At 46.8% G+C, this 288358-nt stretch overlaps 2 protein-coding genes and 1 long non-coding RNA gene across 6 annotated transcripts; 1 reads left to right on the top strand and 2 right to left on the bottom strand.

Annotated features, from left to right (window-relative positions):
- The first annotated feature begins 766 nt into the window (after nt 1-766).
- GDPD4 (glycerophosphodiester phosphodiesterase domain containing 4) lies at nt 767-85607 on the top strand. Of its 4 annotated transcripts, XM_030557931.1 has the most exons (17): nt 767-836; nt 32886-32956; nt 35096-35304; nt 45220-45323; nt 48028-48121; nt 59008-59067; nt 60943-61041; nt 63187-63280; nt 67903-68048; nt 69520-69602; nt 71315-71465; nt 72081-72302; nt 74068-74225; nt 77968-78115; nt 80274-80356; nt 83016-83098; nt 85069-85607. In XM_030557931.1, the coding sequence occupies exons 3-17, from the start codon at nt 35122-35124 to the stop codon at nt 85098-85100; spliced, it is 1740 nt and encodes a 579-aa protein (XP_030413791.1). In that variant the 5' UTR covers nt 767-836; nt 32886-32956; nt 35096-35121; the 3' UTR covers nt 85101-85607. The 4 variants fall into 4 exon arrangements, with proteins under 4 accessions (XP_030413791.1, XP_030413819.1, XP_030413801.1 ...); XM_030557941.1 differs by lacking the exon at nt 32886-32956 and having other exon boundaries at nt 768-836; XM_030557950.1 differs by lacking the exons at nt 767-836; nt 32886-32956 and adding an exon at nt 33612-33686.
- Nucleotides 28256-51176, bottom strand: LOC115649218. The gene is made up of 4 exons (XR_003999784.1): nt 51166-51176; nt 49316-49319; nt 42271-42275; nt 28256-28359 (listed from the first exon to the last, which is right to left on the bottom strand). It is a non-coding gene; the product is annotated as an uncharacterized LOC115649218 (long non-coding RNA).
- A 6780-nt stretch (nt 85608-92387) lies between the features above and the next one.
- MYO7A (myosin VIIA) lies at nt 92388-285124 on the bottom strand. Its single transcript, XM_030557917.1, is given in 57 exon segments — nt 92388-93711; nt 95283-95402; nt 97735-97818; nt 98967-99083; nt 99910-100095; nt 102251-102357; nt 103660-103747; nt 105702-105815; nt 108403-108508; nt 109569-109621; nt 109623-109725; nt 110508-110549; nt 110551-110606; nt 110608-110660; nt 112132-112173; nt 112176-112274; nt 112277-112287; nt 112999-113012; nt 113014-113121; nt 113725-113915; nt 114481-114525; nt 114528-114649; nt 116273-116399; nt 116742-116859; nt 119384-119554; nt 123991-124218; nt 126081-126254; nt 127137-127256; nt 130703-130829; nt 132814-132941; nt 135104-135193; nt 136670-136846; nt 138068-138271; nt 138725-138934; nt 139552-139659; nt 140990-141208; nt 142466-142550; nt 143911-144005; nt 146276-146368; nt 147435-147593; nt 153724-153861; nt 166878-166984; nt 169575-169710; nt 170425-170635; nt 170980-171122; nt 174270-174389; nt 175240-175295; nt 175298-175315; nt 177265-177418; nt 178556-178669; nt 178776-178918; nt 181186-181307; nt 183824-184008; nt 197604-197756; nt 201148-201261; nt 238693-238750; nt 284930-285124. Coding segments are annotated over 56 exon segments (6519 nt in total). The 5' UTR covers nt 238711-238750; nt 284930-285124; the 3' UTR covers nt 92388-93618.
- Between the last annotated feature and the right edge of the window lie 3234 nt (nt 285125-288358).

The raw sequence follows: 288358 nt of genomic DNA, 5'->3' as shown, positions 1-288358 counted from the left end.
ATTTCTAAACCAGAGCTCCAGGGCCAACAGGGTCAGATTGCCTTAGACTCTTGATCAACGGCGGGCTAGCTGAGAAGAGAGGCTGGCAGAGGCTGCATAGCTTTCTAGTCTGAGAACCTTTACAAGTGCCTCTCTCAAAGGCCATGGCAAATTCAAGCTCAAAAACTCATTGAGGGATACAAAATGCCAATACATAAACGTCTTTGTTTCTCTGACCCGTCCCTTGCCTCTTTCCAGACAAGGCCATTTGCTAATAGGATTTAGCTATTAAAGCTGAAAACAATAAAAGTAATGCAAAATTCATGTTAAATTCTTAAAATCCTGCACAATGTATTCCTTCTTGAAGATTACAAAGAGGGGTCCGATTTGCCAGGAAATATTATTTTGTTGTTGTTCTGAGTTTTTAAGATCAGCAGTGACGTCTCTTTCCCAAATCTTCTTTGGAATATTTCCTTTAGACCAAGGGCTTTCAATCAGAATTTTGATACCAATCTTTTCGTGTGTTGTGTGGGCGTGTGTGGGGAGAGAAAAGACTCAAACTCAAATTCGGCTTCTCTTTCCCCTCCCACTTCCCCCAGAGCCATATGGTTAGCAGCTGCCCACGTTGGATGATTTAGTATGATTATATTTTAATTTTCAGCCTTTTGATTGAATTGATTTAAGTCACCGATGGCAGAAGGCTCCTCCCACTGTGGGCAGGGCTCTCCATCAGCCTTTCTTTAATACTTTTGGAAATATTGTGGTGTCACTATTCAGTTACAGGAGTGTGGCATGCAAAGGTCACAGCAATTCAAAGGAATCTGCAGAAGAAGCTAACACATGGGTTTGAAGAAGAGGTAAGTTGGCTTGTTCCTTGTGGCTGTAAAGGTGCCGTCTTGCTCGATTAAATACATAGATCAATGCTCTTTCCTGTCTGATTTATACTTGGAAGGGGGGAAATTTCCTTCTGATTTTTCCTTTACACTTTGAGTGCATTGGATGTGATCCGACAGCTAATGAGTGACCTGCCCCTGCATGAATTGCAGGGAGAAACAATGTCTAGCAGAGCCAGAGAATGGAGGGAACCAGTGACAAAGCTTTCACTACAGAGTGAATGGATTATTTGGAAGCAGCGGGTTCTGTAAGATCCTAAAGTAGCCCCAAACTGCCTTGTTGAAGTGAAAAGGACCTGTGCTTTGTAACAATTCCAGTCAGCTCCCTGGGTATGAGGCAGCCAAATTCTTCCTAACCTGTTGAGGATACAAAGGGGCATGGGAAAAAACTTAAGTGATGGGTGGATTGTGTGATTTGGTTTGAGAGAGGGGTGATTGAGGGAAGGGAGTTAGTGGTGGAGCATTTATAATGCATTGGATAAAGGCTGTTTCCATAGTAAAAAAAGAAGCGGGGGGTAGGGGTAAGGAAAAAAAAGGAAGACGTCTTTCTATTAGCTTGCCCTGTGTGTGAGCAGAGAGGTTGATGGAGGAATAAATAATCCATGAAATATTAACATCCAGGAATAGGTGTAAATCATCAGTACTTATTTCTAAAAGCTGAAACTGACATGTGAAATGGAATAGCACCGTGTAACTTTCCCTACAGTGAATCTGTCTGCTCTGCGAGTTTTTGAAGGACAACTATTTCTTTTAAATGGATGTCTCAGCACTGGGCGAAATTCTGCTCTGTTACGCACGTGTAACTGTGTTGTAAGAAAGTCTTCAGTGGAGCGCCATCAGGTTTACACCTGCTATAGCTGAGAACGGGATTCAGTTCTAGCTTTTGTTTGCTTCTTATTGTCTAACTAGGCAGACTTTATCTGAAGGCATACATAAAATAAATATACTGAAACAAGTGACCTTCACTCCTGGCTAAGTGTGGGGCTAGATCCTCGCTTCTATAGATTGCTGATGCTCCACTGAAATCAAAGAAGCTATGCAGACTTCCACCAGCTGAGGATCCAGTATATATTTGTATTTTTTGGCCATTCCTACTCTGTAGACGGAAAATTCACAATGTCATTTCTCCTGAATACAGTCCTATACACAAGGTGTAGGACACACCAGGTGGGAAGGGAAGGGTAAAAGTGGAAGGAGGAGGAATGAATTTCCTACAGTGGCTCAAAAATTTCTCAACCTGATGTTTCTTCAATAAAAAATGCAGCTACATCTAAATTGAAATAGTTCATGAAAACAGTTTGTTTTTGTTAAAGATCTAGTCCAAATCAAACAAACTCTCACTTTTTCAATTTTTTTCATCAAAAATTGGAATTGTATGTGAGAAAATTAAAATGGTTTCATTTGAGATTTTTTGTGGTAACATGATTGAATTTTTTTGGATCAACTCTACAATTTCTTTATGCCAGATGTAAGGGCTTATTTACTTGGGAAACCTGGTTTCTAAATACATAGACAGCTCTCAGCCTCCAGCTGCTTAAACTTGCCACATCTCTCTAGCAAAGGTATAAAGTTCAAAGGTGAGATGGGCTCTCGTCCTGTGTGGTGCAAGCTCGTGCAAGGAATATCACACTTTACACATGTCCCAGGGAGCTCCATGCTGCTTGCGTGATTGAGATTTCATACAGAGATCAGCCTGTCTGGATCCCTCTGAGCTGTCAACTCTCCTGCTCCTTTCAAACTGCATCTTAAGATGGATTTTTTTTGCTTTACCTCAGCCTGTGAACGACTGTCCCTGGGTTACTGCTGCTGTGACTGAGGGTTGGATCTCTGTTCTGCGCAAAGTCACAGTTGACAGGCTTTCTGCATGTCCATGCATAGCCCTGAGCCTCCTTCCACACTCCAAACACCTTATCCCCACCTGCCCCAGCCCTGAGCCCCCTCCCAAACTCCTCAGCCCCAGCCAGAGCCCTCATCCCCACACCCCAACCCTCTGCCGTAGCTCTGTTCCCCCTCCCACAACCCAAACTCCTCACCCCAGCCCTACCCAGAGCCCGCACCCCCAGCCAGAACCCTCAACCCCTCGCATTCCAACCCTTTGCCCCAGCCCTGAGCCCCCTCCTGCACCCTGAACCCCTCATCCCTGGCCCCGCCCCACCCCACAGCTCTTACCAAGAACCCTCTGCCCCAGCCCTGAGCCCCCTCTGACACCCCAAACACTTCATCCCCAGCCCCACCCCAGAGCCTTCACCCCCTGCCAGAGTCCTCACCTACCCCAGCCCTGAGCCCCCTCTGGCACCCCAAACCCCTCCGCCCCAGCCAGAGCCCTCATCCCCACACCCCAACCCTCTGCTGTAGCCCTATGCCCCCTCCTGCACCCCAAACTCCTCATCCCCAGCCACATCCCAGAGCCCTCACCTCCCCGGCCTCCCCCTGCACTAAACGCTTACTGTTCCCAGTCCATTTTTAGGTTATTTTAAATATATATATCGGCTTACAAGGTGGGCGGAGGGGCGGGGGCAGGACTTGAACCTGTTCCGGCCACCACCAAAAATTATACAAGCCTGACACCCATGAAAGTAGCATTTGGTACTGTAACACCGTTTGAGCTGGGGAAAGACTGAAATTTAAAAATTCCTCTCGGATGGCAATTTAAGAACCAAAAAGCCTGACATGTCCAGGAAAATATGGACGTGTGTTAACCCCACCTAAAGGTCTTTTTTAAAAAGATGGGTCTGAACTAGAAATGAGCTCTGTTTCACATGGGGCCCCGCCATTCCCTGAGGTGTGCTAGGGTGACCAGATGTTCTGATTTTATAGGGACAGTCCTGATTTTTGGGCTTTTTCTTATATAGGCTCCTATTACTCCCCACTCCCTGTCCCGATTTTTCACACTTGCTGTCTGGTCACTCTAGGGTGTTCACATGTGTGGGTCCTAGCTGCTCCCTGCCCCCCTCATTGAAGCAGGTGTGCAGGGTTACTGCCCTGGGAACTGCAGGGCACCAGTGGACATGGGGCCGGCTGCAGACAGGAGCGTGGGGCAGGGCTAGCTGGAGGTGAGGGTGCAGGGCTGGCTGCGGGCAGGGCAGGGGCTGACTGGAGGTAGGGACTGGCTGCAGGCAAGACAGGAGGGTGTGGGGCTGGTTGGAGATGGGGGTGTGGGCCTGGTTTGAGATGGGGGTGTGGAGCTGGCTGGCTTCGGGTAGGGCTGCAGGGGGGTCCGACATGGGTTGGCTGGAGACAGGAGTGAGGGAATGGTTGGGTTTGGGCAGGGGGGTGCAGCAGGGGTTGGCTGGAGACAGGGGGGTGTGGGGCTGGCTGGCTTCAAGCAGGGCGGCAGGGATTGGCTGGAGGTGGGCTGGCTGCAGGCAGGGAGTGCAGGGCTGGCTGGAGATGGGGGCTGGCTGCAGGCAGGGGGTGTGGGGCTCGTGCGGGCAGGGCAGGGGGTGCAGCAGTGGCTGGCTGTGGGCAGGGGCGCAGGGCTGGCTGGAGACTGGCTGGCTGGAGACAGGAGCTGGTTGCGGGCAGGGGGTGCAGCAGGGGCTGTCTGGAGACGGGCTGGCTGTGGGCAGGGAGTGCAACGGGCTGGCTGGAGACAGAGGCTGGCTGAAGGCAGGGGGTGCAGGGCTGGCTGGAGACGGAGGCTGGCTGTGGGCAGAACGGGGTGCGGCAAGGGCTGGCTGGAGATAGGAGCTGGTTGCCGGCAGGAGATGCAGGGCTGTCTGGAGACAGGCTGGCTGCGGGCAGAACAGGGAGTGCGGCAGGGGCTGGCTGGAGACAGGCTGGTTGTGGGCAGGGGATGTGGAGCTGTCTGGAGACAGGCTGGCTGTGGGCAGGGGATGCAGCAGGGGCTGGCTGGAGACAGGGGCTGGCTGCAGGCAGGGGATGCAGAGCTGGTTGGAGACAGGGGCTGGCTGCGGGCAGAACAGGGGGTGCGGCAGGGGGTGGCTACAGGCAGGGGGTGTGGGGCTGGCTGGAGACAGGGGCTGGCTGTTGTCAGGGGGTACAGGGCTCGTGTGGGCAGGACAGAGGGTGCGGCAGGGGCTGGCTGTGGGCAGGGGGCACAGAGTTGGCTGGAGACAGGCTGGCAGCGGGCAGGAGGTGCGGCAGGGGCTGGCTGGAGACGGGCTGGCTGCTGGCAGGAGGTGTGATGGGCTGGCTGGAGATGGACTGGCTGCGGGCAGGGGGTGCAGCAGGGGCTGACTGGAGACAAGGGCTGGCTGCGGGCAGGAGGTGTGACGGGCTGGCTGGAGACAGGGGCTGGCTGTGGGCAGGGGGAGCGGCAGGGGCTGGTTGGAGATGGGCTGGCTGCGGGCAGGGGGTGCGGCAGGGCCTGGCTGGAGACGGGCTGGCTGCGGGCAGGGGGTGCGGCAGGGGCTGGCTGGAGACGGGGGCTGGCTGCGGGCAGGGGGTGCGGCGGGGGCTGGCTGGAGACGGGGGCTGGCTGCAGCAGGGGGTGCAGCAGGGGCTGGCTGGAGACGGGGGCTGGCTGCAGGCAGGGGGTGCGGCAGGGGCTGGCTGGAGACAGGCTGGCTGCGGAAAGGGGGTGCGGCGGGGGCTGGCTGGAGACGGGGGCTGGCTGCGGGCAGGGGATGCGGCAGGGGCTGGCTGGAGATGGGCTGGCTGCGGGCAGGGGTGCGGCAGGGGCTGGCTGGAGACGGGCTGGCTGCGGGCAGGAGGTGTGGCAGGGGCTGGCTGGAGACGGGGGCTGGCTGCGGGCAGGGGGTGCAGCAGGGGCTGGCTGGAGACAGGCTGGCTGCGGAAAGGGGGTGCGGCAGGGGCTGGCTGGGGACGGGGGCTGGCTGCGGGCAGGGGGTGTGGCGGGGTCTGTCTGGAGACGGGGGCTGGCTGCAGCAGGGGGTGCAGCAGGGGCTGGCTGGAGACGGGGGCTGGCTGCAGGCAGGGGGTGCAGCAGGGGCTGGCTGGAGACGGGGGCTGGCTGCGGGCAGGGGGTGCAGCAGGGGCTGGCTGGAGACGGGGGCTGGCTGCGGGCAGGGGATGCGGCAGGGGCTGGCTGTGGGCAGGGGGTGCGGCAGGGGCTGGCTGGAGACGGGGGCTGGCTGCGGGCAGGGGCTAGCTGCATGCAGGGGCTGGCTGCGGGGAGGGGGTGCAGCAGGGGCTGGCTGGAGATGGGGGCTGGCTGTGGGCAGGGTGACGGGTGCTCATGGGGAGAGCGGCTCAGAGCAGCCCGAGCAGCAGGACGGAGCCCAGACCCACCAGAGCAGCTGGGGACCCACCAGGCAGCAGTGGGAGCCCCAGGGCCCGGGGTCGGGGGAGCAGCAGCAGCAACAGGGCCTGTGCCCAGGGCCAGGCTGTGCCCACATGGCTCCCACAGTGCAGCGCCCCCAGTGGCCGTAGGAGGAATTACATCACTTCCCGGCCAGAGCCCACCACAGCCACAGCATCCCCTCGCAGGGAAGCTGGTTAACAACTGGTTCTAAAACTGCTTCAAAATTTAACAACCAGTTCACATGAACTGGTGCGAACTGGCTCCAGCTCACCACTGGTCTTCTGGATGGGCACTGGTTGGAGAAATAGGAATTCAGTTCCCGGCTCTGGCTGTGTGTGATCTCGGGCAAGTCACTCAGACTCTCTGTACCTGAGTTCCCCATCTCAGTAATGGGGTAATACTTGCTTTCCCCTAGCCTTTGTCTTGCATAAGCCGCTTGGTGTCTTCGATCTCTCACTGTGTGTTTTTTCAGCATGTAACACAGTGGAGCTCTGAGTACAGTTGTGGCCTCCAGGTTTTTCTATCATCCAATAATAATAGGTGGAATAGTTATGGGCTTTTCGGCTTCCCTCAGAAGAATGTGTGATGGAGCATTAGTCACATATGTAATCAAGCAGCAACTTTAATCTGTAAATTTCCCTTGCAAACTCTCCAGCATTTCAGAAATAAAAGCCACTTTTATAAAAGGGGTAAAAATTTGGCAGGAGCAATTTTTGGTTAAACCCCACTTATTTCTTACAATGCACTCTATCCCGATTAACCTTTGCTCAATATTTCTTGTATCATGTCTTAAAATGGAAACGAAGCACTTTGACAAATGGCTGGAAGGGTTAGATAGGGTCACTGTGGTGTTCACGTGAATACTTCTGGCTGCTCTGCTGAGAAGTTTTTTTCAAAATTTTTGAATGGGCAAGCCACATGCTGTGCAGAGGACTCACATTGGTAGGACCAGCTCCTTCCCACCCACCTCCAGTACCAACCCCTCCACAAACTCTCACCCTTGCAGTGCAACCAATGTCCAACCTACAAATCTACTCCCCCCCTTTCATCTGATCCTATGTTGACCTAAATCTCAAAATCCTTTGTGGCTCTGTGGGACATGATGGGTTGTGGGACAACTTTTTGGCCATCCCGTGGCTTGTGGATTGAAAGAAGTGGGACCCACAGGCCTAACTCACCCAACAGGTCTCTTCCATCTGAATTTTATAATTCCTCTGATCCCTTCATTCAATGCTCCACAGTGAATTCCAGCAGCCACCCTTGCCCTCTGCGCCACTGCAGGGTGCTGTGGGCCTGCTGTTCCTTTCTTCAGTGGTGGAAGCACACTGCTGGCACAAAGTCTGTGCTAAATCAAGACCCTTGCTGTTTCCTGGGACAGCCCCAAGGTGGAGGCTGGGGCTAGAGACAGCTAAAAGTCGGCTGTATTAACTTTCATGGGGAATGCCTGCCATGCTGGTGGCAGGACAGTGCGCAGCCCTGTTCCACCCATGCTCTGCCCCTCTGCTTATGTAACTACCTCCTGGGGGGTCTGAGGCTAGGGGCAGCTAGTGTCACAAAGGTGGCTGAAGGGTGGGATCTGTGTGTCAAAGGATCTTTGTGCATGGATCGTTGGTGCAGGATCATGCCCTATATTATCTCCATGCATGTGGGGGAAGAGATGTCACTGATGACCTGGAATGAAGTGAACATTATGCCTATAGTTAGAAGAGATCCAGGGAGCCTTGGACTTGAAGGGGCCACAAGGATCAGGATTAAGAGAGAGTTAGTTTCTTTTCTGCGGCAATGAGCTTAGCTGCTGACTGCACAAGGTGGTGATGAAATCCACTGACTCCAAATTCAAGAGTTGCACAGCATTTTAGAAAGACTTGGATGGACTGGGACTGTGGGTTTGTCAGCCAGAGGCTTACTCAGTGTAATAGATGGTAACAAATCTACATACTCACATTCTACACATTAAACATGGATCAAAACAAGGAAGAAATGGGGTTGGAAGATAGAAATTGCCATTCTGGAGTTGGTCTGCATCCAAACCTGCACTGAAATAATACAAATCATCATTGTTTTTGTTATTGCAACGCCTAGGAAACCCTAGTCACGGAGGAGGACCCCACTGCGCTCGGTGCTGAATGCGAAAGAACAAAAAGACAGACCTGGCCCCACCGAGCAACCAGTTAGTTGTTTCAGGGTCAGACTGTGTGTGGACCTTCCCTTAGTTCAGAGTCAAAGTGGCTAAATTCAATTTAGCACTAAAGTCAGTAATAAATCAACTTGAGCCACTTTTAGTCTGACAGAAGAGCATCCACACGCAGACTGGCATTGAAATACGCCATCTGGTTTAAGAAACAGATTCAGATAGATTAGTACAAGTTTAGGTATAGACTAGTCCTGGATCAGATTGATCTAGTCCAGTATTCTGCTACCAAGAACAACCAGTACTGGCTGCTTAAAAGGAAGATGCTGGAAACCTTGCAGTGACCATTATGCAATAACCTAACCTACCCCCAAAGAAATCCACTTGCTAGCCCCAGCAGGGGAGGGTGGAGGGAGTTCTAAAAACAGCTTGTAATGTGAAAACAGTCGCAAATGATGGGTGTTCTACAAATACGTAAGTAGACAGTGTGACACCCTACCACCCCAATATTCACCACTGTCATGTAATTTGGATATGTTTTCTACAAAGTGTGCCTTGTGAGGTATTCTAAAAGTCTTGATCTGCTAGACCTAAATATCTCATTGGATTGTATGTGCTATCGTCGTATGTGAAGCTATGACGTTTGGCTGTGTATGTGTCACTGAGACATGTTGTGGGGTTGAAAACACTCACAAGCAGCCTTTCAGGTATAACAGTTAAAAGGCCAAACAATGTTAATGGCTTACTGATGAAATGCACATAAGCGCGAGGATTACCCCAGGAACTGTATACAATAGAAACCTCTCAGAGATAGCTCTACACACTGAGAACAGTCTGACCCAGGTCACAGCAAAAGAGCTTTCCAGCAAGTGGGAAGAAGATATAAAAGTGGGAAAATGATATTATGGGGGGACCTCACTCTCCCTACAACAACACACCTGGTAACACCTGAGGAATAAAGATTGAACAGGGGGGAAGTGGTGGTTCCAGGCTAGAGGGATTTCTAGCCTGTATATGAAAACCCGGGAAACCCAAACTGAAAAGCTAAGGCAGCTTGTATCTTAAAACTCTGCCAGCCTGTTTGTCACACAGGGTGAGAATTTGCTAATTCATATCCTACCTATCTAGTGTGTTAATCTCAGGTTGTAGTTTTGCTTATCTGCTAGGTAATCTGCAGTGATCTGTTTGCTATCACTTATTCTCATTGTAAATCTACCTTTTGTAGTTAATAAACTTGCTTTTGTTTTGTCTTAAACCAGTGTGTGGAAATGGTAGCTTGGGACAGAAAGCTGGTGCATCTCTCTCTGCACTTTGAGGGAGGGGCAAATTTTCTGAGCTTATACTCTACAGTTCCCTGTGCAGCGCAGGATGGTATAATTTTGAGTTTACACTCCAGAGGAGGATGCGTGCCTTAGGAACTGGGAGGTGCCTTAGCCGAGCCTGCCCATGCAAAGCTGATTTCAGCATATGTGTGTGTAGCTGCGGCTGGGTGTGTCCCTACTTGTATGTGTGCTGGTGGGGGTTTGGGGGCCTGTCACAGCAGTACAGTGTAAAGGGAGCCCAGGATGGTGGGCCAGGCGGGCTCAGTGGTACCCCAGTTCTAGGTGGCACCCTGGGGGGATCCCATCACAGACATATAATTAATATAGTCTTCACAAAGAAGGGTAAGTATCAGCCCCATTTTACCAATGGGGCAACTGAGGCACAGAGAGGACATGACTTATCTAATGTCACCCAGCAGGTAGGTGACAGAGCAGAGACTAGAACCTAGGTCTTCTGTCTTCCAAACTAGTGTCCTAACCACTGCCTCTCTGCCTCTTTTATTTAGAACTGTGTAAGGCAACTGTGTGCGCTCTATGGGAAAGAATGCTAGCATTTGATTTGCTCTAGTAGACGTTAAATATGAATTAATTAGGTTTCAGATTCTGAAAAATATAAACCCAGGTTTAGTGATGTGAAACTGGCCAGCCTGGTGTACATTTTGATACTGTAGAGAACTTTGGGTAGGTAGAGAGTCTTTGATTAATGACACACACATTGAAAATGTGCCTTCCTCCCCCTGTACTTTGTTTTGCAGTGCTAGGCACAACCATTAATGGTGCCAGTTAGGAGGATGCAGATTAAGGGTAGAGTGGTGACCGCTCAGCGGCGCACAATCTCCTCTCCGGGGTGTGAATGGTGTTCTGCACGGATGCAGAACTGGGGGATGTGAGCTAAGAACCTTTTGGCTAATGGACAAAGCCCTTCCTTGAAATGTGTGCTCACTGCAGGTGTCACTCCTGTGCGCTGCCATGAATGGGGGACCAACCCTTCTCCCCCATGCTGCTGTCTAGTCTTGCCTGGCTGACGTTAGTAGCTGAGGATAAGGCACGGCTTAGCAATTCACAGGAGTGGGAAGAGAACAGAGCTGGTATGTGCTTAATTGCACAAAGCAGGATTTATTATGAAGGCATTTTCCTTAGGAGGCTTCCCTGAACTCTCCCTTCCAGGATTCTATTCCACTCCCCCAGCACCCTACAAAATGTGCACACTGGAGGGGCCTTTTGTCTCATCCCCAGTATCTTTTACCATGGCAACTCTGAGCAATCACTGCTCCTAGAAAACGGTGGGCAACCTGGTGAAAAACCTACTGTAGCAGTACGTGGGATTTAGAAACCTATTTTAAGCCCAATGTGCCTGGTTCTGGCCTCAGCCACACCAGTGTACAGCAGGAGTAACTCCATTGTAATCAGGATATTGGGGTAGGAGTGAGATGAGAATCAGACCCACTCCATTCTAACTGGAAGGCCCCGTTCACACCTAATGTAAATGGGGTAAAGTTTGCAGATGATACAAAATTACTCAAGATCATAAAGTCCAAAGCTGGCTGTGAAGAGTTACAAAGAGATTCACAAAATTGGTTGACTGGGCAACAAAATGACAGATAAAATTAAATTTTGATAAATGCAAAATAATGCACAGTGGAAAACATAATCCCAACTATACGTATAATAAATTAGCTGTTACCGTTCAAGAAAGAGATCTTGGAATCCTCATGGATAGTTCTCTGAAAACATCCGCTCAGTGTAAAGTGGCAGTCAAAAAAGCTAACAATGTTAGTAACCATTAGGAAAGCGATAGCTAATGAGACAGAAGATATAATGCCACTATGTAAATCCATGATATGCCCATACTTGGAATACTGTGTGCAGTTCTGCTCACCCCATCTCGACAAAGATATTTTAAAACTGGAAAAAGTACAGAGAACGGCAACAAAAATGATTAGGGGTAAGGAACAGCTTCCATGTGAGGAGAGATTAAAAAGTCTGGGACCATTCAGTTTAGAAAAGAGATGAATGAAGAGGGATATGCTAGAGGTCTATAAAATCATGAATGATGAGGAGAAAGTGAATAGGGAAGTGTTAGTTACCCCTTCACATAAAACAAGAATTAGGGGTCACTCAATGAAATGAATAGGCAGCAAGTTTAAAACAATCATAAGGAAGTACTTCTTCACACAACACACAGTCAACCTGTGGAACTCGTTGCCATGAGATGTGAAGGCCAAAACTATAACGGGATTCAAAAAAGAATTGTATGAGTTCCTGGAGTATAGGTCCATTAATGGCTATTAGTCAAGATGGTCAGGGACGCAATCCAATACTCTGGGTGTCCCTAAACCTCTGTCTGCCAGACGCTAAGACTGGACAAGTAGGAATGGATCACCCGACAACTGCCCTGTTCTGTTCCTTCCCTCGAAGCATCTGGCACTGGCTGATGCCAGACAACAGGATACTGGGCTAGATGGACCATTGGGCTGACACACTATGGCCATTCTTATGTTCTGATGTAATTGCACTGTAGTCTGTGGGCCTGATTCTGATTTCAGTTACACCCATCAAAGGCTAATCAAGTGGATCCACTCAGATTTTACACCAGTATAGCTAAGAGCAGAATCAGGCCCACAGAGTTCTGTGGGGCCACACCAAGGATGGATGCGGCCCACTGCCTATGCCTGGCTGCTCTGCAGCTGGCAATAGGTATAGCATCTCTAAAGCCACCCTCCCAAGAGCCACTTTACCTGTACCTGCTACTGTTTGATTGAGAGAGTCAGAATATGGGTCAAAATGATCAGAATCTAGTGGTCAGGCAACCTCACTAATTAGCAAAACTAGCATCCACGTGCCAGGAGTTTCTCCTGTTTGTCTCTTATGTGTGTCTGGTTATCTAGCTAAGGTCCTGTTACAATACAGTATCTGAGCACCTCCCACGCTGTAATGGATTTCTTTTTAACATATTCACTGCATGTCATAAGAACATAAGAACGGCCGTACTGGGTCAGACCAAAGGTCCATCTAGACCAGTATCTGTCTACCGACAGTGGCCAATGCCAGGTGCCCCAGAGGGAGTGAATCCAACAGGCAATGGTCAAGTGACCTCTCTCCTGCCATCCATCACCATCCTCTGACAAACAGAGGCTAGGGACACCATTCCTTACCCATCCTGGTTAATAATCATTTATAGATTTAACCTCCATGAATTTATCCAGTTCTCTTTTAAACATTGCTATAGTCCTAGCCTTCACAACTTCCTTAGGTAAGGAATTCCACAAGTTGATTGTGCGGTGCGTGAAGAAGAACTTCCTTTTATTTGTTTTAAACCTGCTCCCATTAATTTCATTTGGTGACCCCTAGTTCTTGTATTATGGGAATAAGTAAATAACTTTTCCTTATCCACTTTCTCCACGTCACTCATGATTTTATATACCTCTATCACATCCCCCCTTAGTCTCCTCTTTTCCAAGCTGAAGAATCCTAGCCTCTTTAATCTTTCCTCATATGGGGCCTTCTCCAACCCCCTAATCATTTTAGTTGCCCTTTTCTGAACCTTTTCTAGTGCCAGTATATCTTTTTTGAGATGAGGAGACCACATCTTTATACAGTATTCGAAATGTGGGCGTACCATGGATTTATATAAGGGCAATAAGATATTCTCAGTCTTATTCTCTATCCCCTTTTTAATTATTCCTAACATCCTGTTTGCTTTTTTGACCGCCTCTGCACACTGCATGGACATCTTCAGAGAACTATCCACGATGACTCCAAAATCTTTTTCCTGACTCGTTGTAGCTAAATTAGCCCCCATCGTATTGTATGCATAGTTGGGGTTATTTTTTCCAACGTGCATTGCTTTACATTTATCCACATTAAATTTCCTTTGCCATTTTGTTGCTCAAACACTTAGTTTTGTGAGATCTTTTTGAAGTTCTTCACAATCTGCTTTGGTCTTAACTATCTTGAGTAGTTTAGTATCATCTGCAAACTTTGCCACCTCATGTCATTTTAATTGAGTGGCTCTGCCACTGGCCTGCTGTGTGACCGTGGGCATGTCACTTCTTCTCTTTGTACCTCATATTCTCCCTCTACAAAATGGGGTTAATGATACAGGCAGCATCTGTACAGCGCTTTGAGAGCTACAGAGGAAAAGCCCTATGTAGGAGTTAGGTGGTATTAGCCTCACAACACCCCGGTGAGGTAGAGACAGGCTGTGATCCTCTGTTTACAGGTTGGGATCTGAGGTGCAGCATAACTAAGTGACTTGCCCAAGGTCACACAGAGTCTGTGGCAAAGCCAGGAACTAAATCCAGTTCTCCTAAGTCCCAGGCTAACTGCTGGACTATGTATTCTTGGTTCTGGAGAGAGGGGACCTGTCTCTGTAAGAGACTCTTTGGATTTTGGTGCCTTGTCCTTCTTCAGACATTGTTACAGGGGAGGCTTTCAAAAGCATGAAGGGCAGTGAGGCACCTAACTCTCATTGAAAGTGAGTGAGGGTTTAACTGCTCTTTGCGCCCCGGAAAATGTCTCCCCTCCAATATCCCAGTTGCTGCAGCACCACATGCGGTATTTAATCAACGAGTGACTAAATAACAGCGCTACATTTGGGCCGGGGAGACTGTAGCACTTCTCGGTCTTCTGGCTAAGAGGGGTGAAAACATTATCTAAGTAGCCAGTGAGAGATTAAATTTAATTGTGAGGCTTCATCATATCATCCCAGATTCCCTCCTTATCAAGCATGTTGTTAATGATCATTGTTATTAAGGGTACAATTCTGTCACGGAGGTCAGAGGTTCCATGACTTTCCAGGATCTCCAGGACTACTTCTGGGGCAGGGCTTCAGCAGCTGTCAGCTCCGGGGCCACCAGAGCAGCGGCCTCAGGGCTGACGCAGTGTACTAGGGCTGGAGCAGAGGCAGTCAGCCCCTGCCACAAGAGCAGTGGTGGGGCTGGAGCAGCGCCGGCAGTCAGCCCTGGGGCTGTCATACCAGCAGTCAGGGTTGGGTCAACCCCCCTGGGGCTGGAACAGTGGCATGTCTGGAGCAGATGCTGGAGGTCAGCCCCCACCAGTGCTCTGACTCTTTGCCCCCCCATCCCTCTGCCCCCCCTCCCCACACACTGGGAGTGGCTGGCTGTCAAAACCTAGTCCCAGATTTGGACCTTAGCGTCCAAAATATGGGGGTTAGCATGAAAACCTCCAAGCTTAGTTACCAGCTTGGACCTGGTACTGCTGCCACCACCCAAAAAATTAGAGTGTTTTGGGGCTCTCTGGTCCCCACAAAAACCTTCCCTCGGGACCCCCAGACCCAAATCCCTTGAGTCTCACAACAAAGGGAAATAAACCTTTTCCCTTCCCCCCCCTCCAGGTGTTCCTGGAGAGATACACAGAAGCAAACTCTGTGAATCTAAACAGAGGGATTCCACCCTCCCCATTCCCAGCCTGGAGAACAGAATTACCGAGAGTCAATCTCTCTTCCCCCCTCACCCAGAGGGAATGCAAAGTCAGGCTAGTACATCTAACACACCCAGGTTCCCCCCTGACTTCTTCCTCTCACCAATTCCCTGGTGAGCCGCAGACCCAATTCCCTGAAGTTCCCCACTAAAGAAAAACTCCAACAGGTCTTAAAAGAAAGCTTTATATAAAAAGAAAGAAAAATACATACAAATGGTCTCTCTGTATTAAGGTGACAAATACAGGGTCAATTGCTTAAAAGAAATATGAATAAACAGCCTTATTCAAAAAGAATACAATTCAAAGCACTCCAGCAACTATAGACCTGTAAATACAAAAACAACAAACCCTTTTTGTGCTCACAACTTGGAAACAGAAGATTAGAAAGCAGGAAATAGAAATCACTCCTCATCCGAGAGAGCATACAGGCAGACAGAAGAACCAAGAACAAAGGACATACACACAACAAACCCTCCACCCAGATTTGAAAAAGTCTTGTTTCCTGATTGGTCCTCTGGTCAGGTGGTTCAGATTACTTCTTTCCAGGTGAAAGAGACGTTAACCCTTAGCTATCTGTTTATGACACTGGCTCACTACAAAAGCAATTTCCTCTCTCTTGGTATTGACACCTCCTCATCAGTTATTGGAAGTGGAGCACATATATCCTGGCTAAATTGGCCTTCAACACTGGGTCTTCACTTGTAAGGTAACTCCCTTCTCTTCATGTGCCAATATATATTTATACTTGTTTCTGTAATTTTCACTCCATGCATCTGAAGAAGTGGGGTTTTACCCACAAAAGCTTATGTCCAAATAAATCTGTTAGTCTTTAAGGTGCCACCAGACTCCTTGTTGTTTTTTCTGAATACAGACTAACAGGGCTACCCCTTTGATATAAGACTCTCCTCATTGTGATATCTGGATGCAGTTGTATAAAATTGGGTCTCTCAAAATACTGCAGGAATTTTCCTTCCTCCCCTCCTAAAGCCAGGGAGCCCTAGCAGAGTGCGAGAGGAGGAGTGAGACAAATACAGAAGGGAACTGCTCAGCATTGTAGGAGTAGCAAGGCATGTTGTGCTTTTCAGAGAGGCCAGCTGGCAGGGTCTTGCATGTTGTGGGAGGGGAGAATGTCTTCAACCTGCCAGTGCCTGTCCTCAGTTCTCCAAGCTGGGATGGACATGCCCAGCTCAGCCAGTGCAGGAATTTAGACTGAAAAGACAATTGCAGTTTGCTGCAGTCTGTGCCAAGTAAGTGCTGGGTGGTGCACTCGTATCAACTTCCTAATCGAGGTCAGTGACTTGGAGGTGGCTGAGGGCTCCTGGACAATCCCCTAGGACATTCCAGTTAAAGTGGCAGAGTCCTGGGATAGGGCAGCTGCTTTGGAGGGTTTCATTACAAGGGGAAGTTTGGAAAGGGACGTGACAAGGTGTGTGTTGCAAGCAGGTGCCTGTAACAAATGAACACAAAACATTGCCGGTTCATAGGACTGATCCTGGTTCTTACACCAGGAAAGCCCCTGAGCTGTCTTTTATGGTGCAGCGCTCATGTTCCCTTCTATGTGATCTGTGAGAACAACATCCATTCAGCTGCACTAAAACAGCGCCTGTGTAATTGCTCTTTCTAGTTCACTTCCTCTCTTGCCTCCCCTAGCTTTTTTTGCTGAACGTTACCTGCTTCAGTTTCCATGTTGCATTTTTGCATCAGGCTATTCTGCAAAAGCATTATTATTTGAATTACCACAGCATTTAGGAGTCCCAGTCATGGATCAGGCTCCATTGTGCAAGGTGCTGTACAGACACAGACCAAAGAAAGACAATCCTTGCCCTAAAGAATTTATAATCTGTTATGTACATATACATCTCTAGCTAAACAGACGTAAGTGTAAAAATTCTTCTGAACCTTCTGTAGCTAAAATGGGTCCTGTAGGTTTATCTTGCTGCATGGGGTTCTGTGGAGATGACCTGGAAAGTCAAAGTCCATCTAGCCCAGCATCCTATCTTCCAACAGTGGCCAATGCCAGGTGGCCGAAAGGGAATGAACAGAACAAGTAATCATCAAGTGATCCATCCCTTGTTGCCCATTCCCAGCTTCTAGCAAACAGAGGCTGGGGACATTCCAAAGGGCACTGAGTCTGATTACATGTTTCCATCGCCTTTGTTGTTGCCAGGATGCTAATGAATGGAAAGTGCCAATCATCTGTTATGGTGCCTCTTCCTGCAGGAATGACTGAATGGAATCTTTAGGTTAGGAACATAATTTTTCATACATAGTATAAGTAGCCTGTGGAACTCATTGAAACAAGACATTGCCAAGAGCTTAGCAGGATTCAAAAGGGCACTAGGTATTTATCTGGATAATGAGAATAAGGACTAACCAAACCTGACCACTTTCCACACCCAGTGCCAGACACTCATCTGTGACCTGCCTTCTTGAACATAAACACAGAGCAGTGTGTAAATTTATGAACCAGGAACCAAACCAAGCCCCCAACCCACCAAACAAAACATTCCACTGCATAAGCAATATTCCCCTGGCCAGAGGATGAACAAAAGAATGACCACACACGTGACACATATTAGTCACTTAAGGCATGAATGGAAGGTGCTCAGAGCCTACGGTGATGAGAGTGATGTAAGAACTGTATAGAATAGAATAGAAAAGTTTCACGGCCCCCTTTTACGGTTTGTGCACACAAAGGACTGGAATGCAATTGAATCAAACTGAAACCCTCGCACTTGTGGAAGGCTTAAAGCTAGTATTCAACCAGCTGTATTTAAAACAGTCATTTTGCCCTTAACATGCAGTTGGGGAAATGTATTCTCATCCCTTGATGCTCTTTTGTAAACAGGATGATTTGTGCTTGTTTGTTGCTACACACGAGCTAAAACCTTTTATGTACAATCTGCCTCAAACGTTTAGTGCATTGACCACTAATTATCCCCAATGAGCTTTCATTGCGACCAACTACAGAGTGCTTTGGAGGCGAAAATGGTCTATAAATTCTAATGATTATTATTAAATTAGGCTCCCGTAATCAATCTTACACTATGAGTCACTCTCATCAACAAGATAGGGAACAAATAAGACCTAAATATGAGTTCCCATTCAGACAATGGTCTTACAGGAATGCAGAGCAGCTCTGAGCTGAATTACAGTAAATCATGAGGGTTTGGTTTGCTTGGAGAAATTACTTGTGGTTTGGCACAGTTTTGAACAGCTAGATAAGGAATATGGTCTGAGCCTAAAACACCTTTTGTACTAAAATGATTAGGGGTTTAGAGAGGGTCCCATATGAGGAAAGATTAAAGAGGCTAGGACTCTGCAGCTTGGAAAAGAGAAGACTAAGGGGGGATATGATAGAGGTATATAAAATCATGAGTGATGTGGAGAAAGTGGAAAAGGAAAAGTTATTTACTTATTCCCATAATACAAGAACTAGGGGTCACCAAATGAAATTAATAGGTAGCAGATTTAAAACAAATAAAAGGAAGTTCTTCTTCACACAGTGCACAGTCACCTTGTGGAACTCCTTACCTGAGGAGGTTGTGAAGGCTAGGACTATAACAGTGTTTAAAAGAGAACTGGATAAATTCATGGAGGTTAAGTCCATAAATGGCTATTAACCAGGATGGGTAAGGAATGGTGTCCCTAGCCTCTGTTTGTCAGAGGATGGAGATGGATGGCAGGAGAGAGATCACTTGATCATTGCTTGTTAGGTTCACTCCCTCTGGGGCACCTGGCATTGGCCACTGTCGGTAGACAGACACTGGGCTAGATGGACCTTTGGTCTGACCCGGTACAGCCATTCTTATATTCTTACTGTGTATTCCTAAGGTTCAATTATGACTTCATTTTAATGTCCAGATCTCTTATACGGCTTTGAAGAAATTTCCTATCTTTGATGCTTAATACTAGAGTTAGTCAGGGAAAGATTTGTTTTCCTCAGATGAAAAGTAAGATTTTTCATTTTTGTTGACTTTTTTTGGCTTTATCAAAAAGCAGAAAACCAAAAATTTGTAGGTTAAAACATGCAAACAAAACATTGGATTTTGGTTGCTGAAAACATGTTAATTCAGTTTGGAGGTTTTTGGTCAAAAGCTGGAGATTTTTGGTGCAAATGGGATTATTTTTGCAAACCAATGTTTAATGAAAGATTTTTTTTTTGTTGTCAGAAACATTTTGCCTCCTCCTCTACCCAAATAAATAAATAAGGCAGCCGGCTAAACCTAATATTCCCTGTGGCTGGGGGGGTAATGTGACTGGAAATGGCCCTGCATGCAACCTACCCAGAAAGGATGTTTGTGGAGACACAAGTTCTGTCAGCAGCAATACCACCCATCTGCTCACTCTTCCACTGCACATCAGAGGGTGACAGAATCTGCCCAGCTTTGGACTGTTTGACCCCATCAAACACTTCTTCCCCCAGTGAAGCATAATTCTGTCCTAACTCAGTTTTCAGAATGGAGAGCGGTAAATAGTGTGTCCCTCAGGCGTCTGTACTGGGATCACTCCTATTCAACATATTCATGAATGATCTGGAAAAAGGGGTAAACAGTGAGGTGGCAAAGTTGCAGATGATACAAAACTACTCAAGACAGTTAAATCCCAGGCAGACTGCAAAGAGCTACAAAAGGATCTCGCAAAACTGGGTGACTGGGCAACAAAGTGGCAGATGAAATTCAGTGTTGATAAATGCAGAGTAATGCACATAGGAAAACATAATCCCAGCTATACATATAAAATGATGGGGTCTAAATTAGCTGTTACCATTCAAGAAAGAGATCTTGGAGTCATTGTGAATAGTTCTCTGAAAATATCTACTCAATCTGCAGTGGCAGTCAAAAAAGCAAATAGAATGTTGAGAATCATTAAGAAAGGGATAGATAAGGCAGAAAATATTATATTGCCTCTATATAAATCCCTGGTACACCCACATCTTGAATACTGCATGCAGATGTGGTTGCCACATCTCAAAAAAGATATACTGGAATTGGAAAAGGTTCAGAAAAGGGCAACAAAAATGATTAGAGGCATGGAATGGCTGCCATATGAGGAACGATTAATGAGACTGTGACTTTTCAGCTTGGAAAAGAGATGACTAAGGGGGATATGATAGAGGTCTATAAAATCATGAGTGGTGTGGAGAAAGTAAATAAGGAAGTGTTATTTGCTCCTCATAACACGAGAACTAGGGGTCACCAAATGTAATTAATAGTTAGCTGGTTTAAAACAAACAAAAGGAAGTATTTCTTCAACCTGTGGAATTCATTGCCAGAGGATGTTGTGAAGGCCAAGACTATAACAGCCTTCAAAAAAAGAAATAGATAAGTTCCTGGAGGATAGGTCCATCAATGGCTATTAGCCAGGATGGGCAAGGAAGGTGTCCCTAGCCTCTGTTTGCCAGAAGCTGGGAATGGGTGACAGGGGATGGTCATCCTATTTACTTCAGATTATTTCTCCAGTTTGTCCAGATCATTCTGAATTTTAATCCTATTCTCCAAAGCACTTGCAACCCCTCCCAGCTTGGTATCGACCGCAAACCTTATAAGTTTATTCTCTATGCCATTATCTAAATCATTAATGAAGATCTTGAACAGAACCAGACCCAGAACTGATCCCTGTGAGACCCTACTCGTTATGCCCTTCCAGCTTGACTGTGAACCACTGATAACTACTCTCTGGGAATGGTTTTCCAACCAGTTTTGCACCCTCCTTAGTTGGTTTGACATGATTTGTTCTTGACAAATCCATGCTTGACTGTTACTTATCACCTTATTATCATCTAGATGTTTGCAAATTGATTTTTAATTATTTGCTCTATTATCTTTCCGGGTACAGAAGTTAAGATGACTGGTCTGTAATTCCCTGGGTTGTCCTTATTTCCTTTTTTATAGATGGGCACTATATTTGCCCTTTTTCAGTCTTCTGGAATATCTCCCGTCTTCATGACGTTTCAAAGATAATCGCTAATGGCTCAGATATCTCCTCAGTCAGCTCCTTGAGTATTCTAGGATGCATTTCATCAGGCCCTGGTGACTTGAAGACATCTAATTTGTCTAAGTAATTTTTAACTTGTTCTTTCCCTATTTTGGCCTCTGATCCTACCTCATTTTCATGGACATTCCCTATGTTAGATGTCCAATCACCCACCAACTTCCTGGTGAAAACTGAAACAAAGAAGTCATTAGTTACCTCTGCCATTTCCACATTTTCTGTTATTAACACTCCCCTCCACCCCCACTGAGTAATGAGCCTACCCTGTCCTTGGTCTTCCTCTCGTTTCTAATGTATTTGTACAATGTTTTCTTGTTACCTTCTATGTCTCTAACTAGTTTGATCTTGTTTTGTGCCTTGGCCTTTCTAATTTTGTCCCTACATACATGTGTTATTTGTTTATATTCATTCTTTGTGATTTGATCTACTTTCCACTTTTTGTAGGACTGTTTTTTGTTTTTTTAGATCATTGAAGGTCTCCTGGTTAAGCCAGGGTGGTCTCTTTCCATATTTCCGATCTTTCCACACAGTGGGATAGTTTGCTCTTGTGCCCTTAATAATGTGTCTGTATAATAATAATAATCCACCTGTCCGTCTCCATCCATTTTCTTATAGTGAGGCCCATAGCCATGTATTAGAGTACAACTTTCCTCTAAGCCCTCTTGGAAACGAGACAGGTTGGTTGTACAGTTAGAGCAGGCAGTTCTGGGTTCTCTTCCTATCTCATGCCCAAAGAAATCTGTTCTTCTCTAAAGTGCCACCAGACTCCTCATTATCTTCCTAGCTCTGTGTCAGGTTTCCTGTGTCACCTTGGGCCATGTGCTTAGGCCAAGATTTTTAAACCTGGGCATCTAAAGTTAAGCATCTCAGATCCAGTCAAATACGTGGCCTGATTTTTCTGAGGTGCTGAAAGCACTCACAGCACCCAGTGACTCATATCTGTTATTGTCTAACATCCAACACCATGGCCATGTGTACTGTGTAGGCATGTTAGTAATGGCTGAAAAAGCCATGCCAACCCACCTGCCAAATGTTGTAGCATATGTGTGTAGGGGCTGTGTGGAATGTGGGATGGGTAGGGTTGGAAACCCTGGTAATAAAGCTGTCAACACTCTTTTAATCCAGTAACTGAATTCTGCCCTCATTTATACCCCTTCGACCCCAGAGAGCTTGATGGGCCCTAAAGCACATACTGTATTAAAACAAGGAGGCAGGTTTTTCTTGTAAACTTTCAAATGGGTCCTGTTCATAGTAAAGTCTACCTTTGGCCTGTGTGGCTTAATGGATGTCTTTCGTTTCCCTCGTCAGGACTATTTGTCTCTCTTATTATCACCTCACTCAAACAGTGGGAAACCAACGGTCCTGTTAAAAGGCCTGTAATTAAAGAGAAGCTCACCTGGGAATGGGTGACAGGGGATGGATCACTTGATGATTACCTCTTCTGTTCACTCCCTCTGGGGCACCTGGCATTGGCCACTGTCAGAAGACAGGATACTGGGCTAGATGGACCATTGGTCTGACTCAGTATGGCCGTTCTTATGCTCACCTATGAGCAAACAAAGTCTTTCCATGCTAGGAAGAAGATTGGACTCCAGAAGTGTGTGTTGCCTCTTTCACGCCTTGATTTACTGAATATTCCTAAACTTTGCTCCCCTCTTGGCCATGTTGCCTCATGTTGCTGTCCCAGCGAAGGGGTTCAGATTGTGCTGGCTCCCATGTGGACCATTCTCTCACAATTTCAATGTACCCTTTGCTAGTGGAGAGGGGCCTGAACAACAATTCGCCCCCCACCCCCCGCAATAAACTTTAGGAAAGTTCTGACTCAGACACTTATCTGGACCCAAGTTCTGTGAGTTGGCCTCCCTCTGTTCCCTTTTGATGGCTGAACCACTCTGAATTCTAGTTTGCACTTCCTTTCGTTTAGGCCCTTTATTTGCCGTGCTATTCCATGGGCCACCTGCATAAATGTACAGGTCCAACAGCTGTGATCGCGTCTCCGCTAGGCTCAGATGCGTCTGAATTCAAATGCTCTGGAAGCCTGGGAGGCTTCTTATGTAGTCAGGGCCGAGGAAGGAGGCTTTTGGAGCTTCCGAGCCAAAGCAAAGACGTGTGTGGGGAAGAGGTGGGAGATGTTGGGAGTTTGCAAGGGTGAAGCTATGGGGAAGGAGGGGTATGGGGAACTCTGCTGAGGGCAAAGGCATCAGTGGGAGCTTGCAGAAGCCTGATGAAACAGGTGATAGAGCACTGTAGGGAGCCTGCATATGAAGGGAATGTCAGCAGGAGATGTAATCACGGGGTTCATGGGAGTGTGGTGGAAGGATGGGTCTGAACTTAGGAGGTGAAGGGGAGGGAAATGAAGCCAAGGGCTTTGCCAGGGAGGCCACAGTGAAAATGAAAGGTTTGGAGAAGATCCTGTTGAGGATTCAAAAGTTCTAACACATTCTTAAGCATAATGGAACCTTTCAGGCTGCCGTGGAATTTGCTCCTCCCTTTCATAGGAGTAGATACTGCAATTGTGGAGGGAGCTGGACTTTTCTTAGGAGACATTTTGCAGAACTGGACCCATGCTTGAAGCTTCCAATTTATTTATTTTTCCCGCCCTCCCCCCCTTAGCTCTTACCCCTTCATTTCTCTGCTTGCATTTTCAAGCTTAAGTGTCCAGTATTATATATGCCAAGCTCCCTCCCTTTCCTTGTTCAACAGATGTCTAGAAGCCCACCTCTACCATGAAGTATTCCAGCTCTGGTGCCCAAACCCCCATGGTGTGCAAGCTCTACTTTCTGCCTTGTTTTTAACATGTACCTTTGAATGCTGACTTAGGAACCCATTGACTGGTCCATATGGTTCACCCACTGTACAGTGCTGCATATGTCCATGGGGCTGTGTCATGTTACCCCTTTTGGTGGTCAGCCAACGTCCCAGGCCTTGCAGGGTGGTTTCTGCTTAGAAATGAGAAGTTGATGCTGTGAGTCAGGTATATTCTTGGTGTAATTTTGCTTACTTACAGAAACGTACACACAGTCCTGTTTTCCTGAACACAGTAGAAACAAACAGAGGCAATTTCTGTGCTCAGAAATCCCCAAATCTGCCACTCTAGAGAGCCCTGTGCCCAAGAAGCTTCGTCTTTGTGCTTTCTCTCAGGATCATGTCCACAACTACTTCTCCTGGCTTTCTGCCTCCAACACACACAGGCTACAGACGATATCCTAGTCCCTGTATTTTCCACCAGGGAAACCCCTTAGTTCTACATGGCGTAGCTCTGTCCTGCCCAGCAGCCTAGTGCCTTGGACAGCTTCAGCTGTTTTTCCTACACAAAGGGACTTGATCGCACCTTCTTTTGGGACTGAGAGAGTGTGCTTGGCTTGTCCATCGGCTTTAACAAGCTCTATGGTTGTCTTTGGGTGCAAGCAGGGCCGACTTTAGGAAGTGCGGGGCCCAATTCGAACAGTTTTGACGGGGCCCCGGCAGGGATGACTTAAAAAAAAACAACAACATGTGAGGCTTGTACTAACCGGGCGGTGCTCTGAGTCTTTGGCGGCACTTTGACGGCAGGTCCTTCACTCACTCCAGGTCTTTGGTGGCACTGAAGGACCCGCTGCTGAAGTGCCACCGAAGACCCGGAGTGAGCGAAGTACCCATCGTCGAAGTGCAGCCGAAGACCCGGGGTGCCACCAGGTGAGTAAAAATTAAAAAGGCACCTCTAGCCAGGGAAGGGTTTCTCACTGGGCCCGGGGCCCTCTTAGGCTTGGGGCCCGATTCGGGGGAATTGGTGGAATAGGCCTAAAGCCGGCCCTGGGCTCAAGACTCTGCTGATGGCAGCCATTAACAATATTATGCTGAGAGGTGCTACTGTTTATTATTTGTATTGTGGTGGGGGCAAGAAGCCAGCTGAGAACGAGGCCCTGCTGTGCACACCGTACAAGCACAGCGTGATCGATAGTCCTAGTTCTGTATTATAATCAGGAAGTGTGATTGCAGCACATGTGGACACACCCCAGCTTTAATCTAGCTAGCTCAAAGCCGGCTTGAGTAACGATAAAGCCCCCGTGTGAAGCTCTGCCCTATTGGGACCTAGGTACACACTCAGGAGACTAGCCGGTGCCATTGCTCATGCTGCCGTGGTTTCAATGCTATTGTTACTGAAGCTAGCTTTGATCTAGCTAGTTCGTGTCTGACTACGTGTGCTAATCATGCCTTCCACTTGCAATGTAGACATCTCTCAAAGGACAATACAATACAATAAAGAGTTGAGGCCTCCATGATACCAGTGCTGGCCCAGGTATTTGTAGCTGATGCTTCATGCAGAGTTCTGGAGAAAGCTGTGATGGGAGGATTTTGCTTGCGTATAGACTAGACACTGCAAGATCTGGCCATGATGGCCATTAAAGTACTTTTACAGCAGTCTGCATTCATCTCCCCACTGTATTAATTCTTCAGATTGCTTTGTGAGTCACTGTACGATATTCTCTCTATTAAAATCATTTAGAATAAATGTAACCATCTGTGATGGCACCTTAGATAATGAAGAATTGCTGTTAGAACGAAAAGGGCAATCACTTTAATGGACAGAGCTGCCCTCAGGATTTCGGGGGATGCTTTGGAGTTCTGTACTGAAAAAAACTGTCCAGTTGGGTCTGTGGGTGGAGGAGGGGAGGAAGTTGTGGAGAAATGCATGGCAGTTCTTCAGATGTGTCACGGAAGAGCCATTCTGGCTTCGGTCCTCACTCTCTTGTGGCACCCATGCAGTGGGCTAGAGGCTGAGGTGATGCCAGCACTGTGGATTGCAAGACATTTTGCTCACTTCCATTTTTATTTTGATCCGTGGAGGCTTGGCCCTTTCTGTTATTAGTCAAAGAATAAGGTCTTGTAAGGGAGACAGGCCAACCTTTGTATTCTGTTCTGTGAGAGAAACCTCCCTCCATCCATGCCCTCATATCTGCAGAGTACTGGAGAGAGATTGATCCCGCAAATGGACAGTAGCACCATGGAACTGCAGTGCCCCAACATGGGTCCTGGGAGTGAACCCTACCGCAGCACTCATTTAAAGGTGAGGCATACAACTCTCTCATACCTGTCAGGTAATACTGGAAGAGCAGGTAGCAGGTGCCATTGAAGGGGCGAAGGTGGGGTATGGGGTGGGGAGGGTAATGTTCTCCTTTCTCAACATGGTCCAGAGCAACATTTTACTTTGGCCAGTTATTTTCCTATGTGGGTGCCTAACATCAGAAGTCTGAATTCCTATTTATGGAAGGCCCCAAAGTACTGGCCCCTTGCAGCTACTGTTGACTGGTATAAGTTGCAGATGCTCAGTGTGACGGGTTCGGTTATAGAGACCCCTTGGGATTGTCACCTGATGTGCTGGGACTACCTCTGAACCCATTTTTCATGCTAGCTTGGGACTTCAGGACCTTGTCTTATTGAGCCAGACATGCTAACCTGCTACAACAGACCCAGGATCTGAACCATGCCCCCAAAACTGCAGACTTAACTGAAAACAGCTTTGCAAGTGCCCCTGTCTCCAGCACCCAGACACCCAGCTCCCAATGGGATGCAAACCCCAAATAAATCTGTTTTACTCTGTATAAAACTTATACAGGGTAATTTCATAAATTGTCCGCCCTGTATAACACTGATAGAGAGATATGCACAGCTGTTTGCTCCCCCAGGTATTAATCACTTACTCTGGGTTAATTAATAAACAAAAAGTGATTTTATTAAGTATAAAAAGTAGGATTTAAGCGGTTCCAAGTAATAACAGACAGAACAAAGTAAGTTGCCAAGCAAAATAAAACAAAGCAAGCAAATCTAAGCCTAATACATTAAGAAACTGATTACAGATGAAATCTCACCCTCAGAGGTGTTCCAATAAGCTTTTTTCACAGCCTGGACTCCTTCCTAGTCTGGGCCCGGTACAATCCTTGTTAGTTCCAGCTCAGGTGGTAACAGGGGCAGCTCCAGGCACCAGCACGCCAAGCGCGTGCCTGGGGCGGCAAGCCACAGGGGGCGCTCTGCTGATTGCCGTGAGGGTGGCAGGCAGGTTGCCTTTGGTGGCTTGCCCTGCGGAGGGTCCACTGGTCCCGTGGCTTCAGCAGACCTCCTGCAGGCTTGCCGCTGAATCCGCGGGACCGGGGGCCTCCCGCAGGCAAGCCACCAAAGGCAACCTGCCTGCCGTGCTTGGGGCGGCAAAATACCTAGAGCCACCCCTAGGTGGTAACTAGGGGATTTCTTCATGACTGCCCCCCCCTTTGTTCTGTTCCACCCCCTTTTATATCTTTGGCACAAGACTGGAATCCTTTTTCTCTCTCTCTGGATTCCCACCACTCCTTCTAAATGGAAAAGTAACAGGTTAAAGATGGAGTCCTGTTCAGGTGACATGATCACATATCACTATAAGACCTCAGTCTTCATTCTTCCAGAGCTGGTCTGCATGTATCCAGGAAGTTTTGCAAGTAAACAGAGACATTCACAACCAATTGTTCTAGTTAAGGGGAGCCATCAAGATTCCAAGCCAACATTAATGGCCCACACTTTGCATAATTACAATAGGACTTCAGAGTAATACTTCATATTTCTATTTTTAGATATAAGAATGACACATAGATACAAATAGGATGAACACACTCAGTAGATTATAAGCTTTGTAATGATACCTTACAAGAGACCTTTTGCATAAAGCATATATCACAGTTCCATCATATGCACACTTATAAACATATTTTTATAAAGCATTACAGAGTGCAACATCACACTCAGCATTTCTGAAAATCGGGCCACCCCAGGGGGGATTTCCATAAGCTCTCAGAGGTGTCTGAACTTTGCTCCCACGGAAGTCAGCAGTGAGAATATTTCCATTTAGGTCCCTACTTTAATCACCCCAGTTTGTGTTTTTATTTATTTGCCTCACTTCTCAAAGGATGTTAACTCTTTTTGGTCCTGATTCAGGAAAACAGTTAAGCATATGCTTCACTTTAGATCCGCACATAGTCCCAGTGACTTCAACTGGGACTATACAGGTGGTTAACTTTAAGCACATGCTTAAGGTAGAGGTAGTCAATTACTTTTTGTCAAGGTCCAAATTTGTTGGCCAAGGTCTAATCAAAGTCCAGACTCCAGAAAAAATAATAAACAATAATGATGATAAGTAAGTAAAAAGATTTCAGGGTCTGCTCAAAAGCATCTGGCGATATGGATTTGGCTCCTGCTCTGCCTATTAACTACCCCTGGCTTAAGGACTTTGCTGAATCAAGGGCCTAGAGCAGTGTTTCTCAACCTTTTTGATACCAGGGACTGGCTTGCTGCCTTCCTACACTGTGTCAGGGAGATCTCAGGGACCAGCGGTGGTCCACAGACCAGTCATTGAGGAACGCTGGCCTAGCATATAAACAGACTGCTGGTGAGGAATTGCGGAGGATTCCCTTGCCCCAATGTAATAATCTGTAGCCTTACACTGCTAACAGATGAAGTTCCCCTCCAGTTTCTCTGAGGTAATTGGTATACAGCCATGGTCAGAGGTAGGCTTTAGGGCTAGAAAGAAAAATGACTTCTGTTGTGATAAATGGGCCTACAGGTGTATCCTAATTGGTTGCTCAATGGTAAAAAATACATGGAAGTTCATGAGCTGTCACAATAACCTGTAATAACAAATGTCAATGGGAAAAGGAACAAAAGAGAGATAGACTGAACTAGTCCAAACAAATAGGCTACTGATACAAGTCAAGGACAGTTTTAAGATCATGCCCGGTAAACCACTTTCTTTGTGGGTCCTAAAAGAATGAGACTTTGAGGGGGAAATATGGAAGAACAGATTGCACCTACTGAAGCAAGCTTCACCATCATGGCTGCCCCCTCCCCCTCTCCTGGGATCCCATACCTTCTTACTTCTAATCCTGAGGGCTATCCTGACCAGACCCTGGCCAGAGAGAGAGAGAGAGACCCAGGTGACATCGGCATCCCTACCAGCTCCAGCAGAATCCCAACCATCAACTGGGATGTAATGGATCAGAGTTAACAGAAGTAATAACAGCAGCTCCAGCTCATCTCAACCAACTTCTTTTTGCCTCAAAAGGACAATTATTCCCATGTTAATACTATCTGAGACTGTCAAACAAGGAGGTTTTTCCTCCTATAAACTCTCTCTAGCTAAAGGAAGAGGGAAGAAGGGATGGAGTTAAAATGGAAGCCTTATTCCATACTTCACGTTCCAAATATTTTAACTATTTTTTCCTTCTTTTCTTTATCTTTAATAAAAGGTTAAAAGGATGTTGAAGGGTGTGTTTGCTGTGATACTAAGCAGGCTACCGTCTCCACATATACAACCCCAAACCTTGCTTAACGCTGTTTAAAGGTTATGTTAACACTGTTAGCCCACTGAGTGCAGCTAAATTAATACAACACCTCTTCCATCATGGCATCTCTACTGCTTCTGCCTAGAAGAAAATGATTTCTTTCTGTTTTGTTTAAAGCTTGTCAAAAGTTTGTTCTCCTCCTCTTGGCTGCTGTCTTTCAGTTTTATTTTAAATCACTCTACTCTCCATTCTCCTGGCTCCAAAAACTCAATTTTTAACCATGTTATGGTCCACACAGTTGCAGAATAAAGGAGGATCTAGAGTAGGTTGGCTCGTCTGGGATCTGCACTCTAAAGGGCTACCCCAATACTTTTCAAAAGGCCTTCCCTTACCCCCTCCAGACTTTACAATGCTACTCCAATCCCTGGAAAGAGGCAAACAGGGTACCCACCGTTTTATTCCTACTGCCCTCTATTGATTGAACTCAATATTATTTTGACTACACATATGTCCAATACATGACATGAGCTGGATTTTTCGTAAGAGCTGAGTTCCGATTTAGCAATCTAAATGAAATATTAATTTAGGTACCATTTGAAAATCTGGCCACGTAATTTATATGCCAGTGGTTATTGCTTGGCGCTGAGCATGTTTGAAGATCTGTAAAAGCAGCAAAGAATCCTGTGGCACCTTAAAGACTAACAGACGTTTTGGAGCATGAGCTTTCGTGGGTGAATACCCACTTCCTCAGATGCATGTAGTGGAAATTTCCAGGGGCAGGTATATATATGCTAGCAAGCAAGCTAGAGATAACGAGGTCAGTTCAATCATGGAGGATGAGGCCCGGTTCTAGCAGTTGAGGTGTGAAAAGCAAGAGAGGAGAAACTGGTTCTGTAGTTGGCAAGCCATTCACAGTCTTTGTTCAATCCTGAGCTGATGGTGTCAAATTTGCAGATGAACTGAAGCTCAGCAGTTTCTCTTTGAAGTCTGGTCCTGAAGTTTTTTTGCTGCAGGATGGCCACCTTAAGGTCTGCTATAGTGTGGCCAGGGAGGTTGAAGTGCTTTCATACAGGTTTTTGTATATTGCCATTCCTAATTTCTGATTTGTGTCCATTTATCCTTTTCCGTAGAGACTGTCCAGTTTGGCCGATGTACACAGCAGAGGGGCATTGCTGGCATATGATGGCGTATATTACATTGGTGGACGTGCAGGTGAATGAACCAGTGATGGTGTGGCTGATCTGGTTAGGTCCTGTGATGATGTCGCTGGTGTAGATATGTGGGAAGAGTTGGCATCGAGGTTTGTTGCATGGATTGGTTCCTGAGCTAGAGTTATTATGGTGCGGTGTACAGTTACTGGTGAGAATATGTTTCAGGTTGGCAGGTTGCCTGTGGGTGAGGACTGGCCTGCCATCCAAGGATTGTAACAGGTGACTAAACAAACAGGGGTGGGGGACAGGTAACAATAAATACAAATATGTTTGCATAACTTATAGTCTTGTAGGTCACAACAGTTGTGGGTGGTCACCAATCTAACCAATGTCTAATTTGACCAGTCTGAGAGATGCAACAAATCCCATTCACAAAGGCCGCACAACTTCATCTCATCAGTAACACCAAAAATCTGGAGGGATTTATGTGGGTTTCTTGATTCTTAATGGTCAATCTGGTGCAAATTGGCATATGTCCATTAGCTGCTGGGTTTATTGCCCCTTTAGAATTTACTGGCCCTTTAAGATAAGCTGATCTAATGCTTGATGACATTCCTGGAAACAAGGCTGGAAAGTTCTGTGTCCGTTGGGCAACAGCCACTGGGAAGCGAGAAGCAGGAAAGCAGGTCTCTGAGTAGAGAAAGAGAAGGGACAAGGCCAACAGAGACAAGGGCTGGGGGGGTAGTTCAGTGTGAAAAGATTATAGAGACCCGGGAGAGAGTTAATAACAAGCTGGTTTCAATACTGGGCAAAGAAAAGCACATTCAGCCTGGAAAAATGAAGCTAAGAGATCCGGGGACAAATGGTCTGAAATACAGACATTACATTGGAAGGAAAAACCCAGACAGCAGCAAGGTTGAAACCTAGGGGTAGGAGAGGCTGGCAATGTGACATGAGGTGGATGTGAAATGGCGAATGAAATGTTGGCTTTTATACACAAGTTACAAGATGCAGAGCTAAGTGAAAGTGCCTCTTGTATGTTCTGTTCACGTCTGCTCACCCCACGCCACTAGGGGGAGTTCAGTTTTATTGTTGCTAAAAAATTATTAGCAGGTCAGGGGTGGAGTTGTGGAAATGATTTATAAAGAAAAAGTAAGACTCCAATTCATCAGGGCATCTTTGAAGTTAAGTGTCTGCTTAGTGCTTTGCTGAACTAGGGCCCAGACTAATTCTTCCCTTACTCCCAAAGGCGTTGGAAGAGTAAATTCATTCATGTTTGTGAGATGCTCAGATACTGTGGTGATGGAACCAGATAAGCACCTCGATACTTAGTAAAGGCCTGATTCTGCGTTCCTGGTACATGTCAACCTTCCAAAGTCACTGGCGTTGGGTGCACATGGAGTGCAGGTTCTGCCCTATGGGATACCCAAAGTTGTAGATTTGGGAGCTCTAAGACTGCCCTGGGAATGCATGAAGTAAAAATGGCCCAAATCCTGAGGTCCTTACTAGGCAAATTCCCATTTTTGTCTAAATGCCTGATCCTGCTTGCATCGACCCCAATGTCAAAGCTTCTGTAGCCCTCTGTAGTGTAGGATCAAACCCCAAGTAAGGAATGAAAAAAACCCGAGGAATAACCTGGTCCCAAATATCCAAGAACAGGAGCTGACGCATTAATGGAAAGATGCAAAATACGTAAGCGATGCAAATAGAATAAAAGCATTAGATCTGCTGTAACTCCCCTGGACAGAGGTAATGCTCAGACTGGTTTATAATCCATACACCACGTTTCTAACATTATATAAATAATGACATCGAGTTCTGCAATTTTATTGTGATTCTTGTGATATTTGGTGTCTGTCTTAAAGCTGCAAGCCTTGGAGGCAAGTCATTGACTTAGAATCTCAGCTTTATCAAAGAAAAAGTAAAGTTTCTAGCTCTTATGTTTGCAGAGAAAAGCTTTGAAAATATGACCTGAGTGTAATCTAACGTCTTAAAAACTGAGATGAAAAAAAATAATCCAGCACTTATTATTTTTTTAAGCTATTTCATGGTATTATGAGGTTTGGCCCATGATTTTTGAACACTTAGTGTTGGCAATGCTGTAGTGATAAGTGTTAACCTTTTTCATATATAGATTTGCATGAAACACACACAGCCATAATTCAATCTTGTTTGCATCACCACAGAGGAGAGAATTTAACACAGAACATATTAGATTGAGTTTGATAACTAATTGACTAATTTCACCTCCTCTTCTGTTGGCAAATTGTCTATAAATGACTCAGGAGATTTTTTGAATATATCCACTGTTTCAAATGATTTCTCAAACAACTTCAAATAAAAAAAATAAACTCTTGCTCTGTAGGTCATTCACAAGCAATTCATTGTGTGGAAATATGCATAAGAATGGAAAGTGTGAACTGCACATTTCTATTTTTAACTATTGTATTTTATAAATTAGGTAAAGAAGACAGAACCCTGTGCGACCTATTAAACCTTGCAGGAGACATTCTTGATTTCAGATCCAAACAGGTAATATGTATCAAGTGACACACTATCACTTCCCAAGCTCTCCAATATAACAAAATTGCTTTTGCCAACTAACTCAGTGCTCATAAGAGGATTTTTTTAATGGTGTTTCTGTTTTCTCCCATGGGAGGTTCCCCCCCCCCCCCACTTATTGCACCATAATCTCACTCCTTTCTTCTCAGGTGAATTACTTTTTCACTAGCTCGCACTATTGTGCCACTTGCACTGTCTGTTCCAAAGTGAGCTCACACATTAGTTATAATTTTTTTGAAAGTTTTTTGTTTAAAACCTAATTACTAAATCATCTCCTATGTAGTCCTCTTTACTGCTACTAAAGGTCAGTCTACACATAAAAGAGGCCCCAATATAACTGGTTTGGGTGGGGAATTTTGTTTTTTTACTGATATAATGATAGTGGTACAACTTCCGACCTGGTTGTAGTTATACCTGTATAAAGATGCCTTATACAGGTACAGTGTTTCCCCTTTTTGACCTGAGTGGATAGTCAAAATTTGGGGCTCTATGTGTGAACCAGTAGGGCCTAGAAATTGGTAATAGATATGTCTTTAATGTAGGGTTTTTTAATTTTGTTGTTTGTTTTTTTTACAAAGAATGGTACAAAGTTCTGTGTCTCTGAACACGGAAGGAGTCAAACAGCAGGAAATACCTTTTGCTCACAAAACCAAGAGAACTCTTTAAAGCCTGAATCCCGTAGGCTATAGCTATTTGCTAGGTAAGGTATAGGCATAAGTGGAATGGATAACAGCTTTTGGATATTGTAGGATAAGAACATCCACAGATGCATAACCACAAACTTGCCTTGGCAACAAACTGACGTATATGCCAATATGCTTAGATCATTAATGAAGTAACCTATGGATAAGGTGACGCTAATAGTAGGATGGTGAGGAAACACAAACAAGGAAGCAGGGGAAAAAGCCTTCCTGAATATGCATTAGGTGTAGTGGTGTAAGTATAACATATAATAAAAGTTATTTGAGGAAGATAATGATAAACATTTCAGGTTGTTCTGCAAGGGATGGTGTGAGTATTTGGATGTTCAGATGTGCGTTCTGTATTATCTGTATCTACCTTGCTGGGTTAGAGTGTTGGTGACTTTGCTAACTGTTTTATTCAAACGGTTACAAAAACAGAAGGCTCCTAAGAGTGGGTGTTGCAACTGTGCACACTGTAATCCCAACTGAACAGTAATTTTAATAATACTGGGCTGGATCTTTGGACAGGTACCTATCAAACCTCAGAGTGTTAACTGGGAATTCTTAAGTAATCAATATAATTAATACACAATCAGGCAACAGCCCCTGACCCAAAAACTCAAAAAGGCTTTTTGATGGAAAAAGCTTCAACTAGCTCTGAAATCAAGTGCCGATGTATGAAGATTCACAGAAGGAGACTCTGTCTTCTGTCTCTGAACAAGGGACTCCATCAGGATAATGGAAACAATATTATCCACTCTGTTTCCTTTTCTCTGCTTTACTATGGAGCTCCTGTATAGAGTCTTCCTGTTTCCTTTCTGCCAGTCTTAAAGAAACAGTACACATATCTTCACATCCCTTTTGTCCTGCCAGTCTTGGCAGGCCAACGGAGGAGGCTGGCAGCTCATCCTTTGGAGGTTCCCTTTTCCGTTCAGTTTTTTACACGCAGGAGAATGGATGACCTAATGGGATTACACCACGGGTTGGCAACCTTTCAGCAGTGGTGTGCCGAGTCTTCATTTATTCACTCTCATTTAAGGTTTTGAGCGCCAGTAATACATTTTAATGTTTTTAGAAGGTCTCTTTCTATAAGTCTATAATATAGAACTAAACTATTGTTGTATGTAAAGTAAATAAGGCTTTTACAATGTTTAAGAAGCTTCATTTAAAATTAAACTAAAATGCAGAGCCCCCCAGACCGGTGGCCAGGACCCAGGCAGTGAGAGTGCCACTGAAAATCAGCTCGCGCATCGCCTTCGGCCCCCGTGCCATAGGTTGCCTACCTCCGGATTACACGGTAGATCTAACTCAGAGCAAAATCTGGCGCAAGCCTGCTAGTCAGACAGGCTACATGAAATGGGTTGTCCAGGGAGGCAAGAGCAGATATGGGACAAACGCCCCCTGATAATTTTCAGTTTCGTTTCAGAGGGAAGATGAGATAAGCCCCCTCAGATGGACAGCAGTTCCGCCAGTCTCAAGAAGCTGAAGTTTGGGAAGTTGAAGGTGGTGCGTCGGCGCTTGCTGCAGCGGTATGAACATCAGCCCTTCATCTCCTGCCTGGCAGGGCTCTACAGCTGCCGGTGGAAGCGATACCAACGAAGAAGGACTGAGCCAGGGCAATGCTGCTGCAAGATGGTATGTTAGCATGTTGTTACCGTGAGGTGTTAGTTATGGGACAAGTCCATCATCACCCATGTATTCAAAAGGTGCTATGGGCCAAACTCTGCCCTGATTTATGCCTCATGCAGGCTTACTAGCATCTCTGGAGGATGTTAGCAGAAGCTACTGAAGTTAGACATTTTAAAATCAGCAGATCCAGTTAACTTTCATCCAAGAGTTTTAAAAGAGCTGGCCGAGGAGCTCTCTGGACCATTAATAAGTCTTGGAGCACTGAGGAAGTTCCAGAAGACTGGAAGAAACCTAATGTTGTGCCAATATTTTAAAAGGGTAAACAGGATGATCTGAGTAATTATAGGTCTGTCAGTCTGACATCGATTCCAGGCAAGATAATGGAATGGCTGATACACAACTTAGTTAAAAAAGAATTAAAGGAGGGTGTCAAGGTCTTTTCCCTACTTTGAACCTTAACGTCCAAAAAGTGGGGACCTGCATGATCACTTTTAAGCTTAATTACCAGCTTAAATTTGGTACGCTGCCACCAGCCAAAAATATAGTGTTTGGCACACTTCCTGTTCCCCCAAAACCCTCCCTGGGGAACCCAAGACCCAAACCCCTTGGATCTGAACACAAGGAGAAATTAGCCTCCCCCCCTCCCCCGTTTATTTCCCCCCAGACTTTCCCCTCCCTGGGTTACCCTGAGAGGCTACACTGATCCAAACTCCTTGAATCTTAAAACAAAGAGGAATTAACCTTCCCCCTTCCTTTTCCCCCCACCAATCCCTGGTGAGTTCAGACCCAATCCCCTTGGGTCTTAAAACAAGGAAAAAAATCAATCAGGTTCTTTAAAAAAAGAAAGCTTTTAGTTAAAGAAAGAAAAGGTAAAAATTATCTCTGTAAAATCAGGATGGAAAATGTTTTACAGGGTATTTAGATTCATATAGCCTAGAGGGACCTCCCCCCTGCTTAGCCTGAGATTCAAAGTTACAGCAAACAGAGGTAAAAATCCTTCCAGCAAAAGACACATTTACAAGTTAAGAAAACAAACATAAGACTAATCTGCCTTTCCTGGCTATTACTTACTATTTTGAAACATGAGAGACTGATTCAGAAAGATTGGAGAAAACCTGGGTGTACGTCTGGTCCCTCTTAGCCCCAAGAGTGAACAACGAACAAGAACAAACAGCACAAACAAAGACTTCCCTCCACCAAGATTTGAAAGTATCTTGTCCCCCCATTGGTCCTCTGGTCAAGTGTCAGCCAGGTTCACTGAGCTTCTTAACCCTTTACAGGTAAAAGAGATATTAACCTTTAACTATCTGTTTATGACAGAGGGTAATGTAATTCATGCAAATAAACATGGATTTATGGAAAATAGATCCTGTCAAACTGACTTGATTTTCTTTTTGAGTTTACAAAGATTGGTAGGAAAAGGTAATACTTAGATTTTTGTAAGGTATTTGACTTGGTACCACACAATATTTTGGTTAAAAGCCAGACCACTATAAAATTAACATGGCTCACATTACATGGATTAAAAAGTGGCTCATGGATAGTTCAGTGTAAACAGGGAATTGTCATTAAGTGAATGTGTTTCCAGTGGAGTCTCGCAGGGATCAGTTCTATGCTATTTAACATTTTTATTAATCATCTGGAAGAAAACATAAAATCATCACAAACATAAAATCATAAAAATATAAAATCACCACAAGTTTCCAGATGACACAAAAATTGGAGAGAGATAGCTAATGAGGATAGGTCACTGGTTCAAAGCAGTCTCGATTGCTGGGTGCAAGCAAATAATATGCGTTTTAATACAGCTAAATGTAACTGAATACATCTAGGAACAAAGGATGTAGGCTATCCTTACAGAATGGGGGACCCTGTCCTCGAAAAAGTTTTGGGGGTCGTGGTAACATGAGTTCTCAGTGTGATGCTATGGCCAGAACAGCAATTCTAGGATGCACAAACAGGGTAATCTGGAGTAGGAGCAAAGCAAGGTTATTTTATCTCTTTATTTGTCACTGGTGCAACTGCTGCTGGAGTACGGTGTCCAGTTCTGGTGACCGCAGTTCAAGAAGGATGTTGATGAACTGGAGAAGATTCAGAGAACTATTAAAGGATTAGAAAACATGTCTTACAATGGCAGACTCAAGGAGCTCAAACTATTTAGATTGACAAAGAGAAGGTTTTGGGGTGACTTGATTGCAATCTCTAAATATCTATATAGGGAACAAATAATTAATAATGGACTCTTCAATCTACCAGAGAGAGGTATAACGAGATTCAATGGCTTGGAGTTGAAACTAGGCAAATTCAACCTGGAAATTTTTGACAGGGAGAGCTAATAACATTGGCACAATTTACCAAGGATCCTAGTGGATTCTCCATCACTGCCAATTTTAAAATCAAGATTGGCTGTTTTTCTAAAAGCTCTGCTCTAGGAATTATTATAGGGAAGCTCTGTGCCATGTGTTATATTGGAGGTCAGACTAGATGATCCTGGTGATCCCTTATGGACTTGGAATCTATGATTCTTCTTCGAATGATGGTCCCTATGTGTATTCCACATCTGGGTATGCATCTGTGGCATGTGCCCAAGGTTGGAATTTCTTCAAAGCAGGGTCCATTGACTCACGCATGCACAGCAACTCTCCTTGGCTTCTGACTGAGAATATAAGAGGCACTGTGAGTTGACACCTCTCCTGTTCTTTCTTATCACTGTATGGCCTGAGTCGGAATTGTATCCTCTTCACTATTGCAGAACCTGTAAAACATAGTTTTAAATAGTTTATATCGTAACTTAGGAATTCTAGTTAGTATAGAATAGAATACTCCCTCAGTCTGGGGAAATCCTCACTGGTCCCAGGACTATGCCTAGGGTCCCAGGATGCAGAAGAACATAAGAATGACCATAATGGGTCAGACCAAAGGTCCATCTAGCCCAGTATCCTGTCTTCCGACTGTGACCAATGCCAGGTGCTTCAGAGGGAATGAACAGAACAGGGTAATCATCAACTGATCCATCCCCTGTCACCCATTCCCAGCTTCTGGCAAACAGAGGCTCAGGACACCATCCCTGCCCATTGTGGCTAATAGCCATTGATGGACCTATCCTCCAGGAACTTTTCTAGTTCCTTTTTGAATCCTGTTATAGTCTTGGCCTTCACAACATCCTCTGGGCAAGGAGTTCCACAGGTTGACTATGCGTTGTGTGAAGAAATACTTCCTTTTGTTTGTTTTAAACCCGCTGCCTGTTAATTTCATTTGATGACCCCCTAGTTCTTGTGTTATGAGAAGGAGTAAATAACACTTCATTACTTACTTTCTCCACAACATTCATAATTTTATAGACCTCTATCATATCCCGCCCTTAGTCGTCTCTTTTCCAAACTGAAAAGTCCCAGTCTTATTAATCTCTCCTCATATGGAAGCTGCTCCATACCCCTAATAATTTTTGTTGTCTTTTCTGTATCTTTTTCAATTCCAATATATCTTTTTTTGAGATGGGATGACCAGATCTGCACACACTATTCAAGATGTGGGCATACCATGGATGTATATAGAGTCAATATGATATTTTCTGTCTTATTATCTATCCCATTCTGTTCACTTTTTTAACTGCTGCTTCACACTGAGTGGATGTTTTCGGAGAACTATCCACAATGACTCCAAAATCTCTTTCTTGAGTGGTAACAGCTAATTGATACCCTATCATTTTATATGCATAGTTGGGATTATGTTTCCCCACATGCATTACTTTGCTTTTATCAACATTGAATTTCATCTGCTATCCCAGAGGAGGAAATGTTACTGTTGTCTCAGGAGAGGTCCCATCTTTATCCATCAGGCAGGAGTGCCTCAGTACCAATGATGCCACCATTATCAACAGAACTATGCTCAGAATTCGAGGAGTCAGAGGAGGTAGCTGCACCATTGCTCAAATCCTGGTAGACAGCTGAGTCGCTATTATTCCTCTGGTTCTGACCCCCACCTGGTATAGATTCCTGTGAAGGCCACAGCAACCGATCCTTTCTTCTGGCAATATTGGGGCCCTTGGGACCTCTAGGGCAGGCTCTCAGACTCTTCTCAGGAGTTGTACTGCTCTCCCCACACCCCATCAGCCAGTTCCATCAGTGTACCAGATATCAGAGGGGTAGCCATGTTAGTCTGGATCTGTAAAAAGCGACAGAGTCCTGTGGCACCTTATATGCTAACAGAAGTATTGAAGTATTGGAGCATAAGCTTTCATGGGTGAATACATGCATCTGACAAAGTGGGTATTCACCCATGAAAGCTTATGCTCCAATACTTCTGTCAGTGTACCAGATGGAACTGGTGTTCCTCTGGTACCGCCGATTCTAACAGGGGCCTCCTCAGCATCTCTGGACGATGCTATCACTCCTTTGTGGCCCTCTCTGTTGAATGACCACCGGCCTTATCAGAAGTTGTTGCAAAGGGTTGCTAATGATCTACACAACCCACTAGAGGAGTTCCAAGACCCTTAACATCGGCTCCTGAACATTTTACAGCCACAGGGACTGATCAGGCTGGTTCTTCCAGTTAACGAGGCCATATTAGAACCAGCCAGATCAGTTTGGCACACATCAGCTTCTTATGCACCTACACCAAAATGAGCTGAAAGATGCTATTTTGTGCTGGCCCAGGGGGCTGACTTCTTGTTTTCCCATCCTGCCCCTAATTCATTGGTGGTACAGACAGTTATGGAGAGAGCTTGGCTGTACTATCAAAAATCTACCTTGGCAGATAACTGGTCAAAGAGACAGAACCTCATTAGTAGGAAGGTTTTCTCCTCCATAAGCCTCACATTTTGTATAACTAATTACCAAGCTTTATTAGCAAAATATAATTTTAACACCTACGTCAGTCTTATGGAATTTAAAGACTTGTGAAGGCTAGGACTATAATAATGTTTAAAAGGGAACTGGATAAATTCATGGTGGCTAAGTCCATAAATGGCTATTAGCCAGGACGGGTAAAGAATGGTGTCCCTAGCCTCTGTTCATCAGAGGATGGAGATGGATGGCAGGAGAGAGATCACTTGATCATTACCTGTTAGCAGCAAAGAATCCTGTGGCACCTTATAGACTAACAGACGTTTTGGAGCATGAACTTTCGTGGGTGAATACCCACTTCCTCAGATGCATCTGAGGAAGTGGGTATTCACCCACGAAAGCTCATGCTCCAAAATGTCTGTTAGTCTATAAGGTGCCACAGGATTCTTTGCTGCTTTTACAGATCCAGACTAACACGGCTACCCCTCTGTTACCTGTTAGGTTCACTCCCTCTGGGGCACCTGGCATTGGCACTGTCGGTAGACAGATACTGGGCTAGATGGACCTTTGGTCTGATCCAGTATGGCCGTTCTTATGTTCTTATGTAAAGACAAACTCCCCATGGAAGACCGAGTCCAGTTCCAGTCCTCTATCAACGAGGGGAGGTTGGTAGCAAAGTACCAGACTGAGGTAGATCCCCAAGACACAGCATCCAGATCTATGGTCACAAGACTGGTCATGAGACGGGACTTGTGGCTGTAATCACCAGGCTTCCCTACAGAGGTCCAAAATACAATCCAAGATCTCCCCTTCAATGAATCCAACCTTTTTAATGAAAAGACAGTCAAGTAACTACACTCCGTAAAGGACTCAAGATCCATCCTGTGATCCCTGGGGATTTACACTCCAGTCCCCAGAAGGTAACACCAGAGACAACCACACTTTCAACCACAACTACCTCCTGCACCTACTCCATACTACCAGCATCCACCTGAACCTCCTTGTAAGCAACAAAGGCCATTTTTGACATGCACATCAAGACCCATGCAGATGCCACCTACTTTTCCTCCCATCATTTTTGGAGGCCGTCTTACTTTCTTCACCCAGAGTCGGAGCAAGATCACCATGGACAGTTGGGTTCTGGAGATTATCCATAGAATTTATTTCTTTCCCTCCTCAGAAACCACCTTCCTACTTCCGTCACAGACTCCCTAACCAACTGATTCTTCAGCAGAAGGTGGAATCCCTGTTGCTCCAGGGATTATAGAGAGCATCTCAACTCATTATCAGGGGAGAGGGTACTACTCCCCATATTTTCTAATCCCCCAAAAAGACAGAGAAGGGAGACCCATTCTGGACCTTCAGCAACTCAGCATCTTTATCTGAAAATTGAAATTCAAGATGATTACACAGGCAACTATAATCTCCTCCCTTCAACAGAGAGTGTGGTTCATGGCTTTTCAGATGAAGGAAGCATATTTCCATATGGACATTCACCCATCACATAGGAAGTTCCTGCATTTCAGGGATGGCCAAAGCACTACCAGTTCCTCATCATTTTTGTTGGACTTGCAAAGTCACACAGGGTATTCATGAAATTTTTTACCATGGTAGCGGTCCAGATGAGACATTGGGGATATAGGGTATTTCCATACCTGGACGACTGGCTCTTGGTAGGTCAATCTCTCCAAGAACTTCTGTGAGCAACAGAGTTTCTTCAGTGCCTCCATGCCACCTAAGTGTTTGCACAAACAAAGACAAGTCCGTTTTGTCACCCAAAAGGACAATGTATTTTATAGGAGCACAGCTGGACTCTATCTCTGTGAGAGCTTTTCTTCCTGCAGACAGATCTTATGTGATCATTGATGAGCAACCTGATCTCTTGCATCACCCACAAACCTTGAACGATGGTGCATCGGTGTCTCTCCCTGTTAGGCCACATGGTTGCATGCACCTATGTGATGCCTTTCACTAGTCTCCACTTGTAGTGCCTACAGGGGTGACTCCATTCGGCCTATCAATCAAACAGGGATCACATCGGCTCGAAAGTCACCTTCTCTCTGGAGTTCTCATCTCCCTCATTTGGTGGTCTAACCCGAACAATGGCATAGTGGGGACTCTCTTCAGCCTTCCCATATTGAGGGCCACCATCTTAATGTATACCTCCCTTACAGGATGGGGTGATCACTTAGACTGTCACACTGCTCAGGGTACCTGGACCTCAGGGTACCTGGACCTCAGAGTACCTGAGAGCAGTTGGCCTGTTGTGCAAGGCCTTTCTTCCCCTCGTATGCTCACTTCATGTACAAATAATGTCCAACAATATCATCAGAGTGGCCTATATCAGGGATCGGCAACCTTTGGCACGTGGCCCACCAGGGTAGGCCCCCTGGCAGGTCGGTTTATTTACCAGCCATGTCCACAGGTTTGGCCAATCGTGGCTCCCACTGACCGTGGTTCACTGTTCAAGGCCAATGGGGGCTGCAGGAAGAGGCGTGGGCCAAGTGATGTTCTGGCTGCTGCTTCCTGCAGCTCCCATTGGTCTGGAGCGGTGAACCGCAGTCAGTGGGAGCCGCGATTGGCCAAACCTGCAGACACGACAGGTAAACAAACTGGCCTGGCCCACCAGGGGGCTTACCGTGGTGGGCCATGTGCCAAAGGTTGCCGATCCTTGGCCTATATAAACAAACAAGGAGGAGTGAGATCTCATCCCCTCTAGGTGGAAGCAATCAGACTTTGGAACAGGTGTATCGGGAATCATATCACTGTACACATCTCCTGGGTGCTCAGAACTCCCTAGCACACAGATTAAGCAGAAACTTCTCTGCAGACCACAAATGGGAGCTCCACCACACAAAACGAATCCCCATATTCACTCCATGGGGGACTGTGCTATGGGACCTCTTTGCATCCCAGATGCACAGAAAGCTTCCCATATATTGCTCCAGGGGAGCCATAGGCCAAGACTTCCAAGGCGATGCTTTCCCTGACAATTGACCTCAGAGATATCTTTCCTCTCTTCCGCTTACCACCAGAAGTTATATGGAAGATTCAACATGACAGAGCCACCATACTCCTCTTCACACCCTTGGCCAAGACAATTCTGGTTCACAGAGCCCTGACGATGTCCACGTGCCTGCCTATCAGGATCCATGCATTTCAGGATCTCTTAACTCAGGATGGGGAGAAAGTCAAGTACCCCAACTAGCATTCGCAGGCCTCGCAGCTTGGTGTTTGGATGGGTGTCAGACAGGGCTGGCTCCAGGCACCAGCCGACCAAGCACGTGCTTGGAGCAGCACCTTGTAAGGAGCTGCCAATCTTGGGATGGCAGGGCGGCGCTTGGGTTTGGTTTTTTTGGGGGCGGGGCAGCGCTCAGGTTTTTTTTTGTTTCGATGGGGCTGCACTTGGGGGGGGTTGTTTTTGTTTCAGCAGGGCAGTGTTCAGGGGGGTTGTACGGCAGGGCGGCGCTCGGGGTTTGGGTTTTTTTTTTGGTTTGGTGGGGCGGGGCAGTGCTTGGAGTTTGTTTGATTTTTTTGGTTGAGTGAGGCAGCACTCAGGTTTTTTTTTTCAGGGTGGGGTTGCGCTCAGGGTTTTTTTTGTTGTTTTTTTTTGCAAAAATGTTAGAGCCGGCCCTGGTGTCAGAGGTAGAATGCTCATACTCCACCCCTGTTCAGGAAATCCTGACCCCAAGCAGGAGGGATCCTACTAGATTCTGCTATGTGGCTAAATGGAGGTGATTTTTGGCCTGGACATGTTGCCACCAGCATTCACTTGATATTGTGGGTGTTCCAATTATCTGAGATCTCCTCTTCTCAAAGACCTCAGGGTCAGCCGTCAGTTCACTGTGAGTACACCGAGCAGTGATTAGTGCCATCCCCCCCCCCCCCCCAGTTCCATCTTTACACACCTGACCTCGATTCGATTTATGAAGGTCTTGATCAGGACCTTCCCACTGGTCATAGGGGGAATGACTCAATGAGACCTTAACCTTATCCTCTCAACATGAGCAGGCCCGATCTTTGAATCTCTGGTCACATGTGCCATGACCCACCTGTCCACGAAGGTCGTGTTCTTAGTAGCCATCACTTGGACAAGAAGGGTCAGTGAGCTGGGACCTGTGATGGCAGACACTCCTTATACAGTACTTCACAAGGAGAAGGTTTCTGTTAGGTTACACCCCAGATTCCTCCCCAAGATTGTGTCTGAGTTCCACACCAATCAATCAATACACTTACCTGTATTCTTCCCAGTGCCCCACACTTCTTCCAAGGAGAAGAGACTTACTCCCTTCATGTCAGGCATGCCCTAGCATTCCACCTGCTGAGAACCAGACCCATTAGAAAATCTCCAAGGCTCTGTTGCCATGGCAGAAAAGGTGTTGGGAGAAGCCATATCCTCACAGGGGATTTCTAAGTGGAATTCAGGATGCATCTTAGAATGCCACAAACTAGTCAAGCTTCCCCCTCCTGGGCGTATCACAGCTCACTCCATTGGGGCACAAGCGGCCTCCATGTTCTGCTGCAGGGCATCTGCAGAGTAGCCACTTGGAGTTCTGACCTTACCTTCACATCACACTCCACTCTGACTCTGGAGAAGGACCATGTTTTGGTCCTGTGTTTGTACAGCACCAAGCACAATGGAGTCCTGGTCCATGGCTGTGGCTCCTCAGTGCTACCACAATACAAATAAATAACAAATGCGATAACTGTAAAGAATGTCTTCATTTTCTTCTCATGCTGAGCACCACTGGAACAGGCGATATAGCTAAGAGTAATGGGCTGAATTAAGAAAAGGAAAATTTAAGCTAAAAATCAGGGTAGATTATAAATAGTGTGATCAGGTAGATTTTGGGATTGTCTCCTATGGGAAGAGGTGGGAGGCCTCCATCACATGAGTGATCTAAAGCTCTGATAGAGAAAGCATGCAGAATAAATTGTAGGGAACGTTCCCCTGCCAGTACAGAGTTGGACTAGGTGATCTAACAAGGTCCTTTCCATGATCTCTGACTTCTGTGATTCTGACACCAAGCCTCATGCATCTGGGATAAATTGAGGGTCAAAAATATACCTGCAGTGTACGCTGTCCGGTGTTGTGTAAACAAGGCTTTAACCCCCTGGTCTTTCTCTCCATTTCCAGTGGGAATGTGTGTTCTTCCCTTTTCTCGTTGGAGCATTCTGCCTCTCTTTGGTCTTTCTGTACATGTGGGGGGAAGCAAAGAATGACTACAATAACTTCGACTGGTAAGTGCCACAGTCTCCCTCCTCCCCCACCCATTTGAAATTAGGCTTGTCAATAGCTAGTTGTCTGCCTGGAGATGAAGGAAGGGTAATGAGGTCAGGCAGCATGTTCTAATATACTGAGCACGGGACGAAGTGTCAGGAAAGCCAGAGTTCTTCTCTCAGCTCTGACAACACTCAGTTGTGTGAAGCTGGGTACATCGCATTGGGCAAGGTCCTGTGAGAAGCCCTCATTGCCTGTAAGAGGAACTGAGAATACTCAGCATCTGACAGGATTCAGAGTGGTAGCTGTGTTAGTCTGTATCAGCAAAAACAACGAGGAGCCCTTGTGGCACCTGTAAGGTGCCGCAAGGACTCCTCATCCTTATCTCACAGCAGATGCTCAGCATGTTAGATCTTTAACCAATTTGTGTGGCGCCTTTCCTAATTGTAAACTGGGGCTAATTCTTGCTTACCCTGGTCAGGCTGTGAGGATTAGTTAGTTAATGCACCAAGGGCACTTGGGGGATGTAAAGGACTGAGTTTTATTCTGGGGATATCATGAGAGTGCTGCTTGTTTACAAACTAATGACTGTCTCCTGGACTGAATAAGCTCAGAAGCAGAACAATGAGGTTTTCACAGAAAATACAGTCCAAGGCCAAAGGCTCTGGTGTTTGTTGCCGCGGGGTATTGTTATCCCTGAGTTATAACTGGAACTATCTTCAAGTTGTTGTTAGATGGAAATGCTTATTTAAATATCAAGGCCAACATTTTCATACCCAGATACCTAAAGTCAGGCTCTTCAATCCATCTAAATTTAAGAGGCTTGATTTTCACCAGAGCAGAGCTGAGATGCTTTGGGTGGCTCGAGGTGTAAATATGTATTTAGGAGTCTGACTTTAGGCCCCCATGGGTGAAAATTTTGGCCCTAAACTATCTGTGAAATGAAAGACAATACCTACAAAAGTCAAAATGGGCTGTAGCAAACAAAGAAAACACTTTGGTCTGTCTTCCCTTCCTATGCTCATCCATTATCTCTCCTCTCCTCTTCACCTCCCCACTTTCCTCCCTCCTGCCACCTTCCCTTTCTCCCCACAGCTTAGTAAGGGTCTTGCCCCCTGAGTATCTATTATACCTTTTACTTACATGGCTTCAAAACTGAATGGGGCGGGAAGGACTGGCATTCCCCCAGAGTAGATTATCATTATTTGTATTACAGTAGCACCTAGAACCCATAACCCAGGTCGAGCCCCTGTTGTGTTTGGTGCTGTACACATGCATTGTGAGAGACAGTCCCTGGCCCAAAGAGTTCACAATCTAAATAAACAAGACAGACAAAGGTGGAAGAAAGGGAGGATTGCGATTCCTATTTTGAAGATTGGTGAACTGAGGCAAAGGGACTTGCCCAAGGTCACATGGAAAGTGTGTGGCAAAGCCTGGAACTGAATCTAGATCTGAGACTCAGTCTAGTGCCTTAACCACAAGAGCATCCTTCCTTTCCAATATAAAGATGTTTGTAATTCAAACATAACAATTGTTCTGGGGACATGTGCCCTGCCTGTCTCTAGGGAAAGGCACCATGGGAAGAGGGATGGGAAGATTAAATGAAATGAACAAAAACACTGTTTGTTTTTTTTCCTTGCTCCTTCTCTTGGATTTTTTTCTGCTTCATCTAAAAAGGTCAAGCTAGGAAGGCAACTTCGTGTTTGTCAAACAGCTTAAATTTTGAATACACCAGAGCAGAAGGATTATCAGAGCCAATCGGAGTTAAGAGATTTGCCTGTTCACAGCAGGGATATTGAGAAATAATCAGCTGATGACTATACAAATCCTTGCATTCTGAAATATGCATGAAGTGCTCATGCAAATTAGACACCTAGAACCAATCAGAGTTCAGTGAACTCCAAGATTGGGGGAAAAACTGTAACATTGTTATTTATTTGGGTCAGTAACTGTGCAGCACTGCCTCTTAATCTTAATCTGGGCATTTGCAGCACATTTGGCTCAACATTTTGGTTTCTGGGTACTTTACGAGTTCTAAAAGTAAATAAAAAACCCCTGTGCTTTTCTCCACTCAGCCCCAAATTGGTGCATTTTTGGTTGTTTAAGGGAGTGGGAATGGAGTGGTTCATTGTGGAAAGGCACCATCCAGCCGAGCCAGAAGTGCCATGTTTATGGACCAGTTGCAAAGAAAGCTGAATTCTGATATTGTGTTGTTGGGCCTTGTATTAAAAAGCTAGTGCTAGAAACCAAGACTTCATAGAAAGGTGAAAAAGAGGAATTCCAAGTGACACATAAGATGAGCAGTTTGCAAGGGATTGGCTAGTTAAGTAATGCCAAGATGAAGAGGGGTGCGGATGTGGCAGAGAAACAAGATATTATTCCAAAGGATGTCATTAAGTTCCAATATTGTGCAGCCTGTCAGGATTAGAAACACTTTGTTGGATCAATCCAATACTCTCAGGACTAGCAAGCTTATCTGAGCAATGCTCTTGGACCAGTGCTCAGAAATACATTTTATCCCTACCTTGCCATTTGCGTTATGGTCACTCCAGTTTTATGAAGGTGGATTCTATTATATGAACATGTTTCCGCCTAGTAGGAAATGCCTAGCTGTATTCCTTCAGGAGGGGAGAATGGGGGGATGGAAGGGAATTTGTTACTTACATTTATTAAATGGAACTCTTAATAATTGCAGACAGTTTACAAGATTTTATTGCATTTTAGGTACAACTATGGAAACATAGGCCATTGGTTCCTCTGGTCTGTTCTTCTTCTGATTCTAGCTGCAGTCTTGTTTACCTACATCACACTGTTACTGGTAAGTAACATTATATTAAAACAATGCTGCTGCCTGACAGTAGGGTGACTGGATGTCCCGATTTTATAGGGACAGTCCTGAGGCTTTTTCTTATATAGGCTCCTATTACCCCCCATCCCAATTTTTCACACTTGCTATCTGGGCACCCTACCTAACAGCTAGTTATGGACCAAGCAAGTGGTGTTTGCATCCCACATTTATTCTCAGCTAAAGTTTGGGTTTGACAGCACAAAAATATTGAAAACTGAGTCAAGCATCACAGAAAGAGTCACTTTTCTTCTTCTAACCCTGAACAAGGGCATTCGTTAGAATGCAGAAAGCATTATTATCCCTAAAACTGTTTTGCTTCTCTCGCTCTTTTACTGTGGACCTTCTAATTAGAAACATACACTGCCCCTCCCCTGCCTGGTTTCCTGCTAAAGATTTAAACAAAACGCGTGCACACCCTCACAAACAGCTTTCCTGAAAATTCTGCCCACAACTGCAAAAACCACATGGGATCTTACTGTTTAAAAATCTCATGAGATCCTAACTGATCTCCTGAGATTTTTGTCCCACAGTACATGGACATATTATAAGAGGCAGTGATCTTGCGTGATTTCCACTGTTCACAGTGGTGGAACTGTTACGAGAATAGATGTTGTTGTCCTGAAATTTCTGCTATCTTCTCTCCGCACCCCCTCACTCCCACAAAACAAAGCAAAAACCTTAACAGCAAAACGGATTCAGAAAATGACCCCCTTCTGGATCTAGAACCAAAACCCAAGGAACTGGTTCAGTCTCAGATATTTGACTCTGAATTCCCCTTCCCCCCAAACACACTTTGAAATTCTAGGGGGCTGGATCAGATCTGAGCTTACATCTTGGTCTCATCTATGCCACCAATGATCTACATTATTCTTATTTCTTCGTTTCCTTGTGCTGGTCCTCATCTATTTGTTGCATTCACCCGTTGTCCCTCTCCTCCCATACAGAGATTGTTAGCGTTCAGGACAGGGAACAGACTTTGTTCTGTGTTTATACAGAGCCTAGCACAATGAAGTCCTGATTCACGACTGGGCTCTGGGCAGTACTGTAGTACAAATAAATTATAACATTTTCTTCTAACATTGTAAATAAAAAAAGGCAGCAGCTAGGGGCCCTACTTGCCTGTGGCCTTTAAGTGCTACCACAACATAAATGGAAAATGGTAACCACTCTCCTGCTTAGCAATGGTGCAAATATAAATATTTCATGAAGGTGATTTTGGTGCTGGTGAAAGGCAACATATTAATGAATGGAGATATCCTATCTCCTAGAACTGGCAGGGATCTTGAAAGGACATCAAGTCCAGCCCCCTACCTTTACTAGCAAGACCAAGTACTGATTTTGTGCCAGATCCCTAAGTGGCCCCCTCAAGGATTGAACTCATAATCCTAAGTTTAGCAAGCCAATGCTCAAACCACTGAGCTATCCCTCCCACCCTAGAGCCTGTGGTCTGTCCCCTACAGAACAGATCCATCACAGGCATTGGTGGGTGAGAGCTTCACCCACCCCAACACTCCACCACACAAAAGGGTGGATGGCCTGCTGGCTAGGGTACTAGCCTAGGGTTTAGAAAATCCAGGTTCAATTCCCTGCTTGGCTACAGACTTCCTGTGCAACCTTGGTCATGTCACTTAGTCTTTCTGTGTCTCAGTTCCCCACTTTAAAATGGGGATAATAGCACTGCCTTACCACGTAGGGGACAAATACATCAAAGACTGTGAGGTGCTCAGATACTGTGGTGATGGGAGCTACAGAGGTCTCTTCAGCTAGCTAGGTGCTAGTTAGTCTGGGACTGTATTGCTTTACAGAAGCCATAGCAAAGCTGCAGTGTTTCTAATGGCACTAGCCCTACTTGCTGCAGAACTGTGTCTAATTTGGTGATATTGCTCCATACATCTATGTGGAGGAGTGGTGGGTGCCAGAAGGCAATAAACCCTGAAGTAAACAAGATTAGGATAAGAAGGAAACAAGAACATAGAATGTAATCAAGGAAAAAAACCCATACCCATGCTGCTTCGAAATAGACTGCCATTTCTGGTCAAGGGAAAGAAACAGCTCCCTGTGCCTTACTGCTGCAATTCTGAAATCTGACTCCTTCTGTCAAGCACAGGATTGCTCCAATTTAGTACTAACCTAGTGAAAGCTTTTATCGCCACAGACTTAACTGTCCAGAGCTGCTTCAGCCAGAGCCCGCTATTAAAACAGACCTTTTCTGCCCCCTGACCCCAAAGTATTTTTGTAAGGGCATAATGCAGCTGGACCGCTGCAGGGCATAGGTCACTGGTTGTGTTCATTGACTGACAAGCATCTCTGAGTGTGTGACAGCTCTATAAGGTGAGACATGAATTCCCAAGTTTTGGGAATAGATTGACTTGCAGTATCAAAGCCTTAGGTCTGGCTACACAGTATGACTATGTTGGTTAGGTGGGTAATTTTTTTTTTTCAACTAATAGCGTTACATCACTACAACCCCTAATGTGGACACAGTTGGATTAGGTTGGTTCTGGTCCACACCTAAAAATTAGATCTGCCAAAGCACATTGCTCAGGGCTGTGAAAAACGTTGTGCCGTGAACGCCATAGTTCGGTCAAACTAGCTGCCACTGTAGATGCAGGTAGGACAACATCTTGGAGAGGTAGGTTGCCTACATGGATGGAAAAACCTCTTTTGTTGATGTAGGAAGTATCTACATTACAGTACTTCAGAGACACAGCTGCTGTGCTGTGCTGTTGCTGTGCCACTGTTGCGTAGACATGGCCTAAGAATACACTTACATTTTCTGTCTACATCGCTATCTCCATTAGGAATGTGAAAAATAACATCCATAACCAGGGCCGGTGCAAGGATATTTTGCACCCTAGGCGAAACTTCCACCTTGCGCCCTCTGCCCCCACCCCTCCCCCCAGAGCATTGCTTATTATAAACTTTCAAAAATGAATACTGCATAATGTGGCATTGTTCATTAGAATTAATACATATTTGGCTTGAAAATTTATTAATTTCATTATTTAGCCTACATATTTAATGAAAATAATTGAATAACCTGACAGGGTGTGGGGCTGGCTGGCTCTGGGCAGGGCAGGGGATGCGAAGCTGGTTGGAGATGGAGTGTGGGGTTGGCTGGAGACAGGGGGTGCGGGACTGGCTGCGTGCAGGGTAGGGGGTGTGGGGCTGGCTGCAAGCAGGGCAGGGGCTGCAGCAGGGGCAGGATGAAGACAGGTGGTGTGGGGCTGGCTATGGACAGGACAAGAAGTGCAGCAGGGGCTGGCTGCATGCAGGGCAGGGAGTGAGGGGCTGGCTGTGGGCAGGGCAGGAGGTGTGGGATGGCTGGAGACAGGAGGTGTGGGGCTGGCTGCAGGCAGGGCAGGGGGTGCAGCAGGGGCTGGCTGCGGGAAGGGCAAGGGGTGCAGGGCTGGTTGAGGCAGGGAAGGGGGTGCGGGGCTGGCTGCGGGCAGGGGGTGAGGGGCTGGCTGGATACAGGGGTGTGGGGCTGGCTAGAGACAGGGCAGGGGGTGTGAGGCTGGCTGTGGGCAGGGCAAGGGGTGTGGGGCTGACTGGAGGCAGGGCAGGGGATGAGGGGCTGGCTGCAGTCAGGACAGGGGGTTCAGCTGCCATGAATGGAGCTGGAGCACAAAGAGCAGCTGCAGAAGGAAGAGCTGTTGGACAGAAGCTTCTGTGAGGAACCGGCTCTGTCCCATGGAGAGGTACCGCTGCAGGATCTGCATTTTAAATAGCAGTGGGGATGCCCCTGTAGCCCCATGCCCTCTCAGCCTCCTGGGCACTGGCTCTCTGCGGCTCACTCCCTAGGGGCTCAGCCCTGCTCCTCTTGCCCCCAGTCCCTCATTAGGCCTGGGTGCACGGAAAGCATGCAGCATATCTTTGTACTGTGTTAATGACTCCCGAACTGGTGGGGGCTATGCCTAATTGCTGCCACTGTCTCTTTCTTTGCTGGGCAATTAGATGACAATTAACTTGGAATAGCCCAGAGGGGTCAGAGTAGAGAAGGAGGGAGGAGAGACCTTTAGGTTTCAGTTCTGTGCAAAGCCGGTTAATTTTTCTTTTCAGCTGCCTATAAACAAACCTAGTAGAGAAAAGAGTTTCTTCCCCAGATCCCCTCCCCCAAAAAATCAGTTATGATTTTAATGGATCCAGAAGCAAAATAATTCTGTAATCAAAAAGACAAGTTTCCTGCTTTCCCTTCCACAAAGATCTATTTCCAACCCAGGTAACTTATTATTTATTATCTGTAGTAACTATGTTCTCATGTTTGAATGATACACTGTAGTGGTGTCGGAGTTCTTTGGAAATCCCTCAGCTCTTTTGCGGTGTTGGGAGTGAATGGTAGACCCTCGGTTAATTACTTTTACCTTACTTCACGTGCCCATCTTTTGGTCATCAATTTTTGAAGTTAAATTAGATTTTCAAAACCCAGCTTTAAAATGATGTTCATGCCGACAATTGCAATTTAATTGTCTAAACGGGGAAATCGATGCCTTGAAATTATGGGATCTAATTTTAAAATTGTATTAAAAATGTGGCATTATAAAAGGGAAATATTGTAAAAGGTTTATCCAGCATCCCCATTATTGTTACCCAGGATTCTGCTTCAAGCAGTAACACAGGAGGGAGAGGGCAATGGACAGATTAGTGTTCAGTGGTACTTCAAACAAAAAGACATTTACTCTTAAATTATCTCGTTGGTGCCTAATTGACGATCTAATAGCATGTATCAAGTACATCAAAACTTCGCTGAATAAGCTTGTTGGCATTTCTAAGGGGGACACTGACCATTCCAAACAGTGATAAGTGGTGCCTGCGGGTGGTCGTGCAGGCATGACTGCGGCAGCTCATACTCCCTCTCTGTCTCAGCAGCAACGGCTGTTCAACCATTTAAAAAAAATTTGAGGGCGCTTTTTGGCGCCCTCAAATCTCGGTGCCCTAGGCAACCGCCTAGTCTGCCTAAATGGTTGCACTGGCCCTGGCTGTGTCTCTCTCTTTCCAGTCTTCCTTGCCTGTTCTTTATATTCTGCCTTCCCACCCACCCACACAAAACAATACTCACTAAAAACTTGTGGGCTGGTTCACCTTTTGTCTTAGGGAGCCTGATGGCTTAGTTGAAGTTCTGTTAAGTGAAAGATGAGTTCACACCTATCAACCTCCGTCTCCTAAGAAGATTTCACCCTAGAGGTGCCTTATAGCTTAGCTGTGTAGCACAGACAAAGCCTTTTAGTGACATGGGTGTGTGGCTAAAAGTCGGGCATTGTAAACGCTGTTTGTTGGCACTTTTTCCAACAAAATACTTCCACCTCCTACAAGCCGGGTTCGCATTGTCAACAGGAGAGCGCTCCTGCTGACAATGAGCCGTTTACACTGCCACTTGCTGCGGCAAAACTTTTGTCTTTCGGGGCGGGGGGGCTTTTTAAAGCGCCTGTGAACATCAAAAGTTTTGTTGTTCAATTGGCAATATAGACAAAGCCTTATTCTCCTTCTCATACAGGAATAGCTGTACCAAGCATAAGGCACCTCGATACTGATATAACTGGATCTACATTGGGGAGGTTTACCTCTTTAATGATACTGGTTTAGTTAAAATGGGACAACTTTCTAGTGTGGACAAGGCCATACAGTGAGTGCTGTGAGCCATTGCCAAGAGGCAGCTCCTGGCCTTCAAAGTGGCCGGTGAAGGAAAATAAAGTGGATTTGTGGCCACACTCTCTCTTTTTGTTTTTTTGTTCTATGAGGTTTTTTTTATGTTTATAGATGTAGTCTGAAGGGTTCCTTCCCACCTCAAAAAGTGTGAGGATGTTTTGGTGGTTGCAGCTTTTCTTTTAGAGCCTCATGTCTACTTTACCTGTTTTTCCAGGAAGAAATACTATGGGGGACTGGAAAACTAGCAGGATTATGTTATCAGAGCTGCCCAGGAAGGCGAAGCCTGATTAAATGAAAGGGTTTTCTTCAAGAGTGTTTAACCTCTGCATTTGCTGTATTTTATTAACGCCTGTTTAACTCACATGCCTAACCAACAGTTGGAAGAAAATCTCTTTCTGTTAAGGATGAATAAACTCCCACAGCTATTAAGTAGGTCTTCCAAGCCAGGGAAGATGTGACATGACATTTATTACATGTCTAAGGATTTCCAGGATTAAAAAACTCCGGGAAAAATAATACTAAGAATTAATTCTAGGTTTTCTTTACAAAGCCTGAACATGTGAAAGAGAGGGCACAACACTGATATTTCCCTTTGCCAGATCAGCTTTAAGCAATGAAGCTGCCTTGCTGATGCTGCCAGTGTATATGTGTGTGTGTGTGTGTGTGTGTGCGTGCGTGCGTGCGTGCGTGCGTGCGTGCGTGCGTGCGCGCGCGCGCGCATGACTGGCCAAGATTTTGTCTTTTCTGTATGAAGAGGGATTAATTAGAGTGGCCTGAGAATTGGCTCAGGGCCTTGGGTCTCTGAAGCTGCAGGGAGACAAGCAGTGCTTTGCAGTACATGTGCCTAAAACCAGGGCTGTTAAGCCACATGTTAACCCTCCAGAACAATGGAAAATACTAAACTCTCAGGATTGTCCAGTTCTGAAGAGTTTGAGGAGACCTATAGGAGGCACTGTGACAGAGAGGAGGAAGAATATATGGCTGGTTAGGGGAAGGGGCTTCGTTGGGACTCTTAGCCAGAGCCAGTCCTGCCCTGCCTCCCCTGGCCAGGAATTCTCTTTTCTACCTGCTCGTATAATATACTCCCCTCCTGGGTGCCTGTCCATGGCAAAAGAAGCAACAGAGGCAGCGTGGGTGAGTGCAGCATCCAGGTACAGAAGAGACTTGGTACAGCAATGTAGGGTCCAGTTCTGTCTTTGGGTCTTGGTCAAGAGGAAATGTGTGAGAGAACTAAAACAGTCCTCTGGCAAAGAACATGTGTTCCCAGAAAGCTGTATTCCTGACGGTATGGTCCTGTTCTTTCATCCAGAGATCTCCAGGGCAATTAATTCATCCAGCCTTTCAACACATCAGTGCTGAGGGGTAGTTTAATATATTATGCTTGACAGACAAACTGATGCCCAGGGAAATTAAATGACTTGCCCAAGGACACACAGGAAGTCACTGGCAGAGCTGCTAGTAGGCCCCAGGAGTTCAAGCTCCTAATACTCTCTGTAATTAGTAGATAACATAGACAGGGATAGTTCTGTATATCTTAGTCTGACACCTTACCCTTGTAAATATCTTCATTGCCATAATTGTGTGCTTGGTGGAAAGCAGTACATGATATTTTGCAGTAAACCAAGCTTGTTTCCCTACCTGGGTCTGGTCTACTTCTGAACCAACCTATATCAATGTGCTGATCAATGAAGAGCGAGATCTAATAGATTTCATAGCTGGGAAGGCCAGAAGCGACCATAATGATCATCTACTTTGACCACCTGCATAATACTGGTTATAGAATTCCCATGGGGAGAGGGATAGCTCAGTGGTTTGAGCATTGGCCAGCTAAATCCAGGGTTGTGACTTCAGTCCTTGAGGTGGCAATTTGGGGACTGAGTTGGGGATTGGTCCTACTTTGAGAAGGGGGTTGGACTAGATGACCTTCTGAGGTCCCTTCCAACCCTGATATTCTATGATTCCTGTGTCTAGCCCAGCCACTGGTGATTGAACTATAGAATATCCTTAGGAAAGGTATCCAGCCATGGCATAAAGACTCCAAGGGATGGAGGATTTACCATTTCACTTGGCAATCTTTTTCAATGGTTAATTGCCCCAACTGATGGGGGAGGGGAAACGTGTCTTATTTTGACTTTGAACTATGCTGACTTGAACTTCCATGGCCTTTGTCATGGAAAAAGCTGTGAGATTTCTGAGGGAAGTGTTTTTGGCCAAGGTTCCAAGTAAAGCCACCATATTGCCTATTTGTTCCCAATCATGTGATGCGCATGATTCCAGTAGGGAAGCAGATCAGCAAAGTTTCTGCCTTGATGTTCTACCTTGATGGCTTTTCCCATCAAAGAACTGATCACACTGAAGCTCTTGTTTGAGTGAAACAATTCTGTAGTGACTGGTAGCCAGCTCTAGTTGCACTGGTTGTTTGGAAGTGTTCTGTCATCTCCCTTAATGACTAATCTCGACCACAGCACCCTGGCCTTCTCCTAACTTATTCTGAATCACTGCAGCAAACTTTCTTCTTTCCACCAGCCCCCTCTAGCTGAGCAAAGCATCACACACCAAAGCACTTACTGTCTTTGCAAAGATTCTCTCCATCTGTCCACTTCAGTGTAATTTTTCCAGACATCCAGTGTTGTCAGAGATGTTGTCAGATGCTATCGGTGTGGTGCTCTGCTCTCTCCTTGTTGGTATCACTCGGCCGCATGCGTGTGTTCCCTCTGTTTGCTGCCCCAGCTCTGCGCAGATAGCTGACACAGCAGACCCGAAGAGAACCCCCAATGACCACAGAGTCTAGTGAGGTTCGAAGTCACGTCGGCTAGGTTTACTGCGATCTTGGACACAATGGCAGTTCCCCGTAGATTACTTAGTCTACCGGGCATACTATGAGAAAGTGCCTCTTGGCAATGGACCTGGCTCAGTCAGTGGCGGGACTTTCCACTGCCCCCTCAGCCAGACCACGACACCACCCCAGGGATACATTCTTATACGCAGGTACAAACAAATTACACATCACTCCTGACGTACTGAGGTGCAACCCCTTTACGCAGTAAGGTGCAACCCCTCTACGTAGTAAGGTGCCGCCTCTCACCTTGTACATGTTGGTTCGATCACAACAACTCTATCCATCATTTTACCCTTTTGCCCCTGTCATTGGGATGGGTCGGCCTGTTCTTTCTTATCTGTGGAATGTTTCAGTATAAGGTGTTCTGGTGCCGTATTTATACTTCAATATGCTAGGTGACTATATGTTTATGCATCATCAATCCTTTCCTAGCCAGCATCTGTGAACCGAGCTGGCTTCCAGCTCACAGCTTGACTTTGCTTTTTAGCTAAGTCTTGACCATTACTTTAGTTCAGGCCTCAGGCCTCATACTGGGCCTTTATCAGGGCCTTCCTCACTACATCCAGCATCAGTTAATTCAACAGCCATCCATTTCCCAGAACAATTTTCTCCTCTGCCTTGCCCCGCTCCGAAAGTTGGATAGAGATGGTCTAATTGCAGTATAATTCCAGATTTGAGTAGAAGAAAAAAGGTCTTAGTGGTGCTAAAGGGAGCAGCTCATATTTTCCTATATCCAGTACAAACCTGATCAACCAAAGGGTTTTGGAGATGTAACCACATGCTAACACAGTGTGGCTATTTGCCCTCCTCTGGTGGCTACACCACATGGAAACGTTTATGGTTCTTCTGCTGCATCTAAGATGGTGGACTAAGTTCAAGCAGTGCTCAGGTTTATGGATCCGCTACGTTACTGAGACAACGGGAATCTCCAGAAGCTTGTGGGTTTGGATGAGTGGGTATGCAGAGGACAGTGAACATTTGCTACCAGGGAGCATGACCAACTTTTGGTTAATAGGGAGCTGTGGTCAGACAGATTAGGGCTAATTAGCGTCATAGCCTGGATAGGACAGCTTATGGATGTATTATGCACATTCCCTCACAAACTCTGGTTCAGGGTGATGTGCACAGGGATAGAAGGGGGTGTCTTTAAGCAGCTTGGGACTGCCATAACGTAAGACTGCCCCCCATTCACCTTAAATTATTCCTAGGGGCGTGAAAGGTGGCATAAAAGCATCCTGGTCTCCTCACCTGCTAGGCTGTGAGTTCTGTGCTCCACCACTTAAAAGACCTGCATAGAATCTTTCACGTTTGGGAACTATCCTGTAATAAAAGGAAAATATTGCGCTGGCGTTATGGGCCACCATCAAGTGTTTTTAACTGGTTTTAGAATAGCCGATACAAATGTTTCACATCAAAATATATTCTTTCCTTGGGTTTCTATCATGCTGCTAGAGGTGCCCGCTTTCTGATAAGATGTTACTCATTTGTGTGGCAGAATGTTGCTTCCCTTTTTTGACCCAAGTGGTGAACCAATATTTGTGGCCTTGAGGTTTGTTTCCAGTAGGAGGAGAAATAGGTGTTAGGTATTTCTTTGATGCAATCCTGTGTTGTTACAAAGAATGTACACAAAGTCCTCTTTCCCTGAATGCAGTAAGACTCAACAGGAGACTGTTTCTTTGCTCACAATTTCAAGCCCCTTTCCAGCCTTCACTCTGCCCAAAAGCTCTGACGCTTTTTCCCACAAAAGTGTCTCTGGTTGTGTCTGTTGCTTCCTTGCCATCTTCTATGTGTGCTGCTATGGTGTTCCTGCTTCTCTCTCTCTCTCTCTCTCTCACACACACACACAGAGCTCAGATTCCTGACCAACTAGCCCTTGTTTTGGGTGGTAGCTCCTATTCTTTCAGCTCTCTACTGCATAAAGGAACGTAATTGCTTTTTACCTTTACCCTGGGTGAAGGGCTGCTGTTGTCATGCTCACCAGTTTCAAACAGGTTTCACCCAAACCCATCACAATAACGTATTGTTTAAATTTCTTCCCACTGGAAACTGATTGTATCCAGTCAAATCTACTGCATGGATAATGTGCCTCTAACCACCCTGGGGTTAAGCAATAGGACATAGGACCTCTAAATTCAGTAGAAGGGGAAAGAATAGTTCCATTCCTGTTATCCTAATTTCTTCATGCGGTTGGTATAGCACATAGATGGTTCCTCCTTGTGCAATATCAGATTTGGGAATTTTCATTCAAAGTGACTTTTCTATGCGATATAATTCTACATCTGCCTTCGCAGATCTCTGGTCCCGAGGACTGAAGTCACTGGGCAGTGTTTAACCATGTTATAATGTGATGGTTTTCCATTTGATTTCCCAGGTTCTAGCAGTGTGTTTGCTATCAGAAAGTCAGCAGTTGTATCTGCACTGGAGTCACAAGGTGGGATATTTGAGTCATTCCAGCAACTTTTGTATCCACAGTTTACAACAATTATGGTTAATGACAGGATGGTTCCCTACCCAAAGACCAAAACACATTTTCAGTCCAACATGACTAGTTTCTTCAAGGTTAAGGAATTTAAACAACAAAAACAAAAGGAAAGGCTTCAGGAGAGAGCACAAAGTATGCATCTCCCTTGTAACTGGCTGCAGTGACTCTGTAAACAAAATGGCTGACATCTCTACAGACAGAAAGTGAGAATTAGTGCTCTTACATCCAACTGATTTAGGAGTACATGTGGTGGGGAGCAGCATGAGGAAGTGCGTGCTGCTACTGATCATTTTTGTATCTGCTCCTGGGTAGACAGAGAATGTAATTCTCCAAGTCAGCCAATCCAACCCTAAAAATTCACTGGTAAAATCACCCAAAGACAGAAAAAAATCAGGATGGATTAGAGATGATATTAGCAACCCCTTATAATTTGAGTTTATGACATTGTGATGCCTTGAGCCAGCTAATAGCAGGCATGTCTACACTGGAATGTAAGCCCAGAGTTAGTAGAACTGGGGTTAGCTGACCCCGGGTTTGTTAACCTAGGGCTTGAGAATCTACACTTATTTGTAACTCCAGGTAAGGAATTGTTGAACCCTGGGTTCCAGCCTGGGGTTCCAGCATGTACACATTATGCAGGCCCAAGTCCAATCACCCATAACCCAGACTTCCTAGTGCCATCCCCAAATGTGACTTTCTTTATAGTACAGCATGGGAAAACGTGACTATCCACCAAACCTGACTGTCTGGAGAACAAAGAAAGTTGCCCCATGGGATTATGGGATCCTTTTGGCAGATTCCCAGAGCAAACTCCCAGTGGGGCTGTGTCTAGGCTGCAAAGCAATAGGGCTTGAACCCTGGCTACCAGTTTGAGTCAGGCTCGGACCCTCCACCCCCGTGGAGTCCTGGAACCTTGGGTCTAAACTCTGGGTTACTGTGATTGGTTTGTATACAGAAAGGGGGTTAGGCTTGAGCTTGAGTCCGAAGCCTGCATTTACATTGCAGCACTGACATGCCTTAGGTCCATCTAGCCCAGTATTCTGTCTTCCACAATAGCCAATGCCAGGTGCTTCAGAACGAATGAACAGAACAGGCCAAATATCAATTGATCCATCCCCTACCATCCAGTCCCAGCATCTGGCAGTCAGAGCCTTAGGCACACCCAGAACTTGGGGTAGCATCACTGACCAAAGAGACTACAGATCTGTCACTCAGTGTTTCTCCTTAGAGGTCTTTTTGCCTCTAAGAGTATGTCTACACTGAATTGTAAACTCAGGTCTGTGGACTTGGTGTTTCCAAGCTATGCTTGAGCGTCCACACTGCATTGTAAACCTGGGTTTATGATTGCTGGACTTGGGGGTCTGAGGCCATGCTAACGTCCGTACTGCACAATGCAGACCTTCTGACTCTGCTGCTTGAGCTGTGTCCACACTGAAAAATGACAGGGCTTGGATCCCAGGTGCAGAGGGACTCAGGCTTGGACCCTTCCTCCCCCCGCTGAGTATTAGGACCTGGGTCCTGAGTGCTGGCTGACCTGAGTCAGAAAGATTTGTGTGTGAATGGTTGGGGTCCATTTGGGTTAAAAACTGAGTCTGAGGCCAGATTTACAATGTAGTGTAAACCTAACCTAATTCAGCTAGGTCAGTTCAGATGATCAAGCTCATAAAGATTACTGCCACAAAGAAAATACTCTATACCTATGGAATCCAAGTCATCTTTATAACCCACATGCAAGAGTAGCTAAGGGTCATATACTAAACAATATGAATTGCAATTGTCATACACTAATTCTGAAGCCAGACAATATCCTATTTGTCTCTGCAGATTGGAACTTTTTTGGTATTGGGCTTCTCCATAGCTGCCATCAGTGTATTTTCTAAACTGTGGAGAATTCGATGGAAAACTGTCCGCCTGTCATTTCAGGTAAGAGCATGGAAGCTCTACATTAAAAAAAAAAAAAGACAAAAAAAAGACAACTTGTTAACAAAAGCCTTGACTGGAAATAGATGGAAAATATGGAAACAGCTGAATGTTTTTCACATACAATTTTTCTGGCAGGCATGCGGTTCATCAAAGTAAAAATTTTGACTGCTTTTTTTAAAAAAAATCTGATTCAGGGAAATGGAGATAAAAAATTTTGTTTAGTTTCAGAATGTCAATCAGAAACTCCATTTTTCATTTTGAAATGCTGAATTGTTTCGATCAAAAATATTTTAAAAAATTGTTTCCATGTTTACAATTCAAACCTTTTAGAATTTTTTGTTATGTGATATTTTCTATTTCCACTTTCTGTTCTGATCTGGAATAGAAACTAATTCTGAAAAGTCAATATTTCCTGTGAAAGGAAAATAGCATTTACGAGCCAGCTCTAGAAAATATCTTCCATCAAATGTCCCTGAGGTCAGAAATAGGTTTGGATTAAACTTGTTCAGAAAAAATGAGCCAGCATCTGCTACCTATTTCTGGAATCAAACTTGAACTCAAATGTTATTAAAAAGTTTTTGTCATGTTTACGCAAGGATTCCTTCCACAATCTGTCAGGAGAGTTTGAAACTAGCACTGGAGACACCTCTACCTCTTCAGCTAAAGGATAAACTCCATTAGTTTTCATCCATATTACGCTGTTATTTTGTATATGGATTAGCCAGTAGAGGGATGCAGATGGCCAGTTCTAGGGCAGGCAAGCAGGGCCATCACCATGGGTGCCAACTTCCAGGGAACATAACCACACCGCTGTGCTGCTGGGCATTTTTGGCCAGCCTTTCTCTTCCCTTTTCCTCAACCAATTGGCTGACTGAGTTTTTCTTCTTCTTTTTTTTGGTTTTGTTATTTGTTTTGCTTGGCTTCTGGGCATGAGGAAGATGTTAAAAACATTGTCTACCATGGCTGGCAAAATGGCTAGGACTGCTTTGGTGCTTCTGTGGATGCAACATAGAACCATGTTACATGTGGATAATGTTTTTTCCCTACCATATACCTTGGTAATTTCAGGTTTCACTGTGGGTCAGATTGTCTTTTACTCTAGTTTTTTGCTGGAGTGACTCCCTTGACTTTAATGGAGTCATACCAGCATACAACTCCGTGGAGAATCTTGCCCAATATTTCCCATTGGGCCAAAACCCGGCATATTTCTTTCAGATTTCCATCCCACTTTTGCACATTTATGATGAATTCAGAGAAGCATCTGAGCTTTCCAGTGCTTGTTTAACCTTTATAGTCAAAGAAATCAATTACAATGGCTAGGGCTGTCCTTCAAAACTAATAATCTGATAACTCAGTTATTTGGTGTTAGTAAAGCATGAAGAATATTCCCAAGGTTACAAATTTGAAGCTGAAACAAACAAATAAATAGAAATACAGTTAGCTCTAAATACAATGGATCTAAACCCTTTAGCCTGAGATCAAGTGCTTTGTTTAAATAACTAAGAGTAAACATTGCTTATGAAGTACATTATTCATTTGTGGAACTGGGTGTTGCAGAATATTAGTGAGGCTAATAAAGTAGTCTCACGAGACTGGAAAAAGGATTAGACGCATATTGGAGTAATCAGATGCTGCAGTTATACTAGCTAGTATGATAGTACAGTTGGATACTAAACATTACCATTCATGTTTAATAGTGGTCTGATCTGCATAATTGGTGATGCTCATAATGTAGTGTTGAAACTGACTCTAGCTGGAATGGCCTGACTGCCTGGTGGAAGACACTCAAGTACTACGGTGATGAGGGGCCATGTAAGAACCGAGATTGATAGAAGACGTTGAGTTCAGGATGGTGCACTCAGCCCCCCGGGGGAAAAGAGTGCCTTACACTGCTATCCTGCATCCTCTTTGGCTGACTCAGGAGCAGGCTTGATGGACTCTTGAGGATCACATGAGTATACTTCAGCTGACCTGCCACAAAGTTCTCAAAGGATCCAAGCCAAGTGTAAAATTTGAGGGGAAACTGCCTGTACCTCTAACAGTATCCCTTATGTGTGGTGCACTAGCTCGACTATGTCAGTATTGGGAGAGCTGTTTGTTTCCATAAATTGGCTTTTCAGAGCAAACCTCTTGTCTCCCTTCCAGGTCACAGCTCCCTATCTCCACATAGGTGCAATAGCAGCCATGGTCCTTCTGTCTTGGCCAGTGGCTTTGCATGCCTTCCGAACAAATAAAAAAGGTACAGTAGTTCTGCTTCATGCTCTACATGTGCAGCCTCCACCTGGAACCCCTGTGCTCTGCTTTATGCAAATGGGAGAGATGGGGATATAGGCCAAGACTTTCAAAAATAGGTAACAATTTTGTGTGCCTCAATTTTTGTGTGCCTTGAGACACCTTAAAACAGCCTGATTTTCAGAGTGCCCATAGCTCTTACATCAGTCTGTCCATATACTCAGTATCAAGGGGTGGACCCTTCCAGCTAGCACACAATGCACCAATGCTTGTTTGTCCAGTGTTGCTTCCTCCCTTCCTTGCTTGAGGTTATGGCAAAGAACTTTTGTCTGAGGGAGAAAATGAATGACAAGGAGCCCCAGCTCCTCACTCGTCCTTTCTGCCGACACCTGCATCCTTGCTACATGGAGTTTCTAAGTAGCCTAAGACACTGAGCCATCTGGACCAATCAGAGCCCCACTGATTTTACTGCGGCCCTGCACTTCGTGGGGAGGGAGGGATAGCTGTACCAGGGCTTAATGGGAGGGATTGTTATAGGATCCCCTTGTTGCAACTATGTACAAATATGCAATAGCAGTGGGAAATGAGACACGGGTCATCTCTGCCCCATCTGTGCTTGCTGAGATGTGTCTTCTGGAGGCTTCCTTAGGCAGTGGTCAGGCTAGAGTTCATGGCAGCACTAGTGCCAGGTATGGCAGCTCAGGCAGCCCACCTCTCCTCTTCTCCAGGGATATCCTAGGGAGACCTTACTGAACTGAGTTTAAGTATCTTTGGTGTCCATTGCACATAATGAATGAATTATTGATTATTGTGGGCCAGGATTGTATGTAACTTCTTGAGGGAGGAGGTGTGTCAGATGTGAGACCTGGGGGTTCAAACAACTGTACTGGATATGCCAGACAAGACTGGACCCTTGGAACAAAATGGGTTAAGTGGTTTTTCCTGGGGAATACCTAGGAGGAGGTGAACGCAAATTCCCCACCTCCTGTTAGGAAGCGCTCCCCCTTCCTTTTGAAACTGTGCCCTGAGGAGTGAGCCATTATCTGCTGATCACCTGTTAAAACTTGAGGCCAACGTCAAAGGCCCATGCTTTACAAAGGAAAGACTGAATTATTCACAGGGGTGCTACTTCTGAGCTAAGGCTGTTACCAACTCAAAACCTTACAAAAAATCCTTTGTGGGGTTTGAAGGACTGACTCCTGCCAGAGCCCATGGCTGGGGTTGGGGTGATCTCTGCTAAGCTTATTAGCATGCACGTTGGTTCTTGTATTGTTTTTAATGTTTTCTCTGCAATGCTTTCACCTTAAGAATAAATGTTCTTGCTTGTAAAGAGCTGCATGGTAACGTGTTGGCAATTACAGCTGTTCATAGGCTCTGGAGAGAAAGCTAAGCAGACATTGGCCTATTTAGGCAATCTGGCTTGCTGAGAATATCACACTGTAGAGAGGGAACTGTGCAGCCTGGAAACTCTGGTCAGGAGAGAGGTCTCCACCCAAAAAAAGTGATGGCTGAGGAGTCAGGAGACTAAGAGTGGGTGCCGTTGGTGGACTATGGAGGGGGAATACATGTGTGGTTGCCCTGAAAAACGACATTCATGGCAGCTCAGGTAGTCCATTTCTCCCCCACATCCATCCTTCTTCAGGGACACACAAAGAGCAGCACCTTAAAACATGCTTTTTCCTCAAAGCCTGTTAGAAATTCCACAGATTTGAGCGAGGGGTGTCCAGCATGTCTGATCTGTATTGTCTCCAGAGGATCGATACCTTGGAGGCTGGGCTGTGTCTCTAGCTTGGACTGATGGCACTGAACACATGACAGACTCAGAAAATAACAGCCTCGCTGTTTCTTGGGGCCTGAGGAGAACCTTGCTCCTTACATAAGAAACACTGTGACTGACATCATAAGAAAACAAACTGATCTGTTAGAAATTAGGTCATCCAGACTGTCCCCTGTGCCCAATACTTAGGATGCTGTAATATTTGCAGCTTCCCATGCCCTCCTTAACCCACAACAAAGGAATAATTGCATCTTTGAATTTTAAACCTGGCAGTAACAATGCTTTCTCCCTCTGCCATGGCTTTCTGCACTGTGACAAGCATTAAGATAATAATTGCCCCTTTGTTTTGCAAATCTTTCATGCCTGAGTGGATTTAGCACAAGCCCTGATGTTCTCAGGCATGTCTGGGAAGGGGGCTAGAGCTGTAAGCCTGGTGGGAAAGGCTGCCAATCCTCTTCCGTGTCTGGCTCTTGCTTGCAATCCTGTCTCAAGTGGGTTCTTCTGAAAGCCTATCCAGTCACTCCACATTCTAGAAGAGGCTTTCGGAAGAACTCACCTGAGATGGAGCAAGTGACTGTAGTCCCTGGTGTAGTCCTTAGTATGACAGGGAATGCACTAGTGCGATGCACCTCCTCTATTGGAATGTTCCAAGGACTGATGTGCAGCTCAGAGAAGTGTTGTCAAGGAGTGTAAGGGCAGGCCCAGATGTCAGTAACTCCTGAATATGAATCCTAGCCCTGGCACTCTCTCTCTCTCTCTCTGACTCACCTTCCTCTCCTGCAAAATGGTTACACTCATTTGCCTCCTTGCCAGAGATGTTGTGAGCATTACTCAGTGACAGTATCCAAAGCAAATGCAGATGTTGAACATTCACACTGGAGCCCTTGATCTTTGCAGCTCTCACTGGTGCTATTCAGTTTGACACCCACCCTCAGAGTAGATGTTAATTTGAATCTAAAATGCTGTACTCATACAGTATGTGCAAACTCCTGGTTCACCTCTCCCGACGCCACTTCTCTGCAATAAGAACCTCAGCTGATGGGAGACCATATGTGTCATAACTATAAAGGGAAGGGAACGGCCCTCCTGTGTACTATATTATAAAATCCCTCCTGGCCAGAGACACCAAAATCCTTTTACCTGTAAAGGGTTAAGAATCTCAGATAACCTGGCTGATACCTGACCCAAAGGACCAGTAAGGGGACAAGATACTTTCAAATCTTGGTGGGGGGAAGGCTTTTGTTTGTGCTCTTTGATTTGGGGGTTGTTCACTCTTGGGACTAAGAGGGACCAGACATCAATCCAGGCTCTCCAAATCTTTCTGAACCAGTCTCTCATATTTCAGACTTGTAAGTAAGAGCCAGGCAAGGTGTGTTAGTTTTATCTTTGTTTTCTCAACTTGTAAATGTTCCTTTTTGCTAAGAGGATTTACCTCTGTTTGCTGTAACTTTGAACCTAAGGCTAGAGGGGGTTCCTCTGGGCTCTTAGAATCTGATTACCCCATAAAGTTATTTTCCATCCTGATTTTACAGAGATGATTTTTACCTTTCTTTCTTTAATTAAAAGCCTTCTTTTTTAAGAACCTGATTGATTTTTCCTTGTTTTAAGATCCAAGGGGGTTGGATCTGCACTCACCAGGAATTGGTGGGGGGAAAAGAGGGGGAATGGTTAATTTCTCCTTGTTTGAAGATCCAGGGGTTTGGCTCTGTGTTCAGCAGGAACTTGGTGGAGAAATCTCTCAAGGCTACTCTGAAAGGGAGATAATCTAGGGGGAAGGTAGACAGAGTTTCCCAAAGAACTCTTAAATGATTTGGGTGGTGGCAGTAAAACTAGATCTAAGCTAGTAATTAAGCTTAGAGGTTCTCATGCAGGTCCCTACATCTGTACCCTGGAGTTCAGAGTGGGGAAGGAACCTTGACAATGTGGAACACAGACACGGTTGGCTTGAATGTAGCTTCCACTGCACTGTAGGGATTTCAGTCAGTATGGTGCCTTTGTGGGAATCCTCACAGGGTACGTCCAAAGTGGTCTCACTGTGACAGCATGCCTGGGGTGGGGAATGGGATGCTCTCCAAGGAACTGTACCTAACGGGAAGCTTGGCTCATAGGCAATAACTTCTCAGAGGCGCTATTTTCTTATCTTTAGTGAAAATCCCCAAATAGTTGCACACTGAGGTGCTCAGGTGCCATGGTGATGGGCCACATCTAGATGTATGGATAGGCAGACTTCTGAATGACACAGTGTGAGGAAAACCATGGAGCTGAGATCCATAGCAGGCCAATCTACCTAGGTAAAAAGGACTCCTGCTGTGGAAAACCATTGTTAAGGAGCTGAATTAAAAGGGATGTGATTCGCTCTCTAGGGTGCACAAAGAGTGCTGCATCATCCTGCTTTTGAGCATAAATGACACTTTTAAATGCCTCTTAGCATATCATCCATCTAACAATCAATAATATTTCGCCTTTATTGCAAACAGCATTGACCTTCTCAGGCTCTTTCCTGGGAAGCTGAGTAAATCTTATTACATCCATATTTACAGATAGTGAAACTGAGGCATAGACTGTGACTTCCTGAAGGTGCCACAGCAAGTTAGGAGACAAACCAAAAATATGGCCCAGCAGTGCTGGATCCCAGTTATCTGCTCTGACCACTAGACAGGCTGGCACAGGGCATAGTTTGGAGAGATGCATGGGGTACAGAAAAGGGGATTGACTGATGGGAAGGATTTAGTGATTCGGGACACCAGACTTGGCCCAAGAGGCAAACAGCTCTGATACAAGTCAAGCCCTGGGGCAAACTCATAAGTTATTAAATTAATTAACATTAGCCTTCCTCTTCTGCATTCTTTCAGTGATTCAGGCAATAATTATTGGTCCATACCTGGCTATCCTTGTCCTTCTTTTCTTGATACCTCTGGGGATGTACTCCCCCTGCATCAGAGAGGTGGGGACTCTGGGCCCCAAACCAGCCCTCATTGGACACAGAGGAGCACCAATGGTAGGTCTGGGGGAAGACGTTTGGTATCTTTCTTTCATGACCTGTATTGCAGATTCCCCACCCTCACCCCAAGAGCTATGCAGTCAGCCTCTGAGGGCACAAAGGGACTCTATTTTGTTTTGTTTTTGCATGCAGAAAAAGTCCTCATGATTTCATTACCAAGCACCATCAGTGCGCCAGAGCTTTCTGATGTTTCAGGTCAAAGAACACAGGCATTGTGGGTAGTGTGGAAGTGAGCGAAGGAGACAAGGGGAACAGTTCAGAGTGACTTTTGGGCAAAGTACTATCCCTGGATAGTTCACAGCATGAGAACGATGCAGAAGCTGGAACATAAGAATGTAAGAATATAAGAACAGCCATGCTGGGACAGACCAAAGGTCCATCTGGCCCAGTATCCTGTCTACTGACAGTGGCCAATACCAGGTGCCCCAGAGGGAGTAAACCTAACAGGTATTGATCAAGTGATCTCTCCCCTGCCATCCATCTCCACCCTCTGACAAACAGTTTAGGGACACCATTCCTTACTCATCCTGGCTAATAGCCATTAATGGACTTAACCTCCATGGAAGACCATCTAAGGTGATGATGAGAAGCTTAATACTTGTGTGGAAGAATCAGGGGTGGCTCTAGGCATTTTGCCACCTCAAGCATGGCAGGCAGGCTGAGTGCCTGCGGGAGGTCCATCGAAGCCGTGAGACCAGCAGACCCTCCACAGGCAAGCTGCTGAAGGCAGCCTGCCTGCCGCTCTTGTGGAGACCGGCAGAGTACCCCCAATGGCTTACCGCCCCAAGCACGTGCTTGGTGTGCTGGTGCCTGGAGCCGTCCCTGGGAAGAATTTAAGAAGCCAGTGAAGTAGGTGGAGGAAGGCAGAGATGTGGTGTGAAGATGATTTGGGTGGCTAAGTGGTAGGCCAGGGAGGTGCAGGTTATGGTAGTCAAGGCTTGAGATAACTAGAGGGCAAACTAGAGGGTTGTTGGAGCTGAGAGGAAGGAAGGCATTTACAAGAAGCGCCATGATTTGGTGAGAGCCTGGATTTGTGATGAAATAGCCGAAGTTGACCCCTAGGCTACAAGTCTGTATAATGGGAAAAGTGGGGATACTGTCAACAGCAACAGAGAAAGAGGAAGGGTTAGAGGTGCAGTCAAACTCTGCCTCGAATGTACTAATTTAAGGAGAAATGTAATGTGAACAAAGCCTCCTACTCTGTTATCGACTGACTGAAGAGCTTGATGGCTTGGGGCTTGCCCTGCCCTCCAGGAGATTTGTAAATGTTGCTGGATGCTCCTAGAATCCTGATGGGACCTAAAGACATGAAGCAAGTAAAACAGATTTTCAGCTGTTGCACAAAGTGACCTTTACTGGCTATCCCAGGGGGGCAGGGCAGCAGGGCTGGTTACCAAGAAACTGAAAGTATCCTTGGGAGTCATCTGGTGCCTGTCGAAACCAGCATTCCTTTATGTCATCTTCCTAGCTGGCTCCAGAAAATACGGAGATGTCATTTCAGAAGACCATCGAACACGGTGGGGATGGTCTTGAGACAGACGTCACAATTAGGTAAGGGGGAAGCACCGTGTCTCAGTATGAAACTTCCTCTGGCTAAGATTTCAAAGCCAATCCTTTGTCAACTAGCGTTTAACACAACTGCATGTCGGGCCTGTCACCGCTGTCACACTGGGACTCTGATATTGATTTATTATTTGTATTATGTAGTGCCTAAGAGCCTTTGTCATGGACCAGAAGCCTATTGTGATAGGTACTGTGCAAAAATAGAACAAAGAGATGGTCCCTGCCCTAAAGAGCTTACAATCTAAGCATAAGACAGCAGATGCAGAAAGATAGAGGAGTATAAGGAATAATTACTTTATCGTGCATCCGAGTATGTTCGACACATTACAGAAAACACATCTCTAACCTAACGATCTTACAAATCTCAGTGAGATTTGGATGAGGTGCAGAGAGCACAGCCAAGTTGCTTGCAATTATAAAGGCATGCGAGAGCATTGTATTAGTTACTGCCAGGATCTTGATATGCCATTCTGAGTTGGAATCATTGCCCTTATACTGTTGGGTAGGGTGATCGGCTTTTGGTGTTTATGTAGCACTGTGGAAGGTATGAATATAGGCTAGAGCAGAACCTGGCACATGGTCTTTGCTGTATTTCTTCTTGAGATGTCAGATCTAAGTATCATTATTTCCATTTTATAGATGGGGAAACTGAGGCAAAGGGAGATGTGACCTCTCCAAGGTCACACTGCAGGCAAGTGGCAGAGCTAGGAATAGAACCCAGGTTTCCTGACTCCCAGGGTATGTCTACACTGCAATCAGAGGTATGGCTGAAACATCTAGCACCACCTAAGCTTGCTTTAATCAAGCTAGTTTGAATAACAATAGTATTGAAGCCATGGCAGTAGGAGTAGCTGCATGGGTTAGCCACACAAGTATTTACCTAGGGTCCCACACAGGCTTGTGTAGTCCATGTTGCTGTGGCTTCACTGCTCTTGTTGGTTCACCGAGCCAGATCAAAGCTAGCTTGGGTATGTCTACACATGCTGCATTCTCACCCCTGATTCCAGTGTAGACATAGTGTAGTCTAGTATCCTGTCCCACGCTACTGCCTGTGGGATAATGCATTCTATTCTAGGTGTTGTTTTCCAGAGGATGTCCTTTTATTAATGTCCTTCATGTATAATTAGGGCTCTACCAAATTCTCGGTCCATTTTGGTCAATTGCACCATCAAAGCCTTTTAAAAATTGTACACTTCATGATTTCAGCTATTTAAATCTGAAATTTCATTGTATTGTAATTGTAGGGGTCCTAATCCAAAAAGGAATTGTATGCAGGGGGAGTGGCAAGGTTATTTTAGGGGGCGCTTGTGGTATTGCTACCCTTACTTCTGCACTGCTGCTGGCAGCCGTGCTGCCTTCAGAGCTGGGCGCCCCACCACCATCTGCTACTCTCCAGCTGCCCAGCTCTGAAGGCAGAGCAGAAGTTAGGATGGCAATACTGTAATGCCTCTAAAATAACCTTGCAATCCCCCTGCACTCCCTTTTGGGTCAGGACCCGCAATCTGAGAGACACTGGTCTCCCCTGTGAAATCTGTATAGTATAGGGTAAAAGCACACAAAAGACCAGATTTCATGGTCCTTGACATGTTTTTCATGGCTGTGAATTTGACAGGGCCCTACATATAATTTTGGCCTTCCTGTACAGTGCTCATGTTTTGAATGTTGTCTGTGTTGTGAAGAGCCCTCTCCTTTTATCGTAGCTATGATGGGATCCCGTTCCTGATGCACGACAGCAACTTACAGAGGACAACAAACATCCGGGAGGTCTTTCCCAGTAACTCCACTCAGAACGCTGCATTGTTTTCCTGGGATGCCCTAGAACAGCTGAATGCAGGAAAGTGGTTCCTCAAGGTAAGACTGTTCAGAGGTCTTTCTTAAAGTGCCTACTTCAAGGGATATGTGCTATGGTCCTGATCCAAACTCAGTGGGAGTCTTGGGATCAGTCCCAATAATTATGCAGAAAGCAGCAACACAGAAGTGTATTTTTGTTTACTAGTTTATGTTACTGTGGTTCTTTATCAGGCTTAGCAATGCATAGCAGAGATGGAGGAAAGATCTAAGCTATTCATGCAAGGCATAGACACAACCCCTAGGGGGCAGGAGAGGGGAGACTGTCCACCCACTTTTTATGTCCTGATGATTTACTCCTTAGTGCAGCCGCAGAATTAATCCCTTTTCAAACCCAGTCCAGCTTTTTTTAATGTGGCTGCAAGACTGATATACAGAGTCAAAGAACCGGGGTTAAAATGTAATTATGGGTTAAGGGAGAGAAGATGGAGACTTGTATATTTATACCAGCGACATATAGGAGATGAAAACTAGAGGAGGAACAAAGAAAAATGAACTCTTTTATCCCACTGAGTGCCGATGTTAGCCTAGTTCCCCCTTAGAGAAACAGGAACTGTTTGTATGCAGCTAACTCAGCCTGACTGTTATTTATTTCCTTGTGTATTCATTTATTTTTAGGACACACCATTTTCATGCATGGGCTCTCTGTCAAGTGCAGATCAAAAACTGGCAATGAATCAGTCAATTTACAAGCTAAGTCATTTCTTGAGACTTGCAGACAGTGCAAATAAACTTGTGATATTTGATCTCTACCGCCCTCCAGAGAAACATCCTTACAGGAACACCTGGATCAATATAACACTGGAAGTGATCCGTGACTCAGGGATTAACCCTCGTCTGGTATGGTGCTGTCACTCCTCCCTCTCCTCTTTGTTGTGGTTTTTAGAATCGGGTTTTGGGCCAGATCCTCATAAATCAGCATCATTCCACTGACTTCACCAACGAAAGACTTAGTTCATTACATTTTATTCACCCGCTGGTGGCTAGTTGACTCAGGGACCAGTCCAGCACAGTTATAAAAAGGCATTTCCCCAAGGCCATATTGTAACACCCTTCCCCATGCTGGATAATTCCATCTCAAATCATCCCCCTGATTTTAATGAGATTGCTCGTGGGGAAAGGTGTGAGTAGGGTACTGCAGTCAAGCCCTACGCTAGCTATACGATTTAAGAGAACTGTCGAGTCGGAATGAATGGTTTCCAATTGCTTTGAGATCCCTCAGTAAAAGGCTCAGTACCAAAGGCCAGATCCTCAGCTGGTGTAAACTGGTGTAGCTCCATTTACACTAGTTGAGGATCTGGCCCCATGATTGCAGAGTAGCATTGTGGTTGTAGCAGTGGGTCACCTTAAATGTTGCTCCTCATCTTTTCTTGATTATTTAAATTAAATTTATATTACCATTGCACCTAGGAACCCCCCAGTCAGTCTCAGGACTCCATGACGCATGTTCATGTAAAACAATCAGAAAGGGCAACCCTGGGATTTAGATTGCACCTCTCTGCCCTTCCCAAAACAATCTCGGTAGTTGGGCCAGTTCCCAGCTAGCGCAGCTCACAATGAGTGTACCTCTATGAGCTTCAGTGGAGTGACGCTGATCTGTAATTCATCCGGGGTGCAGCTCCACTGGGGGAAGCTTTCGTGTAGGTAGAGCCTTTGTGTTAAGCACTTTAATGACATGGTTATGAGCCCAGTTATCAACACATGTCGAGACTTATGGCTACAAAGTTTGTGTACACAGGGCTCTGTGCCACCCCTCCCTGTCATTTTGGGATATGAATGCCATAATGAATTAGCTAGCTGTTTACCACTGCCATCTACTGTATGGGATTAGAATGCCCTGTGTGTCGTAGGCTAATGGAGATTCTCCATGTCCTCGTGCGATAAGGGCCTGAGGATCCAGGTTCTGTCCCTGCTTTTGCCATGTGCAGTTAGGAACTGCTGTGGTGTGCAAACTTCCAAGGAGCCAAAGACATATTTCAATAGGTGGCCATCTCATCAGGCTGCTTGGGGACTAACTTCAATAGTTACCCATCTGAGCAGGCTGTGTGGGGGCGAAAGTGCATAGAGAGCTTTGGATGGAGGGTACTACAGTAGTACCAAGTATTCTGACAAATGTAGCTTCTGCTAATGATCAGTGTCGGAGGCTCCTGGGAGAGGTTAAAATCCCTGTAATGTTCCTGGCCAGATGTGCACTGCTTTACTGCAGCAAGGGGATTCGGGTTCCTTCCTGACACCTGTGGTGATCATCCTCTGAGGTACTGCATTTGATTTCCCTTATTTTAGCAGGTATAAATACAAATATTGGTCTGTAAAATTATCCAGTGCTTTTAAAGATCCAGATACAGTACCTGACTGCCTGGCCTCCTGTAGCAAGGAGTTCCACAGGCTCATTGACAGAACAGCCTAAGTCATATCTCTGTAGTATTTGGGCATGTGTTTTTATTTTAAATTTACCCACCGCCGTATCAGATCTGACCTGTGTTTGAATGTACCTGGCATGTCATTGCGTGATCCTCTCTTTCCTCATATTATGGGACTATGTAGAAGACAAAGGGCTGTTCAGGAATATCCCTGTTAATTCACTAGCTGCCATTGTTACTCACAGGTCCTGTGGCTGGACAACACTATGAGGTCCTTTGTTCAGGCTGTAGCTCCTGGGTTTCAGCACACCATGGCCAGTAAGGCCCCAGTTGATCAGCTATTGAGAGACAATGTTGTGAAGCTCAATCTAGTCTATTCTGCAATGTCCAGTGAAGATATCCGGTAGGTTGCTGTATATGCCTCATATAGGCGGCAAGACACATCAGTGGAATTGCAACAAAACTGCACATGCAATATGCCAGTTTAGTACATGTGATTATGTCTCCCTCTAGTGATTGGCATCAGTGACTATAACAGCCTGGTACTTACTCCTAACTACAGGAGTAGCTCCATGAAAGTCTCAAGCTCAGTCCCTGCATAGGCGACACAGGAGTCTTTTGTTTGGGGAGGCTACTTCCAGGAGCACTGGAAGCTTCCGAGAAGTAGGGGGCCACCAGCACCTGGACCGTGGTCCCGCCCCCTGAGTCACTCCTCCACCTTTGAGGCCCTGCCTGCGCACCACCCCTTCCCCTTCACCCCCATGGCCACATCTGCACTCTTCCCCAAGCCTCTTCCCCCGTGGCCACATCTGCATCCTGCCCAGCCTCTTCACCCGAGGCCCTGCCCCACTCTGCTTCTTCCCTCAAAGGCCCCGCCCTCGCTCCACCTCTTCCCCCACGGCCCCACCCCTGCCACTTTTAAAAATGGAGGGCTATGCCCTCCCACTTTTTTTCTTGCCTTAAGGGCAAGCGACATGGGAGAGGGGGTGGAGAGGCACAAGCGGTGGGTGGCGCCTTGGGGGAAGAAGCAGAGAGGGGGTGGGAAGAGGCGGAGCAAGGGCAGGGCCATGGGGCAGAGCCTGGGTAGGGCCGGGGGGGGGAGGAGGGACAGCACAAGCAGGGTCTCATGACGGAGGGGTGAGGTGGAGCAGGGGGGGCAGGGCCATAGGTCTGGGTGCCGGTGGCCTCCTCACTTCTAGGGAGCTTCCGGCACTCCTGGTCCAAGGGCGCAAAGGTGGCAGGCCAGTGCACCTCCAAAAAGAGGTGACCCACATCTGACATTTGCCAGCCCCTTTTATTTTGGGGAGTACGTATGTGGTCATGATAAGTCCAACTGCCACTGAAGTTGATGTCAAAGTAGGTGACTTTTTGCTGAGATCCCAGTGAATCGGTGGTAGTAATGGAAGGAGAACCTGGGAGCCTCGACTCCCTGATTTTTCCATTGATTGCAACAGGTGGTGGATCATCCCCAAAATCAGAGTGCTGAATGCGATGTAAATTGACACATAGCATTAGCAATTCAACTGCCTGGAGTCCTTTGATTTTATTTACGTGCACAGTAAAGCTCCATCCTGATTATACTAAAGTGCCTTGTTGAATCACAGCTTTGGTACCTAATAGTTGTACCTTCATTTTCAGATCCCAGATCTATTGGACTTTTCCTCCGTATTTCAGAAACTGTGCTGCAGTTGTGCTAACAGTAATGAGATTCACCATGCCGATAACATGTAAACGGGTGCCTTATTATAGAAAAGGAGAAGCTGATATATATGGCCCTACTTCATTCACGATATTGCGGAAATTGTGGAACCTGCAACATTTGGCTTCCACCACGATTTTGATTTTAATTAGCTTACTTTGCATAATCCAGTATTTTGCATATATTTCGAATACGCAGTTAGTACAGCTCTAACATTCAATGCCTGCAAAATGTAAAAGGCGAAAGTGACTGGACTCGATTTCTACAGCTGTTGTTTTAAGACTTCTGAATTTTGTATTGTACCGGTCACTTTTTTAAATGACTGTAATACAGTTGCAGCAAAATGTCTGGCTATCAAAAAAATTAGCAGGCATAACATAATACTTGAGTGTTGATATCATTCCAGCAATTTTTTTCTTAAACATATAGATCTACTCTGGCTTTTCCCAATTACTGCTATTAATAAAGGTCCATTGTTACTTTCCAGTGATTTTCCACATCTTGTCTGAAACTCAGTGGCAAATATTTGAAAGTCATCCTGTGATTCAAGCAGGGCCCTACTATAATGTATCTATAGCTCATCATCGTTGGCAGGGTTAAATAATGAATTGGCAAGTAACCACTGCCCCCTCGTGGATGATTTATAGGAGACATAACCCTCTAGAACCAGGGGTGGGGAAACTTTTTGGCCTGAGGGCCACATCGGGTTTCATAAATTGTATGGAGAGCTGGTTAGGGGAGGGAGTTGTGGCCCGGCCCCCATCTCCTATCTGTCCCTCCCCCCCCAGGGAGTCCTGCCCCATCCAACTCTCCCGTTCCCTAACGGCCCCTCTGGGACCCCTGCCCCATCTACACACCCCTGCTCCCTGTCCCCTGACTGCCCCTGGACTCCTGCCGCCCCATCCAACCCGTCCTCCCATTCCTGACAGCCTCCCTCCCCCCCGGGACTTCTGCCCCATCCAACCACCCCTTCTCCCTATCCGCTGATCGCCCCTGGAACCCCTGCCCCATCCAACGCCTCTTCTCATTCCTGACAGCCCTCTCCGGGACCCCTGCCCCATCCAACCACCCCTTCTCCCTGTTCCCTGACTGCCCCCGCCGCCCCATCCAACCTCCCCTCCTTCCTGACTGCCCCCCCCCAGAACCCCTGCACCTATTCAACCTCCAGTTTCCCCGCTGACCACCATCCACCCCCCCCGACCACCACCCCCAACTCCCCGGCCCTCTATCCAACCCCCCTGCTCCCTGCCCCCTTACCACACTGCCTGGAGCACCAGTGGCTGGCAGCGCTACAGCCGTGTCGCCTGGCTGGAGCTGGGCCACACTGCCGCTGCCACCGCCACGCAGCTCAGAGCACTGGGTCAGGCCAGGCTCTACCCCAGGAGCTCACAGCTCTGCTGCCCCAAAGCGTCGTGCTGGCGGTGCAGTGAGCTGAGGCTGGGTGGGATGGGGGACAGCAGGGGATGGGGCCGGGGGCTAACCTCCCGGGGCAGCAGCTCAGGGGCTGGGCAGGACGGTCTCGTGGGCCATGGTTTACCCACCTCTGCTCTAGAACTGTACTACCACAGCTACAAGTTTACAGTACTTTGAAAATGTAAAATCTCAGAGGAACGGGCTCACATTTCATTTTCTAGAATGGTTCTGTCTCGTGACAAACTCAGCTCTGCTGTTCTGCTTTCTCTCTGTGGCTGGAATTTCTGCTTTTCCCAAACAGCAGGAGCACTTCACTTGGCAAAAAACCAGCAGTTTAATGCTTTGAGTTAGAAAAGGTTGACGCACCTTCCAACAATGCTTGTGCCAAAATTTCAAGCAGAGTTACCAACAGTTTAGTGTTCCACTGTATCGAGTTAAATTGTACAACAAATATTGACACCGACAATAGGACTATTTAGAACATTTGCTTTAACAATCTAAAAAGAATGGTCATATTTTGGTAAGGTTCCATTTAGGAATGATTTACAAAGGGTTAGTAAATGATGAACAGAGGTTATGAGCATGTTGCAAACATGAGAACCAGGTGTTATAGATGGTTATAAGGCCATCAGTAGAAGGTATTACAGATGGGTGTAAACGGAACTTATAAGCAACCCGTTAGACTCTATAACAATTTATTGACTATTGATTAAAACAGCTAATCAGTAACTCTTTATAAAGTGAACCTTAATACAAAAGCATGACTGAAAGAACCCTGTTTTTACATTGTTATTCAAATGTGACTGTCCCCAGAGGATCAAACGTTCCAGTTTGGCCAATCATAACTGACACCTGTCTTTTCATATAATCAGCTGGTTGGCTAATCTTGGCCCTGTCCACTCCGATGCTCTCGAACTCCCAAGGCAATCCCCCTCAATGGACTCTTAGCACTCCACTGAGATGACCCAAAGGGAGGCCATTTGCCCTTAAAGTTGCTTTTTGGTTGAGGCAAACACGTCTTTGTATTTTAAAGAAAATACGCTCAGGCCAACATCACCACCAACCTGTACGTGATCAGTGAGCCATGGCTCTTCTCTCTGGCCTGGTGCGTTGGAGTGCACTCTGTGACCACCAATGCCGTACACTTCCTGAAGGACATCAACCGACCTCTCTTCCTCATGGTAAGGGGAAAAACCAGCCCTGCTCTCTGCGAGTGAGGGACCCAAAAGACTATCTGGGGGCTGATGGTCATGTGTGCCTTTTAGTATATGGAGAGATATGTATCTCATGGAGCTGGAAGGGACCTTGAAAGGTTATGCAGTCCAATCACCTGCCTTCACAGCAGGACCAAGTACTGTCCCTGACAGATTTTTTGCTACAGATCCCTAAATGGCCCCCTCAAGGATTGAGCTCACAACCCTGGGTTTAGCAGGCTAATGCTCAAACCACTGAGCTATCCCTCTTCCTTTGTGGGACAAGTTCATCCCTGCAGTGGGGCAGAGTGGGCGGGGAGACCCCTGCAACCAGACACAAGCTAGGGCAACGTCCTCAGTGACACCAGCCTTGTTCTCTCCCCATTCCTCTGAACTTGGAACACCTCTGTCCCTGGGAGTGCTATGGTGGCAGTGCATAGGCCCCCCTGCCCCAGTATTCCCTGAGGGAAGGGGTGAGCAATTAGCCCTTTCCCTGCCATCTCTTTGGACCAGCCACGTTGGCACTAAGGGGCACTGAAGCACTGATGGTTCAGACCCAATGGCCACATTCTGGCTATTAATAGAAATAAAATGGAACGTACCCACTGGCAAAACATCCCTGGCGTGGCTGAAAAATGCAGCTGAGCTGAGGCCTGCTAGAGCTGGGAGATTCAGGCCTTGAGAAGAGAGGAAAGAAACCAATTTTAGAGAGCCCCTGCAGAGCTGGGGCTCCACCCACCTAAGGAGAGATCCTCCTGCCTGCTGAGGGAGGTCTTCTGTCTAGAAGCCCCGTGACCCCGCTGGTGGTCTAGGCTATGTGTCACCTCTTGCAGCACCCTAGCTTCTTGCTCATGCATGATCTGGAGGCAGAGGCCCAAGATAAAGGAGCACACCTTACTTTGGTGGGAGAAGCTTGTGTTTTCCTCCAGCCACTCCAAGAAGCTGGTCCGACAGACCCATGGATCTCACCTTATTTATCTAGACCCCTCTGAATACCCTGCTGGGTGAAGGGGTCTTCTGTGCTGTTGGTCCCATCCATACCCTGCCCACCCAAAGATTCCTACGTTTCACACATAGCCACAGGGCTGCTTTCAAGCTCACACATTGGATATAATCCCAGATAGGCCAAACCTGCAAAGTGTAGACCCAAATCGTGACTTTCCCAATGGTCAGAGGCCTTCAGATTTAGGGATTTGGTTCAACCTGTTGTAGGGATATGGACAAAGTTCTCATCTGGAGCTTCCTGGGATTCATATCCAGGGATTTGGAGTGGGCCTGTTGCAGTGTTCCCCAAACATTTCAGGGTCACGTCCCTCCTTTACCTCAATCTGTGCCTCCCCCTGTCCCCCTCCCCGCCCCCAAGCTGGGGCTGAGAGTGGGGCCACATCTCACAGGGCAGGGGAGGGGAATGCGGACAGGGGTAAGGGGACCTAGGGTGGGGCTGGGGCTGGGAGCGAGGCCTGGAACGAATCTGCTGCCAGGCCCAAGGCTGGGTATGGAGCCATGCTGAGGCTGGGGACAGAGCCAGGCATGGGGCTGGGAGTCTGGGCCATGGCCTGGGCCCTTTCACCCCCCCCAAATGTTCCTCTGTGCCCCCCTAGGGGACTATTGAGTAGTCAGCAGGCCAGGATTTAGGCAGCATCTGAATGGTGACATTGCAGTTGTATTTCATCTTGGAGCTGGACAGCCAGAGAACTACAGACTCTGTGTTAGGGTGACCAGATGTCCCGATTTTATAGGGACAGTCCTGATTTTTGGGTCTTTTTCTTATATAGGCCCCTGTGACTCTCTCCATCTCCATCCTGATTTTTCACACTTGCTATCTGGTCACCCTAGACTCTGTGTCCAGTTACCTCACTGAAGGATATTCATTCCAATTGAGTCTAGGCTCCTCTCTGCTGCCAGGGACACAGCAGACCCCATCTCTGGGTACCATGATGAGCTCTAGGCCATCTAGACAGGAGGCAACACCAAGCGAGGTGGCTGCTCCTTTCAAATGTCAGCAAACTCTAAACATCAGCAGGAAGGTGTCATACAAGGGGCAGTCAGGTTAATCATCCAAACTGCATACAAAAATCAGATGTTTGCCAGTATTACTTAGACTAAACTCTTGCTGCTGGACACGTTCTCTGTTGTTCTCTTCCAGACCCCAAAGGAGTACAGAATAATGTGGCTTCTCACAGATGTAGTTGCAGCCCTGCTCATCTCATTCATATTTGCTCTGCATTGGTAAATATCCTGCTGCTAAAATCTCTGCGGACATTGAAGGCCGCAAACCTCTTAGGGATAGGTCAAACCTGATGATACAAAGGGCCTGTCTACACTGCAAAGTTAAGTTGATACCAGGCAGTTTACATTGACCTAACTATGAGGACTACACACTACCATGTCCCCCTGCCCCCCTTGCTTTAACTTGCCTGCTCCGCTGACCTAATAAAACCATCTTGACAAGAGACGTTACGCTTAGGGTGACATATTTATAGCGACGCAGTGTCAGGGATGCATCTGAGGAAGTGGGTATTCACCCGCGAAAGCTCATGTTCCAAAACGTCTGTTAGTCTATAAGGTGCCACAGGATTCTTTGTTGCTTTTACAGAGCCAGACTAACACGGCTACCCCTCTAATACATGAGTGTCAGTGTAAACACTGTGTTGCTTACGTCGGCCTCCAGAGGGATCCCACAATGCCCACCATGACCTCTCTGGTCACTGGTTTGAACTCCGCTGCCCTGGACCCAGGTGAACACCCCTCCTCTGTTAACATCCTGGGAAGTTTTGAAATTGCTCTTCCTGTTTGCGCCAGTGCAGATCCAGTGCTCTTCCTGTTTGCGCCATAGAGCAGCTGCCAAGCTGAGCACGCCGGCTCCCCACAGCAAAGGCGCTCCTGCCTGGAGTGCACAGGTGGTGGTGGATCTCCTGGGTCTGCGGCGAGAGGAGGTTGTGCAGGCAGGGCTCCACTCCAGCCTCAGGAACTTGCTTGGGAGCATGGAGGTGAAGGACTATGGCATAGCGGCAGGCATAGCAAGGCAAGGGAGGTGAATAGTTGCTCTGGTGCGGCTCCACAGGCATGCAGCTTTTACCAGGAGGGGACTGGCATCAGGGTGGTATATGGGCGGGAGGCTGGTGGGGAGAGCAGTCAGGGTGGGGGTCTGGGAGCATAGCCGCAGGCTGTGAGAAAAGACAGCATGATTTTAAGGAAGAATGAAAAGAAACAGAATTAAAACTTTCTCTGGATAAGTGAAAACCAATACCATTGGCACTCACCTTTTCACAGAGATGTAAACTGTGCAGGATCAAGTTACGGATGGAGGGTGGGAAATTGATACAGTTTTTGGATACCCACTGTAGATTATTCATTAGAGATTTACTTCTCCTGAGGAAGGTTTTTGTGTTAAAACAAAACCTAGTTTTCAAGACACCTCCATGTATCTTCTAGAGCCGCAGCAGTACCATAGGCACTCCACCCTTGCGGGAGAGTAAACACAACGACAGCCGCGCACACACCCAGCTGTGAGAACCTCATGGGTGTATGTGCTTGTGACTTCCCAGTTCCTTCCCCTTTAAAGATACTTTCCCCTGCATGTATGACGGTTCCCTCAGCATTACACAGGGGTATGTTTGCATGGGTGTGGAATAAAAATCTACTTATGGAAACACAATTTATTTTTATTATTCTCCATTACCGACAATAGTATAGGTGCATGTGCATTGCAAGGGTCATAGCCCGGTGCAAACAAACAATGCCAGGCTCAGCACACTACAGCCACACACACTACTTTGGCTCTGTGTTAAAGATCAAGGTCTCCCTCAGAAGAATAGCTCCCCTGCTCCCCAGCTTCTCTTAGAGCTTTGTGTTCGTAATGCGCAGCTCAATACTGAAGAGCAGTGCAGGATCCATGCTTTCTGACAGAGATGACTGGCTCACAGGTTACCAGAGCAGTTGAAACACAGTTGGAAACCTATAAGGATGCCCAAGGAATGATGGGATTGAGAAACCTGCATCATGTGATGCTGAACTTGCCCCCATGAGGCATTGCAAACCCTTCCCAAAGCATCCTATGGCCAGTTGCACAGTGGGAGAGCGACCCATAGTGCACTGCTCTGTGTCAATGCAAGAACTGCTACTGTGGATGTGCTCTGCCGACACAAGAAGCATAGTGTGTCCATGCAACAGTGGCTTAGTTACAGCAGTGACTGTATGTCACCATAATGCAACTTAACTTTGTAGTGTAAACATAGCTTAATTCTGCCTGGTTGCCATGGAGGGGTGTGAACTAGCTGAACTGTCCAATCCAAACAGGCCTTTAATTAGCAGTATCTCCCCCTTTTCACCCAATAGCCTGGCTTTACCCTTCACAATTCTTAACCCAGATCTTCCTTTTCCTGCCAATGCCAAACTACTTGGCCCCTTCATGGGGACCATGTGCCTCCCACCACTTTGGTGAGTGAATGGCTCCTGTCTCACCTCCATCCCCCATCCCGGCCTCCAGCTCTTCCTCCTTGCCCCCTACCCCTTGCTTGTCTGCTGTCCAGCTCAGCCTGTCACATTGCTCTGAATGTCAATTGTAAGCTCTGCAGGGCAGAGGCTGCACTTTTTCTCATTTCCTGGGACACCTCACACACTTCCAGGTGTTCAGCTGACAGCAGTAATGACTAGATCTCACTGCAGCTGGCAGCTGGAGGGACCTACACAGCCCTGCTAACATTCAGGTGACAGCTGGCATTTAACAGCCCGGAACAGTCTTGGACTTAGGCTTCTAAGTCACCTAAGCACTTTTGAAAAATGTGACTGTATTTGTATCACGTTAGCACCGCAGTGGGCTCAGTGTGCCAGCTGCCTGACCCAGTCTTTGAGCCCATTGCTTCATTGCTGGTTTAACTCTTTTCAGGTGGAGAGAGAAGGGCTTCTCCTGTTGTTCAGATGACAGCGGCGTAGTGCTCGAGAATGGTACATACAACAAATTCCGAACCGGTGAGTCCTGCACTTGTGGGGGTTGTGGCTCCAGCACTCTGTACCAAGTCCAGCACGGAAACGGGAGTGGGGCTTGTCTAGATGAAAGATTAGTGTGGGGCCAGCTGGGGTGTAAATCTACAGCGCCCTAGCCTGCCGCATGCTGTCTGTCCCATGTGCTCTGCTGCCACTCACTAAACGCTCCCATTGCCCTCCTCCAGTTTCAAAGCAGAGCAGATCAAAGCACACTAGGGACTGTTGTGAGTGGGATGGTGCACAGCAGGCCAGTACGCTGTGGATTTAGTGCCCCACAAACTGGGGGTATAATTGTTCTCTAGACAAGCCCTTACTCTCTTCGTTCACTTACACCTTAACACTGGGCATGCCCATGGTTACAAAGCACAACAGTCTATGGCAACGGCTCAAACAGCAATGAGTCCCCAGAACCAGATGGTGTTCACCCAGGAGGTCCGAAGGAACTCGAATATGCAATTGCAGAATTACTAACTGTAATCTATCATTTAAATCAACTTCAGTACCAAATGACTGGAGGATAGCTAATGTGACGTCAAGTTTTAAGAAGGGCTCCAGGGGTGATCCCAGCAATTACAGGCCGGTAAACCTAACGTCAGTACCAGGCAAATTGGTCGAAGCTATAGTAAAGAACAAAATTGTCAGACACATAGATGAACATAATTTTTGGGGGAAGAATCAACATGATTTTGTAAAGGGAAATCATGCCTCACCAATCCACTAGAATTCTTTGAGGGGGTGAACAAGCATGTGGACAAGGGGGATCCAGTGGATACAGTGTACTCTAGATTTTCAGAAAGCCTTTGACAAGGTCATTCACCAAAGGCTCTTAAGGGGGAGGAATAGCTCAGTGGTTTGAGCATTAGCATGCTAAACCTAGGGTTATGAGTTCAATCCCTAAGGGGGCCACTTAGGGATCTAGAGCAAAAATGAGTGCTTGGTCCTGCTAGTGCAGGCAGGGGGCTAGACTTGATGACCTTTCAAGGTCACTTCCAGTTCTAGGAGATTAGTATGTCTCCTATTATTATAAGCAAAGTAAACTACCATAGGATGAGGGAAAGTTCTCTCATGGATTGGTAAGTGGTTAAAAGATAGGAAACAAAGGGTAGGAATAAATGGTCAGTTTTCAGAATAGAGAGAGGTAAATAGTGGTGTCCCCCAGGGGTCTGTACTGGGACCAGTCCTATTCAACATATTCATAAATGATCTGGAACAAGGGGTAAATAGTGAGGTGGCAAAATTTGCAAATGCAATGGGGTTGGTGGCTCAATGAGAACAGAGTTCAGGCGGTACAGTCATGTTGGACTTAAGTATTCTATATAAAGCAATCAGTGATAATGCAACATTAAGGCCAGGACTTTCAATGCATAGGAGTCAGGAAATGGGAAAAGTTTTGGTTAGCTCATCCACACTGCACCTACTATACTCTACTAGTTACAGGTACATCTAATACTATACACCAAAAAGCACTTGATTCAAAGCTCATTTACACCAATTTTATTGCACTGTAACTCCTGTGATTTTGATGGCGTTACATCAGTGAAAACCTGATGTTAACTGAGAGCCGGCGCAGGCCGAGTGCATGCAATGTGGCTGTGCTCACATTACAGCTCGGTGAAACGTTCACAGCTTAGCTGAATGCCCCAGACTGCCAGGAGCTTGGGATGGGAGTTGCTGGGCGTTGTAAGGTTGCAGCCAAACCAGCAAACTTTTGACACCTCAAACTAGCAAGGTTTTTTGCAGCCTCATTTGTCTTTCAAGCCCTGAAATGAAAACAAAATCATGCGGCCTTGAAAACCTGGGTACAACTTACTGACTAAAATAATCCCCTGGGACACGCAGAAGAAAACATTGAGTTGTTTTCAATTCCCACTGCTGATTGACCTGGGACCGGTAAACGAGTCACCCACCCATGTCCGTGGATGGTTTCTGTGGTTCAACAAGTCTCCTCTTTTCAGAGCTCAATGATCTGCCGACTGTTGTGGCCTGAGAGAGCCAGGCCAGCGGTGTGGTGCTGAGGTCCAACTTGTCATCTGGAGAACAGCCCACCTCAGACAGGAGAGGAGCTATGGCACCATACAGACACTGAACTGGGACCAAGCTGGAGAAGCCAGGTGCTGCTGTGCTGTTAGCTGAGCTGGCTCAGTAAGGAGGCCTGTTGGTCAGGGCACTGCTTGTACATGACTGTGGCAGTGGAATTCGGTTGAGCCTGAAGGGCCTTTTAATTCTGTGATTTCATGCAGAGGGCAGCTAGTCTCTGGGACTCAGCTTGATGGCTGTGAAGTGCCCCTCCCTTCAGAAATGCCTAAGATTCCTTCCATAGGCCTCTCCCCAGTGGGAGGCTCCAGGGCCTGTTTGGGAAGGTGGCTGGATGGGCAAGCAGCTGTAGCGGCCGGCTGTCGACAGATATGAGGAAGGACCCTTCCAGCGGAACTGAGTCTGTCTCTGCGATCGCTGGCCTTTAACACTGGGAGTCACCTGGAACGCATCCTTTAATCAGTGGATTTAAAGCTGCTGTTGGTTTAAGTATTTTTGTATGGAAGAAATAAAACCCACCTGCAGAGAGAATATCGGTTGGGCTCAGTGAGTTCACAGGGAAGGGAGGGTGGGGGGACGACAGTATGTCGAAAAGGGCAAGTCTTGCCCCTTTCTCAGCAGTGAGGAAGGCCTGGAGCCAAGGGCACCACAGGAGAGCTGGGGGGAGAACCTTGCTCCTTACATAAGGAACACTGTGACTGGGTGGTGGAATAACGGGCCTGACCCAAAGTCCATTGGAGTCAATGGGACACTTTGATCTCACCAGGCTGGGGCTCTGGCTCAGCCCCAGCCACAACACCTGGCTCCACTAGCCCGTCCCTGCTGCAGAGCTAGAAGCCAGGAGTGCTGGGGTACCAGCACTGGCTGGGAAAGGCTCTGCTGCCACTTTGCCGCGCACACATTCCCCTTACTCAGCCCAGGGAGAGAGAGCAGCAGAGACTGCAAACCTACAGCCAGCAGCCAGACACCCCGTTACATGTAACAATGAGAAACGGGTGTGTAAATCTCCTAGGCAGTTTACATTGGGAGGCTGGCCTCCAAGGCACAGTAACTGCTGCACACTGACTGTCTGTTCAGTTGCCTGCATTTTACACACAGTATGGCACTGTCGTTCTTTCTTTCACTGAGGCTCAGTCCCAGGTCATAGAGTTCCGTATTTCTCACAGCCTAGGTAGAGCAACACAGGGTTGCTCATGAGTGGTGCATACCCCCCGCCCCCTGCTCGGGCAAGCTAGCCCCTTGCCCTGCCCCTTATGTCTCAGACCCTTGGAGCCTCCACCCCCACAGCTGGAGCCCCACCCCCCTGAGCGGCAGGAAGTGCTCTGGCCCATCCGCCGGCCAGCCTCTCACAGCCGCTCTGACCAACCCAACTCCTGGGCTGCCAGCCAGCCTGACCCTCTGGCTGCCCCAGCCCGCCAGCCGGCCACCCAGGCTGCTGGCAGGCCCAAGCTCCAGGTCACTGGCTGGAGCTGAGCCCCCGCTGGCTTCAGGGGAGCGAGGGCGGGGCCTCTGGGTAGAGCATAAGCGGGACCATGGCCTGGCCTATGATACCTGTGAGCCATGGGGTGGTGCAAGGATCTAGCCCATGCTACCCTTCCAAGGTGCATCACCCCTGCCGTGGTGGGGATTGCGGGGGTGGAGGGGTTGGTCTCTTTGTCAATCTCAGCAGAGAGGCCAGGAAAGGTAGGCATGGTGGCTGGTTGTGGGTTTAGTGCATTGGGAACTGGACCACTCCATAGCACTGGCCTTTGCTTTAATGGGTTCTGCTGTATGGGAATCACTCCCTCTCTGTCGTTCCTCTTTAGAAGGCACTTTATAACTGTGCCCGCCTGACCTTTTTAAAATCCAGATTGCTGATGGCACATGATGGGAAGGGCTAAATGCAGCTTTGCAATAATCTGATGGGCTTTGTGCACATTTCCCAGCTTTAAGCCATACTCGTGCATTTGAACATGTGATGATGCATTTTGTAAACTGTAATTTTAAATTTTAAAATTTTACATAAATTTTAGCTCACACAGTCTGGGGCGGTCGCACTCCAAGTCAGCAGCTGTTTCACATACAAGCCGCAGATTAGGAGGAAAACATGGCGATACGTTATGGGCCCCCAACCTTACGCTCCACAGGCAATCCCTGACTAGCTGCATGTTACTGCTAAATAAAACTGCCAGCAGTGAGTGTCAATATTATTATTGCTATTTTGGCATCAATCATTAGGTTTCGGAGTCAACACTCAGTTGAGCTGAATGGAGTATAGCGCTGTGCTATAGTTTCAGGCCTAGCTAACTGCACAGGGGAATTTTTCTTTGCCTCCCTAACAGCTAGAAATTTTTTAAAAAACCAAAACTATCAGTATCTATAGAACCAGATGGGGCCAAAGGACCTGCACTATGGCAGACAAGTAAATACCAGCTCAGTTTTCAGGAGGGCAGCAAATTGGTAATTGTGCTGGTTGTAAATGATGCCCAGAAGCGAAGGGGGTAAGTGCTGGATTTATTTTTATAGCGATCAGCATTCACCACATCAACACAGCTTTTATTTTGGCAGAGTAAGGCCCAATGAGACTGTTAAGCTTATCGATGGTAGTTTGACCTCCTGCTCCGCACAGGCCATAGAGGTTTGCCCTGTAGTACTCCCTGGGTCAAGCCCACAACCTAGGGCTGAGTTAGCGCATAGCATTTAGAAAGCCATCCAAGCAGTGCTTAAGTGCCAGCACATCCACCACAGCCCTTTGTAATCTGTTCCAATGGTTAATCAGCCTCTGGGATGCTGGAAGCCCATGTGCCAGCTCATGCCAAGACCCCTAGGCCTCACTGAACACTGAACAATGCATAGCTGGAAACCAGTCTGGCTTACCTGTATGTTAACATCTATTTTAACAATGCTATGTTGCTAAGAATATGATAAGTATTTAGAGTTGATGACATGACTGTAGGAGGCTGCACGCCTTGGTCTCACGTATAACATCACAGTCCGTGGTATAAAGTGATACAGAGTGTTTGCATTGTAAATCTCTGTAACTGTGTAACTCAGGGATGGGCAAACTATGGCCTGTGGGCCGTATCTGGCCTGTGAGGGCTTTGGATCCAGCCTGCAGGATTGCCAGACCCTGCACCGCTTCCAGAAGCGTCCAGCACCTCATCCCTGTGGCTCCTGGGGGCCAGGGAGGCAGACAGCTCCGCATGCTGCCCTCGCCTGCAGGCACCTCCCGCCCCCCCACAGCTGCCATTGGCTGGGAATGGAGAACTGCAGCCAATGGGAGCTTCGGAGGAGGTACCCACTGGTGAGGGCAGCGCGCAGAGCCCTCTGCCCCCCCTTCCGCCAGGGGCTGAGGGGACACGGTGCCGGTCGCTTCCAGGAGCGGCACGGGGCTAAGGCAGGCAGGGAGCCTGCCATAGCTCCACTGCATGCCACTGCCAGCCTGGAACCGCTCAAGGTAAGCAGCACTGGGCCTGAGCCCGCACCCTGAACCCGCTGCCCTGAGCCCCCTGCCACACCCCGCACCCCTCCTGTACCCCAACTCCCTGTCCTAAGCCCCCTCCTGCTCCCCACACCCCCAACCCCTTGCTCTGAGCCCCTTCCTGCACACCACACCCCCTCCCACATCCCGCACTCCCTCCCGCACCCCTGCCCCAGCCCTACATTCATGGCCCTGCATGCAATTTCCCCACCCTGAGATGGCCCTTGGGCCAAAAAGTTTGCCCAAGCATTAATCAGTATAACGGGCTGGTCCTGCACACAAGAAGGCCCATTGCAACCAAACGAGCCATCGGGAAACATAAGAGGACAAAGACTTTGTTGCACTGACATATGTTCCATCAGTTTGAACTCTGGGGGAAGGGAATTAAAAATGCCTCAAGTAACAGCATGCTGAGGGGCGAGGGTTGGAGGTGGAGGGGACGAAGATTTCTAAGCATTTTACAACAGCATCTATTACCCTCTGAAACCCAAGAGAGACTGTAACTCATTTGTGTGTATATGTTTGCCTACTTTACCTGTGCACGTAATTATTAATTCAGGAAAAGAAACGAGCATTAATTATTATAGGATGTTGTGAAGGCCAAAACTATAACAGGATTAAAAAAAGAACTAGATAAGTTCAAGGCAGATAGGTCCATGAGTGGCTATTAGCCAGGATGGGCAGGGATGCAACCCCCTATGCCCTGGATGTCCTCAGCCTCTGATTGCCAGATGCTGGGATTGGATGAATCACTTGATAATTGCCTGTTCTGTTCATTCCCTCTGAAGCACCTGGTATTGGCTACTGCTGGAAGACAGGATACTGGCCTAGATGGACCATTGGTCTGATGCAGTATGGCTGTTCTTAAGTTGTCTTTGGTGAGAGCACTGGGATGCCACTAACCTGAGATAAGGGACTGGTCCTATGGGACTGGGAGTACCCGGAATAGTGTTGTGTAAGGGACCATGGATCGCAAAGGCAGGCTTGCTTTGGGGGCGAGATAACCCAGAGTGCCCAAGGGGCCCGTTCGTGACTCCATGCTAAGGCTGTTGAGGAGTTCACACTTGTTACTTGGTTGGTGAACTCTAAGCAGAGAACTCATAACCAACTGGGGGCTCACGTCTTGACAGTCTGCCCTAAGGTGGCACCCATGTTCGTGATCCCCTCTAGACAGCTTGACAACCTCAGTGTTAAAAATGTGCACCTTACGTCTAGGCTGAATGTGTCCAGCATTAGCTTCCAGCCACTGGCGCTTGTTTCGGGTTTGTCTGGTAGACTGACGAGCTCTCTACTCTCAGATTTCTCCATGTATGTACTTACAGACCATGAACAAATCACCTGGTAGCCATCTCTTCAACGAACTGACCTTCAAAGAGCCTCTCACAAGGCCTTCTATTTGTATTTTTTTTATTAGCGTATTTCACACGGACGTAAGTTTTCATGTTACATTGCATGTGTGAATATAAACAAACAGCCACTAATACACGCAGGGTGTGACACACACACACAAACCCCAAAGGGACTTCTGAAACTGAAACACACACTCAGGCTAATTGCTGCATGGATGGGGTGTGCGCCAGGTTGCTGCTCACATGACCCGCACTGCATAGAATGAGTAGAGGTGGCACAACTGTGGTAGCATTGAAAACAGTGATCGTCTTTTACGGAGTACAAACTGCTCAAGAGTAATGAACGACTGGGGCCTACTGCGGCCCACAGAGCAACGGGAAGGGCAAAAAATAGCAGTGGGCTCACAAGAAAGCAGCAGGTAGCAGTAGGGTCACGGGTGAAACACGAACCATTGCTGCTGGGGGTGTAGCTTAAAGGGCCATGAAAGATTGATTTTGGTGACCCAGCAGGCTGAGTTCTGACCCCTATATTGGTTGTACTCCAGTGCACCCTTCATTTACATGGGTGGAAAGTGGTTCAGAACCAGGCCAAAGTTGCATCCTCTGCCTTCAGATGTCTATGTGCAGCCCCTCATGCACGTCAAACGCAGGAACAGTGGAACGACAGGGCCCAGTGTCACTATTTTACCCACATATGCTCCTGGGCGGCTTGTGCAGGAGGTAACACTGAAGTTAATTTGTGCACCACTGTGTGTGGAACCTGGTCCTCTGCAAAGTCCAGTTATGGACAGTAAGACAGTGCAAATGTCTTACCCGTGTTCTAGAGTGCTGAGTGAGGCAGAGAGCAGTGGGGAAGAGGGCAAGGTCAGAGGAAAACAGTTGCGCATTAGGACAAGCAGCGTGAGAATGCAACACTGATTGTTCTGGACTGGGTTAGTATGAGGCGACTCAAAGGTACTGACCCACCTAAGCACATTTCTGCTGAGATCCACCCAGTGTTAGTGGCACCATACTCAAAACTCAGCTTCAGCCGGGTCTTATAGTCCCAGCTGCTGTCACAGGCCTTTGAGATCATGCCTTTCAAGTGCTGCTTGCTAGGATCCAACCCTACAACATGACTTTAAAGGGAGGATGTGGCTGATGCTGTGAATGAAATTTAGTCAGCCATGCACAACTCCTGTTTGATGCCATGACACCTGAGGTTGGGCTACTGTCCTTTCAGAGCTGCCTGCCCGGGCTTGTCGATGCTGTGCCTGGTGGCGGATCTGACTGACAGGCAGCAGATTTGGGTTGCTAACCAAGGGCATGATCCAAAGCCCATTGAAGTTGATGGAAAGGCTCCCATACAAATGATCTGTTCGACTGAACCGTGGAAGCTACAGGCAGAAAAGATCAGTTACGCCACTAACTGTTCCAGTCACTGATGCAGGAGACACCCTCTTGGACTCAAGAGTTCAGGGCAGAATTTTGGGCCAAGCCACCATGTTGAGCAGTGGCCTGGGCCGTGCTGCTATGTATATGCTACAGCCCAGTACAGTGAGCCTGGGTGGTTTAGCTGTGGTCATATACACAGCAGTGTAAGGCCTCCTAAAAACACATGGTGACTGTCCTACTCTCAGCTGAAATGCAATGGTGCTAGGAGACGCAGATGAGAGCGAATGCTGGGATCATCTGTCAGGCTGAGGTGGTCATAGCCTGTAATCTCAGGGGCAAGGCATTGAACACAGGGGCTGGCATCCTCCCACGTTTCTCTGCTTTTCAGTAGCATTCTCCTGCTAGCCCCCAATGAATTAACTTTGCATCAGGAGCTAGGCCTATGTTTATAGCCAGATCCAATTATTCAACCTTCCTTTGCCACAATGGGACAGAGCTAAATTTAAAAATCAGTGATGGAACCGAGCCACAAAGGTCAGTTCCTAGGGAGCTGGCCGGGGCCAAAGTTTTAGGTTAGTCTAGTGCAGAGATGGGAGATGGTCCCAGAATTTGGAAGCTTCCCAACCCCATCACAGTGTCCCACCTGAAGCAAACCAGAAAATGCAGAGGGTAAATAATAAGCAGCAGCATGACACAGAACACATGCTTGTTACAGCCTAGCAGACAGCAGCGGAGGTGCAGATGATGGGAGGTTTGTCTGCAGCCATGGTTTATTTTTCTTAGGCCGTGGCTACACTGGCACTTTACAGCGCTGCAACTTTCGCGCTCAGGGGTTTGAAAAAGCACCCCCCTGAGCGCTGCAAGATACAATGCTGTAAAGCCTCAGTGTAATCAGTGCTGCAGCGCTGGGAGCGCAGCTCCCAGCGCTGCAAGCTACACCCGTAAGGGATGTGGTTTACGTGCAGCGCTGGGAGAGCTCTCTCGCGCTGGCGCTCCGACTACACTCACACTTCAAAGCGCTGCCGTGGCAATGCTCCCGCAGCGCTGCCGCGGCAGCGCTTTGAAATTTCAAGTGTAGTCATACCCTTACACACTGGCTCTGTTTTCCCTCTGGATGTCCTGCTATTGTTACAAAGTGGCTGTGGAACAAATACATTTGAGCTATGCTTAATGCTGCACAGAGGGCAAAGCCTGCTGCACCAGGCTTGACTTTCAGAAAAAGGCAACTGCAGTGTATAATCAAACACACAGCACAGAATGGCCTGGCCAACATTTTCCACCTCTCAGGGCTTAAAGCCACATTCAGGCTTCCAGCTAAGAGCCCGATTCTGCCAGATGCATTCTGCAGGTGGAGGGGGCGGGGTCAGCTGTCTTTAGCAGCCTCATTTCCATGCTGCTGAATAGGGATTTGATGCTGAACTGTAGGCCACCCCTAATTAGAACAGTTTGAGCTATGAACACGCAGTCTCATCCTTTTGACAATGGAGCGCTGGGTGTGTGAGCAGTCCTGTTGGGTGAAGCCTTTGGAGCTGTGTGGGGCCTTCCCCAGAGCCAGCCTCCCAGAAGCCATCATTCTCTTTAAAAAATAAATAAATACAAGAATAAGAAATGAAACCTTTAAATATCTCCATCATTGTGCGCCCGTCTCCCATCCTCGCTTTGCCATGGTACAGGCTGTTCAATTAGGATTAAGAAGAAACAAACCAACCTCTATTTTAAATGCACTTTTTCCCTCGGCTTTTTTTTTTTAATAGAACAAATGGATTTCTTTTTGTTCTGTTGTAATGTCAAGATACTTGCAGAAGAGTGGATGGGATTTTTCTCTACAATGGAGCAGGGTTAGGTTACTGATCAGCAAATCTCGGATGCCCAGAACTTCTCCAAAGCCCTTAACGGGACGCTGACCACCTTCCCCTTTTTAAAAACGACACTCGTGACTTTTTCCTACAATCCTTTGCAAACTTCAGTCATTTGGTTTGATAGTAAACATCCTGCTGACGTTTCTCTGTTGATCAGTCACTGTCTGTCACCCAGAAAGCTTAGAAGTTTAAAATAGGGCTTACTAGGGAGGAGGGGGGAATTGGAGGTCAGCATCACAGATAGTCGTCCTCGCTGGAAGGGGAAATGGGACTTGAGCCCTCAAGATCAGAGTCGGATGAGCTTTCTGAAGGAGTCCGGATCATCTTCCACATCTGGGCAGAAAAGGTTCTGCCCCAGCTGCAGGGGTATCCCACAGGCCTCAGCTGGTGAATTAGCTCCATGACCACCTGCCAATGGCTTCTTTCAGTTCACTTGCTGCTGCCCTTTGCACTCCTCTGTTTGCTCATGGCTGTTAACATCTGACTGATGTATGAGGTCAAGAGGTCATCCATCTTGTAGCCCTGGTAGGAAGTTATGAGACATCAGCCACATCACCCAGACAGCCTAACTGCCAGTTGCTGGATCATGTCCCTTGAATGCCTTCGGTGTAAACTACAACCAGGCTTATCAACAACCCTCTTTCTCCCCACCACAAAAACTTTGAACCTTGCCTGGTAGAGGTCTAGCCCTTTGATAAGAACCAGGGGACAGTCAGTCAATGAAAAGATGGCAAGTTTGAAACCAATACAAGGAAATACTTTTTCACACACGCCTAACCGGACTGTGGAAAACTCTGTCACAGGAAATTGTTGTGGCCAAGAACTCAGCCAGGTTCAAGAAGGGTTTTGATAATTATATGGATATCAAGAATCTCTAGAGTAATTGTAATTAATGGCAATAAATGTTGGAAGGGATATTAAACCTCATGCTTCAGTGCTTAAGTTAATCTGTACCTGTTAGAGATCAGAGTCAGACCTCATGTGCAAGCAGATTACCCCACGGCAGTCTACACTGGGGTTCTTTCATCTTCCTGTGTAGCAGCTGGTGCTGGCTATGGTTGGAGACAAGATACTGAACTAGACAGATTCAGTCTGGCAAATCCTCTGCTCCGATGGGGCTGGAGAGCTAAAAACCGGATTGTGATGCTCTCGCATCACCCAGAGCGAGCCATTACAGAGTATCACTGACTCTGGTTCACTATGGGATGGTGGGCAGAGAAGCTTGGTACTGGATTTAAGACGAACTAAGCCCCCAGCATGTCTGCTCTGAGCTGCATGCTAGTCAGTTCCAAAGTGCACAGCGCCAGATTGCTACAGTGGTGATTCTACCTGTTTGGCTTGCTATAAAGCACCTCAGGCTTTTGATGCACCCCGTGACTAGCCTGGCTGAACATTCAGAGTCCTCACCCACTGACAAGGGACGTCAGTCAGGGTAACAGGCTAAGCCATTACTACTGCCCTGGGCAAAGGTGGAATGGAGTCTATGCACCGATCCTCTGCTGGTGTAAATCGGTGCAGCTCCACTGACACCAGCGGAGGGTTTGGCCCTTGTGAGTACGTAGCACAGCTTATGGCCTCTGTTCCTGCCCTCACATCCAGGAAGCTGATAAGTGAATTTATCTTACACACTTGGCCACCTCACTTGCCTTCTCCCCATCAATCCATCCTGGAATTTTGTTCAACATCCCAGGCCTCTGAGCAGCTTTAAACAGCAGCTGTTTCCTGTTCAATCAGCCTGCTCCAGAAACCTGCCTCCCTCTTCCAAAATGCAGAATTACTTCCAAAACTGCCCCTGCCTGAAGCCCGATTCAGTTCTGCACCAGTAACAGCTGTGCTAGACCCAGTGATGTCTCAGCCTTAGCTTGCAGGGCTGGGAAGGGGAACTCCATGCAGGGGACATGTTTAGTGAGCTCACTAACTCTGCTGTTCTTCCATTCCAAAACCCGTTGGCCCAGACGCTCAGACACAGGCAACGTGACACGAAAAGAGGATCTGAATCCTGGGTGCGGCTTTGGAGATTCAGCCTTCAGTTCATTTCCTCCCCACCCTTGCTCTCTGTGCTCAGTGAACTGAGAACCCTGAACTCCCCTTACCAGCGACGTTTCACAGAGCAGTTTGCTTCCCCGCACCAGGTTGCCAATGGTTATGTGAAAGTACGTGTTGCCGCTGCTCCAGTTGGAGATCTTGGTGAAGGGATGAGTTGTGAGAATATCCTAAGAGGCGCAGAAGGGCAGTTAGATACTTGGAACATGTGCTGAATCCCCAGCTGCTCACCCCTCATTTCCCTCTGGGCTTCCCACCCCAACAAACCAAACACATTTCCTGAGGTGAGATGATCCCACCAGCCCCTGTCCTCACCCCCAGAAACTGAGAGCTCAGAGTTGGAGAGACCAGTGGGGTTTCTTGCCTTTTTCCTATAGCCCACAGTCGCTGTTGGAAACAGGCCCGAGGAACAGAGGAACCATGGGTTTGAGCCACTAGGCAATTCTTATGCACTTAGGTAGGAGGACATCTAAGGTCGGCCCCTCTCTGGATCTGAGCCACAGCTCACCGACAACGATGAAGGACTCAGAAAGGAACTGGTGCATTATTCAGGCTAGGTTTCCATGTCCCAAGCAATCGTGCTCCAAAGCCAGAGGTAAGCAAACTACGGCCCGTGGGCCACATCTGACCCACAGGAACGTCCTGCCTGACTCCTGAGCTCCCAGCAGGGCAGGCTAGTCCTCGGCCCCACCCCCACAGCCTCAACTCGCTCTGGGCGGCTGGCTGCGGGAGGGGGTGGTTGGATGGGGTGGAGGTTCGAGGTGATGGTGGTCAGGGGACAGGGAGTGGCTGGATGGGGCAGAAGTTCTGGAGGGGGCGGTCAAGGGACGGGGAAAAGGAGGTGCTGGATAGGCATGGGAATCCTGGGGGGGCTGTCAGGAGGCAGGGGTGTGGATAGGGGTCAGGGCAGTCAGGGGACAGGGAGCAGGCAGGGTTGGATAAGGGGTGTGGTTCTCCAGGGGCAGTTAGGGGTGGGCGTGTGGATAGGGGTTGGGGCAGTCAGGGGACAGGAAGCAGGCAGGGTTGGATAAGGGGTGTGGTTCGGGGGGCAGTTAGGGTTGGGGGTGTGGATGGGGTAAGGGCATTCAGGGGACAGGGAGCAGGGTGGGTTGGATAAGGGGTGTGGTTCTGGGGGGCAGTTAGGGGTGGGGGTGTGGCTAGGGTAAGGGCAGTCAGGGGACAGGGAGCAGGGTGGGTTGGATAGAGAGCATGGGTGTCCTGGAGGTCCAGTCAGGGGGCGGGAAGTGGGAAGGGATGGATGGGGGTGGGGGCCAGGCTCTTTGGAGATGCACAGCCTTCCCTACCTGGCCCTCCATACAGTTTCACAACCCTGATGTGGCGCTCAGGCCAAAAAGTTTGCCCACCCCTGTCCTAAGCCTTTTGCTCTGGGAAGACTGTTCCCCAGCATAATGCAGCTCAGCCTCTGGAAGCTCTTCCTGCTATTCCACCAATATGGACCATGTTTCATTTCATCCTGTCGGGCCTAACTGTAGCCCTTGGTGCCACCCTAAACAATCCCCTGCCTCGCTGTTTACAATCGCCAGCTGTCGGCTGTGTCTCCCTTCCTCATCATTTAGCCAGGCAGGCTACACACTCCTGTGATTTGTGTACCTAACACCACTTTCCATGAAATGTAAGAGCCATTTTGCTAGAGTGACCATATTTCCTAAAGTAAAAACAGAATGGCCTGGGGCTTGCCCAAGCCGTCCCCCTGCCTGCAGGGCTCATTTGCTCTTCCCCAAACAGGACAAAAGGCCTGTTTTTGTCAAAAAAATCAGAATGGCCAGCACAGAGCTTCGAAAGGGGCCTGTCCCAGCCAAAATGGGAGTATGCTCACCCTACATTTTGCGCACAGGGCTAGCTGGGGCTGGGCCGTGTGCAGCTGTTGGCAGGCACAAAAGCACAAGGTAGAGGGAACTGCCTCTGCACCAGGAGAGAGTTTGCACATCCAATCGCTGCAATCTTTGCAGTCAGGAGAGCAAACCACTCCAAGGGGAGCAGGGAAAGGGGTGAGAGAGGAGGAGCAGTAGCTTTTCCCTCTGCCACACTAGCCAGCTGAGCACACGGGGTATCATGCTGCAGCACTCACAGGGATATTGCACATCAGGGAGGTCCAAGCAGGATCGTGCCTCTGCACCCTCATAATGGACTCATGGGTGCAAATCTGGCCCATGGCACTTGCAGTGCAAATGATGACAGGAGCAGTGTGCCCCATCCTGTGTCAGCGTGTACCTTTCAGAAACCCTGGAGTCACAACCAAAGTGTTCAGAACTTCAGACTTCCACCCAAGTCGCCTGATTTTCCAAGGTGCTGAGTGCCTGCAGCTTCGGCCAACCTCACAAGAAGCAGAGGAGACTCGGTACCTTTGAGAATCAGGCCCTTTATTTAGATGCCTAATGTTACCCCCACCCGCAGTTCGTTAATGTTAGCCCTGGGAGGGGCATGGCCCCATTGCACGTGGTGGAGCTTTCTGCAGATAGTAACTGGTGGCATCTGGCTTACCTTGGTTTTGGGATCTATGAGGCTGACTCCGTGCTTGTTGATGGCAATTAAAAGGATCTCTGGGTAATTTGGCTCGGTAGTTTGCTGTTAGAAACGAGACGAAGCAGTCACATGACTCCTGGCGAGAATCCCGCGGCATTTTAGCTTGCTCATGGGTTACTGTCTAGTTTATCCTTGTAAGGAAGCTCAAAATAAATCAAGGCCTCTTCACTGCTATGGTAACAGCCATCCAGCTAATGATGAGGCTCCCCACCCCTGCCCCAAACACCTGGTGACTTTAATGAGTAAGTGATTGGCGACTTTAAAGTTCCTTCTTTTCCATTTCTTTCCCCACAGTTTGCCAATGGAAACAGCTGGTAAGGGAGCCATCCTGCCTGTGGACTGGGTGAGCTAGGGTGTAGTGGGAAGCCCCAGGTGGCCCTTCCCTCCTAAGATCACTTCTTCTTGATGCATGGACTCTCCTGACCTTAGTACCTCTGGTCTGAAGGAATCCTGGGTCAACTGCACCATTTCCATTTGCTCAGCCTACCTTTGGCTTTAGGTTCCTTAGTGCTGGTCAGAGATGCTAGGCAGACAGTTCTGGAGACTCAGGGCCAGGTCCTCAAAGGTATAGAGGCACCTAACTCCCAAAGGCAGTAAATACCTTTGAGACTCTGGGTCTCAGTCCTACAGCCCAGAACGAAGAAGGGCAGTGGCAATGCAGGCTTCCCCATGCACCCAGCCGTTCTGCCTCCACCTCATCCAGGAAGAACCAAGTCAAGCAGTAGGAAGCAAGGTCTTGTGGCTAAGACAATGAACCGGAACTTGGGAGATCTGCGATCCATTTCTGGCTCATCCGTCGACTCCTTGGCTGACTGTAGGCAAGTCGCTTAAAGCAGAACGTTCAAAAGCTCTTACGTAGCTTAGGAGCCAAGTCCCACTGAAACGCTCACTCTACCCTGTGCCTCAGTTCCCCATCTGTAAAATGGCAATAGTAGCACTGCCCTCCTGCATCGAGGACAGATCCACACATGAGTGGAAGGCCCTCAGACAATGATGAGTACCATGGAAATACCTAATAAGAGGGAGTGAGCTGGTGAACGAGTCTACGTGGCCCAGGCAGGGGTCACCAAACAGTCATCAGTTCTTCCCTTTAGAATTCCTTATACTCGGTCCAGGGGAGGAACTGTGAGAACCAACCATTTCCCAGGGTCCCTGCTCCTGCAAGGTGAGCCACACAATGAAATCTGTACCTTCACTTCAAAGAAGGCTGATCCAAACGTAGGCCACTTGAAGACAATCTTTAGGAAGGCAAGCTTGGCTTCTTCTCTTGTTTTGCCTGCATGCTTATTGAAATACGCCACAATGGACTGCAAAGGACAACATGACATTACTGAAGGGCTTGCCAGACCACCTGGGAACTAGGACATTTGAATACAAAGAGCATCATGACACACAGATGTCATATTATTCCTGCCACAAAACATCAGACTTTGCTGTCCTGTTTTAACAGAAATCCACCATGCCCTCTCCTGTGCATTAGCTATTGTGTCAGTGTAGGAGCCTGAAAAGACCTTATACATTATTTTTCCATCTTCCAGCCAGTACAGGTTTGAATATATCCACAGATCTTTCTCCAGTGTGAGGCAGGACAGACTTGTAGTTAATGCACTGGGCTAGCGCATGGAAGATCTGGATTCAATTTCCAGCTTTGATACTGACTCCTTGTGTCATCTGGAACAAGTCATTTAATCTCTCTGTGCCTTGGTTCTCCACACCTAAAACAGGGATAATCAATCTTTGCTTCCTTTGTCTGTCTTGAATGTAAGCTCTGTAGGACCGGGACTGTCTCTTTCCAAGCTCTTATACACTGCCCTGCAAAATGAGACCCTGATCTTTGCTGGGTCCGAAGCACTGCTATAATAGTAATAGCTACCTATGGTGTAAGTGTAACCTGCTAGTGTGCATGTGTTACCAGTCTGACTCTGTGCATGGTTGGTAGAGCACAGAGTGTGTTCTAGCCCCACCTAGAGAGGTTTAGCTCAAGCTGCTATATTCATGCTTTTAAGTCTGGAGGTCCCCGGTTCAGTCCCTGCTGTGTTGGATAGGATAGTAGCTGTCACATGCTTATCGAGACACTATACCCGCAACACCATTCTCCGAGCCTGGCTCAGTGTTATCAAGGCCATTCCTTACCCTTTTCCAGTCGTCTGGAGAGAGCTGCCGGAGAAGATCCTGAGGCACCAGCTCCTTCAGAAGCTTGGGGATGCTGGGGAAGTAGGACTTGTCATCCTCAAACTTCACCCTGTAGATTAGAGCTGCTAGCTGTAAGACCTCTTCCCGGGTACACTTGTGGTAGCCACGCAGGTACTTTGGTAATTCCTGCAAACGAAAGCATTTCACAAGGTAACGGGGGAGGCCACAAACATCCAGGTTCTCAAAGATGTCCTTTTGTCCTCAGAGACAGAGACTGTTTGAATGGCGGCACCCAACCGTCCCAAAACAAATGCCAAGTAGATGCTGGCTAATGGAAATCTAGCAGGTCGGCAGCTATAGAAGGAAGTTGCTTGAAAGCCAGCTGTGCTAGTGCAGTGATCTTTGGTCTTTTCCATCCCACAACCCAACCCCCTCCTGGTATCCCCACTTAGCTGGGACCCCTTTCCCCTTCAGAAACACTGGAAGGGCCCAGTGGTTGGTTGCCTTGGGGATGGGGGTTGCCAAGCCCAGACCGAGACACTTGGCACTACTGCAGCCAGGGATCAGGGTTTGATAAAACAGGGGGTCTCCTGATCTCTGCCCCATGTTTGAAATGAACCTAAGTCTAACAGCTTTGGGGATTTGAGTGAAAACATGAATCTTAGCAATGGATCCTGAGTAAAATACTGGATCTGCAGAACCTGAGCCTCGGTGAAGCCGGATCTGAACCTGAAGCTTGATGTCATGATTGGCCCAAAATGAGGGAACTGAAACCTGCTCCTGAACTACAACACCACAGGAACTGTGGATAAGCTGGAATCAGGTTCTGAGGCATCAGGCAGGCAGGCTCATCCCCAATGAGTCTTCCCCTCTGCACTGCTGGTGGCAGAGAGAATGCAGCTGAGGCCTCTCCCTGCTTTATTTTAAACGTTTGTTTCTTCCTTCAATCACCCCTGACCCTTCTGCCCTCTCACCATGTGAGTAACAGCCAGTTCCTTGAGGTGTAACTTGCAGCACCATTTACCTCTTACAATCTTACAGATCTCTTCTATGGCTGCTATCACAGCAAGAACTAAGTGCTTCCCAGGTAAATTCAACCTATCTGGGGAATTCCCCAAGGGAATGGCATTTGCTGCTGTTCACCCCTCTCTAGTTATGGAGGAACTGCCTGGGAACTGCAATATTTTTCTGAAATCATCATTGTGATGAGGCAGGCGGAAATGTTTTGTTAAAGCACCAGCTCTGGATTAGTTTGGCCACCACTAGATGCTCATCTCTCAGCCAGACCACTTTGACCAAGGCCATTTTAGCTCACACTCTAACACACTTTGTCACTTGTGTTGGCCCAGAGGAGCTCAGCTGTTGAGGGGGATCATTTGGAATCTAATGGCTTTTTCTTTTATTCAAATCAAGCTTCCCTTTTAAGCCATATAACCAGGGCCAGCTCTAGAGTTTTCGCCGTCCCAAGCAGCACGCCGAATTGCAGCATGGATGGCAGGGGCAGTCCGTGTGCCCTTAGGGCAGCAGGTGCATTTCCGTGGCAGTGGCAGCTTCTATGTTTAGCTGAAGCCGCCGCCGACAGCTAAACATAGAAGCTGCTGCCGAATTGCCGCCGCTGCGGAAACGCGCCTGCCGCCCTAAGGGCACAGGGACTGCCCCCACCGTCTGCGGCGGCAATTCGACGTGCTGTTTGGGGGCAAAACAACAGGGACTGCCACCCCTTGCAGAATGTCGCCCCAAGCACCAGCTTGGAATGCTGGTGCCTGGAGCCGGCCCTGCATATAACCTCGAGAATGATTTAAAAAGTATCCCTCATCTGTCAACAAGACCACATATGACATAATCAGCAGGAGGCATGTTCGTGTTTGAACAACCATTTTATTGAGAATGACAGTAATCAATAGTGTGTGCATGTGAATTTCACACTTGAAAGTAGCTGGCTAGACAGCCCAGCAGAACAGAGACCTCTCTTTAGCTGCAGAACAAGTACAGCAGCTGTGTGGCATTCTGCCCTATCTCTGCCACTCAAACCTGACTTGAGCAGATCAGCTTGACATGAAAGAGATGAAAAATCTCTGGGGCTATTCAGAGTGCGGCTTGTCTGCTGAGACTGCTGAGAAGAGGGCTAATTAGTGCCTCTGACCTATGGTTTTATGATATTGACACTCAGTCAAGAGGTGCTGGACTAAGACCTCCAGTCCTCCTAACAGCCAGCACATGGAAACCTCTATTTGTCACTACTGGTGTGAGCTATTGATGTAGAAGGAGGAAGCCTTTTTATCCCCTTACTAGTTCCCTGAGTCCCCCAGTCTTCCCCCAGTATTGTAAACTCATGGAGTACCTGATAATAATGGAAGATGGAGTCTGCCATTGAATCCTTCCCAGGGATGGTGTTTGTCCACAGTTTTTTCATGAAGAACACTTGGTACGTGAGAGAAGGCACTATACCTGCAAAAAGGAATCTGTTCAACATTGACGAGGCTTGTAACAAATGCTTCAACCACTAGATGGAAACCTGTCTAAAAGAGACGCTCACTCCTTGGAGCAATTCACAGTCCCTGCTGCAGGAGGTTCAGGGATGAAACAGCAAGTGTTCAAGCCATGACTGAAATGCATTGGCTACAGAGTGGCTGCCTGCATTGCTCTATGAACTCTTAAGTGAGTGGTCTTCAGCCTTTCACTTAAATAAGCACTGAATTCACTGGCAAATCTTGAATGAAAGGAGGATGGATTTAATTTCATAGCAACAGCAATACAATGTATTGTGGGAGTTTCTGGAAAATTACTTGAGGTCAGTTAGGGGAGCTGCATTTCAGCTAGCAAAGCAATGCTAAAACCTCAGAAAGTTTCTACATTTGCCAAAGTCGGGACAGCAACCACAAAACTTCAATCTTCAGGGGAAGTCACTTTTTTAGCAGCAGGGTCTAGTTGATCTCTGCATTGCCAGCCCTTGGCACCTGTGACCTGTATGACCACAGAAGATTCTTGATTCCCTTAATAGCAATAGGAACAGGATTAAAGTGGATACTGTGAAATTATTGGGAGCCGTCAGGTGTCAATATAAAGTCTTAAGTTCTACAAAGACAATAAATGCCCTCCAACTGATCATATAAGTAGTCAGAGCTTGGAGTATTGCTGGGTGTTGGCTGTTGTGCAGTTCTTTTTAGAAGTTATGGATAGCAAGAGTAAAAGTTTGCTCCCTGCCCAAGAATGGATTGTTTCTTAGGTGCAGAGTTGCTGTTGACACGATTTACATGAACACCCAAGACCCAAACATTACAGGGTGCCAAACACATTACAGTTGTAGTTTCATCATGGTACGGTAGGTGAGAGGAGCCTTTTAAAAATGATTTCAATGGGCTCTATGCAGAGGCGGCTTTATGGTTTTTGCCAACCCAAGCATGGCAGTCCGGTGGCCTTCAGCGGCACACCTGCGGACAGTCTGCTGGGCACGCGGATTCGACGGCATTTCTGAGGGTAATCTGCCGGTCCCATGTCTTCGGGATGCCTGCCGCCGAATTGCTGCCAAAGCTGTGGGACCGACGGACATCCCACAGGCATGCTGCTGAAGGCCGCCTGACTGCTGCTGTCAAAGCGACCGGCACTCTGCCCCCCACAGCTTGCTTCCCTAGGCACACGCTTGCTGCGCTGGTTGGTGCCTGGAGCCACCCCTGGCTCTATGAGACCTCCCTGGCCAGCACTGTACCTGAGAGAGGAAATAGCAGCAAAACAGAAGAATGACATGATTACCGTCTTTTGCAGGTCTTGCTTTCTTTATCCAGTCTGTAAGATGTCTGACAAAGTCAAAGAAGAAATCTCCTTCTGGGACACTGATAACCTGTGGAAACACATCCCGCTGTTAATAAAACCTACCAAAGAATAGCTAATCAGAGCATTATAGGGGAGAAAAGGCCTATTATGCAGGGTAGCCTAGGCCATCCCCCTGCCATGGGAGGATAATTTTTTCCATTATGTCTTGCAGTGCCTTCCCCAGGTTGGTTTTAAATGTCTCAAGTGGTGAGGCTTCCACAGATCTCACCATGAGAAAGCTATTGCTGGCCTAGCTGTTTCTACGTTGTCCTTCACCTAATTTCATCCAGTTATTCCCAGTTATCTCCTCCTGTTCCACCCTAATCAATTCATCTCCCTTCATCTCTCCATTGCTTCTGGACAGTTTTTGGGTACCACACTTAATCCTTCCTTGTAAATCAGTCTATTCATCAGTATGATCATCCTCTTGCTCCCCTCTAATGGGTCACTATCAGTCTTGTCCAATATCCCAGGTCCAGCTGGACCAGAGCCATATAGGGAGTGGCTATCAGCTCCCGGCTCCATGATGCCTTTGTTCATGCAGGTGACAATACCATTGCTCTATGTTGTTGATCCAGTAAATAATTGCTTCAGTTTACTCAACCCACAAAGCATTTATATATGTCTCTCCTTGGTCATTTGTAGCAGACTATCTACCTTTTGGATGATTTAACCCTGCAGAGCAGTCAAAAAAGCTAACAAAATGTTAGGAACAATTAGGAAAGGGACATATAATAAGTAAATATTATAATGCAATTATATAAATCCATGGTAGGCTCACACTTTGAATACTGCGTGCATCTCAAAAAAGATACATTGGAATTGGAAAAGGTACAGAGAAGGGCAACAAAAATGTTTAGGGGTATGGAACAGCTGCCGTATGAGGAGAGATTAATAAGACTGGGACTTTTCAGCTTGGAAAAGTGACCACTAAGGGAGGATATGATAGAGGTCTATAAAATCATGAATGGTGTGGAGAAAGTAAAGGAGGAAGTGTTAGTTACTCCTTCTCATAACACAAGAACCAGGGGTCACGCAATGGAATTAACAGGCAGCAGGTTTAAAACAAACAAAAGGAAGAATTTCTTCACATAACGCACAGCCAACCTGTGGAACTCCTTGCCAGGGGATGTTGTGAAGGCCAAAACTATAATGGAGCTAAAAATAATTAAATAAGTTAATAGAGGATGGGTCCATCAATGGCTACTAGCCAAGATAGGGATGCAACCCCATGCTCTGGGTGTCCCTAGCCTTTGACTGCCAGAAGCTGGGAGCGGATGACAGGGGACTGACCACTTGATGATTGCCCTGTTCTGTTATTCCCTCTGAAGTACCTGGCATTGGCCACTGTTGGAAGACAGGATACTGGGACTAGATGACCCATTGGTCTGACCCAGTAGGCTGTTTCTTCTGTTCTAAAGCTGTCTGAGAAGCAACTGGCATGCAAGATGTTACAGAATTTAAGGGCACTGTCCTGTGATCCTTATGTATGCCAGCACTGCCACAGGAGTCAGGAAGTGGGGGCAGGATCAGACCCTGAAGCTGTAGAATGGGATCTTCCAAAGCGCTCAGCCTGGATCGAAGTCACTGACTTGGATGGGATTGATGTGAACTGGAGCAGAGTTAGGCCATCACTGAGTGCTTTGGAAAACCTCATCCTGACAGTATTATGCTGCCAGCTCCCACAGGGCCCAGTTCTGCAGCCCTCCCATCAACTGTACACACTCCCATTAGTAACCCCTTTGACTTCAGTGGGATGAGGCTTGTGAGCAGGGGCTGCAGGATTGCCTGGAACTTTGAATAGAATTCTCCAGAGGTCTCCAGGGAGAAGCTCAGGAGCAATGGACCAGGTGTGTAAAGTGGCACAGCTCCACTGGCTTCAGCAGAGTGCCGATGATTTACACCAGCTGGACATGGTGCAACAAAGGCTCCGAGATGCAGAGCTGCTCAGCCCGTGGACAATCGCTTTGTGCGCCACTCACCTTGTCGGAGATTTTGACGAAGAGGCTGAAGCCCTCCGATGACTTCAGCAGCAGTCTGCTGGAGATGTTCTGGCAGAAATCCTTGGCCTTAGTGCTGGACTCCACTTCAAATGCCTGCAAAGAGAGGTGGAACCCACACCTCAGCCACGTCGCTGTTCATTCCCGGGTCACCCTCTCTCATGGGAAACTTAGAGGTGCTTTTTGCAGAGAGGTAGAGCTGTCCTGCTGAGTTACAGCATTGCTTCTCTGTGCATTCTTCCTGGTCCCCCCTAGATGCTAACGTACCACTGCCATTGTTCAAGGGGAGAAAGGCGAAGCCTAAGATCTTCCTACTTCATCAGCAGTTTCCAGTTCTCTCTTTATTCGGAGCAGCAGTCAGTACTCGGCTTTTGCTTCTGCAGCCTCAGAGACTCAGGGTGTTCGTGCCTTTCCTCACACTCACTTTTACCAGTGATCACTGATTTGTGGGCCCCCCTTGAGCTACTTTGGCTCCTGACCTTCAGAGGTGCCGAGCTACTAACAGCTCCCAATGACTTCAGCTGGAGTTGTGGGCGCTCTGCATACCTGTGAATCAAGCCCAACGCAGGCACCCTACAATCGAGACCCCTCCTTCCCCCAAATCAGTGGAAAGAGGCCCAAATCTGCACAGGACAGGGTTTTGGGTTGTTTTTTTTTGAGCTTCTGTTGGTTCTCGAGGGGGAGGAAATGCAGTTACCTTATGCAGTAAGAGGAAGGGAGAGATGCTACACTGGGACTATGCAGAGGACCAAGATGCCCCAGGAGTGCAGACATGATTCTACCCCTGCAGGGCACATCTGCCTCTCGCTGTTCGGGGGTGGAATGACTCCATGCTGCTGGCTGTCCTTTTAAATAGCACAGGCTGCCCCTGGGACCTGATGGCATTCAGAGTGTCATGCCACCGCTGTGCCCATAACCCAGCTGATCATGCAGCCTTTACAGTGCAGATCACCTCAGGTACCTCGGGTGGCTAACCCACCTAACATTGAAGTCCCACTGCTGTCTGCCCTCAGGCTGCCCAAGAATGTGTCTGTAAATCATTGTCTGGCTCTGTCCCATGTCACATTTAGACTATGTCTACACTACTGCAGTAAGTCGACCTACGCTACGGAACTCCAGCTACGTAAATAACATAGCAGGAGTCGACATACCTTAGGTTGAGTTACCACGAGGTCTACACTGCAGGGGGTGAACAGGAGAAACTCTCCTGTCGACTTACCATAGTCTTCTGTACAGGGGTCGACCGGAAGAGCGATCTGCTGCCAATTTGGCGGGTCTTCACTAGACCTGCTAAATCGACCACCGGTAGATCGATCTCAAGAGCGTCAATCCCACCTGTAGTGTAGACCTGCCCATGGAAAGAGTTCTAAAGAGATAACATCTCAATGCAGCTGCGAATATCTACATGACAGACAAGGACAGATGGGGCCATCTTGTCAAAGGGGGGGCACCCCCTGATCTCCCCTTGTGCATGCCCAACTTCGCACAAGCACGCACTCGTGTGTGTATTCATCACCTTCTATCTCTTGTACCCGCCAGCAATAGGGTTTGTATGTTCAAATTCACACAAGATTGTGCGTGCATGCTGCAGTACTGAGTGCTAGTGTGCAAGAATGGCACGTGCCAGGAACTGCACACACAAAGCTGCTCATGCATAAATATTCCTGTTCATCTCCATAAGCATGCAGGGTGCTTAGCAGGCAATAAAAGATGTGCTGCCTGCTACAAAGAGCAGACAATCTAATTGAGATAAGACCATGAAGGAATGGGATAGACACTTATATGGAGGGGGTCTACTTAAATCATGGAGAAATCAAACACATTTTTCACGGGTTGGTCACAGCATAAATAACAAATTTTGTGGATGTGTTACACATCCACAAAATTTACAATTTATGCCATGACCAATCCATGAAAAATGTGCGATTTCTCCACAGCATTTCTCAGACTGGTGGCCCCTGACACAAAAGGGGGTCACAAGCCTATTGTAGAGGGGGTCGCGGTATTGCCACCCTCACTTCTGCGCTGCTCCTGGTTGCAGTTCTGCCTGAAGCTGGGTGGCGGGAGAGCAGCAGCTCTGATGGCAGTGCCACTGCCAGCAGCAACACAGAAGTAAGAATGGCAATACCATACCATGTCATCCTTGCTTCCCCCGATGCCACTGGCAGCAGAACTGCCTTCAGAGCTGGGTGCCCAGCCAGCAGCCACTGCTTTCCCCTCTGCCTTCAGATCTGTCGGAGACCAGATTTCATGGGAGAGAACAAATTTCACAGTCCGTGACATGATTTCATGGATGCCAATTTGGTAGACCCTACTTATATGCGGAAAGGTTACATGTTTTCACATTCACACATCAGGTTTGTTCCTTTCATAATTAGAAGTGGCTTTGGTCCTGCTTCTCCTCTCCCAGATTGACACCGGTGTCCCTCTATTAGCTTTGCCAGCAGAAGAGAAAAGAGAATGAGGATCTTTATTTTGAAAAACTGAATTGAAATGGCAACGACTCAAACTCATGTTGATTTGATCCGCATAGCTAAGCATCCACATCTATGACATGCTATTGCACTCCATGGTCTTACCAAGCCTAGCCGGAGCCAGAACTGACGTTAGCCTAGGCTGGGCATTAATTAGAGAAAACTTAAGTCTCTCCTGCTGGAATTCAGATCTTTTTTCTCCCTTTTACCTCATCAGTGTCATCGGGGAAGTAAACTTTGTGGAAAATTTGGGTGGTTTTGTGCTGAATTGCCTCCACTTCAACCAGATGGGGAGGATACTTCCTGGATCCGTTCCTATAAGACAGGAGATTTACAATGAATATGGCACTAGAGACTCACTGCTGATATACTTTTACACCCTACAAAAACAGAATAGTATCTTCAATAAGCACCTAATGACACCCCAGGAGCCACACAAAATGGATAAGGATTCTTACATGGAGAATGGTTTTAGGATAGGAGCTGGGAAGGACTCACCTGCTTGGCTATCAGTAATCAAAAGGGGGACACAATGAAAGATCTAGATTTACCATGGCTGCTGCTATGGTTAGGTACAGGAATGAAAAATCTTGTAGTTTTCATAGCCAACCTACCTTCCCCCAGAATGGCCCATGGAAATATGAGCAGACAAAGCAGTCACTGCAAGGATTCTTCTGCCCTGTTTTATTTTATTATTTGTATTGTGTAGCGCCTAAGGCCATAAGCAGGATCAGGGCGCATGTGCTAGGTGCTGTACAAATATATAATGAAAGAATGGTCCCTGTCTCAAAGAGCTGATAGTCTAAGGGTATGAGAGAGACAAGAGGATGGTTACAATGACCAGAGAGAGGGAGCTCAAGGTCACATCCAGGGAGTCATGGTTATTAAAATAGTAGGTGTCATAGCACCAGAGCAGCCTAGCCATGGAGGATTTTATGGGCCTCTTACTAGATGCAAGGGTTAAGCAGAGGTCTGAAGGGGGAGAATGTGTTTATTTGGCCCCTAGATATCACAGTGATGGGTACATTAGTAATGCGTGGATAGACAGACTAATTCTACTTGGCTTTATTAAAGGAAGGTAAGTAAAGTTATTCCATTTCACAGCTGGAAAATAGAGGGGCAGAAAGGCAATGGGTTAGGCACCAGTGAATGTCTCCCCCAAGGGATTTGCCCAAGGTCCGACAGCCAATCACAGTAGAGACAGGAACCAGAACCAACCATCACCCAACTCCCATATCGAGCCGGGTCCACTGGAGTAGACAGATAGAGAAATGCTTAACGCTCGTCCTAACCCTTCCTCATTTCCGCAGCCAGCAAATGCTGGCAAATAGCACCACACACAACCCATCACATCTACCAGAATCTGGTACCATACCTCAGTGCTTTCTGTAGTCTCTGTATGCAATCTGTGGCTAGGGGGTGATGCTTTCCGGGACTGGAGAAACCTCCTGGACATGGGGCAGAGAACATTGCTGGGAGGGAATAGGCCTGTGCACACCAAAGCAGCTCCCAACCCTTCCTCTTCGCTGTACCTTAAAGACATAGATACACAACAGGAAATCAAACTGCTTGAAGGAACACTATTACCAGAAAGGTCTAGGTCGCACTACACTAAGACCCCACTGACACTGCTCTGGCAGCGTAGGGGGGCATGAAAGGGCCATCAATGGACTTTACCCGCTTCCATCCCTGTTCAACGAGTAGTCGGGGTAAGGGACTTGAGCACAGATGGGAATTTGGGTCTGAAATTGGGAATTGGGTCTCAAGCTATTATAGCGCTGACACTAATGTTAGTAATGGGTTACATATACATTAGGGGGCAGAGATTGTAGAGTGAAGATTCACCAGCACAGCACAACTGTAGAGGACCTTGGAATTGTTGAGGAGGAAGAAGCCTCCAGATAAGGACTGGGTGAATGTCTGGGAGAGGAAAAGGCAGGAGTCAAAGATGACACCAGAGGTATAGGCCCTGAGTGACCGGAAGGATGGTGGTAGGGTCAGTAACAACAGAGATAGGTGGAAAAGTAGATCCTGTTAAATTTAAATTGATGGCAAGACATCTGCCCTGGAGGAGATGTCATAGAGCCAGAGGGAAATGCAGAAGCAGAAGGACAGGAACAAGTCCAGAGTAGACAGACAGATTGGAGTCATCAGCACAGAGGAACATTAGATAAAGTGATGAATAAAAGTCTTTAAGAGGACAGAGAGAACAGAAGACTTCTGGGCCTAGCCGTTCTGCAGACCCCCCCAGTCAGTCCTGCATTACCCGACACAGATAGTTACAGTGGGGTACATGGGGAAGAACGACTCTTACTTAATGTGGTTGTCAGTGAGCTGCTTGAGGATCTGACAGTAGATTCATCTTTCACGGTTCAGCTTTCAAGGCACCTTCAAATATTTGGTCTGTTAGCTCAGTTGACTGAGCGGGTTCTTTTGGATGGATAGTCACCCATATACTTCAGCACAGGTGCAAGGCAGCAGTCAAGGATACCACTAACGAGGAGGCTTAGGGAATGGCTTTGGACACCGACGCAATTAAAGAGTTGCTGTGCATCACTCCAGAGGTGGCTGCATTTTGGGGAAGGTGTATATAGTTAATCTTCAAATGTGCTTTGGGATCCTTCTGGATGGCACCCATAATCATAGACCCTTATGTGTCACCTTGCTTTCTCAGGCTGGAGAGACTTGGCTGGGGGGACACGTAGGCCCAGAATGAGTGTGACCCTTTCTTCGGACCATGTAAGTGCCATGGAATTATTTTATTAATGGCCAGATCTTCAGCTGGCGTAATGCTGGCAGAGCTCTGTGAAGTCAATGGAGCTACTCACATTTACATCAGTAAGGGGTCTGGCCCATCCTGCTAGTTCTGTTGTAATTATTATTATTCAGTGAAGCGTGTTTGAATGATTTTCTGAATTTAATTTTGGTTGGGGAAAAAACAGGAAAAAATTTACAAAAGCTTCACTGAAAATTTCCCCCCCATTTTTGACCAAATTTCTGTTTATTATTATTAAGGAATGGCTCACACTGCAGTGTTAGGATCTGAGCTTTATCTACCACGTAATGCTTGAGTCCGAGTTTGGTGTAGCCAATTTATAAAGATGCAGGTCATCTGTATAATCTGGATATGCATTTGACCAGTCCTCAGAGGGTCAGGGTTGTTTGGGTCCAGGAGTTGGTTCAGGCCCTCTCTAATCATTAGCACTTGTATCAAGTCCCATCATTACAGCTCAGATTTTGTCAGGAACATTTTTAGTAAAGATCAGGACAGGTCACAGGCAATAACAAAATTCATGGAATCCCTTGACCTGGCTGTGATTTTTACAAAAAATATCCCTGACCAAAATGGGGAGGGAGGAGGGTCCAGTACCCCACTATGCTGGGGCTTTGGGGTCCCCCTCACCTCCCTGCAGCGGCTGGGAGCTCTGGGGTCCCCTCACCGCCCCGCTGTGGCTGAGCAGCTGTGGGGTGGGGGGTAACCTCACTGCTACTGTGGGTGGGCAGCTGTGAGGAGCCCTGCCGCCAGCAACAAGTAAGAGCTCTGGGGTCCCTCTGCCGCCCTCAGCAGCTGGGAGCTCTGGGGACCACCACCACCTGCAGGGGCTGGGAGTTCCTGGGGACCCAGGTGTCCAGAGGTTAGGAGTTGCTGTGAGGCCTGATGGTAGCAGGACTCAGAGCTGCGGGGCTGTCAGCTGACAGTTCTAGCTCTTGGGCAGAAAATGTCATGGAGGTCTCTGGAAATCACGGATTCCCTGACCTCTGTGACATAATCATAGCCTTATTCATGATGCATGACCTAAAGCCCGCTGAAATCAATGTTAGTCTTTCCACTGATTTCAGTGGGCCTTGGATCAGGCCCATACTGCGACCTCCTTGGGCTAGGCCTCTATGTCGATATGATCTATTGTAGGCACCTTTCCATAGCACTGGAAGGATATCAATGAATGCCATGCAGGCTTCCTGGGACAGCTCCTCGCTGCAAGGATCTTCTTCAGCAAGGGCTGCTGATAGGCTCTCGGGTGTAGGCACCACAGTTTGTCTTTCCCTCGATTTTTGGTGATCATCACCCGGCTCAGAGTGTCTTCGGAGGTGGCCTATCAGCAAACACAAAGCAATGAGGAATTGTGGAGAGATTACGAGGGATGCGACGGCTCTGTGGAGCCGCTTCTGAACTTGGGTGCCAAATGTAAGGCTCCAGTTCTGCGTTAGGGCACTCTTATAGGGTCCAATCCAACGCCCCACTGAGGTCAATAGGAGTCTCCCCTGTTGCCTTCAGTGATCACTGGATCAGCCCACTAGATGCCTAAAACAGGTGCCAGACTCCTAGTTTATTTGGAGTTAACACACAGGACTTGCCATACCAGAAGAGACTAATGTTTTTTAAAGAACAGGTTGGGACAAACACCTGTCAGGATAGTCTAAGGTTTAGTTGGTCCTGCCTCAGTGCAGGGGAGTGGACCTGATGACTTCTTGAGGTCCTTTCCAGTCCTACATTTCCAAGATCCCGTGTAATGTTCTACATATGATTCAGAGGCTTCAAGGCCAGAAGGGCCGATAAGTTAGTCAGATCTCATGAATAATACTGGCCGTAAAATTTAATGTAACAATCGGACTTCTGATGTTCTGCCAGTTTATACACAGAACGCAACATCCTAAATCACAGCTGTAGTCCTATCAGGCAGACAAACTGAAATCTAAAGCTTTCTTACAGTAATCCTGAAATGCAGCCATCGATTCAGCCCTGCCTTAGAAATAAACTCAAGTCCTTTATGCGTGCTGAAGAGATTGTTTTTTCTAAGTTTCACCTAAAATAATCATAGGGAGAACTCTTCCAAGGTGTACGGCTTCACTCTTTCTTCACTGTCTGAAATCGCCAGTTGGGACATTCTATAACATCTTGCCTCTGGTCAGGGTCATTGGACTAATGCCTAGAGAATAAAGGAGTCATGGTTAGTCAATGTATTTTGGATGAAAGAATTTTGATGTGTCTAGAGGGGAAAGCAGATGAAAAATGAAAAGACTGAAGATGAAAGAAAATCATGCTGTAATGAAAAAAACAACAAAATATTAACTTCAAACTAATAAACAGCAACAACACTCAATCTTAGTGGAACTACGCAGTTTCATGCGTTTCTTAGTAATTAAAACAGGGGGATCTCAAAACAGTGTGGACCACATCCTAAGAGAGAAAGTACTTATGGACCCACTTCCCCTCTCATTCATAGCTGCATAGAACATTCTCCCCTGCCCAAATATCACCTTCAAAATTCAAGCCACAGTGACATCTAAGAAGATTCACATATTTAGGTCCAAAGTGGGTGGTTTTCAAAGCCCAGTGGAAAGGCTAATAGGTTGTCCAGACAGATGAAATCTGGTTCCCCTCTGCCCCAATGACCCTCTTAGTCATTCTTGCTTCCACTGCATCATCATCAGGGCCTGATCTAACCTTTGAAGACAATGGAACAACTCCTTTTGACTTCAATGACTTTTGTATCAGGCACCAAGATGCACCATCCCTTAGGGTATCTTACCACAATCTCCAGAGGCGGCATGGTGACAGTCGGCAAGACGTAAACACAGTCCGTTGGGAAATCTCCTCTCTGTTTGGTCCTTTCATTGACCCCATTGGCCCAGCCCGAGTTCATGACATGTTCTCCAGTGTCCTGGTCCATAACAATCAGGTCTCCTTTATGGAAGCTGAGGAATCCAGATTCTTCTCCCACTGCAGTGGAAGCGGCCACTGTTATTTCCAAATATCCTTTGGAGTAATTACCTTGTCTACATGCCTGCCTAACACATCTATCCCTGGGAAATCAGATCTATAAAACAGGCAATTGCTAAATGTGTACAATGAACAGATACCACTTACAAAAGTGTTTGGGCTGGCACTTTCAAAGGGAACAAGGAGAGTTAGGCTCCCAAATCCCACTGGCTTTCAATAGAAATTGGATACTCAACTCCCTCAGGCCACTTTGAAAATCTCACTGTAACCAAAGGTCTTACAAACGATTTCAAGGTCAGAAGAGACTACTGTGCTCATCTAATCTCACTGCCTGCAGAACACCAACAGAGAATTTCACCCAGAAATCCCTGCAGCAGCCATAGCTTCTAGTTGAGCTAGAGGATATATTTTCAAAGAGACATCCAATCCTGATTAAACAAAAGCTTTTATACATGAGTGCTGCTCTTCCAGGAGAAGCAGGCAGCTTTCCCAGTGCAACATATGAAAGATTGCCTGTCCTAACGCCAGAGGATTTCTTTGCCTTTGGGTTGGTCAGTTTACTCACCAGGGTTTGGGTTGTCTTGGAGAGTGACAACATACTTTGATCTTTCCTTAGTCCTTCTAGGAAGGTGACAACAAGGTCCCGGATGTCCTCTGCATTGTTGGAAGTGAAGGTGTATTCGTCCCCTTTAATAGTGGCCAAGGTGAAACTCTGCCCTTGGAGCTTTCCCCCTCTAGAACAGGGATCATAGAAACCACATTCATTAAACCAGTGTCACCCGGAGATCTGGGGGAAAAGGTTCACAACTGGCAACCTCCATCGTTCCTGCAAAATGTGCATGCGCGCCTGCTGTAAACACACACTGCCACTCTTGAGGACAAAAATGCATTTAGCACTGTCAAAATGGGCTTCCCTCTATAGACAAACACTGCTGGGCAAGCACACGTCTGGGACCCAGGCACACACAGGGTACACACACACACACACACACGGGGTACACACACACAGGTACACACACACACATGGGTATACACACACACACATTTTGGAGGCACAACTCAGGTGGAGAGTTTTGAAAATTTGGTCCTAGCATGAAGATGAAATTGGCTCATAGATTCCCAGGCCACAAGGGAGCATTACGGTCATTTAGTCGGCCCTCCTGCATAACAAACACCAGAGGTCATTTTCATTTTCTGGGTTTGCTGCATGGTTGCTTTTGTCTGAGAGCGCGTGGTGAAGAGAAGGGAAGAGTGCTGATTGGGAATGGGGGAAAGAGCAGAGCAAACCTGTACCAGGAGCTCTAATGTGACAGTTAAGCTCTTTGGAGCAGGGTCTGTCTTTTTAGTCTCGGTACAGCGCCTAGCACAATGGGGTCCTATTTCAGGACTAGGGGTCCTAGGCCCATACAAATGATAATAAATTAAAAATGATGGGGAGGTACCACTGTGTGGCGGAATTAATTCTATTTGTAAATAAAACAAATTTATCCTTGACTCCTCCGTATGATAGAAATTAGAACATGCCTGTGCCTACCAGAAATAAATATAAGTTAATGGAGATATCCTATCTCCTAGAACTGGAAGAGACCTTGAAATGTCATCAAGTCCAGCCCCTTGCCTTTGCTAGCAGGACCAAATACTGATGTTGCCCCAGATGGCCCTCTCAAGGATTGAGCTCACAACCCTGGCTTTAGCAGGCAAATGCTCAAACCACTGAGCTATCCCTCCCCACCAATCAGTCTAGCATGAGTATTGTAGATGTTTTCCGTAATATACAAAGCAAAGTGAAGACCCTGGTCTCTGCTTCATTTCAGAAATGGCCTTGAGGTTCAATTTAGGTTTAGCAGGAATGCAGTTCTCTTCATGTGCTTCCAAAACATGCTATATGTCTGCATTCGGTTCTGACTCTGGGTTGAATCTTTTACATCACAACACAGAGCAAATTCTACCCTTGGATGTGAGGAAGCTGCTCCTGCTTGATTAATGGAAGCTGCAAGTATGTCCCAGGATGGAAACTGGCTTTTAATTATTCATGTCGATGGCTGTTGTCTTAGCAAAGGAAATCTGCTAGGAGATGCTTCCAAGTATTGCCTTGTGGAAAACATCACATGCTTTTACTATCCTTTCTTTTAACTGCTAGTAGGGAAACCACCATGCTGGTTAATAAAGATTGAGACCAACTAGGGTGACCAGATGTCCCGATTTTATAGGGACAGTCCCGATTTTGGAGACTTTTTCTTATATAGGCACCTATTACCCCCCACCCCCGTCTCGATTTTTTACACTTGCTGTCTGGTCACCCTAAGACCAATACTAGAGTTGTCTACGTCAGACTGACTCATTCTGCTCTTCCTTACCTACTGCTTGAGACAGCCGTGATCTCTGGGAAGGAGAGTTCTAAGAGGACTTGTTCTTGTTCATCCACAAAGTACACTCCGGTCCAATTCACAGCTACAATCACATCGTTCTTGGGCAGGCTGGGTCCTGAGTTGAAGACAATATACACAATAGATAAATGTGCAGGCAACTATCAGACTGTAAAGTTAAAATGCTGGTTAAAAATGGTTTACAAATTGGACAGGCTTTTAGCTCTCAAATCAAGTCGTAAAGGCCAGAAAGTCCCCGTCTTGTTCATTGGGGATGTGGTAAAAGCATCAGCGCGTGAGACATTTATAGCCAGGCTGCAATGAGTGCTGTACAAAGCAATCCTGTGACTTCAGGAGGATGGACCCAATCACCAATAGGTCTTGTTCATCTCTAGAGTCTATGATTCTCTTTTATTTCATGGATGCTCATCCTATGGCAACACATTCTCTGTTGGGTTACCTGAGAATTTGAAGGCTTCATAGAATCTAGAAAACAGCAAAGGCCACTTGAAACGTGCAAAATCCACCACTTCTTCCTTGACTTTTTTGGGGTCTGCTCTCTTCTGGGTATAAATTCCCTACAGGGAAACCAAACCAAAACCAGCACGGAAAGACAAACCAACAATATGCAGGTTAAAGCCAGGAAATGGGCCAATTAAAAACAAATCAATGGGGTGACATCAGTTTACACCAGCTGAGGATCTTGAAGTCACGAGACCTCCGACAGTATCAGGATGAGGCCAATGGCTTAAAAAACTAGCAGGGAAAGTAATGGAAACCCCAGTACTTGAGTTATTAAAGGACTGGACAGGACAAAGGTATGGAGAATACACTGTAGGGAATGATTCTGCACTGGAAGGGACGGGGAAGGTCTAGATGATCCAATAGGACCTTTCAGCCCTCGTGCTTAGATGAACAGTACCCAGTGGTGGAGACAAAGCCATGGGAATCATAGTGCCTGATTCTCCAGGAGTATAAATCAGGAGCAGTTCTACTGAAGTCCAGGAAATTTCATGAGGTTCACACTGGTGTAAGAAGAGAGAGGAGAATCAGGCTGTCATGAATATAAAGGGAAGGGTGACCACCTTTCTGTATACAGTGCTATGGGGCCCCTCCTGGCCAGAGGCACAAAATCCTCTTACCTGTAAAGGGTTATGAAGCTCAAGTAACCTAGCTGACACCTGACCAAAAGGACCAATAAGGGGACAAGATGCTTTTAAATCCAACTCCATTAGTATTAATAAGTACTTAGCAAGGAAATGCGTTAGTTACTTTTATTTTGGCTAATGTTTTCCTTAGTGTAAGAGAGAGGTTTATGCCTGGTTTTGTAACTTTAAGGTTTTGCCTAGAGGGGGATCCTCTGTGTTCTTGAGTCTTTTGTTATTCTGTAAAGTACTTACCATCCCGATTTTACAGAGGTGATTCTTTTACCTTTTCTTTAATTAAAATTCTTCTTTTAAGAACCTGATTGATTTTTCATCGTTTTAAGATCCAAGGGTTTGGGTCTTTGTTCACCTGTACCAATTGGTGAGGATATTATTCTCAAGCCTCTCCAGGAAAGGCGCTGTACAGGTTGGGAGTGGGGGATTATTCTCAAGCCTGCCCAGGAAAAGGGGAGTAGGGACTTGGGGGGATATTTGGGGAAGGTAGGGCTCCAAGTGGCCCTCTTTAAATGTTTGTTTAAATCACTTAGTGGTGGCAGTGTTACTTAATCCAAAGTATATGTGTGAAATTGTGCCTTGGGGAGTTTTAATCTAAGCTGGTAGAAATAAGTTTAGAGGGTCTTTTTGTGCGTCCCACATCTGTATCCTAAAGTGACATGGTGGCAGAGTAGTGGATCATTTTGAACCAGAGATCATTTTGAATCAGGAGCACAAACCTTAGGAATTTTTTTTTCTTAAAAGAAGTTGCTTGGGGAAAGCAGGAGCTAAAGGCAGATAGCGATCTTATCTCTCTTGACTTGGAGACAAAGGTGTCAGGTTCTTGTAATAAAAGAAATTTTTTTAAGCTGTGAGCAGCTGGAGATTTTTGTCTCTGGAGATTTTGTCTCTGCCTGAGGGCAGGGCAGGGTAGTTAACTTCCTACAAGTGAAAACATAAGCCAAAATAAAAGTAACTAACACATTTCCTTGCTAAATACTTACTAATACTAACGGAATTGGATTGCTAGCTTTCTTGATCTGTCTCCAGCAAGCACACAGAACAGACAGACAAAGCCTTTTCCCCCCTCCTGCCCCCTCAGATTTGAAAGTATCTTGTCCCTTTTTGGTCTTTTGGGGTCAGGTGTCTGCTAGGTTACTGAGCTTCTAACCCTTTACAGGTAAGAAGATTTTGTGCCTCTGGCCAGGAGGAACCATATAGCACCCACGAAAGCTCATGCTCCTATATGTCTGTTAGTCTATAAGGTGCCACAAGACTCTTTGCTGCTCCTATAGCACTGTATACAGAAAGGTGGTCACCCCTCCCTTTATATTCATGACACAGGCCCATGGTATTTTATCTCAAAACCTATTGTCATGAATGGAGTCTCTGCTCTGCCCTCCTCCACAGCAAAAAATCCAGCAGGAATGGATGTCTCAGGAAACACCTGGCTGGGCTGTGTAGAGGAGACGTGCTCCTCACCCTTGGACCAGGCTCCAGTCAGGACGTCACTGGGTGTTAAGGTAGTCCCTGTGTTTGTACAGTGCCCTGAACTTTGGGGCCTCTATCCTAATTGGTGCCTCTAGGCATGGCCGTAATGCCACCATATAAGAGTCCCATGATTTAAGGGGAAATCCGCAGCATTAGAGTCTTAGCCTTAAAAATAAGTCTGTCTGTGATATCTTCCTGCCATTCAGTAACTGCTTCAAAACCCAGTGCCACCACTGAAGTCTCTCTCTCCTTCATTTGTGACCCAACCAGCATCAAGAACAGCTACACTGGTCTTTGCCCCTCGCTCTAAATTGATCACTGGGGGAAACATCCATTTCTGTCTCAGCCGCAGTCGGGGCTCAGACTGAATCCCCACAAGCTAACACAGCCAAACCTGCTGGCTGTTTAACACGCACAGAGCCTTGCTGAAGCTCACCCCCTGGCCTCTTTCTGACCGACAGCCAACACCTACCTTTTTATGTGCAGCTATAATGAGCTGAGCCCATTTCTCCACTGTTTTCGAAGCAGTGATCTCTCTGTCAGGGATGTAGGAGGGGATTAAGTTCAGGAGTCGCTCCAGCACCATCGCCGCCCCATAGTCTACGTAGTACTGCTGGGAAGCCAGTTCTGCCAAGTCTTCTTCCTGCAGGAACCAACAGCTAAAGAAACTACAAGGAGGGAGTCTCTTTAACCTCCCTTCTCCTTAAGCTCAATTAACCCTTTGCTGACACAGACCGATTGAATTTTAATGGGATTTCAGAGATGTCAATGGACTTTAGACCAGGCTCTAAACAGTGGCACTTTACTGCGCTGCAACTTTCTCACTCAGGGATGTGTAAAAACACCTCCCTGAGCGCTGCAAGTTTCAGTGCTATAACGTGCCAGTGTAGACAGTGCACCAGTGCTGGGAGCTATGCCTCTCGTGGAGGTGGGTGTTTTAGAGCGCTGGGAGAGCCTGTGAAGACGTGCCCGAAGTGACTAACTCCTAAATGAATAAAACATCACACAAATACTTCTGTAACTACCTTCCCTTTCCTCGGACCCCACCTGCATTCAAGTGTAGCCAAGGCCAGGGTCTCATGTGCCTAGCAGTGATAGCTGCAGCTGTTAAATGAATTGCAGATCAATGGATAATGGGAGAATAGAGAAAGTTCCTTTCTGAATTTTGTTTACTAAAGGCTCTAGCACTTTAGTTCACCTGAAGAAGAAAACAAAGAAAGAAGAAGTGGGACCGCTAAACACCGAGGATGGAGTGGAGGTTAAGGATAATCTAAAAATGGCCCAATATCTAAACAAATACTTTGCCTCAAGGTATGGCTACACTTGAAATTTCAAAGCGCTGCCGCGGCAGTGCTGTGGGAGCGCTGCCACGGCAGCGCTTTGAAGTGTTAGTGTGGTCGGAGCACCATCGCTGGGAGTGAGCTCTCCCAGCGCTGCACGTACTCCACATCCTCTACGGGTGTAGCGTGCAGCGCTGGGAGCCGCGCTCCCAGCGCTGCGGCACTGATTACACTGAGGCTTTACAGCGTTGTATCTTGCAGCGCTCAGGGGGGTGTTTTTTCACACCCCTGAGCGCGAAAGTTGCAGCGCTGTAAAGTGCCAGTGTAGCCAAGCCCTGGCAGTCTTTAATGAGGCTAATGAGGAGCTTAGGGATAATGGTAGGATGACAAATGGGAATGAGGATATGGAGATAGATATTACCACATTCGAGGTAGAAGCCAAACTCAAACAGCTTAATGGGACGAAATTAGGGGGCCCAGATAATCTTCATCCAAGAACATTAAAGGAACTGGCACATGAAATTGCAAGCCTATTAGCAAGAATTTTTAATGAATCAGTAAACTCGGGTTGTACTGTATGACTGGAGAATTGCTAACATAGTTCCTATTCTTAAGAAAGGGGAAAAAAGTGATCTGAGTAACTACAGGCCTGTTAGTTTGACATCTGTAGTATGCAAGATCTTGGAAAATTTTTTGAAGTAGAAAGTAGTTAAGGACATTGTGGTCAATGGTAACTGGGACAAAATACAACAATGGTTTTACAACAGGTAGATCGTGCCACACCAACCTGATCTCCATCTTTGAGAAGGTAACAGATTTTTTAGACAAAGGAAATGCAGTGGATCTAATTTACCTCAATTTCAGTAAGGCATTTGATACCGTTCCACATGGGGAATTATTAGTTAAATTGGAAAAGATGGGGATCAATATGAAAATTGAAAGGTGGATAAAGAACTGGTTAAAGGGAGACTACAATGGGTCGTACTGAAGGGTGAACTGTCAGGCTGGAAGGAGGTTACTAGTGGAGTTCCTCAGGGATCAGTTTTGGGACCAATCTTATTTAATCTTTTTATTACTGACCTTGGCACAAAAAGTGGGAATGTGCTAATAAAGTTTGCAGGTGATACAAAGCTGGGGGGTATTGCTAACACAGACAAGGACCGGGATATCATACAGGAAGATCTGGATGACCTTGTAAACTGGAGTAATAGTAATAGGACGAAATCTAATAGTGAAAAGTGCAAGGTCATGCATTTAAGGATTAATAACAAGAATTTTGGTTATAAATTGGTGACGCATCAGTTGGAAGTAACAGAGGAGGAGAAGGACCTCGGAGTATTGGTTGATCACAGGATGATTATGAGTTGCCAACGTGATATGGCCGTTAAAAAAGTTAATGCGGTCTTGGGATGCATCAGGCGAGGTATTTCCAGTAGAGAGAAGGAAATGTTAGTACCGTTATAAAAGGCACTGTGAGACCTCATCTGGAATACTGTGTGCAGTTTTGGTCTCCCTTGTTTAAGAAGGATAAATTCAAACTGGAACAGGTACAGAGAAGGGCTACTAGGATGATCCAAGGAATGGAAAACCTGTCTTATGAAAGGAGACTCAAAGAGCTTGGCTTGTTTAGCCTAACCAAAAGAAGCTTGAGGGGGGATATGATTGCTCTTTATAAATATATCAGAGGGATAAATATCAGGGAGGGAGAGGAATTATTTAAGCTTAGTACCAATGTGGACACAAGAACAAATGGGTATAAACTGGACACTAGGAAGTTTAGACTTGAAATTAGATGAAAGTTTCTAACCACCGGAGGAGTGAAGTTCTGGAACAGCCTTCCAAAGGGAGTAGCGGGGGCAAAAGACATATCTGGTTTCAAGACTAAGCTTGATAAGTTTATGAAGGGGATGGTATGATGGGATAGCCTAATTTTGGCAATTAATTTGGGAGTTGGTCTTTGACTACTAGCAGTAAATATGCCCAGTGGTCTGTGATGGGATGTTAGATGGGGTGGGATCTGAGTTACTACAGAGAATTCTTTCCTGGGTGCTGGCTGGCGAGTCTTGCCCACATGCTCAGGGTTTAACTGGTTGCCATATTTGGGGTCAGGAAGGAATTTTCCTCCAGGGCAGATTGGCAAAGGCCCTGGAGGTTTTTCGTCTTCCTCTGCAGCATGGGGCAGGGGTCACTTGCTGGAGGATTCTCTGCAGCTTGAGGTCTTCAAACTATGATTTGAGGATTTCAATAACTCAGACAAAGGTTAGGGGTTTGTTACAGGAGTTGGGTGGGTGAGATTCTGTGGCCTGCATTGTGCAGGAGGTCAGACTAGATGATCATAATGGTCCCTTCTGACCTTAAAGTCTATGAGTCTGAGTCAATCATCTCTTTTTGATTAAGCAGGTTCAGCATCCATTGCTGAGCACTCAGATGCACAAAATTACCTCTCATACCAGAGGAGTCACCTGAATGCAGATAACAACTCATTGGATGCTATGGCCATGTTTGCTCCAGAGCCACGTCTACACTGGCAAAGTGACCTGTTGCTGGCAACTGGTGTCAGCAAGGTTTACAGCTGAACCAATACTGAACATCGTATAGGCCCAAGTCTAGCTGAGGGCAAACTGCGTTCAGCATAGTGCCCGGAAGGAACTACGGTTAAAACCTGAGCAGGTTTGAGCACCATGAACAACTCTGTCCTTGTCTACACTTGCAGTTCAATCCTGTTCAGCACTGGTTCAATGGCACCCTTTTCTGATACCTGTAGTCAGCAATGGGTAATTCTATTAGTGTAGATAAGGCTTAGGGAGTATAAATCAATTGTGTCTCACCACATCTCTTGCACTTAAGGAGCAAACCCACCTCTTTCTTCATAAATCGGGCAAATTGCTGAAGAACAGATACCTGAATGCAATACATCTTTATATTGTACTGTGTCCCAAAGTATTTTACAGAGACATGATATAGCTACAGAAGTGGAGGCTGGGAGCAAGAGATATAGGCAAAAGATAGGACTACAAATAAGATTTGAAATGGCGAGTCAATGAGGCAGAGATACAAGAAGGTAAACTAGATACCATGGTGATTGGGCACTTTATAGACACACAGTAGAAATCTCATGTGGAGGTCAGGAGAAGAAGGGGTAGAAGCAGACAGAACAGAAGATAGATATGTTGGATGAAGTCCATGGATACTTTAAAAACAAGGAGGACAAAATACCCAGGCCCAGATCCTTCCCAGATTCTCAGTGGTATTTAGGTCCCTAACTCCATTTGAGGATTAGGGCCTACATTTTCAGAGTAACAAGTACTTTTGGGTTCCACAATTTTTGGGAGCCTAATTAGACATACCTCGAAGGGGCTTGGTTTTCAGAAGTGCTAAGCACCTGGTTCTCTGCAAATCAGTCCTCTTTAAGGTCTCCCAGGTTGGGAACCCGAACACTGAGGTAGTCAGAATCACTAGTCACTTAAGCCAAGGGGCCAGACTTTGCCTTGGGATGCTCATGTGCAGCTCCCACTGATTTCTGATACTCAGGGGCAGTTCCCACTGATTTCCTCTGTTTGTAAGTCGGCTCCTTTGACTTCGATGAGAGCTGTCTGTGAGTTTCTTCGGGGGTGAAATTTGGCTCTTAATGTATGAAGTTCATAGTGCTGGGTCCCTTATTAGTAGACAGACAGACAGACAGCAAGAACAGCATTCATTTTAAGGATTCTGGATCCTACCTACCTAAATGAGAAGAGAATATTCACATGCTCAATTTCCCAAGTCTGGGGGCCAAGGTCTGCCACTGCTGAGGACTCACCTTGTCACATCGGTATTCCCCAAACTTCACCCCTCGGACTATCTGCTGGTAAATGAGGTTGGTTGCCACGCTGTCTTCGCTCGGATTGTGCCACGGGGTGAAGATCTCCTTCCTAAAGAAGAGCCGCCATGGCGCGTTGCGCTCCTGGGCTCCCTGCTCTTTGGCATACTGTTCACACTGAGACACAGCGTCCATCACGTGGTCGTTGCCGCTCCCCAAGGATGAGACCTGGCCAGGGCAGGAGGGGGACAAGGAAGTTACATGCTGGTCACCATATTTTTAGCAGCAGTTTCCATGCCCCGTGTGAAAGGAGAGACCCATCGTGATTTAGAGGGATGAGATTATGCTCCATAAAGGGAGCAAAGAGCCTTTGTTATTATGCATTATTTGTATGACCATAGCACCTAAGAGCCCTAGTCATGGGCCAGGCACCCACTGTGCGAGGTGCTGTACAAACAGAGCAAAAAGATGCCCCCTTACCCTCCTACCATGCCCCTGTGCAGGGGCCAATCATAACTGCAAGAACTCCTCAGAGCGAGAGCCCACAACAGCACCAGCTTCTCCTAAAGGGACAAGAGATGTGTGTGTATAACCTGGTCCCCACTCTACCAGCCACCAGAGATGGGCAGCCATGGAGTGGAGAACATGCTGCACCCTCCTATGGGATGGCACAGACCTTCTGCTACCCAGGAGCTATGGGACTGATTCTGTCTCCCTGAGCACAATGCTTCCGGGAGCGCTCCCTTAAGGCTAAGCAGCTTGGGCTGTGCTGCCCACCGGACCTGTGTCTGAAGGGCCCAATCTAGCCCATGGTTTGCGTGTATGATGCTATTATTGACTTCTCAGGTTCCATGCCTGTGCTCGGAACAGTCGATTGAAAGCCAGACTGAGTGCAATCAATCAGAACAAGCAGGAATGGAGGGCTAGGTCTCTCCCCAGTCATTACATGGGTACATGCACCTGCCGCAGGCCTTCGAAACAGACCAAAGGATTTTCAAGAATGATAGCACTCTGTCCAGGCTTCAAGGTTTATGTAATGCAGTGGTTTTCAAACTTTTATTCTGGCGACCCAGTTGAAGAAAATTGTTGATGCCCATGACCCAATGGAGCTGGGGAGGAGGAGTTTGGGGTGCAGGAAGGGGCTCTGGGTTTGAGGGGGAGGCTCAGAGCTGGGGCAGGGGATTGGAGCATGGGATTGGGGCGCAGGCTTACTTCCAGGGGCTCCAGGTCAGTGGTGCAGTAAGGGTGCTAAGGCAGGCTTCCTGCCTGTCCTGACACTGCGGATCGTGCGGCCAGCAGCAGGTCCAGCTCCTAGATGGGAGCGTGCAAGCGGCTCCGTGCAACTCTCCGCTGCAGGCACTGCTCCTAGCCCCCATATCCCACTGGCTGGGAACCGACCAATGGGAGTGTTGAGCAGATGGCAGTGCGCCGAGCCCTGTTCCCAACCCCTGCCCCGCCCGCCTAGGAGCTGTCGAAACAGATAGGAACTAGCTGCATTAGCCAGGCAGCACCGCTGACAGGACTTTTAACGGCCCGGTCGGTGGTGCCGACCAGAGCCGCCGTGACCCAGTGCCTTCCATTCCGCAGCCCAGTACTGGGTCATGACCCACAGTTTGAAAATCACTGATATAATGGAATGCTAAATTGTATTATACTGTTCACCCACTAGGTGGCGCTCTATGTAAAAATACCTTATTTAAACTCACCTCAGCCATACCTGGCAGCACATTAATGATGAACACATCTGGTGTGTATCTTGCTCAGAAGCAAGCTCTGTAGCCAGTCCATATCTGGTACAGGGCCATGACAGTTTATTAGGAGTATATGGAGTTGCACAGGCAGGCTGTAGCTACTGATTGACTGGATGAGATTTTACTCTCAGATTATTTTGCCTTCTCATTGACTCTGACCTTTATTCTTAGAGAGTTGTATCTACTGGTAGCTTCCAAAAGTTCATTACTAACACAATAGCTTAGTGTTCAATTCCCCGCTCTCATCACAAGACAGAACTGCCACCCTGAAGATACATATTTTCTATATCAGAAAAGAGGCACCTTCCCCTTCTCTGAGGCGTCTAGGTCAGCATGTACCTTGTCAAACAGTGCGATGTAAAGCGAAAACCCAAATCGGTCCTTCAGGCTGATCTTGTCAGCTAAGGAATTGCAGAGCTCTTTAGCAGTCGTTGCAGAGTCAGTTAGTAGCGTTTTCGTTGTCCCATCCATAAACGTAACAGGCAGCATGATAGGTTTCTTGGACTTTGTCGCCTGGAAGATTAGGGTCAAACTTTTAAAAGGCATATGAACTTGAATTATTTGCCCATTTACAAGTTATCTCCCAACAATCATAGCGTCTTTTCTGGATCCTTTGCACTAGTACCTATGGCTACATTTGTAATACGGCTGCTATATACTTCTCCACAGCATGATGTAGGGTCACAACCTGAGTATTGGGGAGCAGCTGCAACTCCTGATTTTTTTAAATTAATATAGTTAATTGCCAATGGTAATTTTTTATTTTCTTCAATGGACACTAGATTGAATCCTGGAGGCATGTGTAACATTTAAATCTGTGTACAGACTTGGATAATACCCACTGCCTCAAACTACATGGAACACAGTTCTGTACCACCTTCAAAATACAGGAAGCTGGCAAAGAGCGCAGGCAAGAGGAACAGTAACAAGCGGTTTGAAGATAATGCGACTCAGTCATATGTTCTCCACAAGGAAGATAGTTTCTGCTTCTGACCTGCTAATTGTCAGAATAAGAGAGTCAACATCCTACTAAGGGACTGTGAAAAATGTTTAAGCCTCTAAATGGAACGGCATTCACTATTAGAGCCGGAAAGAAACCGTGTTTCATCCCCCACAGAACACTGGGAAGAAAAAAACTTCCACTGAATTTAGCAGGTTTTGGTTGAAAAAAATGAAAACCTGAAAACTAAACTTTTTGGTTTACAACAACTAAAAACTGAAAATATTGTTTTCAAGGACAGAAAAAAAAATTCCTACAAAAATCTGAAAAATTCAGACAGAAATGGACATTTTCTAAAGCAAATTTCTGTTCAATCAAAAGTGACTTTCAACAACATGTCAACAAAATCTTTTTAGACTCGCTCTATTTGCTCTAGGGGATTCGGCTGATCATACCTGTAATTCTAACCAGCTGGGCGGCTGGGTCCTAGTCCCATTTGCAAATGTCCTCCTCAATCTCTCTTCACAATAGGGAGCATAACCAGGAGGACCTCCATTGATGAAGTTCCTTAAATACTGTTGGCAAGAGAGAATGTATTGGTTAGATGACTGATGGCTGCTGTTGGCTTGAACACAGGTCCATGGCTCCATTCTAAAGACTGTCCACTCAAAATCTTATTGCAGCATTAGCCAGAAGGGGGAATTAAATCAAACAGACCTGTAGGAATGAGCAGTGGGGAGACAAACACAGTATTTAATCAAATGCACACACCAAATCAATTCCCTGCATTGCAGGGGCCTTGCAATTGGTGCACCTCGGTCCCATCTATTATCTGAATGCGGCACACAATAGTTTGTTCTCCTGAGGGCTGTAACACTTTAGTCTAATCCAAGTTAATGGGCTTGCCGCAGGGGTAACTGGGTGGAGCTTAGTTGCCTGTGACATGCATGTCAGACTAGATGATCTGGTGTAATTTCCAGCTCAAGATGACAAACCTGTCCTCGCTCCGATTAAGCTAGCATGCTAAAAATAGAAGTATCGCTGCTGCACTGTGAAATAGCCACATGCTAGATCAGGCTGAGATGCTACGCATGAACATGGGCAGGTAGCTTGTCCTGCTGCTCATGCTGTCAGGGCTACACTTCTGTTTTTAGCATGCTAGCTTGATCAGAACTAGCGTGGGTACGTCTCCTCGAGCTGGGAATTACACCTCCCACTGTAGTGTAGATGTACCCTATGACACACACAGAGAATACTTAGGTACCTTATTAATACATTAGATTTGTATTTATTTGCTTAGATTTTTAAAAATATCCATTTTAAGGAGGTCCTATCTAGGAATCTATGTACTTGGCCCATGTATTAAAAATGCACCCACATTACTGCAGAAAAAAATTAAACCCAGCAGCCTCCCCAAAATGACAGACAGGAAATACTCTATAAATAACTTAGACAGACAGACAGCTCTATAAATCATAACTGGGAGGCTCTATAAATCACTTTGCTAGATCTATAAATCTTAACTTAATGCTCTATAAATAACTTAGACAGTGAGGCAGACGGACGGATAAGATGAATAGCAGCCACTCCATGGTTATAGCTGCAACAGAGTTTGCATTGTGAACCTGATTTTGGTATCACCTCTCAAATCCACATCCACAAAACTAACACCTAATTGGTAGGTAAGGTCTGAGGCTGATGCAGAATTTTTCTACTAACTCTGAAATAAATCAGAGTAAGTGCTCCTGATTAATGTACCTTCAAAGCAGAAGTATTCACCAGAGTCCAAAACAAATCTACAAATATTTTTGCCATCATATAGTACAAAAGGAAACAGAAAGAGAGAGAAAATATAGTTCATATCCCCTCAGATGAGTTCTGCCAGCAGTGCACAGGGCCAGCATTTAACAGCTATGATACTTAAAAAAAAAAAGTTATTGACATTTTAAGCCCTGATTCTGAAATTGCATCTGTACAGGAGACCCCAGTGGTTTGCCTGCAGCTCCTTGCAGGATCGGGGCCTTTAACAGTAACCTCAGAGTAAGTCACCAAGAGTCCAGAATGTAACAGTTTTGACCAGTAGCCCAAGATTACAGAGAGTAAAATCCTGGCTCCCCTGGAGTCAATGGGAATTTGGCCACTGGCTTCCATGGAGCCGGGATTCCAGCCAAAGGGTATATTCTGAAGACTATTAACAACTTGTTTCTAGAAGTGCTGCCCTCTCCCCAAATAAGCCCTCCTTTATCAAAGATTTAAAAACAGACTAAAACACTCCATGGGCCATCTCTAGTGATACGCTTTACTGGGTCTCATTTCTAGGCATAATGGAATTTTCTGCTGTTTCACACGTGATTTATCTGCCTTATCCACTTCCCTACAGGAAGGGCTTGTGGCTGACACAAAGAATTCTATTGATGAATTTGGCTTCTGGAGTCAGCTCTCAGGACCAAGGGCCTGATCCAATCTATCATGAAGTCAGTGGAAATGTTCCAACTGAACTTCACTGGCTTTGGGATCAGGATACATGTTCTGAAGTTCTTCCTCGAGCAAAGCTCTCACAGTGGCAATAGGAGCCTTCCCTGAACAAGGACTGAGGGCTTAATCCTGCAACGTGCTGAGTACCCTGCCCAGCAAAGCCCTTAAGCCCATGCTTAAATGTAAGACTGAGTAGCCCCATTGAAGTCACTGTGAGTCTGGGTGCTTAGAGCCTTTCAAAGTCAGGCCACTTTTAGCTAAATCCATTTTAGGGCAAAATTGTTATAAAAAATGAGATCCAAAGAAGTGGCCTGATTTGCAAAATTACGAGCACTTAGCAGCTCCCAGAGATTTCGGTGGGAGCCGCTGGATGCCCAGTACTTTGGGAGATAAAGCCGCTCATCTAGAGGTATTGGCTTCCATCTGGATACATGAGGAAGTCGGATGCAGGGAGGTAGAGCAACCAAACAAAATATACTCATAGATTTGGGATTAATTTAAAACCTTCCTAATGACATTTAAATTAATACACACACACAAACACAAACACACACCCACACACACACACACAAACACACACACACACACACACACACACACACACACACACATGAAATTTTAACTGCTTGGCCTGAAATTTTCCATGCAGATTTTTTTTTAGTTTCAGCAAAATTGAGCTCACTTTTGTAATACCACTGATAGACAATTTTACCAGCGCAGCAGATGCATCGACTGAGTGAGCAGAAACGCCATCTGCATATACAAACTAGCCTTCGTATATTCCTATAGGGTAACCGCAGGCATAAACATGCAGCCTGGATTTGCAAATCCCACTTGTACAAGAATATGGATGTTTGGCCTCATGTAGGTGTTTGCATATTCTTTGCACAAGCAACTCAGACACATCATTTGAAAATTTGGCCCCAGAAGTCCCCGCTTTCTCACATACATACACTGCAGCTGCTTTCTCTGTGTTCTGTGTTTCTCTTCTGTTTTACCAGCCTTTCTGGATGGCAGCTTCCTATAGGACTGTTCATTATTCTTGGCTATTATATGTATTACAAGAGAGAGGGCCAGCCTGCAAAGCTTGGATCTGAGCATCCCTAATTTTCAGGTGTGCTTAGATCAGCCTATTGTAGAAATATAGGTCAGCTGTGACGTTTGGCTGTAGATCTGGATTCAAATTTTGGCAAGGCCTTGAGATCTGAGATTTGGTTTCAATTAAAACCAATTTCCTAGTAATTTATTCTTCTTTATAGTTAGATGACTCGGTTAGAAGAATAGCCTTTAGGGCCCCGATTCAGCAACCTATGTAAGCAGTTGCTAAACTTTAATTTCAATGGGGCTGAAGCACATGCTTATGTTCTTAGCTGAACTGGGGCTTTTACTACAATGGAGCTTTTCTGTAAAACCAGAGCCTGTGGAAAGGGAGTCATGACACAGTTAACAAGCAGAGAAAGCAAAGAGAAGAGTTGGCTCCAGCATTGTGAAAGGAAATGTATAAATAGATACGCCAGGCACATGAGAAATAACATTCGCTCTTCACCTTCACAAACTTTTCGGAAGGAGCAAAGCATCCCACGCACAGCGACATCAGGATCCAGCCTCTGGCGTGGCTGCTTTTGGAAGGGTTCTGGGTGAGCTGTTTGCAGATTTGACAATAGATTTCATCCCTGCAACAGAAATCAGAGTTAGATCCCAGCCAATCATTCAAGATACCATTTCCCTCTCAGTGGAGCCCTGATCCACAGCCCACTGAAGTCAATGGGAGTCTTTCCAGTAATTTCAGTGGGCTCTGGATTGGGCCCTTAATGAATAATTTGCTACTTTTTCTGATGAAATCTGCCTCTCAGGCTTGCAAACTGTTACTAGATGTCAAAGTGGCTGCTGTCTTTTAGATGGGATGTAAAACCAGACCCTGACTGCTTGATGATTAAAGGTCCCATGGCACTTTATGTCTGTCTAGGGGTATTAACCTCGTTGCCCTGGCCAATTCTAACTCTGATAATTACATCCCTCCTACAGAAATCCCCTTTGCCAATTCAAATGGAAATGGCATTCCTTTACACTTTGGCCGAGCTTTTCCAAAGCTGCCTAAAAGTAGCTCTGGAACTGGGCATCCAAGTAGCTTTGAAAGTCTCAGCTTTCTCGTGCTGAGTTGCTATGTAGTCTTGTTGTGTCTATTTAAACAAACATCTGCCATGTTCCATCCTAGCAGCAGCCTTTTGTCAGTGGCGGGTAAAATGAGCCTTGTTTGTTTGTGTAAAGAGCTTTGTGAGCTTTTAGGATGAATGGCAAAATATACCAGAGACGGTGCAGTTGAGGTGGCCCAACATGTTCCATTAGAAGACCCTGTTTTCTGTTCCTTATAACTTGGCCAAATTTTAGCTGCTTTGGCTGAAGTTTTCTATGCTGATTTTTAAAATTTTTTTGGCAAAACCAGTTTTGTTGTTTCTCAGAACGAGGTTTGGGGAAAAGACATGTTTTGTCCATGTTAAGAGCTTCTTACATCTGTTTTGTTGAAATGCTCTAGTGCTGCCACGTTTTGGAACAAGGATTTACAATTTGGTATGGGGACTGCCCTGGGGTTGGGGGTGGGGCGTATTTTTTGCCATCCTCTTGAAAATCCACCCATCTTTGGCCAAGTTCATGAGCCTTTGAAAATCTTAGTTTGCACATGCTCAGAAGAGTTTGCCAGCAGAATTCTCCACAGAGTCTACCTGCATACTCCATCCCTGGGCATACTGTCTGCTAACAGGCACTCACAAAAGCAAATGAGGTCCTTCTGCTCTGAATATATCAAGCACTATATAATGCTTTGAAAAAATCAGGTCCTAAGCATTTCAAATTGGGCCTCCTAAATTAGTATACAATTTTAACCTTAATCTGCCTTTGTCACACAGTTCCCCATCTGTAAAACGGGCATAATACCATCCCCTCATCTCACAGGGTTGTAGTGAAGATACATTAATTGTGCATGAAACTGGATGGGAATGATCTCCAGAAATAAGGCTTAGGGCCACACACTGAACAGTGAAGTAGGACAAAATATTGACAAGCTGAGCATTAAGTGAGCACTGTCCATTCTGTGCACTGAATGAGGCGGGGTCCAGTGGAAAAACCAGCGTATGATCTTGTAATTAAAGATAGAGTCTGAATGCATGTGCACAAAGGGGTTGAATTAAGGTTGCATGGGCAATCATAATTCTGGCTTTTCCTATCTTTTGAGTTTTGACTTTGCAACTGCAACAATGTTCTTTTAACATAGCTTTTTTGTATGCAATAAAATAAATCTATTCTTCTAACAAAAGAAGACCCAGCAACTTAGGATGTAATGGCTTGGATAAAAATAAACAGTGAAAAGAAAAAAGGAATGCTAATAACTGGGGGCCTGATCCAAAGTCCAATGAAGTCTGTGTCAGCCTTTTCAGTGACCCTAATGGGCTTTGATTCAAGCCTGAAATGAACATCTAACAAACACGATGGGAGTCTAGCCCCAGTCATATAGAGGAAGAGAGCTCGAAGAACAGTGTAATACGTGTTTTATTCAATTGCACAGATTAGCAAAAATATTTCTTTTTAATGAGAGCAGCTTAACTACTGGGGGTGGGGGGGACAACTGAGAATGATAGTTGACTCTTTGCACTGATTTCTAACCTTAATGCTGGTCTGAGGATGCCATTACCAATAATGAAATGCAGCTTCTCCAAGTTGGAGGTGGGTCGGTCTTCAAGCATGCTGTTGCCTTGGAGGGTGGACTCACCGTCTTGGAGTCTCTTTGTCACCTGTCAACCGAAGACATTATTCTCTTTCTGGTTAACTTGTTGCTATGATTCTCCCCTTCTTCAACCCACACCTCTGTGAACGGCTGTGCCTCCCATCCCCACCCAGGTAGGATTGCCCCAATTTTTCCACAACAGCACCTGTAGGCCACAACTCCAAGCCCCACCCTCCACCGGGATAACTCTATTAGAAGGCAATGGAATTTCACCAGTCTATAACTGATGAGGATATGGCTCTTCATCTCTTCTCTATTCAATCATCATTAAAAACAGTAACACAATTAAAAGACTCTCTATCGGCCAAAACCACAATGCCATGGCTGTAAGCATGTAAGCACATATGTGGTTGTGATCGTTGTTTCTGGTTTCCTCAGTCAGTGCACATCATAGAATCATAGGACTGGACAGGACTGGACAGGACAGGACCGCGAGAGGTCATCTAGTCCAGTCCCCTGCACGCATAGCAGGACTAAGTATTATCTAGACCAGGGGTCCCCAACGCAGTGCCTGCAGGTGCCATGGCGCCCACGGGGGCTTCTAAGTGTGCCCGCATACTGGCTGGAAGATGAGCATACACCAAAATTCGGCGGTATTTTGGCAGCGACGCCTCTGGATGACGCCAAAATTCGGCGGCATTTCGGCGGATGCTTGTCTGCCGCCACAGTCCTTCATCTGGCGCCTGCCAGACGAAAAAGGTTGGGGAACACTTATCTAGACCACCCCTGGCAGGTGTTTGTCTAACCTGCTGTTAAAAATCTCCAATGACAGAGATTCCACAACCTCCCTAGACAATTTATTCCAGTGCTTAACCACACTGACAGTTAGGAAATTTTTCATGACGTCCAACCTCCACCTCAATTTAAGCCCATTGCTTCTTGTACTATCCTCAGAAGTTAAAGAGAACAATTTTTCTTCCTCCTCCTTGTAACAACCTTTTATGTACTTGAAAACTGTTATCAGGTCCCCTCGCTAACTAAACAAATCCATTTTTAAAATCTTCCCACATAGGTCATGTTATTGAGACCTTTAATAATTTTTGTTGCTCTTCTCTGGACTTTCTCCAATTTGTCCACATGTCTCCTGAAATGTGGCATCCAGAACTGGACCCAATAATCCAGTTGAGGACTAATCAGCATGGAGTAGAGCAGAAAAATTACTTCTCATGTCTTGTTTACAATACTCCTGTTAATAAATCCCAGAATGATGTTTGCTTTTTTTGCAACAGTGTTACACTGTTGACTCATATTTAGCCTGTGGTCCACTGTGACCTCAAGATCCCTTTCTGCAGTACTCCTTCCTAGGCAGCCATTTCCCATTTTGTATGTATGCAACTGATTGTTCCTTCCTAAGTGGAGTACTTTGCATTTGTCCTTATTGAATTTCATCCTATTTACTTCAGACCATTTTGAATTTTAATTCTATCCTCCAAAGCACTTGCAACCCCTCCTAGCTTGGTATTGTCTGCAAACTCTATAAGTTTACTCTCTATGCCATTATCTAAATCATTGATGAAGACATTGAATAAAACCAGACCCTGTGGAACTCCACTTGATATGCCATTGCAGCTTGACTGTGAACCACTGATAATTCCTCTCTACCATACGTATAAAAAGGAAGATGTGTCAAGAAAAAGGATTCTCTGTCCCAAGAGCTGAAAAGTGGGTTCTTCAGAAGTGCCCAGCACTGGTCGAATGGCTCACATGGGTATTTGATCACAGATCTCAATGGCAGTGGAGTTAGCCCACTGTTGAGTGCTTCTGAAAATCCACTCGGAATCTAAAGCCTAGCAGAAAGTGACTGAAGTCAGAAAGACCGAGAATGTACAGGCCAACAGAGTGGGGTGGGCGATTCTCTAACTGGAATTCTATGCAGACGGCAGGATGTGAAAAGAGGAGATGGACAGGTGCTTGATGAATGGAGAGTGCGAGCTGCACCAGGCATAGGGAAGAAGGCGTGAGGTGAAGGGTGATTCAAGGAGACATGGGGAGCCAACCTTTCCCTTTAAAGAATCTTTAAATCTTTCAGGCCCCCAAAGACACAGAGGGCAGCAAACCCAGAGGAGGTCTGGATGTGTTGTGTCGAGGGAGCAGTGGGAGAGAGTCAGAGAGCCCTGCAGACCACATAATACCATTTGTGCTACCCAGCCGCAAAGCATTTCCTCTCACCTCTTCAGTCAGTTTGGATTTCTTCTTTAGAGTCAAGGAGACCAGTTTGTGCCGCACACTGTTCTTCTTGTGGCCATCTATGTGAGTGCTCTGCGAAGGCAAGAAGAGTAGCCTTATTCCTGGGACGCACACAACCCTGCAGGGCGGGTTTCCTGTGTATCCAGCTCACCAGCTTTTAGAAATGGCAGCATCTTCAGTGGATTCTGAGCACTGATTTGATATTTCTGAGAGATGGGTCAGAACCAAAACCCTAATCTAAACTCCTCCAAGCCACTATAATGCTCAGATCTGGATCTCAATTTTGCAGCTGGACTCTGTCTCTTTAATGAGCCAAATCAAAACCTGGATCGAAACAACCTCAAATTTTAGGAAAGTTTGACATGAAGGCAAATTACAGCTCAAACCCATCTCTAATATATAGTTTATGGATTAGAAACATCTGGCCACTTATGAATATCCAGCCATCCATTTCTAATTGAATCCAAAAAGAACAGTTTGTCTCTAAGATAAAAAAACATTGTTAAATTTTATCTCTCTTCTCTAGGGGCTCTGATGATGCCATAGCCTACTGAAATATGATATTCTGTCCAGCGAACCAATAAAAAATGGTTAATTATACAGAACGAAGCTTGATTCTTCTTGTATATTTTAACATAATTAGATCCCAGTGGAGATTACTTTCCTCACCAGGAGCTTTAATGAAATTGCTACATTATATCATTGTTTCTGGGAATATGACTGGAACCAGGGGTTTTATTTATTTAGATCTACCAAAAGCATCAAACAAAGGTGGCTGTTCTTAGACTCTAGGGGGCCTTGACGTAATCTAAGTGCAGCAGTACCATTTATCGCATCCTGCCACCGGCAAGCCAGGTCACTGGAAATGTCCTGCCATCTTGTATAAGGCAGATTCTCAAAGACAAAAGCATACAAACTGCCAGAGTGCAATGACCAATGGTCTATCCAGTCTTTTGTCCTGTGGCAGCAGCCAAAGATGGATTCTTACGGTGAAGTGTATGTGTCCCATAACTAAATGGTGCAATACCATTTACCACAGGAGTAATTTTCTCCCCAGGAGGGGTTGAATCCCATGGGACAATCCCAGACCTCACTGCTCCCACGCATCTTTGGCCTGACTAACACAAACACAGAGCAATATGTTCATTTAAATCAAACCAAAACATTCCACCACACACACAATTCTTCCACCTGCCGGGGGAGAGGATGAGAGAATGAACCACGTGACGTGTTAGCCACATAGCTTAATGCACTAATAATCATAATAATACCTAGTTCTGCTCAAGTGCTTTGCATCAGTAGAATACTATAGTGATGAGGGCAGTATAAGTATCTATATGGAATAGAATTTATACTTTGAAACACAAGGGATGATAGGCTTTGTAGTTTTCTCCTTGCTAGGATAGTGGCAGATGAAACTTACAAAACTATTTGCCTCAATCAATCCCATCAGCAGTTCGTTCCAGATACATTTCTACTTTCATGAACTGTACATCAAGAATATTGGCTCTTCTACAGCTGTAACGTTAAAGGGAAGAGCATTCTCACCTCTCCTTCCCCCTGCAAAGCCTGCAGCTCCTTTTTGTAGGTCTTTTTCCCTAGAGTCTCATAGATTTTGGTCATCACTGGAATCTTCTCGCTGCCGTCACTCATAGCCGTATGGTATTTAGGCTCAGGAAGGTCTCCCATGAAACGAAGGATAGTGATCCACACTGCAAGTGCTGCCTATTTGCAACAAAGGTGAAACTTACTAGAGTTCTTGGCTTGGTCTGGTTTAATATAATTAATTGTATGTATTATACTGTAATAAAGCCGTGGCCACTAGTGACTGGACTCATCGCAGCACTAAACACTTAATGACAGCATGGATAATACTCAGATCCTCTGCTCCAGAAGCACAGGCCCCTGCTACTTGGGCTAAAGGAGACTCTCCTTTGGCTGTTAGCAGTTCAGGGTCTATGAAAAACCATTGAGCGGTTCTGAATCTGTCCAGGAGAGGGTAGTGGTGAGTATACAGTGCAAAATGACTAGTTCATTAAAATGTGTAATATAAATGCAAATTAAACTAAAATTGTGCAACACGGACCAGAGTCTGGAAAATACATGAGACATCTCTCATTAAAGTCGAGTATAAAGGAGAAACCTCGCAAATTAGATAATCAAAAACTAATTGAGTCCCTGCCCCTCCCCCCAAAAGAACAATCAGACATTGTTAGTATCAGAAAAGGGTTTCCTCCTAAGCTGAGATTTTATGTCTAATCATTCTCAGATGCATGAACAGAAAGGCCAGTAGGATAAAAACAAACAGGGAGGATAGTTCAATCCATTTTTTTGTAGGGCCATTAAGGAGTTTTGGCACAATTCTCCTGTACAGTTCTTGTGCACACCCTGTATATGTGGCCCAATCCCTAACAGACCAATCACCACAAGCACAGCGGGCACTGTTAGAGCATCTCAGCACAGACATCAAGGACTGAATGGGCATGTGGACTGACTCCCCATCTTGAGGCACATGGGTGGGACAGTGTGGGAGCAGACTGTCCTACTGTTGTATATTTATATCTGTTTGGTGGCCCTCTGCCTCCCAAGCTCTAACTCTAGCCTGCTACATAAGTACTAGATGAAGGTTCAGAATGCTTGGGGAGGATTGTTTTATTACTGGCTGGCACGGTTTTATTTCTTAAACATGGTGCTCAAGCACATCGCAAATGAAATTTCCTTATGGTGCATCACATGACCCAGTGTCTACTTGCCCAATAGAAAGAGAAGCCATCAATGAAGGTCACACAGGACATCCAACAGCAGATAAGGACTTTGCTCCTAAACTATTTTCAAACTCTACAGGGATGGATTCAAATGGGTGTCCTAGAAATGAAAGGGCTCTGTAGCCTATTACCAGCCCCATTCTTCATGACCAGGACATTTACGGATTATTTCCTGTCTCACCAACTGGTCTCCTTCATCCTCGTGGTACAGAAGGGGCTGCTTAAGTGGCCGGCGGATGTACGTGTGTGTTGTTGTGCCCTGGAAGTAGGTGGCTGCAAACTTTGCAAATTTATACTCCGAAAGGTCTTCCTCCTCTTCCTCGGGGAGGGGCAAAGCTGCGTCTAAATCCTCTTCCTCTAGCTCCTTCTGGGCTCGCTCAAGGTCCTGGAGAGGGAGGAAAATATACACATCCGATTTAGTTTAGTGTCTTTAAAAGCTCCCTCACCCTGCACTTCACCTTGCTCCCGGTTCCGGGACTGATTTCAATAGGGCCAGGATCAGTTCTCAGGACAAGAATTGGCACAGAGGATCCAATCCAACTCCCCTTGAAACCAGTGATTTCAAGGGAACCTGGATCAGCCCCTCGTGAGGTCTGTAGATACTTCTTTATCCTGAGGAGAATCCTCTGTGGGGCAGACTCCCAAAGGCAGCAGCAGAAGCAGCAAGTGTGAACACATTGGAAAAAGAGTTATGATGAGTGCTCTAAGAGCTAAACATTAGGGTAATAGGGTGATGTTGCTGGACCAAGGTGGGATGGATGGATTGTCCCCTGTGCCAAAACCTTACTCTGAGCAACACTAGCAAGCCCTGTCTGTTGCTCCATTCTCCATGCAGTACCTCAAAGCCATTGGGTGCCTGTCCTTCCTGGCCTGGCAGAGACGAAGTGGTCCCTAGGAATCCAAACATTTTGTCCACCATATCTGAGTCATTCACTGGCTCCTTTCGGGCCTTCTCCATTTTGTCTAAGAGTTCCTTCTTCCGACGGGCTTCCTCCTTCTCCTTCACCTCTCTCTCAGCATCTTCCCGGGCCAGCTGGGCAAGGCGTACCTAGAAGAGAATGGTTACACTGACTAGAGTGCGTTCTCTGGCAAGCTAGTCCTTTATTCTGCAGCTTGGCCCCTTAGCTTTAGAGCAGAAGGATGGTCTTGGGGTTAAGGCACTAGATTGAGACGCAGAAGATCTGAGATAAATTCCCAGCTCTGCCACTGACTCACTGTGTGACCTAGGACAACACACTTAAATCTGTGCCTCAGTTCCCCACCTGCAAAATGGACACAGCAATGCATCTTTCTCTCTCCTTCTGACTATTTAGAGCCCAAGGTTCCAGGTGCAGGACTTTTACTCTATGCACATACAGCACCTAGCACAGTGGCAATGTTCCAGTGACAGTTGAGGTCCTTTATGCAGTCCTATAATACCAAAAAGAATACACATAATCGGTGTACTTCTGGTGTGGCAGATCGGAAATTCTGTGCTAGCTTCAGTCAAGTGAAAATAGGGATGGCTTTACTGAGTCAAATACGAACAATACAACAGGACAGCAAGTCCTCAAACTATTTATTGGGATGCTGCCTTCAATTGACCTTATTCTGCCCCTACACTTTTCAGCAGGAGTAGAATCAGGCCCTAAAGAGAAGCCAAGAAAGAGAAAAGTCAGATCGTACTTGGTGCTTCTTTTCTGCTTCCTCTTTGGCTTTCTTGGCACTCATCTCCTTCCGGAGCCGTTCCTCTTCTGCCAGACGAAGCTTCTCTGCTTCCAGACGGCGGTGATACTGGGAAACAAAACACAAGTGGGCTTTTAAAAAGACACTTAGCACTTTTGCTCTGCTAACATCCAGATCACAGGAGCACGCAGCACAGACATGAACACAGCTCTGTCCCTTGGTATGTCTCAAGGAACATTAATATAATGGGAGTCGGTTTCTAGCCAGAGAGAGGGTACCAGCTTTCACATTGCTTTCTGATTTTGATTTCATTCTGTCACGATCTTGGGGGAAGAATTTGCGTTCTGCACTCCCTTACACACAGTCAGTGATCCACACTAGTGTGATCTGCCTCTCTCTACAATATTTAGGGTGCTGGCCCCTAGGGTAACCACAGACTTTTGTATCCTGGAACAAACATTTGGGGCATGCCCATATTAGCCTTTACAAAAGTGATAACTAAGTCAAGTTAATTGGCAATCAGTTAACTTCAGGTTAAAAAAATCTAGTGTAGACATACCCTTAGACAGAGAGACACTGACAGCTAGACAAAGGCTGTAGGATGGATGTTATACAGCAGGGGTAGGCAACCTATGGCATGTGTGCCGAAGGCGGCACATGAACTGATTTTCAGTGTCACTCACACTGCCTGGGTCCTGGCCACCGCTCCGGGGGCCTTTGCATTTTAATTTAATTTTAAATGAAGTTTCTTAAATATTTTTAAAACCTTATTTACTTTACATACAGCAATAGTTTAATTCTATATTACAGACTTGTAGAACGAGACCTTCTAAAAACATAAAAATGTATTACTGGCATGCGAAACCTTAAATTAGAGTGAATAAATGAAGACTCAGCACAACACTTCTGAAAGGTTGCCGACCCCTGTTATACAGACTATCATGCTAAGGGCCGCCCAGAGGATTCAGGGGGCTTGGGGAAGGGCCAGGTCTTCGGCCGCAATTCAGCGGTGGGTCCCTCTCGGAGGGAAGGACCTGCTGCCAAATTGCCGCCGAAGAATGAAGCGGCCACGGTAGAGCAGCCTAAGTGCCTCCAATCGTGGCTGCTTTTTTTTCCCTCACCGCTTGCATGTATTCATCGGGCAGCGCTCCGAGGCTTCGGCAGCACTTCAGCGGCGGGTCCTTCGCTTGCTCAGCGTCTTCTGCTGCACTGAAGGACCCACCACCGAAGACCCGGAGCGAGTGAAGGGCCCGCCGCCAAAGTGCCACCGAAAACCCGGAGCGGCTCGCAGGGTCCTGGGCAAATTACCCCACTTGCCCCCCACCCCGAGTGGCCCTGATCATGGTCTGGGGAAACCAACCCTGTTGGTCCTGTTAACTGGATGCTGTCTTTCTCTACCACGCATGCTAGCAAACAGGATTTCCTGCATGGTACTTACTTCTCCCTTAAGGCGCTTATACAGCCTCCGTGCAATCATGCCTCTGGCATAAGCCTGGATCGTAAAGACAGCCCAAAGGCGATGGCGGAAGGCCCTGCGCACCAGGCAGCCCCGGCACCTTGCCTGGAACTCGATGATCCGTCTGCGAGCCATGTGGTACTGCGTGTGGAGTTTGCGGGAACGGCAGAGGGCCTGGAGCCTCAGGAACCCAGTTCTCATCTGCAAAGGAAACAGGATTAAGACATTGCGCCGCTGAGGGACTCACCGGCCATAGTCAGATTTTCCTCGCTCATCTGCCCTCTCGCAGCTGAAAATACAAACCTGCTGAAATTAGCAACAAGCAAAGAGCCCTCCAAAAAGCAGGGGAGAGCTGCTGTGAGATGGCAGAGAAACAAAGTGCTCCTGGATTTGTGCGGCCTGATCCAAAGCTCACCTAGTCAATGGGAGTTTTCCCATTGAATTCCATGGGCTAGAGATCCAAGCCTTTATGGCCTCAATGACCCCTAATGCTTCTTGTGCACAGTCTGCTCCCTGTGCTTCCCTCCGGAGGTTTGGCGCTCAAGATCCCCCAGATCTACACAGATCTCAGAGCAGTCACAGGTAGCAAGGGCCATGCACAAGGAGGCCCAGCACCTCCTCATGCCTCCTGTCATGGCTATTACCACTACAATGTCTCCCCCAGGGGTTTCCACATCACAGGAGGGGGCACTTACGTTAATTCAATCAGGGATAGCTTATGCTGGGTTGCGTGGGGGATGATACTGCAGAGAACGGCCATCCCTCTGGCCTTGAACACTCTCATCCCCAGGCTGCCCGCTGCACACTTCTGCAGGCTAAATGTCATGGCATGCCCTATGCAGGTCTTCTTCTGGGTCGGGTCCAGAAGAGGATCATATACCATGCCGGGCACATTCTCTTCTTCCATCCCACCCTTCCTATTGAGTTCTGGGATCTGCCATGCTTGGGGATGCTAAGGGGGCCTGTGTAAATACCCAGGACACTAGAAGCTGTCAGCTGCACGTTCGCAGTTTTGGATGGGGTTGTGGAGTGGGGGGACTGTCAGCAAAACATGGCTGCAGCTGCAGTAAAGTCCAAGTGACAACCTGGATCAGGTGCAATTCCAAGGACAGAGCTATGCCACTTCCACCAGCTTTAATACTGGCCCTGAGTTTGCAGCCTCCTGAGAAATGACATAAGGAATCCAGGGCCACACGTGACCAAGTGCTGTAAGATGGGTCCAACTCATGACAAAGGTGTGAGGAGGATAACCAAAGAGATGGTTGCTCCCTTTATGCAGAACCAAGGGCAGCAAGGGTACAGCTTCCCCCTTTCCCTTCCAACACACTAGCCAGCTGTCCCCTCTCTGACCTTTCCCCTCAGGGGAAGCTTAACTGGACTGATAAGGAACCTAATATCTGGATCCTAGGCAATGAGACCAAGGTGAGAAGAGCGTAAAGGAGAATTGGCAACACTTACAGCACCATAGTTCTTTCTGCAGTTATGTCCCCGCCAGTATCTCTGAATCATCAGGGCCGAATGTCGCACTTTCAGGAAATTGGACCTGGAAAGGGATTACAAACACTTGTGCTGGTCTGCTGGGGGTTATCGTCGCCTTGGCCCGCAGGGAAAGCCAGCTGCATTCTTCACAGACTGTAAGGAGTAACCTCCCCTCCCTTGAGCTCAGTCAGCTGCTGGATAATGCCAGTCCCAGCCTTCCTTTCCCGTGCAGGAGGAAGCAGAGGCATTGTAGTGGTACTACCATGCACCCTCCTCTCTGCCCATTCCCTGTGCTCTGTCCAAAACAAGAACGGGAAGAGCAGTCCAAATGTGCCGATCCAGTGCCAGGTGATCAACAGTCCTGCCCTGAACTGCTGGGTGACGCCTTGGGCCCAGGCTCTTGTGACTTACCCCTCGCCTCCCCCTCCCCGCCTTTGCATTTGGAATCTTCCTCACTCTGTTTCCTCTAGTCTTAGATTTTAACCTCATCCAAATGAGGACTGTAGGACAGATCTGCAGCTGGCGTAAATCAGCATAGCTCCATTGACATCAATGAACCCACCACCATTGATGCCAGGTGCAGATTTGGCTCCTTCAGTCTTCTTGATGTTCCAGAACGTGCACAGCACACATCCAGGGCTTGAATGAAATAAGAAGTCACTAGTCCACGCTCCCACAGCAAGCCAGCAGCTAAGTCAGGGACAGGTGACAGAAGCCCTGATCGCTAGTCCCCGGCTTTGACCAATACTCAAGACTGCTTCTCTAAGGACAGGAGTATGTCCCGAGTCCTTGGCCACCATTTTCTCTTTACCCCACATTGCTATGCAGTGTGCTTTACATGGGTTGGCTTCCTGCCTCTCATCTCTGCAGTGCCGGCTTTTCAGTGGGAATAGCGGTACAGCACCTTGGGCACTGGGATGAGTTGCACTGTAACATACTATTGCTCTTTGCTGCCATAAGGCTGAATATCACCCCCGCTTAGTCTCCCACTGGAATTTTGTCACTGACTTCAATGGGACCAAGATCTGGCGCAGAAGGTCATTTGGAATAGTCTGCTAGTATAACTAAAGTTGGCCAATGAAGAGTGTCTCTGCTGAGTGCAGAACTGAGTGTGGACAGAAAGCCTTACTCCCATTGTTCTGAAAGTCGGCAACCTGAAAATATACGTTAATAATTTCCTTCATGCTCTGAGCAGCTCCAGCACCGGTTATAGCATAATGTCAACCCCTGGGGGGCTTTATCATGCTCACCGCGAGCTAAAGCAATAAGGCAGACACACTGAGAATGGGCAGAGTAAGCTAGTGGTACCTGAGGCAAAGAGGACATTGTTTTTGCAGAGTGCCATGAACCGGAACATGGTGTGCCAGTAAGTTGCACTAACAGATCCCCCAAAATTCACCAGGCATTTCCTTGGCATATAATACCTGTTTTTAAACCCACGAACCACCTTCTGGATGAGGATGACCTTGTCTGTGATGGCCTTGTCCCTCTCAATTTCCAGCAGCATATCATGGTGATCCTGGGGAATGAACCAGTGCACAATGGTTACCCTGTGACCACTGGCCATCCCGCGATGGAAACAGAGGGATGGTATAAGGCTCCTCCCCAGCGGTCAAATCTAAGGATGTCCAGCTTTACAACTCACTACGTTTGGGTCTCTACAGCATAGCCACTCACATTCCGATCAAGGAGAACTGGACTTGAATCTTTCCAGCTCATCCGTGCCATGCCTAAATATGCCAGAAGGAGTCACCGCTGAGCATCACCCCTTCATCCCAGAGGCCACACGCATGGCAGGGCTTAGTAACAATGCGTGAGTGAATTATGTCACCTTCTGCTGTGTGGCTCACTATGCTATCAGCTTATGAGTCAGTCAAGTGAGGTTACTGCCATGCGCCTGATTCGGTAGCATTTCCCACCCACGTTGTGCAGGTACTAATTACTGCACAAGGAGCAGGGCACTGGAGAAGACTGTGGCAAAGTTGGGAGCAAACTCCAGGCATCCTGAGTCTTGGTCCACTGCTCTGACTACTAGATGTCACTCCCTCCTCCAGTAAAGCATAGGAGCTGCAAAACCTGGACATAGGAAGGAGGGCTGAGGACAAAACTGTACCCCTTCAGTCTGCGTTTCCTTGCTTTTGTGGAATTCAGTCAAGTCACGTGATTCTAGCCTCCTTTCTATATCGTCCAAATTGATTTCTATACTAGTTTCTTTACTGGCTGCTGCAGGAACTGAGTTCATCTATACAACTTTGCATGCTTCCCATTTTACCCGACCTTGCGTTGCCCTTCAGAACCTGTTCATTTCCCTATTTCCTCCCTGGACAGCTGCAGGATCCTGATAACGCTTTCTGGAAAGGAAAGCTACAGGGATGTCAGGAGCAGTTTCTCAGAAATAGCTGGGGAGATGTTTAAAAATAAGTGACAGGATTACATCTGAGAAACACTAGAGAAATCCCATCTGCCTCCCGGCTTGCTCCTTGACAGCTCGGCCTTGTTTTCCTGGAGGGATTTAGAGATGGGATCGTAAAAACAAATGCACGTGAGTAGGGCCGTCACAAGAAGACAGCTCTTTGTTACGCTGCTGCTGTCTCATTGTGCTGCACAGGGCCCTGGATCCATTAGGCAGCACTGCACTGGTCTTGCCGATCTTGATGGGCACAGAGCTGCTAATCCTCTGTTCGGCATGGCAGGGAACTTTCAGTCACTCCCACTGGCTCTCTGCTGAGCCCAATCCCTCTCTCTTTCCCTCGTACATGACCTCAGGGGTTATGGCAGCCTTGGGGACCAACGTCACATCTGTCTGACAGGACCTGATGATAAGGGCCTCAGGAACAGCCTTGGAAAATGTCAGCAGGTGGTGGAGGGGAGGGGCTCGCAGGGCATCTGTGCTGTCCCACTATTCCCTATTGTTTGTGCAGAGTGGGATCTTTGGGCCACTGGGCCCATCCTGGCTTATGGAGCTTTCAGGAGCTGTCAGCCAGCCCCAGCACGGGGGCAGGGGATGGATTGAAGGGAGCAACTCAACAGCTCAGCTCTCTCACTGTCTCCATGGGTGTCAGTCAGCCAGGGAGCTTCCCCTCACACCTCCTCGGCAGGGACCTGGGCGGGACACTGCCTATGCCCTGAAGCCCCTCCTCAGTGATTCTGCTGCCATGTCTGGCAGTGGAGTCATTGGCCTGGCTCTGGAGATACAGCTGGGGAGCTCACAGAGGAGAGGCCTGCGCCGCTTGGGATATGACCAGTGCCGTGGGTGCGGGTTTGAGTGCGTGTGCATATCCCAGCCAGGCTCTGTGCCAGCAGAGTGCTAGGATTTCACCCATACTCTGACTCCTAGCTCTCACCTGATCTGGACCCAACACCATCCCCTGGCCCAGGCCCCACCAAATCAGGCCAGAGACCTGGGTAGTGGATGGGGATTAGTTCTAGTTAGGGAACCACCTACTGGGATGGGTGTTAGAGTCCTTCAGAGCCAATGGGAGATGGGAAAACAAGGAGCAATGGTCTCAAGTTGCAGTGGGGGAGGTCTAGGTTGGATATTAGGAAAAACTTTTTCACTAGGAGGGTGGTGAAGCACTGGAATGGGTTACCTAGGAAGATGGTGGAATCTCCTTCCTTAGAGGTTTTTAAGGCTTGGCTTGACAAAGCCCTGGCTGGGATGATTTAGTTGGGATTGGTCCTGCTTTGAGCAGGGAGTTGGACTAAATGACCTCCTGAGGCCTCTTTCAACCCTAATCTTCTATGATTCTAACAGCTGCTCAATGCACGGACAGCCTGAGAGCATCTTACCTTCAGGAAAATCTTGGTCTTGCCAATCTGCCAATCATCATCTTTCCCCAGCACCGCTTCAGCAATTCGCTGGCACGTTCCACGCAGGTCGCCCTAGGAGAAATGGGGCAGCAGGACATAGCAGCCTACAGCTCACATGAACACCAGCCGCCCCTACCAGCTATAAATACGGGGCGGAGTCTGATCTCACTTCCACCTGTTTTTCACTGGTGTAATCTAGTGACGTTAATGAGGCTTCTCCTCATTTGCATGCTTCCCTCTCCTGGCTGGCCTAGAAGCAGTGAATGAAGATGATGATTCATTCTAGTCTCAATCCCAGATCCATGACAGTGGCTGTCACTGCTGACTGTAGTGTCTATACAGTAGATGTGCAGTGATGGAGCAACACAGTGGGCTGCACCGTGGCTTGTAGAGGCCCAGGCTGTGGTGGGAGAGGGAGGAGGCACGCTGCCTCAGTGGCAGGGTCAGAGGAATTATACCTTTGAGAGTAATACCTACTGAGGCCTGTAGGGAACATACGGAGAGGTCCTGCTCACTACACCTGTTCAGTCGATGCAGCCAGCACTTCCCCAGTGCAGCCATGCCAGTCTGGGCTGGCTAGTTGTATCAGCTGTGCTCCCCAGCCATCCCTCTGTGGGCTCTCTCTGGTCCCTGCGAATGTGTTGCCTGCATGTTTCAGGCAGTACAGGCTCATCCAGTTATTTTACTGCTACAGCGGCTTCTGAGCTCAGCTGAACCATAGTCCAGCAGACGCCTCATCCTATCTAAGGTGTTTAGATGGCCCCTGTTACCATAGTAACTGAAGGCCTCACAGTCTCTCATGTGTGTATCCCCACAACCCCCCTGTACAACATGGAAGTGCGAGTCCCATTTTACAGCTGGAGAACTGAGGCCCAGGGACTAAGGGCCTGATTTTTAAAAGTACTTAGGTGCCTAACTCCCATTTAAATCAACAGGAATTAAGCACTTAAATACCTTTGAAAATCTGGTCACAAGCCACTTGCCCAAGGTCACACAGGAAGTTTGTGGCAGAGCGGGGAACTGAACCCAGGTCTCTGGCTAGCACTCTAACCACTGGGTCTTCCTGCCTCTTGACTTTCTCCAGGGCATTAGCACGATGGTTTTTGATAAAAATCCAAGTCACTGCTTAAACCTGTACCTGCTTGTACGCCGGCTTCACCCCGGGCATGAGGACACGATACCTGTCCACAAACTCCACGAAGCTGTAGCGGATGGGATAACCGGCCCTGCGGATCCGGATGGTCTCCATCATCCCTGAGTACCTCAGCTGGCGAACACACAGCTCCCGATCAAATAACTGGGGAGGGGGAAAATTAGATTGGAACACTTGGTTTCAAACCTTGCTGGCCTGTGAACCGGCTCAAGCCGTACCATCGAGCCTGAATGTGGGGGACAGTCCGAAGTCTTGTGGGGGAAACAAATACAACATCTTCTCCATAGAAACTTTAAGGATTGCCGCATGAGAGGGCCTGATCCTGTGAGGCGCTGAGCACATGTGTCTCCGTCCCTTTGTTTAACTCCCAGTTGCACAACGGGATCAAGAAAGGACCCATAGTGTGCTGCAGGGAACTGGAAGGGAACAGGGAAGGCTGTGTGTTAGCGTTCTTGCTAAATCCCTCCCCTTGAAACAGAAAACGAAACTGCTTTGGAAAATGGTGTCGGGATAGCGGAGTTCAAACTGTGTTTGGGGCCATTCTTATTAATGAACAACAACGATAAGGACTTGTCTACACACTGGCAAGTTTCTGTGCAGTAAAGCAGCTTAGTGTGCTCAAACAGCAGACGTGAGTGCATGGCCAAGCCACTCTGTGTGCAGAAACTCCTCAGTTGCAGCGCTGCCAAAAATCCACTTGACGAGAGTTGTCAGGCTATTTGTGCAGAGGCCCCAGTGCTCTATTGCTAGTGTAGACATTTGATTCTTTTCTGTGCTGTAACTGGCTTCTGGAGCTGTCCCATAATGCCTCGGGTGACCGCTCCGCTCATTGTTTTGAACTCGCCTGCCCTGAGACACGCACCCCTCTCCTTTCAAAGCACCTTTTCTGACAGCCCGTGAGTGCTGTGCTGATCTGCTCCAGGACACAAAGCAAACCATTAATGTGGAATGCTCGTGCTGTTGAACACAAGAGGCAGTGTCTCTGTGTGTGTGTGTGTGTGTGTGTGTGTGTGTGTGTGTGTGTGTATGTGTGTGTGTGTGTGTGTGTGTGTGAGAGAGATTGAGAGCGCTCAGGGAGGCAGGCAGGGGCTGATGTTGGGGTTTCCCCCTCCCCCTGCCCTCAGGACTAGTTGCTTCCTGCCGCTGTCTGAACTTACAAGACAGCTTGCTGACACACTCTCTGTCCCCCAAAACACACTGTGTCTCTCCAAGCAAACACACACTCCCTGCCACACACTCTCCCGGCTCCTCCCGCAACTTCCATTGAACAGCAGCTGGCAATGTAGTAGGATGCCCATGGAACAATGGGATTGGGAAACCTGCATCATATGGTGCTGTGCTTGCGCCATAAGGCATTGCGAACCCTTCCCAAAGCACCCTGCGGCCAGTTGCATAGTGGGATAGCTACCACAACGCACTGCTGTCTTTGCTGTTGCAAGAACTGCTAATGTGGATGCGCTCCAGTGTCACAAGCAGCACAGTGTGGACACGTAACATCGGTTTAATTCCAGCATTTTAATAAAAGTGGTATAACTCATGGCACAGAAACTTGCCAGTGTAGACATACCCTAAGGACTTGTCTACATCACAAAGTTGCAGCGCTGGTGAGGGGGTTACAGCGCTGCAACTTAGGAGGTGTACACATCTGCAGGGCATCACCAGCGCTGCAACTCCCTGTTTGCAGCGCTGGCCGTACTCCCGTTTTGTCTCGGGTGTAGAGGATCCAGCGCTGGTGATCCAGCGCTGGTAATCAAGTGTAGACACTTATGAGCGCTTTTCTTGACCTCCGTGGAATAAGCAGGTATCCCAGCATACCTGAGGAAGCCTCTCTGGTAATCAAGCAGGTCTCCTTCCCCAGTTTGCTCTCGCGTTCCCCGAACCCCCGAGCAAGCAGGTCTCCTTCCCTGCGGTTTGCAGGGGGGTTCGGGGAACGCGAGAGCAAACCGCGGGGAAGCTGGTCTCCTTCCCCGGTTTGCTCTCGCGTTCCCCGAACCCCCGTGCAAGCAGGTCTCCTTCCCTGCGGTTTGCAGGGGGGTTCGGGGAACGCGAGAGCAAACCGTGGGGAAGCTGGTCTCCTTCCCCGGTTTGCTCTCGCGTTCCCCGAACCCCTGTGCAAGCAGGTCTCCTTCCCTGCGGTTTGCAGGGGGGTTCGGGGAACGCGAGAGCAAACCGCGGGGAAGCTGGTCTCCTTCCCCGGTTTGCTCTCGCGTTCCCCGAACCGCCCTTGAAGCCGCCCAACAGCGCTGCAGTATGGCCACATCTAACACCACTTGGAGCGCTGGTTGCTGTAAGTGTGGCCACTCTGCAGCGCTGGCCCTATACAGCTGTACTAATACAGCTGTAACAACCAGCGCTGCAAAATTGTAGATGTAGACATACCCTAAGAGTAATAAAATTAAGTCCTGACTGCAAGTTTGGACTCTGAAGATACCTTGGATCTATATTTGGTATCACTATGGCCCCCCACCACACACAGTATCTGAGCATCTCAGTCTTTCATGTATTTATCTGCATAACACCCGGGGGAGGCAGAAAAGTATCGTTTCACTGGATGGGGCACTGAGGCATAGGGAAGGAAAGTGACTGGCCCCAGATCACACAGGCAAAAGGAAGAAAATCCTTCCCTAATTAACAAAGCAGGAGTTTTAGGTTACAGAGTGGCCAGGGCTGGCTCCAGGCCCCAGCGTGCCAAGCGCATGCTTGGGGCGGCACGCAGCGGGGGGTGCTCTGCCGCTTGATGGGAGGGCGGCAGGCGACTCCGGTGGACCACCTGCAGGCGTCCCTGCGGAGAGTCCGCTGGTCCCGCGGCTTCGGTGGAGCATCCGCAGGCATGCCTGCGGGAGGTCCACCAGAGCTGCGGGACCAGCGGACTCTCCACAGGGATGCCTGCGGGAGGTCCACCGAAGCCGCGAGACCGGCGAGTGGCAGAGCGCCCCCTGCAGCGTGCCACCGTGCTTGGGGTGGCGAAATGGCTAGAGCCGGCCTGAGAGCGGCCTGTGTTTCAACCCTTCTGCTGTTGGAGAGCCTGCGAGGAGTGCCCTTAATAATAATTCCTCTTCAGAAAGGGCCAGATTCTGCCACCTTTGCTAATATTGAGCAGTAACTATCAGCTGCTTGCAGATTCAGGGGCAACTCACTGTGAACAAATGGTAGCAGAATCTGGCCCATACACCTGACTCCAGCAGCCTTAGGATCAAGCCCGTGGCAGGGCTGCTGGCTTGTCCGTCCAATCCAGGCAGGACTAACACTATGCCAGAGATGCTTTCGGGCCCTTCCCCCAGGGCATAGTTTATTAATTCAAATAAACCCACAAAGTAACGAAAAACAAGGCCGTTCCCCTGACCAGTACAAGCTGCGAGGGCCTGGAGACCTCTTACTCTCTACCCCTTTCTCTGCTCCAGACCCAGGAGCAAACCTCCCTCCTGCAACTCCCCTGAACTGAGCTCTCTCAGAACTTTACCAGCCTCACCGGGCCCCTGCCTAGCTGGGTCTGCTAACTGAACAAGGCTGGCTGGCCCCAGGCTCTTAAAAGGGCAGACTACCCTGTTACACCCTAATTCAGGAAGGTACGTGTGTGTGTGTGTGTGTGTGTGTGTGTGTGTGTGTGTGTGTGTGTGTGTGATTGTAACTGAGCTCACAAACAGTCCTCTTGACGTTGATGGGGCTACTCACACGCTGAAAGTTATGCATGTGCTTACATACCTTCCTGAACTGGGCATTAAGTGGACTCCTACATTATGCAGACTTCTGCCAATTTATGGATATTCGTTTCTTTCCTCCCACAATCTGTTCATTAATTACATTTGTTTCTTTCACACTACTTACAACAACACACAATTATTCAGAAACAAGAGTGCAGGAGCCAGAGAATTCACTCAAACACATCTGGGTGAAAACAAAGTCATTTTCCAAAGTAAGTTTCACGGGGAAGCAAAACATTCCAAAAGATTATGGACAAAAGTTTGAAAATCATGTAAAATAACAAATGACCAGGACTTTCCACTGGCCTTTCACTTCCTGCTATCCCATTTCCTATCATTATCTGCACACTTTCCTTCATATCCTGGGACAGAAAATTAACTCACAGAAAATGTTTTTCTTTCACAACCTTCCTGCACAGCCCCAGGTTCCATGATCTGTTTTTTGGTTCTGTATTTTTAAACTCATTCCAAAATAAAGGTTCCCATTTTAGTATGAAACCACATTATACATCTTACAAACCTGCAGCACAGAGCTTAGCATTAACTGTCCAATTTGTGTCTCTCTTTTGGATTAATCTTGCAATTCGCACGCTCATGAATAGTTTCACTGACACCTCTGTGACTACTGGTGTGAGTAGGGGATGAATGATTTGTGGGCTGCAAGATCTGGTCCTTACAGAGCAGTTAAATAGATGCAGAATTCCAAACCCAGATCATTCTAAAACTCAGTGGAGTTCAGATCTAGGGTTTTGGAACAATTTGCTAAATTTGCATCTGGATCCAGGTTCGGATTTTCAACACATTCCAAGTTCTAGGGTGACGTGGTTTTGATTTGGGCTCCTCTCTGCTGATAAACGAACACTAGTATTAAGTTTTGAGGTTAATATGCATTTAAATGCACTTGTATATCTTTTTAAATTTCGGTCTCTCCCACTCACACACTAAACAAACACCAGGACAGAACAAACTGCTCATAGAGAGCTAGCAAAATATTTGTCTGATCGTATTTGTTTTGCCAAACAACAGATCCACACATATATGTTCACAGCAAATATATAGATAAAAAGGGAAATTTATCATTTTAGAATTTCTGTGCCATTTTGCCCCGGTATCATTCAGAGTTAAATTCTGCCCATAGCTACTAAATCTGGACAGAGATGTAACAGTCAGCATAATTTTGTCCAGTGTATACATAACTTACTAAGACACCAGTCACAGACAAACCATAACACACAGCAATTGAAATTAGGAATAAGTAAGAGAACCTATTTTCAAGTTTTATAAGTAATGATTAGTGACCAATAGGGATTTTTAGTAAGGTTAGGTCCAACCCTACAAAGTGTGGAATTGGGGATGCTCAGCACACAGCATGAGGAGCTCAATGCTTCGCGGTCCTTGCACACCCAAAACTCCTAGGGACTTCAATGGGAACTATGAGTGTGCAAAGAATGCAGGATCAGCCCCTAAAGAGTTTACTTTATTGGGGGATATGTATTCGTGTTCTCTTCCCTTCCATCTGGTAACTGCAATTTGCCCCCAAAGTACTAATGAATTTTAAATAGTCATAACAAACCCAAATAAACAGATCATCGTTTTACTACGTATTAGTAATTTTAAATGGCTAATTCTTTCCTTTGACTTTCAGCTGGTAGGGCAATCGGCTCGGTGAAAAGACACATTCTAACTGCCTGCCAAAGGCGATGGATTAATGGGCTGTTATATGTTCATTAGATTGAAAACACTAAAGCAGGAACAGGCCTCTCCATCTCATCTTTGTATCTCCTGGGAAATCACAGCTGAAAACATGACTAACCTCTCACCTGTGCCTCTCAATATCTCTAACATCTGTTCTTTTAACTGTATTTATGGACACAATCCAGCAAGCCTGACTCACATGAAAAATGTCTATAAAAATGAGCTCCTTCTGTAGGTTATTAGGTTGATTGCTTTAGAATCCTATTTAATTTCTATAGAACCTTTTTAGATTTTGATCTAACAAGGGGTGAAATTACAAAAGTGCTATTGAAATCAAACAGGATTCCAAAGCAATCAACCTACAAACCTACAGAAGGAGAGGATTTCTGCAGGATTCTTAAACCTGCCCATAGAACTGAACAGAGAATTGTAACCCTGCTCCCGAATTCTATAGCTTCATTCAAACATTCTATAAGAAGGCCACAATTCTCTATGGAAATCTATAGGGCTTTTCCTAAAGGGGAGAGGCTCCAGCATGGGTCTCTAAGGATTATACTTCTGAGGAAGGGGGTGCCGGGACGAGGCCCTCATTTTGTAAAACATTTTGGGGGACAGTTTGTAGAAAATGCTTTACAAAGGAAGGACCCGATCCTGCAAACCCTTCTTCAATGGGACTAGTTCCCATTGACATCAGTGGGGCTGCAGGCATGTGTCAGGAGCACAGGTTAGGTTTCTAGACAGGCAGATGGACCTTGATGGAAGTTTCTCCATCAACGTCAATGGATCCAGAGCTTTACTCGTATTGAGTCCACATGTAAACGCTGCCTCTATAAGGACACTCAAAACACACCACATAAAGAGGGAGAATCAACGCTTACCATGGGCTTCTTATATTCATTAGGTTTGATGCAGCGGACGAAGAAGGGCTGGCACCCACTGAGGGTTCTCATCAACAGTTCGAGAGATCGCTTGAACTGGCTGCTGAGTGTCGGCGAGCGCTTCCTTGTCTCTGCTCCCTGGAAGAGAGTGGAACCACAACATATTTGTCTCAGGAAATGAAAGGATAACAGAGCTTTTCCCCTCTAGCCAAGTCACTGGGAACCTCCTCCCTAGCTGGAGTGGGGGCGGGGGTGTGTGTGTGTCAAACGTGGTGCAGGGATGGCGTTCAGATTTACTGGCTGAGGAAGCAAAGGGAAGAATTGAAATATCATCTATTTCTGGAAACTACATGGAGGTTTTTCCCCATGAGGCCTTCGGATTCATAGTTTGCTATGAGTTGGGCCAGCTCCTTAGCTGGTGGAAGTTGGCACAACTCTTATTTATACCAGTGGAGGCTCTGGCCTAATTGTGTGTATTTCCATCTCCCTGCTCCAGACAGTACATGTGGCATGAGACCATGCAGTCAGCCAAAGGTGCCTTACATAATGCATGCCTAGTGAGGACTAGAGGAAATCCCTCAGTATGCAGGAATTACCTCCAGGCAGAGGAACCCGGGAGCTTCATAGTAAAGAAAAGGCCATAATTTTTATTTCTCTTGGACCTGCTTGATGCTCCAAATGATGATCTGCACTGGCTTGTTGCATCGTTGAAACATTATATAGGAAGTCAGACTAGATCTAATGATCCCTTCTGGCCTTAAAACCAGTCAGTTTATAAAGTCTGTGAATAGAGACTTGGACCACAAGGGGGAGTGAGGTGTCACAGCCCTACACTCCGGGTGGGCTATGTGGACTTTGGGTCTAGGCGCACAGATAGGAAGTGGCTCTTGCCCTATCAGCACAGCTGACCCGACGGCAGGGGGATTGTAATTTGCCGATAGTGTCATGCAAGACTCCAATTATCTTTACTGAGTGTTGGATCTTCAGGCCCATAGGAACAGAATCAAGCCCTTAAATGGCACTAGGGCATTTTCATGGAAGATTTTTGAACATGGATTTGTTGACTTTCAGGGGATGCTGGCAAGGGCTGTCTATTTTCCCCAGCATCCATTAAGTGGATTCATGTTGGGAGCATCTTCTCTGTGTTTGGAAGAGGATATTAACTGGACTGATGAGGGGCACAACTTAATCTGGGGTGAGTTAGGGTGATTTTGTGGATGTCCATTCGATTGCTGGATAGGTTTTAAAAAATCTGTTCAAGGCTTAGGGCTCTGGCTAAGTGTACATTACATTTCCATCTGCCAGCCACTTCTCCCTAGCTGGTGAAAATTATGAACAGTGCAGGTCTTGAAAGCCTTGTAAGATCAATCCCCAGGAAAGTGCAGCAGAATTTAGTTTATCTGAATCCTTTTTATCAAGAAAACTATTATCCGTGCTTGGGTTACGTCCTACAATATGAATCGATTACACTGATAAATCATAGCAATAAATCGTGTGTCCCTTGTCCTATTCAGATCTATGGGGTTCAACTATACATCAAAAGCTATCTAGATGTTTAAAGCAGAGGTCTCCACAGTGGGGGTGGTTCAAGAGGATACTTGGGGGTGTGCGGCAGGAGGAGCGCTTTTTGCTTTGGCAGTTCAGGCCCGAGTCCGAGTGGGTTTGTTTTTTTTTTTGCTTCGGCAGTTGGGGTGGGAATCCGAGTTTTTGGTTTTTTTCCTTCGGTGCGGCGGGGGTGCATGCTCAAAAATTTTTTACTGATAGGGGTGCGCGATCAAAAACGTTTGGAGAGCACTGGTTTAAAGAACGCTTATGGAGGATGTAGGTAACACCAGTGGATTCGGTTGAGTTGGGCATCAGACTGTAACTCCATGGGACATGGACATCCCATTAGATAATCAGTCTTGGGAGGATTCCAGAGGATTAGGTGGGAGGTCCACAAAGAAAGGATTTTGCCATGCCTTTTCCAAAGGCTTTGTGTTCTTTACTGGCTGATGAGCAGCGACTGCAGACAAAAAGTGGCCCCACTATCATGGGCAATATTTGCCAAATTTAATGTTTTTTTCTCAGTTGCTAAAAGTGCCCATCACCAAAGTCTCTGGGCACTGTGCTAAACATACAAGCAGCACCTTGCTGGAGGACATCAACATTGAAGACTTTAACCCCGCCGGAAAACTCTCAGGAATTTTGCACAGCTCTGGCCATAGGCGATTGTACAATGAAGCCCAGCCAACAAAACAGAAAGTCATCATGGAATTCCAAAAGGGAAAGTGAACAGTTCAAACCCAGCTCATGCACACAGCAGAAAAACCCAGCAACGCCAGAACAAGAGAGTTTAGCACAGCAGCCATTAGCTATCCCAGCAAACCTTCACACAGGGATACATTGCTAACATGTGTAATTTATATCAACAGACACAGACCCGGACCCCTGCGAGTACTGTGCAGTTGGTGATAAATACCCTGTTAGCAGAGTCTGAGGAGGACAGGTTGTGTCAGCGATAATACTGCTCGGATAGCAGCAGGGCAGTGGGATGGGGCTGCTTGAGATCAACAGCATCATGCAGCTTTGCTAATTCAGTGTAAGTGGCCACCTCCAGTGCAGCACAGCGGGCTGGCTGCTGGAGGGGTTAGAAACAGATACAGAGGCAGAAACCAGGCTTAGCAAACTCCCATTTTGGAAGTGAATGTAGGTATCCTTTCCCAGCACAATGATCTGGGCCTGACCAGGAGGCCCTTGTTCGGCCCTGCTGGGGCGGAGGGGTCATCAGAAGCCTTCCAAGGCCTCCTAAAACAGGGGACCTGGGACTGCTCGCTGCTGGGGTGGGGGGCCATCCTGCCTCTCTAGATTGCTTCCCAGCTTCTCCTCAGCATCCGCCTCTTCCCACGCATCCCGTCGCCAGCGGAGGGGCACGGTGCAGCTTTCACCTCCAGGCCTCAGTGCCTCTTCCAGTGGCATGACTGGGGACACGGTTCTAACACAAGCTGCCAGAAAGCAACTTAGGTTCCAAATACTCCAGCCTCCATATCGGTGATTCTCAACCTGTGGCCCGCAGGCCCCTTGTGGCCCATTCAGCGGAGAGCTGTGGCCCATGTGACATCCTCAGGGCCATACAGGTAGTATTGGATGGGGCCACAATGGTAAATAGATTGAGAACCACTGCTCTATATACAGGCAGGGCTTATGTAGCCCACAACTCAACCAATCAGAATAGAGTGCTCAGTGGCTGGAGGGCCCCCATTAGCATACACAACACTTTGTGTCTCACCTGTGTACACAGGCCACTCTGAAAAATGCAGTGTGAAACCCAGGGCCCAGGAGCCGTACGAGAAATTAAATTATACAAAAAACCCTCAAGCAAGGCTTTGGACCAGACTTTCCTCTCATGCTGGTGTAATTCCACTCAATTCAGTGGTGTTATTCCTTTGTACACCAGTGTCAGTGAGCAGAGAATCAAGCCCTTTTCTTTTACTTCAACTAAGGGGTCAAAAAGAGGAGTAGACGAGCCTTCCAGGAAGACTGGTTAAGGCAGTGACGGTGCCAGTTTCACCTTGGGAGAAAGAAATTCCTTTGCTCCAAAAGCAACATACTTCCATGGGTCAGAAGGTATCCCTTGGGGAAAGACCAGCATTCACATAGGTTCTCTCATTGTAATATACTTCCAAGTTTTCACAGTTTTAGCCTGTAAAAGTCTCTGGGGCAGGGACTATCTTTTTACTTGTGTTTGTACAGCACCCAGCACTATATGTGTCCCAATTGGAAGTGGGGCTTCTGGACAATGCCATAAATATGGCATCTCAGCAGAAGGCTAGTAGGCCTCCCTAATGGCCAGCCACGACAGAAGTTTGATTTGGCTCTCAGACTAGGCTGGCCTAAAGTGAATAATTTCTTCACTTTGGAAAAAAAACAAAAACCAAGGGGACTCAGATGATGTATATGGGAGCTATGGACACAGAAGGGAGACGCGGGAAGGCACGCGTTCAGCACAGCACTCATACGCGCTTCAGATGCACTTCCTTCCACCACCTCAGATCAGCCTGGGTTCTACACAACACAGGCTTCTGCCCAGCGTTGGCTGCCTGCATCCCGTAGCAATGGTCAAGGCTGGAGCTAGGGCCGTCTCTAGCCATTTTGGTACCCTACGCAGCTCCCCCGCGGGGCTGTGTGGGGCCCCCAGCCTCCATAAGGGGCTGGCCCTAGGCCTCCGCAGGGAGGGGCAGGGGGGAAACCGTCCCCAACCACGAGCCAGAGGAGCAGAGTGGGCTGGGGCCAGATTGCTCCACCTCCTGCTGGCCAGGCCCGACCCCACACTCACGAGGTGGCAGAAAGTGGAGTAACCCGGCCCCAGCCCGATCTGCTCTGCTCCCTTGGCTACCAGTCTTGGGGGCAGGGGGGAACCGCCCTCCAGAACTTGCCGGCAACACGGCTGGGAGCCCGGGGAGCAGAGCGGGCTGGGGCCGGGTCGCTGCACTTACCGCCACCGGTGAGAGCGGGGTCGGGCCTGGCTGCAGTCCTCAGGGGAGCAGGGTGACCAGACAGCAAATGTGAGAAATCGGGACTGGGGGTGGGGGGTAATAGGAGCCTATATAAGAAAAAGACCCCAAAATCGGGACATCTGGTCACCCTACAGGGGAATGGTGGCGGGACTGGGACAGAGCAGGGGCAGGAAGAGGTGGGGCAGGGACGGAGCAGGGGCGGGGGCCATGGGGAAGAGGCAGAGCAGGGGCTGGAGCAGCATGCAGCTGCTAGTGCCCTGCGCAGCTGCATACTTTGCATATGGGTAGAGACCGCCCTCGCTGGCGCACCTGGGCATCATTCCTTTGCACAGCGAGGACTGTTACTAGCCCATTGCTCTGGCAGGCACGGTGCTTTTTGCCTTTACAGCGTTCAAGAGATGCACCGGTCCTAAGCTGACACCAGCCCCATGCCACCGAAGCTCCAAGCGAAAGGAGACACATTGTGAATGAATGCCAAGCCATAGGGTGTGGGTGCAACCTGACAGTGCTTCAGTAGCCTTAACTCTCACTGACTTCCCTTGGAGTTCTGGGTGTGCAAGGAGTGCAGTGGGAGGCCCTGAATGCCTCGCAGCAAGAGTGAAATTCTTCAAAGAGGAAGAGGATCTGCACTCGTAGAACACCAGGGTTAATGAAAGTGAAGGCAGAGAAGAACAGAGACACACACGCCATCGGCAACACTAGACACGTGGCAGGCTGAGGTTCCAGGCGAGCGAATCTTCCTTCTAAGAAAGGGTTTGTCTATTTCAGGAATGAAAGGAGTTCACTAAATAGGGAAGCATCTACATGGCTATGAGCAGCTGGGGTAACTAAGCAGAGTGTTGAGCTTGTGATAGAAAAAAAACATCTTTCGCCTGCTCCCTGAAGCTTGTGAAGGATCCTGTTTTTCAGGAGACAAGGATGTGCACTGAGGGATCATATTGATTCTGTACCATTGTCTTACAGCAGGGTTGTCAACCTTTTTTCATTTGAGGACCCCTTAAAACATTTCAAAAGGAAGTGCAGACCCCTTTGGAAATCTTAGACATAGTCTGTGGACCTCCAGGTTGCAAACTACTGTTTTACCGTATATTTTGCTACATACATACGTCTCTGTAAGTAGTGAGAGAGGGAACCAATGAGGCCCACAGAACAGAGTGCCAAGAGCTGGGTTCTGTTCCCAGCTCAGCCATTGAGCTCATGTGTTGGGCAAGTCATTTCACTGCTTGCTATTATGATTAGTACTAACACAGCACATTGTGCTAGGTGAGGTAAGAGACAGACCCTGCCATGTAGCACTTACAATCCAAATGACCAAACTGAGAAAGGGTGGAAGGGGAAACCAAGTCACAGGGAGGCAAAGTGATTTGTTCAAGGTTACACACAGGTCAGTGCCAGAGTCCAGAACAGAACTTAGGTCACCCAAGTCAGTGTCCAGTGCTGTATTCACTAGACCATATTGCTTCTTGGTACCTCAGTTTCCCCATTTGAAATTTGGGGTCAGTGATTCTTACCCTTCTTTATTATTAAAAAAATGATTGTGGTATGTCCTTCGGGGTTCCAGTCAAGGATCAGGGGCCCATTATGCTAGGTACTGTACAGACATCAAATGAAGAGATGGTCACTGCCCCAAACAGCTTACAATCTTTGAAAGAGCTTTGAGATTGAAGGATACAGAACTCTACTTAGTAGTGCTAAGTATTATTGTCACTCTGGGATCTCTGTCACACAAATCATCAATATCAGCACCGACTGAAAATATGCTCCCATATGACCATTCCACCATTTGACGTTGTGCTTAACAATTACTATTTTAATTCATTATTTTTCAAAGATCAAGTTATTCTAAGCCAGAAGAGAGCCGAAAAACGGAGTAAGTTGGTAAAACCTGTTTGTCCCGTTGTTTTCCTCAAACTCAAACTGGGCAGCTGCATTTCTAAAACATTTTCCACATTAACTCTTTCTTGTGTTTAGAACCCATCACATTTCGGCCTAGAAGGGATTGTTTGGTGTGTAGCAAAGTTCTAAAACTAGAGATGGGCCCAAATGACACTGCAACCCACATGCCCTGGAACTTGGAGAGCAGAAAGAAAGAAGTTTGGTTTCAAAATCTGGCTGTGAATTTTTTCTTTTTTAACATCAGGGCCTCTGTTCATGAGCGCCCACACTGGAATTCCAAATTCAGCCACCCTGGAATGTTGCAGAGTTGGGAGAGGTTAAAATTCAGATCCACATCTGGATCTGAATTTTGCAAGTCAGGCACATCTCTAATATAACCCTCCTGATTTCAGAGGATTGTCGAGGAAATGCTGACACAACCACAATTCTAGCACCACAAATGTTATTCTCTATTATACTATATGCTACACTATAGCCAGACAAGAAGCAGGGAAGGATTGGAAAGCTATCAGAACCAGAGCGAAGTCTAAAGGTTAGTTTGGAAGGACCTCTGAAAGGTTTAGAGCTCCAGTTTGGATAAGCACCCAAAAGTTTAATACTTACGGTATCTGATTCTCTGGGGTCAGCTTGAGCTATCCTTAGAATAAGCCCGCTCGTCAGAATAGCCGTACTTCCAACTGAGCTGCCAATATAATCAATCCCCTCCCCCTTCTTCCAAATGAAACTCTGAAGGGCTGAGTTGTGTGAAAATGGACCTGGCCCACATCTTCAATTGGCGCAAATCAGTGTTGTTCCACTAAAGTCAACAAAGCTACACTGATTTAGGCCAGCCAAGGATCTAGCCTACCAAGTTCAATTAAAATTAACCATAATTTATTCCAATCTCAAAAAAGATTTCAGTTTCGGGAGTGTGGGCTGGCTATGACTTTATCCAAACTGGCTTTCCATCATCCCTGGGTCCTCTGCAGAACCTCAGCCTTACTGGGTTGAATCTAGCAAACACACACAATGGCTCATATTTCTGTATCTACTGAACAAATCCTAAGCAGAGTCTGTGAACAAGATGGACAACTGTAACAGGTCCATCCCAAACAACACAGGGGAACGAGTGAACCAGCAAGAACATAGTATTTATCAAAGAGAAGTGAACATTCAAAGAGGAACTCATGTATTTATTTTACCTTTGGAGTGGGTGCTGGTGACTGGCCAAAAGTGCTGGATGCATAGCCACAGAGAAACTATAAGAAGCAAAGGCAAAAAAGAGAGACAGAGAATAGAAAAAAAGTGAAAAGAAGCAATAACTAAGAGGGGAGTTCTGAGTTTTCTGTCAGTCCTTGTGATTTGGCACCACTCACACCTCACAGAATAATACAATAATTCTTAGGACCTTGTCTATTTCCATCCTCTCTCCTTCCACTTATCTAAGCACTGGCCTTCTCACCACTTTCTCACTACTGTTGATGAAAGGGCATTCATCCCGCAGCTCCTGCCACCTGGAACAACCTTCCTGCCTCTCTCCGTATCATTTATTCTCCATCCCTTTTCAAACCCTGCTAAGAAACACATCTGCTCTCCTTCAGCCAGAATGTTTAATATAGAGTTTTGTTACAGCTGATGGCAACACTACCTTCCTTCCATGGGTGATGCCGTCCTTCACCAGGAGCACCTTCACTGACTGAAGAGGGGCAGTGTGGAGGACTGAGAGCCAGGGCTCTCAGCTCCACGCAGCTGCCTGCTGGGAGCCCAGCTGCCCCCCAGACTCTCACCTCTCCTTTCCCCACTGGGAGTGGGGGACAGCCTCCCGGGCATCTCAACTCCCTGAGCAAGAAGCTGGGGCAGCCAGGCTCTAGCAGCCCAGTTTTCTTGCCAAGAGAGCCAACAGCCGATGTAAGTAACGTAGTGTCTGCACAGACTCTGCGTTGCCCTAACTAAACCGATATAAGCCCCACTTAGTTAGCACCCACTTAGCATCCATACCCACCCAAACTGTGCCCTGATCCTGCTCCCTGGCAGGAGCACTGAGTGGGACAAGCCCCCACTCCCAGACCCCACTCCCCAGTAGGCACACCAGGCCGGGGGGACAAGGCATGCCCCCGCACCCCAGCCATATTTCCCCGGCAGGAGTACGTGGGGGGCGGGATTGTAGGAAGAAGGGGTGGGGAGGGATCCTCTCTTGCCCTGGCCCAGGGTCCCACAAAATCATAATCCCCCTCTGCAGGGAGAGGTGGCCCCCCTGTCATTGCTGCCCCCTTAAAGTCAGTTTTTCTGTCCTAGCTACGCCACTGAGGTGGAGTTATGATGTCAGTGTAGTAGGGCACGTCTGTCGGCTGGGCAAGGCTGCAGAGTGTACACTGACATACTTAGGTCGATGTAAACTGCCTTATGTCAACCTAACTGCGTAGTGTAGACCAGGCCTATGAGTCTAAATGCTTTGGTGTACAGACCGCAACCCTGGGAGGGACTCCACCTCCCCAACTCTGACTGAACCCAACGCCTTGCAGGACTGAGCTGTGTGAAAGACACTGTACAAAGAAAGGCCCCGATTCTGCAAGCACATAAGTGAATAACTTTATGCAACTGAACTACTCGTGGGCATAAAGCTACTCGCATGCATTAACATTTGGTGGATTAGGGCCTAAAGTTGCACTGGGTTATAGCAATACTCAGTTTGCAGCATCAGAAGTTCCCTATGCACTGAGATTAGGTTGATCAAACGTAACACCTCCAGGCAGTGTCGTGGTTTCCATCTGTAAGCGGCTTTGTATTATTGGTTGAATACATTTGGCTTGGTACATTATTTATCTAGCTCCCTCTAAAGCATCAAAAATGGGTCACTGCTGGATACAGGATGCTAGATTTGATTGACCAGTGGCTTGATCTGTTATGGCAATTCCTATATGAGTCTCTTCTGGAAGGTACATTCAGAGATAGATTCACCAGTGCTCAGCACCAGGGGTGCAAGCAACACAAGAAGGAAATCCTAGCCCAAATCAGCCATGTCTTTATTGTTTGTGCACAACTCCGCTGCATTGCAAAAACTTACGTTAACTGAAAGAAACCACCAAAGACAGTTCAAACCATTAAAAAATTAATCTCTTTGTCGTTCTGTTGCATGATTTTTTTAAGGTCAAAAGCTGGATTTGGGTATTGGAGGCTTCTTCCCAAACTATGTTATGTAGGGCCACTTTAGGTGGGCTGCAATAGGGAAAGGGGGGCATGTGGGATCATGTGCCATCCCAGATTTGCTGCTTGGCTTGTACTGGGCATGCTCACACAGACCAAACATGCACAGCAACACTGCTGAGGCCGGCTGCCCTCACAATGCCCAGGCAGGCAGGGGTCGTCTCTGGCTGTAATGCAACAATTTCTCCTCTTCCAGTCCCATATGAGACAAGTGTTTTCAAATCTCCTAGAGTATGTCTGCATCACAAATTCAGGTGCAATTGTAGCTCAGCTGGGCATACCTGTGCTAGCTCTGATCTCATTAGCATGGGTAACAATAGCAGAGAACCTTGGCCCAGACTAGCACCCTGAGCACGTACCCAGGGTATCTGGTAGGCTTCTATTCAGCCAGCTAGCCTCCACGGAAGCCCATACCCCATTTCTACATTATTTTTGCTCTCGCTGGCCATATTAATGCAAGGGCAGGTCTGCCAACCTGTGCTACCTTTACACTTTAATTTGCAATGCCGGCAAACCCTTACTCCAAAAAAGCCAAGAGCAGTGATCATTAAAATACCAGAGAGCAGAGACTGATACCAGGGACAGATTCAGAGAAGGGTTACCACCACCACAGGAAGCTAAAACTACCCCAGAAGGGTTTTTTTCAAGAAAGTCACTTGATGCTCTAAAAGTTCTCTGTTCTTACATTTGAGACAATGCCAAGCTTGTGCATGCAGCTCAACTCTGCTGAAAAGGATCACCAGTACTTCGTTTAAAATTTGCTGAAGAGTGTGGGCTGGAATTTAGGGGGTGACAGCTGGCTAAATGTGTCACTGAAGAAGTCTGGACAGCTGTGTAAGCCTGAAAGGACCTGTTTTATTGATCCTATGGATTATGAAAGTTTAAATTCATGCTGCCTCCCGACCCCCAAAGAAGCAAGAATCATCTCCAAGGTGAACTGCCAAGTTTTTGAGGATGATAAAAAAATGAAACAAAGAACAAAAATAAGAAAGGAAAACACAGCAAGGTACTTACACACATGTGTTGCTTTAAGTACATGAGTGGTCTCATCAAGGTCAGTCGGGCTAATCATGTGCTGAAAGTCAGACATTTTCTTCAGACCTAACTGAATCAGAACCTATATTCTTGATGCTGCTCCCCTGAAGTCAATGGGAGCTTTGCTGTTGATTTCAGTGGGAGCAGAACAGAGTTTTAAGGGCTAAGGGCAAATCTTTCAGAACTGCCTAGATAACTTAAGAGCCTCAATTCCATTTTCAAAAGTGAGCTAGGCACTTACAGTGAGATCTTTAAAAGTGCCTAAACTTCTTAAGCACCTAATTCCCACAGAGATCAACTGGAGTTAGGCATCTAATCTGTTTAGGTGTCTAAAGATGCAGCTAGGTGCCTAGTGGGATTTTCAGAAGGGTCTAGGCACCTAAAATCCATTGAAACCAATGGGAGTTAGGCCTCTAGGCGCTGTTGAAAATCCCCACTAGGCACCTACCTGCATCGTTTGGCACCTAAATTTGGTCCTTTAAAAATCTGGTCCTTAGTTGCTCTTGAAAATGTTATCCCTAAATCTTCTGCTGTGCTGTGGTTTTGGATTGCAGGATTTGCCCACAGGGAATATACGTGTAGACGTCCAATGACAAGGGCTGTACATTTTACATATCAAAAGCCAATAATAATCATAAAAAGGAGTTTTTCCTTTACTTTGGGTCGCAGAGTTGTTGAGCTCCCAGTAACGTCTCTGGGGATTGTAGATACATTTTTTCTTGAGCAAGCTGAGTATCTCACATAGTATTGTTTGAGACATAGTCTATGATCCCATAAGTAAAGCCTGTGTCGCAGTGACGCATACTAACAGGAGTTAAGGTTGTGTCTTCAACCTCCACATTAGGAAGTTCCAACTCTTCAATGCTTCCCCTCACAACCTTAACAACCAACCCATTAGCACTGTTGTCATAAACAGATAAGTAAGAGTTAATAGAACAGAAGTACTTCATATCTTTTTTGCCTGTAAAGGGTTAACAAGATCAGTGAGCCTGGCTGTCACTTGATCAGAAGGCCAATCAGGGGACAGGATACTTTCAAATCTTGAGGGAGGAAAGTTTTTGTGTGTGCTGTTAGTGTTTGGTTGTTGTTCTCTCTGGGTTCTGAGAGTGACCAGACGTGCAACCAGGTTTCTGTCCAATCTCTCCGATACAGGTTCTTATAGATTCAAAATAGTAAGTACTAGGTAGATAAGGCGAGTTAGGCTTATGTTTGTTTTCTTTATTTGCAAATGTGTATTTGGCTGGAAGGAGTTCAAATTGGTATTTTGCTGAAAGGATTTTAATTTGTACTTGTATACTTAGGCTGGGAGGGTATTCCTAGTGTCTATAGCTGAAAGACCCTGTAACATATTCCATCTTAAATTTACAAAGATAATTTTTACTGTTTTTTCTTTCTTTAATTAAAAGTTTTTCTTGTTTAGGAACCTGATTGTTTTTTTATTCTGGTGAGACCCCAGGGGACTGGGTCTGTATCCACCAGGGAATTGGTGGGGAGAAAGGAGGGAAGGTGGAGAGAAAGGTTAATTTCTCTCTGTGTTAGGATTACTTTCTCTCTCAGGGATAGTGTAGGAGGGGGAGAGAGAAGGAGGGGGGGAGGTGGATTTTCCTCTCTGTTTTAAGATTCAAGGAGTTTGAATCACAGTGATCTTCCAGGGTAACCCAGGGAGGGGAAGTCTGGGAGAGGCAACAGTGAGGGAAAGGGTTTACTTTCCTTGTGTTAAGATCCAGAGGGTCTGGGTCTTGGGGGTCCCCGGGCAAGGTTTTGGGGGGACCAGAGTGTACCAGGCACTGGAATTCCTGGTTGGTGGCAGCGCTACAAGTACTAAGCTGGTAATTGAGCTTAGAGGAATTCATGCTGGTACCCCATCTTTTGGATGCTAAGGTTCAGAGTGGGGAATTATACCATGACAACTGTGGTTTGTATGGAGTGAATACATTATATTCTCTCTCTGTAGACCATGTTCTGGGAATGTAAGCTTTATAGTTTACCTTTAGGAAAAGTAGATATGGTGACTTGTCTCTCCACTTCCATTCTTTGGAGACCCACAATTCTCGCCAGGCCCCCCGCCCTCCCCCAACAGTGCTTCCTTGGCATATCTAGCTATGGTGTCATTTCACTGCTGCTCTGAATGGTAACTGTTATGGATCCGTCTGTGACCTCAGACTTTAAAGTTCAGAGCAGAGATTTGGTTTTGTTTTTTGGATATCTGGTCTGCTATGCAGCATTAGCTATCTATAGATCTTTCATATTTGTAGAATAAAATAAAATAATAAAAATAATTAATACCTATTGTGCCAATCACAGCTTTATCTAGATGATGAGCTAGATAACAATATTTTATGAATGGTTCTGCTGAGCTGGACTATTAGAGTGAATATATCTAGGATGCCATGCTAATATTGCATTAATCCATTAAAAAAAAGGGTTTGGAGTATGCAACACATAGTATCAACCCCTGTAGGTTTCCTTGCAAATTCTCCCTCTCCACCCAGGAATCTCCACCACATGAGACCGGACAATTAAGTATCTTCCTAGGCGGGTTACCATAGCCACGTCCGCTTGGAAGATTTGCTTGATAAATTTGTTTTTCGAGGAATGGACCAGCTGAATGATGTCTCCATGAAGGGTGTCCCTGTTTTTCTCCAAAAACCCTACAGAAACAAAGGAGCAACATGTGTGTTAGGTGGCAGAGTGAAACACAAGCTAACGTATGCCCTGCAGCCAGCTGTTCAGTCACTTTGCAGCCTGCTTGTATTGCAGACACCTACGGCTTGATCCAAAGCCCGTTGGAGTCATAGAATCATAGAATATCAGGGTTGGAAGAGGCCTTGGGAGGTCATCTAGTCCAACCCCCTGCTCAAAGCAGGACCAATCCCCAACTAAATCATCCCAGCCGGAGCTTTGTCAATCCGGGCCTTAAAAACCACTAAGCAAGGAGATTCCACCACCTCCCTAGGTAACCCATCCTAGTGCTTCACCACCCTCGTAGAGAAATAGTGTTTCCCAATATCCAACCTAGACCTCCCCCACTGCAACTTGAGACCATTGCTCCTTGTTCTGTCAATGACAGTCTCTCTCTTGACTTCAACAAGCTTTGGATTGAGCCCTTAAGGATCATGAAGTGCCAATGAAAATTTGACCCTCAGCTTCCCTTTCTTATTATTATTAATTATAATCACAATTACGGTGGTGCTTAGGGACCAGCTGAGGATGCGGTCCCATTGTGCTAGGCACACTGAGTGGACAGTGAATGATGTGATGGTGGCAAACTATGTTAGTGCCATAACTGGGTTTTCAGGTGGGTTTAATTAGGGAGGGATCAGCTAAATGGAAAGACATTGGAAGGGAGAAAGGTGAGGGGGGCAGATCAGGGAAGAAGAGGGAGAGAAGGAAGGAAGAGAGGCAGACATGGTGTGAGGCTGAGTTGAAGAGACTATGAGACTCCTTGTGCATGCATAACTTTGGGTATGTCTACGCTGCAAAAAAAAGGTGTGTTTTTCACTCAAGCCCTTTAACTGGGGTTAAAATAGCAGCAAAGACATGGCAACCTGGCATTTCACTCAGGTTAGCAGCTCAAATTCAACCCTAGACTCATCTATAACCCGAGTTCAGAGCAGAGTTGCTGCGTCTTCACTGCTATTTTAACCCATGTTGGTTAATGGGGGTTAGCAAACCTGGGTTAAGAACACATCCTTTGTAAGCACAGGGCATTTACCTCCATGTGCAAACGACAATTTCCATACACTTCAGCCACTCGTGTTGGCATTAATGGGCAAACTGGGCTCAGGCATGCAACTGTGTCATTCGCATAAATAAACGACAGAGCACAAAAGTCCTGCATCACACAGGACGTTTTGAAAATCCAGCCCAAAGCGGTCAGTCAAGAAGCACACTTACAGCCATATACGCTAGTGCTACTCAGTCCATCCACTCACTGTACAAATGGGCCTACTCTGAAATGCTTTAGCAAAAACGTTGGAACTCCTGGCCATCAAACCCAACCTCAGCTATGGTCAGAAGGAAGAGGTTACTTTTAAGGATTTTAGTTTAAAAAAAAAAATACTTTAATTTTTTGTTTTTTTCTGAAAGCAACTGAAGCCTCCTGTGACTCCCATCAGCCCCCTACCCCCTGTGCTTTCTTTTCCCCACGCCGCTAAGGGGGAAAGGTGCTGAAGCAGAACGTGGCTGGGCTCTGTTGTGAGCGGGAGCCGCATGGCAGTAGCGAGCTGGAGAGAAGCCCCAGGAGCCGTGCACAGAGCCGTGTGTGGAACAGGCTGTGAGTGCTGAACATCAGAGCTGGGTGCAGGTCCGAGTGGGACTTATGGGGAAGCAGCAACAGCTGGACAGAGTCAGCACAATGGGACCCCCAGTGAGAGACGCTAAGTGAGCCTGGCCTGGAAACCTGCGAGCTCCTGTTTGCTGGAATAGAGACTGGACAGGAGAGGGCACCCAAGGCACTAGGCCCGCAGAGACCCTGACCCTCAAGTGGATTGCCCCAGGGACCCACACATTTACTGCTGTTGCTGATCTTGAAGTGTTACTGTTTTAGCCTCTGTATCTAGGGTATCTGCAACCTTCCCCTTTCCTGCCAGCCCTTTCGCTTAGCAGTGTCTGAGTGGTTCCTGGGACCCACCAGGGCTAGCGCCTACATGGCCCTAGCTGCTGAAGCACTTACAGTGCTTGTCTCTGAGCTGCAGTACACCACACATGCTGCTGGCACCTGGAGGGTTTGGTGTAAGGGGTGGCCACACTAATTACTCTCCAGTTTATTTTTATTTATTTATTTGCATTGCAGTAGGCCCTACAAGTGGAATCAGGTCATTCTGGTGCTAGGCACTGGACAGACACTTGCAGACCCCACCCTGCAAAAAAGCCTGGACGGAGAGGAGGAAAGAGAAATGATCATTCTCACTGCGTGGCATTTAGATGCTTAACTTTTGTCAATAAGGGGTGGAAATGCAGGCCAAAGGTCTTTTCTTCTAATCCCAGAAGGTGGCTGAAATCGGTCTTGGCCTGGCATTTTAAACACAGGCCCACACACAAAGAAAGGAAATAAAGGGAAACAAACTGGGAGGAATGATAGCACGTCATGAATATATCCAGGATACTCCCCTCTCAGTGCTCCCTTCTCATAACAAATGACATCTACAGAGCTGAGGGTTCTACAATGGAAACCCGCCCTGTCTCTCTCCCCTACCCTAACCAAGCAGCTCCCTAACGCCAGCCCACAATCCCAGATACCTTTGGTTTCATAGTAGACAACACCAGCAAAGTGGTTAATGCCAAACTGGGTTTCATGGTTATTCTTCGGCGGGATGTAGTTGGTGTTTAGCTTGTGCTGGGAATTCAGCTTGTGCAGCATTGTGGTATCTGTACCCTGCAGAAGTAAGAAAAAGGCCAATGTTTGTCCCATTAAAATAGTTCTCAAATAATCAGTGTGTTCCTTTTTCATTAGGGCAATGGGATAAGAGTTTGTTTCAATAAGAGATACATGGGGAGAAAACATGAGACAGGGGAATTTAAAATAAAAACAATCTGACCACACACTTCCCTAGCAAGGCTGTTGTACGTACACACTCACCACCATAAATACGAGTTTGGTTGCAACAGTGACAAACAGTGAAAGAAAACTTGAGATGCCAGTAAAGGCAACGGAACCTAAACCCCTTTGTGCCTGATCCGCAGACAATAAAAGTCTGTTACAGCCACACCTAGACAGCGTCGGCTCTTTCTCTGACCTGTGCTTTTAGCTCTGGTTCGGTCTCTGGTGAGTCAGCCAAGAAGACAGCTGTCACAAATGCACTTTGTAGAGATATGATATAGTGCTATTTATAGGATGGCTTCTCCACTTGTTATTAAAGTTGCAGTCATGCAATCAGGGAAGAGAAACAATACCATGTGACTGAAGTGACCAATTGCACAAGAGTAATACTGAACACACAGATGACACCATATCAACCCATTGGCTAAAACTAGTTCACGTGAAACTTGTATCATAATTTTGAAATAGTAAAACTCAGAGTGAGTTTACCAAGACACAGAAGGTGAAATGGGCGGCGTGTCCAGGACGAATGGTTGGCCCCAAACATACCTTGGGGAACTTACTCTCCTCGTCAATGAGTGATATGATGTTCATGGGTTTGATGGCGATCATGTCCAAGGCATCCTGGTTGTCGGTGAACTCGATGTGCTGCCAGTTAATGTTCTCCAGGTTGTACTCCTCCTGCTCCAGCTTGAAGACGTGGCGCACGAAGAACTGCTGCAGGTTCTCATTTGCAAAGTTGATGCAGAGCTGCTCGAAACTGGGGAGATGAGGTTGACAAGACCAGATTAGATTCACTGTATGCCCCTGATTTCCACCTAGCTGTTCCGCCCTCCGCTTCCTATCCTCTAGTCTAGGGGATGCTCACAAGCACTTTAGGCCACTCAGTGAGATTGACACTGGTTGAGTTTAATACTCAAAAGGTAAAGCACCAGCTGCTGAGACCCTAGCACCATACATATTACCTTTGGCAGTCTCCCATCCAGGCTACCCCTGCTTAGCCTGTGAGATCTGGTGAGAGTTCACACTAAGGTGGTTTCACTGCAGGCCCTAGGTGCAGGCAGCTGGAGACAGGGTTCTGCAATGCCGTCTCAGGATTTGTACCTGTTCACAGTGAAGTTCTCAAAGCCGAAGATATCAAGAAGACCAATGGACCTCCTGACACTCTGTAGTTCGTGGGAGGGAGGCCTGTAAATGGCAGCATTGATCTTCTCCACAATCCATACAAAAAGCCGCCCGTAGATTCCCTGAATCATCAAAGAGATGGAGCTTGGTGAGACATGGCTGTGGTTCACCCTGCTGGCCTGACACCTGTGGTGACATGCCCTCTCCAGTACAAGCCCCACAAACCGGACTTTCCCCCAAAGAATGCATTCCACAGCAAGGTGATTGCTTCAGAGTGGCAGTCATTAACACAGAACAGGGGGCTGAAAGCTGCAATTGCCCAGCTTGCAGCCCAGGAACATGCAGCTTGCAGGTTTATATTAAAGACAGCCCAGTGCAAAACCGCAGATCTGAATACATCCAGACTTCAGTGGACTTGTCTCTGGGTGCAAACTGTGTGCTACAGGTCCATCTCTAGTCTGCATTGCAAGATGCAATTTTTATTTGAGATCAAAAGTTGAAATATACATTTATCACAGGCTGCCCCCACTTCTAAACAATTCTCCTGCACTACTATCCACCACATGCAGACCAGTAGAGATGTGACATTGCTGTGTAAATAAGGAAAGTCCTCCCTCAGTAATGCCCTGCATCCTTAAATGGCACAGCAGCAGCCAGCCAGAGTTAACTGGTGTTGTCTCAGCGTTCCTGGGACTGCAGGCATCAAAGCGGCATTACTTTGTGTCACATAATCATAGAATACACTGCTCTATAGCCAAAATGCTTCTGAAATAAATGTAGTCCAACTTTACTAATTCTGGGTCACTGAGAACAAAAATGATGCTTAAAATTGTTGATTGGCTCTAGTTTTCAAGATATACTATTGGGTCAGTATATACGACCCTTGACTTGGGAATGGCGGAGGATAAGTGAGTTATAAAGGGAAGGGATCTCAATTAAACCAGAAATGACTAAAATACATCTTTGACTGGATCTGTGAACAAATCTATGACTGGGTTTGGACAGTATTTGCTTTTTAGGCAAAACAATGAATGATGCAATCTGAAGCTGGTATTGCATCATGCATGATATGAATTGCATCATGTTATTCTTAGAAGTCATGGATGATGCAATCATAACGAAGCTTACATCACTCTGCTGAACAAATTGCCCTATATCAGCTCTATAAATCATACAGTGTCGTGCTCTCTTATTTGTCAGTGTTTGATTTTGCAAAGGGACACATTTCTGTTTAGCCAAAGTGAGCAGAGAGCCTCATACTTGTGTGAACAGTGCAGATAACTTCTGCTATGTTCGTGGTGAAGTGACTTTTGTATTACAAAAGCACAGTATAACCACTATGGTTAAGAAAGCCTATCACCTTTCTTTGGCTGCAAATTGGAGATCAGGACAAGAGGTGGGCCCCACACAATGCGGCAAACACTTGTGCAACAAATCTTCGCCAGTTGTTGAACAGGAAAAGGAAATCTATGCCTTTTGCAGTGCCAATGATTTGGAGGAGCCAACAGATCATACCAGCAATTGTTACTTCTGCATGGTGCCTCCAGTTGGGAAAGGTGTGTCAAAGAAGAAAAAGTGCACTGTGCATTATCCAAACATTCCATCAGCTATCCGCCCAGTACCCCACGGAGAAGGACTGCCGGTTCCTGATGCACCAGAATCATTCTCACTTGAGCAGACGAGGAAGAGGAAGAGGATGAAACTTCTGGTCCTGAACCATCAGTGTCACAGGACCCACATTTTCTCCCATCCTCCTCCCTGAACCACACCTCCTAACACAAGGGGAACTGAATGACTTTGTCAGGGATTTGGAACTACCCAAGAGTAAGGCAGAGCTGTTGGGCTCCAGACTACAGCAGTGGAATCTCCTGGCAGGCTATCAGGGCAAATGGAGCCCATCAATGCTTGCAGACTATGCTGGACAGTGACAAGACGACGCTCCATTTAATGAATCCAAAAGACAACAAGAAGCGCCGAGTAGACACTGTAATAGGACCTAAACTATGGTCATAATAGTTTTTTGCCTTTTGTTTCATAATAAATTCTATTTATATAACCCTTTTGCTGATTTTTAAAGTGTTACATAAACAGGACCGGGAAATATTATCATGTCAAGCAACCATAAACACATGAAAAGACCGAGTTTACAATTTATGATTAAATTCTACTATCTACACAATATACATAGACATAAATGTAAAAACTTAAATATCTTAGAACAGTAGCCAATCAGTTGTTTTAATTGTCATATTTGAATTCAGCACATCAAAATACATAATAAATATCACATTTTATCTCTGAAGCAGACGACTTCTCAAAAATGTAGACCAGTGATACAGGGCTGGTCCAAGATAGTACTACACAGAGATGGGCCTGATCTAAAACCTTAGATCCAAATCCCCACAAACCTGGAGGAAGTTCCCATGTGGACATCAAGACAGATCTGAACTTTGCAGGTTTGGGGGCATCCTCACTGCACCAGTCAGGACGTCCAAGGAACTGACCTGCTGTACCTGAGCCAGGAGCTAGAGGGTAGGGTAGGTCCACACTTGCCTTCAAGGATCAGGGCACTGTTTGTGTGGTACACCCTATGCTGTGATGCAAATAGCTTGCTTCCTTCACACCATAACACAAGCCTTCATTGCCCCGAATCCACGTGTGCCGTGTCTTTTCTGATGCTACTGTAATGCCTACACAGACCTCCTCACAGCATAGTATTTCTGTGCTGTCTGTCTTTCTTTAACCTACTCCTACAGATAAGCCTGAAGCATAACATTCAGCTTTGGGGATGACTGATGGCACTGGAGCCACTCTGTTTTACACCAGCTAAGGACCTGGCCTTGGGTTTGGGTCTGTTGCACTTCCTTGAAGTTCAGAAGAGCTCAGACTCATAGTGCTGGTTCAACCCATTACAGAGACAGACCCCAAGACCTATATTTGGATGCTGTTTGAATCCAGATGAGCTCAGGTCCAGATCTGAAACCTCATGAAGCCAGGGGTTCTGGCTTAGGCATCTCAGCTCATGACATAGCCCTCTATGTGCTCCCCATAACTGGCACTAACATGGAGTCACAGATGGCAAGGCCAGACTGGGCCATTAGAGCTAATCTGACCTCTTGCATAACACAGGCCAGAGAATCCCACCCAGCGACTGATGACCCGATTGAGATAAAAAACTTCCTAGTGATGGAGAGTCTAAATCAGTTCGAAAACGGGAGGGTGTACGTTTTAAAAAGAAAATGCCAGAATGAGTGCACATTGGGCATTACCTTGACAAAAGCATCCCTCACATCCAGCGCCTGCTCCATGCTGAGCGGGGTGGAGACAGTCTCTCCTCTCGTGATTATTGTGCGGCTAGTAAGGCAGTTCATCACATCCTGAGGGTCCACCTGAGCGTGGTGCAACAACATACAGCTGATTGATTCAGAACACAGACAGCTCTTTGGAAAGACGTGGTCTACTGGTCTGATCGCAAGGCTGGGAGCGAAGAACACCTGAGCTCCAGTCTCAGCTCAGACACTGACTCCCTCCACAGTCACTCCCTTGGGTAACTCACTCAACCTTTCTGCCTTGGTTTACCCAGCCACTGCCAGGGGCTAACATCCACTCATTTCTGCCACAGAGGCTTTTGCAGGGATCGATTAGTTCATGTTTGTAAAGCCCTTTTAACCTGTGAAGTGCTACTGCACATTAGTGCAAGGTGTAACCGGAATGTGATGAGAGCACCAAAACAACAAAACCTCTTTTCCTGGGGTTCATAGGCCTGATCCTGCAAATACTTATACACCTGAGTAACTTGACAGCACCCTGTAGTCTCAGTCTTGCCAGGTGCACGCCCAACCCTTGATGTAAATGAAAGCAGCCTCAGGGCTGCTCTAACTCATGCATTGCTCTCGGGGGGCCAGGAGCCCAGTGGTCAGAGCTACAAAAGATGTGGGCCATTCCAGCAAGTATATGTCACCAGGGGAATCCTCTTATGCCTGGGGTTCTCCCCAGGGAGAGGTTTCAATCGGTGTACACCCACTTTATGCTGCCAGAATAGGGTAAAGCAGCTGGATCACAAATGGCAATTGGGCTCTCTACGTCTTTCATGAGCAGAGACTGCTTCTATCTCTGTTCACACAGCACCCTACACAATGAGTCCTGATTAGATCAGGGTCTCTGGGCACTATCATAATATAAGGAATAAGCAATCCCAGGAAGAAACAAACAAGGTAATATGACAGAAGAGCAACTGACCTCCAGTAATGAAGCTGCAGTGATTAACGACGCAGAGCGAACAACCTCACAGGCTCCAGGTTATCATACATCCGTGCTGCATGGGGAAAGTCACAGAGAAGACGTGCGAAGCTGCCTGTGTGGTCAGTCCCTTTCATCTAGGTTATGGAGCGCTCCCTGCCTAGGCGCTGGCATCTGACCCTTCTGACTGCCACGCGCACCGTACACCCACAGTCAGTCTCAAAGGACAGATAAGATCAGGAGTTTGTAACATATGGCTCAGCTGGGGACGATGACGAGCTGCACCATCCCTGGAGGTGAGGAGGCCAAACTCCTTTTGTAGCTTCCGATGCAGGTCCTTGCTGCTACACCCCTTTGCCCTTCCTGGGGTGAAGCTCATTCCTAAACTGCAATGGTCCATTCCATTGGTGCCCATGCAGAGGGAGGAGCAAGACCATGATCCTGCCTCCTTCCCACTGCCCAGAAAAGTGGGGAGGGGCTTCAGAAGTGCCTGACTTTTTAGAAAGTAGCACAGGGTAGGGGAAAGGCACCACCCCTGTCACACTCACATGCTAGCCAGGCATAACAGGGCCTTAAAAAAGGAGAGGAAAGATGGTCTGATAGTCAGCACATAGCCTTGGCTTAGTTAAAATCCCTGCTCTGACAGACTTCCTATTGGTCCTAAGGCAAGTCACTTATGCCCAGATTTTAAAGGCATTTAGGTGTGGTGGCAGGGCTCAGACTCTCAATGCCTAACTGATTTAGGAGCCTAAATCTCATCAAAAGTGATTTGGGTACTCCGGTGAGTAAATTTCATTGACTGTCAGCTGGGTTTTGGCTCCTAAGTCACTTCTGAAAATAAGGCTGAGGTGTTTTTTAAAGTATTACCCTTAGTCTCTCCGTGCCTCAGTCCTTCATGTGGCGAATGGGATAACAGTACTGCCCTGCCTCAGAGGGGTTCTGAGGATCAATACAACAGGCTGGAGTGTCAAACATACGACCGATGGGCCGGATCCGGGCAGACGAACAGTTTCATCCAGCCTGCCGACTCTCCAGGGATCTGTGGGCTTGTCTACGCAACTCCAGAGTCCTCACAACACGGGTGTGATTTGTAGAGCGCACCAGCGTGCTTCACTCTAACTGCCCCGTGTAGACCCTGCTAGTGTGCATTGATGTAGTCCTGTTTCAAACAGGACACTAAGGAACATTTAGTGCGTGCCAGCAGGTTCCACCCAGGGGAGATAGAGCACAACACACTGGTGCAATCTACAAATTACATGCTCATAGTCCAGACTCCGGCGTGGCAATCCAGCAGGACCTCACGTACAGGTGTTGAACCACATGGTAGCATTTAAGAGGCACTGGAGGGGCATACAGTCAATGAAAGCAATTGCCAACATGGTTTATATTCATTTATTTCTATTTGAATCTCTTCTGCTGAATGTGGCACATGCCAAATGCTAGGGCATCGGATCAGGCCAGCCACATGAAATGAGTTTGATTCCCCTGATTAGAGATTGTAAGGTGGTCAGATACCATTGTATTAAGGACCACGGATGTTCCTGGGGTAGGTAGCTAGATAGACGGCTCCAGGTTGATTTTCAGAGGTGCTGAACACTTGCTGCTACCACTTACATCAAGCACAATTTTGGGAGCTCAGTATGTATGAAATTCAAAGTACAAATTCAATTCCAGCTGCAAGCTCTTTGGGTTGAGACTCTGTCTTTAGGCAGTGTGGGCCAGTGGGCAGGGCACTAGACTGGGAGTGAGGAGATCTGGGTTCTCTTCCTAGCTCTGACACTGACCTGCAGGGTGACCTTGGGCAAGTCACTGCCACTCCCTGTGCCTCAGTTTCATCAGCTGTAAAACAGGGATAATGCTACTGACCTCCTTTGTAATGCACTTTGAGAGCAACAGATGAAAAAATATTAGACAAGATCTTGGTATTTTGATTATCTCACTGGCTTTGGCACCTGGACGATGTATCAGCATCTGAGTTAGTTCAGCATTTTAAAATAAATAAATATGCAACTATCTTCCACTTACCTTCATACCGCAAATTCCCCATATGCAATATGGCTGCCAGAAGCTTTGAGATCTCCCAGTTCTCAGTGTCGGTGAACATCAGGACTTTCATTGCAGAGCGAATGTTTGCATACTCCTTACTATCGTCTCTGCCATCACAGGTAGTGCAGTTACCCTGGGAAGGAAGGGCAGTGACACAGTGTGTGCAGTGCACGCAGGAAGCAGTGTATGTGCATGCAGGAAGCAGCACAGGTACAGAAATCTGTAGCCATATTGTATACTGGGCCCTAGTATTTTCCCCACTAAAGTCAATTGAAAAAGAAATCTCATATTATGATATAAATCCTCAGTTCTCACTCAGCTAAGTTTCCACTGAAGTCCATGGGCATTTTCTAAGCAATGAATGAATGAAAGCTGACTATGGATCTCTGGATTTGGCCCTACTGTAAATATTCTGCAAAAGTACTGTCCAAACAGACCTTCAACCTACAATGACACCACTGCCATCCATCTATCCCAGTGTGTGGCTGAGATCAGCATATGAATGGAGAAGGGCTGACCAACATTAAACCCTAGCAAGATAGTGACAGAAGAAAACATGCCAGAGGTCCCCTTTGATCTGGGACATATGGCCACAAATGGTCAAGACAGTCGGCAGTACAGGAGTCCTCCCTTTCTGGACTCCTCACTGATGCTGGGTTGCAAGAAACACCTTCCACCATCTCCAACTGCCCTATCCATGTTGATGATAACTTGATTATACATGACTTTACCACCTCCCACTTGGGTTATGGCGGTGAAATCTACTCGGGCTTGAAAGCATAGTCCTGAGAAATCTCCAGATAGTGCAGACTGCAGCAGCACACCTCCTCAGAACATAGATCACTGTCTGCTCATCAGCCCTGGTCTCCACTCATTCCACTGCTTTCTGCTAGAACATCACGTCACATTTAAGGTCTCGGCCCTCATTTCCAAACAAACTTTAAATGGTCTGGGCTAAGCATACCTAAAAAGCACACCTCAACTGTCCCACTTCTCAGGAGAAATTGAAGTAGAGAAGCCATGACATGCAGGAGACAGGATGCCTTCAGCGGCTAATCTAAGGCTGTGGGGCTCACTCCTGCAGGAGCAAACAGCTACAACAGACCTCTAGGTTGGGTCTCAAGTTTGCAACAAACCTCAAAGCTCCCATGTGGGTCTCACACCGTTTCAGGTTAGGAAACATTTCTCGCAGCTCTGGTTGTAACTCCCTTATATACAGAGATAATCAGGAAAAGTCACAAGGCCCAAGATCTTTCTCTGCTGTTCTTACCATAGCGAGGTAGTTATAATCAGTGGCTTTCCCAAGACCCAGCTTCTTTTTCTGTTCTGGTGTCATTCCTTTCAGCATACAGTAAAATACATGGTAATTCCGCTCATCGTGGGCCTAGAGCAGAAGAGGAGGGAATCAGTTCTGCTAGGAGGATGAGCCTGCCGACAGCCAAAGAAAGGAAAGACCAATACACACCCCTGCCTTTTCTCAATTGCCTCACCTGTCTGCAGACTCGAGATTTCTCCAGCAGGTACTGCTCAATCTTTGCCCCTTCGATGGCTCCCCTCTTGTTGAAATGGATGTCGATGTATTTACCAAATCGGCTGGAGTTGTCATTACGAATCGTCTTCGCATTTCCAAAAGCTGTGAATAAGCAACACAATACGGCAGAGGTGAGATCTGTACCCAGACTCAGGAAGGAATCTGTTTTGTCAGTCTAGGGCAACAAAAACAAGACACAAAATGGAGCAAGGATGGCTCAGGAGATTGGTACCAGGTTGCACAGCCTTTCATCTGTGGGTCATAAATCCAAATTCAACCCAGGGCAGAGAAAATGGGGATGTTTATGGGGAGCTCCTCCCAGAATGGGGTTGCATAAGAGACAGCGTGAAGGAAGAGACATTTGTCAGCTGAAGGCGAGGAGGATGATCTGAGCTAAGTGATGGGTGAGAGAGATTATTTTGGCAGCAGCATTTTGGATAGACTTTAGTGGGTAAGGTCAAAAGGGGGAGACTGCAAGCGGTGAGGTGGAGGAGGATAAGAACATGAGAATACGATTTGGCCTGTGGGAAAGAAAGGAATGGTGGGTCATCCATGGAAATGTGCAGGTGCTACACCAACCACCAGAGGGAGCTCATGTTCAACAAACAATACAAATCAGCACATTATAGAGATTAATTAATTCAGATAATAATTTAAGGAATATAGGCCTCAAACAAAGTGCATCCTCCAGATCACAGCAAGATCTATACACATAGAAACCTGAGTGGAAAATCGCACTGACCTTAATGTCTGTTTTATTTCTACAACCATGAAAGGCTTTTTCTGAATTTTGGCTACAGATATCCCGATAAAAAGAGCACCTATTAAAATAATTTGTCATATGTCACATTAGAGTGGGAGGTTAGCACAGAGCTCCACCACTTAGTCTAACAAGGGTAACTCCACAGGCGTTCCATCAAGTTCAGTCCTGGGTAGACCGTTACAATAATGCTCTTTTTCTAACAGCTTCAAGCCTCTACTATAACTGTAACTTCGTAAAGATAATTAGTTTAACCCACAAATTAAAGCCCCAATGCTGAATCTCCTAGACAGACAAAAGTCTCCTCTAAGTCTTATTACTTCGTTCGATCAAGTCTGTTCCCTCTGAAATAAGCCGTTGATCTTGTTATATGCCTGTCCACTAGAATGCCTAGCACCGCTGGCATGGCACCTGGCAGGGTTTCAGAATCTCAGTAACACCGGGCCAGCTTCTGGGACCCTTGCTCTGGTTTAGTAACGAACTCCTATCGACTCCTTTTGAAGTAAAGTACTATTGAGTAAGGACATTGGAATCTTGCCCAATGTTCTCAATGATGATGGGGCAAGATAGTGAGTCCGTATTCACGGCAGTGAGCAGTTAACTCACAAAAGTAGTGCCAAACTATTCATGGGAGTCCCTGCTCACCTATGTAAATACGGGGCTGACAACGTGGCCTTCATTATGTCTTGAATCTTCCTTGAACTCTTTTGTTTTTTCCTCCTGCCTCATACAGAATTCTGACTCTCCACAGCAGCTTTCTAGAACCAGGAAGCTGTGTTATTGTACAAGCAGCTTCAAGTGTTCAAAACTGATCAAAGGACAAGCTGGAATTGCTATTATTGTTTCTAATACAAAGTATTTGGTTCTGAGGCTTTGATCAAATTAAATGCAGGCTCATGTTAACCAGTGAGTTAAACCAAAGGTAGGTGCTGTACGGAATCGTTACCAAGCAAAACCTTCACAGCTGTTAGCTGAGCAGAGTGCCTACGTCATGATGGTGACAGATTTTAAGAAGAGCACACAATGCCCATTTCTGCACCAGAAGGAGCACACAGATAAACCCATTTTTTTTTCCAAAATTGTACAAATTTTGACTATATTTCATTTAGAAATTTTTTTTGGAAAAAAACCATTTTGAAAACATTGACCCTTTTTGATTTTCTATTTCAAAACTGCTTTTTGTTTGTAAGTTTATTTATTTTATATATTTTTTACAGTTTTTATATGAACTTTTTAAAAAAAGAAAAAAGAGCTGAAATCAAAATGAAAAGCTGTGAATTTATCAAAACAAAATGTTTTGATTGATCTGAAATGACATTTTCATGGAATTTTAGTTAGTAAAAAATTTCAGCGTTTTGGCATTTTGTTCCAATTGGGGAGGAGAAAAATGTTGAAATCTCAATTTTTTCTTCACAAGATGGAAAATCTATTTTCTGACCAGCTCTAGGGTTGAGCTCTTCTAAAAGTCTGATCCCAGTGGTGGGTGTTGAGCTAATGCAATTCTGGCTCTTGCTGTAAAGCAATTATTGGGAATGCAGTTTAATTTTAGCACCCCTCTATACTATTAGCAGAAGTGTTTCCCTCCACCCACTGTCTTTTCAAGGCTCACCTTCTAAAATGGGGTTTGCCTCCAGCACCTGCTGTTCAATCCAGGAATGCTGCCCGCTGATAGCAGCCAGGAACTGCAGGATCAGTTTGGTGCTCTCCGTCTTCCCTGCACCAGACTCGCCACTGTACAAGTTGAAAGGAATTTACGTGAGTAAATGCCTGTCTCATGCACAGCAGGGCCCTGCTCAGCATTCAAACAAACGGGCTGGAAATCTTGAGGTATGTGTTTCTAGTACAGTGGACTGTACATTTGGATTTCAAACACACTGAACGTACATGCATTCACAGATTCCAAGACCAGATGGGGACCACGATGACCTCTTGTCTAATACAGGCCATAGAACATCCTCAAAATAATTCAAACTTGGATCTGGGGATTTTGTATGGCCTATCACAGGGATAGGAATGAACTGCAAGCTTAGGATCCAGATTTGATTTTGGATCAGGAATGCCACTCAAAATCTACGGGGGCCTATATCTTAACTTCAGGGTCAGGCACCATGCTACCAGTTCGATAAGTAAGGGGCTACGATTCTGTCACAGGTATTTTAGTAAAAGTCAGGGACAGTAAACAAAAATCCACAGAAGCCTGTGACTGTTATATCCTTGGGGCAGCCAGAAATCACTTGAGACCAGACAGCAGACAGCTAACAAAACTACCACTTATTTACAGACACAGAGCTCGCCTAACCGGCCGAAGCTGGCTGGGCTATCCCCTAATAATCTAACTCAGTTGCCATAGGAACAAAAAACCATGACAACCAAATACACAACAGTGACCTGTTCCTGAGCAGGGGCAAAGCAGCAGCCCCTGGACTGACAGCTGCTCCAGCCCTGCCCCAGAAGACATCCCGGAAAGCCAGGAACCCATGATCATAGCCTTGTTGATAAGCAAATTCAGTCCAGCATTATAGCTTTCTGAGAGTGTAAACATCAAGAAGACAGAGGAATCAGTTTGGATCAGAGAAACTTGCTTGTGTTCAGATGACAGCTGGTTGGCCAAGTGAAGCAAGTTCTCTGTCTTGTTTCAAGCTGACAAAATGCTTTAAGAGACAGCTACGAATACACTCTGTACATCTAAAACATTACAATTCCACGGAAGCCATTTTTATAGGTGCCATGGGGCTCTGATGCTATTTCAGACAAACCCTTTGAGCGTAAATAGGAGGGGAGGGGATCAGTGGGGAGAAGGAAGGGAGATCGTCTGTCTGATCATCTCTCTATTGAGATCAGGTCCACATTGCAAAAGAGTTTCAGAGTACCTGATGGAGGGTCTTGATTCTGCCACTCTAATTCATACTGGGCAGTGTCTTACAGTGCAGGTAGTCCCACGGATTTCAGCCGACCCACTCGGGAGCAAGGTATTGCTCCAAAGTAAGTGCTTAGACAGCTTAACTATGGAGTAAGTTATGGCTGGAGGCAGGAATTTCTGGGTGTAATTAATTCTGTGGCCTGTGTTATGTGGGAGGTCAGACTGGGTGAAGATAATGGGGCTTTCTGGTCTTCAAAGCTATAGATCTCTGCATGTATAGTCACCTGAGGAATAATGGGATGAAATTAAAGAGAAGGTTTAAGGTGGATATCAGAGAAAACATCCTGAGATTCACCTTGATTAGCCTGTGGAATAATTATCAAAGGCAGTGGTAGAAGGCCTATCACTTGGAATGTTAAAAACAAGGCTTGACCGACCTTGCATGGGGAGAGATATGGACTGGATGTTCTAATAGGTCTTTTCCATCCTTAACGTCTGGGATTGAACACAATTACTTAACCTATTAGCCTCAGCAAAGAGGCCAAGTCATAGGTATGTCTTGTGCAATTCCCAGCTTGGCAAGACAGACGCGGGCTAGCTTTGATTGTGCTAAGTTGCTAAAAATAGAAATATAGCCATGGTGGAGTGGTGGTGAGTTAGGCTAGGCACCCAGCTAAGTTCCTAGGGTCCTGGGCAGGAATGTGGCTATCCCATCCTGCTGCTCGTGCTGCAGTAGCCACACTTCTGTTGCTAGTGGGATAGCTCAATCAAAGCTAGAGGACGCACATCTATCCAAACTGGAAATTATGCCTCCAGCTCCAGCACAGATGCAACCATAGACTCATGCGTCTGACGAAGTGGGTATTCACCCACGAAAGCTCATGCTCCAATACGTCTGTTAGTCTATAAGGTGCCATAGGACTCTTTGTTCCATAGACTTTGAACTTCCTGTCCACCCCTCCAGGAGGGGCCATACTAACAGGCAGGGGCGGCTCTAGGCATTTTGCTGCCCCAAGCATGGCAGGTAGGCTGCCTTCGGCGGCTTGCCTGCGGAGGGTCCGCCGAAGCCACGGGAGCAGCGGACCCTCCGCAGGCAAGCTACCGAAGGCAGCCTGTCTGCTGCCCTCGTGGTGACTGGCAGAGCGCCCCTAGTGGCTTGCCGCCCCAAGCACGCGCTTGGTGTGCTGGGGCCTGGAGCTGCCCCTGCTAACAGGCTGGTGTGGGGAAGCTGACACTGCCACTGCCTATGCTGTGCTGTTTGGCTAAATGCTCTTTGGACTTTAGCCTTGCACTTTTCACAAGCAATCAAGGTATGTGTGCTCAGCACCTTTGGCAGGATGGAATCCTAGTTCAGGATCCGTGCTGGGCCTGACATTCACAAACCCACCTTATGATGCAACACTGGTCCCTGTTGTTACGTTGCATGTTGTAGTAGCAGTTGTCAGCTATTGCGAAGATGTGGGGGGGCATCTCCCCAATCTTTTTGTTGGTGTACAGCCGTATCTGCTCTGGAGAGTAGATAGGTAACAGCTGGTAGGGATTCACTGCCACCAATATCGAACCTGTATATGTCTAGAGAAGAAGCACAAAAAGGTTTATTGGGACAAGGTGCCCCACCCGAGCAGCTTTGGCAGCCAGGACCAAATGCAAAGGCAAAACAAGACCGGGATTTTCAACTGCCACTGGAAAGGTGCTGCTCATTTCAAAAAGTCATTTGCAGGGTGAATTCTGGAGTCAAAATGAAGCAAAAGCCTCAACTGTGCGGATCAACACAAACCAACCCAAAACTCCGAGCCAGATTTAAATCACTGTGAGATTTAGATCTGGGTTTTCAACATGGGACCATCTCTGCAACAAACATGGTCAGAGCCACCAGAGACGCACATCTGTCAGGGGCATTACGAGGGTCTACTGCCTGGACTGCCCAAATAATACAGTTGTTTGCAGTGTTGTTGAAGCCCTGTTGTTTAAAATTTGACAAACAGCCCAAATAATGAAGGTATGTCACAGAAAAGGCCTTTGATCCATCTCTACCACAGGTCGCTCAGGAGCCTGGAGCTGTGCTGTGATATTGGACAGCTACTCTCTGGGGATCATTGTCACCTTCCTACGACCCTCCTTTTGTGATACTCCTTTGGGGATGACATGGGGGCGGCAGAGGAGGAAGAGGGTGCAAGCAGCCACTCCCTCTGCACGGTCATGCTGATAGCAGCCTTCATTTGGCAGGAGGTGCTGGGGAACCCAAACAGGAGGGACATGGTAGCATGGCTGGCAAAGCTAGAGACCCCAAAGGAAGAGTGTCTGGGGGCAAGGATCCCATAGGCTCACTCCCTGTTTGTGCTGGTGACTCCAGGCAACACTGCAGACAGCTCAGATTGCAGCTCATTAAAGTTTGCCGCTTCTCACCACGTTCCCCCTTCAGGCCCCCCACAGGGGCCCTGTGAGCCCTGGCCCAGTGATGATCCGGGTCTTCGGTGGCATTTCAACGGCAGGGGGGCCCTTCAGTCACTCCGGGTCTTCGGCGGCATTTTGGCCACAGGGGGGCCCTTCAGTCACTCCGGGTCTTCAGCGGCATTTCGGTGGCAGGGGGGCCCTTCAGTCGCTCTGGGTCTTCGGTGGCATTTCAGTGGCAGGGGGCCCTTCAGTGCTGCTGAAGACATGAAGCAACTGAAGGGCCCCCTGCCACCAAAATGCCGTTGAAGACCCGGACTGCCGCCAAGTGAGTACAAGTGCCGCAGCTCCCCTGCTTTGTCCCAGGCCCCCTGAATCCACTGGGTGGCCCGGTCCCCCTTAGTGCCTCGGGAGAGTATAATTACAAGGGCATAATACCTCCAGACAGCCCTGTTCGAGGTGCATCTTCTTTCTTCTCCACATGCTCCATGGGCCCTTACATGAAACCAGTTATAGGAATTGACCGTGATCCAAGTTGCGTATCCTAAGATGAGTGTCAATGATCGTGCCAAGGTTAACCTCTGGCACCTTAGTGCAGCCTCTCTAAGTGAAGGGGCCTACTGCAATTTAAGATGTGCTGCACCAACTGGCATTGAGAAGGGGAGAATGGTTTCTAACCCTTGGGCAGTACAATCCTTTGCAATCTCTAACTCTTGTGATTCATTTCTAGCAGGCTTCTCCTAGGGCTTAATGCCTGCTGGCCAAGGAAGCTAACTGGCTGGAGAAGAAAAGGTTACTCGCCTTGTGCAGTAGCTGAGGTTCTTCAAGATGTGTGTCCCTACAGGTGCTCCACTCTAGGTGTCTTTGTGTCCCTGCGCCTCAGATCAGAGATTTTTGGTAGCAGTGTCCGTTTGGACTGCACATGCACTCTCCCCGTCTTGTGCTGTGCTTTGATGCTAAATAGTGCGGTGCAGGCAAACTGCCCTCAGTTCCTTCCCTACTGCAGAGCTCATATGGAAGAAACCCAAAACAGAGGGTTGGAGGCTGAAGGTATTTTTGGTAAGAGTTTGGGATGCGGCCATAATGTGATCTTGTCCTTTAATAAAGGCAGGTGTGCCATTAAGGCTCCTCTTTCTCCCCGTCTCTGAGCAGACGTGATGGCCACTAGGAATGTGGTTTTTGTAGAGAGGTGTGGAAATGAGCAAGTGGCCCTAGGCTCAAAGGGTGACCTTATAAGGCAGTTTAAGACAAGATTAAGGTCCCATACTGGTGCAGAGTCTTTGATTGGATGGTAGAAGTTACCCATACCTTTAAGAAGTCTTTTTGTTGTAGGATGAGCAAACACCGAATGATTATCTGTCTCCTGGTGGAAAGTGTTAATGGCTGCGAGAGGCATGTTTACTGAGTTTACAGATAGGCCTGACTTCTTTAAGCTTTAGGATGCAATCTAGCACAATCGATAGCAAAGTGGATGTAGAAGTAATCTGTCTTGCATCACACCAGAGTTGGAATCTCTTCCATTTTTGAATGTATGTGTGACAGGAGTTATTTTTTCTGCTAGGTAACAGTACTTCCTTCATGTCCTCAGAACAGTTCATTTCTAAGCTCTGGAAACATCGAGGAGCCATGCTTTGAGCCGGAGAACTTGCAGATTTGGGTGATGGATCAAGCCTGCATCTTGAGAAAGAAAATGAGTAATAGGGTGGAAAGTAATTGGTGGACAAGCCATCAAATGAAAAAGGTTCAGAAACCACATCTGTCTTGGCCAGGTTGGAATTATAAGAATAACTCTGGCCTTTTCTTGCTTAATCTTGAATATCATTTTGGATATTGTGGAATTGGTGGAAAGGCCCATAAGAGATGCCTGTTCCATCTGAGCAGAAAAGCATTTCTGAGAGAATGGTGACCCAGGCCTGTTCTGGAGCAGAATTGGGAGCGTTTTTTGTTCTCGGCTGTGGCAAACAGGTCTATCTTTGGAGTTCCCTAATGTATGAATAAGCTGTGAAGGATGCTAGTGTCAGCTTCCCATTGATGATCTTTGGAAAATTTTCTGCTGAGAATATCTGCTGTAGTGTTCTGTATGCCCAGGAGGCAAATTGCTGAGTTGCCGATCTGCTGATGAATGCACCAGTTTCACTTCCTCGGCACACAGAGAAGGTGATCTTGCTCCTCCCTGGTGGTTTATGTAGACTATACATGCAATCGTGTCTGTCAAAATCTTTACATATTTGTCTTTGATCATTGGTGGGAAGCATGAGCCAGTGTTCCTGACTGCTCTCAGCTCTAGTAAGTTGATATGTAGTGTGGATTCAAGAGGGGACCATTTGCCTTGAATGGTGTAGGTGTCCAAGTGGGCTCCCCATCCCATTAGGAGTGCATCCGTCATCAAAATTGGTGTAGATGTTTGTTTAGTTGGAGCAAATGAGACTGGGGGTGATAGGTTCAGGCCTCAACTAATGCATCAAAATTGTTGTTTGGATGTAGAAGGTTGCGATGCTGATGATTGTGGGGCTGTTGGTCTCCATCTTTGTAATCCCTGCCTGTTCCTTTGAGGATCATAATTTCTCTGGGGAGAGGGAAAGTCAGTAGGGGCAAGATCTCTGCTATCTGGTACATACTACGTCTCCTTCTTTGGGCAGGCATGTAAATACCCAGAGAACATAATGTGATCCTAGAATATTTTAATGTGTGTAAGGATTCATCAGATCTTTGTGCAAACAATTTACATCCCTCAAAATGGAGGTCCTCCACCATAGCTTGCACCTCTCTGGGAAAGCCAGAGAGATGAAACTCAAACTCTTTCCTCATGACAATTGCTGTGGAAATGGAACGAGCAGCTGTATCTGCAACATCTAGAGACTCCTGCAATGCTGTTCTCACAAGGAGCTGACCCCTCAGCAACGATCATGGAAATTGCTCTTTCTGATCCGACAGGAGGTGTTCAAAAGGTGTTTAATTTAGAATAACTGGTATGGTTGTATTTTGACATGAGGGCTTCGTAGTTGGAAATCCTAAATTGCAGAATCACTGAAGAATAGGATTTATGTCCAAATAAATCCAGTCTCTTCTAGTCCTTATATGGTGTAATTTTAGCGCAGTGCTGTCTGCCACGTTCATTAACAGCATTGTCAACCGGTGAATTTGGGGAAGGATGAGAAAATAAAAAGGCCCTGTTTGTAAAGGGCACATCAGATTTTTTGTCTGCTCTTTTGCCTGTTGGAGGTCTTGTGGCTGGTGTCAGCTATATAGTTTTCCCGGGATCAAGCAATGCCTCGTTGATGGTGAGTGCAATTTTTGCTGATGACAGTGTCTGTAGGATGTCAGGCAGTTTACGCTGTGACTCTTTGACTTCTTCAGGTGGGATTTACAGGGAATCCACTACCCTCTTAAAGTGGTCTTGAAATTGCTTGACGTCATCTGCTGTAGTTGGAGGAGGAGGCATGATCACCTCATGAGGAGATGATGAAGAAATGTTGGTCATCGGAATGGCTTCCTTATCTAGTCTTTCCTCCTGTTCCTCAAAGGTCTCCTCTTGAGGATCAAGGGTCTGGCTATTGATGCTGAAGAACACTTCCCTTTATCCCTCTAGGTGATGCTAGAGGACTTCAAAAATTGTTGTCTATATGCCACCCATGGGTTCCATTATAGCCGTTGAGATGATGGAAAGGGCATGAGTGGGGGCATCCAAGGGTCTCCATACCAACTTGGTGGGTCTTTTCTACTCTAGTGGTAAATTGACGGTACATGATTTTCTACCTGACTAGCTCCCTAGTACTGTCATGGAGAACCTTGGACAAACATGAGTATAGGTCATCCCCATCATCTTCCTCATCGTCGCTTGACAGGGGTAGAGCAGTCATAGATGGTGGAGTAGAATATCTCGATACCACATGTAAGTCCAGGGATGTGGGTGTAAGCTGTACCATGGTTATGTTGGTGCCTCGTAAGGGTGATTCAGGCATCTTCGAGATCATCAAGTCTTTGGGGAATCGAAATTCCTGCAGTACCAGAACAGCCATTGGTACCATTGAGGTCAGCTGAGTAGGTGACGTTGAAGAGGAGAGAGTCATCGGTGCTGGAGGCCCTCTGTGTCTGGATGGCCAGCAGATGTCGCTGTAGCCTTTTGTGGTGCTGGTGTACTCGATACCCACTGTCTACAAGACTCCGTCAGTGCCGTTCTAGAGGAGCTGGGTTTTTCTTTGCCACTCCTTTCTTCCGACTGTTACAATCTTCTTGAGCCTACCCTTTTAGGATCTTTGGGCTTACTGGTGGTACCAATACTTTAGGATCCTGCAGCCTCATAGTTATCTAGTCATGGATCAGTCGGCACCAAGGTTTTTGATCGTGCAGGAACCTTTTTCTTTTGGACGATTCCCTATTTGGAGAACTTGTGGCCTATTTTTTGAGACTTTCTAAGAAGAATCCAAGGATTTCCTCTTTGAAGTCACCGGACAGTCTTCATCTAAAGATGTTGATGGGCTCACTCTCTCTCAACAGGGATTGCTGTCCAAGGTGGGCCCTGGCTATAGGGCCGGAGGCTGGTTGGAGTGAGCTTTCCATCATAAGCAGTCTAAATTTTAGGCCATGACTCTTTGTGTTTCTGGATTTTAATTTGAGACAAAACATGCACTTCTGAGGCATGTGTCCCTCTTCGAGAGAGTGAAGGCAATGGGAATAGCCATCATTGACAGGAATGGCTTCCCGACACGAGAGGCAATGTTTAAATCTGGAGGAGTTGGGCATACACTTTTCAGGGTTCACTTCCCGAACGGGAAAAACTAGAGAAAGCTAACGTACACTAAGGAGATAACTATTCTACAAGCGAAATAAAAACTTTTTTTTAAAAGAAATGAAAAGAGAAGGAGGAAGTATTAACACTAACTGAAGTCTATTACTGCTATGGAAAATTAGTAAAAAAAAACCATTAAGTAGAACCTCTGTCAATGGGCTCTGCCAAGGCTCTGGCTCAGGCCAAGAGAAGTTGAGAAGGATCTGAGAGCGGTTTGCCCACACAGCGCTATCTAGCAAGAGAGCACAGCACGAGATAGGGAGAGTGCAGGTGCAGACCAAACAGACACTGCTACCAAAAATCTCCGATCTTAGATGCCAAGATGTGAAGATTCCTAGAGTGGAGCACCCATAGGGACACTACTCAAAGAAGAATATCCAATTTATAGAGATAACAGACCAGGACAAGAGTCATGTATCCTAAGCCGAAGGTTAAGGACATGATCAGTGTCAAAATCCTTTATATCTGGTGGACCAAGTAATGAAAAGACCAATACTGCCTAGAATACACTATCCAAAGAATGAGCTGGTCATTTTAATGCCAAAACTAATATGCCTTACACCCTTTTAACAGCATGTTCGACTATCACCAGGTGGAAGGAGCAAAGTAGCCCATTCTATTGGAAACCTCCTAGCACCCATGATAAAGAACTCTACTAGGCTTTCACAGGGGGTTGAGCTGCCTGGGAATGCAGCCATGGCGGCTAGCTTTCTTAGACAGCCAATCGGTGACTGACCCTAAGCTTACGTAGAATGAGTGAGAATGTTTCTGCGGTAGTTTCAGGCAATTAATTAAAGACCCCTATTACAGAGTAAGGTACATTCCAGCTTTCTCTTGCTAACATATGTTGCAAGTTGCAGATAGAGTGAGTTTGAATTTTTACTCACTTTTGGAATCAGCATACTGGGCCAGTGCTCCTGAGAAGGCCCGACTAAGAGACCGAGAGGCCAGCATGGGCAACCCCAGTTCAAATTTCTCCCACATAATCCTGCTAAGTGCCTCAATCCTGATTTGAAAGGGCCATCTCTAGGCATGGAAGGGTATTTCCATCTCTATGGCCCACTCAATCCTTGGCATCTGCTAAGACTTTCAGTCAGGCTGCCAATTAGTGCCAGCAGTGGGGGGGTTTGTCATAGGAATCCTTGCCCACTGGGAGCTGGACTGGACTCCCAAACTGATTTCACAGTGAACAAAAGGTAGTAACTCTCTGATTGAATCCTGGGCTTGATTTGAACTCACAACCTAAAAGATGTCTGAGGTTTTCATGCTGCTTCATAACTTGGTGAGATTTACAAGTTATAAGGCATTTCTAGGCAAGTGTAGGGACATGTTTAACAGTACATAGGGGCAGAAATATCCCACTTCGTGTTCTCTTCACTCATTCTCAGAAAGACTGCCTTTGCTTCTGGCATGAGTTTGTGACATCCCCATATTCCAGCCTTTGGTGGCAACTTGTCTGTCCTGGCCAAGACCTGTGACGCTGACTATGGCCAAAGATCTTTTTAAAGGAGTTAACCATTAGTGGCAGGAATGTTTTCTTGATGTTCCCACTGACCTTTCCCTTGTGATCATTAAGAGACTGTCAGCATAAACTCCTGTGTTATCTCAAGAGACGATCCTGGTTTGACTTGTTCCTAGTTGACAAATACACACAGCTTGCCCAATTTTAACAGCTGACAGCATTCAAGTCTTTGGCCCCCGAACTGATGATGGGCCAAAGGGCAGCTACAAGAAAATATTTGCAATTCCCGTTTCCAAATCTGGTTAAGAGTAAAGCCCCTCTGTTTTGGTGTAAAGATCAGCTTGGCTGAATGTATGAGTGATGGTTCTACAAAAGCCGAAGGTTTATACCAGGAAATGCTGCTCCACTGCAGACTTGTTACTGTCCATGTGACCTACATTTTCATTAGCCATGTAACAAATCCACTCTGTGCCTGATTCCCAGAGCACCCCAAACTCATCTTGGCTTCAACTGGAGTTTTTGCTGCTCAGGGAATGCAGGGTCACACCACGACCTGATACGCCTGCATTTTAGCAACCCCTATTCAGAAGCAGATGGCTTTGAGTTCATCTCCAGATAGACAATACTCTGCTCGGTAACCCAGTGTTGCAACAAAACACCCCTGCTATTCAGCACAGTTTTTCTCAGCACATACAAGCATGAGCCATGCAGAACAGCGCTTGCATAACCCTTTTCATTTTGTCGCGGTTGCTTATTTTCTCCAAACCGGGCTATTACACGTAGCTGGTTACAGCCCCGTCCAGCTGGCATCACATCCACAGACTCGATACTTTGCTCTTCTAGGAAGAGGCCACATTTCTGTCATTGCGGCAAAGCGCTGCAGCCGAAGGGATAATGGTTTGGGTGCATTCACGGGGCAGCAGAAAAGCAGTGCAAGACAAATGAGAAACACCATGAATGGTGAATGTCAAAGAGCGAGCCAGCAGATGACGTGACAATGCATTGCAGCAATGCAAAGTGGCTCAATACCTGTGTGTGTTATACTTACCCTCCCACCACAGTTAGTCTTAGGGTTAAAAAAGGAAGGAAGGAGAAAAAGGAAAACACATATTGCATTAGAGCAGGACTACAAAAGCCTTTGGCCAAGTCATGGCGAACTTTCCCCCCCAGCCAGCTGAACCGGGAAACATAGATTGTCAGAAGCCTCATTGCAAGATTCAGCAGTGCCGGGAACACCCTCAAGCCACGCAGGCCTGTCACGGACCATACTGAGTACTATCATTTTGGGCTGGTCAGAGCAAATTGTACCTCATGGAACCACTTGTTGCTGGGTTGGTCTCTACCACCTCGGTTCCATTCACAGGGGCATATACAGCTTCGCAGAACTGCCAGCCACACTTCCTGACACTCTACTCACTTTTCTTCTGCCACAGTGATAGATAATGTAAAGGGATGGTTTATTCACCTGTCAAAATTTCTCTCTCTCTCTGACCAACCCTCCTCAATTCCCCCTCGGTTCCACCCCCAAAACCCCTTAGTGATGTGAGAACTAAAAGCCAATCTGTTTTGCTCTTCGGTGGTCAAACAGATTTTAAAATCTTTGACCAAAATCTTAAAAAGTTGATGCTTAAAATTAAGCTCCTGAATGCATATATTAGATATAGTTTAGGTGGTGTAGCTGCGTCCATGCAAGGAACGCCTTGCTGATCATACAACACACTGGTGTTCCTGTCCTGGGGGAGCACCTGCAGGGGAGACCTGGCCTAAATATCACTGCAGTCTTTTTGCAGACAAACAGAAACAGGGGGAAAGCTCATTGAATAATTCTTTGCTACAAATGATTGGCCCAGCTGTACTGCCCATCTGTCCAAGCCTGTGCTAGTCCCTTTGTCTCCTACCCCAGCTTTGGGGATATCTTGGGATGTGCGTTCCTCTAGCAGCCATCTCATTTTGGCTGTAGGAACAGAAGCAGTGTATGGCTAAGGGAATGGTGCAGTATTTCAGTGACTGCTGCAAGCCTGGAGTTGTTGAAGAGATTAAAAATTCATCATTGCTTAGGGGTAAACTCCTAATGAAAGACAGATACCTGGAGACGCATTTCACACATCTAATAAAAGGTTAATGCGCTGGCTGGAGGCACAGACACCCAGCATCCACCGAGCACTCAGAACTCAGCACCAATCTCCTGTGACAGAGGCAGCCCGGTCCCCACTGCACAGAAACCCACAAGAGGAGATCCGCCCACTCCTCCTCTAGATCAGTAGTCTTTGTGCCCTAGTCAGAGCAAGGTGAGTGCTCACAGGGCACCAGCCTCTCCAGGCCCAGGCCAGGCCATCTGGCTGGGCGCAGCAGGCAATGTGGGCTGCACTCAGGCATGATAGCCCTGGGCTCTAGGAAGCTTCCTGCTGTGGAGGTGCACATCAGCACGAGACTGGCTTTCTGGCACAGCGGCAACCCTTGCATTACCCTCCTCTGGCTTCCTGGCACAGCAGCACCCTTGCATTACCCTCCTCTGGCTTCCTGGCACAGCGACACCCTCACGTTACCCTCCTCTGGCTTCCTGGCACCAGCGACACCCTCACATTACCCCTCTGGCTTCCTGCACAGCAGCACCCATTGCATTACCCTCCTCTGGCTTCCTGGCACAGCGACACCCTCACGTTACCCCTCCTCTGGCTTCCTGGCACAGCGACACCCTCACATTACCCTCCTCTGGCTTCCTGGCACAGCAGCACCCTTGCATTACCCTCCTCTGGCTTCCTGCTTCTTGGTTTCCGTTTGTTGTCTCTGTCGCTTTTCCTCCTCAGTCTCACTCTAAAAGAGCCTCCCTCTTTGCCGTTCCTGCATGTGTAAAACTAGGGACAGGACATTTCGATGGACTTTCTTCCCACGAGGGCCTTCACTTCCCAGAAAACGACCACAGGATCCTGCCCTGCCTTTAGGGCTGACACCCAGGCATCATCACCTTCCTTCTCCCCCACCCCCAATGCCTGAACAAGCCCATTAACGCCACTACCTGAACCTGCCAGGAATGCTGCTGTTCAGACTCCCCCTCCCCCCCGACTGTATCTGCAGCCAGCCTATGAGAAAGGGGCCACTCCAGTCTCCTACACTGGCCATCACCAGCAAAGCCTGACTGCAGGGCTGGGGGCCTGGAAGTCCTGATAGCTAATGGTGGGTTAGACACTGAATCCCACTGGAGCCTTGGGGCAGCATTTCCAGATTAGGCTCCTAAATCAACGGCACAAGCATCAGAGGCACTGAATGCTTGTAGCTTCCATTCATTCAAATCCGAAAATCTGGCCACTTATTCAGGTGCCTAAATGTGGATTCGTAAATGTTGGCTTTAACTTCCCCGTGCCTCAGTTTCCCCATCTGTAAACAGGGGCTAAGAAGAATCATCTCCTTCATAGACTGTGGGAATTAGGTGGTTCAGCCTTTGAAGATGGATGTATTACTCTCATTGATGCCTATGAAAGACCCCACATACAGGGAAAGCAGAATATTGGAACCGAGAGGAGAATCTGTCCTGAGTCAATAGCACTAAGAAGCAAGAGACAGCCTCAAAAATGCTGCGTGAAGACATGACTGAAAAGCAGCCGACCTTTACCTTTCCTCAAGACAACTGTTTGTTACATATAAACCAGCTCGCCTCACTTACTTCCAAAAATGCATATTCCAACCTAAGAAGCTATGTTAACCCTTTCCATTGCATCAGCACATTTCTCTCGAATGAAACAAAAATGTGAAGGAATCATCTTCCACTCAAAGCTACCAGAAAGTTACTGGGAGGATATTTTCAGCAGTTTCCCCATCCCCACTGTCTTCCACCCTTCAAATCCGTACAATGAAATAGCTGGTGAGACATTGCACACTGGTTCCTGCAAAGGTGTATTGTTCAACATCGGGAACGGTGGGCTATTGCTAAGGTTAATATTTTATCATGGTTATGTTTAGTAGAAGTCAAGGACAGGTCATGGGCAATAAACAGAAAGTCATGGAAGCCCGCGACCCGTCCCTGACTTTTACTAAAAATAACAGGGAGAAGGGGCTGACCGCTGGGGGGCCTGAAGCCTGGGCCTGCCATGGGAGCTCTAGCCCCGCTGCTGCTGCAGGGGTGCGGCCAAAAAAGTCACTGAGGTTCCTTAAAGTCACGGTATCCATAACCTCCATGAGTAAATCACATCCTTAGTTATTGCTAAACCTATTTTGACTGCCTTGTTTCTTCATAGGTTTCAGGGCCGGAAGGGCATATTAGGAGGATGCAGTCTGAGCTCCTGCATCACATAGGCCAGAGAATTCACCCAGCTCTGGAACCAAGCCCAGCATTTATGAGAGGTTTGGAAAAAGCTGATGTAACATTTTTTCTCATTTTCATATGGCCCCCAGTTCCATCTGAGGCAAGGAATGGAGCTGGGCAAAATACCAAAAGGAAAGGCTGCTCTGGCCATATTTTGGCCTACCTGGAGGACAGGGTCCACTAGAAGTCTCACAAGTAGAGACAGGCCTGAACTAAACTCAAGCATCTCAACACCCTCAAACTTTTGCAAGGGGCGTGTGTGTGTGTGTGCGTGAGAGAGAGAAAGAGAGAGAGAAAGAGAGAGAGAGAGAGAGAGAGAGAGAGAGAGAGAGAGAGCAAACTCAAGCATTCGAACACCCTCTAGATGACCCTAATGGTCCCTTCTGGCCTTAAAATCTACCAGCCCATGAATCATTCATCTTTAAATGAAATCCTTAAATTGTTTCAAAAAAGACCTTGGAGGGTATGTCTACACTGCAAGGTAAGCCCAGGTTAGTAGAACTCGAGTTAGCAGACCCTGGGTTAGTTAACCTAGATCTTAAGCATCTACATTCATTTGTAACTCCAGATTAGGGATTGTTGAGCCCTGAATCTATGCTGCATTATGCAGGCCTGAGTCCAATCACCCATGTCCTAGACTTCCTAGTATCATCCCAAACTATGGCCGCGCTAACCCTTTGTTCATGGCACAGCATGGGAAAACTTGACTGCCCACCAAACTTGACTGTCCAGAGGACAAAGAATGTCCGTCTGGGGGATTGTGGGATACTTCTGGTGGATCCCAGAGCACGAGTCCAGTGGGGCTGCATCTACACTGCAATGCAATAAGGCTTGAACCCTGATTTAACTCACACACTCCATCCCCGGGGGGGGTCTTAAGACTCTGGGTCCGCATGATTTGTGTGTATATGGAAGGGGGATTAAGCTTGAGTTTGAGCCCTGAGTTTACATAGCAGTGTAGGCATGGGCGAGGGCACAAAACAATGTACTTCTGCCATTGAGTACCTGCAAGCCTTACAATTTAAGAACTGTCCTGAAGTGCCCCGCTCTAACGTGATCACACTGACTATTTGGCAACATCGCACAGCATGCTTGCATGCACTGCAGGTATGTTTTACTTCAGGCACAAAAATGTGCATCTTATGACTCTGCAACTGCAAGCCAGCAGCCAGAGATTCCGCAACTCTGAGAAAACAAAGAAAGACCCTTTGAACGCTGACTCCTTTCCTTTTGGAGTTGTAATGTTATAGTAGAACAACCATGCAACTCAATTTACCCTCACATTATGTCCTAAATTAAAACCAATGCAGCTGCACCAATGCCACGTAGGGCAGAATCTGGGCTGTGGAAGTGTTAGACCAGCAATGCAGCATCAGGAGGAAACGGTTGAGTTTGTAAAGCTAGTGAATTGAGCATACCAGGCACAACATCATTGAGAGACAAACCTGCAAATCCACAATGCTGATTTTACAGTCGCTTTGCTGAGCACTTAAACAGCACGTAAAGGGGCATTAAGGTGGCGTGTGCATGTCAGGAACTTAAGAGTTCTAAGAAAAATATCATAGCACTCAAAACGCAGCTGAGAGACACCGGGAAATTGGGAATGAATAAGTCTTAAGTGCACACACCATGTATTGCAAGGTCACTGGGGGAAACCTGCCTTGTCACACCCCAGGTTATTTAATTCCCAGAGTCTGTCACGCTGTGTGGATTCTTCAGACACGTCCCCTATGCATGGGATCCTCAGATAGGTCAGCTAAACGTGTTGCGATCTTAAAGGGTGTCCATGCAAATACCTGGGGATCGTTAGCCGTTACATGGGCCATGGGATCTATAGCTTCCACTTGGACAATGAGAAACTCAGTTTAATGCTTCTCTCAAAGCACTGTGCTCATAACAGTGCAGAAACTCCCTGCACTCTTGAGCCACTCTCAGGCGTAAACCCAGGCTCCCATGTGGGACCTGAATCCACTAGCCCAGAGGTGAGGGCACAGCGCTCCCCATTTGGTCACATAAAAGGACTCAGATTTAATTAACATCCAGAAGATATATCCTTTGCCCAATTCAGTAACCCCCCACGTGCAATGGCATCTCAGGTCCTGCATGAACCACATGTAAACTTTGCAGCGGACATGGCAGAGAATAGATACGTATGAGGCTTGGACTAGTTTAGGATAAGCACAACAAAGCTGGGGTGAGATGACATTCTCCAGGCGGGCACTCACATAGATAAGGTGCTCTCGGTAACGGATGAGCAGGTTCCGCAGAATCCCAGCTTCATTCAGGTCCCCCAGACGGATCATGTCCTCCACCCCGTGGATAGAGGTCGGGTGCATGGGTTTGATGTGGCTGGCATTGTGAGGGAAAATCCAATGCTCCTGGAAACAAAAAGGAGAAAGAGGTCAAATGTGAGCCTACTGCGATATATACCCTAGATAGATCCGGAAAGGACAGGATGAGAGGTTTATGCAGTACAAGGGGCATGACAGCCATTAACTTTAAAGGATCATAGTGAAAAGGAAATGATCTCTCAGATCCCTGCAAGACTAGGATATAGCTGTTTTTTAAGGCTCCTATGCTCAGGGGCAGCTAGGCGGCTCCGAGTGCTGCTCCTGCCTGCAGGCACTGCCTCTGCAGCTTCCATTGGCCGTCAGCCAATGGGAGCTGCGGAGTTGGCGCTCAGGTGGGGGGCAGCATGCAGAGACCCCCTAGCCACACCCTGCATCTAGGAGCCAGAGGGACGTGCTGGTCACTTCCGGGAGCCACGCGGAGCCAAGGCAGGTGGGAAGCCTGCCTTAGCCCCACTGCGCCATCAATTTTGCCTGTTAAAATCTCCCGGATTGCCTTTAATAGTCACCGGGAGATGGAGGCTGATTCCAGGAGATTCCCGGCCAATCCAGGAGGGTCGTCAACCCTATTTGTAACAAAACAAGAAACTAGTACAGATGACTGGGGCTGGCTACTGAAGGGCTCTGTGGGAATTCAGGCGCATATTAGAGAAGATGTTAGTGGGGATCCTACAGGAGAAGAGGAGTAACTAGCTGGAGCAGAGGCAACTAAAAGTCCTAATCTAAAGTATTTATATAGGCCCTGTGATAGAATGCTGGGAAACAGCACCTGATGCAGCCCTCTGGTGACTGCAACCACAAGTAGTTGCTCTGGAGTAGCCTTGATTAGGAAGAGCTGTGCCTAACTGGTGAACTGAGATGGGCTGAGGAGAGCCCCAAAGGCTAATTAGCGCATTACTGGAGAGGTAGAGAAGGCACAGGAAGGACAGGAGAGAGCAACAGGCTTCTCAGGGAAAGAAGAGATTGCTCAGGGGAAGAGACCCTCTGTCTTTCCCTCTCCTTGGCTGGGTGAGCCTAAGGATTGTATGTTATGATAACTACAGAGCTGCAAAGGTTTGCAAAGGCAGTGGGAAAGAACAGTGTAAATAAACTGCACAAAGCGTTTCATCAGAAGCATGTCTCTGAGTGGTTTGTGGCTAGAAAAGAGACAGGAGCAGGACAAGGCCTTGTCACAGTCCCCCATGCCCTCCCCATCACTGTAATGTCTGACCTCACAACCTTTGATGTGTTTATTCTCTCAATCCCTTCCCCCCCTGCCCCGTGAGGCAGGGCAGTGCATGTGACAGATCCAGCAATTTCCTGCAGTATCCTTGAAAAACCTCACTGTATTGAGTTTAAATCTCTTTGGAGTCCATTGTATTAAATGCAAGGCTTATGTACTATTGTTAAGACCCCGATTATGTCACAGAGGTCACGGGATCCATGACTTCCATTGACCTCCGTGACATTTTCTGCCCTGAGGCTAGAGTGCCCAGCTTCCCCTCACACTGCTCCCAGCTCCCACCCTGGCAGGAGAGCCCTCTGCAGCTGCCCAGCCACAGGAGATGGCAGGGGGACTCCCCAGACTTCCCAGCTGCCATGGCAAGTGAGGGGACCCCACAGCAGCCCTGTGAGCGGTGGGGGACCCCAAAACTCCCACTTGCCACAGGTGGCGGGGAACCCCCCAGAGCTCCCTGCTGCTGCGGGCAGCACCCCTCCTCCTCCCACCGAGCTGCTCAGCCACCTGGAGTTCCCACTCACTACAGGGCAGGGTGACCAGATGAGAGGGAGAAAATACTAGGACACATGAGGGGCGGGGTCCGCCCGCAGAGAAAAAAAAAGCTGAGTGCTGCCAGCGGAGCAGTAAAATAAATAAACAAATAACAAAGGCGGAACAAAATATAGGGACAAATTGCATCCCGACCAAACATTGGTCGGGACGCGGGACAAACACCTAAATGTCGGGATGGTCCCGATTTTATTGGGATGTCTGGTCACCCTACCGCAGTGGCAGGGGGACCCTGGAGCCCCAGCAGCAACAGGTGCTGAGCTGAACCTGCCCCCCCATTTTGTCAGGGATATTTTTAGTGAAAGTCAGGGACAGGTCACAGGCTTCTGTGAATTTCTGTTTATTGCCTATGACCTGTCCATGATTTTTACTAAAAATATCCCTGACAAAATCTTAGCCTTAATTATTGTGGGCTGGGATTGCATGTAACTTCTAGTGGGGAGATGGGATGGGAATCCTAGGCCATGTTATGAACTTCAAAGGTCTATACTGAACAATGTGCCAGACAAGGATGGACTTCTGGGACAAACAGTATCAAATTCTCACCACCAGTCATTCAAAAAACCCAGCCTTTTGAAGCTACACCCTGAGGAGGAGACCACTGTCTGCCAATCACCTGGTCCTGGAATCTGAAGATCAAAGGCCCTTGTTCAGAATAGCCTTAGCTCTGAACTTGTAGCCAGAGAAAACCCCTCGGTGGGCGCTCAGTGACTGACTTCTGCCAAAGCCCTTGCTGGAGTTGGGATGATCTCTGGTAAACTTAAGCTTATTAGTATGTGTGTAGGTTCTTTGAATATTTTCTTTGTAATGCTTTCACCTTAAGAATACATGTGCTTGCTTAAAAAGGGCTGTGTGATAACTTGGAATTGCTAGCAACGAAGCTGTTCATAGCCTCTGGAGAGAAAGCAAAGCTCCGATGCTGGCTGTTTAGGCAGTCTATCGCAGTATAGGCTGGGAACGGTGCAGCCTGGAAAAAACCTGGTCAGCAGGGAGAGAGATGTGGGCCTTTACCTGAGAGATGTAATGGCTGAGGAGTCAGTAGCCTAGAGTGGATGTCCTTGCTGGACCACGGAGGGGGGAAATACAGGTGCATTTGCCCTGACGTGTGACAGTGCTATGATCCTCATTTTATGGATGAGAAACTGAGGCACAGAACAGGTAAGTGATGTGCCCAAGTTCATACAGGAAGCCTGTGGCACAGCAGGGAATTGAACAAGGGCTCCCAAGTCCCAGGCTAGCACCATAACCCCTGGACTATCCTTCCTCTCCAATAAAATAAATTGGAAACAGGAAAAGACTTAAACAAGCCCCTTTAATTAGGTCTGAAATAGGCAAGTTGTTCACTAGCTACTTTGTGTTACTGCACTGTCTTGTTATGGTTTCCCTTGTCAAAGTATTCCCCTCCCCCCCGGCCCATTTTCGTTCCTTTTGTTTGTTGCACCTCCTCAATGCATCTTGTCTTCCACCTATGTCCTTGGGTGGCCCCAGTCCAAAGTCCATGGGAGTTCACGGAAAGAATCCTATTGATTTCAATGGGGTTTGGATCATACTGTGCCTCTGTACAGCACCCAGTGCTTAATCCTATTTGGGGCCCTATAGCTGACACTAATACAAAGGACACACAATCACAATCCTCTTCTCCTTCATACATACATTGCCTTCATCGTCCACCACCTGGATCTGCCCAGAGTCACAAAGTTTCACCACGGCTCCAATGGGAACGTCGAATTCCCGACCGGTTTTGAGGTCCATCCATACATAATCCCCCTGAAACAAAAGAGAGGAAAAGCATGTTCTCAGTGAAGATGAGCAGAAGAACACAGCACTGCAGGGAGGACTAAACATTCCCAGTTAGAATCATTTCTGGATGTTTTACTTCCAAACAGGGGTGTGAGAACAAGCGACCTCCTTTGCAGTCCATACAATACCCAGCTTCTAGAGAGTGCTTTTCATCAGCAGACCTCAGAGTACTTTACAAAGGAGGATAAAGTATCATTGTCACCATTTTACAGATGTGGAAACTGAGGCACAGGGAGACGTGACTTGCCAGCAGGCCAGGGCAGAGCTGGGAATAAAGCTCTAGTCTCCTGAGTCACAGGCCAGTGCTCTACCCACTAGGTAACACTGTTACCCCTTCCTCATAGGTGGGTAATAAGGCTATTGTGAGGCAACTACAACTTAGCACTACAATGTATGCTACCTATCTCATCCATTTTTGGCAAACTGACCTGCTGCTAATCTTCGGCAGCTCTTCAGCGGCAGGTCCTTCAGTGTTGCCAAAGACGTGGAGTGAGTGAAGGACCTGCCGCCACCGTGGAAGACTCGGAGCGCCGCCTGGTGAGTACAAGCACCACAGCAGGTGGCGCCTTTTTTTATGTCCACTCCCCGGCTTTGCCCCAGGCCTCCTGAATCCTCTGGGTGGCCCTGCTTTCCAGCCCTACATTTCTTTGATTCAATGAAACCTACGTCCAGAAATTGACTTAGGCGATCACTGTACATCAATGGTTCCCAGTCATTTGGAGGTGGAACCTCCACCTTTTGCACCAGATTGCTAGATGGCAGTCCCCCAAGCCTTGGGTCAATTGCTACCATCTTTTCTTTCTTCTCATTTCTTCCAGCCCTCTCTCTCTCTCTCTCTCTCTCTCTCTCTCTCTCTCTCTCTTCCACTTCATCCCTAGGATCTTGTTTTTTTCTGTTCTATTTTTGTTTTTCCTTTCTATTGTTAATGAGATTTCATATTTAAACTCCCCCAAGCCACCAGACGGCTAGAGGATGTTCAGGCTGGGGATTGTCCATTCGCGGCTCTAGGCGGAACTGCATGCACTCTTGCTCTAAGCAGAGCGGTGTGAATAGCAGGAGTCAGCAAGTTTGTTGTTTGCACCTGCTGTCTCTGCCTCCATAGATTGCTACCCTGGGAGCTGCTGCAGCATCAGGGACGGAAGGCAACGTCTTCAGTACGCCACCCAATCCACAGAGCAATAATGCTTTTGAGGTGGGGATCCCAGATTCCGCAGCTTTCTCCCTCTCAATACTTCTCCACTCTGCACCCAACTCTTGCCAACCCCAAGTGTCCCAAAATCATGAGTCAGGCCACCAAAAAACCATGAGATTTTTAAAATTAATAAATGTTAGACGTGTCTTCTAGGCCTTCTGGTTTCTGAGCCCTTAGGATGAACTTGCTTCACCCTTTTGCTCTGTTCTCCTCAGCCAGGCAGGCTAGAAGTGTGCTCGTTTCTAAACGAACCTGAGGTTCTCAGGTAATCTCTAGCTTCCAGCAGCCACAGCCTTCAGAGAAACCACAAATATTCCAGGACTTAAGATAAGATGGTGAGAGCTGGCAACACCAGTACCCCTACTGTGCTAGCTTATTGTATTAGCACACAGTCAGGCACTGTAATGTGCTGCCTTTTGCCTAAATACTGACTGTTAAAGTCATCATTCAGGCCAGTAACTTAAGCAAACTCTAAATATTTCAGGGATCTTTTTCCTGAGCAATGTTTGAAAATTCTAGGCCAACTCTGGCAATGGCAACCTTATTGTTTAGTACCATAGCATGGTAGTATCCCTGGATTATACAGCCATATGCATATAGAATGTTGGCAAGTTATAATTAAAATACACTATCTTGTTATTAAATAGTTAACTACTTTAAACTGCTACCCATAGCTACCAAGTTTTGTGCCGCTCCGGGAATAGCATTTATGCACATTAATTATTGAACAAATTTCCTTATTTACATCTGATTTGCATATGTATGTATATTTCAGCTTTTTTTTTAATGTATGTGTGACGGGTTGGACCCTCCTTCTGGGATGCCACCTGATGTACTGGAGTTTCACTGAGTCTCCCCTACTCAACTAGCCTGGGTTCCCTCTTACTGCTTTGCTGGATTAGACTCTCCGGCCTCTTGCACCACACACACACAAGTAGGGCCACACCCCACTGCAGTCACAGACTGAAGTCAGCTCTGTGTAAGAGGGTTCCCCTAGCACTCACATGCCTTCTCCCCCCCACTGGGGAAGAAACCCAAAGATTTTATGAAATTTGCCCCCTCCCTCAATGTGGAGGGAGATATGCACAACTTCTTGTCCCCGCCCCAGTTAGAAATTACATAAACTGGGTTATATTATAAACAAGAAATAAGTTTATTAACTACAAAAGGTGAATTTTAAGAGAATATAAGAGATAACAGACAGAACAAAGCAGATTACTGATGAAATAAAGTAAAATACGCAAGCACTTATAGAGCTTCTTTAAGTGGAGGATCTCAAAACATTTTACGATAGTTGACAGTATTATCCTCATTTTATAGTTGGTCAAACCAGAGTGGACAGAACCCAGGTCTCCTATTCTAAGCCCCTAATTGCCAGAGAATATTCAAAAGTACAATAAAAATTATATTATATCCCCCCCCCCAAGAAAATATTTTCTACCTATGTTCTGGTGGTCAGTACTAAGCAGCCGAGTTTCGTGGCCCATTATGTCACCAGACACAAATACATAGCCCAACATCATGAAGTATAGTTTATACTTCTCTTCTGTTGTATGCTACTGTACTACAAGAGCAATGACAAATAAATACATGATTTGACTAGCTAACATACTGGATATTAATTTTCTCAAAATGCCCTGCACATACAAATTAAAATTTCATTTGTTAATACTGGCTAAAATGGCAATTGTGACGGCCTGGACTTACTTAGCTAGACCCACCATATGCTTATTTCCTTTTCCTGCTTGGAAAGGGCTTGATGCAAAATCCACAGAAGTCACTCGGAGACTTCAGTGGACTTTGGATCAGGTCCAACAGGAACAAAAACATCAGCACAGGACATTTCATGGTGATTGGCGCTAGGCCATTAAACAGCTCAATTAAACTGGTCAACAATCCTCATGAAATGTCCTGCATCTTGGCAGTTTGGGGTTAATTCAAGATGTAGGGCGCAGCACCACAGAACCAAGAACACTTTCAATCATTTCATAAATAGCCATATCTGAACCACCCAGTAGCAGCCACCATGCGTGGCACGTTCCAAACCCTCCAGACCCTGCCCCCAGGAGCTCACAATCTCAGGACAGAGGCGAAGGGAGGGGGAACAACAGGCCATTTATACACGAGTCAGCTCGATACACTGTAATCAGCACAAAGGAGGTGGTGCAGGTACAACTGTGTGAGAAGCTGGCACAAGCATTATACAGGATCAAACTGTAATGGGATATAGATTTCAAAGGAGTCTGAAAGCCATTGTCAGTGTTTAGAGCCAGTGGCCCTTATCTTACCGATAAAAGAGTCAGGGGTTTCAAGACTTGGTTGACATTCCGGAGCAGCGTCCATTTGCCCTGGTCCTTCTCGTCAGAATTCACCGCATTGGGGCATTGCTGCATGTTGATGGCTTTTGAGTCCTCAGCATTCTAGAGAGGCTACTGCACTATATGGACCTCTTCCCTGGTTCCTATACATACTCCACTAGCTGGCAAGGAATCTTCAAAGATATCAGCTGGTTTGCTTTACGCCTCCTGTTGCAGAACAATGATCATAAGCACTCACTTCTGCTGCAAGGCACTGTTTGTCTCGAGTCACAGTGTGGTTCTTGGAAAAGATTTTCTCCTAACAGGAGAATTTCCATAGAAGAGCTTAAGGAAAGCTTTAGCTTTTCTCATATTTACCACTGGAATATGCTAGAACTATCCCACATTATACTTTGCATTGTGGGAATCTATATACTGAGCAGACAACAGTGTGTTTCTCCACTTACAGTCCTCCCAGTGTCTCCAGTAATGGGTGATCTTTGGTAGTAGATGAAAAGGAAACGGCAACCAGCAATTCAGACTTGAGGCCTCCTGAAAATGACACTGTAAAATTCAAGGCAAAACTCTATTTCACCACGACCTCTTTCCTCTCCCTTCCTTTCCCAGTGAAATAACTTGTCAGCAGCTTGATGTCTGTTAGGTCTGAGACGCTGAATACTCTTGGATACTTATTAATCCACAAGTGTAGTCATCCTCATGTAACACCTGGCTTTTAATTAACCTAATACCTTGCAACTCCAAATTAACCAAGGCGCAGTGGGAACCCAAAACCAAAGGCCATCTGGATTTTCTTTAAACTGATCACCCACAGTAGTTCCATAGCAACTGGATTTTAAATAATTGAGTAGAAGGTGTTCTGAGACATATTACTTGCATAACTTTATGGGATAACTCAGGCTAAGCTGTAGATTGAAATTACCTGCAAGTGTGAATAACAGCAACATAATTACAGTATGCTTTGCTTTTCTAGGGCCCAATCCTGCAATCCTGGCCCATGTGAGTAGTCCAGAGAGCTGATCTCATAAGGACTATTTGTATGAGTAAGGGTTGCAGGTTTGGATCCCAATTGCACTGCTCATCCGAGGACCCCAACTCACTGCATAACCAGGAAATATGGCTGCCTGGGATTAAAGTCCCTAGGGACTAGAGTCAGCAGAGTACATTGTATTCCAGCTCCATCTTCATTAGCTCCTGCTACACCTTAGAACACCTCCCCTCAACCTCCAGGTGACCAGTTCAGGATTCCGTTCCCCACACACACTCCTGGGATATCATCTGTTGCCAATTTAAGGCAACATAAGGTCATTTGCACCACTAAGGCTTGTCTAGACAAACCGTCAGTGCAGAGCAAGCTGGAGCGTGCATTTACAGCGCACTAGCCTGCCATGCACTGCATCCGTGTGGGCCCTGCTCCTATGAACACTTTCACCTACTCTGCTTTGAAATGGGAGCAGTTCAGCACTCACTAGGGAACTTTTAGTGAGCGGTAGCAGGTCCACCCGGACAGTCAGTGCGTGGCAAGCTAGTGCGCTGTAGATTTACATCCCAGCATGCTGCACACTAACTGTTTGTCTAAAGAAGCACTAAGTGACTCTAGCTAGGGGTAGGATCTGATCCCTAGTCCCTGCCATGGGGAGATCAGAATCTAATTAGACAGTGAGAGTACAGATCAGACCTGTTATGCAGCGTACAAAGACCCAAGCACAGGGACAAAACCCTACATCCTTACTCAGTTATTATCCTTCCTTAGTCAAAGCTCTGCCTGTGGGGCAGAGGAGATTTACACTTACTCCATCTAACACCTGTCATCGGAGCATATCCAGGCAAGTTATGATCATTAACAAATCACCCCTCGCACCATGCCTGTGAAGTAGGTGCTCTTAGATCTATTTTACAGAAGAATAAACCGAGGCACGCAGAAGAAACATGGTTTGTCCAAGATCACACACTGAGTCAGTGGCAAAGTCAGGAATAGACCCCAGGCATTTTGAACCCAGTCCCTTTGATCTAATCACTAGATCATTCTGTCTCTCCCTTTGGATGAATGTGTAACAGACACAGAAATGTCACCCCTCTCCACATCTTTCCCAATCACCTTCTCACTTGGTCCACTGTAGCTTATGGCAGTGCATTTAGTTCTGAGTTGGGGATGAGCCTTCATGGCTTTTCTCTCTTATCTGTACTGTGTTGCGGCTTCTCGCTCAGAATTTTTCAGAGCTATAAACCCAGGGAATAAGAGGAACCTTTGCATTCTAGCTGAAAGGCTGAGGAGCCGCTCCTCTTCCCTTCTATGCATGTCTACACTCTTTGTCCTTCTGGGGGAAGAGGACTAGCCTGGACTTCTTTGGAGACCATCACATGTCTCAATCATCCAGAGGCACTTATATCTGAGTCATAGGACACACTTCTTTCCCTTAGCAGCAGCCTGAATGCACTGTCTCTGCGACAAACCCATCCAACTGAGCCTGGAAATTAAGCCCCTATCTCCAGCCTCAAGGAATAGAGTAATACCATGGAGCCACCAGATGGACCTATATGGCTCCTCCTAAAGGAACATGCTACGTGTAGAGTGAGTAATACAGGAATTCACTTAGGAGAATAAGGGAACAAAGGGAATGGAGTCAGTCAGCATCGCCACCCGTTTTATATTACAGCTCATTGTGGTAACACTAGACCCACTGACACAGAAATAGATGTGTGTGCAGGAGGGCCATTGAACATCACAGATATTATTTATTTCTGTATTTCAGTAGCATATAGAGGTCCCCCGTGTGGTAGGTGCTGAACATATACATATTGCATACACACCGCAAGAGACAGTATCTGCCCTTAAGAAATGACACCGTACATCAGTGGTGAGCAACCTGCGGCCCATCAGGGTAATCCGCTGGCGGGCCGCAAGACAGTTTGTTTACATTGACCGCCCACAAGCCCAGCGGCCAGCAGCTCCCAGTGGCTGCGGTTCGCTGTTCCTGGCAAATGGGAGCTGCGGGAAGCAGTGCGGATCACAGGGACGTGCTGGCCACTGCTTCCTGCAGCTCCTAATGGCTGGGAACTGCAAACCGCGGACACTGGGAGAAAAGCTAATGCGGTCTTGGGATGCATCAGGCGAGATATTTCCAGTAGAGATTAGCAGGTGTTAGTACTGTTATACAAGGCACTGGTGAGACCTCACCTGGAATACTGTGTGCAGTTCTGGTCTCCCATGTTTAAGAAGGATGAATTCAAACTGGAACAGGTTCAGAGAAGGGCTACTAGGATGATCCGAGGAATGGAAAACTTGTTTTATGAAAGGAGACTCAAAGAGCTTGGCTTGTTTAGCCTGACCAAAAGAAGGCTGAGGGGAGATATGATTGCTCTCTATGAATATATAAGAGGAATAAATACCAGGGAGGGAGAGGAATTTTTTAAGCTCAGTACCAATGTGGACACAGAACAAATGGATATAAACTGGCTATCAGGAAGTTTAGACTTGAAATTAGATGAAGGTTTCTAACCACCAGAGGAGTGGAGTTCTGGAACAGCCTTCCAAGGGGAGTAGTGGGGGCCAAAGACATATCTGGCTTCAAGACTAAGCTTGATAAGTTTATGGAGGGGATGGTATAATGGCATAGCCTAATTTTGCCAATTAATTTGTCTTTGACTACTAGCAGTAAATATGCCCAATGGCTTGTGATGGGATGTTAGATTGGGTGGGATCTGAGTTACTACAGAGAATTCTTTCCTGGGTGTCTGGCTGGTGAGTCTTGCCTACATACTCAGGGTTTAGCTGATTGCCATATTTGGGGTCGGGAAGGAATTTTCCTCCAGGGCAGATTGGCAGGAGCACTGGGGTTTTTTGCCTTCCTCTGCAGCGTGGGGCATGGGTCACTTGCTCGAAGGTTCTCTGCACCTTGAAGTCTTTAAACCATGATTTGAGGACTTCAATGGCTCAGACACAGGTTTGATACAGGAGTGGATGGGTGGGATTCAGTGGCCTGCATTATGCAGGAGCTCAGACTGCATGATCATAATGGTCCCTTCTGACCTTAAGGTCTATGATTCTATGATAAACAAACTGTCTTGCGCCCGCCAGCGGATTACCCTGACGGGCTACATGCAGGTCGCAGTTTGCCCACCACTGCTCTTAATAAGAGTATTACTGCCCCTGTTTCACAGAGAGGAAACAGACACGAAGGGTACATCTATACTGCAAAGACTGACCTGCAGCAGCAAGTCTCAGAATCCGGGTGAACTGACTGGGGATAAAAATAACAAAAGGCCAGACTCTGAAATCCCACAAGGGAGGATGGTTTCAGAGCCCAGGCTCCAGCCCAAATATCTATACTGCCATTTTTATTGATATGGTGCAAGCCTGGGGTGCTGAGGCCTGCTGCCACTTGTTGGTGTTTGTTTTGTTTGCAGGGTAGATGCACCCTAAGCGGCTTGTCACAGCTCACATAGGGGAATCTATTTCAAAGTCAGGAATTGCTCTTTGGTCTCCTGAGCCCTAGGCCAGTGCCTTCATCACAAGACCATCTCTGCTCTCTTCCCTGTGTCTCAAAATTACAGCAAAACCTGTACTCAATAATTCCATCCCTAGCCCCTGGAGATTACACGGTGCATTCAAGAGCCCTCACAAAACTTTCTTGCCTATTCTGGGGTGGAGGGTACAGCCATAGCTATGGGAAACAGCCCAAGCTCAGTGTGTTTTGTGCATGGGACCTATGCAGGCTTGTACGGGTGGAATCCTCTCCCCTGAGCCAGAGCCAGCTCATGGAGTAGCCACTACGGCAGTGTCATGGTGTGTGGAGGAGACACGGCCGTGCACCCCCGGCTTCCTGCAATTCATCATGACTCTCAGCCAGCCAGGAAAACAGAAGGTTTATTTAGACAACAGAAACACAGCCCAAAACAGGTCTTGCTGGTACAGACAACAGGACCCCCTTTAGTTAGGTCCATCTAGGGGCCACAGGGAGGCCACAGCCCCATCGGTGCGCCCCTCTCCATTTCCCAGCCAGCTCCAAACTGAAACTCCCTCCAGCTTCTCACTCAGGCTCCCCCCAGCTCCTCCCCCAGCCTTTGTGTCCTTTGTTCAGTGTCCGGGACAGAGGTGTTACCTGGCCTCCAACCCCCCTCCTGGGTTCTCAGGTTACGTGCTCAGGTATCCTCCCTTCCCCAGTGCAGACAGTTCCAGCAAAACTCTCCTGCCACCTTCCCAGGTCAATACTCCCCACTCAGTATTCAAAGAACCCAGGTCAATACTCCCCACTCAGTATTCAAGGAACACATCAAGCACATTCCCGTTTCATCACTGGCAGACTGTAATAGTGACCACAGCCCCACAGAGGTTTTGTGCAGTAGTTCACCAATCTATTTGCAATATGCCCCACCCTGTTCCCAGTTCACTCTTCCACCCAGCCACCCCACATCTTGCCTATGCACTGCAGCACAGACAGCCTCTTTGGCTTGCAGGTTACAGGCGGGCCCTGCTGTGTAGCCTTTTCATGGCTTCCTCTCACTCCTGCAGTGGAAACACAGTAGGGTTGCTGCTTTAATCGAACCTCCCATGTTCTCATAAGAGGCGATGAGAGAGGAGGGTGGGCCTGGCACTCAGTCCAGGTATCAGGCACATTCAGTTGGGGCCATCTGCCCAGGGCCTGCTTTAGGCCGATTCGCCTGATTCCTGGGAATCGGGCCCCACACCTAAGATGGCCCCGTGCTTTAGGCGCCTTTTAAATTTTTTTACTTACCCTGGCTGCGGTTTGCTCCGGGGTCTTCCATGGCCCCGCTCCCCTGACCAAAGCGCCGGCGGGAGCGCGGCTGCCCCACAGCCCGGCTCTCTCAGCTGGAGCTCTGACCAGAGTGCCGCAAGCCCCGCGGCCCCGCTCTTCTGGCTGGAGCTCTGGCCGGAGCGCAACAAGCCCCGCGGCCTGGGCTGGAGCTCTGGCCAGAGGGTGACAAGCCCCGCGGCCCCGGCTGGTGCTCCGGTCAGAGCGCCGCAAGCCCCGGGGACCCGGCTGGAGCTCCAGGCCCTTTAAATAGCCTCCAGAGCCCTGGGGTAGCAGGGGGCTCTGGGGGCTATTTAAAGGGCCAGGGCTCCAGCTGCCTCTGCCACCCCTGTCCTTTAAATAGCCGCTGGAGCCCCGCCGCCCCCATGCATTCCCCAGGGCTCCCGCGGCTATTTAAAAGGTCCAGGGTGGGGTAGAAGCAGGGGAGCCCCGGGACCTTTAAATAGCCCCCAGAGCCCTGGGATAGCGGGGTTTTGGGGGCTATTTAAAGGGCCGGGGCTCCAGCTGCCTCTGCTGCACTCCCTGTCCTGCCCCTAGCCAGCTCTGCCCCCAGCCAGCTCTGCACTCCGTGCCCACAGCCAGCCCCTACCAAACCCCCTGCCCTGTCTCCAGCCAACCCCTGCCACACACCCCTGCCCGCACCAGCCCTGCGCTGCCCGCCCTGCCCTGTCTCCAGCCAACCCCTGCTGCACCCCCCTGCCTGAAGCCAGCCAGTCCCATACTCCTGTCTCCAGCCCTGCCAACCACTGCTGCACCCCCCTGTGGCCCTGCCTGAAGCCAGCCCGCCCCACACTCCCCTGTCTCCAGCCAGCCCCGCACCCCTTGCCCTGCCTGCAGCCAGACCCTACCTCCAGTCAACCCCTGCCCTGCCTCGAACCAGACCCATGTCCACTGCTGCCCTGCAGTTCCCAGGCCAGTAACCTGCACACCTGCTTCAATGAGGGGGGCAGGAAGCAGCGGGGACCCACACATGTGCACACCCCCAGGGAGTGGCGTGGACCTACACATGTGAAACAGCAGTCATTAATAACCAATCAACAGCATATATGATGCAATGTACATAATATACAATTTTATTATTTATATAGCAGCAAAGAGTCCTGTGGCACCTTATAGACTAACAGACGTTTTGGAGCATGAGCTTTCGTGGGTGAATACCCACTTCGTCAGATGCAACTGATGAAGTGGGTATTCACCCACGAAAGCTCATGCTCCAAAACGTCTGTTAGTCTATAAGGTGCCACAGGATTCTTTGCTGCTTTTACAGATCCAGACTAACACGGCTACCCCTCTGATATTATTTATATAGTTATGGAAAGTAAATAATACATGGAAGAAATGGAAGGCTTTTTTAACACTTTTTTCTTTTTAAGTCATCCCTGCCAGGGCTCCGCTGAAAGTGTTCGAATTGGGCCCCGCACTTCCTAAAGCCGGCCCTGCATCTGCTACTGCACCAAGACCATACAGGCATTTTACAGACAAGTGAGCAAATACCTTTGTTGTTAACATATGTGTGTGTGTATCACACTCAGCCTGGGGAGAAGGCCTAGGTCCCTGTTTAATTTTGATGTGTAGGCCAGGGTATAAACTCAGGGTCATATAATCCCCAGAGTGCAGAGTGGAGGCCCACCGAGGTCAGTGGGTCTCTGCAGAGATCAGGGGAGAGTACAGCCTGCATGCAACTATTAAAAGGTCAGATTTACAAAGGCAACTAGAGATGCAGATTGGTGCCCATGAGATTCAGAAAAGTGCCTAAGCAGTGCCCAGTGGGAGTTAGGCACCTAACCTACTTAGGCACTTCTGTAAATGCCACGAGGCGCCTATCTGCTATGTTTAGCTGTTTATTATTTGTTCCAGGCCTTGCTGCTGCAGTGAACGGTAAGAACACATGCCCCCTTTAGGCCACTGCTCTTCCTGTCCTTTATGTCTCTTCCTTCCCCATCCTCCTTTCTCTGTTTCTCTCCCTCTTCCTGCTCTGTCCTTTTCTCTGAATTTCCTTCTTTGCAGCAATGCCCAGAGGGCTGCACTCCCAGCCCCTTCCCCAGGCCATCCACTAGAATGGACACTCATTTGCCATTTAAAATTAATACTCCAGTCAGAGTAATGGCGAGGCAGGGTTGTTCACCACTCTGAGTCATTGTCTCAACTGTCTACAGACTCAGGTAGGTGTTACTGCATCAGTTACAGTCGGTTTGTGTTGTGCAGGCTAGATTTCTGACACTCCTGATGAAGAAAATAACATTCCTGAAAATATTTTTTTAAGCATTATTGCAACTAGTGGGGTGGATGCAAATATTTTACATACATCCTCTTGGCTTCAGCTCAGCAATAGGATGGGAGGTTTATGTTGAAAGCTACGATTTAAATCTTCAGTTCTGAATGTGCAGTCCATGCAATGCACTTTCAGGTATTGTTGCCATCTGAAGACACCAGCCACTTTAGGTGCTGCTGTCAACATACAATCACATGTTGGTATTTTGCTGGAATTCACTACAGCATATACAGTCCACACACGTAGGCCACAGACACAATTACTATCTAAGGGCTGGTCTCCACTACAAAACAGCTTAATTAAGTTGCTCAGGGCTCTGAAAAATTTCACACCCTGTGTGATGTAATTAAGTTGAGCTAAGCCCCAGCATAGACACCGCTAGGTTGATGAAAGAATTCTTGTGTCAAACTAACTACCACCTCTCAGAGAGGTGGATCTACTACAGCGATGGAAGAAGGCCGTTCACTACTGTAAGAAATATCTCCCCTATGGTGCTACAGCAGTGCAGCTGCAGCCCCGCAGTGTTTCTAGCATAGACATACCCTATATCACACGCATGGCTAGAGAGCTACGGTCAGAACCCTGATCCTTCATTTCCCAAACCAAAGGTCTTTACTGCCTCTCCGAAAGCAGAACTTCCTTCATTGATCGTGGAAGCATGTTCTGCATGTGCCCTATGGGAACATGGCAAGGGAAACATGAACAATAGAAAACATAACACAGACAGATCAAGCCCGTGGCAATGCTATTCACAGAGCAGATTGCTATTCAGACCTCTGCTTACACACAGATACAGCATCATTCACCCCTTAGACCACTGAAGAGGGATAAAATGCATATATCATTGGACTTACATCACTGCTACTAAATGCGGTTAAGGTCCAATTTTCTGCATTTACACTAGTATATGTCCATTGACTTTAACGGAGTTACTCCTGATTTACCCATGAGAGGAAAATCAGGACTGTGTATCACTATTCTATATGCCCATTTAGCTGCACCACGGCTATTAGTCCATGGGAAATTGCGGGGGGCTTGACAAGATGGCACCCTATGCCAAGGAATTGCACATTAATAATCAGTGACCCCAATAGAGAGCTAACACCAAAAGAATTCTGCTGGTCCCATTTCATGAATAAATGAGATTCTTTTCCTGATTTCTGATGGCATATCAGACACCAGCTGTAAGCCACGGTACTGTGCTACGGGCAAGTGCTGTCAGAAACAGAGGGATGGTGGCGAAGGGACCTTTAAATAATTCAATAATCAATGCACTGTTAGTTCATCCTGTAACTTTGATACCTGAGCAACTGCTGAAAGTGGAAAGCCAGAAGCCATGCGCAAGCCTAGAGATTTCCCCCTTGGTGTTGCTGACTTTGTATGCTAGGAGTACAGAAGTATGCTACGACTGATCAGTTAATTCACTCACAACTCTTATTTGGTGGGGAGCAGAATTACTGAATGATTGAATCCTGGAAAGCCCCATGTCTTTATAAGCAGATTAAGCAGGTTTCACAGTGGCATCTCCAACCAAGGCAACCATGATGCACACAAGTATGTTCATTAAGTCCAGCACAAAGAACATAACAAAAGAACATAAGAACGGCCGTACTGGGACAGACCAAAGGTCCATCTAGCCCAGTATCCTGTCTACCAGCAGTGGTCAATGCCAGGTGCCCCAGAGGGAGTGAACCTAACAGGTTATGATCAAGTGATCTCTCATAAGAACATAAGAACGGCCGTACCGGGTCAAACAAAAGGTCCATCTAGCCCAGTATCTGTCTACCGACAGTGGCCAATGCCAGGTGCCCCAGAGGGAGTGGACCTAACAGGCAATGATCAAGTGATCTCTCTCCTGCCACCCATCTCTCCATCCTCTGACAAACAGAGGCTAGGGACACCATTCCTTACCCCATCCTGGCTAATAGCCATTAATGGACTTAACCTCCATGAATTTATCCAGTTCTCTTTTAAACATTGTTATAGTCCCAGCCTTCACAACCTCCTCAGGCAAGGAATTCCACAAGGTGACTGTGCACTGTGTGAAGAAGAACTTCCTTATATTTGTTTTAAACCTGCTGCCTATTAATTTCATTTGGTGACCCCTAGTTCTTGTATTATGGGAATAAGTAAATAACTTTTCCTTATCTACTTTCTCCACATCGCTCATGGTTTTATATACCTCAATCATATCCCCCTTAATCTCCTCTTTTCCAAGCTGAAAAATCCTAGCCTCTTTAATCTCTCCTCATATGGGACCCGTTCCAACCCCCTAATCATTTTAGTTGCCCTTCTCTGAATCTTTTCTAGTGCCAGTATATCTTTTTTGAGATGAGGAGACCACATCTGTACGCAGTATTTAAGATATGGGTGTACCATTGATTTATATAAGGGCAATAATATATTCTCCTTCTTATTCTCTATCCCCTTTTTAATGATTCCTAAGATCCTGTTTGCTTTTTTGACTGCTTCTGCACGCTGTGTGGACATCTTCAGAGAACTATCTATGATGACTCCAAGATCTTTTTCCTGATTTGTTGTAGCTAAAATAGCCCCCATTATATTGTATATATAGTTGGGGTTATTTTTTCCAATGTGCGTTACTTTCCATCTATCCACATTAAATTTTATTTGCCATTTTGTTGCCCAATCACTTATTTTTGTGAGATCTTTTTGAAGTTCTTCACAGTCTGCTTCGGTCTTAACTATCTTGAGCAGTTTAGTATCATCTGCAAACTTTGCCACCTCACTTTTTACCCCTTTCTCCAGATCATTTATGAATAAGTTGAATAGGATTGGTCCTAGGACTGACCTTTGGGGAACACCGCTAGTTACCCCTCTCCATTCTGAGAATTTACCATTAATTTCTACCCTTTGTTCCCTGTCTTTTAACCAGTTCTCAATCCATGAAAGGACCTTCCCTCTTATCCCATGACAACTTAATTTACATAAGAGCCTTTGATGAGGGACCTTGTCAAATGCTTTCTGGCAATCTAAGTACACTATGTCCACTGGACACCGACTTTTGACCAACCGTTTAGGTCAGAAAGGAGTAATATTAGGTTTAATCTGATTTTCTCTCTCTGTAGACCATTTGAATCTCATTGTTCTGAGGTGAAGTCTGACAACTTTGTGACCCTTTCTGAGATCTGCAGAAAACCGTACCAACCCTGAAGCATTTAGTTGGGCTATCTCCCTACGATGTGCCACCACACAGACAATGGCTATGGTTTATGGCAGAGAAGTTCCGTGGATGATAGCTGGTTGGAAAACAGTGAGCTTTCTTTAGGAAAAAAACATCTCTGAAATTTTGAAATTTTGAAAAATGCCACCCAGTTCTGTAAGACTGATGGGGAAAAAAAAAAAGCAACAAAAAAAATTGAAAGCTTTTCACAGAAAATTTGAAAAACCTTTCTCCCGACTCTCCAAGCACTGATAGTAATAGTGAACTAAAAGATGACCTGTCCCTTTTCTAGTTTATACACTATATAGAGCCTTAGCATATTTTCATCACCACAGGATCTTAGTGTCTTCCAGTAGTGCCCTAAGTAACATGACTTCACAACGTGTCATGTGTAGCTCATTCTCTCTCCCATTCCTCTCCCTGGGGCAGAATTTTATTGGTAAGGTTTGAGTTGTGGAGATTTTTTTTTAAGTGTCCTTGTTGCTCTGTGTTTAGTTTAGAGAAGGCAGGTTGAAGAAGTGCATCTTGCACTTGGAGGGGAAGGTGATGAGATTAGGGTTGCCAACCTCCCGGTTTTGCTGGGAGTCTCTCGGAATCGGGTTCCATTTCCTGGAGGCTACTGAAGCCAAACCAGGAGATTTTAGGCCGCTAAAAATCCAGCAGTGCAGTGGGGCTAAGGCAGGCTCCCTGCCTGCCCTGGCCCCGTGCTGCTCCCGGAAGAGGCTGGCACGTCCCTGTGGCCTCGGGAGGGGAGGCCAGGGGGTCTCTGCACACTGCCATTGCCCCAAGCACCAACTCCACAGCTCCCATTGGCCAGGAACTGTGCCCAATGGGAGCTGAAGGGGTGGTGCCTGTAGGCAGGGGCAGCACGTGGAGCTCCCTGCACCTCCCCGGGCTGCAGAAACTTATCGGCCTCTTCCGTGAGTGGCGTGGGTGCCTTCGCCCTGTTGCAATGCCCAAGGTAAGCACCACCAGGCAGGAGCCTGCACCTCTCATTCCCTCCTGTACCCCAACCCCCTGCTCCAGCCCTGAACCCCCTCCCACACCCAAACTCCCTCCTAGAGCCCGCACCCCTCACCCCCTCCCACACCCCAATCCCATGCTCCAACCCCTCACCCCCTCCTGCACCCCAACTCCCTGCTCCAGTCTGGAGTCCCTTCCAGCACCCAAGCTCCCTTCCACAGCTTGCACCCTGTACTCCCTCCTGCACCCCAATCCCCTGCCCCAGGCTAAGCCTGGAGCCCCCTCTCACATTCTGAACTCCTCAGCCCCAGACTGCACCTCCTCCCGCACCCCAACCCCCTGCCCCTACCCAGTGAAAGTGAGTGAGGGTGGGGGAGAGCGAGCTACAGAGGGAGGGGGATGGAGTGAGGGGGGCAGAGCCTAGGAGAAGGGGCGGGGCAGGGGACAAGGCAAGGGTGTTTAGGTTTGCGTGTTTAGACACTTGGCAACTAGATGAGATTTGTGATGGTCCTAAGTTTTCATGAGAGTTCGTTCCATAGCCTCATACTGGTCCTTGAGAAAGCTCTGCCTCCTTCACACCCACCCTATCCAGCAATGCTAACTTTATTCCTTATCTTTCTCATTGTACTAACAAACCCATCTAGCTGGGCAGAAGCAACACACAGTGTCTTTGCTCATACATGTTAGTAAGGATATGAGAGTATCAAAAACCAAGCCCAAATTTCTATCTCAGGCAGACAAACAGGCCTTTATACTACCAAGTTATACTGGTTTAGAACATAAAAATGGCCATACTGGGTCAGACCAAATGTCCATCTAGCCCAGTGTTCTGTCTTCCGACAGTGGCCAGTGCCAGGTGCTTCAGAGGGAATCAACAGAACACAGTAATTTATAGAGTGATCCATCCCCCATTGGCTAATTCCAGCTTCTAGTAGTCAGATGTTTAGGGACACCCCAGAATATGGGGTTATGTTCCTGACCATCTTGGCTAATAGCCAGTAATAGACCTAATGTTCATGAACTTATCTAATTATTTTTTGAAGGTATAAAGGTATCTTATATTAGTAAGCTATAAGCAGATTTTTACTGGTATAACTATGTCCACAGTAAAGGGATTTGTACCACTTTAACTACACCAATACAGTTAAAGCAGAACAATTTGTGTGTGTAGACAAGGCCTAAAATACAAAAAACAGAACTGTCTTCTCTATCACATTCTCTTCACTTATACACTGATGTACTGTCATCGATACTGCTGAGTGTGGGAGGGGAAAACTCTCACGGACAGGAAAAAGATCAGTTTACAGCTCAGCAATTAACATGTCTGCAGGGTTAGCGATGTCACTGCTTCCCAAACATGAAGCTACATGTCCTGCTGAGACCAAAATGGTGTGTCCAAAAGGAAAATGCCAAGAGGAATAAAAGAAGAAAGGGCTTAAAAAAATTATTAGGAACACTTAAAATCACAGTGCTGCTAACGTTTGCGATATTATTGTAAGTCGCATGATATTTGGCATTTTCTTAAAGCGCCAACAGTGTGAATTCAAGAGGTTACAGGAGAATCTTAGCTGTAAATTTCTAGCCCTCACAGATGAGAAGAGCTTGAAAAGATGAAGTGTGTGTGCACCATTAGGATTCAGAAACCAGAAGACAAATAAACGGAACGCAAAATGTATTATTTTTTTTAAATACCATGATTTTAAACCCAATCTCATGATTTTTGCCTCATGATTGTTAAACTGTTAGGGCTGGTAATACATGCTAACTTATGAGGACTGTGAGAAAAAATCCAAAAGGTCTTCAAAATAGAAGAAAAAAGCAAAGAGAATTAAGAATTAAGCTCCCAATTAAGAGCTTTTTGCCAGTTGCCAGAACTGTGCCATGCAAGCCCCCTCTCACATCTTGCTTGGATAATCTCACTGAATTATTTGCCATTCACCCCCTGGAGGCAGGGGATGGAAAACAGCCAATGAGTTCTATGATCTATTCTGCAGTCGAATACCAGCAGCACCCTCTGTTGTATATATTTAAAATTACAGAATGCAATAATAAGTCCAAGATACTGTTTCTTGGAGATTTCTCATTGGACTTTAATTCAGCTCTCAAAGTAATGGTGCCTTAAAGAAAAGAGAGTGAAGGAGAAATGAGCATGAATTTAATCCCAAATGTTCACATTATCATAACCTGGCAGAAAGGTTTTGACAGAGTGTAGGGAATTCAAAAAAGAGCAAAGGGACAGGAGATGGGGACTTACAAGGAAAGATTGAAAGAATACAATAGATAGGCCAGCTAGCTAATGGCCACAGGGGGTGGAGAGGACAGACAAGGAAGTGGAATTGTTTAGAGTAGTGCAAGAGAGTATATAGAGAAGTAATGACTATTATTTGTATTACACTAGCACCTAAAGGTCCCAACCAAGATGGGTGCCTCCGTGTACAGGATATATACATACACAAAGGAGGAGACCCTCCTTGCCCCCAAAGAGCTTACAAATTAAGGCTGATTTTCAAATAACTAGTGGTTTCAGGTGCACCAATTTTCAGAAATTGCTAAGCACCCAACCACTGAAAATTGGACTTTTGAAGGAGACTTAAATTGCACACCTAAAAACTGAGACCTTTCCAGCATCACCAGCCATGTTTGAAAATCTTGACCTAAATAGGCAAGATAGTTTTCTTGGCTGGGACTCATTGCCAAAGGACAAGCATTTGGTAGGAATCTAAAAAGGATTGGATATTCATCTGACTATCCTAAAGAGTTATACTAGCTAGAAGAAAAACCTGTAAGAGGCATAAGCCCTCATGGCCTCAGGACAGAAGCCAACTGCTAGCTGTTTCACTATTTCCCCACAGGTATTTTACTATGTAGCTGCCATTACGTGGGTTTTATACGGTCTTCTAAAGGATCGGGTAGTGGTCACTGTTGGAGACAGGATATCAGACCAGGTGGACAATGGATCTAACCTGGTACAGCAATTCCTGTGTTTCTATGTAAACGCTTTAGGGTGCAGACTCTCTTTTTGTTCTATGTTTGTATAGTGCAGTGTATAGCCCCATGCCCTGCTACTGAAATAAATAAATAAATAAATGAAATGAATAATATGAAAGGTAAGACTTATTCCTGTGCCAGATGTCCCTCATCTACAGCATTGTCAGTGTGGGGCCAGGTAGCATACAAAAATGGGCTTAACTCAGTTCTGGAGGACTGCTGATGCAAGCATGGTATCCGATACAGATACTCATTACAAATACATGTCTTGTTCTATTTCCATAAGGAATTTGTTGATAGTTCTCAGCACACAATAGACCAGCAGCAGGTAAACATGGTTAAGTGCCTCCCTCACTTCCTCACTGGACGGGAGCATTGTACGACTGTACGTGTCTAGTTAAATTCAACAATCTGCTTGCCTGGCTTAGACTCTAGCTGTTTTACAGGCTTGCCATGCAATAAAACGCCTTTACAGAGTGATTGGCAGATCATGAAATTGCAGCATGTGACCTTCAGAGTTGTTTGCCAGTGATGGCTCTGGCAATTAAATGAATTGGCCCATCCTCAGAGAAGCACATAAATCGTTCACATTCCATCCCCTCTGGCTGCAGGAAAGGCTCCTGAGCAGAGATATGCAAAATATTGGCTGGATTCTGTCCCTGCTGAAGTCAATGGGAGACTAGCCATTGACTTCAGTGGGTGCAGCGTTTGGCTCTCTCAACTTTTGCGCAAAAAAGCAAATATTCTTTTCCTCAAGGCCCAGCCCAAGTGATGGTGGGGGAAGGGAGGCAAGGATCGTCTGCCCTAGGGTGACCAGACAGCAAGTGTGAAAAATCAGGACAGGGAGTGGGGGGGTAATAGGAGCTTATATAAGAAAAAGACCCCAAAATCGGGACTGTCTCTATAAAATCGGGACATCTGGTCACCGTACTCTGCTCCCAGGCTGAAGAGCAGGAATGGAGCATGAGTCCAGTGGAACATTGAGAGTAGCCTCTGCAGACCTGCTATCCTCTTTCTGCAGGCAGAAGAAATAGCAGATCTGCATAGGAAAGGATTTCGCAGTCTGTAATGAGGCGGCGGGATACCCCACAGCCCCGTTGAGGGACAGACCTCCCCTAACACCAACGTGGGTGGAGTCACTGAGTCCTGCGCCCACCCCTCAGAGGTCACGGGGCAGACTTGGAAGTATAAAAGCTCACTGGCAGAGCTCAGTTGGGAACCAGCCGCCGGAGAGGCCAGACGCCTGCGACCGAGCTCCCTCTGGGGATACAGCAAAGGCCACGGCCAGCCTGAGGTCGCACTGGGCTGGCCGAGCCTACCCGTCGCTCGTTACCCCGGGGAGGACTGGCCGAGCCTACCCCGCGCTCGTTAACCTGGGGAGGACTGGCCAAGACTACCCAGCTCCAGCTACCCCGAGGAGGAGTCGAGCCTGCCTCTTGCCCACTACGCAGAGGAGGAGCCGTGCCTGCCTTTTGCCAGCCCGGAGGAGGAGCCAAGCCTACCACCTGCTACTTACTCAGAGGAACCGATGGTGTTTGTGACCGCCGGCAACGCTACCACGTCTCAAATACCCTATGAGAGGGAGTGTGGAAGTAGCCCAGGGGCGGCCGACCCCAGTCTGGCTGCAGCACTGCCAGAGCCGATGTCAGTGTGTTGCGGCCAGGATCCCCACTGACAGCAGCGATTTTCTGCCACTGCTAGAGCCCCAGGGTGGGACACAATGGAGTGGGAGGGCCTGCGTCCCCCCTGCCACCCACTCCTTGGGTGGCAGACTCCCCCTTTTCCCTGGCCTGGAGAGGCTAGGACCTCCTGCTAACTGACTATTGACTCAGCCCCTGCCTAAGGGCCTGAGTCTTTGACTATTTGCTTGCTGCCCTGCCCTGACCTAGGGCCTGGGCTATCATTGAACTACTGACTCAGTCCCTGCCTAAGGGCCCGAGTCTCTGACTATTTGTTTGCTGCCCTGCCCTGACCTAGGCCTGGGCTATTAGTGAACTGCTGACTCAGTCCCTGCTTAAGGGCATGAGTCCCTGACTGTGTGGCTGTGGCCCCGCCCCAACTTCGGGCCAGGGCTGCTCTAGAACTCTTGGCTCAGTCTCTGCTTAAAGGGCCTGCGCCTAACCGTGTGTCCGCGGTCCCCCACTAGCGCAGAGCCCAGATGGACAGCGAGTTAGAAGAGGCGGTGGGATACCCCACAGCCCCGCCGAGGGACGGACCTCGGCCGGACTCCTTTACACAGTCCCTCCTCCCACCCCATCTTACCCAGACGCTTCCCTCCTCAACAGCAGGAAGGGATCCCTTTGTGGACCTGAACTCTATGTACACAAGAGGTCACAAACCCAGGTTTTGAGCCAGGTCCCACTGAAGTCAATTTCTCCCATCAGGCTGACTTCTCATCTTGCTTTCTTCTGAGCAGCAGTTGCCAGGACAAAGAAGATTCATATCAACAACACAGGAAGAGGCAGGATATGCCCCAAATATCTCATTGTCAGGTTTGTTAAAAAACCCCCAAACTTGTAAGTGGGCCCCCTATCGTAATGGCCCAGAACACTAACCCAATTTGCAGCAGTGACTATCAGGGCTGGCCTTACCGTGAGGTGAACAGTGGCGGCCGCCTAAGGTGCCAGACTGGGGAGGGCACTAAGACTCAGAGTGTAGAAAATTGTGTCTGCTGCTGGTGCACATGTATTCTCTCTGCTCTAGATGCACAGAGATGGTGGAGTGCTGTGCTGGAGGAAGGAGGGGACATAACAGGCAGGCAGGAGAAAAAGGGAGAGGGAAGAACAGAAAGTAGCAGGAGCTACAGGGAGAGAGAGAAGGAGGAGGCTCTTATGTACCTCTCTAGCACGCCCAGGAGCCTGGACCGATGAACACCAGCTTCTCAGGGAGCTTCCTGTTTCCTGCTGCTTCCCTGAATCCACTTGAGGAGAACAGGCAGTCAACTGAAGTAGTAGGAGCCAGTTAGGCCCTTAAGACGCTGATATCTTCCCTCAGTCAGGCCCTGCTATCAGCCTGCTTATTTGTCCCCTTCAACTGAGTGTTGAGAGCCACTATAGCTGGCACAGAAAGCAGTCATGAGTGAAAGAAGAAAACGCCCCTCTGGGGCAGCATTCACAGAAAGAAAAAGTAAAGGAACCTTTTCTATCCAAGCAGGAAGGAGCTCTCCTGAGATACATAGACACAAACGTCCACAGTGAGCCTTCCAGTCCCAATGAGGATGTGAGTGGTGAGGAGATGCCTGATCTGCCCGTTAGTCAGAGTGCAGGTGACCTGGCAACTACTGGAGCATCCATATCTCCATCTCAAATGGATGTAACCATGCACATTCCTGAAGAAAAGTGTAGATCAGAGAAGAGTGCGGTGGAGGTGCAAGAAACAGCTGCTTAAGACTAGATGATCCAGGACTGTGGACCCACTTGAGCAGTAGCCTGAGGGACTTCCTTGTACTGCATGGGCCACAGCAAGTGAAAAACTTCATGTTCCCCAAAGACAATGAAAATAGAAGTTTCCATCTAACACATTACTGGCATGAAATCCCCAATTGTGACAAAGTGGAGAGGCCATGGCTTATGTACTCAGAAACCCAGAATGTTGCATACTGTTTTTGTTGCAAACTCTTCCAGTCTAATGTTCCAGCCACATTGGGTTCTACAGGAGCAAAGGACTGGAAAAATCTGGCTAGAAATCTGGCATGCCATGAGAAAACAGCAAATCATCAGAGATCATTCCATAGGTGGAAAGAGCTTGAGATGAGACTAAGGTTAAAGGCCACCATAGATGATCAGCATCAAGAGAAGATTGCATCAGAGTCTCTTTACTGGCAAAATGTTCTGAAAAGGCTCATTGACACTGTGAGAATGCTTGCTACCCAAAACCTAGCATTGCGCAGCACTTCAGATCAGCTATATGTGCCAAACAATGGAAACTTCCTTAAAATTATGGAGCTGATGGCTGAGTTTGATGCTGTACTCCAGGAGCATCTAAGAAGAGTCACCACCCAAGAAATGTACACACACCACTACCTTGGAAAAACAATTCAAAAGGAGATCATACAACTATACAACTGGCCATCATACAACTGGCAACAAAAGTCAAACAAGATTGTGGCAGATCTGAAGTCAGCAAGATATTACTCTGTTAGTCTGGACTGCACACCTGACATCAGCCATATGGAACAAATGACTTTAATGGTGCATTTTGTAACAACAACAGAACCTAGTGAAAAATGTCCCTGCAATGGTGACTGTCTGAGAGCATTTTCTAGATTTTATTGGCATTGATGATACTACAGGAGCTAGTATGACAAATGTGCTTCTTAAAAAGCAGGAAGATACGGGAATTGCGATAGCTGACATGAGAGGTCAGGGCTACAATAATGGTGCCAACATAAGAAGAAAGAACAGAGGTGTGCAGACACAGATCTGAGAGTTAAACCCTCGAGCTTTTTTTGTCCCATGCAGTTCTCATTCATTGAACTTGGTGGTCAGTGATGCAGCATCAGCTTCTAGTGAGGCTGCTGAATTTTTTACTGTAATTCAAAGCATCTAGGTATTTTTCTCTGCATCAACTCATTGATGGCAAATTTTGAAGCAACATCTGGGAACATCCTCTCTTATACTGGAACCACTGAGTGCCACATGATGGGAAAGTCGAGTGGAAGCGAAAAAGCCTATCAAACACTGAATTGGGAAGATAGATGATGCCATAGTTACCATTATGGAGGATAATACTATGACAGGAACTGTTTGTGGGAGAACAGTGGCAGAGGGAAATGGAATCACCAGAAACATACATCACTTCAAATTTCTCTGTGTGGCTTACTGCTGTGGCATGACATAATGTTTAAAATAAATGTTGTAAGCAAGAGACTCCAAGGTGTTATATATGTCTTGATATATCTTGATATAACTGGACAAAGCAATGTCATACCTACAGTCTTACTGATCAGATGAGGGATTTCAAAATGTTCTGAAGAGTGCACAGAAGTTGGCAGAGGAACTTCACACTGAAGCTATTTTCCCACCCATTCAAGAATACAAGAGTCACCGAAGAAGACGACATTTTGATTACGACGCATGGGATAATCCCGTAAGAGACCCCAAACAACAATTCAAAGTTGAATTCTTTAACCAGGTGTTAGATTGTGCAATACAGTCAGCTGAAGCTCAAAGAACACAGCAATATATTTGGGATGTTGTATGATATTTCAAACCTCCTCACTATACCTGAAGAAGACCTACACCAGCAATGCAGGACACTCAAGACAGTGTTGACACATGATGACATGCGCAATATTGATGCGAGTGATTTATGTGATGAACTGAAAGCTCTTTCAAGATACATTTCAGCAGAATCAACTCCAAAGGTTGTTGTGGAATATATATGCACAAATAAGATGACCACCCTCTTTCCAAATGCTTTTGTTGCTCTGTGCATACTTCTAACACTTCCTGTAACAGTTGCCAGTGGAGAACACAGCTTCTCCAAGCTGATGTTAATAAAAACACATCTACACTCCACAATGACACAGGAGAGGCTGGTCGGCCTTGTTACCATCTTAATAGAGCATGAACTGACCCAGACTGTGGACCTTCAGGAAGCAGTTCAAATCTTTGCAACCAAGAAAGCACGGAAAGCACAACTTTGATTACTCGAACAGATAAAAATGCCAGTGTTTACTATGCAGATAAGAAAAGTTACATTTGCTGTTCAGATGTTTGAATGTTAAGTGTTACTAAAAATTTTTGAACAAGGCATTTTAAGTTGTTAGTTCTCCTTTAATGGGGTAGGTAGCAGAGCAGTACCATGAGAGGAGTAGAACAGGAAGAGGCAGAACTGAGACCTTTCAAAGTTTTGGCCCAAGCAAGGGAGCATGGGGGCGTCATTTGAGCTCCCTGCCTCAGGTGCCAAAATGTTGTGGGCTGACCCTGGTGTATTGGGCCAGTGGTTTGGTAGAGCAATTGAGTGATTTTTTAAAATGTATCCAGCTCCATCTAATTGTCTCGGTTCTTGTATGGCCTTCTTCACCATGACAGCTGGCCATCTCCTAAGAACAAGAATCATCTTACAAAACTCTCTGTTCTTTCTCTGCCTGCAAGAATAGCGTCAAAATAGTTCTGGTTGAAATTTTTTTTTATGGAACAGTCGGAAAATGCTGTTTTGTCAAAATCAAAATGTTTTGCTGGAACATTTAAATTTCGACCAAATATTTGATGGAAAATTTTTTCAATATTAAAAAAGTTATTTGGTTTTGATTTCTTGTTTTGTTCTATTGTTTAGTTTAGTCTTTTCATGTTTAATATTATATATATATATATATATATATTCAAAAACATCAAAATTACCTTATTGAAACATTTTGATAACATCACAGAATTATTATATATATATATAATAATTCTGTGATGTTATCAAAATGTTTCAATAAGGTAATTTTGATGTTTTTGAATCAAAATATTTTGGAATTTCTGGTCCACAGAATATTTCGAGATCAACTCCTTGTACTGATCCAGGATGAAAACATTTTTCAAAATATCAGAAATTTCCTGTAAGTAGGACAAATGCCATTTTCCGATCACCTCCACTTACATGGTAGATATACTTTCCCCTTCCTTCCCCTGCCCCAGTGACTGTACAGGCGAGTCACATCTTACGCGGGGGTTAGGTTCTGAAGTCAGCGAAAATCGCGTATAATCAAACGCTCATTGAGTGGAATGGCGGGCGGAATCACCCGCACTACAGGTACAGTATTTAAATTATTTTTCTTTTTTTTTGTTTTACCAAGCGCATATTGTTAAAATTGCTTAAGTTAAATGCGCCAATGATGCAACTCCACTGTACAATTGTGTGAACAGCTTCTTGTGGGAAAGATAAAGTGAAGAGTTTCCTGGGAAATCTGCTGTGAAATCCAGATTCTACTGACAAAATTATGATGCTTGTTGAATGCGAATGACATTTTGCCAAAGCCAGGTCTCCAGCATGTGTAAATTGGTGTCTCTCCATTGAAATCGATGCTGATTTAGACAGGCTGAGGATCTGGCTCCAAATATTTTGCAAAATTCATGAAATTGCAAGATTTTAAAAAATGTTTCCATGTTGAACATTTGCAGAGTACAGTTGGTTGTGAATTCTGGAACTATTCCCGGGCTAACTGGCTCGTGTGTATGTCTCTAGTGGTAGTGGCTGCTGAGACTACTATACGATGGCTGGCAATCTAAGAAAAGAGCACATACGAAAACCAACAAAGAACTGCTTCCAGACTTTATTCTATTATTCACAATGGAGTAAATATAAGACAAAAAGTACTCAGCCCCATGTATGATTCATTGTAAAAAGGAAACACATTTTAGTCTGTGAGGCAGCAGTGAAATAGGATACACCAAGGGAACATATATACAGAGACCTGATTTGCTGTTGCTCTATACCGGGGTTGGCAACCTTTCAGAAGTGGTGTGCCGAGTCTTCATTTATTCACTCTAATTTAAGGTTTCGCGTGCCAGTAATACATTTTAACGTTTGTAGAAAGACTCTTTCTGTAAGTCTATAACACATAACTAAACTATTGTTGGTATGTAAAGTAAACAAGGTTTTTTAAATGTTTAAGAAGCTTCATTTAAAATTAAATTAAAATGCAGAGCCATCCGGACCAGTGGCCAGGACCTGGGCAGTGTGAGTGCCACTGAAAATCAGCTTGTGTGCCGCCTTTGGCATCCATGCCATATGTTGCCTACCCCTGCTGTATATCTTGTGTAGCCATTTACCCTGATGTGATGTGGGTGTGAAACACTATCACATCAGGATAGCAGTGTCTCATGCCCACTTCACACTGTCTGAGCGAGTGCACACTACGCAAGGCAAAGAACAATCCGGCCCCTGCATTATTCTCCTGGCTCTGACACAGATGAGCTGGTTCACCAGGGACAAGCCACTTAAATTCCCTGTCTCGGTGCCCTTTGTCCGTAAATTTGGGATACGAATTCTTCCTCATCCCAGGGAAGTACCGAAGTTCTGTCTAAGTAATGGGTATCATTAACAGTATCATAGCCCGCAGCTGGATGCAATTAGAACTAAGGGAAATAAACACTAATAATGATAGACACAGTGAGCAGAGCTCTAAGTACTAGGAGACCACGAGGAAACAGGGGAGGGATTACGGATCTTCTGTCCTTTGCCAAACCTCGCCCCCAGCAAGGCAATTTTTAACATGAGAGCATTCATCTGGCTCCATGCCAGCCTTGCTTGTGACACCTGCAGGGGCACCAGAAAAGGGGGGGTCAGAAGGCCCACCATGGCCTTCTCACTTTTTACCAGCCCTAAGGGTGAGTGATGGGGGGAAGGGGACAGAGAGGAGCAAGCAGGGGTGGGATCTTGGGGGAAGAGGCAGCATGAGGGTGGGGCTCAGGGAGAAGGAGTGGTGCAGGCAGAGGGTCAGGGCCATGATTCAGACGCCTGTGGCCCCTTCCCCCCGCCACTTTTATGGCACTTCCACCACTCCATGCCACCTGGTGTCGCACTATGATCCTGTGAGATTCAAAATTCATCACAGGCTTTTCCTTTACTCCACAGTCCTGCAAATGGATGCTGGGTTAGAGTATTGTCAGGGAGTGCCTGAAGGCATGAAGAGAAAGAAGAAAGATAGTTCTATGGTTAGGGTGCTAGCCTGGCACTTGGGAGCCCCAATTCCCTGCTCTGCCACAGACTTCCTGTGTGACCTTGGGCAACTCACTTACCCTCTCTGTGCAAAAAAATAATAATCCTGCAGCAGTGACTCTCCGAGCCTGGATCAACTAACTTGGACTTGTGGTGCTTGCACTACAAAGCTACACACAGCAGTGTAGCCTTATTCCTCAGGCTGACACTTGGGCTCTGAAACCCTCCTCCCTTGCCAGGTATCAGAGCCTGGGCTCCAGCACAAGCAGGAACATCTACACTGATATTCTCAGCCCCGAAGCATGAGCTCGAGTCAGTTGACCGGGGCTCTGAGACTTGCTGGGGTGGGTATTTTTTTTGGGACAGTGTAGATGGATGCCGAGGCCTTGTCTATACTAAAGGGAAATCTCGATAGAGCTACGCAATTTGAGTTATGTGAATAGCATATCTCAAATCGACGTAGCTTAGATCTACTTAGACAGGGTCCACACTACGCGATGTTGATGGAAGACGCTCTCCCGTCGACTGTCCTTACTTTTCTCGATCCGGTGGAGTACAGGAGTTGACGGGAGAGCTACCGGAAGTCGATTTAGCAAGTCTTCACCCGCTAAATCGACTGCTGATGCATCGATTGTCACTCGTTGATCCCTGGTAAGTGTAGACAAGCCCTGAGAGTTTCCCATCTGTGAAATGAGGATAATAGCAGAGCTTTACCCTACAGGGAAGGTAAACACTATAAAGATGGTGCAGTGCTCAGATGATCTGGTGATGGGAGCCACAGAAGTACTGTAGATAGAAAGTTTGCACCATTAAGCATGTTTTAGGCCTGGCAGATTTATTATTATATATATTAGAATATTGACTGAGAATCCAGGCCCAAAGTGCTAAGTGCTGTACAGACACTTATTTAAAGGACAGTTCCTGCCCAAAGAACTTGATATCTAAGCTCTAACAAACATAAATGATCCCAGGACGCAGAACTCACAGGCAGATGGAATCCTATATATTTCCTGTAGGATGATCTTCCATAAACCAAGTTACAGGCAACCCTATATGAAAAGGCAGAAAACATTCAAACCTGGCCTGAGGTTGCTCACCATGTCTGTCTCATGCATCGTACAATTTATAATCCTCAGTAAGAACATCTCCCCAGCCCGCGGCTTCATTTTCTGTGCACAGCTACCCCAGCATTTTAATTGTCCCATAAATTTGATGGAAAAGATTTGATGCCGGATGCTCTTAAAATGCCACATGTCTCGAGCACTGCAGTTAATGAATGGCTCCCAACGATTCACATTTCAATCTATATGCAAATGTGTCCTCTGCTTGGCTCATGCTGGACTTTTCATCATGGTATTACTGCTATCCAGGGACGCCTCAGACTCATAGATCACACAGGTACAAGACACAAATGGGAGAAGACTTAAATTATTCTGTATTTATGAGGCAGCAAATATAAACTGTGGGCTTATGCTTTTGTTTTTAGAATAGCATGATCACAAATCAGCCCCAGGAAGGCCTACAATAATGCTTGCTTTATTTTTTCCTCCCTACTATCAAAATATACACAGCAGTCGATCACTTAAAGATACAAAGTCGAAAACACATCATCCAATATTATCCAGGAACTGCATAACGCACGTCAGCTATGAGTGAAGATGATGACTGCTGAGCATGGCTTGGGGACGTTTATAAATGGATTGTGAGATTTGATATAGGTCTCTCCTACTTCCATCTCAGAGGAGGAAAGGGGATAAAAACGAGAGCACAGAACGATTCATGCCAGTATAATATATAAACAGGAGTGGGCCAGGGAGACAGCATTTAGAAAAGGATGAGGTGTAGATTGGGGTTTGAGGCTGAACCAGTGCTAATGCATGGCTTAGAGGCTGAAACTATGGCTCGCTTTCTGTTCATGGCCAGTTTCTGTTACCTATTCCCCAACCAGTCTGTTGATGAAACTATCTGTTTTGTTGAACATCCAATCTGTGGGCTCTCTGAGCCATGGACTGTTTTCTTGTTAGTAATCAATACAGTGGGGCCCTGGACTTTGATTTGGGCCCCAAGGTGCACAAAAGCTGTTGTCATGAGAGCTGGACCTCAACGGCCAGAAACTTCTCCATAATGGTGAAACAGAATGAAGGGAAAAAAATCTTGTGGGTTCAGATGTTCCGCATATTCTAACCATCGTAGCACAAAATCCCATGGGAACTTCCCTTTTGTGCAATTTCAGCTACGTCTGAAACATCAGCAAAACACCCAACAAGCTCTCTTTGGTTTTGGATCTGACCCAGAACCAAAACCACAGGGAGGAATCCAGATCCAGATCCCCTAACCTAGATTCACTGAAATGCAAAAGGCCTGGGAAAGGAGGATGTGTCCCATTTTTCTGTACCAGATATGACGAACTGAGATTGCATTGGTTCGGTACTGACTGAAAGGAAAGAGTGGCACCAGCTGAATTATGCCACCTCTTCCTGAGGCATCTAGATGTTTCTTGGAGGCATCCTAAGGAAGCATGGATATAGCTTCATCTTGCTTGGACCATCTGACAGGACCACAGCACCAGAGGGCATGGGAGCAAGTTACTTATAACAGGAAACTAGTGATCAGCAGGTAAAAGGAGCGTCCTACAGTAGGAGATATCCAGTGATGTAACATTGTCTATTGGAGACAATATTGGAATCTGATGTGTGAATGGTCCTTGGTGATAAGCTGTAAACTTCAATCTGCCTCTGTTTCAGTAATCCATTTTATGTCAAAAACCAGGGATGAAAACAGCACTCAATCACAGACCCCTGGCTTTGGTATCAGGGCCGATGCTTCCATTAGGTGACCCTAGGCAGTCACCTAGGGCACCAGGATTTGAGGGGCGGCATTTTGTGCACTCCCCATAGGGCGCACTGGAGCTTCCGGTTCCGCTCCTGTTGCGCCACCAAAGAAGGACATTCTGCCAAGGTGCTGCGGAAAACAGCGGCAGGAATTGAGCAGCTCAATGACTACCGCTGTCGCCTGCGGCATTTCGGCGGAGGGTCCTTCTTCGGCAGTGCGATGGGAGTGGAACCGGAAGCTCCCACGCGCCCCATGGGGAGTGCACAAAATGCCGCCCCCCGAATTCTGCCTAGGGGGCCAGAAACCCTGGCGCTGCTCCTGTTTGGTATGCATGTGTAGGGCAAAGGGGAAGAGGTTGATGTAGCTGGCTTGTCAAGGAAGGACAACCCAGTGGAGAATCTGTAGCCATGTAGTGAGGGTCTATTTAGTAGGTGCCCGGTACAAAATTCCTGGCCTAGTTCTTCACTGTGTACAAAAGGGGGGAAGGGGGGACAAGAGAGAGAGAGATCAACATTTAAGGCCCCGTGCTGTCCTTTATGCTTAAAGCAGTGTGATACAGGAGCACAGGCCTCTCAAAACATAGGGCTCTTGAAGAAAAGGCCCAGATTTCTAGGGCTTAGCTCTCTGCCTGGATTTCCATCTATATAACTGAAAGCAGAATCTCTCCCTCTAAATCTTAAGTGCCTATCACCCTGGTAACCAATGACAATGCAACAATTAAAGGCACAGCACTGTGTGTGCGCCCTATTGTGGATGTTTTCTCACAGCCTCCCTTGGTTCTGGCATGTGTACTTGATTTCCTGTGTCTGATCAGCTTGGTTTTTCGCTTTCTTCTTTCCTTCTCCTTCAATCTTCCTTACTGCAAACTGGGGCCAGCACTAGGAAAAGGCCTTAATGAAGAGAAGCAGCTTCTATTTAGCTCTGAACAGTCAGAAAACAAGGGCATGATCAGTAGGTTCAACTCCATTGACATCTAAGAGGATGGCAGAGGCTTACATCAGGCCTGAATTTGGTCCTGGGGAAAGAAAAATACCGCTCATGGGAGAGTGCTGATTTTGTTGTACGTGTGGGTTTTTTGATATGTTTGTTTGTTTGTTGGTCCGGCACAAGAATGGGAGTTAAATGGTGCCTGGACACAGCTTCATGGTGTGATAGTCTATAAGTCAGCTGAGACCTTTGGGATGATTAGGTAATGCTCTCAATGCAAGGCAATGCTCTGGGAGATAACCACTTACCACTTTATAGGGCGTGTATGTGTGTGTGTGTGGAGTGTGTTTTGTGTACATTCGCATCTCTTTGGTTTTATTTCCAGATCTAAAACTGTAACTGCTTGAACTGAAACGGTAAACACTGAGGATAAGTCACTGATGTTCTGTGCAGCCAGACAAGCTTATTAGGTTACCAGACAAGAATCTGAAAAGTCCCCACTCTTTTTTCCCCCCTTTGTATACCAAACAGGAGTTGCCAGGACCAATTTGCCAGTGACTAAAGCTGATAAGTGAGGCTGCCAGCAGGCTCTGCTGAAGAACAATATTTCCTTTTCTTCTAATTTGCTGAGTGGAAGGCAAAAAGAGCTACATATAAGCCCAATGCAGTTTCTCCTCATTGCTCAGAGCTACTTCTTCCCAACAAGAACTCAGGTCTCAAGGATCAGTTCCTCCAAGAAAGATCCAAGAATGGGCCTGTTTCTTACCTATATCAGATGTGCACCAATGTAATTCCTTGATTCACACTAGTGTAAGTCAGAGGAGAATCAGGCCCTCTGAGACTTTTTGTGCATTGAAGAGTGGGGAGGGAATGCATTGGAGGGGAGGGAATGCCATATGAAAATTGTCTGCATTCAAGGAAAACACACATGGGAGAAACAACTCTGAAAAGCAGAAAGGTCCAAACACTAACTTTTCAAGGAGCATCAAGACGTGCACAAGTATATTTCTAAAAATCTTTGCTCACGCCCAACTTATTTCAGAGTAGCAGCCGTGTTAGTCTGTATCTGCAAAAAGACCAGGAGTACTTGTGGCACCTTAGAGACGAACAGATTTATTTGAGCATAAGCTTTCGTGGGCTACAGTCCACTTCCTCGGATGCATAGACTGGAACATACAGCAAGAAGATATTTATATTTATTCTTGCTGGCAATAAGCAACCATCCATAACCTGCAACTCTTCAGAGCACGGTATTAAAATAGAAACTGTTCAGATGTAAACCATTGGCCAGAATCTCAGCTGGTGTAAACTGACATACTTCCCCTAACTTCAGTGGAGCTGCACCAGTTTACATCAGCCGGAGGGTCTGGCCCCATACATGTAACAATAAAGATGCGTGCTCATGTTACCAATGGCCTTTTAGCTTATCACAATGAAGAGGATTTAAATTATTTGTGGGTTTTATTGCACTTCACTTACAATAACCAGTAAAAATCTAAAGAAGTCAGTTTCCCTGTGTCTGTAGTCAATTAAACACTTGGGAACCAGACAGTGTGATGTTTAGGTTTCAAGAACTGCAGAAATAATGTCAATAAAACGTTTCTCCACATTTTTTGTGGAGGTTCTCTTGAAAAAAAATAAACTGAGAAATGTTAGATTTTTGAAAACAAAAACAAAAATTTCTGTTTTTTTTAAAAAAAGATCATTTTTTGTAAAAAAAAAAAAATTTCAGCAGAAAACATTCAACCACCTCTAATTTCTTTTCATAAGGAGCCAGATTCCTTATTCATTTATTGCACCCACTCCTTGCCCCTGGAGAGATTTGCTTAAAGAAGGACTAAATAATAAGCGAATAAGGATTTCAGGCTTTTTTTTTTAATCTTATTTTTTGATCTCTATCTACTTTACAGTAACACTTGAACTGAATGGAAGCTTTACGAAGACTTATACCAGAGCAGGCAGTGGGACTGTTAATTATTTATATGCTAGAGATTTTGTAAGGTTTGCCATTGGCTGATAGTGTTTGAATTATTAAATGATCATAGAATCATATAATTGTAGGCCTCGAGAGGTCATCTAGTCCAGTCTCCTGCACTCATGGCAGGACAAAGTATTATCTAGACCATCCCTGATAGGTGTTTGTCTAACCTGCTCTTAATAATTGCCAATAATGGAAATTCTGCAACCTCCCTAGGCAATTTATTCCACTGCTTAACCACCCTGACAGGAAGCTTTTCCTAATGTCCAACCTAAACTGCCACAGGAGGATTCCCCAGTCCACTCTAAGGCCACTTTAAATCTGCTTTGCACCACTGGAGAAGCACAGACAGAGTGAATGGGATTGAAGATCTGGCTCACTATGGATATTAGGGTAAACTTTGATACAGTCTGAAAACTTCTGTACAATGACTATGGGTACGTCTACACTACTCGCCAGATCGGCGGGTAGTGATCAGTTTATCGGGGATCGATATATCGGTCTCATCTAGACACGATATATCGCTCTCCGAACGCTCTCCTGTTGACTCCAGAACTCCACCAGAGCGAGCAGCGGTAGCGGAGTCGACAGAGGGAGCCGTGGACGTTGATCCTGCGCCGTGAGGACGGGAGGTACATCGAAATAAGATACTTTGACTTCAGCTACGCTATTCACATAGCTGAAGTTGCGAATCTTACATCGACCCCGCCCCCTATTGTAGACCAGGCCTATGTGTGTTTCTACCAGTATACGACCACAAAAGCTTTCAGCATTACAGTTTGAAGCAGGGATATTCTGATTTGAAATGCATTGTTCTTTAAAATTGGCATCCAGTGTTCTTTTTATTTCTGCTGTCATTTTCCTGAGAATCACTAATAGATCAGTCAAAGGCACGTTTGCAATGTTTTATGCTGATGGAAAAAGAAATTAATCCCTTATCTAATCTAGTGAAGTGCAGTTTGTTTATCTCATGGCTGATGCTCTCAGCAGCTCAGTGCAAGACTGCTGGCTATATTTCTGCTGCTCCGTTTGATCTTAGGTGTTCCTGACAAGCCAATTTTAGAAATACCTAGTCAATAATGACAGGTTTCAGAGTGGTAGCCGTGTTAGTCTGTATCAGCAAAAACAACGAGGAGTCCTTGTGGCACCTTAGAGACTAACAAATTTATTTGGGCATAAGCTTTTGTAGGCTAAAACCCACTTCATCAGATGCATGGAGTGAAAAATACAGTAAGCAGTATATGTTATATATATACACATAGCTCATGAGAAGATGGGAGTTGCCTACCAAGTAGGGGGTCAGTGCTAACAAGGCCAAATCAATTAAGGTGGAAGTGGCCTTTAGGTTGGACATTAGGAAAAAGTTCCTAACTGTCAGGGTAGTTAAACACTGGAATAGATTGCCTAGGGAAGTTGTGGAATCTCCATCTCTGGAGATATTTAAGAGTAGGTTAGATAAATGTCTATTAGGGATGGTCTAGACAGTATTTGGTCCTGCCATGAGGGCAGGGGACTGGACTCGATGACCTCTCGAGGTCCCTTCCAGTCCTAGAGTCTATGAGTCTATGAGTCTATGGCCTATTCTCAACAGTTGACAAGAAGGGGTGAATATCAAGAGAGGGAAAATTACTTTTGTAGTGCTAACGAGGTCAATGCAATCAAGATGGACGTCAGCCATTTCCAACAGTTGATAAGAAGGTGTAAGTATCAGCAAAGGGAAAATTACATTTTGTAGTGACCCATCCATTCCCAGTCTTTATTCAAGCCTAATTTGATGGTGTCCAGTTTGTAAATTAATTCCAATTCTGCAGTTTCTCATTTAAGTCTGTTTTTGAAGGGTTTTTTTTTTTGAAGAATTGCCACTTTTAAATCTGTTATTGAGTGTCTAGGGAGATTGAAGTGCTCTCCTACTGGTTTTTGAATGTTACAATTCTTGATGTCTGATTTGTGTCCATTTATTCTTTTGCCTAGAGATTGTTCGGTTTGGCCAATGTACATGGCAGAGGGGCATTGCTGGCACATGATAACATATATCACATTTGTAGATGTGCAGGTGAACAAGCCCCTGATGGTGTGGCTGACGTGGTTAGGTCCTATGATGGTGTCCCTTGAATAGATATGTGGATAAAGTTGGCAACGGGACTTGTTGCAGGGATTGGTTCCTGGCTTAGTGTTTTTGTGTGTGGTGTGTAGTTTCTGGTGAGTATTTGTTTCAGGTTGGGGGGCTGCCTGTAAGTGAGGACTGGCCTATCTCCCAAGGTCTGTGAGAGTGAGGGGATCATCCTTCAGAATAGGTTGTATTCTTGATGTCCTCCTTGATGATGCGCTGGAGAGGTTTTAGTTGGGGGCTGTAGGTGACAGCTAGCGGTGTTCTGTTATTTTCTTTGTTGGGCCTGTCCTGTAGTAGGTGACTTCTGGGTACCCTTCTGGATGTGCTGTAGTCATGAAAAGGTTGGAATATGAATGAGAGGCTGCTAGGCAACTCTCTGACACCACATTCTACAGGCCATTACCCTCTGATCCCACTGAAGGTTACCAAAAGAAACCACCATCTGCTCAAAAAACTCCTTGAAGAAGCACAGGAACAAATCTACACAGACGCACCCTTAGGCGTAATCTTTCTGCTACCCAAGATCCATAAACCTAGGAATCCTGGACACCCCATCATCTCAGGCATTGGCACCCTGTCAGCAAGATTGTCTGGCTATGTGGACTCTCTCCTCAGGCCCTATGCTACCAGCACTCCCAGCTATCTTCGAGACACCACTGACTTCCCTAGGAAACTACAATCCATTGGTGATCTTCCAGAAAACACCATACTGGCCACTATGGATGTGGAAGCTCTCTATACCAACATTCCAAACAAAGATGGACTACAAGCTGTCAGGAACAGTATCCCCGATAATGTCATGGGTAACCTGGTGGCTGAACTTTGTGACTTTGTCCTCACCCACAACTATTTCAGATTTGGGGACAATATATACCTTCAAGTCAGCGGCACTGCTATGGGTACCCGCATGGCTCCACGGTCTGCCAACATTTTTATGGCTGACTTAGAACAATGCTTTCTTAGCTCTCATCCCCTAACACTCCTACTCTACTTGTGCTACATTGGTGACATCTTCATCATCTGGATCCAGGGGAAGGAGGCCCTTGAGGAATTCCACCAGGATTTCAAAAATTTCCACCCCACCATCAACCTTAGCCTGGACCAGTCTACACAAGAGATCCACTTCCTAGACATTACAGTGCAAATAAGCGATGGTCACATAAACACCACTCTATATTGGAAATCCACTTACCACTATACTTACCTACATGCCTCCAGCTTTCATCCAGACCACACCACATGATCCATTGTCTACAGTCAAGCTTTAAGATACAATCTCATTTGCTCCAACCCTTCAGACAAACACCTACAGGATCTCTATCAAGTGTTCTTATAACAACAATACCCACCTGGTGAAGTGAAGAAACAGACTGACAGATCCAGAAGGGTACCCAGTAGTCACCTACTACAGGACAGTTAGCCTACGAAAGCTTATGCCCAAATAAATGTGTTCGTCTCTAAGGTGCCACAAGGACTCCTTGTTGTTTTTTCTAGTCAATAGTGTCCAGCAGGCCAGATTCTGCTCTTGTTTACATTGGTGTTAAGAGACTTCACTGGAGTCACTCCACATGGCCACCTGGATAAGGGCTTGATTCTACAAGGCACTGAGCATCTTGCTGTTAATCCAGATAGAGCACAGGCTTTGCTGGGGCAGGGCCAGAGTGACGCTGGAACAATTCACGTGCTGAAAGTTAAACACGTGCTTCAGTGCTTTGCCCAATTAGAGGGCAATTTTCAGGGTCATGTCCTAAATGAGAGCTGATTTTGACAGTCTCTATGTCAGGAACTTTGTTGATTTTTTTTAAAGACACCCATGGTTCCATTATACACAGCTAAAGCAGAACCTCAGTGAAAATCAAGATCAAATATAGGCGATTATCCCTTGAAGAAAGTCTATTTTAAAAATGTCCATATCAAACATCTGCAAGCAGTTCTCACCATGCATCCCTGTTTGGCCCCGGACAAGAAAATATAGGTAGTGTATTACATGAGGTAAAACTCTTTCCAGTTAATCTGGGCTATACAGTGCAATGATTTCCACTAAGCCAATCAAGGACTCAGGCTAATGGGCACAAGATGTGTATCTTTCGACTGTCCCTTATAAAGGGATAGAATAGGCTAAAAATAACCCAACCCCAAAACAGGCCTTCTGTTAGCTAACAAAGTGACATTTTAAAATGAGCAGCTCTAAAGTACAGGGAAAAACTATCTTACCTGGCGTAGAATGACCATGGCTCCTACGTAAACACATCAGCAATTGCCTCTAGGAGCCCTGAAACAGAAAAGAAATTGAACATGGAGATGATTGACAAATTCCCTCACTCACAGCTGGATCTCAGGAATGGTGTGATGGCTTAAGAGCTATAACTCTTCAAAGGTGGGAGACTTACAAACAATAGATGGGGCAGTAATGTTAATGGCTTTATACCATTAGTCCTAGACAGCAAAAGATAAGCCTCTAATACATCCACATTAATACTGACACATTGCTGAATTAGACAAGCTGGCTTCCTAGGGTGATAAGAACAGACTCTTTTTGTTGATCTTTTTTGCAGGACATTTGAATATTTGTAAACTGAATCTTCTAAAGTTAGCCAAAGAATAACTGAATAAAGATATTATGTTGTATTATTTATTTGAATGGGGTCCTGTTGTGCAATCTGCTACCAAACCAGTAGGAAAAAAGCAATCCCAACCCCATAAAGCCCACAGCAGTCAGGCCAAGGGGAGGGCTGCCTGAAAGTTTTCCACTGAAACTGTTTTTCAATGGAAATTTGCATTTTTGGCTAAAAATATTTCACAAAACTTGTTTGCTTTCCTTAGCAAATATTGACTTTTTGTTGTAAAAACAAACAGCTGAAAACCAAAACTTTTAATTCAGAAATGTCAAAATATTTCTTTATGATATTTTTGATCAAGATGAAATGTTTTAACACTCCTGAATCAAAATATTTTATTCTGGGTCAGCTTGACATGAAACCATATCCTCCTGAGACATCACAGTGTCTTGAGGGAGACTGCTGAGCTGACACGTCCAAGAGCTACTGCAGTTGCCCATGTGTACTCTAAACCACCTGCCGAAAGAAAGGATGATCTAGTGGTTAGGGTGATAGCAGGGGACTTAGGAGTTCTGGGTTCAATTCCTTGCTCTACCACAGACTTCCTGTGTGATCTTAAGTAGGTCTCTCTGTCCCTCAGACCATCTGTAAAATGGAAATAATAGCACTTTCCTACTTCACAGAGGCATTGTGAGGACAAATACATAGAAATAATAAAGTGTTCAGATACTGTTGTGATGGGAATTGTGTAAATACTCAATTTTTTTTAATATGGAACGGCTGCCATATGAGGAGAGATTAGTAAAACTGGAACATGTCAGCTTGGAAAAGAGACAACTATGTGGGGATATGATAGAGGTCTATAAAATCATGACTGGTGTGGAGAAAGTAAATAAGGAAGTGTCATTTACTTCTTCCCATAACATAAGAATTAGGGGCCACCAAATGAAATTAATTGGCAGAAAGTTAAAAAAAAAAAAGGAATTATTTTTTCACACAATGCACAGTCAATCTGTGGAACTCCTTGCCAGAGGATGTTGTGAAGGCCAAGACTATAACAGGGTTCAAAAAAGAACTAGATAAATTCCTGGAGGTTATGTCCATCAATGGCTATTAGCCAGGATGAGCAGGAATGGTGTCCTCAGCCTCTCTTTGCCAGAAACTGGGAATGGGTGACAGGGGCCAGATCACTTGATGATTACCTGTTCTGTGCATTTCCTCTGAAGCACCTGGCATTGGCCACTGTCGGAAGACAGGACACTGGGCTAGATGGACCTTTGGTCTGACTCCATATGGCCATTCTTATGTTTTAGAGAAAGAGTTCTACTACTTCGACCAAGCAACGCAAGGCAACTCTAAAGAGTTTAAACAAAAGGCCTCTGTGCCTAACTGTGTCACAGGCAGCAGTCAAATCCAAGAAGATGGCTCCTGTCGTTAGATTTTTTGAAAACCATTTTTGATAAAGGTGGTCAAGGCCAATACCGTTCAATGTGTACATCAATGACCTACCAGCTACACTCTTGGGCAAGTTTATCTATGCTGATAACACCAAGCTCACGCCTTCTCAGAAACTGACATGGTCTTGAATGAAGAAGCTCCTGGCAGACTACTGCAGTCAACGGTACCTGCAGCCGAGATTTTATAAGACCGTTTCCAGTGTATTCCATCTGCACAATGCAAGCGCAAGCCACGAGTTAAACATTTTCCTCAATGGCCAATGCCTGCAGCATGATCCAAACCCATTTTTCCTTTGCTGTGACATTAGATGAGTCATTAACGTACCACAACCACTTGAGAAAGACGGCAGCCAAAGTTAGCACTCAGAACAACCTGCTCAGAAACTGGCTGGCTCAACCTGGGATGCAAGTGCCCAGACACTTAAATCATCAGCCCTTGCCCTCTGATATTCAACAGCAGAGTACTGTGCTCCTGTCTGGTGTCACTCGTCTCACACGAAGCTGGTCTATGTAGACCTTAACAAAGCTATGTGTATTGTTACCAGAACTTTCTGAGCAACTCCATTACCATGGCTACTGATACTTGGTAACATAGCTCCGCCCCTTATTCACGGTGAAAAGTCCTCTGTCAAGTTGCTGGCTAAGATTTGTGAGAATAGCGACCTGCCATTGTACGCAGACCTCTTCTACCACCCACCAGCTCACCTGTCTTCTAAACGCTCTTTATGGTCACTTATGCCACCACAGGACATGATGGTGGAATCAGGCTGGCGCAATTAGTGGTCAATAACAACAGTCGTTAATCACTCTCTCATCACTGACTCAACCATCTGTCCACCAGGTTTTTATTTGCCAAGGCACCTGTGGTCATTGCTGAAGCAATTTGGAACAGGACAGGGCAACTGTGTGGCCAATCTCTTTAAATGGAGTTTTTCTAATGACCCAGGATGCAGCTATGGTCAACTTTAGACTGTCACATTTTCTTGTTGAGTGCTCACGGACTTATTTTGACGGCAGGCTACCGGCTCTCCATCTGGCTGAAGATGACACCATTAAATGGCTGGGCACATTGCGCATATGCCGATAATGATCCTCACGGATCATTGGAAGCTGTAGTTTGAGTGCCTCATACCCCCATTCTCCTTATGGACAGGGCTCACTGGTTAGACTACATCTCCCATGATGCACCACAACCATATGAATCACATGACACATTGAGAGGGGTCAACAAGAGGGGAGATCATGGTGCATCATGGGAGATGTAGTTTGGCCAGGGAACCTGTACCCCCAAGGAGAAGGGGGCATGTGGTGCATGAACTACAACTCCCATGAGGAACTGAAGAAGTGCAGGCAGACACAGTTTAATCTAAAATTGACACAAAACATTTCAATTTGGTTTGTCACACCAAACTATTTTAATTCAGGGCAATCCGATCCAAAAAGAAACATTTTCTTTAAATTTTCTTCATGGAAACTTTCAGTTTTCAGATGAAATTTTTCAGCATTTTAATTTTGCCAGCCATTTTCCAGGAAAGTTTTAGACAATAATAATATTTTGTTTTCTTTTCCAACTAGCTGTGATCAAAGATACAGCAACTAGTGGTGGGGGATTCAGCCTTAAAAAAGTAAGGCATATATATGTTGTATGTGGGTTTCCTAATATAATTTTCTCTGGATACATAAAACAATCATTCTGCATCTACAGCAATCATCACACAACTAAAATAAGAAGTTCAGTTAGGTCTTGTCTACACTTGGATTAGCACCAATTTGAGTCATTGGCGGTAGCAATCTATGAAGTTTAACAATCCTAGTATAGACAAAGAAAGCTGCCATTTGAACATGTGGAGTTTGAAATGAAGGTTAACTCAAATTATATATATCATGGTTTTCCCATTCATAGGTTTAAAAAATCTGAAGGGACCATTATGATCATCTAGTCTGACCTCCAACATAACACAGGCCACAAAATTTCACCCAGTAACTCCTGCACAAAACCCATAATTTCTGATTGAGCTAAAGTGTATCTTTTAGAAAGACAACCAGTCTGGAGTTAAAGACTTCAAGTGACAGAGAATTCCTATGTAATGTGTCCCAGTGGTTAATTACCCTTACTGTTAAAAGTTTGTGCCTCATTTTCAGTCTCAATTTGTTTAGTTTCAGCTTCTAGCCACTGGATTTTGTTATACTTTTGTCTGCTAGATTAAAGAGTCCTCTACTACCAGAATTTTTTTCCCTCTGTAGACCATGATCAAGTCCTCTTTTAACCCTATATTGATAAACAAAGGAAAAGTACAGAGAAGAGCAACAAAAATGATTATGTGCATGGAACAGCTTTCATATGAGGAGAGATTTAAAAGGAAAAAAACGGGTACTGTTCAGGTTGGAAAAGACACAACAGAAGGGGGAATGATAGAGGTCTATAAAATCATGAACGGTGAGGAGAAAGTGAATACGAGTTTAACGAACTATGGGGTCATGGGGCAAAATTAATAGGCAGCAGGTTTAAAACAAACATAAGAAAGCACTTCTTCACACAATTCACAGTCAACCTGGGGGACTCATTACCAGAGGATGTTGTGAAGGCCAAAAGTATAACTGGGTTCAAAAAAGAATTAAATCAGTTCATGGAGAACAGGTCCATCAATGGCGATTAGCCAAGATGGTAAGGGACTCAACCCCATGCTCTGATTGCTAGAAGGTGGGACTGGATGACAGGGGATGGATCACTTGGTAAATTGCCCTGTTCTGTTCACTCCCTCTGAAGAATCCGGCACAAGCCACTCTCAGACAACAGGATACTGGGCTATGTGGACCATTAGTCTGACCCAGTATGGATGATCTTATGTTCTTATTCAGCTTGTTTGGTCATTTGACCTCAAATCATTGTGATAGCTCTGTAGTGAGCCTTTTCTAATGTGTCAAAGATTTTTTAAAGAGCGGGCACTAGTTTTCCTTGTCTACACTTGGAGTTTGCACTGATGCCTGGCTAACTATGGCTGAAATCCCCAATATAGACCAAGCCACAGACCAGATCCCGTGGGTGCCCTTATGAAGTTTCTCCTCATTCAAAAGCTTTTTCAACAGTTTTGACCATTATGCTCATCGTAAATGTTTTTCAGACCTGCAAGAGCTTTAAATCCATAGACATTTTAGGCCCAGTTTCCAGGTTTATACTTGGCATAAGAGCCAATGGAGTGGAATAGGACACCTTACACATCCCTAATTCTGGGATTCAGGGAGGACTAGTTCAGCCCACCGCATGATCTGGAACAGTTGCCAACAGCCAACCCATATTTGAGGCTGAAGATCTGGTCCTTTAATTGCAACTCATTCGGCTTTAAGGGATGCTGGGCTGGATTTATTAACAGCAGACAGGTATTGTGCCATTCCTTAAGCATTAATGCAGGGCACTTCCCGGGCATTAATGAATACCTGTGAGCAGCTGGCATTCTAAGAACAGCTAAGGGATCTCAGCCGCCTTCAGAAAACGATTGCAGCCAAAATAATCACAAATATGGATAGACAGTGGAAAAAATCCATAATTGGAGGCATTTTTGTAATCGGTCAGGCCAGTTTCAGTTGTGTACAGAGCAGCTCAAGAGAGCTATGATGGGAGGCAGTGCTGTCCTGGCTCTGTCACTTGCTTGCTGTGAGACTTTGGACAAGGCATTTGGCTTTTCTGTGCCTCAGTTTCCCCATCCATAAAATGAGGATAATGACATTCATGTCTATTAAATGGCTAAGTTCCACAGATGAAAAGTGCTACATAGGATGATTATTGCCCCTCTCATTAACCAGTCAGATTGCTTGTATTATCTTGCCTCATCACACCAGGCTTATTGTTACATGATAAGGGTCTGTCACAGGGCCGACAGAGACACGGCCTTAGTGGTATAAGCAACAGTTCGGAACATGTTTTCCAGAACACCCCTAGATCCATGGGCTCAGAGCTCAGTAAAATTGCTACAGTCTTTCATCCCTTCCAAAGCAGACAAAGTGAGTCCCATGCAGGTCACTCTGTGATGTCCTTTCAGACGATACCATACACAGAGATTCTGCTTGTTGCTACATTTGGTGTCCCCCATCCCCATTGTCCTTGGCCAAAAATTCTGCTGCTCCCACTCTTATTCAGTGTACTCCAAAATAGCTGGCTTATGTATGTAGGGCCCAACTGTGCCTCCTACAATGAGAACACCTGAGTGGGGAGGGGCAGGAACCCTTGTGGACTACCTGGGGGGGGGGAAGAGTGGGAAAAGGATTGGGATCGCATTGCCCAAACCCCACGTGGATAAAGAATTTGTCAATACACAAACCCATCCAGGGGGAGGCGCCATGTCTATGTCCTGGCTCCTTGCCTCTTGTTGCCCTGTCTCAGTTCATTGATAATGCCACTTGCTCCAGTTCCATGGAGCCCAGGACCACAGAGCCCAGCTGTCTTAAGGAAGCCCTGTAAGATTCATCTCGGTGCCCAGGTTTTTCCATAAATCCCAGCTCACTTTCCCTGATCATCTCCTGGCAGCGTCCTCCTCATCTCTGTGCTTTTAGAATCCTGGTGTGGCGTGGGGAGAATCAGACACTGATTTCTTGCTACTGAAGGGAAATATTGACTGAGGCTCAGTTAAAGCTTAGTGTGCATTCAAAACAGGAAGCCAATAGGCCAGATCCACTCCTGCAGAGTGGAATGTGGGGGGGAGGGGGTTTGAAATTACACAGCCGCCCCCAGCAGGAAGGATGCAGAGTACAAAGCCAAGGTCTGCTCCATTCACCAACTTTTGAATGTTACTAGGTAGCTGGAGTGCTAATGGCACACAAATGTTCAGATGTATTGATAAATGGCCTGTAGGCAGACAACAGGGCAAGGTGCTGCTTAGTAAGAAGTGCCAGTAAGCTACAGAGAGAGAGGTTTTGTAATCAGCACTACAATTGTTTGCTGTGGTAGGCAAGTAGATATGCAACTCACTGATTTGTTACAGTTCCTTTGGGACAGGAGTCTCCTGCACACCTCTTGGAGACAGGATAAAACAGGGAGGCTGAGGAGTGAGGACTTGATTCTGCATTGCCTTGCACCTTGTGTAGTTGTTTGCAGCCGGACACAGTGGGTGTACAGAGGCTAGGTAGTGTTATAAAAATCCACTTTGTAGGGGTGTAAATGATCACACAAGGGGAATGGCTATGATGATCAGGCCCTGAACAAGTACTGGGACTGGATTACTTTATGTCAGCCTGACATTGATCCAAGGCAAGATAATGGAGCAGCTGATGAAAGGAGGGGGGTGTAATTAATGCAAATCATTATGGAAAATAGATCCTATCAAACTACACTGATATCTTTTATGAGATTACAAGTTTGGTTGATTATGTCAACACTATTACCTTCAAGAAATCTAAGCCTATAAAGACATCCGACTTGGTACCACACAACATTTTGATTAAAAAACTAAAACAGTGTGAACTTAACCTGGCACACATTAAATATAATCATAGACTTTAAGGTCAGAAGGGACAATTATGATCATCTAGTCTGACCTGCACAAAGCAGGCCACAGAATCTCACCCATCCACTCCTGCATAAAACCTGTGTCTGAGCCACTGAAGTCCTCAAATCATGGTTTAAAGACTTCAAGGTGCAGAGAATCTTCCAGCAAGGGATCCGTACCCCACACTGCAGAGGAACGCTAACTGATAGGTCTTAAAGTGTTAATTGTAAATAGGAAGTTGTCACCGAGTGGGTGTGTTTCTAGTGGGGTCCCACAGTAATCAGTTCCTGGCTCTGCTCTATTTAACATGTTTGATCAATGACCAAGAAGAAAACGTAGAATCTTTACTTATAAAATTCACAGATGACAAAAATTGGAGGAGTGGTAAGTAACAAAGAAGACAGGGAACTGATACAGAGCAATCTGGGTCACTTGGTACACGGGTGCAAGCAAACAATATGTGTTTTAATATGACTAAATGTAAATGTCTACATCCGGAACAAAGACGGTCGGTCACACTTACAGGATGGGGGACTCTATCCTGGGAAGCAGTGACTCTGAAAAAGATTTGGGGGTTGTGGTGGAAAATCAGCTGAACATGAGCTCCCAGTGTGATGCTGGTCAAAAGAGCTAATGCGATCCTTGGATGCATAAACAGGAGAATCTCGAGTAGGAGCAGAGAGGTTATTTTACCTCTGTATTCGGCACTTGTGCAACTGCTGGAATCCTGCGTTCACTTCTGGTGTCCACAGTTCAGGAAGGAAGCTGATAAATTGGAGAGGGACCAGAGAAAAGCTCTGAAAGTGATTAAAGGATTAGAAACCTGCCTTATAGCGATAGACTCCAGGAGCTCCATCTATTTAGCTTAACAAAGAGAAGGTTAAAAGGTGATGATTACTGTCTGTAAGTATCTACACAGGGAGCAAATATTTCCTAATGGACTCTTCAATCTACCAGACAAAGATATAACATGATCCAATGACTGGAAGTTTAAGATAGACAAATTCAGACTGGAAATAAGGGGTACTTTTTTTAATAGTGAGAGTAATTAACCATTGGAACAATTTACCAATTGTTGGTGAATTCTGCAACACTGATGATTTTGAAGTCAAGATTGGATGTTTTTCTAGAAGTTCTGCTGTAGGAATTACTTTGGGGCAGTTCTGTTGCCTGTGCTGTATGGGAGGTCAAACTAGCTACCCTCTTGGCTTGGAATCTGTCCTCTCAACCCCTAGGTCAAGACAGAGGCATATTAGCAGGGCCACGCTGAGACACTCAGACTGCCAGTGCCCATACGGAACCTATTCTTTGCCCTTTAGTCTCCAAGGCTGACAACCTGGCATCTTTCACCAGCACTAAATCCTCTCAACTGTCTGCAGCTGAAACATATGTTTCCAGGGACCAAGAAGTGATCAGTCCTTTGATATATGGACTCTCCATTGGTTTGATTCTCTACCTCCTTGCACCTCGTGGTCATGTACATGTGTCAACCTATTAATACCTTCACTGACCCAGTGCTCCTTGCACTCATTTATATTGCAGCAGCCAGGGGGGCGGGAGAAGAGAGAAGGGGAGGCTACTTCAATGACTCTTCAGCTGAGTTAGACTCGAGAGTGACAGCTGGGCACGTCTACCTTATTGGTTCTTAAAACATAATGGCCGACTAAAAACCAACAGGGCTGTAACGCAAGTAAGGAAAACATAAGAAACATGGACAAAGCTCTTACACTGGGTGTGAAAAGCATGGGTTTTCTACTGTAATCTCTCTCCGCTGGCACTCTCTGAAATCAGCTCATGAAAGACAGATGGAGAACAATCACCTGACAGGCCATACTGCTTCTGGAATCACTCCAGCGAGCTAATTCTCAGGAGCACATGCTAATTAACCACTGGCTAGGAGGAATTCTAGTCTTTAATTCTAAGCACAAATTCTATTCTTCTCTCTTGAGGCTTCAAGTTTCAACTAATTTCTCACCTAAAAATGAATTTGAAGAATACGATTATCTTAAGGAGGAGTTGCATTTTCATACAAGGGCATTCACCAAAAGCATAATTGTACCTAATATAGCACAGCATACAGAACATCCTCTGACCTAACAAGCTGTGAATGGTCAATCAGCATATTCACTATCTTAGATATAGCCCCATAACGCTCTAGAGAGAGAGATTAAATACACTGATGCTCTCTGCACATTATCACACTCACTCAGTATCCTCAAAAGGAGAGGTTGGGCTATGGTTAGAGGGTTTCCAATGTATTTTTACTGTTTACCTGAGAAACTACATTAGGACCTCAGGTTTCAGAGTAGCAGCCATGTTAGTCTGTATCCGCAAAAAGAACAGGAGTACTTGTGGCACCTTAGAGACTAACAAATTTATTTGAGCATAAGCTTTCGTGGGCTACAGCCCACTTCTTTGGATGCATGTAGTGGAAAATACCGTAGGAAGATATCTATATATATAGATATATATAGATATATATATATATACACACACAGAGAACATGAAACAATGGGTGTTACCATACACACTATAAGGAGAGTGATCAATTAAGGTGATCCAGTTAGGACCTCAGCATTACGAACACCTCGGGAATGGAGGTTGTTAGTAACTCTGCTATGTCTGTAATGCTGAACAAAATGTTATGGTTCTTCTTTCAAAAATTTACAACTGAACATTGATTTAATACAGCTTTGAACCTTTACTATGCAGAAGAAAAATGCTGCCTTCCCTTTTATGTTTAACACAGTACTATATTGTATTTGCCTTTTTTTTTCCTTTGGTCTCTGCTGCTGCCTGAGCGTGTACTTCCAGTTCCAACTGAGGGGTGTGGTTGACTGGTCAGTTTGTAACGCTGGTGTTTGTAACTCTGAGGTTCTACTGTATGTACAAGGAGCCTGATCTACACCAAGTCAGTGGTGAGTTTTGCCATTGACTTTAATAGGAGCAGGATTAGGCTCAGGAAGCATAACAATGGCCCTTGAAGGGACTGTAGTCTGATCTGCATATCACAGGTCAGTAATATTCACCCTGTCACTCTTCCATAGAGGAGTAACTTATGTTTGACTAAACCAGATGTTCTCAAACTGGAGGTCGGGACCCCTCAGGGGATCACAAAGTAATCGCATGAGGGGTTGCGAGGTCTCAGCCCCCACCCATATTAAAAAGTGTTTTTAATTCATAAGCAGGGGTCACACTCAGAGGCTTGCTATGTGAAAGGGGTCCCCACTACAAAAGTTTGAGAACCACTGGACTAAACCATACCTTCCAGAAAGGCAGGCTTGATTTGAAGACTCCAAGAGATGGAAAATCCTTCACTTCCCTTGGTAGTTTGTTCCAACGGATGATCACACTCACTGTTAATAATTGTGCTTTATTTCTAATTTGAATTTACCGAGCTTCAGCTTCCAGGCATTGGTTCTTGTTAAGCCTCTTTCTGCCAGATTAAAGAGATCTTGAGTATCCAGTATTTCCTCCCCAGGAAATACTGACACATTAATCAAGTCAGCTCTCAGGCCTGGTTTACACTGTAGCCAGGTCAACCCACACCCTGCCCTGAGCGATATAATTAAGCTAACCTAACCCCTGGTGTAGACAGCTCTAGGTTCTAGGATGTAGCTACTGCCTCTTGGGGAGGTGGATTACCTACACAGAACCCTTGTATTTACGTTAGTATCTACGCCAAAGTGCACGTTGTATCAAGCAGGCAAGGTACTAACAAGGACTTTATTTTTACAGTGGAAACCTCTTTACCAAGATGCTGCTGCACCCTCTGTAACTCTCACTCAGCCTCCTCAACTCCTCCCCCCTCCTTCCTGTTCCCTGCCTTTCAGACTCCCAACAGCCAGTGCTCCCAGTTCTAATAATTACAAGCAACATCTAAACACCACAGTGCAACAATAGCCCAGCTACAGAACTGACACTGTAGGGTTTCAAGTGTAGACAATCCCCAAGTTGTTTTGTGCTAAACTGATTGAGCTCTTTAAGGCTTTGTCTTCACTGCCAATTGAAGGACAAAACTTTTGTCATTCACAGGTGCTTAAAACCCACCCACCCCAAAAAACAAAAGTTTTGCTGTGGCAAGTGACAGTATAAACGGCTCGTTGTCGGCAGGAGCGCTCTCCTGTTGACAGCGCAAACCCCGCTCCGAAGGGGTGGAAGTATTTTGTTGGCAAAAGTGCCGACGTTTACACTGCCCGACTTTTAGCGACACGGCCAAGTCACTAAAAGCTGTGCAGTGTAGACAAAATCTAAGTATCTCACTGCAAGGCATTTTCCCCAGCCCTTGAATCATTTTTGTGGCTCTTTACTGCAGCCTCTGCAAATTTTCAACATCCTTTTTAAAATGTGGCCATCAGAGCAGGTTTCACTATTCTGGCGTCAGTCTCCGGAATGTCATAAACAGAGGTGAAATCACCTCCCTACTCTCATTCACTATACCCTGTTAATACATCCAAGGACCCTCCCTGGCCCTTTTTGCAACAGTGTTGCACTGGGAGCTCAAACTGAGGGCTTGTCTACATCAGAAAGTTGCAGCGCTGGTGAGGGAGTTACAGCGCTGCAACTTTGAAGGTGTACACATCTGCAGGGCACCACCAGCGCTGCAACTCCCTGTTTGCAGCGCTGGCCGTACTCCCGTTTTGTCTCGGGTGTAGAGGATCCAGCGCTGGTGATCCAGCGCTGGTAATCCAATGTAGACACTTACCAGCGCTTTTCTTGACCTCCGTGGAAGGAGGAAGCCTCTGGTAATCAAGCTGGTCTCCTTCCCCGGCTTGCTCTCGCGTTCCCGGAACCCCGAGCAAGCAGGTCTCCTTCCCTGCGGTTTGCAGGGTGGTTCGGGGAACGCGAGAGCAAACCGCGGCAAAGCTGGTCTCCTTTCCCAGTTTGCTCTCTCGTTCCCGGAACCCCGAGCAAGCAGGTCTCCTTCCCTGCGGTTTGCAGGGTGGTTCGGGGAACGCGAGAGCAAACTGCGGCGAAGCTGGTCTCCTTTCCCGATTTGCTCTCTCGTTCCCGGAACCCCGAGCAAGCAGGTCTCCTTCCCTGCGGTTTGCAGGGTGGTTCGGGGAACCTTTCCCGGTTTGCTCTCGCGTTCCCAGAACCCCCCCTTGAAGCCGCCCAACAGCGCTGCAGTGTGGCCACATCTAACACCACTTGCAGCGCTGGTTGCTGTAAGTGTGGCCACTCTGCAGCGCTGGCCCTATACAGCTGTACTAATACAGCTGTAACAACCAGCGCTGCAAAATTTTAGATGTAGACATGGCCTGAGTTGTTTGCCTACTGTAATCCCTAAAGCCTTATCAGAGTCACCACTTTGTGGCACACAGTCCCCCATTCTGGAGGTGTAGCCTCATTCCTTCTTCCTAGGTGCATAACCTTGCATGTGGCTGTATTTAAAAACATTTGGTTTGGTTTGGTTTAGTTTACCAAATGATCCAGATTATTTTGTATGACCGCCCTGTCCTCAGGGTCTCTTTCTGAAGGGAGCTGTACAAACATGTAACAAAGGACAATCCCTGCGCTGAAAGGGCTTGCACACCCTGTAAGGGACAGATTTTGAGTTTACAGGAAACACAAACAAGAGATGGAGAATAGCAACGCCACCCAGGGACAGAACTGTGACTCAGACCTAGTTTGTTCCCTGGTTCCTGTTACCCAGGGTTTTCAGATAGTGTCAGGAATAAAATTTGGCCGTGCCTTTAAAAGCCTACTTTTAAATTAAGCCTACGCTATACTTCATTAATTTATGGTGGCTAAATGCACATAATATGGTTGCAATTGTCTTAAATTACATGCTGGGGGATGTACATCCCTTAAATTTAGGTAAAAGTTCCCATCTTGCTCCCAGCCAGAAATAATCTGCTACTGGCCCATACTTAGAGCAGGTTACCTCTCCCCTGTAGCAACTCAGCTGCACTAGCATTATGGGACAGAGTTGGAGGCAAGGCTTTGCCCACTCCTCCCAGTAGTAGAGACAACCACTCCCAGAGCACCCCCTCATAGCCAGGGCTGTCTCTGCCATGCCTTGACTCCATTTTCTCCTTCTTCAGGTTTTCTTAAACAAACTCCACACAGTCAAAAGGAAATTAAACATTCCTCAGCTGGAGGCCCAATGTATTCAGGCCTGAGGGCTCAACCTCAGTTCAGTGTCTGTCCTCTTGTAATCCAAAATAACACAAAGTCTTTCAAAACACAACACAAACTTACAAAGTCCTCCCAGTTTCAGCTGGGCACAGGCCCTCCTCCCTGACAATCTGCTTTTTCTGCCTCCCAGGTGGATTCTGTCTTTCTCCACAGGTCTTTCCTACCGGTTCTTTCCCCACTTCCCAGCAGACATTGGCACCGATTCCAAGACTTTCCCCCTTCTCTGCAGCTTTGCTACTGGACTATCCCTCCTGATTCCTCTGAGGTAGGGCTCATTCTGTGATCTGGGTTGGCTCGCCCCAGCCCACCTGTGCTTCAGGGGTAAGCCAGCCTGTGACGCTCCCTCTCTCAGTGGGCAGTTATGGTGGGTGATGCAGATCGTGGCAGCAGCCTGTCAAAAACTGTTCCCATTTGCACACCAGGGGTGCAGGGAAGTTTCAGAGAGGAGCAAAGCAGCAATTCATACTGGTTAATTCTAGTGTAACCCTTCTGCCCCTCTGAGTTGCAGCAACAAGGGCCGGGTTCAGTATCCAGGGGTTCTGTTTCAATAACACAATGCATAACCGGCTCGAGCCCCCACCCAGTGACCTGGGACACTTACATACCACCAGCTCCCCCGGGTGCCTCTAGGAGGCAATACTTCCCCTCTCACAAGCACGGAGTCTGAGTGTAGCAAAATCCTTTCAATAAAGGAGGGAAACAATGCGGCATCACATTGGAGAAACACCACAAACAGGATTATAACACAAACATAAGCAAAAAACCCACCTCCACGTATGTTTGGCAATGTCCTTTCCCCCTTAGGGTCTTAAGTCCAATCACCCCAAAGTTCAACAACCCAAAAGTCTCTGGTCAGGTCCACCCCAGAGTTCAAAAGTTTATCTGCAGAGTTTTACCCCCCTCAGCATGGGTGGAAATGGGGGGGGGGCCCACACAGGGTGGTAAGGGGCACCTTATGTGGGCCAAGGCCAACTGCTCCACCTCTCCGTGGAGTTCTGCTGCAGCCTTCACCACAACCAGCTCCACTACACCAGCTGTGCTGCTCCTCCAGCCAACCCATAAGCCACTCCAGCCATCCCCACAAACTGCTCCACTCTGCTCACTGTTCTATGGGCTGCTCCAACATGCTGCAAACTGCTCCGCTCTGCCAGCCGCTTAGCGATAGGTCTTCAGGCTCCTCCACTAGTTAACACAGCACTCAGTTATTTCAGCTCTTAGCGATTTCAGCTTGTAGTAGGGGATCCCCAGTGCCAGTGCACCATTGGCACAACATGAATTCAGCTCAGCAGCCTCTGGATGGACTCCTAATGGAATCAAAATTAGCTCTATTCTTTAATAGTGGAGAGGGGAGGATGTGTAATTGGTATTCCAGGCCCTTAAAAGGGCCCATACCATCAGGCGCACACGCACACACCAGCCCCCAACCTCTCTCAATTCACTGGGTTTTGGAACCCATGTCCCTTGTCTAGCAAATACTACTTAGTTGAGGTTGAGTCATCTCTGTCATAAAGCAGTCTCATAGTTCCTCATTCACATAATCAGGGTGACAACACTTTATTCTTCCTGCCCCAATAACAAAGAAATTGGGAATCCCAGAGCTGTCAAAATAACCATCCCAGGCTGCCATGGGCTATGCCAGGTGAGGTGGTTGTGCCAATGCAAATACCTGAAATTCCTATCCACACTCTCTGAAATTCTTTCCACACTCCCCATAATTCACCACCAGATGTCAGGGTAGAGCTCATACTGACTCTGCTTACACTAGCATTTGATCAGCAGAGTCCCCAGCTATGAGAAAGAATGGCCTAGTGGCAAAGGGACTAGCTGGGGCTTTGCAAGATGTTGGTTCAATTCTCTTCACTGGCACAGGTGACCTGGAGCAAGTCCTTTAGCCTTTCTGTGCCCCAGTTCAAAATGGGGATAATAGCACTGCCCTCCCTCACAGGGGATTTGTGAGGATAAATATACTAAAGATTGTGAAGCACTGGTACTACAGTAATGTGATCCATATAAGTACCCCCTTACTCCATCAGCTAGAGGTGCAACTTGTATCCATTCTCATTGTAAAAGCGTCTAATAGGGGAGTGTGTGGGTGTGGTGGTGGGGGAAGTTGTGTGTGTTTGAAATTTGAACCACCCATATAGGAACATCCCCAAATCAACAATAATTATAATGATTATTTCTTGTTATCCCATTAGTGCCTGGAGGTCAGGACCCCATGGCGCTAGGCAGTGTACACAGAACAGAAAGACAGCCTCTGCCCACATGAACTTACAATCTAAGTTCAAGATGAGACAGTCACTAGGTGGGTGTGACAAACAGATCTGACTATAAGGTAGCAGTGAAATGAGTGGCAGTGAAATGAGTGGCTGTAGCATAGAGTGGAATATGGATGTAGGTGACATGTTAGGCATATGAGTTCGAACATTTTAAAGGTTAGGCAGCCGGGGGACTGTGATGCCTCCTTCAGGCTGATCCAGCCATCACAGCCCACCAGGTGCCTAACCATTGAAATGCTGAGGCTAAAATATTTAAACTCACATGCCTAAATTTAGGTACCTACATCCATATTTGTCACCTAAGTGGCCTGGTTTTCAAAGGAGCTGATCACCTGCAGCTGAGAAGACAGAAGGTTGAGTGGTTAAGGAGTTAGCCTGAGACAATCCCCTCCTCTGCCACAGACCTCCTATGTGGCCTTAGGCAAGTCACTTAGTTTCTCTATGCCTCAGTTTCCCATCTGCACAGCAGGAATAACAGTACTGCCTTAACTCTCAAGGATATTGTGCAGATAAATCCATTAAAAGTTTATAAACCCCTCAGGTAATGGGGACCACATAAGTACCTCAGCTAGACAGTTCCTATTAATTTAATGGGAGCTGCTGGTGCATGTCACCTCTGAAAATGAGGAGATATATTTAGGTGCCTGATTTTGAAAATGTGAACAAAATATTTTCTCTTGCTTATCTTCAGCACCTGCAAATACGACTCACTAAGTCCATGAGCTATGCTGTGTTTGTACAGTGCAGGTACAGGATCTTGGGTCACAACTGGGATTCTTTTGTGCTACTGGAATAATAATGCGCTTAGAAAAAAAGTTACCCTAAGGTCCAATCCTGCTCTGAAAAGTGTCTATATGGAAAAGGCACCTTGATGTGCAGCAGATCTGTTCCCCGTGTGTGTTCAGTTGCATCTGCCCACTGCATGACAAAAGTCAGATTTCACTGCATTTCAGTCTGCTTCCCCCTGCAAAACCAATACATCCCGGAGAGAGTGAGCTGGATCGTATAGACTCATAGACTCATAGACTCTAGGACTGGAAGGGACCTCGAGAGGTCATTGAGTCCAGTCCCCTGCCCTCATGGCAGGACCAAATACTGTCTAGACCATCCCTGATAGACATTTATCTAACCTACTCTTAAATATCTCCAGCGATGGAGATTCCACAACTTCCCTAGGCAATCTATTCCAGTGTTTAACTACCCTGACAGTTAGGAACTTTTTCCTAATGTCCAACCTAAATCTCCCTTGCTGCAGTTTAAGTCCATTGCTTCTTGTTCTACCATTGGAGGCCAAGGTGAACAAGTTTTCTCCCTCCTCCTGATGACACCCTTTTAGATACCTGAAAACTGCTATCAGGTCCCCTCTCAGTCTTCTCTTTTCCAAACTAAACAAACCCAATTCCTTCAGCCTTCCTTCATAGGTCACGTTCTCAAGACCTTTAATCATTCTTGTTGCTCTTCTCTGGACCCTCTCCAATTTCTCCACATCTTTCTTGAAATGCGGTGCCCAGAACTGGACACAATACTCCAGTTGAGGCCTAACCAGCGCAGAGTAAAGCGGAAGAATGACTTCTCGTGTCTTGTTTACAACACACCTGTTAATGCATCCCAGAATCATGTTTGCTTTTTTTGCAACAGTATCACACTGTTGACTCATATTAAGCTTGTGGTCCACTATGACCCCTAGATCTCTTTCTGCCATACTCCTTCCTAGACAGTCTCTTCCCATTCTGTATGTGTGAAACTGATTGTTCCTTCCTAAGTGGAGCACTTTGCATTTATCTTTATTGAACTTCATCCTGTTTACCTTCTGGTTTACTAATTTTCAATCCGTTACGCTAGTGCAAAGCCAAGGAAGGCAACAAGGTTGCACAGGTGTCCCCAAGGACTTATTTTGGCTCTCAGGATCTATATTGCTGGTGGTCCTGAGAAAGAAGGACCAAACTCTGCAGGGCCGGCAGTCAGACGCCATTAGAAACAGTTAATATTTCCCATCCAAAGATCTCAGTGTGTTTTACAAGCATCGTTATATTATGATGAATGGTTATTGTTTATTATATAGGTCCCAAAGATAGGCACTTTGGAGGACAAAGAATGACACTGTCCCTGCCTGAAAGAGCTTTCAAGCTACACTGTTGGCATGACACAGTGAGTGGTCATGGCAAACAGCAGGGAGTGGTGGGAACAAAGGATGAGGGTTGCGGTAATCCTGTTACATAGATACTGAGGCACACTGTAGGAGTTCAATTAAGGTTTCTTTTCTCTGAACATATATTTGTAAGAATAAGACTGGTCTCAGAGAGTGAATATCTTTGACTTAGCGGCAAAGTGTTCTGTGGCACCTTATAGACTAACAAACGTATTGGAGCATGAGCTTTTGTGGGTGAATACCCACTTCGTCGTCATGGATCCAACGAAGTGGGTATTCGCCCACGAAAGCTCAAGCTCCAATACGTTTGTTAGTCTATAAGGTGCCACAGAACTCTTTGCCGCTTTTAGAGATTCAGACTAACACAGCTACCCCTCTGATACTATCTTCGACTTGTGTATTGTGTGTATCATAGATGAGTCATGTGCTTAGGAGTGATTGAAAGCCAGGCTGATGGTTTTGGAGACTTGGGAAGAGATGTTATTCTGTCCATCAAGAGCAGCATGAAGACAGGGTCAGAGACACTTGCAAACATACTTAATTCAATGTCACAACAACCTTGTGAAGTAGGAAAATATTATTACTATTTATTACTTGCATTACAGTGACACCTGCAGGCTCCAGTGGAGATCGGGGCCCCATTGTGCTAGGTGCTGTACAAACACATAGTAGAAAACAGTCCCTCTTACAGTCTACATAGACAAGACAAACTGTGGGTGGGAGAAAGGAAGTATCATTAACTCCTTAATTTCAGAGGGGGAACTTAGGCACAAAGAGATTAAGTGACTTGGCCAAGGCTACAGGAAGCCTGAGAATTGTACCCAGATGGGTACAGGACCATCCTTTGTCCATTTAATGAAATTAATTCTTCTCTGCCTCACAGGGATTTTCCACTCATAATGCCCTTGTGGGTTAGGGGATTGTTCACCCTGTTTTTACATATGAAGAAACCGAGGTTATGTGACATGACTGGAAGGGTGGAAGATCTGGGCTTAGGTCTAGCAGAGGTAGGACTTAGGGATGGACAGAGATGTCAAATCCTCAAAGGACTCAGAGAGGTTTGGCTTGGGATCTACATTTTTTGAGGATTATCTAAATATTTTTTAAGACCTTCTCAAGGGTGAGTATCACTAATTAGGTTTCCATGAGAAATGACAACTCACTACTGTGCTGCTCACTTTCATTGCAATACTCATCCTGAAATCTCATGGTGGATACAACACAGATGAGCATCATGGACATGCAAACAAACCAACAGAGAGATGAAAATGAATAGAGAACCATACTCAGGCTTAAAAACAGATAACGTTACCTGACTCACAAATGGCCAGCTACCTCAAATATGGAGATCCATCTGACTTGTGGGGAAATCTGACCTTTCACTCTCCTCCAAACTGCCAAGTGGCACCATCTTGGAAGAGGTAACCACACACAATGCAAGTGATATCTTCAATAGTACACTATTATTATTAATCACCTTCATTATGGTAGTTCGTAAGAGCCAACCAAGAAGTGGGGCCCATGGCATGAGGCATTGTACAAACACAGAGTAGTAAACAGTCAAAGATCTGATTATCATACAAGGCACATCTGTAGGTAGGTCATGTGTCCAACCCCTTCCAAGCTCAACCCTCTCCACAGAGTAGTGTTGTGACGAAGTGGGGAGTTTTCTTAGGGTTTTCTGTGTTTTCCAGTGGTTTGCATGCACAGGGGATGGGACTCAGTGTCCCCGGGTGTTACTGGTTTAATGAGGTGAAGGGAGAGGGAGTTTGTTGTTTCAGAGGACAGGATAGGGAACTCAGGACCCCGGCCGATGGCCTGGAGGATGGAGACCCCAGCGACTGGTGACCTAGTGACCTGGAGACCTGGCTCAGGAGACACAGCCGGTTCTGGCCAGTGGAAGGACAATGGGCTGTGAAGAGAGGGCTCCGGTGACCTGACCAGCTGGTTCCAACCAGAGGAGGGCTGAGAGAAGAGGAGACCCAGGCCTTCCTGTTTACGACCCTGTTTACCTAGAGAGAAGACAATGGACAGAGGCGGGGCTTGGGGCTGGGGATATCGGAGGCCCAGCAGGGAAGCAGGGGGGCTCTGGGCTGGAAAGGGGAAGCAGGCAGATCCCACCTGGCTGCAAGGGGACTGGGATATGCTGTGCTGAGGGAGGCCAGGCCTGTGGCCCTGAGAGTTTCCTGTGCTGTGTTCAACTCTCAATAAGCCCTTCTGTTTTATGCTGGCTGAGAGTCGCTTCGGTCTAGAGAACAGGGTTGCATCAACCCCTTCGGGGGTGAGGAGGCCCAGGGGGTCCAGAGCGTGTGGACTCCCTGAAGAGGCCCACGGCAAGAAACGGGTGTGCTAAGGCTCAGAGAGGTGCGGCTCCAGGAGGTGGAGGGGCCTGACCCCAAGAGAGAGTGGACCCCCGAGAAGGGCTGTCTCACTGAAAGGGGCACCCCCCACGGACCGCACGGGGCCAAGAGTGGGCACGATCTGTGAGTCCGTGACAAGTGTCACCTCTTGGGTGACTGAAAAAGTCACACTTACTACATTCAACAAATTGAAAAAGGATACAAAAAGTTGTGGGAGAAAGAAGAAATTGTTTAACAGTGCCATTTTTCAGACTACGTTGTCATTGCCCCCATCCCTCGTTTACACTTTTGTCTACCTAGACTGTAAGGTTCTCAGGGTAAGGATTCGATCTTCAAACATCCTGGAAAGCAACTAACACACTATTGACACAATATGAATGATAGTAATGGTGCATGGAATCACAGGAATTAAAGATGGAGAGGACACCGACTGAGCCATGAAATACATTTCCCTACCTATCTATGCATGTAGATTCTCCTGTGCTTTTTACCCATCCCGATTCCTACTTCCACTGCATCCTTGGAAAAGGTATTCTATCCAGCAGTCACCCCAGTTGAGAAGTTTTCTCTGACATGCAGCCTAAATGTTCCTTTGCTTGCTCTATCTCACTAAGGTACTTTAATGGCCCCCTGTCACCATCGTTTTGAGTTTCTTACAATCTTTAATGTATTTATGTATCTCATGCCACCCCTGTGAGGTAGGGCAGTGCTACCATCCTCATTGTACAGAGAGGGAACTGAGGCTAATTGACTTGCCCAATATCACACAGAAAACCTATGGTAGTGCAAAGATTTGAACCTCAGTCTCATGCTAGAATCCTAACCACCACCCCATCCACCTATTACCAGCAGCCCCTTTCTCATAATTATAACCCCTTGGATCATCCTAGAACAATGGTGGGCAACCTGCAGCTCATCAGGGTAATCCGCTGGCGGGCCGTGATACAGTTTGTTTACATTAACCATCCACAGGCACGGCCGCCTTCAGCTCCCAGTGGCTGTGGTTCACCGTTTCCGGCCAATGGAAACTGCAGGAAGTGGCAGCCAGCATATCCCTGTGGCTTGCACCGCTTCCCGCAGCTTCCATTGGCCGGGAACAGTGAACCGCAGCTACTGGGAGCTGCGGGCACCCGTGCCTGTGGACGGTCAATGTGAGCAAACTGTCTCGCGCCCTGCCAACACATTACCCTGACGGGCCTCAGGTTGCCCACCACTGTCCTAAAGTCTTTTTGAGGTTGTCATAAACAGATAGCTAAGGGTTAACGTCTCTTTCACCTGGAAATAAGTAATCTGAAACACCTGACCAGAGGACCAATCAGGAAACCAGACTTTTTCAGGTCTGGGTGGAGGGAAGGTTGTGCGTGAGTCCTTTGTTTTTGGGTCTTCTGTCTGTCTCTCTCTCGGCTATGAGAGGATTTCTGTTTCCTGCTTTCTAATCTTCGGTTTCCAAGTTGTAAGTACAAATATAGTAAGGCAGTAAGGTTTCTATTGTTTTCTTTTGTATTTACCTGGGTATAGTTGCTGGAGTGTTTTGAATTGTATTCTTTTTGAATAAGGCTGTTTATTCATATTTCTTTTAAGCAATTGACCATGTATTTGTCACCTTGATACAGAGAGACCATTTTTATGTATTTTTCTTTCTTTTTACATAAAGCTTTATTTTTAAGACCTGTTGGAATTTTTCTTTAGTGGGGAACTCCAGGGAATTGAGTCTGTGCTCACCAGGGAATTGGTGGGAGGAAGAAGTCAGGGGGAAATCTATGTGTGTTAGATTTACTAGCCTGACTTTGCATTCCCTCTGGGTGAGGGGGGAAGAGAGATTAGCTCTTGGTACTTCTGTTTTCCAAGGCTGGGAACAGGGAGGGTGGAATCCCTCTGTTTAGATTCACGGAGCTTGCTTCTGTGTGTCTCTCCAGGAACCTGGAGCGGGGAAGGGAAAAGGTTTATTTCCCTTTGTTGTGAGACTCAAGGGATTTGGGTCTTGAGGTCCCCAGGGAAGGTTTTTGGGGGGACCAGAGTGCCCAAAAACACTCGAATTTTTTGGTGGTGGCAGCTTTACCAGGTCCAAGCTGGTAACTAAGCTTGGAGGTTTTCATGCTAACCCCCATATTTTGGACGCTAAGGTCCAAATCTGGGACTAGGTTTATGATATGGTGGTAGAAGTGGGATAGATAGAATCCAGAAGCCAGTAGGAATATTATATTTTTCTTTTCTCTGGTAGGGGCTTTTAAGCGGAGAGGAACGGTTTGGTTTTAAAAGGAACCAGAGAGAATTTTTTTTTCTGCTCTCTCTGGCAGTTTTTGGCTTGCATATTAAGCAAGGAACCATTAAGCTGTGACAAACAGGTCTTTTGTGACACAATAGCACTCCCATTAGGAGGCAAATACCGGCACTATACACATGCAAATAAAGTGGTTTTTCTGGTTTACTTTACATTGAAAAGATTAGCTAGAGGAAGAAAGGGAAAAAGGCACTGTTGCTAGGCAGACCCCAGGAGGCAACAGAGCCTGCAGTTCAGACAAACACCGGAGGGCACCCCAACACAAGAAAACAGGAACCATGACTTCTAAGGCAAAAATGGAAGCCGAAGAACAATTCAAAGAAGCTGAACACAGGCAATAACTGGAAATAAAACAAAAAGAGATGGAACTAAGAGAAAGAGAAAGAGAGGCGGCCCACAGAAGAGAACAAGAAGACAGAGAGGCAGCCTACAAAAGAGAACAAGAAGACAGTGAGGCAGCCTACAAAAAAGAGCAAGAAGCCAAAGATGCAGACCACCAAAACCAGCTGAAAATAAAAGAGAAAGAGTGGGAACTCCAGAGGGAAGCCCACCGACAGGCCATGGAATTAGAAAAGGCTAAGCAAAACACAGCCAACCCTAAGAACCCTGCGCCAATGATTGTTCCACAGCACAGGAAATTTCCCACCTACAAGGCAGGTGATGACACCGAGGCCTTCTTGGAAAATTTTGAAAGAGCCTGTCTTGGGTACCGCATCTCTGAAGACCAGTACATGGTAGAATTGAGGCCACAGCTCAGTGAACCTTTAGCAGAGGTGGCAGCTGAAATGCCTAAGGAAAACATGAACGACTATAAACTTTTTCAAACCAAGGCCAGATACAGAATGGGGATAACCCCGGATCATGCCCGTCGGCGTTTCAGAACCCAAAAGTGGAAACCAGATGTGTCATTTCCCAAACATGCCTACTACGTTGGGAAAAATTATGAGGCCTGGATATCAGGACACAATGTTGAATCCTTGGAAGAACTGCACCTCCTCATACAAATGGAGCAGTTCTTGGATGGTGTTCCTGAGGACATAACACGGTACATACAAGATGGAAAACCCAAAAATCTCACCGAGGCCGGGGAGATTGGAGCCAGATGGATGGAAGTGGCAGAAAGCAAGAAAGCTACTGTCAAGGGGAACGAATACCCCAGGGGGCACACCGACCATAAACCCTACAACCGAGGACAGCCAAAGACCCCACATACAACCCAAGTAAAGCCCAGACGCCCTATTCTTCCACCTCACCAGTCTCCAGTAACTCACCTCGACCCAGTAACCCATCAGATGGAAGATGATTTAAGTGTAATGAACTGGGACATATCAAGGCCAACAGTCCAAAGAACGCCATCCGAGTGCAGTTCATTACACCTCCAACACACCAAAGATCCCCAGGCCCAGATGCCTCTCAAATACCCTTGGAGCGAAGGGAAAATTTGAGAGTGGGCGGAAAGAAGGTTACTGCATGGAGAGACACGGGAGCACAAGTGTCAGCTATCCACCAATCCTTCGTCGACCCCAGATTCATCAACCCAAAGGCCCAAGTGACAATTTACCCCTTCATGTCACAAGCTGTAGACTTGCCTACAGCTGAACTGCCTGTCCAGTACAAAGGCTGGTCAGGAATGTGGACTTTTGCAGTCTATGACAATTATCCTATCCCCATGCTACTGGGGAAAGACTTGGCCAACCAGGTGAAGCGGGCCAAGAGAGTGGGAATGGTTACACGTAGCCAAACCAGGCAAGCTTCCAGACCCATTCCTGTTCCTGAGCTGTCCACAGACACCCCGTCTGTGTTACCAGAGACCCAGACAGAGGTAGTGGACCCGGATTCCATGCCAACCACTGAAACAGCCACAGCTCCTCCAGTCCCAGGCCCGGAACTGGAACAGCAACCAGCACCAGCAATTGCAACCACATCTTCAAAGTCAACGCCAGTGGGTGCCAGCGAGCCAGAACTGGCAGAAGCAACAGACAGCCATACCCAAAAGGCTCAGCCAGAGCCTGAAATACCCTCAGGTGCGCCAGCGGAGAGCGGTTCACCAGCAACACAAACAACCCCATCACCTACATCACTTCCAGAGGGACCAAGCCCAAGTCCACAGTCTGAGGAAGAACTGGTGACCCCAGCCTTAAGGGAACAGTTCCAGACTGAGCAGGAAGAAGATGACAGCCTTCAGAAAGCATGGGCGGCGGCACGGAGCACCCCACCACCTCTCAGCTCTTCTAATCGATCCCGGTTTGTTATAGACCAAGGACTTTTATACAAGGAGATTCTTTCTGGTGGACACCGGGAAGAATGGCAGCCACAAAAACAGTTGGTGGTTCCAACTAAGTACCAGGGAAAACTCTTAAGCTTAGCCCATGATCATCCCAGTGGCCATGCTGGGGTGAACAGAACCAAGGACCGGTTGGAGAAGTCCTTCCACTGGGAGGGGATGGGCAAGGATGTTGCCAAGTATGTCCGGTCTTGTGAGGGTATGCCAAAGAGTTGGAAAACCCCAAGACCAGGTCAAGGCCCCTCTCCAGCCACTCCCCATAATTGAGGTCCCATTTCAGCGAGTAGCTGTGGATATTCTGGGTCCTTTCCCAAAAAAAAACGCCCAAAGGAAAGCAGTACATACTGACTTTCGTGGACTTTGCTAACCAATGGCCGGAAGCAGTAGCTCTAGGCAACACCAGGGCTAACACTGTGTGCCTGGCCCTAACAGACATTTTTGCCAGGGTAGGTTGGCCCTCCGACATCCTTACAGATTCAGGATCTAATTTCCTGGCAGGGACCATGCAAAAACTGTGGGAAACTCATGGGGTGAATCACTTGGTTGCCACCCGTATCACCATCAAACCAATGGCCTGGTGGAAAGGTTTAATGGAACTTTGGGGGCCATGATACCTAAATTCGTCAACGAATACTCCAATAATTGGGACCTAGTGTTGCAGCAGTTGCTGTTTGCCTACAGGGCTGTACCACATCCCCGTTTAGGGTTTTCACCGTTTAAACTTGTGTATGGTCACGAGGTTAAGGGGCCATTACAGTTGGTGAAGCAGCAATGGGAGGGATTTACGCCTTCTCCAGGAATTAACATTCTGGACTTTGTAAGCAACCTACAAAGCACCCTCCGACACTCTTTAGCCCTTGCTAGAGAGAACCTAAAGGATGCTCAGGAAGAGCAAAAGGCCTGGTATGACAAACATGCCAAAGAACGTTCCTTCAAAGTAGGAGATCAGGTTATGGTCTTGAAGGCGCAACAGGCCCATAAGATGGAAGCATCATGGGAAGGGCCATTCACAGTCCAAGAGCACCTGGGAACTGTGAACTACCTCATAGCATTTCCCAATTCCTCACTAAAGCCCAGAGTGTACCATGTTAATTCTCTCAAGCCCTTCTATTCCAGAGACTTACAGGTTTGTCAGTTTACAGTCCAGGGAGATGATGCTGAGTGGCCTGACGGTGTCTACTATGACGGGAAAAAAGATGGTGGCGTGGAAGAGGTGAACCTCTCAACCACCCTGGAATGTCTGCAGCGGCGACAAATCAAGGAGCTGTGCACTAGCTTCGCCCCATTGTTCTCAGCCATCCCAGGACGGACTAAACGGGCATACCACTCCATTGACACAGGTAATGCTCACCCCATTAGAACCCCACCCTACCGGGTGTCTCCTCATGCCCAAGCTGCTATAGAACGGGAGATCCAGAACATGCTACAGATGGGTATAATCCGCTCATCTACCAGTGCATGGGCATCTCCAGTGGTTCTGGTACCCAAACCAGATGAGGAAATACGCTTTTGTGTGGACTACCGTGAGCTAAATGCGGTAACTCGTCCGGACAACTATCCAATGCCACGTACCGATGAGCTATTGGAGAAGTTGGGACGTGCCCACTTCATCTCTACAATAGACTTAACCAAGGGGTACTGGCAAGTACCGCTAGATGAACCTGCCAAGGAGAGATCAGCATTCGTCACCCATGCGGAGGTGTATGAATTTAATGTCCTTCCTTTCGGCCTTCGAAATGCACCCGCCACCTTCCAGAGGCTGGTAGATGGTCTACTAGCAGGACTGGGAGATTATGCAGTTGCCTACTTCGATGATGTAGCCATTTTTTCAGACTCCTGGCCCGAACACCTACTACACCTGGAAAAGGTTTTTGAGCGCATCAGGCAGGCTGGACTAACTGTTAAGGCCAAAAAGTGTCAAATAGGCCAAAACAGAGTGACTTACCTGGGGCACCAGGTGGGTCAAGGAACCATAAACCCCCTACAGGCCAAGGTGGATGCTATCCAAAAGTGGCCTGTCCCAAGGTCCAAGAAACAGGTCCAATCCTTCTTAGGCTTGGCCAGATACTACAGGCGATTTGTACCACACTACAGCCAAATCGCTGCCCCACTGACCGACCTGACCAAAAAGACCCAGCCAAATGCAGTTAGGTGGACTGATGAGTGTCAAAAGGTCTTTACCCAACTTAAGGAAACGCTCATGTCTGACCCTGTGCTCAGGGCCCCGGACTTTGACAAGCCATTCCTACTAACCACGGATGCATCTGAGCGTGGTATAGGAGCAGTACTCATGCAGGAAGCTACGGATCACAACTTCCATCCTGTCGTGTTTCTCAGCAAGAAACTGTCTGAGAGGGAAAGTCACTGGTCAGTCAGTGAAAAGGAATGCTACGCCACTGCGTACGCCCTGGAAAAGCTATGCCCATATGTTTGGAGACGGCGGTTCCAGCTACAAACTGACCATGCTGCATTAAAGTGGCTTCATACTGCCAAGGGGAACAACAAGAAACTTCTTCGTTGGAGTTTAGCTCTCCAAGATTTTGATTTTGAAATTCAGCACATCTCAGGAGCTTCTAACAAAGTAGCTGATGCACTCTCCCATGACAGTTTTCCAGAATCCAGTAGTTAAAAAGTGTTCTTAAAATGTAGAAGTCTGTTAGTTATATACTTAGTGGTATATGTAAAGGTGCATGTGTTGTATTAATCTATTTATTTTAAAGTTCTAGAAGGAAATTGCTGCCAGTGAGCTTCCCCACTGTCTGCAATTTGGGGGGCGTGTCATAAACAGATAGCTAAGGGTTAACGTCTCTTTCACCTGGAAAGAAGCAATCTGAAACACCTGACCAGAGGACCAATCAGGAAACCAGACTTTTTCAGGTCTGGGTGGAGGGAAGGTTGTGTGTGAGTCCTTTGTTTTTGGGTCTTCTGTCTGTCTCTCTCTCGGCTATGAGAGGATTTCTGTTTCCTGCTTTCTAATCTTCTGTTTCCAAGCTGTAAGTACAAAATATAGTAAGGCAGTAAGGTTTCTATTGTTTTCTTTTGTATTTACCTGGGTATAGTTGCTGGAGTGTTTTGAATTGTATTCTTTTTGAATAAGGCTGTTTATTCATATTTCTTTTAAGCAATTGACCCTGTATTTGTCACCTTAATACAGAGAGACCATTTTTATGTATTTTTCTTTCTTTTTACATAAAGCTTTCTTTTTAAGACCTGTTGGAGTTTTTCTTTAGTGGAAAACTCCAGGGAATTGAGTCTGTGCTCACCAGGGAATTGGTGGGAGGAAGAAGTCAGGGGGAAATCTGTGTGTGTTAGATTTACTAGCCTGACTTTGCATTCTCTCTGGGTGAGGGGGGAAGAGAGATTAGCTCTCGGTACTTCTGTTTTCCAAGGCTGGAAACGGGGAGGGTGGAATCGCTCTGTTTAGATTCACGGAGCTTGCTTCTGTGTGTCTCTCCAGGAACCTGGAGCGGGGAAGGGAAAAGGTTTATTTCCCTTTGTTGTGAGACTCAAGGGATTTGGGTCTTGGGGTCCCCAGGGAAGGTTTTTGGGGGGACCAGAGTGCCCCAAAACACTCGAATTTTTTGGTGGTGGCAGCTTTACCAGGTCCAAGCTGGTAACTAAGCTTGGAGGTTTTCATGCTAACCCCCATATTTTGGATGCTAAGGTCCAAATCTGGGACTAGGTTTATGATAGAGGTATCCATATAACAGACATGTGGGTCAAGTACAGCACTATCCTCCTATTTCTTGTCAATATATTAAAACATGTACATTAAGGTAATACCCTAGAGGCTTCTACTAGGTTGGAGCCCCATTGTGCTAGGTATTGTACTAACATAGTCAAAGGCAGCCCCTGCCCCAAAGAGCCTACAATCTAAAAGACAGGCCCTAATGGGTGGATGAGCCCAACTGGGCCAGGACGACAACAACAGAAGTATGCATTAGCACAGACTAGTTGGGTGCATAATCCTTGACCAGTCAGTATAATAATCACGATTTCTGATTAATAGTAAAACTGTCCATTATTTCTAATTCTCCCAAGAAAGCTGATGTTGATTTCATGGACAGCAAAGTTCCACCTTGAATAGTCATCTGGCTACTTTCCAGCTCTGATCTCAGTTTATGGGGGAAAGGGGAAAAGGCTGAAATCCTCACAAGACTGAAGGCAATATTAGTTTTGCCATTGACTCCAATGGGGGTAGGATTTCATCCAGAATATTTTGCTAATCAGACTTCCATCTCTTCCCAGATTGGCTATGGAGTGGGGTTTTTTTAAATAGGAAAGTTTTTAAAAGTGTCTTTAAAAGTTTACTGTTTTATAATTATATACTTTTGGCCAGGTAGGTCACCACACTGACAAGGGAGTCTCTATCTCCAACTTTGCCAGTGCTCTCTTACTGAGCAAGCTGTCTGGTTATAACTCAGTCGGTGTTTTTACACTAATGGATCAGCTTGAGGTCATGAAGAGAGGTTACACTTGGAATGAGACGAGAACCCCACCCCAACATAAGAGACACCAGTAAGATGCAGAAAATGTTAGAATTAATCACAACTCGTGATCCGAAAGTCCATGATACAGATTATTGGTAGACTCTTAACACACCAAGGGGCATTGATTAGCTTATAGTATTTTTCACTTTTGGGGCTTAAGCCCAAGCCCATAGAAGTAAATGGGAACCTTTACATTGACTTCACTAAAGAGCTGATCAAAAGGCCACTGACCAAGGCTGGGTTCTTGGCTTTGCCAAGCGAAATATTCGTCATAAATATGGTGAACATCTAGACTATGGTACTCAGGGCACAAGGAGGAATGGCAATTTTGGCAAACACTGGTAAGTGATATGCGGGTATAATCTCATGTTGGTGCATAGTTATTGACCGTTCAGTTATGGCCTCAGAGAAAATATAGATGAGAAAGACCAAGGGGAAGTGGATCACGTTTGTATAGTAAGCTTGTATGGCCCCAAAACAGATGAAATTTAGATTGGGTTGTGCTGCTGGCACACCTGGGATCAGCTCATGCCAAAGCTCCTAGACCACAACTGAACACTAATGAATGCATAGTTGGAACCCAGTCTGGCGCATCTGTGTACTAAAATAGGTATTAGATTTATAAAAATGAGTTTAGTATTTAGACTTTATGAAAGGCCTGTAGGATGCTGCATGTATTAATCCAATTTAGCATTAGTACCCCATGTTATAAGGTTATATTTAGGGCAGGTCTAGATAATAAATGCTGCATTGGCACAGCTGCACCACTGTAGTGCTTTAATGAAGACACTTGAAGCGGACAGGACAGGTGGTAGCTGACATAGTGCAGTGTACACAGGGGTTAAGGTCAGTATAATTACATCACTCAGGGTGTGGATTTTTCACATCCCTGAGCGACACAGTTACAGGGCTGTCTCTACCCATATGCAAAGTACGCAGCTGCGTGCTGCTCCAGCTACTGCCCCACCTTTTTCCTATGGCCCCTGTCCCTGCTCCGCCCCAGCCCCGCCTCTTCCTGTCCCTGCTCCATCCCAGCCCCGCCGCCACTCCACCCCTGCCCTAAAGCCCCAGCTCTGCTCTGCCCCTGCTCCACCTCTTCCAATCCCTGCTGTGCCCCAGCTCCAACCTCCCACTCCACCCCTTCCCCAAAGCCCCTGCCCTGCTCTGCTCCCGCCATGCCCCTGCTCCACCCCCACTCCCCTGAGGACTGCTGCAGGGCTGGGCCTACACTCACCGGCGGTGGGAAGTCTAGCAACCTAGTCCCTGTTGCGCCACCGATGAATGTTGGGGGTTCCTCCTATCCCCCAAACCAGTCCCCCCTCCAGTGGAGGCCTGAGGTCCCACACACACCGCCTGCAGGGGGGCTGCGTAGGGCCCCAGAATAGCTAGGGACAGCCTGCACAGTTATACCAAAGTGAGTGTGTAGGGTAGACCTAGCCTAAGTGTTTGCATTGTAAACCTCTGTAACTGCGTAACTCACCAGACAGGAAAGAAGCATTCATTAATGTAAAGGCTGGCTTCCCACAGCAGGTGTTCGGTCCTGAACACAAGAAGGCCCATTGAAACCAAATGAGCCATTGTGAAACATCAAAGGACAAAGACTTTGTTGATGGCTCCCACCACACCCATGAAGAGGAGAAGTACACAAGGACTCGTCCCACCAGCTGGAATGCTGAGGGAAGGGAATAAAAATCCCTGACAAGAAGAAATAGGATCTTTATGCTTCTTGGATTCAGAGGGGCAAAGATTACTAAGGCCATGTCTGCACTACGGGTCTTCCAGTGGCACAGTTGTACCCCTGCAGATGTGCCGCTGTAAGGTCTTCTGTATAGCCACTTTATGTTGGTGGGAGACGCTCGCCTGCTGATGTAGCGCTGTCCACACCGACGCTTTTGTCGGTGAAACTTATGTCAGTCAGGGGGTGGTTTTTTTCACGTCCCGCAACTGACAAAAGTGTTGCCGACAAAAACGGTGGTGTTGATATAGCTTAAATCTTGATCTACACCAGTGTTCCCTCTAATGTTTCCCACCCATGTGCAGAATGAATTTTGTGATGTGCACCAATATGGACACATCACCTCCATATTGGTGCACATCACAAAATTCATATGGTGGGGGGTGGGGCTGAGGGATTTGGAGTGTGAGAGGGGGCTCAGGGCTGGGGCAGAGGGTTGGGAGGTGTGTGGGGGTGAAGGCTCCAGCTGGGGGTGCAGGCTCTGGGGTGGGGCCGGGGATGAGGGGTTTAGGGTGCAGGCTGCATCAGGGCTACGGCAGAGAGAGAGAGGACTCCCCAAGCTCTCTCTCCCCCCACAGCAGCTCTGGGGCTGGGGCTGCAGGATAGGTGTTTCTCCCACAGCTGTGACAGGTCCATGCCGGGGCTGGATTGGGGCCACGGAAGGGGTGCCTCTCCCCTGGCCATGGCAAGTCAGGGCCAGGCTGGGTTGGGGCTGGGGCAGAGGAATCTCTCCCCGCCAGAGCCCTGAGCACCTGCATGGCACTTAATAGGCTGCTGTGTACCCGCACAGCTTAGAGGAAACTTAGGTCTACACTACAGAGTTAAGGTATTTTAAGTTGACCTAACTATGAAGGTGAACACATCACAATATTCCTCCTACCCCTTTAACTCACCTGCTAAGCTGACCTAATAAATCCACCTCAGCTAGAGGCGTAACACCTAGGTCGACATTGCTAGGGCGACAGTGTCAGTGTAGACTCTGCATTGCTTATGTTGACCTAAGTGGCCCCTAGGAGGTGTCCCACAATGTCCCATCATAACTGCTCTCATCGCTGCTGCCCAGCGGCCAGGTACACAGGGACATGTCCTTCCTTTTTTAAAGCCCCGGGAACTTTTGAAAGGCTCTAGCCTGTGGTGGGTTCCCAAAACACTCTCACACTTTGAGCACTCAGAGAAGCCAACCCTCATTATATTTTTATGAGTGATGGTTTACTGGACTGGAGACAGTGTCATGATGATGGAAGAAGCTCCAGATTTTTGTGAATTTGAGTCTTCTGATTGGTTGCTTGCCTCATTTACTCCCCTCCTGGAACTGAGAAACCAATCAGAGGTGGTGTAGGAAGAGCTCTTCCTCCCTCTCTCTTTTCAGCAACTTGAAGCCATTCTCACAGGAGCAGAAAGCAAAGTTAAAGAGCCCAGCCACTCAGGGCAGCTCCTCTGTTTTTCCCCTCCACCCCTGCAGCACCCAGGCTGGAAAGGGGCGGCGGGAATGAAGGGCCCAGCCTGGCTACAATATAGACACCACTGTTATCTCACAGGAATTAAATCCAGGTTCTCTAACATAAGAAAACATAGACCTCTGCCATTAGAGAGGAAGGAGACATCCTTTACCAAGGAGAAAGCAACGGGCTGCTAATCAATCAGGGAAACCACTAGAGGGAGACATGATCACAGGCCCCACACCCATGTATTGCAATTAGAGCTGTGCAAACAACTGATTTTCCAGTCCGCTGGCAGTTTTGAAACACTGCGGGGTAAAACAAATGATTTTGGATCAAGATAAAACAGAAATTTTTGACAAATCAAAATGTCAGAAAAAAATAAAAGTTTGGGGTCAAACAAAATGTTTTGTTTAATTTTTGGACCTGGTTAGCTGGTTTTAAATAAGAGCAAACAAAATGAAGGGCTAGATTCACAAGGGGACTCAGGCACCATTCACAAAACAAGAATGGGGGTGCCCCCTTTCTACCGAAGTGTCCCTCCTCTCAGGTTACTGCTCCAAGCACTAGACTATAGGGTCATCCTCATTCTCTGGCCCAGTGACTATTTAATTATTTAATACAAAGTTGACCAGCTTCCATGGGAGAGATTGAGAGCACCCCCAGTCCAGACTAACCAACAGCCCTGTGGTTAGGGCAGTCACCTGAGATATAGGATACCTGGGTACAAGTCCCTGGTCCGGTGTGGTTATCGGCACCTGGGTCTTCCACCTCCTAGGTGAGTGTCCAACCACAGGGCTATTGGGCATAAGGGTGGCAACATGGCCACCATGATTTTGTGAATGGTACATAAGTCGCGTTGTGACTCCAGCCCCCCAGATCAACCCGCTGCATTACAGAAATGTTTGAAATGAACCATTCTGACATTTCTCGTGTTTTTCTTCAACCGAAGCAATTCACCAAAATTAACATGAATTCATGAAACGTTTTAGTTGACCTGAATCTGCATTTGTGGGTGGGGGAAGTTTTGGCTGCAATATTTTGCCCTGCTCTAATTACAGTGGAACAGGCAGCGTGGAGTAGCAGCCCTGCCACATTCAAGTACACATTCAAGCATTAGGCGGATGAGGTTGTACATACACTTTCAAAGAGAGATATTTCCATTCTTATTACACGCACACCACACACACACACACACACACGATGCGCTCGCACAGTGCCAGAAGAAAGCTGGAGAAATGGCTGCTAGCCCTTCCCCCACCAGAGTTAATTTAAAACAAAAATTGCAATGTACGTATGACATCTAAACGGATTTTAGTTAAACCAGGACAACTTGTGTGTACAGACAAGGCCATAGATATTGCAAGGGGAAGTGATACTGACAAGACTCACAGTAATGCCAGTGAATAAGGCTACACTCATCATGCAGTTTAGGCAGACGTTCTGGTCTGTGCAAAGTCCCATGGTGGCAAATAGATATGAACACTGCACATTACCGCTGTGAGTGTGAATGCCACTCATACGTAGAAGGATTATATTGTGGACACCGTCAGGGTTGCTAGGCTCTCAAGAACAAATGCTGCAGGCTACTCACCAATCAAACAAATTATATTTACCTTGAGTTTTAAAATCTAGGTTACTTAACATGCTCCTGACCTTATGACCGGTAAGGCTTTGCTACATTTAATTCTTGCAAGCTGCAGTACAGATACTAACACTCTGCATTGCTATCCAGCTATGCTTTTCACTGAAATAGCTCAAAGGAAGAGAAAACAGAAGCAGGTGTGCAATGGAGGCTCTGATGTGGTGGTGATTACTGAAACTCAATGGAACAAGTCGCATAACTGGAATGCCAGTACAGAGGGGTGCAGTGTACTGGAGGGATAGGAAGTGACCAAGAGGTGTAGGGGTGATGCTCTTGTAATGCCAACAGACCTTAGTCATCCGGGGTGGTGGGATCAAACCTATGACCTCTGAAGCTTAGTGTATGAGTCTCTACTGCATGAACTAAACGTCACGTGGCACATACCAAGGCTGTAGCAGACTCAGCTATCTCTCAGATGGTCTAAGTGCAATCAGAGGGGGACAGAGCAGCATACCAAGTAGGCCTGGGTTACTCTATAGCTAGGATTTCCAGAAGAGCCCAGCACTCAAAATTGGGGCCAGATTTTCAAAAGAGCTCAGGGTGTTGGGTGCACGGGGATGCTAAGATCTTTTGAAAATCTGTCTTTCATTTAGATGCCCAAATGAGAACTGAGCTCATTTGAAAGTCTGGCCCCAAGTTGTGGGTGCTGAGCACTTGAAAGTCTGGTCCTGAGCTCTCTTGAAAAGTGGGCCCCACAAGTCAGATATATAGACTCATAGACTTAGAAGCACCAATAGGAGACACTTCAACTAAACCACATGATCATAATGTCCTTAAAGTCATTGGGCCAGATCCTCAGGGATCTGTAACCAGCATAGTTCCAATGGAGCTACACTGATTTACCCCCCTTGAACATCTGGCCCAATGAACCTAGGAAGCTAAGAAGAGTAGGTTGGTGACATTTTTGGAGATAAGATGCAAAGGAATAAGAAACAAAGGAAAAATGTCAGTGAGCATATGGGCTTAAAGTGCACTGGTGCCCCTTTTCTCACACCAGCCCAAGTGGGGTCGATGAATGGCCCAGCTGCTGACCGGCACTACTTTCTCCTGGCCGTTTGAAGCATTGTCTGCCCATTCTCCCCCAGCAATCAGGCAGAGAGGAGTCTCAGCCCACCTTCAGCCAGCAGCTACAGGAAGCGTGGCTCATGGTGGACACTTGAAAGGAAATTCTGATGGCTAGACAGAAAGCCAGCAATGCAGGCCTGGAGCTAGAGAAATGCTCCGAAAGCCTCAGTTTCCAGCCAGACACTGCCAGCTAGGCAGGACTGCACCCAGCAGCAGGTGGAGAGCAAGAGAGGCGATGACAGGCCAGGCCCTAGCCCAGCTGAATAGCACGTAGCTTCTGTCAGAGCAAGTCCAGGTGGCCCAGCTCTGGTCTGTGCTCTGAGCGGTGCCATTATGATAAATGTATAGCTTTCTTCTGAGCTAGCTAGTTCTTACGTGGTCTGTATCACCATTGCACCTGAGCACCTCCACTAGAATAGTTTCTTTGTAACTGAGGAAATGCAATGTTCCCCATTGCTCTAGGTCCACATACCTCCATCCACTAGCCGTATTGAGACTTGGGCACAGTTCTTGTAAATTACATTGCGGTCCAGGCTTCAGTGAGTGTCACTAGCTATTGCTTATTTTAAAATTATAATAGCGATGATCCTGAAGACTCGATCCTGAGCCCTACAGGATCCTGAGGCCCTACAGGAAAAAAGTAGCAGGATCCTGAGTACAGTATCCTGAACAGGATCATGAGCCCTACAGGAAAAAAGTAGCAGATGCTCAGCACCAGGGCCAGCTCTAGCCATTTCGCCGCCCCAAGCACAGCGGCACGCCGTGGGGGGTGCTCTGCTGCTTGCCAGTCCCGCAGCTCCAGTGGACCTCCTGCAGGCGTGCCTGCGGATGCTCCACCAGAGCCGCGGGACCAGCGGACCCTCCGCAGGCCTGCCTGCGGGAGGTCCACCAGAGTTGCCTGCTGCCCTCCCGGCAACCGGCAGAGCGCCCCCCACGGCAGGCTGCCCCAAGCATGAGCGTGGCGCGCTGGGGCCTGGAGCTGGCCCTGCTCAGAATCCACTGGCAGCCCCGCTGATCAGCTCCTCCCCCTAACCCCCAGGGCCTCCTACCTGCCACCGGTCCCTGCCAATCAGCTCCTCCCCCTCCCTCCCAGCACCTCTCACCCACCACGATCAGCTGTTCAGCAGTGGGTAGGAGGCGCTGGGGGGAGGCATGGAGCAAGGGTGGGGTGCGCTCGGGGGGAGGGGGCAGAATGGGAAGGGAAGAGATGGGGCAGGGTGGAGTGGGGGCGTGAAGAGGCAGGGCAAAGGGGGGGTCTTGAGGGAAGGGGTGGAGTGGCTAGCAGGGCCTGGTGCAGAGCAGGGGTCGAGCACCCCCAGGGAAATGAGGAAGCCGACGCCTGTGCAGAGCCATGTTAAATGGCCAACCGGGGAATCCCCAAGAAGCTAAAACTATTAGAGGCATTGCCAGAGTTCACTGTGCTCCAGCAATCACTGGCTGCTGGCTGGACCCTTGTGGGCCATTGCAGCCAGCCCATGGTTTAGAGCAGGGATCAGCAACTTTTGGCATGCGGCCCACCAGGGTAAGCATCCTGGCAGGCCGGGCCAGTTTGTTTATCTGCCATGTCAGCAGGTTCAGCCGATCGTGGCTCCTACTGGCCACAGTTCATTGCTCAAGGCCAATGGGGGCTGTGGGAAGCGGCGGCCAGCACATCCCTCGCCCACGCCGCTTCCTGCTTCAATCCAGATCTCAGACCCTAGCCAAAAGGGGCCTGATTTTCAGTAGTGCTGAGCTAATGAAAGACAGACCCTATCAGAGTCAATGGAGCTGCAACCTTTTACACTTGCACTGTGTTTGTCCCAAAGAGGCAAATCAGGACTGTAGTAGAAGTGTGACATTAACAACAAGCACAGATCCAGAATACCTAACCCCAAAAGAGCTTTCTGTAGTCCACAAAAGGAGCAGAAACTCCATTACTTATGTACTTATATGGCCCTTATCACTGTAATTTCTGGGCATCTCACAATCATTAATGGATTTACTATTATCCCCATTTTGCAGCTAAGGAAACTGAGGAACAGATTAATATAAGTGTTATTCCCAAGTCGAGACCCAGAAGTCTGTAGCTGAGGGGGGTGTTGAATCCAGGTCCCCTAAAAGGCAGTCTAGTGTGCTCTCTAGTAGGCAATTACCTTTACCAAGCTATACAACGGAAGGGGCTCAGATACCACAATGATGAGCAGCAGTGCAAAGCACAACGCAGACAGATGGATGAATCCCCCAGGTCTGCTACAGTATGTCCAGCAGCAAATAAGACAGGACAAAGCCCCCTTTGGAAATGCACATAAAAATCAATGCTTAACAGGCATATATTCATCTGAGACTCATCAGGAATCCAGCATCAATATTTAAACTGCCTCCAGTAAGGTCAGTTGACTTGCCCTGCATTCAATCTATTTGACATGCCACAGCAGACAGAGGGCCGGAACAAAAGACCCAACCTTTCCTCCCTTCCCGTGCTTCTGCATAGCCAGAGCATAACAATGCACTGCTGGGCCATCCGATACATGCTTGTTGCCCTGAAACAGGCAGAGCCTCAAAAGGAGGGTAATTGCCTTTTGTACTCAGACCTCTGACAGCGACCGTGTCTTTGCAACAGCAACAAAATTAATCGAATGACATCTCATTTCACAATGCAGCCAGGCCTCCTTTCAGCAGAAAGCAGTCTGGCAGGCTGAACCGATTGGGCAATATGCTTCCCTTGCTGTTGGAGCCAGCTGGTATTTCTGATCTGTTTCACCTGTTATTTATGGCAGAATGTAAAGATCCCAACTCAGATCAAGGCCCCATTGTGCTAGGCGCTATATAGGCAAAAGGGTAGTAAAGGGCTCTGTAGGCAAGTGGAGAAAGGGAAAACAAGAACCAATGGATGGAGGTAAAAGCCAGACAAATACAAATTAGAACTAAGACATTTTTAACAATGAGGATGATTATCCATAAGAACAAACCACCCAGGGAAGTGATGGATTCTCCATCCCTTGATGTCTTCAGAGCTGGATGCCTTTCTGGACTAGGTGCATCAGTCAAACACAACTCTTTGGGCTCAGTCCAGGAGTGAGAAGGTTAAGTCTAGTGGCCTGTAACATATAGGAGGTCAGACTAACTGATCTAGTGGTTCCATACGGCCTTACAAAATCTATGAGACATAGTAAGAGACAGATCTTGCTACAGAGAGCTTACATCTAAATAGACGAGGAGTGGGAGAGCTAAAGGAGTATGGTCCTCATTGCAGAGAGAGAGAATTGAGGCACAGAGAGATCAGCTGACTTGCCCAAAGTTACCCAGAGAGTGTACACCAGAACTAGGAACTGAACCCAGATCTTAGCCCCATGTCAGTGTCTTAACCACAAGCAGGGCTGGCGCCAGGCACCAGCAAAGGAAGCAGGTACCTGGGGCGGCCAATAGAAAGGGGCGGCACTCCGTCCGTTATTGGGGCAGCAGGTCCAGGTCTGAGGCGGCAATTCGGCAACGGGTCCTTCAGTACCTTTCTTCCACTTCGGCAGCAGCTCAATCGCTCCACCTCTAGTCCTTGGCAGCACTTTGGCGGCAGCTAAATAGGGTTTTTCTTTTTTCTCTCTCTCTCTTTTTTTTTTTCGGCTTGGGGCAGCAAAAAAGCTGGAGCCGGCCCTGACCACAAGATCATAATTCCTGTTTCTGCTGCAATTTGGTCTGTCATTTGTTACGGAGAGGGTCTTGCACACACCCTAGTTGTGTTTTAACAGTAACACCACCTTGCTCGTAGGCTGTGCTTTTCATCTGTAAATCTCAAAACACTTTACAGAGGAGGTAAATAGTATTAGCCCCATTTCTTAGATTGGATCACCGCTGGGATAAGTGACATAGCTATGGTCACACAGGATAGCAGTGGCAGAGCAAGGAATAGCATAATTAAAATGTAGGCTGGAAAGGGAAATCAAGAAGTTGTCTAGTCCAGCCCCCTCTGCTGAGGCAGGTCTATGTATACGTAGACCATCCCTGACAGGTATTAGTCCAACCTGGTAAAAACCTCCAGTGATGGGGATTCCACAACCTCCCTTCGAAGCCTATTCCAGATCTTAACTACCTTTATGGTTAGACAGTTTTTCCTAGTATCTAACCTAAAACCCTCTTGCTGCAGATTAAGCCCCTTATATCTTGTCCTACCATCAGTGGACATGGAGAACAATTGATCTCTATAACCATCCTCTTTATACCAGCCCTTAATGTTTGAAGACTGTTATCATGTCCCCCCTTCAGCTTCTTTCCTCAGCATGTCCAGTTTTTTAACCTTTCCTTATTGGTGAGATTTTCCAAACCTTTTATCATTTTTATTACTCTTCCCTGGACTCACTCCAATTTGTCCACATCTTTCCTGAAGTGTAGCACCCAAAACTGGACCCAGTGCTCCAGCTGAAGCTTCCCTCATGCTGAGCAGAGCGGGACAATTACCACCCTTTGCTTACCTATGACACTCCTGTGAATACACCCCAGAATGATATTGGTCTGTTCCACAACTGCATCAGAGAACCCATGTCTCTTGTTGACCCCCCAGCCTGAGCCCTGGACCACAACGCCTTCGGTAAGGAGTCCCCTGCAGCTTAGCTTCTCCTTCTCCTTCATCCAGCAGCAGACTAATAGATAGATCGCTAACTCTATCACTGACATTGCCATCTTTACACTGAATAGCACCAGACTCCGTGTAGCCCCCCTGATTTCAGCCTGGGTACCAGTATCAGAATCAAGCCCTTAGCAGACAATGTTTCATCTTGAACGGTTTTCCTCAGCGTGAAAATCTCTGCTTAATTCATCAGTACAATCCAGTCCACCTCCCTGACTTTTCTCGCCTTCAAGGGCCTGATCCAAAGCCAGGGATGCCACCTCTGAGGGACAAAAACCCAGGACATCCTGAGCCCACAAATCTGGGCAGCTGGCAGTATGAACTGAACACCCGCACAGACTTTCCAGACAGCCACCCCCAATAAAGAAGGATCCTGGGAAAAGCTGAACAGCTGGCAACTCTATCCAAAGCCCACTGAAGTTAACAGGAGTCTCGCCCCTGCTTTCAATGGGCTTTGGATCTGCTCCCAGGTGAAAAGAACAGATCAGGATTAATAATGGGTCACAACTTGAAGACCTATTCAGTGTTTCCTCAGTCAAGACTATAGCGACTTCAGTAGGAGTTTGGCCTGAGCGAGGACTCTGTAAAAAACAAGGATCTCAGATTTAGCCCAACAGTAATAACTAAGACTTTGCTTTTCTACGTACCCTTCATCTCAAGCCCTTTGCTAACATGAATGAACTGATCCTCACATGACTCTTGGCAGATATTATTATTATTTATGATCTGTACTGTGCTATGAAGTAGGAGCCCCAGTCATTGCCTGGTATCCCATTGTGCTAGACACTGAACAAGTTCAGACACTGAGATACTACAGCCAAAACTTTCAAACTTAGGTGCTTAAGAACTCAAATCCTTATTTAAGAGCCTATGTAACTGTCTGATTTTTCCTCTGACTTTAACAGGAGCTGCAGGGGCTCCGAAGCCTTACAAGGTCTTATTCAGTTTATTATTTGTATTGTGATAGCACCCAAGGGCCTCAATGTGCTAGGTGCTGAATGGATACACAGGAAGAGCCAGTTCATGCCCTGATGAGCATATAGTCTAATGACAAGGGTGGGAGGGGAATCGGACACATAGTGATTTGTCACAAGTCAGTGGAAGAGACAGAAAGTAATAAATAAATAAATAAAAACCAAGTCAAGTTTAAATTAGGCCTGATCTACACTAAGGGGCAGATCGTTCTAAGTTACGCAACTTCAGCTACGTGAATAACATAGCTGAAGTCGACATACTTAGAACTACTCACCGTGGTGTCTTCACTGCAGTGAGTCTACTGCTGCCGCTCCCCCATCGACTCTGCTTGCCCCTCTTGCAGCGGTGGAGTATAGGTGTCGATGGGAGAGCGCTCCAGGGTCGATTTATCACGTCTAGACTAACTGAGATAAATCTACCCCCGCTGGATCGATAGCTGCCTTAGGTGCTTAAATCAGACTCGTTTTAGGTAGCTGCTCTGTTCCTAGTCCTGTTCTTTCCAACCTTCAAAGATTCCCCCTAAAAGGTAGGTTTTATTAGCATCCTTAATAATGATTGGTACTGTGGTGTAGTGACATAGTCCGAGACAGTCCCTGCCCTGCAGACCTTACAATCGAATTTCTAAATCGGAGTTGAACTATCACATTTGTGCCTGCGACACCCAAGTTTGCTCCTCCCACTTATCCACTGCCCTGTTACTAACCTGAGCGGTGAGGTCATCCTTTTCTTATTCGTGAACTTAATACTGGTGGGAGGGGCTCAGTTTGCTGCTCTGGAAACCGACATCCTCTCCCCACACAGAACAGACACAACAAGGGTGGTGGCCGAACAGCTTTCCCCTCAATCTCGAACTGGAGGGATTATCTCCAAGGGTGAGAGGGTAATTCAGTCCCCATGGCCCAATCAGCCCTTGACCGCTCTCCTGAGGACTCATCTACACTGGAAACGTTCACTGGCATAGCTACATCTCTCAGGGGTGTACATCCACCCCCGCCCCCAAGAGACGTAGCTAAGCCAACCTAACCCCCAGTGTAGACGGCGCGAGGTTGACAGAAGAATTCTCCTGTTACCCTAGCTGCCCCCTCCCGGGGAGGTGGATTAGCTGCAGTGGTTCTCCATCTATTTACCGTGTGGGCCACATAGGCAGCTCTCTGTGTGATGTGGGCCGCATCCACACAATACAGATACTACTTGGATGGTCCTCGGGATGTCACAGGGGCCACAGCTGTGTGCTGATTGGGCTGCAAGTGGCCCGCAGGAACCACTGAACAATGGGGGAACCCCTCCTGTCGCTTCAGGGAGTGTCTGCGTTGCAGCTGTGATGCTGTTACATTTTTAGGCCTGGTCTACACTGGCGGGGGGAAATCAATCTAAGATATGCAACTTCAGCTAAGAGACTAGCATAGCTGAAGTCGACGTATCTTAGATCAAATTAAAATTACTTACTTTGCGTCCTCGTGGCACGGGATCGACAGCCCCGGCTCCCCTGTTGACTTTGCTTCTGCCTCTCGCCGAGCTGGAGTTCAGCAGTCGACGGGAGAGCTATCGGGGATTGATTTATCGCATCTACACTACACAGGATAAATCAATCCCCGATAGATCGATTGCTATTGGGCGGGTAGTGCAGACGTACCCTTAGTGTAGCCAGAGCCTCAGAGCCACAACCAAAATGCCCACCAGTCAATTCATCTGAATCAGCTGATCTCCCTGATCATGGCTCAACTCCTCCCTTAATGGAGATCTGACTCTTCAACCTTATTCAAGCTAAACCCAACCACTTGGGCCCATATCACCGGTTGCTCTCAACCGTGTGACATGTCCCCCGAACACTTGCAATTGTCAGTGTCTGGCTTGAGAAACAAACAAACAGATTCATATTGCTGTATCCCAAACACCTCTTCTCCTCCTAGGCTCAGCTTCAGCTGTGACAAAGGCTCACTCAGCAGCCCGGGCTACGTAGCCTGCAGGCTGGATTACTGCACCTCCTTAAATGTCCTCTTTGGCAGGACTTGGCAATCAAGCGTGTGTTAGGGAGGAAATTACGTCCTCGCATTACACCTGCCTTGACAGAGCATCCATCAGCTGCTCCCGACATGACGGCAGATGGGGTTTACATTGCATTCTTTGTTTATAGACTTCTGCAGGCGCCTTTACCAAATTACACGAATGATCTGTCAGCCCCTACCACAAAGGCCAGCCTCGGGCCAGTCTGGACACACAGCCACAGAGGGAGCTTCTGGGACAGACTATGTCTCTCGCTCCGGCCCCTGGAGTAGTGTATGAAGACTGTAAAGGAACCACAACGGGCTGGAAGACACTCCCCATTACAGGCACAGCGTAGGGCCGTTGGAAGCTGCAGAAGGGACCCCCTCACAAGGCTGGCAGAGGGCACCACGGGGACCAAAGAGGTGGGCGTCATAGCCTATATGCAGCTCGGGGTGAACTGTTGTAAATCGGAGCTGCTAGATAGTTGCTCTAACTTATTCCAGGGACCGTTTGGGCCCCCCAGAGTAGCCCAGAATCAACACAGACACAGCACAGAGACAGGCCCACTAACATCTTGCTCTGGGCTTTGGTGATCTGGGGTACATGCTCCTTGCTTGTGCTGCTGGTTAGTTAGGAGTTAAGACCTGCTGCTGAATCCTTGCCTGCCTTTAAGAGCAACTAAGGTCCTGTCTTCTTCCTCATGTGGTGCCTCTGATTGCCCTGTTCCCTCTCCCATACCTGGAAAGCACAGAGCACAGCCTGGCTCGCCCACAAACAGATCATTGCATATGGCTGTCTCCTACCGCAGTCAAAGGGAGCCAGTCCCATTAATGCACAGCAATTACAATCTGACAATGCTACGTCAAGTAAGACAAATCAGCTGTGCTTCCACCTAAGACAGCCAGTAGTAGTTTCTCCTGATCCCCCCCCCCCCACCTTCTGCAGGGTTCTGAAGCCATTCTTGGCAGCTCCAGGAAAGGCTTTGCTAACCTGTGAGCTGGCAATACCTTCATTAATCACAGAATAATCCTTTCCATGGTAACCCAAGGTTTGTGAAGTCACAAGATAGCAAGCATGAGACAGAGACGCTGGACACAAACAGCTGGTCCAGGGAAAACAAAAAGTGATCGATATATCTTGCCCAGAGCCACAAGGGGCAAATTAATTAGAAATAATACGGGGGGCGGAGGGGCAGGGAGAGGGTGTTGTATGTATGGAGCAGATTCTGATCTCAGCTCCACTGGTGTAAATCTGGAATAACTGAAGATAGAGGTTCCGCCAAACTTACCCCTGTGGAACTGAGATGAGAAATCTCATCCTACGTATTGAACTCATTCTGCATTCTCTGAATTGCTCCTGGCACAGCACAATTGTTCTAACAGTGAAATGAAAAGCTTTAAATGAAAAAGTCAATAACCTCCACTGAAAATCCCAGATCGCCAGCAGTCTATCATTGTGGACTCACAATGACTAATAAACACAATTCAGATAAAGCTATCTGAAAATCAGTGGAATTCAGAGTTTGCCATGCAACAGGTGATAACATTCCAATCCTGACCGCCCAGCTACCTAGGTCCTGAAGTGGCCCTTGTTACTATAGTGCCCAAGCACCTCTTAATCATTAAAGGGTTTTTTCCTTACCTGGTAGGGAAATATTATCCCCATTTTGCAAATGGGGAACTGAGGCACAACATAGACATACTAAGTGACTTGCCCAAGGTCCCACAGAGAGTCAGTGGCACAGGCAGGAGCAGACCCCAGCTCTTTTAAGGCCCTGTCCAATGCCTTAACTACAAGACCATGCTGCCTCTTCATAGCTGTGATGTGACCAAGAGCACTCCAGCTGTTCCAGGGAAGCTGTGGGTCCCTCACTGCAGAAACGGGGCTGGAATTGAAACCCAATACGTCCAGGCTTGATAGAATGAAGCCATGTTTTCATGGAACAGCTTCACTAAACAGCCAAAGCCTGAATGATCAGTAGGGCTTTTTCATGGGGCGAGCTCGGAATCCTCCCACCTGGGCCACGGAGCCACTCCCTCATGAGCATGGCACCTTGGAGGCTGCAGGAGTGGCCTGGGCCTCTGCCAGCTCCCTCTGTGGAGGGTTTTGGCCAGGGGGCACCAGGAAGGCACAGATCCACTGGCCCATCCCAACTCTAAAGTCTCTGTCCACATGGCTTTGGAGGGAGCATTGCTCAGTGACTGACAGGGGGATACAGAGCTCTCCTATGCTGTATCTCCACAGCCTGCCCACCATGCATTACAGCCACACTACTTCCATGGCACGCAGGGCGTGAAATGGCCACAGGGCCAAGAAGACAAAGGATTTTACCCCCAAGGGACTCAGTGTAACCAGAATTGCCTTGCCATTTGGGCCTTTTACTGAAGCCAACCGCTAACTGCCTGGGGTTAGGAAGAAGTTTCGGTGAATGGTAGATTATTCTATAATTGCCCATGTGAAACACTAGAACTGGCCGTGATCAGAGACAGGATACAGAGATGGACCCACCGGTCTGATCCACTCTGCCAATTCCTACGTTCTACAGAAGCTTTGATGTCGGCAAGTCTGTTCATGATTTGGGATCTGAGGCCATTTTCTCGGTCATGTCATTATTTGCAGAATCTTTGGTCATCCTTTGGCCAGAGGCTGGTGCTAGCGTTCCCCTTTCTCACACTCACACACAGCAGGTGGGGAGCCCGGCCCGAAAAGCAACGTTCTTCTCCGCTAATGAATTCAGCCTCCTTGTTGTGATGAAGTGACCCAAGCTAAATTAAGTAGATGCGTGGAAACGACAGAGCTCTTTAATCCTTGCTACGGAGGCAAAGCAGGACAATGAGTCCTGGACAAATATGGCTCTGAACATTTCTGAGAAGTTTTTACTTTGAGGCAGAGTTGATTTAGACTCAGGCACTGGAACCGACTCACTTATCAGTGAATGTTTAATAACTCTTTAGGTGCGTGGCGTCCCGCAGCCCAACCCTACCACAAATACTCCATCTGAAGCTTTCCTTTGCCTCACATGGTGGGGACCGCTAAGGAGAGTGTGGACACTGATATGTCTAAAAGAAGAACAGAGGATTCATGAACATGATCCTGGTGTAATCGAAACCAGCAAACGCTCTGATATTAACAGCGACGATGAGAGAGCCTGAATGCGCTATATGACAGGCTTGGCTAGTGACCTGACAGCTTTCTTGTTAATAACCTACGAGAACCTACATTTTAAACAAAGTGTCTTAGTGGGGCTGCATTGCTTTGAAAAAGCTCTGCCCCTGATTCAAAGCCCATAATGATGCCAGCAAAGCCAGGCAGAAAACTCCACCAGGCAAACAACTATTAAACAGTAGCCACCGCCGACTCAGACAGAGCTGGGAAACAAAAAAGCAAGCAAGCCACCCAGGAAAGTGTTAATGTATTTACCGCCTGTAGAACCAGCAGCTCTAAGAGGCTTTCCAGCAAATCCTTAAGAATCAAACAATGCAGACATCCTGTGCTGTACAGCCCCAGACTGGCACTGGTTACTGACTTACCTTAGCAGTACATGGAACCACAGTCGCCTTGGGTGCTCCGTGAATAGTCCAGGTTCCAGGGAAGCCCAGGCTGTCTGGAGAAGAGATTAATGTCCCAGGTAAATGAACAGCCCCGTCTGAGTTAAAGCATGGACCCTTCTCCTCGCCTGCCTGCCTGCCTGCCTCACTCTCTCTCTCCGTGCCTGCTTTGCTTACAGTGCCTGGTACAGTGGAATTGCCTCCCCATTCATACTCACTGATCCTTCTTATTGAGGGGAGGAGCTGAGGAGCGATTACAGAAGCGATGCTTGGGATTGCGCTGACACAGGGTGCAGCCGGAGGCCTGGATTTTAAAGGGCAAGGTGACAGCTTCGTACCTGTCAGAACCTCTCCAGCCCGAGGGCCCAGTTCTGCTTTCCTGAACTCACCGGGCGGTTTGGATGGTGGTTTGTTTGTTTTACAGTAGCACCACAGAATCCAGTCAAGGTCAGGGACCCATTTTTAGTAGGGACCTAATACAATTACAGGGCACAGCGAGCCTTAAAAGGAGACACTAATACAAGGAATGTGCGAAGAATGCAGGATTGAGCCCCTGCTCTAGATACTGGTGCAGGATTGTACCTGCTCAGCTGTCCCAAGCCGGTGAAGCTCACAGTCTAAAAAGCAGGCACCAATCCAAGCAGATGCACTGCCAGACCCCCTGGGGGTGGCACAGTAGCTTAGCCCATTTATCTGTGTGCTAAGAAGCTACAACCTGCTAAAGAATTTGAAGACAATCTACTTTGTTATGACCAAGTTGCTGAAAGGCCACTATTTCCAAACCAGAGTGCCTAAGTTGGGCTTCCAAACTCAAACTGAGCCACGTAAAAGGAATTGGTTTCATTTACAAAGGAGAGTCGAGCGTCCAGAAATCACTGGGAGCACTAGGTGCTCAGCATTGTACCGATCAAACCATGTATATTTAAATGCCTCAGTAGCAGGGTTTAGGGGCTTAACCTCAGGCATCCAGGTTTGAACATTTTGGCCTCAGCTTGTAAATGCATATGAATGAATTCAATACCTAGAAACTAGGGCTGTCAAGAGATTAAAAAAATTAATTGCGTGATTAAAAAAAAGACTCTATTAAACAATAATAGAATACCATTTATTTCAATATTTTGGATGTTTTCTACATTTTCACATATATTGATTTCAGTTACAACAGAATACAAAATGTACAGTGCTCACTTTATATTTATTTTTTATTACAAATATTTGCACTGTAATAAACAAAAGAAATAGTATTTTTCAATTCACCTCACACAAGTACAAGTGCAATCTCTTTATCATGAAAGTTGAATTTACAAATGTAGAATTATGTACAAAAAATAATCTCTAGTATTGTAGTACAATCTCTATTGTGAAAATGCAATTTACAAATGTAGATTTTTTTGTTACATAAGTGCACTCAAAAATAAAACAATGTAAAACTTTAGAGCTTACAAGTCCACTCAGTCCTTCTTCTCATTCAGCCAATCACTCAGATAAACAAGTTTGTTTACATTTGCAGGAGACAATGTTGTCTGCTTCTTATTTACAATGTCACCTGAAAGTGAGAACTGGTATTTGCATAGCACTGTTGTAGCCGGAGTAGCAAGATATTTAAGTATCAGAGGGGTAGCCGTGTTAGTCTGGATCTGTAAAAGCAGCAAAGAGTCCTGTGGCACCTTATAGACTAACAGACGTTTTGGAGCATGAGCTTTCGTGGGTGAATACCCACTTCGTCAGATGCATGTAGTGGAAAGTTCCAGGGGCAGGTATATATATACAGGCAAGCTAGAGATAATGAGGCAGTTCAATCAGGGAGGATGAGGCCCTGTTCTAGCAGTTGAGATGTGAAAACCAAGGGAGGAGAAACTGGTTTTGTAATTGGCAAGCCATTCAAGTGTCAGATGACGTTTTCTGACCTGTGTCACACAAGATGATCTAATGGGCCACAAAAACTCTATGAGGTAGTGGCAACACTTCAAGAATGAAGCCAAGTCACAAATGATTTTGGTTCCCCGGTCTGAGATTCTGCCAAAGAACCTGCTTGTCAGAAAGTGCTGAGGCCCCACCCACTGGAAATCAGCCCCCTTTATGGTGTCTCTCTGGGCACCTGAGAACCTAGGTTCCCCTAAATCACTAGGGGCTTTTTGTGAACCTTGGCCTGAATAAGTAACACCTGCAGGGAGGGTAATGGGGGAGGTGATGGATTTGGAAAGAGGGCTTGGGGATAGCAAACATGATGGCTGGGTGTACCCAGACCCTCTCAGGCTCAGGCTGAGGAAGGCAGCCCGGGCCACACAGCGTTAATATATAGGGTCCTGCCTATGCTCTGGTCTGAAGTGAGCCACTCTGGAATGGATTGCTGACTGCGATGCACAGCGGGGGGAGGAGTGCCTGGACTCTGGCATAGAAAGGGTTACACACGCTAGGAAATGTGGGGGCATGAGCCAGGTCCTCCTCATGCTTCACTGAGCAGATTCCCCTTCCCTGCAAACCTTCCAGTCTGTTCACCTGCCTAGCTTCCACCTCCTGTCTCCAGTGACCACAGTGACCTCTAGTGATGACAGCTGGAGCCCTGCTGCCTGTGCTGGGCTTTCACCATGTCTGATATGCCAGACACCCCGACTCAGCTGTATGTGCAGCAGCATGGCCAGAGCCCTCGGGCACTCCCCCCGCCAGCCCTGCATGCCTGTGAAATACTCAGTGTGTGTGTGTTATAACCTAGTCCCAGATTTGGACCTTAGCGTCCAAAATATGGGGGTTAGCATGAAAACCTCCAAGCTTAGTTACCAGCTTGGACCTGCCACCACCCAAAAAATTAGAGTGTTTTGGGGCACTCTGGTCCCCAAAAACCTTCCCTGGGGACCCCAAGACCCAAATCCCTTGAGTCTCACAACAAAGGGAAATAAACCTTTTCCCTTCCCCCCTCCAGGTATTCCTGGAGAGATGCACAGAAGCAAGCTCCGTGAATCTAAACAGAGGGATTCCACCCTCCCCGTTTCCAGCCTTGGAAAACAGAAGTACCGAGAGCTAATCTCTCTTCCCCCCTCACCCAGAGGGAGTGCAAAGTCAAGCTAGTAAATCTAACACACACAGATTTCCCCCTGACTTCTTCCTCCCACCAGTTCCCTGGTGAGCACAGACTCAGTTCCCTGGAGTTCCCCACTAAAGAAAAACTCCAACAGGTCTTAAAAAGAAAGCTTTATGTAAAAAGAAAGAAAAATACATAAAAATGGTCTCTCTGTATCAAGGTGACAAATACAGGGTCAATTGCTTAAAAGAAATATGAATAAACAGCCTTATTCAAAAAGAATACAATTCAAAACACTCCAGCAACTATACCCAGGTAAATACAAAAGAAAACAATAGAAACCTTACTGCCTTACTATATTTGTACTTACAACTTGGAAACAGAAGATTAGA

Source organism: Gopherus evgoodei, chromosome 1 (genome assembly GCF_007399415.2).
Source record: "Gopherus evgoodei ecotype Sinaloan lineage chromosome 1, rGopEvg1_v1.p, whole genome shotgun sequence".
Lineage (NCBI taxonomy): Eukaryota > Metazoa > Chordata > Testudines > Testudinidae > Gopherus > Gopherus evgoodei.
This window is presented reverse-complemented; position numbering and strand designations above follow the sequence as displayed.

Excerpts from the sequence above, each read along its gene's own strand:
- GDPD4 (XM_030557931.1), top strand. The coding sequence starts at position 35,122 with ATGGACAGCAGTTCCGCCAGTCTCAAGAAGCTGAAGTTTGGGAAGTTG. Across the intron at positions 35,305-45,219 it reads GGCAATGCTGCTGCAAGATG|TGGGAATGTGTGTTCTTCCC; the intron begins GTATGTTAGCAT and ends CTCCATTTCCAG. Across the intron at positions 61,042-63,186 it reads CTGTCCGCCTGTCATTTCAG|GTCACAGCTCCCTATCTCCA; the intron begins GTAAGAGCATGG and ends TCTCCCTTCCAG.